The sequence below is a fragment of the Malus sylvestris genome, chromosome 12 (assembly GCF_916048215.2).
Source record: "Malus sylvestris chromosome 12, drMalSylv7.2, whole genome shotgun sequence".
Classification (NCBI taxonomy): Eukaryota; Viridiplantae; Streptophyta; class Magnoliopsida; order Rosales; family Rosaceae; genus Malus; species Malus sylvestris.
Window position 1 is genome coordinate 16646297 of NC_062271.1, and position 288358 is coordinate 16934654.

Here is a 288358-nt window from a genome sequence, read left to right on the forward strand (position 1 = left end):
AAAACGTGTTTTTCAACCGTTTACTTATGCATTCCTGGCGCCAGCCCTTTTATCTCAGTTGGATGCACTTATTAAAGTGGAAATCGTAAAAGTAAAGATATTTATCACCTCAAGCAAGACCTTTCACAACCAGTTACACATTGACATGGAAAGGACAAGGATTGTCTGCCTTTCATTTTCGGTGTCCTTCTTGTGCCTTTTTGTTTATGTGGTCACGATTAAGCCACGTTAACATTTTATATTACTATTTATTTTTGTCTTATTATATCTATAAAAAACAATATAAAATGTTTACGTGGTTTAACCGTGATCATACAAAACAGGAGAGCACGAGAAGGGTACCGGAAGTGGAGGGCAGACAATCCTTGTTTGTAAGATAACCAATAAAAAGCTAGTCACGTCACAATTTTTAACCCATACCGTGCACCATTTTATATGGCAAATAATATGCATATGGCACCTCAACTAATTATTTAGTTTTTGCAACATTATTTTTTAGAAGTATTATTGACACTCTAAAAATATTATTTTACACACACAAATGTATTTTTCTTTCCTAATAGCAATTCCCCTACTCTTTTTCATTTAAGAAAAGCAATAACAATGAATTCATTGATAGGATTGTGGTCCCACTCCACCACACATGCCTTGAAAAACACTTTCATCCCAAAGATTGAAAACACATTGTGCTCATAAATTTACAAAAGAATAAGAAATGAAAGCTCAATTTATGGACACTTTTGAATTCTGTGAGCATCTTTATTGAAAATGTCAAAAGATGATTGTTAAATGTTAATTTGATTGTTGATGTAGTAATGTCAATTTTTTTTTTTTCAACCTATATGCTTTTTTTTTGTTATAAATGATATTTACCTATTTAAAAAAATCAATAAAATACTTTTTTAAGATTTATAATTAGTGCATAAACATGATCCACATAATAAAATAATTAAAGAATTAATTGACATCATTTTTTTCATATGTTAAATTTGACAGCAAAAGACTCGTATGTCAATTCACGTAGAATTTAATTGTGTTATTCTACTTAGAATTTAACATATTCTTTACAGATAGTGTAGCAAACAAACAATTGTTTTGCCTAAATATGATCTCACTAACTGCGTCATATTCCGTTAGAACGCAAAGACTACTTTAGGTGTAAAATTTCAAGGGAACACCCGACTTTTGGGAAAATGACATGAAAAACCAAATTCCAATACGGTATGATTTGACTATATCTTAAGTTCCAAATCTTGTCTTTTAGGAGCTTTGGATAAGGGAAGATATTTGAGTGGGGGTGATGATTTTGGACTTGGATTCTTTGCCCTCCCATTTCGGTGTCCTCTTCGTGCCCTCCTGTTTTGTGTGGTCACGGTTAATCAATGCTAATATTTTATATTGTTTTTTATAAAAATAATAAGACAAAAAAAAATAATAATATAAAATATTGACGTGGCTTAACCGTGACCACACAAACAAGAGGGCACGGGGAGGGCACCGAATTGGGAGGGCAGAGAATCCAAGTCCGATGATTTTTCTAACAGGATAAATACAATAATACGAATCAACTTCGAAAGCAAATTTCGATTGGATACAAATATTAGTTTAGTTTTAAATACAAATGATTTAAATTTAATATATCAAACGTGTTTAACTCATCTAGTATCACACGATAAAAAAAAAGTAGATACATTTCATTAATTAGCAAGAACAATTACAAGGGATGACACGTGGATATATTTTCTTCAATAACCAGTATATTGATTTGGAGTTAATTTGCACAGAGAAACATAATAAGTAAACCGTTATTTGGCTACCACAAGCACCATAATTAAGAATGTGTCACAAAGACGATAGTAAACAATTATCATCAACAAGCGAGACCATATTAAGGCCATCAATGAGAGACAATGCCACATATGATACCACGTGTATATGTATAGACTTAAAAGGGGTTTTTTTTTCAGTTTTTGTTATGATTTTGGATCAAGTGAACTTTTGAAATCATAGAGGGAGAGTGTGTCAACAAGTTTTGGAATAATCTTGTATTATTGAATTTCAAATTAGGGTTGATTAGTAGTAGGCACAAAGTCGAAGTAACACGAATTAAAACATATTTTCGGGTCAAATCATCCATGCATTCGAATGGACAATCAAAGATGCGTGGATGTTTTGTGACCAAATTCCAAATCCAGATTTGAATGGCATTGGTTTAAGTATTTGACAATTCAATCAGATTGGACCACATAATGAATGATTGGTTTCTTCTGGCTTCAAGGGTATTTGAATTATTGGGGAGTAGTCAGTATATTTGTCTCTAAGTTCGACTTTACCTGCCTAATTAGTAGGAGTTTTTATGCCTAATTAGTAGGAATTATTTATGCCTCATCTTTTCACAAGGCCCAACTGCAGGACCAGTTTCAAGTTTTGCTTGCCCAAGTAGTAAGGGTTTAAGCGAGTGTGGGCTTGGTTGGGAAAGTTTGCCCCATGTACTGAGTTCATGCAGTCTCTAATGGACTGGTTAGTCTTTTTCGTCTGAATGAGGATTCTTACTTTTTAATCTTTTTACCCTTCACTTCCCTCCTATTTAAACAGTTACGATTAAGTCATTATGAGTTCTTGATGTGTATAAGACTCACTTGCATCAACGGCCAAAGTCACCCACACATCTTTGGGTGATCTGAGTTTCACTTGTATTTTCTGCTAGTCTCTATTAAATTTGCATCAGATTGTACATAACTTATCTCAGCCTAACGTAACTAGGGTTTTGCAGAAATCAGTCTTCTTTACACAGTTTATTACTTGCTTACTTGTTAGAACTATCATACTTCTTGTCATAGACTCAAGTTTACGTTATCCATGAAACAGTCTAACAAATGGACGGTCAAGATCAAGTATTACATTAGATATGTCACAAGAATGAAACTCAGATACAAGATTTTTTTATTTTTTTATTTTTCTCTTTCCCCAGATAGAGAAAGATTAGACGAAATTAGCTTTTCGACAATAGGCACGTGTGAGGCACCTACTCTCCCCAAATGGGAGTTAGATGGTCATGCTTTTGTTTGTAAATTAATTGGTCGCTCATTGGCCTGCATTGAGATGTTTTCTTAATGCTGTATTTTTTGTTTTTTGTAATCTTTTTAAAGTAGAGATTTCCAAAGTTTAATTTAGATTAAGCTAGTGACCATTTTAAAGTCCATTTAGATATGAGATCGACACAGGAAAATGCCAAATGGAACTCCATCGATTAGGAAAAGGAGAGCTCAACTCCTGCATATATCTGTTATATTATTTTATTTTGCGAGCATAATTACCACCATTTTTTTTTTGTTCACTTGTGATGTATCCAATAAGGCCGTCTCATTGTTAATTAGAACATTTCTTGATTGCTTAATTGGCACATAGACAGCAAATCAAATGTCAAACGGTCCGTACACGATCAAGTAGTTATGGGTTGTTATCTTGTATGGCTGTCTGAACGTTTATAGTGTTATTATAGTTTATACTTGTGGAAAAACATACAATATCACTTATTATTCAATGCAACGTGAAATGAATGAGTGAGATTGAAAGAAACAAATCATATACATTTTGCACTTTTATCTATTCTGTAATATATCAGTACACTTGAAAGTCACCTGATAGTATAGTCACACGTGCCTTATTTTACATGTGACATTAATTCATTATCCTGACAACAAGAGATAATAGGTCCAACACAAGAATCAGAGTTAGTAAAGCCAAAGATTTCAGTCCATGAAGTACAAAACAGAAGATAATTAACTACGTACCATTGTCGCTAACCATCCGTTTTAAGGGGACGATTACTGTGGCAGTTACTGGCTATCTACCATGGAATCCTGACCATATTTCTGTCTTCTCATTGCTCAAAGTTCTTTGATTTGTCTGACTCATCATATATTCTTATGTATTGTCAATTTATAACCTTAACATATTTCAAATCTTCAACTATATATGATTACCATATTTTTCCTATAATTGCATGGCCCCTTGCTCCAGTCAAGCCAACAAAAGCCGGCCTCCTTGTAACATACACAGTTGTCTTTGCTCAGATTCATACGTAGCTAGCTCTTTCCTTCCTCTCACTTCTGTTACTGTCTAGCTTTAACTTCAACAAACTTTAGTTCTGAGGGGGAAAGACGTTAGTTAGCCATGGAGGATGATGCTAAGAAATTGGAAGAAGGTCTTCATAAGAAGGATGATGATTTGATTGACAAAAAAGTAACAACGAGTAGTGATCGTAATGGCGGTGGAGATGTCATTGCCCATGATCATGAGGATGAGGAGATGAAGAAAGTGGATGCGGTGGCTCCTCTGGAAGAGAAGGAAATCAAGGGGGAGGAGCAACCAGTTCTAGTGGTTAAGCAAAAGAGCAAGAGAGTTGCTACTTTGGATGCATTTAGAGGCCTTACCATAGTGGTACGTACATTTAAGTTAGAGTCTACTTTATGCTTTGTCATTGGATTTCACATACTCAACCGTTATGCTTCACAATCTAACAACATCATTCGTTATGTATTGAATATCACTTAACCAACTATTAAGGTTATTACTGTGTAATTAACAACATATCATAGTCTGGACGCTCTGGTAAGAGAACATTTTGCTCACATCTGTATGTGCACATGCAGGTGATGATATTGGTAGATGATGCTGGAGGAGCATATGCACGTATTGATCACTCACCATGGAATGGATGCACATTGGCTGATTTCGTGATGCCCTTCTTCCTCTTCATTGTAGGCGTCGCTATAGCCCTTGCCTTCAAGGTATACCATACACATACACACTGCTCCTTTCAAGTTTTTTTTTTAAGTCACATTGGGGGTTTTAAACTTCAAACGTACGTAATCTACTATCCATCACCCTACACAACCTCACCGCTAGGCTAACCCCAGAGGCTTCTTTCAAGTTCTTTTATCGCTCTTGCATATTATGTAAAGCACACTACTAAATACATAAGGTAAATAGTAATCTTATTACCTTTGGACTTTTGGTTAATTAAGTCTAGCTAGATGGCAGAAGTGAACAAATGCTTAATATACTCCTTATGCAAATTGGATCATTGCCATAACTACCAAATATGTGAAAATTTCGATTTTGCAGAAAATTCCGAAGATAAATGATGCAGTCAAGAAGATTATCCTAAGGACATTGAAGCTCATGTTTTGGGGAATTATTTTGCAAGGTGAAAGTCCTCTGTCGAGAAAAAAGCCTTCATTTTCAAGAAACTTGGTTTAAATAATAACACATCGAATTTGTTGTTGTTCCAAATTTTAATTCTCTCACTCTCATATGTTGTGCAGGAGGATACTCCCATGCCCCTGATGATCTTGTTTATGGAGTTGACATGAAACAAATCCGATGGTTCGGCATCCTCCAGGTATTTCCCTCAATCCAAATTTATGTTTAAGCTATTTTTTTTCTAATGAAACTCACTTAAGGACTAATTAATCTGACGTTTCCGAATCTAATCTCCTCGTGTTGTGTATGTGTTGGTAAAATGGCGAGCAGAGAATAGCATTGGTTTACTTTGTTGTTGCTCTAATTGAGACAGTCACCACCAAGCTCAGACCAACTTTACTTGCCCCTGGACACACCTCGATTTTCACTGCATATAAATGGCAGTGGTGAGTTATATAACAGATTATATCCTTAATTCAAATTTAATATCTTTGTTCTATGTGAATATATATTTTTTTACCATTCTGCAGGATTGGAGGGTTCGTCGCATTCCTTGTCTACATGATCACAACATTTTCATTATACGTTCCAGATTGGAGTTTTGTGGTAGACGAAAAGGACGGACCGAAAAAATTCTTGGTATGTATATTTGTTTCGGACTAACTATATCGGAAGCTTTCAGCATACATTACAATTTCTGGCAATGCTTAACATTTACCCTCTTTTTTTTTCAGGTGAAGTGTGGGATGAGAGGACATCTGGGACCTGCCTGCAATGCCGTTGGATATGTGGATCGACAGGTCTGGGGAATAAACCATCTCTACACACAACCCGTCTGGAGACGCTTGAAGGTTAGCTCTTAGCTCTACTTGATGCAGTTTTATACTGAGTGCACTACATTGTGTTTGTGTATGCGTATTTATAATAGAGGCGTGACTTACAGCAAGGGTTTGTTACTTGTAGCTCAAGTCATTACGAGCATTTACGCATGAACCTGAGGTCCTGTGTTATGAGTTTGTTGTTAATATAATATGATTTTTAATTTGTATGTGACAATTTTGTAGGCCTGCACTCTTAGCTCTCCGAGTGATGGTCCTCTTCGAAAGGGTGCTCCAGATTGGTGCAAGGGGCCATTTGAACCTGAAGGCTTGTTGAGGTATGTCAGTTGACCAACACTAACACCAGGGAAAGTGCATACTTGTAAGGAACAAATATGAAACTTAACCACTTTTGGTTGCTCTTCTTTTGCAGTTCGATTTCAGCTATCCTTAGTGGCGTCATTGGCATCCATTATGGCCACATTTTGATCCATTTCAAGGTTACCCGTCTCTCTAAACTCGCAGATTACTGCAGTACTTCTCAGTTAAATTTGAAATTTCAATAAGAATGATGAAGTTGGGTTCTCATGCAGGGTCACGCGGAGAGGCTCAAACAATGGGTCTCAGTGGCTGTTGTCTTGATCATCATAGCTGTCATTTTACATTTCACAGATGGTAAGCTTCCTTCCCTTTTTGGTGCCTTCTTGGCTACGCGTACGTCTCAAGCAATCTATGTTTTTAAGTTTTCTTAACTAATGTGTCCCCTTGCTTGCAGCTATTCCGATCAACAAGCAACTCTACAGCTTCAGCTATGTTTGTTTCACCGGCGGTGCAGCTGGACTAGTTTTTTCAGCATTTTACTTATTGGTAAACCAGTTAAATCTGTTCAAGCCCGTTCACATTTTCATTTCAAGTGCAATTTAGAAACTAATGCAGGGATAATTAATGACTATGGGCTATATGATGCACAAACAGATCGATGTTTGGGGCTATCGGACGCCATTTTTGTTCCTAGAGTGGATAGGAATGAATGCAATGCTGGTGTTTGTGATGGCAGCTCAGGGCATCTTTGCAGCATTCGTAAACGGATGGTATTATGAATCCGAAGACAACAACCTAGTAAGTAGTGCACCAACCCTCCTTGTAAAAAATCACACAAAATTGCTTTTCTTCGTAACAATTTCCCGGAACTGTTTACAGGTGAATTGGATCCAAAACCATGTTTTCATCGATGTGTGGCACTCAGAGAGGCTGGGAACCCTCTTATATGTGATATTTGGTGAGATCTTGTTCTGGGGAGTAGTTGCAGGCATCTTGCACAAATTGAAGATATATTGGAAGCTCTAGAACCAGAAGTTGTCGTCACATTCGAGAACTGATTTCCGTCCACCTCGTTTCTCTTTCCCCACACTTTTCTTCTACTTTTGTTTGTTGATCCTCCATGGAGATAGAGGTGTGCGGAAATCACTATTTCCTTTACCCTTCATGGGTTCTTTTGGGCATGGATTTTGTGTTTTTTATTATCTAGTGCGGAAATCACTATTTCCTTTACCTTCATGGGTTCTTTTGGGCATGGATTTTGTGTTTTTTATTATCTAGTGAATAGATTCTTCATGTTTTCTATTATTTTGTGCGCTTATTATACAAAATGTAGTAGTATGTGTACAAAATCCCCCCCAAAAAGTATGTGAATTATCAATTAGTGTTGCAAATCTTTATAGAAAATTGAAGTGTCCAGCAGTGCTCAACTTGGAGTGAATGCAATAGGTGAACCTATCTGCAGCAATGAAAGTTTTCCGACTTTGTGACCTGAAACACCTTTTTAAAAAATAAAAAAATAAATTTAAAAAAAAAAAGCATGAGAAAAAGACTTGTGAATTGAAAGAAACCACCGATCACCATAGGATGACTCAGTGATTGGAAATAAATTTAAGGCTCGTATTCCACACGGCACATCTTAGGTTCGATTCTTGATGTTGGTGAATCGCACGATCGTGGCTAAGAGGAGGCTGATATATGCCTCTATGAGTCTTCGCGGTCCCTGAAAAGATGGACTACCATGGCGAAACCACCAGCTGGTCCGTTTTAGAATTGAAATAAACCACCACAATAATGGCCACAACAAGACAACATGCATAAATTTGTAAGGACCAGTAGTGCTAGGAACCCTGTCCTGCCAGACAAAATGTTCCAAGATTGATGCAGATATTTAAGAGTAAAAAGGATTGGAAATTGGAATCAGCATAGAAAGAGACATGGAGAGAAATACATCAACGGTGTTGCAGCCTCGTAGCCAGTTGGGGTATCTTCTTGTGTCTATCTTTTATCACGTGAGGAAAAATCAACCATTACTATACGAGAAAACTTAACTTGTAACTGATTATACAGAAACAAAAAATATACAACCGGAAATAACTGAGAGTTTCTTGTGTTTTGGATCTCCTCAAGCTTCCCATTGTTATCACTCCCCCTAAAAGGAATAGTGCAACAATGACCATTTGAGGTAAAAAGTAAAGGGTAATTAACATGTTAAAGGCAATCACAAAGTTCATGACAAAAGACCCCATGTGTTGTTAACCTGATATAAAAAGTTTCCCAAAAAAAAAAAAAAAAAAAAAAAAGACACCTGATATAAAATATCAAGAAAGAACTATGATTATCCGTACAGCTGATATTTGTGGGCAAAGAAAATTACAAATTTGAAAGTCACTCTCAATCAGTACAGGTGATTTGGCATTTTTTAGTTCCCTTGATGGAGTTGAAGAACATGTACAAAATATGTTCCTGTAACATAACGCAATATGCGACAATAGAACAGAAATACCTTAGTATCCTATGTATCTGAATTTTTAACTGTTCAATCTTGGTTATTGTATCTTTTAACCGTAAAATTTTAGTCATTGTATCTTTAAGTAAAAATCGAACCGTTATAAATCTAAAACTCTAAGATGAAGGAGCATTCTCTTTCCTCTCATCCCCTCCTTTCTTTCCATGCGTTCATTCCATTGCCAAAGTGATCCAAGGCTCAAGATTAGGCCACATCAACCCAACAACATTGTCAATTGCTTTGCAGGAATTTCAGTAATGCATTTTATATTTTTGCAAGACAATATTCTAAATTACTCTGATCGACCAAAAAAAAAAATGGATTCAACTTTGCTTATGAAAACGCTTACGCTGATACTGCTCTAGCTAATTGGCCTAACCATTCATCACGAGAGAGAGAGAGAGAGAGAGAGAGTTGGCAATGGCAAATAGTTATTCTTTAATTTCTAATTATAAGTAAACTCGAGCCTACAGAGGGTATTATACGAAAAACATACAAAGATAGGCTGCCTGGAAGTGTTGATCCAACTGACCAAACCACATCCATCCATCACGAGAACCTCACTTCTTCAACTATAATACAACATGAAAGAGATGGCACCCTATCTGTTATATCCCCTTTTTACAACAATATGCAGGTGCCATGATGAGAGCTCTACTCTCTCCTCCGTCTTCCGAGCTCTGACTACTCATTTCTTCGAGTTCTTACTGTACAGAGTTTGTACGCAGAAGCTGTAATATACGACATGCAAACCCGCTTGGGCTTTTAACTGCATATATCCCATCTATCGTATTTAGAGATGTGGTGACCGGGCAAATAGTGCTGTGCAGACACGCACAAGCATCCAAGAAATATAGCATTCGCATTTGTTTTCAATCCCAACCCATCAGCATCTTCCAAACCTGTTCCTCGATCGTGTTCCTTGGAACTGACAAGCCAACTCCTTCGTCAATTAAGACTCTATAAACTTCCCATTCCCTATCTCCAATCAGATGCCGTCCAATCTTAGCCTGGAAAAGAAATAAGAAATATCATCTCAGATGCCGTCTAACTCTTGGCCGGAAACAATGACCTAAAGATAAAACTATGGAGCCTGTCTAGTTAGCACCATTAGCATATGCATGAAGAAAACGATATCATAATTTGTAAAACTATGATTTTTCTGTCCCATCAGTTGTTACGGGAGCTGGGATGATATTTTTGTAAAAAATCGATAAAGTGAAGATAAGGAAGTACCGAAAAGACACCAATGTCCAGCATCTTGAAAGCAAGGGTGATATCATAAAAAACAAGAGGCCGGCCCTTGCCAGATAGTTCCACAGGGTTTGCAACAAGGAGCTCTGTGTCCGGACCTCGGTTAACAATAGCTACTCTGAGAGGACGAATCAGTTCCAGCTGCAAACGGGATGTCAATGCAGTCTGCTTGCTGGAGTCAACTATCTTCTTTCCATCAGCTTGCATGACAAACAAGTCAATCTCACAGTGCCTTTTTTGTTTTATAGAGAAGCGCCCATAGGAGATCTGGTTTATTGCAGCGTTTAAATATCATTATCACAGAATTATATAGTGCCATCCTCTCTTGATGCAAGTGTTGCGTTAGTTATGTACCTGAATATTGTAATCCTTCAGCGTTCTCATTATATCATATAGAAGACCTTTGTGGTCTATGCAAATGATTTGGACCAGCGTGTGACCAGGACTGAGCGTGTTATCCATAGTCACAGAAACACTTTTGGAAGTGAGTGATCCACTTCGGAGTTCTTTGGGCATTTCCAAATCAAACATGTCTTCTGTAATTGCAGTTGGAAGAAATGAAGACGCCTGCGTACATGCAGTAATCTCAGGGCCAGCCGTTTCAATTTCACAACTTATCATGGCGTCCCCCATGACTTCTTTTAAGTAGTCATATACCTCCTCCCTTCTCTTATTTGTATGCATAAGTTCCCTGATAAGGTCACAGTTCCAGAAATTAAATCACTTATAAACACGAATAAGTTGAATGAGATGATTGCACTATTTAAAGATTCCTAACAGATCAACATAAGATGGTTCGGATTCAATATGAATGCTCAAAGTTCAAACCAATGGAATGTTTGGGTCATTCAACTTCTTCCATTCCGTGTGCAGGGCCTATTAAACTTGTAATATTCCCTATAATTCCATACAACATCATGCTTCACAGAACAAATTAAGAAATAAGAACCTGGTGTCTGTGACGAAAAACAGGTCCATCACTTTCTCATCTGGAGTTGTGGATACCTTAACTTTCTTTATCGTCAGCTCAAGTTCACAGAGGACACCCGTCACATCTGCGCAAGAAATTAAAAGCATGTAAGCCACCGATTAGTAACAAATATAGTCCTGTGCCTCTTGGCATGGTTTTGGCAAACCTTTACCCACAAACTTCATCTTGGCTCCTAAAAGTGGCTACTTTGAGATTGTTAGTTCGCATGTTGTCCCTATGAATTCTCAGCAATAAAATGAAGAACAAAATTCTTCATTCAACCCCAATTTCTAAACAGTTTAAGAAACTTGCAAATACAGAAACAAGAATCGAATGCCCAACGGAAAATTACCATGTAAAAGTCCTCGTCGATTGTAGCAACAGAACTTGAGAAGGAACACGTCAGGAGGCTTTGGGGGCTGCAATTCGGAGCGGTAGAACGAAATCCCAGAAGCCGAAGAACAAGAAGGGCAGGTCCCCACTAGCCTCTTCTTCAACAAACCCCACCTTGTCTCTGGACTCCCTATCACCCAAAACACTAAGTAGCACCATTTCCCATCCGTCGATACATCTTCATAGCACAAAACAGAAAGGGGAATTAGAAAAACACTTCCAAATTCAAGCACCCTTTTTTTTTTGTTTTCACAGAATTTGATCAACACACCCATAACCAGTTTCCCAAATTCATAGAAAATCTCAGTAACCCCTGTCTGGTTTAGCAAAATAGAACATACCCATCAAACTGTTTTGAGAAAATACAAATACAAAGATGAAAGAGAACCTAATCAATCCCCTGTTTGGTTGCTGAGAAAACAGAAGAAAGAAAATTCCACACCCAAAAGAAAAAATATTGAACCTTTACAATTTTTTTCTTCAGAAAGTGAGAAACTCAACCAAAGTAATCAAATTTCGGATTCCTTTCTTTCCCTGCATATTCTGAGCAACCAAACAGCATGCAAGAAGAAGAAAAAACACAAATCCATTTGAGCAAATTTACCTCCCCGGACAATGCTAAGACCAAAGAAGAGAATGATGCGACACAAGTCACAACCCAAGCCAGTCTTGTCCGGACAATTGATTGTAATTACACTTGGGTCCCCTTCTTTCTCCGCCTGCTTGATGAGCACCACATCCTCATGCAGAATCCCCATCTCTTCTTCTTCCTCCTTTCAGTTCTTGGATTTGAAAGTTTGAATAAGAAAAACAGCTGTTTGGTTTTTGGAGTGATGTTCTTTGCTTCTGCGAGACTTGCTGAGAAGACAGATAAAAAGATAAAAAGCAGATGATGAACAGAGAGAGAGAGTTGAGTGGTGGGGGTTCCTTCTCCTTCCTCTTATTTCTCACCTTCTGCTTCACTTGTTCTTCTTGTTGTCGTTGCTTTCTTGTCACTGTATCTTAATCTTCAAAGCTCATGTTTTTATAGGTCTTGTGCATATCCGGGCACGAGATTATACCGCTTTAGTGGGTTTGAATCTCCAACCATAGGTCTACTACGCTATTATTCACTCCGTAAAATCAAATGGCTACTTTTATCTACGTTTTTTCCAGCTCGATTTTTATTTTATTTTATTTTATTTTTTATAACTTGAAGGTCGTTATTTTATTTTTTTTTTAAACTCACAGTTCGCTTCACTTTGTCTCTAGAACTCGAGTTTAATCATATTTTGCTTTTTGAAATTTGAAAGTCGTCTCTATAAAGTTTAAAATTCTCTCCACATTGCCTTAGATTTGTTAATTTCTTAGGTGAGTTTGATTTGGGTGTGCCAAGCCAATCAATTTTATTTTCATCAATTCAATTTCTTTTAAACTAAATATTCTTTAATTGTTGAATGCTAACACATAATAGAGATTTAAATATATTGCACATGTGGCATTGGGTGTTGAGCCCCACATATGTTTTAGGATGCAACCCTATAAGTTTCAAGGATAAGAGAGAGTCCACAAGTTAAAGTGTAACAAATTTGAGTTGCAGAAAATAAAGTAATGACTTTTGAGTTATAAGGATAAAGTGAAATCAAAATGAAACTCCAATGAGCGTAGTTAAAAATAAATCAAATTAAAATGACATCATGTACTTTTTTAAATAAAAAGTTTTCCTTATGTTTTTAGACAATAAGTATAAATGACATACATAATGACTTTTTTAGAATGTCAATAACGACACTTGTTCTTATATTAAATTTGTAGTGCTCATATTATGTTGCACGTGGCATTTTATTTCTTCTTCATTTTTTTCCGTTGTGTTCTTTGTCCAAAGACTAAAATAGGAACACGAGAAAAGAGATGAACAAGGATTACAATGATAAATGGCGGTAAATATCACCACTACTTTAGAATGATAAGTAAAAATGCACCATATGTCATATTTTTCTAAATTAATTTTTTCAATTATACATGTACTTCAAATGTTCTAAACGATAAAACCTGTACTTAAGAATAATCTAGGAGGAGCAGTGTACGTACGTTTTTTCCAAAGCAAATGATATTATTTATACAGAGGTTGGGTTTAGCCATATAATGGACTATAGTAATAATGTTGTTCAAATTTATTTTTGGCGATAATTGAATATAAGGCCTCTCACTTACAAATAAAGAGTAATATCAGTTGACTGTAGTACTAAGTGACACGTTTCGATTATGTTGTACAACTTAATTCATCACTTAATTGTTAGATATTTATTTTGGCAGTATTAGAAGATGTGGATGGCGTTGTGCCACATAATTTACCAACCAATTTTGATTTAAGGATTTAGTAGTAATCTCTAAAACAATACTTTAAAAATAAAATTAGAGTGGTAACTTAGTACAACAATCTAATAACATTTATCTTCATATATAAGTGAGAGATCTTATATTTGAATTTCAGAATAACAAGTTCATAACTAATTTATTCTCCACCCCGATATATTGACAGGAAAACTAATGAAAATGGCTTGAAAACTTTAAGTTTTAATGATAAGGACAAAATAAATGGTAAAGTGAATAGTATCAGGTTTGACTTTTTAGTGTAAAAATGTGGTTTTTCGTTAAAGTGAACAGTATCGTGGGCTTTTCGTTAAAGCTCCCTATATTGACACTTAAATAATGTCATCATTTTGGGATATGGATCCCCTCCTGACCTTTAAAAATTGAGCCTGCTGAGCAGGCGATTGTGGCCGTTGAAATTTAATCTAACGGCTATAATTATTATAACTTTTAGAGAACCACCTATTTGTAGTCGCTTGATCAAATTTCAACGGTCACGATCGTCTACTCAGCAGACTCAGTTTTTAAAGGTCAAAAGGGGATCTGGATCCATCATTTTGTAATCCCAATTACAATATAATATACCCTTTCTAAAATTAATAAAGGTTGTTTTTGTTTAACATTAATTAAGCATTAGTGTGTTGGATTATAAAATACTTTTGGTACCAATTATCCATCATTTTTTTCCAATCGAGTTCCTTCCACCCCCAAAGGAGGAGGAACTCCTATTTATTTCTTTCCAAGTTGGAGTTTTTTTTTTTTTTTTCCTCCTGAAGGTCAAGTTGGAGTTCTTAAAACTTAATTAAAAATAATATAATTAAAATTGGAAATATGCATAATTTGGTGCTAATGCTTTTTATCTGAAACGTAAGCAACCAACAGCTCTATGACGTGGCATTGACCCGGTTCGATATCATCATTGGACCTTGTTAAATTAAAATGGTCGGAAATTAGCAATTTTAGCTGCCACCTTAAAACTCCCCATTATCTCATTTACCGAGAGAGTGGAGGAAAATATCCTTTCGTTTCGAGGGAAATTGGCGTGAAATTACACGTGCGCACTCGTGACTTGTCTCGGCTAGCGTGCAGGATTACACGCGCACATACGGAGCGTCAGCCGCCATCACGTGCCTGATATTTTTTGTGTTGATGGTCCACTCACGTGCTTACATCTTGGCGGAGGCTTCAAGAAAACTTTCTTTGTCGAATTCCTGCTCACGTTCCCCCGCTTTGATTTTAATTACTTCCACCTAATCACCTTCTTTGAGTAGTTAGACTTAATTAGTGTTTTCATTCAACAAACGTAATTTGATTTACTGTTTGTTTAATTAATACAGCTGATCACTTCAAAAATAAAAGTAACAGAATGAAAAAAATATAACCCGATTTGGATTATTGCTGTGAATGAAAATTTAATCGTACTCACAAGTGTGCAAATAAGTAGTAGCGAATGTAGGACTATCGTCTTTACATCCAACAATAGTGTGCACCACTCCAACAATTTTTTCCAATGTTCTCAATAAGGCATTCGTTGAGCATTTAACCGATTTCTAGGATTGTATACTTAGCATACATCCTCGCTGTTTGGTACTTTTTTAATTGTGTATTTAATTATGCTAATATTGTTATAGGTCAAACAAAGAGTAAAATTATATACGTATAAGGTTGAAAGCTCAAATTTATCAGACATTTAGGAGAAGGAAGGGTTAACGAGTCTTGTTATTTTAAGAAAAAACTGACTAAATTTAAACTTTAATAAAAAAAATTTATCGTTTCACAAAAATTAAACATTTTTGTGATCTTGGATGAAGATCAAGTGATAGAGCTGCACTACAGATAAGTCGATGTTGTTTAACTTTTGTTGAATTCGTGTGTTTCCAAAATAATAATAATAATAATAATTGAAAGTTTTCACAAAAAGAATAATTGAAAAAGAGACACTTGATGTAATTTTTGACAAATTACTTAAAATTACTTAAAACGTAATTGTGAAAGTCCTCCTCAAAACGCTTCATAGTCATTCACATAACTTTATTCTTATGATCAAAATTGTTCATATTGTAAACCACTATATACATGTTATGTGTGTCAAAAAGCCACTTATTGTTCAATCACATAAAACTAGATGATCGAAATTAGAAGAAGAATTATGAAGGGCTATCTTGCAATTGTTGATCGACTAAATGATCTTAAACTTTCTTTTTTTTTCAAAAATAATCTTTATAAAAACAAACACAATTCTAATCACAAACACAATTATAATTGATCACGAAATGTTTTTTCTTCACATTTTTGTGGAGGCAAGCGGTCCATTTCCTGTCGTTGAAATGCAAAAATCAGTTGTGACCGCTTGAAGGAAAAGAGTGACGTAGGTGCACGGCGTCATCAATCTTGGTTGATAATAATGATTTGAGTAGTTAATATAAACAGACGGCCAAGATGAGCTTGAATCTATGCGTATTGAAAATACCAAAAGAGCATTGGCAAGAAGTGCGCATATACAACACGATGGTAGGTAATGGAATCTTATTGCTATTTTTTTAATACATTTTGGAATTAGTTTATAAAGTTTTCCAACCAAAGTTTATAATTAGTTCTTTAATTAAAAAAATTGTTACTTAACTGTTCTTGAATTTAACGAAATGAGCATCATTAGTCCTTGTCGTTAACGTTTAGTAAAATTTAGTTAGTCACACATGCATGTCCGGCCTCATATTCAATAATATATGTTCATAGACCAAATCTAAGCTACAGTAAAAATCATGGGACTGTTTTTAAACTAGAATAAAGGTTTGTAGACTACCGGGGTGTATTTAATTGAGATTTTAAGAGATTTTAATTCTTTTAATAAATCTAGGGATATTCAATCAGGATTTTAAGTGATTCTCTGAAATTCAAGGTGTATTCAATTAAAATTTAAAAAATGTTCATTAAAATCCTTAGAAATCCGGATATATTCAATTAGGATTTTAAAGAAGTTTATAACATTTCAGGTGTATTCAATTAAAAATTGATTTTAAAGAATTTGAGGAAGTTGAGGAATTAAAAGAAATTTGAGAGATTTCGTAGTGTATTTTAAGCATCCACAAATCTCACATCTCCCTATGAGATTTCGAGGGAATTGAATTAAAATTTTATATAGAATCTCTACAAATCAATTAAAGTCTGTAAAAATCCATGAATTTATAAATCCATTAAAGCCTCTCAAATTCTCAATTGAACTGTACTAGAGTGAAAGTTCATGAGTCAATAATGGGTTTCATGGGGACCAATTGTGCACTATTTAACGAAATGAGCATCATTAGTCCAAGTGTGTCGCATAGAAGAGCAACAAAACCAACGGTGTCCATAATCCCACGTTATATATACACCTCAAATTGGACTATCTATCTTGTATCGTGGTCAATGCAACCATAATATATATATTAACTAGCTAGGGTTCGGGTTCCTGAGATGGAAAGAGAGAGATAAAGTATTTAACGTCGTTAATAACGTGAAAGAGACGAGTGCTTCTGCTCTTAGCGTTGGTTTTTAGGGTTTTAACAAATTAAGTCGTTGTAGTTGTTGATAGCTAATAGCTAATTGGCACGTGTCTTGTTTGCGGGAGGGGAAGATAGTGACAAGGCAACTAAAAGGGTTTAACTTTAAGGGTGTTGCTTTCTAAGCAGTGGTAAGCAACCCACTTTTGACATGTTCGTCTACTCAGGGTGTGATGATTCATTGCGTGCGTCACGATTCTCCTACTTTGGCCAAGCATATAGTATCTCACAATCCAGATACTGCCCCCCTCGATGTTAACTTGGATCATGATCAAGTGATCATAGGATTTGCATTCAGGATTATAGAAATTCTCACATCCTATCCATTTATCGTACATTATGTGGTCATGAAATATTTTGAAGTTTCTTATTTAAAATTAAACACAAACAGTACCTAACGATTTCTGGCCGCACAATATACAATAAACGGATAAGATAAAAGGTCATCTCAAACCGAAAGGTCCAAAGGGTCAGAGGGTTGAAAATAGCCCGAAAACCGTTTCTAACCGAGGGTGGGCCAAAGGGCCAACCGGTTGGCCCAATCCAATCAGCCAGCTAGCCATAGGCTGGGCCAAAAATTCTAGCATTCCTGTCAGTTATATCCGACAGGAATTCTAGGCCAAATTTCAAGCTAATGGTTATTTTTGAAATTTTTATCTTTTTACAGTTTTTTTTTATATTTTTTTTCTATAACTTCTATTTTACAAAATTTGTTTCATATTTTTTTTCCTATAACTTCTATTTTACAAAATTTGTTTTATATTTTTTCTAAATTATATTTTTTTTCCTATAACTTCTATTTTACAAAATTTGTTTCATATTTTTTTTAAATTCTATTTTTTTTTCCTAATAACTTCTATTTTACAAAATTTGTTTCATATATTTTTTAAATTCTATTTTTTTCCTATAACTTCCTAAGCCATTATACAACATTAAATTAAATTAAGTAACATGAAACAACATTAAACAATATGAAACAACATTAAATAACACTAGCATATAGGCACACACAAACTGTTTTTTTTATTTTTTATTTTTTGAAATAGAAGGAGAGAGGGAGAGAGTGGTAGAGAATGAGGGAGTGGGATGTTTTTTTTTTTTTTAATTAGAGATATGTTAGGATTACATATGTAGGTGAGGTTTTGAAAGGGAAAAAAAAAGCAAAATTTGGTTGTGTGAAATTACATTTCTGGCCCATATTTCTTATTCATGTTTTGTTTTAATTAGAGGGTTAAATTGGTAATTTCATAGGGTTTTAGTTGACAATGAGTGTTTTATTAATTAGTAAAGATTAACCAACATAAAAATTATACAACATAAAACTTAAACGCTTACTCCATGCTATTGGATTTGAATTTAAGTTGTAGTTTTTAAATAATAAATTATGTTTGGCCTTATGACTTTTTGGCCCTCGGTTGGAGATGATTTTTTGTGATAGGGTTAAAACAAGCCTTATGGCCCTTTGGCCCTCAGTTGGAGATGGAGACAAATATGGCTATGTATTGTTCATTAAAATATTAATTTCTTGGAGGGCCAGAGGGCTAAATCGAGCCCTCTGGCCAGCCTTCTATTGGAGATAGCCTAATGATCCCTAGGATCCTCACAAAGAGGATTTGGAGGGGATTCTCATCCCTATTTGTAATGGGCTTTGTCAATCACTAGTTTCCATCGCCTACCGGCCACTAAACATGGTTCCAACTACATGTCAAAACCAAATTATTCGAGTCTTCGTGCAATGAGAATTTGTATTTCATATAATCCGTCAATTCGTCGGTAAAACAGTGCTAAATATAATTTTTACTATGGAACTAATATATATGTGTTTGAGTTACAAATTTGGGATGGTGAGATGGTCATTAGAGCAGCTCCAGCGTGAGCTTCTGCTCGAGGGACAGGTTGTGGAACAGGACCGAATAGGCCGGGGGATGAGGTCCAGTGTATGTGAGCCCGAGGGACAGGCCATGCTCGAGCGACAGGCTCGGCAGCGATTGCCAGCCCGAGAGCCCGAAGGCATCCTGACGCAAGGCTAACGTCAGGGCGACGTCAGCCATCTTCTCCTTTGCATTTTTGGGCCTTGCAGCTACTCGACCTCCGTCGTCCTTGGAAGTTTCGTCGTCTTTAAAGGCCAAGTCAACATCGTGGGCTTTCCCGAAGTTGGCGTTGTGCTTTCCCGAAGTCGGCGTCGTGCTTTCCCGAAGCCGGCGTCGTGACTTCCTCGAAGATGGTTGTCGGAGAAGATGCATAAGATGCATAATTGAAGAAGAAGTTTTCCCATAAACAAACAAAGAAGAAAGAAGGAAGTAAAGAAGAAGATGAATAATTGAAGAAGAAGCAGAACCAAATCTGCAGAGAAGAAGAAGGAAATCTGTAGAGAAAAGGAATAAGGGGGAATATATAATATTAATATAATTAATAATATAATATTAATTTATACAAAGTAAATAATATAATATTAATTATAAATAAAATAATAATAATATTTTATTAACAATTGTCAGGGCTATTCAGTGCAGGGATGGAGATGCAAAAGACAATTGCCACGGTAATTACTGTTCATTAAGGGCAATTATTGTTCACTTGATGGATTAAATAGTGAATAGCCTGGGGAGAGGACTCCTACACTAGAGTTGCTCTTATGCAGGTTAAGTTTTTTCGTCCTTTATTAGATATTATAATAGTTTAAAATCTTGCTTTGTGTTAGAAGCACCTAACACAGTGATGCATGGTGCTTATTGTTTTGGTATGGGCACCCTTCACTTTCGGTACTTTAAGGAGGGAGCTGCTCAAACTTGAAATTGAGGAACATGAAGATCTCCAAGTTACATGTCTATTGGCATACTGGACTATTAGGATAAATATATATATATATATATTATGGGGTGACTAGTAAGATAATGGTTGAACAAATGTCCACTGGCCGGTTGCGTTGTCGGGCGGCTTACGTGGGTCCTGACCTAACAAGTAGCCCACATATGATGACTTCTACAAGTGTGTGTGTATTTGCGATGGCTAGCTTTAACCTTTCTAGCTTAGGCCACATAATTATATATATGTGTGCAGACTTTATACATTAAAGATGTACATGATTTAAAAGATGAATTAAAATTAGAGAAGTGTTATTGACACTTCAAACATTTTATTTTACATTTCTCACAAGTGTATTTTTCTTTATAAATATAGAAAATTTGAAATGTAAAATGAGAATTTTGAAGTGCCAATAATAATTCCGTAAAATTAAAGTTGTTTAGTCCACTAGCAGAGCCACACTGGGGTCATTGAGCTCACATGACCCCAATAACCCAATGTTTTCCCTCTTGTTTTTTTGTCTTAACCCCTACCAGTTCGGGAAAGAAATGGTTTGTAGGTTAGCTTTTTGTTTCTCAACAGTCTCCTCTCTACTGCTGCTGCTTCAATTTTCGTCTTTCTTTCCTCTATCTTCTTGTTTTTGTGGTGCATCTTCTTCTTAATTCAGATTTCCTCTGTCCCTTACAATGTGCTTAACTCAAATTCTTATTAATTGACCAAAGAAACTCGTGTTCTTATTTCCACTTCTGTTCTTGACTGCATATTTCCTGGATGTATTGACTTCTTGATTCGTGGCTTATTGCCATGTGTGGTGCTTGATGTTTTCTTTTACTTTTTGTTAGCGCTTTACATATAAACAAAAAATACGATATTACTACGTGAAAAAACTATGAACAAAAATATGCTTAATTTTACACTTACTTATCATGACCCCATTGTTATATAATCATGACTCTGCCATTTGTTTAGTCATTAAATTATATAAAAATAGATGAACGAAATACGAACCGTTTATATATTTGTTACAAATAATAAATTAACTAAACAATCTTAGTTTTAATTTTTTTTTTTTACAGAGATGATATTTACAGTGTGATTCATAATATGAACGGTTCTTATCATAAACACAAAGTTCTGTGATTCGAACATGAAGAATTTTGAGTAGAAATTTTTACTCATTCTTAGGTAATTAAACATTGTTCATGAAAAAATATACACGGATCATTAGATAAAGGTGAAATGAAAATGAAGATAATGAAACTGCAGATAAATAATTACGTATTAATTAGTCTTTTTTGCATGAAGATTCTTTGAAACATAATCTAAAGCTCACCGGTTATGATGTTAAATCACACCCCGGAAATAATATGTCCTTAATTAACCTAAAATGCCTGCATTCTATTGAGAGATCTATCAAATTACCTTATTCAAGGAACATTTTAAGGAGCTCACTTCGTAATTTTTCAAACTATTTGAACCGTTTATAATATAATTTATCATTCATCGATCATTCTTGCAAAATACTAGAAAAATCTAAAACACTAAAACGCGCATCTAATTGTAAAAAAGAAAATAGACTAATGCAGCGCTATAAAATAACTACTATTTATGCAGTATCATCAAGAAATAGTTTCTATCAAAATAACCCCAGAAAACTAAAAAATATGAAAAATTGTCCACCACAAATGTAACAAAACAAAAAATTACTTATTTTATTTTATCAAAATGCTAAGTTAGTGTGACCACAACATTTGATATTAGTGGTGGGGAAAATAGTGGAAACCAAGTTGTAGAGAGGTTTGTCAAATTGTGAATGGGACTAGGAAAAATGTCTAAGAGGAAGTAGGAGAACCTTAACAAGATGCATGGAGATAGGCGCGGGGAAGAAGAAGAAGAAGAAGAAGAAGAGAATCAACGATTGAGGCGGCTGATTATATATGGCTCAAAAACAAACTAAGTGGGCATGGCTTAGTGTATAATGACACATCGAAAACACTACCCCGCCTCCTTTGACAAGGAGAGCTAGTCCAAGGCTCCATATCCTCTTCGGTTTAAAAGCCATGATTTCCATCCTTATTACCTTATTGGGGTTGTTGGGTATAAATACTTTAGGGGTTGTTAGGTATCAATACTTTAGGGGCTGCTAGATAATTATTTCGATTTCAGTATTTAATTTTCATTTTTTTTTAAATTGAAAATTGAAATATTGTTAAGTAGTTAACTTTTAATACTATTGTCTAGTGATATTCCTGGTCTTAGGTTAGATTTTCGCCAAAGGCGAATTTGAACCATATTATTGCTAGCCCATTGTGAGGAACCCCCTCCCCTTTAATGTAGATAATATCGAAAATAAATAAATAAACTTTTAGTTTTCAAAGAAAAATAAAAGTTGAAAACTACTTCCCTGAGTTTTCAAATTTGGCCTTCAACTTTCACTTTTTGGTTTTTAGTTTTTATTTTTTTGAAAGTTGAAAACTAAAAATAGTTACCAAATTGTTGTGACATATATTCTAGTACATATTGTAATTATGTAAATCATAAGTAGAGATAGATTAGGAATCTTTTGGAATCTACAAGATCTTTCCTAATAGACTTTGTATTACTTGGAGAGCAAGTTTCTTTCATTCTTATTACTATAAATAAAGGCACAAGAACTGAAGAATTAACACACAATTCCTCAAGTGTATTCTCCACTCTCTTTTCTCTCTTTGCACCCCTTAGTTAAATATAGGCCACAACATGTTATCAGCACACTCTTCATGTTGTGCTAAAGAGAATTTATTTGTTTTCAATCAGGGGAGTATTATGTTTCAATTATTTTTTTTAATTGATTTAATTTTGATTTTATTGAATTCATATACTTTTATTGATTCAATTTAATTTTTTTTTCTTGTGTTGAACGTGATACAAGTTTTGAAGATGGAAAGTCGAAATTGAAAAAATAATTTTCTGCATCAAACCAATTCATCAATATTATCACGCAATTAGCTTCCAAAACAATGGTTTTTATCTCGATATTTTTGCAGCCCTGATAGTATGAACATTCACCATAATGCATGACCCAACTTTACGTTTTTCAAATTTTAGATTCTACATAAATTGTGTATGCATTATGTTTATAATATTGTTGAATTATGTGAATTGATATTGTGATATTACTATAAATTATATCTTACATATGCATGCAATTGAAATTAAATTAATATTTTGTAATTGAATTAAAAAATAATAATTAGGGTTTTGTGGGGAACCCTGAGGGCGACGGTTGAAAGGCAAGTCGCTGGGTTCCTCGGATCGAGCCAAGAAACACCAAGCCACGAAACCAGAAGCTCCAAGCTTTGCAACCTAGAAACACCCCAACACCATTAATGGCGTCCTTGTCCACGTTGACCACAGGCATGGCCTGCAGCCACCAGCCTGAGCCTTTACTCATTGTCACATATGACCATAAGTTGTCCTCGACGGAAATTGGATCAGATTCACTTGAATCTCATCGGAATTTCTCAAAAATCCGATTCAAATTTTTCTAGGGTTTGGTTCTTGACACGTCAAGATTAAACCATCTTCGTTCACCACCGTGGTGTCAACGATCACCTTAACTTGCCCCAAGTCCTAACAATCCAAACACGGTCGCCAAAAGTGGCAGCATCGAGTATCTTCTACGATGCGCACACCCAGCACAACTAGGATTTGTGTTCAATCTGACCCATGGCTTTTTGGGCCTAAACCTTTCTTGGCCTATCAGCAAAAAAGGAAACTTTTTGGGCCTGCAAACTAAGCCCAGTTGCTGATTCCCCTTGACCTACTTGCAACACCAACCTAGTTGGCTTGGGTATCCCCGTGTCCCCATCGCAGCTGGTATGTGCCCTTCACAGGACATCTTAGAGCTTGCCCAAAACATTGGGCATGCTCCTACAGCCCCAGAAAAGCCTATAGCCTTTTCTGATGGCCTGGCCCACTTTATACCAAGTCTTATTCTTCGGCCTGGGCCGCACGGTATCTACTTAGCCCACCCTTGGGCTTTGGTCCCTTCTTTTGGGCCCCAAATTTAATTGCCTATTTTTTTTAGGCCTTATGGGTTTTAAATTTTTTTCGTCCAACTTTTAATCTTGGCCCCAAGTCAAAATAATTTAATTAAATTATAATTCTAGACTTGAAGATCTATTTGCATATTTTCTTGTTGCGTATTTTTGTATATATTGTGTTTGTTTGTAGGTATTATGAACCTGAAGTTCATACTTTTGAACTCGAATTTCAAAAAGCTTAACGTGCAACACTCATATTGAGACCATAAGTTCTCCATGCTTAAATCTGTTTAAACCAAACCATGTCTTAGAACCTGAATGTTCTAACTTTGTTGTTTATGGAAATTTTATTTCCCAAAACACCAATCACATTCTTATTTTCACCATTCAGCGTGTTGTTGAACCTTAATACGTTCAATTTCACTGATTTGGAAGTTTTGAACATGAAACTACTTTATGTAGATATAAGACGTGACACCCTGCTTGACTATGACTAGTTGCAAAATCATTGTAGCCAGTTATGGTGTGGAAAAACTGAATAAGCCTCTGCCATAAGCCTCTGCCATAATCTTTATTCGAAGACTTATGCCTGAAGCATATCAAATGGAAGTACCTCACTGCCTAGGATTTCATGGCTCTTTGACTCTGCTATGGACCATTTCAAATCATGCAAAGATGAATTCTTGCACATAGCAAAACATGATTGAAACCTTTACGTCCATGAATAGGTACAAATATGAAGTTTATATCCGATCGAATTTCGACTAGAAGAAAATCTTTCTTGTCCTTCCATATCTCTAAATTGCTCCTTAAATAGCAGTATAGAGAGCGGTATAGACCTAGTTTCGGCTGGGAGGTACCAAACGGTATAGACATAGTTTCGGCTAGAGTCTACCTGAATAGTGGTGTCCTATTTCAGCAGGGATGCACTGAAAGGCATGTTATGCTTCGGCAGAGGTGCACCAAACAGTAATGCTCTTCTTCGATAGAGGCTTACCGAATAGCCCCTCTAGCTTCAGCTGGAGCCTATCGAACCTAAGTCTGGGTTTCTCTTTCTCACACAATCCCATTTTCGAGTTTGTTTCACAACATATGGTAGAATCAAGTCTGCCAAGAGGTGGTATCACGCCTGAAGCATGATCATCGGCACCTAAAACTTCAAGAATAAGGGATAGTATTCCCGAAGCTCAACCCTGCATGACCTAATTCAGTTTTGATGAAATAGATCATTGGTTATGCACTTGTATGTGCCTCTACCAATGTTGTTGAGGAGTACCATTCCCATAGTCAATCTATGAGACTAATTTTGCTCCATCTAACACATTTAGCAAGTGAAATTTTGACATGGCCAAACCCCCTAGTCCATTTTTGTTTACTTGGTGAACAATTTATTTTGTTCTTGGATTTAAGATTGGTGTTCGGATGTCACCATTATTCTCAAATAAGAGTTAATTAACGAAAATTACCAAATGTGACTAATAAAATTAACTCATGCTTAGGTATGTTTTGTGGGGAAGTTAGCAGTCTGGTTCTATGCAAACTTCATACCTAATCATCCCCTGACAACCTTTCAAGCTTATCCAACCTGATTGTGGGGCATGGCACTGACCTATATTGTCCAATGGTACTAAATTTACCATAATGGGAAGCCTTATACTCACTTCGTTCCGGAATAACGCATTTTTGAGCTTTAAGGATATTCGAGAGCACTATTACCATATTGAAACCAATGTAGAAAACGAAGTAAAATTCCTTGGCATATTACCATATTGCATTTCCTACGAATATAGCCAGAAGCATATTCTAGAGAAGATTGAACGCTTAACGAGTGGATTACACTCATTCAGGCCCTCTATGTGGCTGGCCAAAAACCTGTTATTTCAAAGGAATTTTCGCTATAAATGTACGTTTGGGATATCTAGGATGATCTGTGATATGCCGTTTTGGGCATCCTCTTACTAAAAGTAATGACATCATACCTGTATGCATACTATACCTTAGTACCCTCCATCTTTTCTACAAAGGATTCAAAAGGGACATTTGTGGACTGATTCAACCACCCTACGGACCATTTATATACTTTATGGTATTGGTTGATGCTTCTACACGTTGGTCACACGTGTGGCTATTGTCCATGAGCTGCATTCTCTACACTAGTGACTCAGATTAACAAGCTCAAGGCTTACCACCCTGATTATCTTATCAAATCTATTTGATCGGATAAGTTGGAGAATTTACATCGCTAAAACTTTTGATGGATATTGCATGTCGGTTGGGTTTTTGAAGTTGAACATCAAGTACCCCATGTTCATACCCAGAACGACCAAGTAGAAGCATTCATTAAACGCCTTCAAATGATTGCGCGATCGATTGGTCATACATACCAAGTTCCTAATCTCTGCTTGGGGCCATGCAATATTGCAAGCAACTATATTGGTCCGCTTGAGGCCCATCACGACCCAACCTTATAAAGCGCATGTCATTTGGTTACCAGATACAAAAATCGACATATCACATATGCGTATCTTTGGTTATGTAGTCCATGTGCCATTTGCGCCGCCTTTACGTACAAAAGAAAAAATGGGTCATCAGGGAAGGATAAAAATCTATGTCGGTTATGATTCTCCTTCTAATATTCGTTACTTAGAACCTTTGACAGGCGATCTCTTTACCGTTCATTTTTGCGGATTGTCACTTATATGAGACAGTTTTCCCGTCGTTAAGGGAAGATAAGAACATTAACGTTCCTAAAGAACGACACGAATTATCATCGATGCCACCACTATGTCTCATCTCGATCCCAATCTAGATTGTCAGAGTATAACCAGACATTTCCTCTGATCTAGTAAAAAGCGACGAAATCACATATACCAGCTGCAAATGTGCCTGCAAAGATGTGTACCAAATGTACGACGGACCTTCGTCCCGAAAGCAGGAACACCATTATTGTGGCCGACCCTTTGGCGGCTAGCCAATCAATCTATCCAACGCCAGAAGCATGGAAGATCACTCAGTTCGAGGATTCACTTCCTAAAAAATGGAAGAATATGGCACGAACAAATCCGTCCCTCGATCGTTATCTCAAACCTTTTTATCTCATGAGATTAAATCTGGATTACTCTCGAGACCTGAAGTTCTTGGTCCAGTATACTAGTTTGGATGAGATATGAAACCAGAATAAGATTATCATAGATGATATTTCATTTATATGGTAACTAATAACATAAATGAAAAACGACGATAAGGAATCGCGTTCTGTTGATTATGTCAAAGTAGAACTGATTGCTTAACTAGAAGAATCAATCTATGACAAATGAGATGAATGAAATAGTGTGATATGACGCCTTGTGGTGCAAGGTTTCTCTCATACGCTATGTGATTGATTGCAGCATTACAAACATGGTTATAGTATATCTGGGATCCTGATACGAAACCTACATGGAGTTTCCAAATGACTCACATGTACTGATTAAGTAGTTCTAGACCATAAGAACACCCTTTTGGTTCTCAAGAGGCCTTCACTTTGAGAATGCAGAGCTATCCGAGCTTGCTAGATCACAAGAATACCCGTCTAAGTGGATATTTTATCAGTTAGGGATCTATGCCCCTATAAGTACAAAATCCGAACTTACTAGTGTTGAGAAAACTAACTCGCACCTAAAGTCGAACTTTAAGATGAATGATCTTAGAGTAACTCGACATTACTTCAACCTGAAGTTTCCAGCTAGTTCTGATGGTATTCTGGTCCACCAGTTGAACTGGACCCCCAGAAGGTGTTATATCCAAGTATACTTCGATCTGTCTGTATGCTAGATGCAAATAAGACCTTTATGAAGGGTATGAAGCATAAGGTTTCATATTGGAACGCCTACACGCCACCACCAAATTTAGTGTTAAAGATTGTTGATGCACAAAACCGGAGGGGTCTTAGAACAACGTAAATCTGACCGTGAATCTGCAATAAAGTAAAGAACATAAGATGTATCGTGGTTCACCCCAATGTTTGGGCTACGTCCACACTGATATTGTATTTCTCTGAGAGGATTGTGAGGGAGAGAACCTCTGTAATGTGAGAGTGAGAGCTTTACTCTGAATATGAGAGGGGATGTGAGGCTTCTCCCCATGGCCTAAGAGTTGGCCTCCTTTAATGAGAAGAGTGAGGGGTCCTTTTATAGAATAAGGGTTCATCACTTAATACATATTTGCCCCTTCATTTATAAGATAATTACATTTGAGTCCCCCGAGTATTTATACGAGATCTAAATACGGAGACCCTAAGTATGGTACAAACAAAGACGTTTTTTTCGTTACAACGAATTTGGGCTTATCTATCCCCTATGCATCTCAGAATAGATCACACCCCTTTGATCTTCAGAATGGTGCCTACCTTGTGGGATTCACTGAATCAAACCATTTGTCTAACCACACAAGGTACGTTCCTGAATGGTTAAGTATTTACCATTAAGGAATACCGCAACATCTTGGAGGTCCGTGATATAGACCTTCAGTTGTGAAAACCTTTGAATCATTCCAAGACTTACTATATCTCATCACATGAAAGATATGGTCAAGAACTCTTGCTGAGCATATTCAAACTCCCTGCGATTTTCATCCATCGTTGAGTCCCAACAACGATCCATGAAGACAACACCGTATATATTGACCAAATCATGATACATCCTAACAAGTCAACGCCAAGCATATTGTGTCTACATCAGCATGAGCATCAGAAGATTGAAGTCACGTAGTCCAATCCCAGATAACCTTGTCGACATCTACACGAAGTCGCTGCCAAAGTTTACTTTCCAAAAGCTTATTCGAGGAATTGGTATGCGTAACTTTCTCACTTGTGATGCTTATAGTTTCATTTGGAAGTTTTGTCAAACTTAGAGGGAGTATCCAGAAGTATACTCACTTGACCTTAATGTACTCTTTTTCCTACGATTATGAGCATTTTTCCCACTGGGTTTTTGCTACCTGACTAGGTTTTGACGAGGCACCCATCCTAGGTTGGTCATACCTTTGTGTACGTCCTACTTGCGTCCCGAAAACATGTGGTTTTAACTTGATGCAACTTCTCACTTTTCTCCTTTGACTATGGGCTTTTGTCCCACCTTGGGTTTTGCCATAATAAGGTTTTGTGAGTTTTACCACCCATGCATTCTTTCGTTTGTTTTGAGACTCGCATTCATTACTTGTACCGACTAGACGAGACGACTTCATTAACTGCTTCTACATTTGCCTAAAGAGCTGATGCGCCATCTACTTGAGTATTTGCACACTCAATGGGTGTCACACCCGATCCCGACATTCGTCCAGGATCGACACGTGACGTCACCAAATACCCATATCTCTAACTTACCCCACCTCCGGGATATGGCAAAGCACAACTCGAGAATCGAATCGTATAGTAATTTTTCGTACATACCATAAACAGGGATTAAGCCATTCGTAATTCGTCATTCACTACACTCGAACATTTATCACATAAATCACTACGTCTTAACATAATACCACAATTTAGGCATGCAATATCTCAAGGAACATTCAACGAAGCATAATAATATTCTCTAGTCATCTTGGTCAACGAGTCTAATTATAATGACAACAATCACATCAATCAATATTACATACCATACACCGAAATGCAAGGCTAGAGCGACACATTTTGGTCAAAGCCTACATCTCTGAAGCTGAAATCAAATCCAAGGATCCAGCAAGTCAAATGATGCGATTTTGGACTACTCAACGAAATCCATCAACATCGGGTTCCGAACCACTCAACAGAACCAAGGCACCAAAAGGGATTCCATACTACTCAACGGAATCCAAACCAAGATATGATTCCAGACTACTCAACGGAATCGCGGAGTACAATGCATATTGAACCACTCAATGAAATCCAAGCTGGATACGATTTCGAACCACTCAACGGAACCTCAGTGAAAACCCAGTTCCGGATCACTCAACGGAACCGAGCGAAAGGCCAAGGAATACAACAACGCTCGAAGAACAAGACATGAAGCAAGTATTCAAAATAAAAGAGCTCAACGAAACAAGAAATGGAACAAATCACAAGGTACACAATTAGAACGGCTCAACGAAACGAGAAATGAAATAATGATACGATATGTGAAACAAGTCTCGAAGCAACAAACCCCATGACAATGGGTTCATGGTCCACTCCTAGCCCTCACATTTTATCACATCATGCCAAACATACAAATCAACCATACTCCATAATAAGTTCAATACACAAGTTTAAATCACAAAAAAATAAACAAGCATATCATAATGTGATGCCATTAGTACGTAAATCGAAGGGCACGTTAATCGAGGAAGGCACATCATCATACTGAGCCCAATAAGCTCCATAGAATCTCAACAACACTATAAGATCAGCAACACGCTAAAAGAACTCGGGCTAGTTGACTAAAAAGCCAACTGTCGATCAAGGTCGAAAGTAGGGTCCACAACCCTAGAAATCTAAACCGGAAGATCCACCTATCAAATTTCTTATCAGTAACTTCTGAAAGTCCACATTATGCATCTAGAATAACGTACTAAAATCTCATTGCGATCTGACTATCAGATCTTCGCCAATCGCTAAAGTTACGTGGCGGCTGACGTTTAGTTTTACAAACTTAGAAATCCAATTTGGGAAGATCTATATGTTGGATTCCTGATCCGTAAGTTCCTATTATCCTCAAATATTACGTATTATTACGTATTAAAGTTTGGTAACAATCTAACAGTCGGATCATCAATTTATATAATGATCAAGTGGCAGTCCATAATGATAATAAGTTCAAACGATCAAATCACATCAAGCGGATATCAAATTTGAAATCAGGGCATCTAGTTTAACTTAAAAAGGCATTATCGGTCCACTGGCCAGGCGCCGGAAACCCAATTTTCTGACTAACTCCAAAAATTACCAAATTTCACAGAAATATAGATCTCGATAAGGGGAGCAAGTTTCATAACTATGACTAAGGTCAATTTGGCTGGGAAAAGCTCTAATTTCCCTCGAACCCGCCGGAACCCTAGAAATGGGCGGCTTCGATCTGTCACCTCCAGTGCTCTGCTGCCCCTACAGTTGTTTGGGCCTTATTCCAGGCATCAAAGGGAGTCAATTATGGGTGGTGGTTAAAGATGGCAGTTGCAGAAACCGCGGATCACCGCCAAGAACTCGTCGTACCCACCATGCTGGTTTCACCAAATCAAGACCAAATTCTCCAATTTTTAGGGTGGAATTGGTACAAGGAAGGTCATCGAGTGTTTCCCATGGGATGAATGGCTTTAACTCACTGGAAATCCAACGTGAAACGCGTCGGAAACCCTGGAAGTGGTGGGTCGGGTTGTGGGTCAAGAAGGAGGTCTGGTCCATGTTCCCTCATCTCTCTTCCCTCATTTCCCTTATTTCCTTTCTCCCCCATAAGGCACTCCCTCTCCCCCTTTTCTTTGATTAGCCCATATGTTGCCCCCATCTCTCTTTTCTTTTTCATCTCAGTCGTCCATCTCTCTCATTTCTCTTCTTTTCCTTTCATCCCAGCCACACACGTGGCACATCTCATTGCTCCAGAAAATTTGGAGCCTTCTAGATTGAAGAAAAATTACCAAAATGTCCTTAAATTTAAACATTAATAACTCCTTTGTTATATCTCCGTTTCACAAACAGTTTGCGCCTACGCGTTCGTGAAATCGGTCTCTATTCAAAAATATAAATTGTGACCTCGAAAGGCCTACAAATTTTAAATAACTAATTTCTAAACTTCAAACTTCGTAACTAGTTTAATTAAAATCTAAATTCAAATAAATTAATATAAATTTGCGAAAAAAATTATATAAATCTCAATAATACAAATAAGTAGATTATAACAGTGAAATCCAGGAACGGAATTTCACAAGGGGAGTGTTGTGACATATGTTCTATTACATATTGTGATTGCGTAAATCCTAAGTAGAGATATATTAGGAATCCTTTGGGATATAGAAGATATTTCCTAATAGACTTTGTATTACTTGGAGAACAAGTTTCTCTCCTCCTTATTACTATAAATAAAGGTACAAGGACTGGGGATTTAACACACAATTTCTCAAGTCTATTCTCCACTCTCTTTTCTCTCTTTGCCGCACCCCTTAGTTAAATATAGGCCACAACACAAACAAATTTTACTTTTTAATTTTTCAAAACTAAAAAATAAAAACAGAAAACAAAATAATTATAACACGGCCCCATAGAATTTGAATGAAGCTTGTAATTCAAGTAGATAAGACGACGCACTAGAGGTCTTGTTGATTATGTACATTTTTATTGTCTTTGAGTTTGGTAATATGTTTAAGTTGGTCCCTTTAAGCGGTTAAAAGGGAACCTGAACTTTGAACTACTCGATAAGCATGCAAGTTTAACTAAATGTTTTTAATACATTGTATTAATTATCTACATTAAGGTTGGGAGAGTAGACTAAACTTCATAATGTGCTAATCATATTTAGTTCGTATTCGTCTTTGTTGAGAATCCAACGTACGTAAGACCTCTCACTTATAAGTGAATAAAAATTTCACTAAACCATAATACTAAGTGACAAGTTTAACTAAATTAATGAGGGTAAAAAATTTAACCTCAACTCTATTGGTGAATTAGTTTTTTAATTCAAATTGCCCAAATATCGCATACCTTCATGATATCATCAAGACTCTCATCATGATTTCGCAATCTAAATAATCTAGATAAATCTTATTAAAAAAAAACTTAGAATGTGCGAATTATATACATTTACGCTTTTCCTCTATTTGTTCATGTGCCTAACTAAGATTCCTTAACATTTTCCTAATTAACAAAGGACGCCAAATGAGAGATTCAAATTTTTGCCTTAATCACATAAAATTATACAAAAACCCTAATCCAAAATAACTGCGTTTTATTATACTTGTCCATATCATGCACAGATCGAACTTGCTTCATCAACTTTCATTTCACAATACCTGCAGAACAAAATATTCAACCTTTCATATCACCATCACCTACTTACAACAGGGGTTTTCTGATTTTCGTTTCTTCTAGTCAATGCTCTTCCACTGTAATTATATAACCCTAATTCTTTGCCCTTCTCACAAGTAACCCCGTCTTGGATTGACCTAATCAATGAATAAAAATCTCCCTCCCTCACAAGCTTTCACCATCAACCTTTAGTCTACATTGATCTTGGTTTCCCTTGGCATGCAAGTAAGTGAAAATATAATCACACCAAACCCTAAGCAAAACCCTGAAGCTGGGGCTTAAAGTCAACGGTCCAGTGATGCCATTGGCCATGTTTGACTGTCACCATTAAAATTTTAACCTACCTTTACAGCAAAGTCATCTTTCCCCATTCCTAACACACTGCCCACCTACCTCCCAATTTAAAAATAATATATTTTCCCAATTTCTCCCGAGAAAATTAAAAGAAAATCCGATTTGTCAAGTTTTTTTTTAATTATTATTTTTACAAGAATTTTTTGGCAAGTACTACATGAACTTATAAGCATGTGCGATAATACCACTGAACTCTCTTAATTGTTGGAATGTACACCTACTTTAATTTTCATCTATTTTACCGTTAAAACATATCACATATAAGAAAGGAAAACTAATGAAAATGACAAATTAAAGAGTAAAGTGAATAGTACCTGGATTGACTTTTTAGTGTAAAAATGTGGTTTTTCGTTAAAGTGAACAGCACCGGGAGCTTTTCGTTAAAGTTCCCTATTTTTATTCAATTAACTTTATGAGATTGGTTAGAGTCAAATGGGCTCCAAAATAATATTCCCTAGTCAATATGGCTCCAAAATTGGAGGTTTGTACACCCCAGTTCTGCAATTCTCTTCATAAGAGTTTGAAAAATTAAAATTTAAATAAATTAAGATGAATCACACACCCACTTGTTCGACCTACAAAAATATTGAAAATCCACTGTGAATGAATGGCTAGATTTATTTCTAATCTTCACTTCAAGTCTCCAACAACCCTTGCCAAAATCAAACACATAATCAACTTCTCTCTTTCACTTCATGACTTGACTTCAACACGCTAAAAAAAATGCCTTTTGACTTATTATAAGTTGATTCCGACTAGAAATAGGAAGTGAATTGACAAAAATATCCCTCCATAGAAGGGGCATCGTTTAATGGGAAATTAGATAGAAAGTAACGTAAGTGTTAAATTCTAACAATGAAGAGACTCTAGTTAGTAAAAAATCAAATATTGAAAGTACAAGTAGTATTAGCATACATGCTTACAAGTTTAGATGGTACACGTACAAAATTCCCTTTTTTTACAATATTGGAGCATGACCCATGAACTCTAAGGTCATCTCTAACCGAAGGGGTCATCTCCAATCAAAGGGTTCAGATGACCAGAGAGTTGAAAATAGCTCGAAAACCGTCTCCAACCGAGGGCTAGGCCAAAGGGTTGTGGAATCTGAGAGGGCCCCACGGAATCGGAAAGGCCTGGAGGGCTAGCTACATGCAGCCAGCTCGGGGTTGGCCAGAAAAAATGGAAATCTTGTCGGTTATAACCGATAGGAATACGTTCATATTACTTATTAACCGACAATAATACATTTATACTAAGTAATATGAACATATTCTTGTCGGATATAACGGACAGGAATGCTTTGAATTTTTATTTTTACAGTTTTATTATTATTTTTTATTTACAAAATTTTTCCTATAACTTCTATTTTTCATATTTTTTTTAATTCTATTTTTTTCTTATAACTTTTATTTTACAAAATTTGTTTCATATTTTTGTTTTAAATTCTATTTTTTTCCTATAACTTCTATTTCGCAAAATTTGTTTCATTTTATTTTAAATTCTATTTGTTTCCAATAACTTCTATTTCACAAAATTTGTTTCATTTTTTTTAATTATATTTTTTTCCTATAACTTCCTAAGCCATTATACAACATTAAATTAAATTAAGTAACATGAAACAACATTAAACAATATGAAACAACATTAAATAGCATTAACCAACATAAAAATTATACAACATAAAAAAAAACATTTAACAACATTTGGGTTGTAGTTTTTAAATAATAAATTATGTTTGGCCTTATGGCCCTTTAGCCCTTAGTTGGAGACGATTTTTTGTGACAAGGCTAAAACAAGCTCTCTGGCTATTTGGCCCTCGGTTGGAGACGAAGGCAAATATGACCATGTATTGTTTATTAAAATATTAATATCTTGAAGGGCCAGAGGGCTAAAATAAACCTTCTAACCAGGCCCTCGGTTGGAGATGGCCTAACAGTGTTCCATGTTCGCCGGACCAACAATTGTAAATGTAAAATGTCGTTTTCAATCGGACGTTGGTCCTGGTCCTTGCTGATCTGCCCCGCACTGGCTCTGCTCGGAGGATCCCAACTAGATTTTTTCTTGTAGATTCGGAGGGGAAAAAAACACAGCCACTTATTTTTTATCAAAAAGGTGGTCTACAGTTTTTCCTTTTAGTTAAAAATAGTTTGTCATTTTCCTTTGTTTAATCACAAAACTCAAAGGTGTCCTTCCGGGGACTTTCATGTTTATGTCGCTATCTCCTCTGCTGTGTTCATTTAAATATTTTTAATCCAAACGATAATATTTAAGTAGATTTACGGGACCGCATCTGCACATAATAAAAATTTTGATAAAATTGTAACAAAAAGACAATATTAATTTGAAATGCTTTTAAGGAACTATATTGATCGATTTTCAATTTCAATGACCATCTTGATGGCATGAGTAAGTTTTAGGAATCATTTGTAGTAAAAACTCTTATAAGTCGTTACAGTAAAATATCCCAACAACGTGGTCTCAAATTGTTGTTTTATTAGCCCATAATAGAAACATAAAGCCCATAAATAAGAGCCCAACGCCTAAAAGCCCAAGTAAATTAATTGTTTTGCAAGGGTGGAGCAAAATGTCGGAAAACAAACAATACAGAACCGGTCTGACAAGAACCGGCTGTTTGGTTCGGGTTTTTTAAAAAAATTATAGTGTTCTGTACCGAACCAACCATATTGGTTTAATTCGGGATATTTAGAAAAAAAACCAGAATTTTGACCTCATATAGAATTGTAACCAACATTTTAAGTGTATGATAATTATAACCAAAATATGATATAAAAATACAAATATACCCTTACTAGCAAATAAACTTCCTGATTTGCTCTTACCGTGAAAAACTACCAGTGCTGCAGCATGCATCGTCAAGCTTTCCTTTCCACAATTCTTGCATCACCAGTGCTGCATAATTCATGTACTATTTGACCAATAATATCGAACACTAATGCATGAATAATCAGAAAATACACTTCTCCATCTCTCCACTGAAATTTGGATCTGCTTTCCCAAATTTTATTATTATTGAGCTATTAATCTATTAATTTTACCCTTTTGTTCTTAATAAAATTGTAATCTTTCTGCAATTTCTAACCGAATAATAATAAAATGTTCGTTTCCCAAGATCTCCATCAAAACATGTGGATGAGGAAGCCTTCATACACAAACCCAAGACCCTGCTACCACTTCTTAGCTTACAAGCATGGTTGCAACGCCCAAAAATCCCTCAAAGTCCACCCCGGACAAAAGAACAAGCTTTCGGGTTCACAAAACAAAGATACCCAGATGTAGTTTCTACAATGGGTTTGAAGGTATACTTTAGATTTGCTTGATTTGCTCTTGGGTTTGGTGTTCGAATCACGCAGTTCTGTATACCTTTACCTCAGTAATGTGCTTAGGAAAATTTAATTTTAAGGGTGTATTAGTAATTTTATATCAATTTTTGGTTATAATTATTATCAACTTAAAACGATGGCTATAATTCTATATAGAATCCAAATTTTGGTTACTTTTCCAAATTTCCCGTTTAATTCAAGAGGAAAATTCGAAGGAAAATCCAGGTCAAAAGATTAAAAACCAATTCAGACTGGTTTATGCTACCTCTTGAAAAATCAACTTGAACGACAAGAAGCAAGGTTGTCCAAAACGTTCGGGATTTTAGCCCCTACGATAATTTCATACATCTTAGAGGCAAGGGTTCAAAACTTCCAACTTTAACGAATTGGTCGAAACAAACGACATATTTTACACATCTGTCACACCAGCTGATCGAGGATGTTGTTTTCTTGAGAAGAAAAGAAAGGCCTTATGCTTGTACATATGTAAGGTTCATGCACATAACAGCAAAAGAGTCCGAGGATCAGTCTTTCTTCAAGCCTTCCGCTCCCACCGGTTCTGGAGCAGAGTCTGGTTGCCCAGGTTCAGCTTTTTCACTCACCTGAAATAAACAGAAATGCAAATTTAGCAACCACTCGAAGCAACCTTGTGAAAACAACCAGAGCAACCAAAGAGGCACACATAAACTAGGTAAGTTAGAGGTTAAAATAGCAAGATTCAGCAACAGCCACCACTCTATCACGACCAGTAATAAGTGGCGTTTCAGTAATATCACACTTCAAAGCGTTTTGTTTAATGTGAGCCGAGCACAAGAATAACCAGCAAATAGTAGCGCATTCACAAGCTAGTAATGCAAGAATCGAACTGAAACTTGTTAGGTGATGAACTCTCATAAGCACACTTTCATGATTGGAAATGTATCTTTAGGCTATGTTTGGGTGAGGGACTTTGTAAGTACCAAGGGACTGAGGTCAAGTTAGTACAGAATGAATAACAATATAACATATTAGATTGAAGGAATTAGAAATGAACCGTATGAGCATTACAAAGAAATGTGAGTGGGATTCGCAAATCTCTACTTGGAAGGAATCATTTACAACTCACTCTTACATGCCTCCGCAATGCTCATATGGTGCAGTTTTGATCCCTCTTATCCAACATTTTGTGATCCATCCTTCACTAACATGCCATCAATCCCTTCGGACTTGGTAAATACCGCATCCAAACATAGCCTAAGGCTGTGTTTTAAAGACAATAATTTCCTTGAATCTTGCATTGAATACAATTATCTTCTAACAAACAGCTGGAAGCAAGTAATTCAGTCTTTAAAAGTAAAGGCCAATGATTTTTTACAAAATCAAGAAGCCACTGATTGGTATCCAGCAACTATCCATCCCACTTTTTCTCCTTGGTTGAGGGAATTTCTTTTCATGATGGATAAACAGAACCCATTATCCATTCCTCCCTTTCAACTGTATAAAGATCTCACCCGTACTTCAAACCCCCAAGAATGGAGAACAAACAATTATCTACCACAAGGAAGACACAACAGAGCCCATATCTTAGTCTGAAGAGTCACACACCAAAGTTTTCCTGCACAACTCATATAAAGCATCACTGTTTATTCTTTACTCTAACTAGGAGCAACAACCACCAGTGTCACTAGATGATAGAATTCCTTGTCAAAGGAAAAAACAAGGCCTAATTGGATAAATGGTCCCCGTGGTCATAAGGTATTCGGATGATAGCCCCTGTGGTAAAAAAATTCGGATGATAGCCCCCGTGGTCATAAGTCTGATGCAACTAACACCCTAAACGATCTCAATGACCAAAAAGTTCAGCTAACTACGCCCTCGCCAGTTTTCACTACTTTTCCAGGTGCTAAATGGATCCATAAAGATTCAGTTATTTATCAGCTTGCAGGCACCATAACAAAGGGAGATACGTCCTCATGTTTGTTTGAGACGACAGTGCTGAGTGATCGACTTACCAAAAGGAGAAAAACAGTAAAACACATTGATGCATAGCACCAAACCCAGTTCAATCAACCTCCGATCCTCAACTATTATACTAACCGCAACCAACCCGCCATTTACGCTTGATATGGCATTTTGACTTGGATTTTCCAAGTCTCAAACCGAGAAGTTTTCCTCACTCGGGAAATTAAGGGAACACTACCTCAACCTATATGCTCCACTCACAAAGCTTCAACATACAAGCTTCAACAAAAGAAAATTCAAAGAACTTAGCGAAGAAGGCTTTGGTGTATTTAACACAATACGTTGAAATGAAGGAAAGCTTATTTATTGATATCCCCGATAAGTTACAAATATGTACATATACTTGAGTCAAAATAAACAAACAAGAGGGAGCCTTCACAAAGGTTGCTTAGAAGAAGTCTCAGCAGTCGGTAGAGCCCCAGAAAGAGAAGGCACCGGAGGGGGATCATTCGGAGCCTCAGTACTGGACAAAACCCTAGAAGGAGGAGGCATCAGAGATTGATCATTTGGAGCTTCATTACGCGGTACAGCCCTAGAAGACGAAGGCAATAAATGCCTTTGGAACAAACCCACAAATCTCTGATGATCAAGTAAAACCTGACCATCAGATTCCTTCATCTGGTCAAGCTTCCTCTTCATGTTTGTAGCATAGTCATGTGCGAGCCGGTGCAACTGTTTATTCTCATGCTTGAGCCCTCTAATCTCCTGTTTGAGACTCATCACTTCAGCCGCCAATGATTCAACTTGGCGGGTTCGAGCAAATAGGCGTTGTGCCATATTAGACACAGAACCTGCACACTGAACACTGAGAGCCAGAGAATCCTTAACAGACAACTCATCAGACCGTTTGGAAAGTAGTCTGTTATCTTTGGGAGTGAGAAGGTTCCTGGCCACTACCGCAGCGGTCATATCATTCTTCATCACGGAATCCCCAACGGTAAGAGGACCAGTAGGGGAGACGAAGGATGGGCGCCATATGTTGTCTGGAGAAGGCGGGGCTGCCTCTTCAACAAGGTTCAAGTCAAAACGACGGTCGGAGGGGCCAGACATTTTCAAAGGTGTTGAAGAGAGAAGAGGTCGGACAAATCAAGATCTTAGAAGTGCAAGAATGGAGCTTCTACTAGTGGATATTCAAGTGTGCTTTGGAACTTAATGTCAGCCCCTATAAAAATCTGCACTCGACGAAGCTTCAGAAATCGAAGAGGCGCCTGCTCAGAAATCGAAGAGGCGTTTGCTTTCTCAAAAGCTGGGCTGCTCAGAGACCACGAGGGTCGATCTCAGAAATCGAAGAGGTGTTTGCTTTCTCAAAAGCTGGGCTGCTCAAAGACCACAAAGGCCGATCTCAGAAATCGAAGAGGCTTGCTTTCTCAAAAGCTGGGCTGCTCAGAGACCACGAGGGCCGATTTCAGAAATCGAAGAGGCACCTACTTTTCCAGCCTTGTCAGCACCTGTCACACGCACACTCAGCTTTGCGGAAATTATGGGCATTCTGTCAAAGATTTCTGGCGAAGTAGAAAGCACATGAATCGTACTGTTCAATCACCCACTTCCCACACGCAACAGTAGCTCATGGGTACCACAGATAACTTTGCCAAAGTTCTCTGACAAAGTTGAGACACGTGAAGCTTGCAGCTCCCACTACATCGCTCTGACCAAGAAGGGTAAAAGAATTGCAAAGAAACAACACTAACAAGTTTAGACACATAAATTTTGAAGGTCTAGCTACCATATTATTACCCACAAGGGTAAAGGAACAGTACCACTGCTGGATAATTGGAAAGTCCCGGTGTGTCAACCTCTGTGCTTCGTGGCAAGGTAGACTAGCAAACATGCCCAACCTTTACTCACATTCGAGAAAACACTCCTAACAAGATTGCTTGCTCCAAAATCGAAGAGGCACCGCCCTCCGAATTTCGAGAGCCAGACTCCCAACATGATTACTTTCTCAAAAATCGAAGAGAGGGTAAAGGAACAGTACCACTGCTGGATAATTGGAAAGTCCCTGTGTGTCAACCTTTGTGCTTCGTGGCAAGGTAGACTAGCAAACATGCCCAACCTTTACTCACATTCGAGAAAACACTCCCAACAAGATTGCTTGCTCCAAAATCGAAGAGGCACCGCCCTCCGAATCTCGAGAGCCAGACTCCCAACATGATTACTTGCTCAAAATCGAAGAGAGGGTAAAGGAACAGTACCACTGCTGGATAATTGGAAAGTCCCTGTGTGTCAACCTCCGTGCTTCGTGGCAAGGTAGACTAGCAAACATGCCCAACCTTTACTCACATTCGAGAAAACACTCCCAACAAGATTGCTTGCTCCAAAATCGAAGAGGCACGGCCCTCCGAATCTCGAGAGCCAGACTCCCAACATGATTACTTTCTCAAAAATCGAAGAGGCATCGTTCTCCGAATCTCGAGAGCCAGACCCCCAGCAGGATTGTTTTCTCAAAAATCGAAGAGGCATCGTTCTCCAAATCTCGAGAGCCAGACCCCCGACAGGTCTGTAATCTTCACACGCAACATCAGCTTTCCAGATACCACAAACCACTTTTTCAAAGTGCTCTGACAGAGTTAAAACATGTGAAGCTGGCAGCTCCCACTACCGTGCTATAACCAAGCAGGGTAAAGGAATAACATTATTACTTGATGTTAGGGAGACTCCTATATATGTCGACTTCCATCCCTAACAGACAGGCAGACCTGCAAAAATGCTCAACCCTTTCTCTTATCTGAGAGGGCACTCCCAACAAAGCCTTTCGAAATATTCAGCTTTCTTTCCCCCCGATAATACCTCTGTAAACAAGCTATACTAGAGCAAGATTATCTCATATCATCAGGGTTAAAAGCAAGAGTATCTCATATCATGCTTTTTCCCTGTCTTTTCCTTTGGCCTTGTTCTTACTTGTAAGACAAGGAGAAAGAGAGCAATCAGTCAGCACTTGGAATCAAGCTTCCAGCCAGGAACTGACTGCCTGGAACTCCTTACCTGATTACTTACCTGGCATTGCTCTCGAGTACTCATCTTCAACATCTTATGCTTCCAGGGAAGATACTTCATCTGCCTGAGGAACAGATAGGGCAAGTGAGAAGGATACAAGGAAGCATGTGGAGACAAGCGTAACAGCACACGTGCCGATACATCCACTACTCTATCAAAAGCAAAAGTATCCCATATCAGCAGGGTCGAACGTACTCTAGATTTGATGGACTTGTTTTGACCCTCAAATTCTTCAGTCGGCCTTATACTCTGGAGGAAACCAGAAAACCCTTCAGCCCAGTTCAAGAATAAGCCTGTGGAAAGTTACATCTTCAAAAGCAAAAGTATCCCATATCATCTCTCCTCATTTTTCTTCTCTTTATCCTTCATGCTGCCTGCAAGATAGGGAGAATGTGAACAATCAGCCGGAGCTCTGATTGCTTACCTTGTATGTCACCTCTTTCAGCAGATCCCCCAGCTCGGCGACTTGGGGGACTCCTACTACATGGTTTGTATCTCGCTTGACCAAGCATGAAACTACAAGTAAGCTTCAAGTGAAATTGATACATTACCTTGTGCATCTCCACCAGTTACAGATACCACCCCTGGATGGAGGAAGAGTACTACCTATGAGACAGATAAGGCAAGTCAAGACGATACCACACTCCGGTACTTAGAAGTTTCGTGGCTACGAGATCATTCTCCCACAATATTTCCTAATGTCATTTGTACTAAATCATTCACTTGTACCCACTAAAGAAGAGCTTGAACCTATGTACTTGTGTAAACCCTTCACAATTAATAAGAACTCCTCTATTCCGTGGACGTAGCCAATCTGGGTGAACCACGTACATCTTGTGTTTGCTTTCCTATCTCTATCCATTTATATACTTATCCACACTAATGACCGGAGCAATCTAGCGAAGATCACAAAAAGTGACCGTTTTCGCTACCTAGGATCTATCTTGCAAGAGAACGGAGAATTAGATGGAGATCTCAACCATAGAATACAAGCTGGATGGATGAAGTGTAAGAGTGCATCCGGCGTGTTGTGTGACCGTCGTAGGCCACTGAAGCTCAAGAGAAAATTTTATAGGACGGCAATAAGGCCAGCGATGTTGTATGGCACAGAATGTTGGGCGGTGAAGCATCAACGTACACAAAATGGGTGTAGCGGAGATGAGGATGCTTCGTGGGATGTATGGGCACACGAGAAAGGATAAGATTGGGAATTAGGATATCCGAGGTAAAGTAGGAGTAGCCAAAATTGAAGGAAATATAAGAGAAAATCGGTTCCGGTGGTTTGGACATGTGCAAAGAAGGCCTACTGACGCTCCGGTTCGAAAATGTGACTACGGGACAGAGGTTCGGGGCCGAAGGAGTAGAGGAAGACCTAGGAAAACTTTGGAAGAGACCCTAAGAAAAGACTTGAGTACTTGGATCTAACGGAGGACATGACACAAATGAGCGCAATGGCGTTCTAGGATTCATATAGCCGACCCCACTTAGTGGGAAAAGGCTTTGTTGTTGTTGTTGTTGTTGTTGTTTGTTCAAGTATAGGATTAAAAAGACCGCTAGATGCGGATATCGTGAAATGCAAAAAACACGGCTAAACCATTCTAATAGAATACTAAACATCAATATGCATGCTACTAGTGTTACAAGCTCTTATAAGGTTCTACAAATTCTGCATCCCATTTATTACCAGACCAATCCTTTCAAGAAAACCCAACAAACATCAAAACCGGTAAGATCATAACTGTGGGGCGATCCATACAGATAAAACATATGTAGATTTGTACTAAAAGAATTAAAGAGAATTCAAAATTCAAAATTCAAAATTCAGACTCACTTTGGTGTCCTTTTTAGCTACAGGCTTAATAGGGCACGCCGGAGGAGCCCTTTCTGGCTTCCTATACTCCCATCCGAAAAGCTGGTAAATTTTTCCCTAAAAATGCACAGAAAATTCAACTTCTGATAAAAGAAACCATAATTTGGACAATTAGAGAGTAAACTGGAATCAAATTCAATTGGAATTGATGCAAAATTTTCCCGGAAACCAAACAGGGGAGTGAGGGATTTACCATGATCAAATCGAAGAGGAGGGGCAGAAGATTGACGATTGGGACGAGGAAAAGCGGTAAGAGACACGCCACGCAAACCTAATGAAAAGAGGGAGAAACATAATTAAGCAGTGAAAATTGATGGAAAAATTGGATGAGAAATTGGGAGATCATTACCATCTTCGAACGCGATTTGGATTGATGAGATGGAGTTCTTCTTCTCTTCCGGTTTGGTGGTTGTTTACACAAGCAAATGGAACTTTGAGAATTATATTTAAGAAATATAAAATAAAGAAAACTAAGGATAAATAATAAAAAATATGTAAATGGCCCATGCAGGTCTCGAACCTGCGACCTTCGCGTTATTAGCACGACGCTCTAACCAGCTGAGCTAATAGGCCTGTTGTTTAATGAAACCAAATAGTTATTTTTCTGTCAATGCCATCGCCGTATTAAAGAAGCACAATTGAACTGGTATTGAGCATATTCGACCAAGAAAGAGAAACTGTTACCGACCACGACTCTTAATCAATCTCATTATAAATTATAATAGTTTGAGAGGAATTGGATCCCATCCGGATCCACTATAGGATCCCCATATCTTAGTCATTCATCGTGTATCGTACGGTAAAAAATCATTTGACTTTTTTTATTTAAAATTAAGCACATATAGTATCTGATGAAAACTAGCATATAGTACTGTATTTCTTTTTTAAGATATGAAGAGTTTACTTTTCCTTTTTTACGTGTTCCACACTAACATTAAGAGTTATCTGCCACTTAGTACTGTATTCATTTTTACGTATAGTAAGAGGTTTTAGGTTCGATTCTTGCCAAATACGAATTTAAACCACATTATTGGTAACATATTGTGAAGCTAAGCTCACCCTTCCCCCTCATTTCTTAATGTATATAATATCGTTTGTTCAAAAAACATTAACAGTTATCTTAGGAACTAATAACCATACAAATTAGATTTGTTCTTGGGATTCATACTCCGCGCCATCTGTGAGAGTTTGAAGCTCAAATTTAGTAACGAATCCATTGCATCCCCATGATAAGGCATTCCTCTTCTACCCACATAGTCCTGGGTTCAAACAACTTTCTCTCCCTATAGTTTAGATGAATTTAGTGTAATTTATCTACCGTTTGCCTTATCAAATCCAATCAACGAAATCCATTGATTGCCCCTCACTGACTTAACCATGGCAAACAAACATTCCATGTTAAGCACACATGGTCCTTACTCATTGTTGCTTCAATCAATGGCAACTGTTGGAAGAAGTTTGTTCCCAAAATTACATATTTGTTCCCAAGTTACATATTTGTTCCCAAATTACATACTTCCATCAACATTTTCTGTTGAAAGAAACCAATTATTACACCAATATAGTTGTTTACATGTGTATTTTGTGACAGCCTGCAGCAATGGGGCAATGGGGCAATGGGACAATGGGAAATTCAATACGCTTCGTCCTCGACGAGTACGTCCTTTTAATCACGCATTACGCACTCCCGCTCTCACCTTTACAGGGAATGCTGTTGCAGTGGCAAACAGGTCTACCGGAACTTTGCCAGCCATTGAAGCCACGCTCCAAAATCAAAATGTCTTTGATTCCAGTCTCTTCCTTCACCTCTGCAAGGTAATTGGCAAACTTTCGTGCACAGGATGGACCCCGAACCTACAAAACCATCGCAAAACTTGCAGCATTATATAATCTTTAAAGAAAGACTTCAACCATGAGAGGGTGACTAAAACAAAGAAAGGTAACCACTTGTATAATAAATTTTGCGGGTGAAGTTAACTCAGGATCTTAATTCATTTCCTTAACCAAAGAAACATAATTACAAAATACAAAAGTAGACGGAGTTCAAAACTTCAACCAGCTAAAGGGGGGCAGCAGATATTATGATTTATGACGGCAGTTCAGTATTCGAGGATTCGGGACTATAGAAAGGAATTGCATTAGCTTGTTTAAACTTCACGGAACAGTTCTGACTCAATAATTTGCGATAAATACAATCAGAAAACTCTAAAATTTAGAAGTCAGAAAAAAATGGATCTTTCTGCTATAGCAATAAGCTGACTCCTTATCCAAAAAGATACTGATTTGCAGATACAAAACATATCAAACAACGATTCCTACTTTCAACTTTTCAAGAGCATACAATTTCTAGGCAGGATCAAGCTGCTCAGCTAGATACATACAGGACTAGCGTGCTCGTTCGAAGCAAAAAGAGAATTGTTTCTGGGTTATACCAAAATTCATAATTATAACATCCAACAAATCCATTTGAAGATGCTTTCAGTTTCAGAGGCACCAAAAACCAGTTTGCTTTCAGTTTCAAAACAAGCCAAGAAAACCATGCTAATAAGTATATTAGAGCATGCTTTAATTAAGCCATTAACACTAAACGACATGTTCACTTACGGGAAATAAGAATTCGAATCATTTTGATTCTTAAGTTCCATATTTACTAAAATTTGGGTACGAAATCATTTCACTTCATAACTTCCCCTTTGAAATCCGTAATCAAATACCTAAAATCGACGAATAAGATCAACTAGGTTGCTTACTTCCCCTCATAACATGCCATTGACTAACGAAAACTCCATTTTATATCTCAAATCAATCTGTTTCTAAGCAACCCAAGTTTGCAAATTTCAGCACAAATTTGGAAAAATAATAAAAAATTGTAAATTGGGTAAATGCAAATTAATCTCGGAAACAAAATGGAAAGATAAGATCCATGATTGGGAAGGGTTTGAGAACCTGGCTAAGAGCGCAGTGGAAAACGAGGGTGTCTTTGCCTTTGACATCTTGAGCAAGATTGGAGATCTTGTCGTAGAAATTCCCACTCGGGTAGTGCAAAGATCCTGCTATGTGCCCGTCGCAGCTCCGCTCGTCGTCCCTTTTTACCAAATCAAATTTTTAACCAAAAAATATCAAAATCTCAGAAGTAAGAGAGAGAAGGTGATATTACCTGACGTCGATGATGGCGATGTTTGGGCGGGGTTTGAGGGAGAGAAGCTGAGAGCCTGTAATGTAGGAGATGCTCTTAGCCATGTCGATTTTATTGGTTGCTGCAGGAATCACAGCCAAAAATGGAAGATGAACAAGTTGAAGAATTGATATTTTTTTTTTCTTTGCAAAGGCCCCTAGCCTATTCACTATTGAATCCACCGTGAATAATAATTGGCCCAGGAGTAATTGTGTTTTGCATCTTCATTCAAAAAACTGAATAATTCTAGCAATAGGTTATAAAATATTAGTATTTTTTATTTTATAAAATAATACAAAATAATTTTATTTATAATTTCAGATAAAGCACCGAGAGCATCATAATAATTCCCCTACCATTTCTTCACTTCGTGAACTTGGAACTTGTATATTTGGACTCCTGGCAACTTTAGGAACATAACTGGGTCCTTACATGCAGTGGCGGATCCAGGATTCTCACATTGGGTGGTCCTAACCACGCAATGTACAACGTCCAAAAAAAAAAAATAAACGATAAACCCTTCTTCTAATTTGTAAATACTTGCCTTCTTCCTCATGGGAAAGCTGCAACTCCTCTACCTCCTCCATGGATGCACTGCACTAGAATTTTGATTGTACCACGGTCCATCCATAACTATGTCATTTAACAAAATAAATTTCCTAGGTGTAGCCCATATAGTCCTAGGCGTGAATCTATCCTCCCTATTGTAATATTTGGAGGGTCGCCAAAGGATCTTCATAAGCGTTTTTCTAGCATCCGGGTGGTCTTAGGACCACCTTGGTCCCGATATGGATCCACCCCTGCTTGCATGCACCATCGGTGCACTGGGAAGTGCAGTGATCCTAAACCGGGAGCTTCAAGCTCTAGCTTGTAGTTTCAGGTGAGTTTCCTTGTTCCTTTGAATATTTGGGATTTTCTTGTTGGTGTTGTGATTCCGAGTGAAGACTTAATGGAGTTTTAAGTCGAGATCGGAATCGGAATGAATCTCTGCCAAAATTTCTGGTGTTCTCCCTCAAGGGGTCTGGTGACCCATGTTTTAAATCGTGGCTGACGTCACCCTGACGTCAGCCTTGCATTATCTCCACCTCAGGCTCTCAGGCCAACGATTCGTGTCGGGCTTGTCGCTCGGCCCCCTTCCGGCACTGAAGCCCACATAGGTTGGACTTGATCGCCCCATCGATTTGGGCCTATTCTGTCCACGGTCCATCGGGCTAAAGGCCCTGCTGGACTTGCTCTTATGGGCTATAAAAATCCTCCTTCACGCTCTCCTTTATTTATTTATTTTTAACAAATGATATTATCTATACTAAAATAAGGGATAGTCTTAGCCTTACAATAAACTAACAATAATGTGATTTAAATTCGCTATTGGCGAGAATTGAACCTAAGACCTCTCACTTACAAGTGAAGAGGAATAATACTAGACCATAATATTAAGTGGCTTATTCACTTTTCTTTTGACATTTGCTTTTGCATGTAAGTAAATTTAGATTTAGGGTTAATCTCAATTTATTATCATGAAATTTCTTGGTTTTCAATATTTTGTACATTAAGTTTTTTTTTTCATCCTAGTATGGTACATAAAGTCATAATTTTTGAACATTTTCATACATCCATTGAGGTTGCTGTTAAATCAGCTATTAATTGATGTCGTGACATCCACGTGGATAATGACAAGGTGCCACTGTAGACATCGAAATTTCGGTAAATAAATGTTGACCGATAAATCAAAGTTTCAACGCTCATGTATTACATAAATTTTACACGTAGTGTATGTCTAAACAAAAAATCGAAATAAGTTGGAAAAGTCATCAAACAGGACACATGTCAACACCTGGCAGAAACGACTTATTTCATCTGGAATATTATATTCAAAATTAGGCCTTGGAAAATTCTATAAATAGAAGCCAATTTCATTCATTTGAGGAACCAAAATCATTAGGCAAAATTCTTGAAGCTCTGAAGCTCTGAAACTTCGAAGCTCTCAAGCATCCAGGTTCCCGAAGAATCAAGAAAGCCTTATTCGTTCTTCGTTCATCGTTCTTCCAAGATCAAGCCCCGACGGTCCTTGGATCAACAATCATCCACCTTCAATATCAAGCCCCAACGGCCCTTGAAGAAAGCCTTATTCGTTCTTCGTTCATCATTCATCCAAGGTCAAGCCCAAACGGCCATTTGGATCAACAATCATCCACCAATTCAAGATCAAGCCCCGACGGCCCTTGAAGAAAGTGTTCTTCGTTCTTCGTTCATCGTTCTTCCAAGATCAAACCCCGACGGCCTTTGGATCAACAATTCACCAATTCAAGATCAAGCCCCAAAGGCCCTTGAAGAACTTCCGCCAATTCAAGATCAAGCCCCGACGGCCCTTGAAGAAAGCGTTCTTCGTTATTCGTCCATCGTTCTTCCAAGATCAAGCCCCGACGGCCCTTGGATCAACAAGCCACTGTTCTTCAAGATCAAGCCCAAAAGCCCTTGAAGATCCGTTCATCGCTGTTCTTCAAGATCAAGCCCAAAAGCCCTTGAAGATCCGCTCATCACCGTTATTCAAGATCAAGTCTCAACGGCCCTTGAAGAAACACTCATCCTCAAGATCAAGCCCCAACAGCTCCTTGAAGATTCGCTCAAATCCACCTTCAAAGATCAAGCCCACGGCTCTTGAAGAAACTTCCAACAGTTCATCCAAAATCAAGCCTCGACGGCCCTTGGATCAACGAAACATCCACAAATCAACACCTTACGGAGATCGAATCAGAGGATCAAAATAGAGAAAGATTGTAACCCAAAATCATCAAATACAAATATTTGTTTGTGCATGTTGTTCTTGTCTCTTTCGTTTCAGGAAATTTTCGTGTTCACAGCCACATGTCAATATGGGCCATGTTCTCCCACCTGCTATTGAATTCCGCATCATATCTCTAACGATACGTCGATGGTGCGTGCTCTTCACCTTCTGCTGCCATGGTAATGTAGATCCCATACAACACCAATTTGAGTCATCTCTTTATCCACCACCTTCGTAGCATTGATCTGCACCAAGGACCAAAATATCGATAATATCGGTGAAATATCACCGATATTATCGTTTTTGTGAGACACCAATATTTTCACACGTATCCACTGAAAAATCCTCCAAATATCACGATATTATCGATAATAACGATAATATCGCAATATTACCGATAATATCATGATATTTGAGGCTGGTGCGAATCGGAGAAGAAAACCGGAGCTTCTACAGCTCTTGCCGACTATAAAAGAGCACTCTAGACTCTGATCTAGGTATCAAAATGAAATACAAGACGAGAGGAATGTTTTTATAACTTCTGTTTTCCGTGAAACGGTCGGAGGTGTTCGGAAAGTTCCTCAACACTCACGACCTTGCTGGAGAGTTCCTGGGTTCCACTGTCCTAGCTGCACCGAGAGAAAGGGAGAGAAAGACGAGGTTTAGATGGTGATGATAATGTCGTTGACGGAGTACTACGAAGGGTGTGCGGTGACTGGGTGTGTGTGTGTGTTCGACGGGAAGATGAGAGAACATATAGGCTCGGGGAAAAAGAGGAAAATGAAGAGAGTGTGAGGGAGGGAAAGAGAAGAGAGAGAGAGACGAGTTAGGCTTGGAGTCTTGGACCACCCGGGGAACAACAAACAAAGGTGGGCCCCGTGACACACCTATTAAGACTAAAAAACAATTTTAAAAGCAAAAAATCTGCTATCTTTATCTTCAAACATTATATGGACTTGACTTTGCTCAGAAAAATTTGAACCTCATAGGAACTTTATGTGGTACTAAGTCACTCATGTATCTTACCATGGAATGTATAAAGTGTAAAATATTGTACTAATTCATTATATATAAATGATTATGGTATGTTTAAACTTCTTTAATTAATTACTACATATTTTCTACACTCACAATGTTTGCCAGCTCGCTATATAATCAACTTAAATCAGTTAAATCCATCATGCAATGCATTTCCTTCCAATTTTTTGTGATAAACTAGTAGATAATTGACTAAATAAACATCCTGCAAAGTTTCAATAAAAATTTTCAAGTTTTTCTTACAATTTCCGTGGTTTTTATTCAATTTTTATCGATATCGATAATATCCCAATATTTCCATCGATATTTCCGTGTTTTTGGACTACCGATATTTCTGATATCATCGATATTTTATACCTTGATCTGCACCATTTCTCCTCATTGTGGATCTCCCTTTTCCATTTCATGTTCGTGGTTGGAGATGTTGCCTTAAGTTTTTAATCCCCCTTTTTTTATTTATTTAAATCTTTCTTTTTTTTTTAAATTTGACATTGAGCTTTTCATGCTTTTTAATTAAATAGGGTTTCTAATAATTTAAGATAAAATATTGTGTTTTTTCTCGCAAATGGTTCATGAAATTGACTATCATCATTAAAATGGTCCCTCAAATTGAAAATCAATCAATGTAGTCCCTGAAAATAGGTGTTGCAAATAAATGTGGTCCTTTTGTTATAATTCTGTTAAAAATTATGTTAAGTGTTGACGTGACACATAAATTGGCTCCATAAGTCATTTTTTTCCTACAAATGGTCATCGAAATTGACCAACGACATCAAAATGATCCCTGAAATTAACTTGCGACATCAAAATGGTCCATGAAATTGAAAATTGATCAATGTAGTCTACAAGTAAGTGTTCAAATCCATGTAACCCTTCCATCACAATTTTGTCAAAAATTCTATTATGTGTAAATGGATCACACAAGTCTAATTAAATTGAAAAAAAAAATACAAAAAGGCTTAATAATTTAATAGTTAATAAAAAAATTGTCAACCCAAAAACCGAGTCTTGCAATCACCTCCGATTCCAATCCACATTTATCTACCTCATTCGCTCTCTATTCTTTAAAAAAAAAAATACCAATACACGCACATTCACTTAATTGAACTTGGATTGAGATTACCCTTGGTGATGGCTTGGCCCATTGGCAACAACTTCTAGGACATCACTGTTAACATTTAGGCGATCAACATCCTCACAACCTTAATCTTGGAGAGCTTGTTCTGTGCTTCCCTGGTGGTCTGGTGATGCAAATAACACGCAAGGTCTGCCTTGAGATAATAAGGTTATAAACTTATAACCAAGGTGAGTGTATTGTTGGTTGAAAAATATTTCCACACCCTCTCTTAGGCCTTGGTTAAGCCTTGTGCCTTTGAGAATTTATGGAAGAGACCTCTCTTCGGAGTAGGCCTACTATAAGAAAAAAAAAATTTCATTGTGCAAAAAGGTGTTTAGACAACTTTTTTTTTAATTAATTATTAAACCCATATTAGCATATAATAATTTTTTTTTACAGAATAGTGGTGGAATGATCATATTGATACGCGACATCTATTTTCAAGAACTACATTGATTGCTTTTAATTTCAGGGACCATGTTGATGGTGTGAGTCAATTTCAAGGACCATCTTAATGATATGGTTCAATTTCAGGGACCATTTGAAAAATATTTCCACACCCTCTTTTAGGCCTTGGTTAAACATTGTGCCTTTGAGAATTTATGGAAGGAATCTCTCTTCGGAGTAGGCCTACTATAAGAAAAAAAATTCATTGTGCAAAAAGGTGTTTAGATAACTTTTTTTAATTAATTATTAAACCCACATTAGCATATAACAAATTTTTTTTACAGAATAGTGGTGGACTGATCATATTGATACGCGGCATTTATTTTCAAGAACTACATTTATTGATTTTTAATTTCAGGGACCATCTTGATGGTGATGGTCAATTTCAAGGATCATTTATGATAAAAACCCAAAAATATTTAGTAGTAAACTAATAGATTTGGCCAAATTTGCTAAATGTTTAAAATACAAGGATTAAATTGGTCAAATTGAAATAACAAAAACCAAATTGACCAAACACGTAAAACACCATTTTGACATTTGAGTCAATCTCAAAATTTAACTCATTTAATGATGATAATTAAGATTGTGAGCATTAACAAAGTAGTGAGCAAAAATGCATCCATAATATTTTGAACTTTAATTAAGAACTTCACTCCATATATAAGGTTCAATTGTTCTTCCGATTAAGTTGGAAGAGTAAATTGTAGCAGTGGTCCATCAACTTTAATCAAATTAGAGTAATAGTTCCTTAACTAAAAATCCATTAACATTGATCCCTCAACTTATCAAAATGTGTAATTATAGTCATTTTCATCAATTTCATTAAAATTTTGTCAAAATAAGTTATGTTAAAATGACCATTTATTCAATTAGGATCCCTCAACTCATCAAAATGTGTAATTATGATCATTTTTGTCAACTATATCAATTTTTTTGTCAAAACGAGTTATGTTGGAATGACCATTGCTACAATTTGGTTAAAGTTAATAGACCATTTCTTCAATTAAATTAAAATTAAGAGACCAATAGTAATGAATTTTTAGTTGATAAATTATAGCTGCACGTTTTGATCACGAGTGACCAATAACGTTAGACATGTCCCTTTTCCCTTTTCGCCCATTCAATTTCAGCCTGAAACCCTCTACGGCTTAGGCCTTCCCACTTCTCACTCTCACTAGGCGCACAGCATGCTCAAGCTCACCCATGGCAGACATTTACCCTTCCTACATCGAAATTAGCGACGACGACGACCAAATCCACCAGGAGCAACACCCAGAGCTGCCGATCAACGATCATCCAGAACACGAAGACCCCGACGACGACTTAGTAGTAGACCCGGATTATGAACAGTACCTTGCGGGACTACTAGCCTCTAGCTTCTCTCAAAATGCTGCCGGAATTGATGGCGGAACTGATTCCGGCGACGAGGATGGGTTCGGTGTTCCTCCAAGTGCTGCTGAAATTGCTGACGAAACAGATTTTGGCGACGAGACTGAGGAAGCTGATTTTTTGAATGTTGTCGCAATTGCCGGCGAAACGGAACAGTCAGGTGGGGCCGAGGAAGGCGGAGAGAAGCGGAGAAGAATAGGAGGGCCCGAAACGTCGTCGGCGGCGGCGGGTGGAATTGGCAGCAAAAAGGGCTTGATTTGCTCTATTTGCTTAGATTCTAGGACCGTTGAGGCTGATCACCGCATCTGGTTTGAACCCAAAACTTCAATTTCTTAATCTGCATTTGTTCATGTAATCTGAATTTTTGAAATTAATTAATCTATTAAATTTGGATGGAGGATTTCAGTTCTCTTCCTTGTGGGCACCTATTTGGGATGTCTTGCATAAACAGATGGCTACAGCATAAAGATACCGGGAAGGTAGCAATTTTATCTGACGATTCCATGGTAGTTTTCGAGCTGTTTGAAAATGTTTCTGTTTGACATTGATGAATGTGCATTTCCCTTTCCCTTCAGTGTCCTATATGCAACCGAAAATGCGAGTTGAAGGATGTTTTGAAACTTTTCGTATCATATCCATGGGATGATTCTGTTGATGATGATGAATTAGAAAAGCAAAAGGTATTGTTAGGTATAACGAGGATGATCTATTTTCGGTTTGAACTGATGTGGAGTTAACTTATTTTGAATGATGGATTTTTCTTGCTTGTAGACGATTCGGGAACTCAATGATAAATGTGCTTCTCTTGAGAATGAGGTAAGGATATTCTCTGACTTGAGTGAAATGTATGTCTTGTAGGTTGTTTTGTTTCCGTCACAATTAGTGCAGTAGAGGTTACTTAAGTGGTTCTTCTTGTTGATTTGGTAAATCATAGAGAAGACGCAGGTGTACGTATATGTTATGTAGCATATACGTGCACGAACTTACACAGACAATGGTATATGGTAAGGAGTTGTCTTCCATTATTCAGTAGTTAGCTTGTTTAGTAAGTATATATGATTTTGGGCATTTCATCGTATGTGCAGCTTGCTGCGTTGCGCAAGAACGAAGCTAAACTGCAGCTTGAAGATGAACAACGTACGAAGGTATTTTTAATACTTCATTGTATATAACTACATTTTTAAATCTTTGGTTTAAAGGGTATTCGATTTTCTATTATTTCTGTTTCTTGTCAGTTTTCATATATCCCTCCAGCGTAATGTTTTTTTTTTTCTTTACCACAAATATCAGAATTCACGTTTCAATGCCTCCATAGTATTAGGTTACATCCTTTCCCATTTTTATCATGGGAAGTATTTATTGCCTTTTTGGAAATCATCACAGTTATTTAGCTTTGAGGTTAGTCTTTCCAATTAATTAGTGATGCTAACATGGAACGGGTTTTGGTGCTTCTCATCCACCGATGGACTCTGCTTCTAATTCCGCTATTTGGGCTCAACTTGGTGACCTGCTGAAGGGTATGGAAGAAAAATTCACTGATCAACTTGCTCGTAGTTTGGACACAGATAGAAATTCTTGACTTGGCTTTGTTCATGGATATTCAACTAGGGCTTTGTCTTTGTACGTGACGATTGGATCTGGTATATAACTTGATAGATATCGAATGCTATGTTTATGATGTGCTATTCCTTGGTCATGTTAACTAGGCTCATGCTTATGTGGGTTTGCCCTTACAGCTGTTTGCAATACTATTTCTGTTTAGCCTCATCCTTTGGATGCTTAGTGTGGATTGTAAGTGAGAGATCTTAGGTTCGATTCTCACTAAAGGCGAATTTGAACCACATTATTATGGCTGGTCCATTGTGAGTAGGGATGGGCAATGGTTATGCGGGCGGGTAACCGCGGTTAATTTACACATAACCGTTTATGCTTATATCCGCATAACCGTTTACCCGTTGGGTAATTGCCTAAACGGTTATGCCCATACCCATAACCGTTTATAAACGGTTAACCATACCCATAACCGCATACCCATTTAACCGTAACCGTTTAATACCCATTTACCCATTTATCCTTTTTAACCCGTTTATCTTTTTTTTTTTTACTATTACCCTTTTTCACCCGTTTACATGTTTTTTAACAACTTGAAAATAAAAAAAAATTGTTATAATTTTTTTTTTGACTGTTACCAATGAAGGTAAATATAATATTTGCTAAGTATTATTGGGTTACAAAAATTGTTTAGAAGACAATTCAGTCAAAGCATTTCTGTCAATTTTACGGTTACCCGCAATGAATTTAAATTAATTTGGCCAATTCCTTGATGATGAGAATCATCATTCCTGTAGTAGTGTTATTAAGAAAATGACCGATGAATTCCTTGCTAATTTATTAGGTGCTAAGTATTATTGGATCGAGAACATGTTTTGCGTTAGTTTTACATATATAAAATAAATGGGTAAACGGTTACCCGTTTATAACCATGGTTAATACCCATAACCGCCCATTTAAATTTCGCGGGTAAACGGTTATACCCATAACCGTTTATTTATCTAAACGGTTACCCATAACCGTAACCGTTTAATTTAAATGAGCGGGTAACCGCGGTTACCCATAACCAATGGGTATTTGCCCATCCCTAATTGTGAGACTTGACCCACTCTCCCTCTCCTTAGTGTAGATAATATTGTTTGTTTATAAATAAAAATAAAGTATGGGTTGTAATTATATTATCTGTGTGATTGTATCAACGGAGCTCACACTGGTTATGTGTGCATATCGAAGGGAAGCTTATGGAAGAAGGGAAGACATTGCAATGTGCACATACATTGCCATTTTAACACATTTTTGTATTCATCCCCAACGACCTTGGTTAGTTTTAATCGAGTCGTTTATAGTTTTTGTTCTCTTTTTGTTGGTCGAGTAGGTTTACCTTCAACTTTTTTATACAATCGATACGGGGAGAGGGGGACTGAATACAAAATTTCATATGCAAAATTAAAGCTCTTTAACAACTTCTTGAGTTACATGCCATTTGCGAATGGATTGATCTTTTTCTTTTGTCAATTGCGAAAAGATAGATTAAGCAAACAAACTGAAGCAAAATGATTATCGTAACTTCCTATCAAAAGTGTTAGGAGCATTCATCCCTACGCCTAAAATTCCAAGTTGGATTTCCTATCTTCCAATATCCCATATATTAAAGATTAAAATCATCTTCCAACCCAAACGAGCATGGTATAAATATCTGATCATTTTCTAGACCGATAAGACCATATGCAAAATCTTTCCGGGAAGAGTAAAAAGATTTTCTCACGAGAATGCAACATTTCTAAATCATAGTAAAACTTTCAATCCAAAACGTAAATTAGGGGACTGTTTACGGTACATGTATCAAGGCGTGTTGGTTAACAATTGGACGGTGACGAAGCTTAGGTGATGTGGAAAAATACGAATAACTTTCTATAAATAATGAAAAATCATTAAACTTATCTCATTCGTGCACACATGCAGCGCATGAAAGAACATGGATAATCACACAACCTACCCCCATTCTTAAACACAAATACATAGGTGGGTAGAAAGAAAAAAAGGAATTATATGACGAAAGTGATTATTGTGTGGATGCTTAAACACAAAAGAAATTTATAGAGTTGTTGGGTGAATTTTGATTTAAATATTTTATTTTAATTGATTTAGCCGTTTGATTTAATTTGGCTGTAATATTTTTTTTTTACTGTTCGATTTGTTCATATTCGACACTATTCTTGGCTCATCTTCTAGGTTAAATTTGGCTCAACAATAAATTTTACCCAAAACTATTTTTTTTAGCCCAATGATTGGAGAAGTTTTGGGGGTTTAAACTCAAATTTGTAGTTTTAACCCAACTATTGGAGTCGGCCTAAGAGTGCACAATTTTAGAGTTAGGGTGAAATCCTTTAGGAATTAAGCCCAAAGTCAAATTTTCTATTAGTTTATCCATTAATGGGATTAGGGATCCCGAGTTTCTATATTTAAGCTTTATGCATTTACCCTACATCTGAGCGATAATGAAAATTTTGTTTATAGGGGTTAATAGAAAGGTAACGAAAATTTTGTTTTTGGACTCAAATCCTAACAAACTTCACCACAAGTGTTTAAATCTGAATTTTCCACAACCACGAGTACCATTTAATCTATTAGACCATCTACAAAGGAGATTCCAAATTCTAAGTGGAATGCTACATAATAAAATTTGAAAGCAGATAGAAGATCCAACCAATATGTCAATCATATATGGATTGTGTGATGCCAATTTTGACATATGAAAAAAATCTGATGTCAAATTAATTTTTAAATGTTTTGTTGTGTGGATCCTAATAATGCACCAATCATGAAATCGTAAAAAATTACTTTGTATTTAGAGTAATGTTAGGGATATTAAATTTGAAAACTAAAATTGCAAACTAAATGATGTGTCACCAATAGAAATAAGCACGTCTATCATCATCTTCCATGTCCTTTAATTTCTAAAATTTAGTCTCCAAATTAAGTGTCCGTAGCATTACCCTTGTATTTATTTGTTTTGAATAGTGAACATTACAAATATTAATTGAACAAAAAAATCATATGAGTAAAAGTAAAAGAAAATTCGACATTACCACGTAAGGTTTCAAATTCATAGTCGACGTCTGTTTTTGGCATCCCCACTGAAAATGCTGGCGTTTAAAAATTTGTAAGAAAGAAAACGAACGAAAGAAATGTGAGCGTTTTGATTTCCCACCAAAACAAATCTTGTCTTCCCTCCTTTCCCTTTCTCTCTCCTTCTCTCACCTCAAAAACCCTAGCCAGGCAATTTTCCCCCAATTCTCACTCACTCAATCACTCTCACGGGCACACCACACTATATGCAATAGCACACTCATGGCAAACCCTATCCTATCCTTCATTGATCTTGTTGACGGAGGACTCAGCGAGGAATCCGATGAAGACGAATCCGAAGAAGAAGACGAGGAAGAAGAAGGCACAGTGGACGTTGATTCTGCTGTTTACCTTGCAGATCAAACCGGTGCAGCCGGAAGTGCTCCTGAAACGGCGGCGGCGAGGAATGGGGATGAGGAAGTTGGAAATAAGCGTAGAAGGAGAGGAGGAAGCGAAGCGGTGTCGGGGGATGGAGTTGGCAGTGCAGAGTGCTCCCAAGGCAGCAGCAGCCAATGGAATCGGAACGAAATGGACGGGCTATTTTGCTCTATCTGCTTGGAGCCTTGGACCAATGACGGTGATCATCATATCAGGTCGAATTCATACCTCAGTTCTTTGCAATCTCGTCAATTTTTGTTGCTTGTTTGATGTGGTGAGGATTCGAATGTTTGTCTTCGGTCTAATTTTTCTTTGGTAAACATCTTCAGTCTAAAATTTTAGAGTATTTTTTATTGTTGAATTTTGGTGTTTTGGTTTGAGGATTGCAGTTGTCTTCCTTGTGGACACCTGTTCGGCATGTCTTGCATAAAACGATGGCTACAGCAGCGTAGCAATTCGAGGAAGGTAATTACAATTCTCTAATTTTCAAGTTATTTTCAAGTTCTTTCTTTTTGTTTTGATATTCATGTTTGTACCTTCATTTTCTTTTTTTTTTCAGTGTCCTCAATGCAACAAAAAATGCATGTTGAAGGATGTTAGGAAGCTTTTTGTATCCCAAATTGTTTCTGTTGATGAAGAGTCACAAAAGGTGAGATCAAATTTCTTCGGGCTAATCTCTTTTCAATAGAAACTTATTTGGTTAATTGTGAATGACAGACTCTTCTTTTTTATTTTCTAGAGAATTCGGTTACTTGAGGCTAAATGTGATTCTCTTGAGAAGAAGGTAAAGATATTTTAAACATATCCGTCTTCATTTTTGTGGTTTAAAGTGTGAATATAGACAGAGGTATGCATATTGTCTTATATCCTTATGGTCTCTAGGATTGGATTGAAATCAATGACTCACAATATTCAACATATGTTGAAGGAAGAAATGAAAAAAGTTGTGTCCAACCTGAAGCTACCCTATATGTGAACTAAGTGACATATGCAACATTTCATTATTCATTTGTTAGCATCTTTAGAAAGTCTACAGTTTTTCCTTTTATAAATAGGAATCTGCTTGGTGTAAGAGAGAAGTTCAATGGAGAAAGCGAGAGCTTGAACTGCAAGATAAAGTTCAACATCTTACAGAGGTATATTTGACCTCTTGATTCTTTATGATTGGAGTACTTCCATTGAAAATATATATGCTCTATGTTTGGAGTGCCTTTTCTATTACTTTTGGTTTTTAAACTTTTGACTTGTTAGAGGGCAACTTATTTGGAGCATCTATTAGGAGACACACAGAACAGAACATCTGGAGTAGTCAATGCTAATGGGGTTCGTGAAGGAAGAATTGTGGCTGGTGAAAAAATCTTAGATGAAAGATCCTATGGTCAATTTATTCATGTTTATATATTATTTTGGTTTTCTGGATGAAAGATATTATAGGGCTAGTTTGGGAGTGCTTTCAAAATGACTGAAAGCGCCTTAAGAGAAAATGTTTTTGGGTTCCAAAAGCACTTGAAGTGCTTCTTGTTATGTGCTTCATCTAGTAAGTGCTTTTCCAGGATTGACTTGTATTTTTATCAAGGATTGGTTCCAAAAACATTTTCACCAAAAATGCTTTCTGTTATTTTGAAAGCACTTCCAAACGAGCCCATAGATTCCAATAGTAGTTAATTTTACAATCATGGCACAAAAAACTATCTTTGCATCCTGGATTGTGTCTAATTTTCTTTCATTACGTGTTGTAGGGCGAAACTTTGGATCAAAGTTTTGTGGACAAGCATATTCTTGCAATTTCATATTAGAGGTGTGGCAATTTTCCTTCTTATGCTATGTTCTTTCATACTCTTCCTTTTTTTTTCATCATCCAAATGAAGATACTACACAAATATACACTGTTCTGTGTGAACTAGACCCGCACATATCGTCTGTATCAGCAAAAAGACATATGGTTTTCTAGTTCTGCCCAGATTTTCTGTGAAATTGACTCACTCTGTTCAGTAGATTGGTGAAGAGGAACCAGTAAAATAATCATTCTTGACAACAAAGACAGCAACGTTAGTCAAAGTGTTAAGACAAATGAGTATGGGAAACAATTTCAGTTTTATATAGCTGAGGTAGAGGAAATACAGAGCAAAGGTGTTATGCTAGATGGCAAAAGAAATTACCTTGGAAGTGGATAAGATGAAGCAACTTGGCTTGGAAAGCTAATGATAAGTAGATGATATTTCTTAAGATACAGTTTAAGCAGTTGTTATTCGGCAATGTCAGGAGTTTTTTTTTTTTTTCACTTTCAGGTCATAAAATTCTCTATTTCGACAGAAGAAAATAGTTAACCTTGTAATAGTGAACTTTGCAGAAGGAGTTGCAGGTAGATGGTGCTCGTTTATTTGATGTTGATGAATCTAACCAAATTATTTTGATTTCGCGAAGGCTGGATGGGATAGGGGGAAGACATGTGCTTACCAAGGTAAAGTTTCTAGGATTCAAGAAAATTTGTGCTTTTGCTGCGTTGTCTATATACAACATAGGAACTGCTCTCACAAAGTTTTCTTAAATATGGCTTTGTAGATGAGTTTGATACCTCCGTATGACAGAGATGATATTCTCCTTCCTAGAGATACAAGAGCCATTAGGGATCTACGCATTTCTTCTTCTAACAGTGACCTTGCACTCTTTGCTTGCTTGGGGAAGAAATTGTCAGTTCTCAGGTTGGATTGCGATCAACTTACCCCACAGTTAATTTTTACTTTATTCATATATTTCTTCTGGTTAACTTAGTTGTTCTATTTGCTACAGTATGGAAAGCAACAATGTCATCCTTACCTATGATCTACCGGTAAAATTTTTGACCATTATTTTTCTTGTGTATTAACTGTATGTAAAGGGTTTGAGTACTTTGGCTTCAACTTAAATTTCTATGTTCCTGTATGACACAGCGTTAAAGGATTTTTACATGATTATATCTGTTAAAATAAAATGGAATTCCCTATTTTGCCTTTTGATTCAAGGCAATCTTTAGTGTGTATATTCAAGGAAATAAAAGTAAGTTCCAAGAGATACAATATTGATATTCAGAAACTATATTTGTTAAAAGGTAATTAGGAAAATATGTGATGTAAGTTAACACAACTTTCATTGAATGTGAAAGTTAGAAGTGGGTTGATTCAGTCTAGTTAGGTGGAGCTTTTGCCTTTTGGATTTAGTGGAAAGCCAGTTATAGTTTTGATTTGGATCTGATTCCAGAAAATGAGCACTTAATATACTTCAGCCTATTATTTGTATAGCTTCTATCATTTTAGCAGCCAATCATGTTTCTTGGATTGGCTTTTCTTTGAGAATGTGAAAGTATGCCACTTAACCTATAATTTCTTTGTAATGGAATGCTGTTCTGTTGTAACATAATAAGAGTTATTACTTGATCATTAGAATCCCTAGACATGACTGCCCCATTCTGATTCAAATGGTTTGTTTGAGCTAAAGCTCAAACTACACATTCGCTTGGTGGTTGACCTGTTTCAGGCCAAGCTGGCATAGATTGGGCATCTTCAGCCTAGTGATTCATGGTCTCTAGTGCATATAGAGCAGTGGCGATGGTACTACCGTGTTATTTAGAATCTCTTTTGCTTACTTCGTAAATATGTCACATTATGATATGCCCAACATTAACTTTCGTCTGCATAGCAGGTGTTTATTTGTATCTTGATATCATTATTCTTCATTCTATTGTTTCATTTGTTATTTTCAGTGCTTGGCATAATATACTAAACAGTCTGTTTGACTCTTCTATTGTTTTATCTTCATGTTAACATTTGTGCTTGCAGGCTGCTGCTTGGACATGTTCATGGGATCTCAACAATCCATATTATGCTTATGCTGGTTTACAGGTCTGTCCGTACCTTGAGTTTTTGGTTACAACCGTAATTTGAATTTTAAGTATCTTGAAAGGGTTGTTTTGTATACCCCCTGCTTTAATTTTTACTTATATTTTTGCAGAATGGCTCTCTTTGGGTGTTTGACATGCGCCAAACCGCAGGGCCTGTTGAATCTCGGAGAGGGCTTTCAAACAACCCAATTCATACAGTACATTCCCTTTCACATAATTCAGCTCTTCCTTCTGGTGCTAGATCGGTGCTCTCTGCTTCTTCGATTGGCTTATGTCTGTGGAACTTTGGTTGTGCCGAAGAAGGGTGAGTTCATATCTGTGTTGTTATCTTTCCTATTTGTCTATGAAATCTTATGAATGCCCGTCTGGCTTCATTTATATATTTTTTTTAAACAAAAATTTGCACCCTGAAATTGAGTGATGCCATTTCAAACGTTAATATAGTCTGTTTGCATGTTTGTAATTAAAAGGCAAGAATATAGTAGAATGTTTTTCCTTGGTTGTCCATCTTCTCCGAGGTCGAAAAATGATACTTCTCAATTTGTTCATGTGAAATTTTGCAAAGCAACATGAAATTTTCTTTCTATAATGTAAAAGTAGGTGCGGCTGTAAAGTCATAGATTAATAATTAAACTAATTTTATTGAATTAATTACTGCATGAATCTGTTCTGACTAAAATCAAACTCAATGAAGGCCGACATTAGTCCCTCAAACCGAGAATCAAGGAGTTTGCATATCATTGGCGTATTGTCCTAGCAATGATGACATTGTTGCTTCCTACCGTCCCAAAGTTGAAACGTCTGATGAGACGCTCTTGTCTCAACCACAGCTTACTCCTTCCCGTGGTGGCTTTGGACAAGGAACAGTGGGTTCCCATGTTCTCTTGAAGAGAGCAGACATCAACTGTTTTGATCGTTTGGGTTCTGCATGCACCAATGTATGTGATATCGGGCTTCCAAGATCTGCGATCATCGACGTTGGAAATCATAGCACATTGTTTGCCTCTCAGGATAAGTTGAGTTCTGAATTAGTCTTACAAGAGCTACCGTCTTTTACGACCTTACAGCGCCTTAAATTACAGAAAGATCCTCTTCGTGATCTGAAGTACAGTCCGGCGATAAAACAAGGTCTACTTAGTTGTTTAAGTGGTGACAAACTGCAACTCTTCAGTACCAAGCTTTCAGGAAAGAGATGATCATTTCAGGTGTGTAGTTGCTCAATTTGTGCCTAATGGTTAGGTTTTTAACTGTTTTATAAATATTACTTTTTATGTTTTTTAGGTTAGGAACAGTTCTATAAATAAGAAAATTAAAATTTCCGATTGTTTGTTCAAAAAAAAAAAAAAAAAAATCCTTGGAAAATACCCTTCACTTTTGGTGTTCTACAAAATTACACTTAAAATTTAGGCTATCGTTAGGTGTGGGATTTTTCGAGTCCCAAGAGAGATGCCAACTTAGTAAGAGATGGATCAAAAACTAATAGATAGGAGGGACTAGAAATGCTATATGATAGTTGAATATCAGAGTGCGCAACGAACGAGACTAACAAAATAATAGAAATATTATTAAACAAACGAGAGTGTCGAAACGATTACAAAATCCTAAGAGACTACATTGTTACTGACTTATTGATATTTACTAACTAATATAAGCACTACTATATATAGTGAAAACTAAAGTAAAATCCCAATCCTTAAAGGATATAGAAAACCCTAATAAACCCTAAATCTTAACCCTTAAAGGATACAGAAAATTCTAATATTCTTGTCCTACAAGAAAACCATAAACAAAAATAAACTAATAGCTAATTTTCCAACCTCTTGTTAAACTCATGGTGGAACACAGACATGAGTTTGCCAAAGTAGATGTGGATGCAAGACTCCAAATTCTAGTGCTAATGCCAATACCAATGCCGATGCAGATGCCAATGGTAATGCCGATGCCGATGCTGTTGCAAGATTCTAACTTACGAACAAACTTGAACAAAAAACAAAAAATCTAACTTTCGTAACGTCACTCGAATGATCACTGGTCCAAGTATTCGAGCGATTGTCAGATAAACCAAACAAATCATATTTCTTTCTTCTTCCTTCCTTTTTTTCATGACTTCTACAAAACATAGGCTGGTTTGCAGAACATGGATCTGTGGACAGGAGCACTTGCGGATTCTGTGCCTAATGAGATAGCAACGGCGGTGGGTCTGGAGGGATGCAGAAATCTTGATGCGGTGGAGCTTTTTCAAATTTGGTGCAGAAATCTTGGTGCGGTGGAGCTTTTTCAAATTTGGGTGTGAGACAAATTCACCAAATTCTTTTTTTTTTTTTGAAAAAAAAAAACAGAACTTCTTTGTTTCTTGCAAATAATCAATACCAACTAACAATCTAAAACAAACGACGAGCAAGACAGGCAAATTGATGCCAAATCAAAGCAGATTGATCCCAAAGGATCAAACCTGCTCTGATACCAAGTTGAATATCAGAGTGCGCAACGAATGAGACTAACAAAATAATAGAAATATTATTAAACAAACGAGACTAACAAAATAATAGAAATATTATTAAACAAACAAGAATGCTGAAACGGTTACAAAACCCTAAGAGACTACATTGTGATTGACTTATTGATATTTACTAACTAATACAAGCACTACTATATATAGTGAAAACTAAAGCAAAATCCTAATCCTTAAAGGATATAGAAAACCCTAATAAACCCTAAATCCTAACCCTTAAAGGATATAGAAAATTCTAATATCCTTATCCTACAAGAAAACCATAAACAAAAATAAACTAATAACTAATTTTCCAACAATATGAGCATACAAATGCTTGTACAAGATATTTGTAAATGAATCATGAGTTTTCACCTGCCTTTGTAACGTTCATATGGTGCGTTTTTAATTCCTCCTATACACAATTTTATAACTTGACCTAAATCCCTTAAGACTTAAAACTTAATCGCCTACATGTAAATTAGGGGTGGGCGTGAATAGCGCTGGGTCCATGTTTAATGGATTCGGACTTGACTTGTTTTTTTGTAAAGGAGTCTCAGTCGGTCCGAGTTTGTGTATTTTTATTAGTGGAATCGGCTTATTTGGATCCAATTAATATGGTCCGGTTCCTACGGGTCGAATAGATTCGTTTTCAGTCATGTGTTGTATGGGTTTCTATTTTCAATCATACATATAGGAAGCCTTTAAGGGAATGGATTCCCATTTTTTTTTTTAAATTTATAAAAATGAGGATTTGTTGTGGGGTTTACACTACATTGAACTTTAACAATCCGAACCGTCTATTTTTCAAGTTGCACCTCATAGATCATTCTTGCAAAATATTAGCCAAATTAGAAAGATTTGATATTTAATTGGGTTCAAAAAAATTAACGAATACTTTGTTATATAAGAAACAATGAAATTTTTTCTTTATAATTAAATAGGCAAATGGTTTCGAATTGAATTGAATTTTTTGCAAGGATGATCTATGAATCAAGTGTAACATCCATATTGCCCAGGAGAGTGGATCCTGTAAGCTTTAAATGTATATTCCCATCTTTAACTAGCATGAGGCTTTTTTGGAGCTCACTAGCTTCGGGTTCCAATGGAACTCTGAAGTTAAGCAAGTTCGCGCAAGAGCAATCCCAGGATGATGGGTGACCTACTAGGAAGTTCTCGTGTGAATTCCCAGAAACAAAACCGTGATGATGTGGTTTGGGCCCAAAGCGGACAATATTGTGCTACGGTAGAGTCTAGCCCGAGATGTGGTGGGGGCTCAGGCCGGGATGTGACATCAAGATTTATAAAATAGATGGTTCGAATTATTAAAATTCGATGTGGAGTGGGCCTCATACCTAATTCCTATTTTTTGAAAAAAAATAGGCATCCTTTTGCATAAAAAACATGCATATATATATATATATATATATCATCTATTTGCCATGGCAAAGACATCCCATTCATAAATTAACTATGATACTTGAGACCCCATCTCCAAAAAGATAAATAAGATAACAGAAATTAGCAATCTAATGGATCAATGAACATATACCACGAGCTAGTGGTCCAATGGTAAATGACGGATTGTGAGGTTTCTTTCAAATTAAAAATTGGAGGTCTTGGGTTTGAAACCCGCTACTGGTGTGGAAGTCAGACTTGTGGCCAGGGGGAGGCTGCAATTGCCTCTGTGAGTCTTTCCAGCCCCTGAAAGGAGTGAATAACCATGATTTGTCATCAATTGTCCATCTTTTTTTTAAAAAAATAAATAAAAAATGGATCAATGAATACAATATTTGATAGCAAATTAGGAATCTAAATATTAATTGATAGTGATACTTACACAACTAATATTTTGTAAGAAAAAAGAAAACTTATTTTGATGCTAGCACTAGAAAGATACAGATCATCGCACAGTGAAAGCATTGTTATGGAAATGGAAATTTAGTTTTAGGCTTCGCTAATCTGAACAATTTTCTTTTGGGGTGTGATATTCACACACTCTATTTGACTTCTCACATACCTTTTTTATTTTTGGCCGTCGGATCGGATGAATTGAAGAAGATCAACGGATATAAATTATCAAGGGGTGTGTGAGAAGTAAAATGAGGTGTGTAGATAACACACCCCTTTTCTTTTATGCTAGCAAAGTACGAAAGATTTAGAACATACATGGTATATGCTTTGTGCTTAGTGCTTAGTGCTTACCCTTAAACGGTCCTGGCTAGGTTATCTGCACATAAGAAATATGAACTCGATTTTAGACTCGTTTCCACACAAGTAAATTCTAATTCGGACCATTTTGAAAATTAAAAATAAAAATCATATGGTTTTACATCGGCCAAGTAATACGATTCGAATCCACCGGTTCAAAGATTCATACACCACCCCTTGTAAATAATTTACTTGAAAAAATTGTTCAAAAAATAAAATATGGTCACCCTAATGCTATAAATAATAAAATATGGTCAATCCTAATGTTATTTATAATAGAAGGTAATTTAACCAAAGGTCAATAAAAACTTAACTATTAAGCCATATATCAATGACATTTTTATTTTGGACTTAATCAATGATCTATTTGTATTAATTAGGCATAAGTCTGATGAATGTCACATAATTAACTATTTAATTAATAAAAATATAAAAAACCCAAACCAAATTCCTATCCGCCATCCACCACCAAACACCCCAAATTCCTATTTCCACCGCCTATCTTCCTTTAGGATCAAAACTCAGTTCTTGTTTTCACACCAAATTTGTCCTAGTTTCTTGTTTCCTTTGGGATCCACCATCATGGGTTGCGTCCGCACAAAATTAGTGAAGAAATTTTCCCGTTGCGTGATTGACCGCTGCTACTGGTGCATGGCCCTTGACTTCACACCAACAACAAGATCCTCGAGAAAGTCACCATCATCCCTTCCAAGCACCTCGACAACATTTCTCTAAAGTGGATCCAAAAGGGCACCGATGAGATCTCCGTCGATAAAGGAGACCCTTGTGTGCTATGTCCCCTGAACATGAAATAGACACTGCAACTTGTTGGTGAAGATTGAGACGCCGACATTGTAAAAGCACAGAACATGAAATAGACATTGCAACGAAGTGTCTGAATTCACAAAACAAGAAACAGACACTGCGTTGCAGTGTCTGAATCCACAAACCTATTTGAATCTCAATGTAGAATCACACAATAGGGAACAGACAGTGCAACGAAGTGTTTGAATCCACAAACCTATTTGAATTCGAATGCACAATCATAGAATATGAAATAGACACGGCAACAAAGTATCTGAATCCACAAAATCGGAAACAGACACTGTTGTAGTATTTGAATCCACAAACCTATCTGAATCTGAATGTACAATCACAGAACGAAAAACAGACATTGCATTGCAGTGTCCGAAAAATAGAGGTTGAAGGTGGTGGGAGGCGGGGAGGTTGAATTCTAAAGGTTGGGGGAGGTGCGATTTACAAAGAAGGAGATGAAAATGTTTGGTGTTTTAAATGATGATGACATCATTTGTAATTTTAATTTGATCGAGGTGTTTTAATGTATCTTCAAGTTTGATTGACCGATTTATAATTGCAATAAAAGTTTAAATATGATATTCCTTAGGCTAAAAATAAAAGTTTAAATATAGGAGTCCAAAAGTGGAGGAATTATTTTTTTGGTAAATAAAACGTGGAGAAGTTGGGAAAATAAAAAAGTCAATCCGACCTGCCGGATTCGAACCAGCGACCTAAGGATATCTGATGGTTTACCAACTACAGTCCTCCGCTCTACCAACTGAGCTAAGGTCGGTTTGTGGTAGCAAACGATTTTAAAATATTTAATATGCCACATATTAAAATTGCATTGCGTAATTTAATTTCAGTGATAGCATTGAAGGAAGTCATGGAGAAAAAGAAACCTTCTACCAATGACCATAATTTAATTCCATTACTCCAAATATCATAATTGTTACTTTAAAAGAAGAAATTAGGTTCTCATTTTTTTTATTTTTTATATTTCATGTATTGTAACCTTTTTTTCTTTTAACTTTTGATCAATGCCTTTTGATTTTTATATACGCTATTATTTCAATAATAAAATATTTAAATTTTATAATTAAAAAAAGTATTTAACCATTTCTAATTATATATTTAGTTTAGAAACGTTACATTTAGTATATTTTTGTTGTAACTAGTGTGTTTATTTAGGAATATGATTATGTAACTTAAGATAGAATCCCAAAAGAATTGAAAATCAAATCCTCATGGGCTTTGTATTACTTGTAAGGCAAGAAAACTCATCATGATTAGTATAAATAAAGGTACAAGATCATAGGGGTGAACATGCAATACTCATACACTTGAGCCCTTCTGTTTCTCTTTGCCGTCCCCATGTTCACACCTAAAATGGTCTAGCAGAAGTATCTGTTAAGCGACTTAAAAAATCTCAAGGTCCTTGGATGTGCACACCAAGCTATATGTTTCTCCATGGGGCTATGCAATCTTAAAAGCAATTATGTTAGTCCGCGTGCAGCTCATTTCCACCCAACATTATTTTGCGTTACAGTTGGTTTACGGGTACAAGCCAAATGTCTCGCACTTACGTGTCCTTAAGTGTGTTGTTTATGTGCAAATTGCACCGCCTCAATGTACCAACATGGGCTCACAAACAAAGATGTGAATCTACGTCGGTTATGATTCTCCTTCGATTATTTGCTACTTAAAGCCCTTAATAGGCGATCTTTTTACTGTTGAATTTGTGGATGGTCACTTCAATGAAACATTCTTCTCGCCATTAATGGGAGATAAGAACACCAACATTACTAATGAACGACATAAACTAGCGTGGACGTTACCCATTTCATCTCATCTCGACCCCCGAATCATCTAGTCTGAAACTGAAGTGTAGAGAATTCTAGATCTTCACAATATTGTCCAAAGCACGCCAAACGCTCACTGATCTAGCAAAATAACAAGATCGTATATATCTGCTACAGACGTGCTCACATGCCGTCATTAAATTGACTCTAAAGACGTTTTTCTACTACCCTCAAGGTACTCGAATTTGGGCTTATCCCTACGCATCCCGAGAAGATCCAACCCCCTAATCCTCAAAATGATGCTTGTCTTACTTATTATGTTGATGCTGGTTACTTATCAAACTTGTATGAGGCAGGTTCCCAAATGGTCATGTCTTTACCATTATGGATACTGTAATATTGTGGAGGTCCAAGATATAGATCTTAGTTGCGAAATCTTTTGAGTCGTTCCAAAGCTCACCATGCCTCACCATGCCGCATGTGAGAAATAGGGTTGAGAGCTCTTGTTGAGCATATTCAAAGTACATGTCGTTTTTCATCTGTCATTAAGTTCCCATGATGATCATGAAGACAATGCCACATGTATTGACTAGACCATGACATGATACATCAACAAAGTCAACACCAAGCATATTGCGCCCTCATCATATCAGCAAAGCATAAGGATATTGAAGTCAAGCAAACTGATCCCGAGATAACCTTGGCGACCTATTCACAAAGTCAAAATCGAAATCTACCTTCTAGAAACTTGTCCGAGGAATTGGCATGCGTAACCATTTCACTTGAAATGCTTGTAGTTCTCATTTGGATGTTTTGTCAAATTTAAGGGGGGTATCTAATAGTATACTCACTTGACCTTAATGTACTCTTCTTCCCTACGATTATGAGCATTTTTCCCACCAGATTTTTTCTACCTGAGGAGGTTTTAACGAGGCACCCATCATGGGCTAGTCATACCCTTGTGTGCGTTCTACTAGCATCCTGAAGGCGTTTAGTTTTGGCTTAATTCAACTTCTCAGTTTTCTCCTTAGACTATGAGTTTTATCCTCCTTGGGTATTACCATAGCGAGGTTTTGTGAGTCCTACTACTTATGCATTACTCGGTTTATTTTTTAGACTCGCATTCGCTCATTGTGCCGATTAGACATAGCGACTTCAACAATTATTTTTACATCATCACATGAAGACTTGATGCACTATTTACTTGAGTATTTACACACACAAAGGAGAGTGTTGCTAATTTCATTAGCAATGTAATTGTATAAATCCTAGTAGATTATGTGTAGGATTTTACAATATATTTTAGATAGTTTCCTTGTATCACTTGTATTACTTGGAGAGCAAGAACTCTCTGTTATTAGTATAAACTAGTATATGCCCTCACACCAAGTGTGATTTTTTTTACTTTGGTTGTTAAAATTGAAGGAGAGAGGAAGACAATAAGAGAGAACGTGGGAGTCAGGAGAGAGGGAGAGAGGTTGTTTTTATTTTTATTTTTATTTTTATATATTAGAGATGATAAACTTACATGCAGGTGAGATTAAAAAAAAACAGTAAAATTTTGTTTTGTGAAATTATGTTACTGTCCTTAACCTTTTTGTTGTGATAGAAAACAGAGATGTCTTTTCACCATTTTTTGATTGACAAAGAGAGTTTCATTAATGTAGTATTAGATAAAGGTACAAGGCATGACGAATATGTACACAAAATTCCTCAACGCCATTCTTTCCCTTCTCTTCTCTCTAGCTGATTTCCCTCACTATATTCATACTAGAACAATAATTAAATTAATACTTTGATTTTTTAAAGAATATAACTTTAAACCATGTTCTTTTCATACTTCAAGTGGTACAATTTTATTAGTGGGAATTGGTTTAATTAGGTACATTATTTCTCTTAACAATTGATAAAAGAATGAATTGAAAATTTCAACTTCTAATAATTCAAACAATATAGTTCACAATAATTTCAACCACATATATATATCAAAAATAATTTCTTTGAATTAGGTTTCAATAACTTGTTTAATCAAAATCTCATCACAAATGCATTATGGTGTGTTGGGTGGACATCACCACTGCTCAAACCAAACATTTCATCCTCAGCTTCTCATAAAATGCCAAAAGAAAAAAGGGTTTGTGGGGAAGAAGATATAGACCTTTGTTTAAAACCATATCTATTTGTTTGTGAACTTTCCATCCTTTTCATACCATTTAAACTTGAAAAGCTGCCCACCAACAACCCCCCATCTACTTCACTAAGGCATCTTGTAGGCCTATGCCTTGTGAATTATTGTTTCTCAATGATCTTAATCCCTTTCAAATGTCTTACTGATGGCTTGAGAGAAACATGTTTTCTGGGTCCACCAAAGAAAAAGAATAAAACATATTCTCCCAAGCATATTGTGAGCTACCCCTTGTATTTAGACTCAATTTTATTTGTTGGCACAATGCGATATGCAAAGGAAATGAAGTAATAACTTAGAAGGTAAGAATATGAAATCCACCAAGAAATATGAGAGACTCCTCAAGTATTATTGGATAATAATATGAACAACAATCTTAAAAGCAAACCAAAAGTTTTTATACACCTCAACTCTAGTTTTGCTAGACCCCAATTAGGAATAGTTAATCAAGATTTATCTGAGTCGTTGATTTAATTTTGTGCATCTTTCACCTTTTATGATTAGATTAGAAGACCTAAATACTCTTCCATTTAATGTGGTGTCCCCCTTTGTGCCTTGGGTGCTACTAAATCTTCAAAATCTCGACAATAATCGCAAATCCGTGGGAAATCTTTATTCTACGCTGTTTGCACTATAATTGCAATAATGTCTTCTAGAAAAATCGGAATTGCGAATAGTAAAATTTCTTCAAAAACTAGACATCCAAAGCTTTCTAAACATATGAGGCTCAACATCTGGTTTGCTCCGAGAAAGCATAGTTTAATCTTCCAGCTTGATTGATATGTACAGCAAACCTCTGCTTCCAGGGTGGAAAATGTCTTTCAATCTCTATAATGCTCTTTTAGTTTTTAACTTCAATTTTCTTGCCTGAGAACACAAATCTAAAAAACCTAATGAAAAGCAAAGGAAAAAAAAAACGATACGACACAAAAATTGTCTAAAAAGCAATGAAGATATTCTTCTTCACTTGTAAATGAAGGTCTTAGGTTCGAACCTCACTAAGGGCGAATTTGAACAACTATTGCTAGCTCACTGTGAGACTAACACCACCCCTTATCCCTTAGTATAAATAATATCGTTTATTCATTCAAAAACCAAAAAGCAATAAAGATAGGTACGAAAACCAACCTATCATTTTGTGACCTGTAAATGTTACGTTTTGATGCTTTTAAGATTATTGTCAAACTGCTCTTTGATTATGTTCTACATCATTTGTGTTTTGTGGTACAAAGTCTCGTGATACCATGTATTTCTCAACAGCCATTGCATTTTTTTCTTCATATACCTATGGCATGTGGGTGTCACAACTGTGTAAGAGTGAACATGATCTGTTTATGAGGCAATATGTGAAGATAAATGGTCCACTAGTATAATATGCAATGCCCACTAGAATTTATGTGGAGGGATGTATCAATATTTCTAAGCCCTTAATTTTATGTGAAGTAAGATGCAGAAGTCATGTCATTTTTTGTTAGCATATCATGTCAATTTCATGGAAATCAATATATTTTTGAGAACATCTTCTGTGCCAACAGAGATATAAACAATTATATCTTCGCTGGTAGAGAAATTCTTAATATTAACACATAAATTACTTGATAAGTGTTATAGATAAAAATGATTATATCTCCGCTTGTACAGAAATTCATCAATATTTAGAGCTGTACTTGAATCGCGTGAGCTAGGGCGATTGCTTATAGCATTTCTCATATATTTTTGTGATGGCCATTCTTATTTGGTTGTTTTTTATTATCCCATAATATCATATTCTTTAGTTTATCACTCCATAAGACAAATATCTTATCTCTGGCACACATCTAGTGCAAGACAGTTTCACATGTTTTGGTGGTAGTGGTAAGGGGATAAATATAGAGCCCCTCTGAAAATATCACAGCAGCCAGCTTAGTGCTTGCCGTAATGCTCTTTCAGTATTTCACATCTCACTGTGACTCCCATGTTTTTGGTTTCCGATTCTTTGCCTCAAGTGGCCTTCATATGAGTTCAGTTTATTTGATCCACACAGTTTAAAATTTGTTTTGGGAACTGTTTTCACACTGAATGTACCTGTTTGACGTTCTCTTATAGGAGTTGCATGGAATAGATTCACGGTCATATGACGTTTTGATCGAATAATATAATACTATGTATAAATTTTTCTCCACGCAACTAACGTAGGACAAAATTGGATTTATTTTAGGTGTAGAAAAATTATAAGGAGGAGGTGGCATTTAATAAAAAAAATAATTGGAGAAATGGAAATTCGAGGGTGAGTTGATTATTTGCCACAGCCATATCCTAAGTGAATGCTTTGGACATTTCATGTTGTTCGGATTAATATAGCTTTCTGTTTGGCGTGTAAGTTTTAGGCCCATTACATATGGATTCGAAGAAAACAACGAGATCTACAAGACTCATTGCTCAAAAATGAGACCAGTCGAAATTTGGTGAATTATATCGTTTAATTTGGGTTTTAATATTTTAAGATATTTTAAATATTTTGTTATTTGTTTAATTCCTTTTCTATTTGGATTCCTAGGGTTTCTAGGGTTAGGTAACATTATAAATAGGTTATGTTGGCCTTAGGTTTGTAATCTTTCATATTATTAATAAAAATTTGAGGACTTTTCTCAATTGTCTAGTGATTCAGAATTATATTCTAGAGTGATAGTTCGTTATTGCTTTTATCCATAATTTTCGTTGTGTCAACAATAACAATGATATATTGGACGGAAACGACGCGGTGCTCTTCAACCCTACCTTATGTCAATAACATTACAATATTAGACCGAAACCACGCGATGCCCTTCAACCCTACTATATATACTGCTCCTCTTTATGTGAATTAGCTCCGAGTTGAGAACATGACCAATCATAAAAGTGCCCCGAATTCTATGGCAATCATTAGGACACATAAAAAAATACAAAAAAAAAATAAAAATCTGCTCTCTTTTGCATTATTAGGAATAAAATAAAATAAAAAGCAAGTACATTGCACACACTTGCTCAAAACCCATGTCCTCCATTTTCATTTTTATTTTATTTGTTGTAATTGCCACCACTAGAAGAAAAAAATGGAAACATAAAACGTAGACCAAATGTTCCATAATAAAAAAGGGCACACAAACTTTCTTTTTGAAGCCTTGAATGATCAGATTTCCTTGCCACATGATTTTGGCAAGTAATGACCCATCTCAAGGCAGTTTCACACACAATTTTCTTTCTTTTTAAATAAAAAAACCATAAAATTAAAAAAGAGGATGCACTTAAGTGAAGTGAAAAATATGAGGGAACTCCCAATCTGTGAAGCATATATGACAATCATCAGTTTTAGCCCCAACACTCAGGTGTTTTGGAATGGTCCCTCTTGGGGTCCCTGCAATAGTCATATACCAAATGGTTGGTTTGAACCCATCTCATGGTCCTGTACTGCTGTCGGGTCAGCCCGCCGGACCGAAAGGGAGAGGCGGACACTGGGCGGCACCATGCCGGGGAATAGGCGGAGCAACCGCTGGCTTTGAAATTGGTATACTTGGCAACAAATGGTTGATATCTGTAATCTGCCTTGTATTTTCCATCTTCAGTTGCCCAAGATGAGGCATCCCAAATTGAACCATAAACCCACATTGGCCTTAAGGGAAATGTTGCAACACTTTTCCTAGCATACCTCCTTATGGGCACATCATCAACCAAAAATCTGTACCAAAAATTAATTTGGTATTAACTTAAACATAAGATAATTAAACCCAGCAACAAGGTAACATCACAGTTCTTGTTTGGAATAATATGACTGTTAATTACTATTCCGAATATATTTTATTATTAGCTTAATTAGTGGCCAGTAAGAGGAACCAATGGCTTTGTACTATTAGATTTAGTTTTTTTTTTTTTTGAACTTTAACGAAAAGCTTCTGGTACTATTCACTTTAATTAAAAATCATATTTTTACACTAAAAAGTCAATCCTGGTATTATTTATTTTACCCTTTATTTTGTCTTTAACGTTAAAACTCAAAGTTTTCAAGCTCCTTTCATTAGTTTTTTTTTTTTCCTTCACTTTTTTTTGTCAAAGTTTTTATAAAGACTAAAATTGGAGGAAACTTTTTCTTTCGCCAATGACATCCCTTTCACGGTACTTAACATATTTGAATACGGGGCCTTCAAACTAACATAATTGAGGATAACGAATAACTTATTTATCACATGACAAGAGAACAACATACACAAAAATGATATACAACAGTTACATAAAAGTTTTACTCTTAAGATTGTATATATACCAACAATGATAAAAATTTGAACTTGAGAACAAGAAAAAGTCCACGCTAACTGATCAACTAGGTTAACTGATCGGGTCTTACTTCTTACGTTGCTTACAAGTTTGTACATGCATATTGGTCTCTTTTTATAATTTATATTTACTGCTGTCAAATCACTTGGATTTTCCTTAATTTTAGAGATAAAGTAAGAAATGATTTGGCATAGTCATATTATTGTTTCAACTTTAAAATTATCATTAAAGCTTTTCAGTGTAATATGATGAATACGAACCCTGCCCTTAATTACAGAAGGCTTCTTTCCTGAATTTTCTGGTAAAAGTTTATTCAGATTAACAATTCTAAGTCATTCTTTGATTTCAAGTTTGTTCCGATTAACAATTCTTACTCTTTGATTTCAAGTTAGAAAACTTACATTATCTCCTTGGGACTCCATAATATAGCATAGTGATGGAAATTCTTAGTGGGATCAAACCACAAGTGAAACTTCATCTCCCTGCCAATAATTCTTCCATCCCCACTTCCTCTGATGTAAACATTGGTCTGCAAAGTATAAGGCTTCCCAAATGTTGTCCCAAGAAACTCAATGTCCACTTCATCATGGTATCCTGGATGAGCTTCACTGTTTGAAAGCTGCAATAATACTATTTGATCAATTCACCAGGCATTTACTTAATCTAGAACACCCAATTTTGCTTAGAACTTGTAAAACCATTCTAACATATATTCGAAACTACGTTAATAAATAGGAGAAGGATTCAAATGGGGTGCAATTGGTTTTTTTGATAAAATGATATTCTAAACTACTCTAATATATAAAAGGAGGATTCGAAATGCGTGCAAAGGGTAGGATACACAAATGACATAACAAAGCTTCAATTCCTTAAATGGCAGAAAATATGCCCATCTGCATGCATGTTTGAGTACTTTAAATTTTCTCACATAGAAAGCTGTTATGACTCCTGCTGTGTAACCAGTTTGAAGCTTAATGGAGGCACCAAAGTAACCGGATCTAAATGGACGAACTGATTTGAACCCACTTCCTGTTCAGTAAAATGGACAAGAATTTAGACAAAATTATAAACAAATTCAATAGGTGCCCTGCTAATTCAGGAAGCAGTAAAATATGAAGTAAAAGTGGGTGTGAGACCTGTGGTGCTATCAAGCCAGACTGTTAATGCATTTTGGTCTAAGCTTTGATGCTGAGGACCCCAGAGAGTTTTGAATCCTTTATAAAAGCTCATAGACCTGAACTTAGAGCTTGGCCAGTAGCCAGGTGATGGTGGCCAGTCAGCATTGGTTGCAGGGACTAAAAGAATCAGGAGGAACAGGAAGATAGCCATGGATGGGGGGAGAGGAGGAGAAATGTATACAGAAAATAGAATAATTGGCCTCTGTACAAATGCAGTAGAGAGAGAGAGAGAGAGAGAGAGAGAGTGGGAGGGAGGGAGGTAGCTGAGGAAAACCAGGTGTAGATAGATGATGAGAGAGCATGGTAGTACAGCTTGATATAAATAGGAAGATTATTTTACATGAATTAACCATCCATATAAAGCTAAAACTTGGGAATGGTGGTCCACATTAGATGGCTATAGTAAGATTTTGGAATGTTAATAAAATAGGGTCAAAAGAGGTTATGTAACTTTGTTTGATATTAAATAGCGGCATGCTGTTAAAAATTTGGTTAAGTTGGACACTAAATGACACAAACCAAAATTATTGGAAATTAGACTATATATTGATTAAAGTTAAACATTGACGATATATTGATTAAATATTTGACGGCATACCATCAAATATTGACGACATAGGAGTCAAATACTGACAAATACTAAAAAATCATCATTTGAAGAATTATAATTTGTGAATTGGTCATTTTAGAAAATTATCCAAAACTAATTATAGTTAGACATCTTGAATTTCTAAGAATGCTACTCCAACAATCTCTAGCTAGTTTTAATTAACATCGCCTATTTGATTAATTGAATGAGATTAAATCATTTATGAAATAGAGAGAAAGAGAGGGCACATATTTGAGCAAAGTTGATTTCTCTCTCATGGCCAGCTACTATTCACAAAACAAATTAGACTCATGGATGACTCGTCTGCTAGAGGAGTGTTTTGAGGATCTAAATGAAAAATGATTTAAACTTATTTAATTAGTAGTGTGATGGAGAAAATACTTAATCACAAAAAGATAAAAGTAACAAGAAGTGAGAAATATTTGAAAGTACTCGGTATAATTTTCTTCTCCCACATCACAACTACTATCTTTCACACCATGAATGAGGAAACATGTTTACCTTTGGTTGCATGGTTGGAAAGCTGGGGCAAGAGGATGTGATGCAGAATGGGTAGATGGTTGTCTCTTAAATGTGCCCTTTTTCCCTCTGTCTCTGTTGGTGTATCTGTTGTTTTGTGATTCCACAAGAACTTAGGGCTTATGCGTGAAACTCTTTTATCCTCACAAAAAATATGAAAGCTACATCCAATTTATGTCTTTGCCCTTAAAGCAAACCCTGCTGGATTACCCCTTATTGTGTGTGTTTTTACCTTCTCTTCTGTTTTCTCTTGCCAGGAGTGTCAGCTTCATATGCAGTGGATAAATGTGAAACGTTTGATAGTTCAGCAGTAATACTTAAAATCTTTCATATAATCTGAATATGCCCCTTTATTTTGTGAGAGAAATATGGCAACCTATTGTGATGTTGACATACTTAGAGTCCTCTGATAATTTAATTTTCAATTTTTGAAAATACTCAAAGCTCGTTTGATAACTACTTTGAGTTATAATTTTTCAAGAAAATGAAAATTGAAAATCAAAAAATGAAAACTACTATATTGAGTTTTAAAATTTGGCCTTGAGTTTTCACTTTTTGTTTTTTAGTTTTCATTTAAAAAAAATAAAAATAAAAACATGAGGTAGTTACCAAACAATTTTTTAGTATAAAAAAAAATGAAAATGAAATGGTTATCAAATGACCCCTTAATTAACTAGCGTTTTTTTTTTTTTCAGTGAAACTATGTGAGAGTTGTACGGTTTGAACTGTTGTGTTGTATTCTTCTCTCAAGGAGAAAATATATATATGCAAGTACAAGGATGTTTGGTACATTGAATTTCTATGATGAGAACATTGAATCCTTATTCTAGGTACATTGATTCAAGGCAACATACATTAAACTCTTATGGTATATTGACTCACGCCAACATACACTGAATCCCTATGTTACATTTGTTAGAATATGAGTATGAAACTAAATATTTTAGCCAGTTGTAGTGTTTCAATTGCCATAGAAAAGTATTGCTAGAAGGTTTAAAACTATCGTAATTCCTGTAAGATTGTCATTCAGATATGATTTGGATTCATAGTTGGTACCTATTGTGATTCTAATAGGAGAATGATTAGGATTGATCTATTATAAATAGTGGTTACTGCTCTCACAAAATACATAGGAGAATGATTAGGATTGATCTATTATAAATAGTGGTTACTGCTCTCACAAAATACATGCTCAACATTGAATTAAGACCTGTTGTTAGTTTGAGTACTTTTGGTTTTACAAGAGAGGAGAATGTGCATTGTTTAGAAGTCTGGTTTGGCTTATTCTTCTACTACTTTTACGAGTTAGTTTGTTATTGCGTTTATCGAATTGTGATTTTAATACTCGTATAAATTTGTGGTTCATGAGCTTAATCTTTTAACTTATGTTTTTTTATAAGTTTAGTCTTACAACATTGACTCACGCCAACACTCATTCTCAAGCTAGTGCGTAGATGTCGCCTAAGCCTAACTTGTCAAGCGACTCATGAAACACTTATGTGGACATTGCATGTCTTAAAACATTTGTTAGCTATTTTCTGTCCTCACGAATGTAATGTTTACTAACTCAATATCCTGCTTCTCCTTGATAAAATGTCGACCCACTGCAACATGTTTAGTTTGATCATGTTGTACCAGATTATTGGCTATCTCTTGTGTTGCTTTATTATCACAATTTAAAAACTTAGGCTCATTGGGCTTGAAATCTATCTCCATGAGTAAAATTCAAAGCTGCAAGAGTTCACAAATACTATGTGCCATCTCTTTATACTTGGCTTTCGCAGAGGATTGAGCCACAACATTTTGCTTTTTACTTCTCCAGGTCATAAGATTTCGGCTACAAATGTGAAGTACCCTAATGTAGACTGCCGATCAGTAATATTTCCAGCCCAACCTGTATTAATATATCCATTTACCTCCATATGTCCATATTACTTGAAAATTAAACCTTTCGCAGGAGCTCATATTAGATAACTCAAAATACGCATCACTACTGTCATGTGGTCTTCACTTGAAGCGTGCATAAATTCACTCACTACACTTACAGAGTAAGCAATATCAGGCCTTGTAAGTGATAAGTATATTAGTGTTCCCACTAACCTCTAATATCGATCCTTATTAGTTGGGACTTGATCTTGGTAAATTGAAAGGTGATGATTTTGCACAATGGGTGTATACGCCGATTTGCATACCAACATACCAATTTTGCACAAAAGATCCAGTACATACTTACGTTGTGGTAAGTATATACGTTCTTGAGAGTGAGCAACCTCAATTCCCAGGAAATATTTAAGTCCCACTACATCTTTCATCTAAAACTGGGAAGACATATATCCGTGTAGTTGTTTAATCTCATTCATGTCATTACCTGTAACAATCATACCATCTACTTATATATTACACAATGTCACTTTACCATCCTTCCATTTGATGAACAAAGTATGGTCCAAATTTCCCTGTCAATACCTATATCTCTTCATAGATTGAATAAATCTTCCAAACCATGTTCTAGGTGACTACTAGCCATATAAAGCTTTTTAAAGTCTGCATACATTTTTAGGAATAAAGCATGCCATACCCATGTAGGTGATCCATATATGCCTCATTCTCCAAATCTCCATTTAAGGAAGCATTTTTTACATCATACTGTCTCAGGGCCAATCAAGGTAAAAGCTAGAGCTAACAATACTCGATTGATAGCAAACGTTTTCTGATAGTCGACACCAAATATTTGTGCATATCCCTTGGCCACTGATCTTGCCTTGTATCGATCAATCATCCTGTCCTCCTTGTGCTTAATTGTAAACATCTATTTACATCATACCAGTCTCTATCCTTTTGGAAACGAAACAACCTTCAATGTATCATTCTTTTGTAAAGCCTCAATCCCAGTTTGCATTTCCTTTGTTCACTTTGGAACCTTTAGAGCTTCTTCCATCCTTGTTGGTATTTTAATTTCCTCCATCTGTTTCACTAATGCACAATATGCTGGTAAAAATCAATGAGTAGATACATACTTTGCAATTGAATATCGTACATTTCCTTTTAAAGAGTACCTGTTAGAAGGATTTTCACAATTCTGTCGTAGAGGCAACTGATAAGCATGCTCAACAACATCAGTATTAGATCATGTACTAGGTTTCAAAATACTTATGTCGGGGTATGCATGGAATCGTTATTGTGTACAAATTTGTAGGAAAAATTGCCTCACAATTTGGTTTGATGCCCGACAACATGCGATTATTTTTTATTAGTAGGTTATTGTTGATAAGTAGCTTAATGATGTTCAATAGCTACATGCTGATCAGACAACTTATGTTTGGTGGCTGCTTGTTGGTTAAACAACCGTTGTTCGATGGCTTTCTACTGATTAGACAGCTGCTGTTGGGTGGTTGCCTGCTGATCTGCAATCGGCTGCTGTTGGGTAATTGTTTCTTTGAACCCCGTCATCGTATACAAATCAATCATTCATAAATTGTCTCCCCTAAAAGACATAAATGAGTTCATCAAAAGAAGAAAAAAATCTCGTATTTTGAGACTGTGACATCTAGAGTGGCATAGAGTCCACGGGATGAAGGATGATAGTACTGGAGCCTTTTTTGTGGTGGAGCAAAGCCCCAACAAAAAAAAATACATTTTGTTGCAAAGGTCAAGCTTGGAACGCTGATTCTTGTGAAGGTGAACATACGACACACAACAAATAATAAATGGGGTAAGGTTGAAAGAAGATGGCAAAGACACATGATTTGCTAATACCGCCAGAGAAGTGCGAAAATCAAGCACTTTGGAGGGTATTTGATTAATAACTTCAATGAGAAGTGCCCTTGCCATCTCAAGAACATGTTGATTTTTTCGTTCAACCACCCCATTATGTTGAGGTGCTTAAGGACAAGTGGTTTTGTGCAGGATGCCTTGCTTTTGGAAAAATTTAGACAATTCAGGATTAACATACTACCCCTATTATCAGAGTGAAACAATTTAATAAGAAGCGAAAACTAAGTCCGAACCATCTGATGAATCCTTAACAATTATAGAAACATTGCTTTTGTGTTTCATTGTATAGAGCCAAGTCATCCTAGTATAATCTTCCACAAATAACACAAACCATTGAATTCCTTATTACAAAGTTGAAACTAGGGAGGGACTCCACACATTAGAATGCACTAATTCGAATAGAATAGTATGTTTAGTGGAACTCAATGGATAAAAGGTTCGATGATCTTTGCTAAAGTACATACATGACACCCTAGTTCAGAATCTGAAATACCAGTAAAAACATGACGTAACCAACTTTCGTAAATAGCTAAATAAGGTACGCCCAAGTCGTTGATGCCATAACAAAATCTTCTTAATCTTGTACCATTCCCATTACGTACTTGATTCACTCTGCCAGGAGCCACATCATCAGCATAATACAACGGCCTTCTCTTAGTATCACGCCTAATTATAGCTCAAGTCCAGATATGCTGAAGTAAGCAAAAAAAAAAAAAAAAAAAAAAAAAACATTTTTACGATACAATCCAGCTGTTCAGTAGCTTGACCGCTTGATAAAAGATGATTTGATAATGCAAGGATAAGAAAGGTATTGTGCATAAAGATGGGGTAAGTGCATTTGAACCTGCCCCTGTTACTGAGATAACACCTCTATTGGCAATGATGACACTCTCTTTTGGATAAGGAATCATAAATTGAAAGAGAGACTTGTCATAGGTCATGTGGTCAGTAGACCTGAAATCAATAATCTAATTGGAGTCACGATCTTTAGACACAATTAAGAGTTTTCTCGAATTTTCTAAATCATCTCGATCATTAGAGATATATACCTGATCAACAAGAGATAATATTATCTTCTCTAACGTGGTTGCGGCATATTGATGCGGTAGGCTTAGGTTTAAGATTCTCAATAGACCTGGCAGTTTCTGACACGACACGAAAATAACGGGTTTCGGGTCAACAATATTATAACTTATCGGATCATTATCGAGTGACCCGTTAAGAACCCGTTAATAACGGGTATACACACGGGTAACCGTTTCGACCTGTTAAGAAAAAAATTATTTTGATAATTTTAAAGTTTAATTACTAAAAGATTTATTATAAAATACAATAGCCATATTAATATATACAATATATTCTATATTAAATATATAGTTTTGTATTATTATTCTATATAAGTTTAAAAAAAAAGTTTGTCATTATTTATTTTTATTATGAGAGTTCCTTATTATCATTACTAGGATAATTTTTACTTAACATGTTGTTGTCCAAAATTAAAATAAACTAATATAGTATTTGTATAGGCAAGAATTAAGAAGACATACATACAAGTATGAAAAATGTGAAAGAATATATAAACACTAGTGATTCATCATTGTTCCTCCATGAGTAGATAATGGTTACACTTAAATTATCGTTTAGATTTTTAAAATCCTCCAAACCTTCATGAATAATGTTTTTTATTTGAGGAAAAAATTAATAAAATTAATAATAATTATTGTAGAAGTGTAAAAAATGTAAAAAAAATATACAATCACTTATAGTGACAAACTTTACAACTTTCATGAAGGGGTCAACTTCGAAATCCAACACTATAATTCATAAACCTTAAATTTATATTCAACCGTCGATTGCCATTTATGTTTTATTCTTCTTACTGAATTTCATTTTTAAAATTTTCTTTTTTAAAAATATGATCATCTAGTGGATGTAAGAAGATGAACGGTTCAGATCTTTGATATCATGTTTCGATATTTACGGTTAACTGAAATATGAGTCGATGTCATATAGTTTGTAAAAACTTTATAAACATCAAGCAATATTTTCACAAACCGTAAAACTTTGAATATAATATCAACGATCCAAACCGTTCATCTTCCTGCATCCTCTAATCAAGCTTTCAAAAACGAAAATCTGAAAAAACAAAATTTGATGAGAACAATGAAGTGTAAATGTAAACAACAATCAACGGTTAAATTTTGATCTATGATTTATATGATTATAGTGGCGAATTTCAAAGTTAAGCTCTTCATGAAAGTTGTAAAACTTGTCATTATGAGCGTTTCTATATATTTTTTTACACTTCTACATTAATTAAAAAACTATTAAAGACTTTAGGTAAGTGAAAATATACTTAAAAGAAAAATGCGTTTTTATGTTTTGGATGTGACAATATGGTATGTATATACTTATTTAGTATTATGTTTTTCATTTGATTATTTATTGGTTTAAAATATATTTTCCATAACAGGTAATGGGTCGGGTCATATTATCTGTTAATATTATCAGGTCGATTTCGGGTTGAGTCATTTTACCCGTTTATTTTAACGAGTGTTACACGACACGACCCGTTAAGATATAGGGTATGACACGAAAACGACACGAACACGGAAAACACGATACAAATGCCATGTCTAATTCTCCGTGCCGATTGTCAAGAACAAGTTGCATGGCAAAGGTTATGATTTTTATGCTGCTTAAAAACACAAAGCGGCACCGAGTAAATTTTGGTTTTGGGTATGATTGATTGTCCAAAACACAAGACAATCAACAAGTTTAGGGGGTTGGCGGCCAAGAAAGCTACACGGCAAGAATAGGTTTTTTGGGTTTAGAGTTCTTTTTTAGGAAGAGACAAACTGAAACCTGCTCTGATACAAAGATAAAAGTGTAAAACTATATGAGAGTTTTACGATTTGAATTATTGTGTTGTATTCTTCTCTCAAGGAGGAAATATATATACAAATACAAAGATATTTGGTACATTGAATTCCTATTATATATTGACTCATGCCAACATACATTGAATCTCTATGGTATATTGACTCACACCAACAAGTTTTAGAAACTGCGCTAAAATTTCATTTTGGCCAACTTCATAATGTGAACAAATATGATGGGAATTGTTCCATTACTACACACTAAATTCTTAAAAATTGTAAGAGTGACATAATGGCATTTTTATCAAATAACTAAAAAATAAATAGTTCGAATCAGTGAACAAATTACAAGTTAAATTCAACGGGTGATTAGTAATAACATGCATATATGCCTGGCCTTTACCTCACTGGTTCAGAGTTTTTATATTATTATTTTTTGTTATTTAGTAATTAAGTCTAAATGAATTGGAAATAGAAAATGGTAAGATGCCAAAATTTCAGTAGTTTTTTTAAATAATGACATAACCCAGAAAATAAATGATACTATAGAAGCATCCTGCTCATTATTGGCCTGCATGGGGTTTTAATTTTTTTTTAAAATTCAAATTCTTTTTTTTTTTTTTTTTGACAAGATCTTTTTCTTTTCTTTTAGTCTGAATGCACTGGGATGGACTTGGAGCCTGTGAAGTTCATCAGTGTAGTGGGGGGCATGGGGGGTATGCAAGATGGGACCCGTGCGCGATTAGATTATAAAGCATATATCGATTGATTTGGACTCGTGAAAAGAAATATTGTACGGTTATTCATATTTTATTCAAATGTTGATTAACAACTGAAAGAGCTAACTATATTTTACGGATTTGGATTCTCTGTGAGACAACTGGTCGGAATCCTTCTGATTAATGTTCGTGGACAATAATAATTGTAGCAGTTGGATACAAATTCAACGGTCCAAGAACATTGGTCAGAGGATCCCAACCAATTGCCTCGGAGAAGATCCAAATCCATATTTTACCGTCTTAATTGATAAAAAAGTGCGAGCAACTGTAAACCATGGTTAATTAACGAATTACCGTAGTTATCCTTATTTCATCACCCTTAGCTGCTTGTCCAAAATTGTCCGTATATTATTGCATCCAAACAAAGGTTATATACCCATTTATTCCAAAAAATAACCCTTGTGAACGGGTACTACGTATTTTAGTCATGCCTAAAATTAACTAGAACTGAAGGGACGTTAAAATTTGTTAATTGATCATTTAATGACTAATACTTAACTGAATTAGAAGGCTGCATGCATATTGCAATACCATTCTGGTATGCTAGCTAGCTAATCCCATTCTGGTATGCATATTGTCACATTCCATACTAACAAATCCAAACGAATAACAAACCTAAATCCTGGAGTAATTTACATGGGATGAGTCACTAGCACTATGATATCCTGGTTTTTTTTTTTTTGGTTATTTGATGTCCTGGTTCAATAATGCAATGTTTTATAGAGAAAAACTTATATATGTAATTATTTCTTTAGACTGGAACACCATGATGACTATGATCTCGTTTTATGTAAATCTTTTTCCTAAACCTAACAGAAAGACGTGATCCTGTCAATTATAAAAGTCTATGTGAAAACATTCTCATTATAAAATTTTGTTACAAGCTAATCTATACCCTGGCCCTCACCTTCTTATACACCTTAATGAAATGGGATTATAAATTTCTTAACACCAATGCACATTTTCTTTTGTTTTGAGAAAACAGCATGGATCAATTCAGTCAATAATGCCCTTGGATTTAGGGTCGGGAAAGGATGAAATTAGTAGAAATTCAAACAGAAACTGCAGCAGCAATATTAAAACATAATGCTAGACAAGAATGTTGGAATCCTTTATTGCTGGATGGTGGCCAATAAGCTTTAGATCCACTTACCATTAAAGACGTCGATCTTCTTTCACCATACATGTATATATATACACACTACATACTTTGAAAATTTAGATGCTGACCAACCCAACAATATATCTTCCTTGTCTTACATAATACAAAGACCTTTTAGAAGCATCCCACAAAATCAAACACTGCTTGATTCTGTGGACCAACTCACAAAAATGCAAATGCTAAAGATCTGAAATGTCTAATTTTTTATCGACTGTTAGTTCTGATCTCCCAGAAAAATAGTACAGAGTGCTGGAAGCCAGCCACATAATTTGAAACTTCAAAGACGAATATGTGGGCTGATGGGCACAATTCAATAACAACATTAATTTTGATTAAGCACCAATGTTTTGTTTTTCGTGTTTATTTTTTGTTTTTTTTATAGAAAACTTCATTTTAATCCTTGGCAAATATGACTTTAGATTAAAACCATGAGTAAGATCAAAATCTAATTCTAGTCCCTTAATACATTAATAACCTCATTTACTAATTATATTTTGATTTTTTAATTATTTCTCTTTTTCTTCGTATAATTTTTAATGTATTAATTTTATTTCATTATAATTATAAATTTCATTTCATTTATCGTAATATATTTTGTTGTAAAATTTAGATAAACTAATTTTTGTTATACAATATATTTCGATGTACTTTGTCTTCTTCATTTAGGCACATTAAATTCATTATAATACATTTCGGTGCATAGATTTAGGTACACACATTTTGGTACATACATTTTGATACAAACATTTAGGTACATTAATTCAATATAATACATTTCGGTACTAACATTTCAGTGCATACATTTCAGTATACACATTTAGGTACATTAATTTAATATAATACATTTTGGTGCATATATTTCCGTACATACATTTCGGTACACAAATTTCGGTACTAACATTTAAGTACATTAATTGAGTCTTTCAAGTTTGAAGAATGTTAAATAAAATTAATAAATTAAAAAACTCTTTTTTGGTAAAAAATAAATTAAAATTTATATATTAATAAATTTAAATATTTAATGGGAGACATTAAATAAAATGCACATGAATTATTTTGAATTAAGGACACATTATTTTAAATTTCAATCTTCTTGAATGATTAAAGTTAAAAAATTCTTTTATTTATTTTTTTTTCAGTCAACAAATCTCAAAACTCATAAATTTCCAAAAAATCAACCTAATAATTTCACACACACAAATATTGGTTCTGTGCCCTATTGGATTCAAAATTCAATGGCCTCCCTGTCCCTTTATATGACCAAAAATAGGGCAAGTCCCCTAATCGGACTGTTGCACTATTTTGTCGGCGAAAGATGAAAAGCGGTGGGGTGGGGCTCACTTGACCGACAAGTAAAGAAAGCCATCTTGAAACTGGAATGTACATGTTTACGTACCTTTGTAATTAGGGTAAATCGGACATGCTTCCTTCTATAAGAAATTTAGGTCACGGGTCATGTCAATATCCATTAAAATAATTACTAGTTTAGAAGTCGAACCAAAGTAGATCGTGATTTACCAATTATCATGCAAAAATCTTGGCTTTTCTTGCTATTTGCTATTTTATATAGGGAATTTTGCATAAGTACCATATGAACTTAAAAGCATGTGCTGTGGATGCAAATTTTCTCCTCCTCGATCTTGAATGATTTGCACCTACAAAACAACTAGCACATTAGGTTAAGGCCAAAAGCCTCATGCGCCCACGATGAATGGGGGGGGGCTTTGACCGAAGAACCTCCGATGCCAAAGTTAGAATTTTAGAGAGAAATAATGTTTAGAGTATTTGGGATTTTTTGTAAAAGAATTGGAATGAGTGTTTGGTGAAAATGAGAGCCTATTTATAGGGCTAGGGTTCTTGATTTAATATGATTTTGGGAGTTATGTGATTAATTGACTAATTAATTTGGCAAAATAGGATTATTACCAAATGAATTAGCTAACTAATGGGATGAATAAGCAAAGTATGGCCAATTCCTTTTCTAGCAATAGATGGCCGGCCATTTAGTGCATATTTGGGATATTTGATGGTAATTGGGATTTTATGAAATAATTAGCTAATAATTCCCTATTTATCTTAGCTAATTATTATCATAAAAGGGAAATATATGGTAGAAAAGGTAGGAAATAAAAGGAGATGGCCGGTTCCTTTGGGGGAGTGGGTAACCGGCCAAAAGAGGTATTTTTTGGGTGTGATTGGTGATTTAATTGGTTGATTAATGAATTTAGGAATTAATTCATTAATTAGCCAATTAATCTCTATTTATATGGAACAATTTATAGGTTATGAAGTAATTACCTAAAATGAGGATGGATGAGATAATTTGAAATTGGTTACCTTTTTTTGGAGCATTTTTAACTTGGTTGAGGATGATTGTCTACTGCTCGCGCGTAGAAACTTGGTACGCCTCAAGGGTATTTTTGTCATTTTTACCTAAACATCCACGTGTCGCCTTGTGATTATTTTTGGCTCCACATGTGCGTAAATACCATCTGAACTTTCAATTGTAGTTTTTTACCACCTGAATTCTCTTAGTTGTTGAAATCTACCACATATCATTACTTTCCATCTATTTTGTCGTTAAAGCATGTTATTTGTGGGGGTATTTTTGTTAATTAACTTCATATGACTGGTTAGAATAAAATAGCTCGTAAATAAAACTGTCCAAGTCAATATGACGCCAAAATTGGATGCATAAGTCAAACCCCCAATTTTGTAAAAAATTACTAGATTTTTGCATAAATTCATTGAGTATGCTATAGTTATGATTGCATAGTCCTAAAACATTTTACTTGCAGGATGGCAAGCCAATTGATGAACAACGTCGGGCTTTCAACTGTGCAAATTAGGGGACAACCTGTGAACCAAAATTCTGGTTGCTGCTCTTCTTAGAGGGGGTAAAATAATTGGTGCGGTGGAGAAATGATGACTATCCTGAGTTGTTCGTGGCATATAAAACTAGTTTTTTTTTTCTTTTCATAATGATGGATTCATAATTTTGGTAATTCCATAAAGTTTAAAAACAACATAAATCACCCATAGTAAACTTATGCTTCATCAACTATAACAAATAAGTTCTAGGAAATTAGGCATATACTAAATACCAAAACTTGTGCTTCATCAAACATAGTTGTTTTCCTTTATCTCCATGAAACCCTTCATATCTTGCTACAACAAAGACCCTCCCTCCGGGTGCTGGTTTATCAGTTTCTTACATATAAAGTGATTTGAGGAAATTTAGAAGGTTAATTGACGAAAATGCCCCCACAAGTGATATGTTTTAACAACAAAATGGATGGAAAGTAACGGTAGGTGGTAGATTCCAACAATTGATAAAGTTCAAGTGGTAAAAATACAAAATTGAAAGTTTAGGTGGTATTTACGCACATACTTTCAAGTTGAGGTGGTGTTTGTGCAAAATTATCTATATATATATGCCTTTAACATTTTTGTATATTAGCTTGAAGAAAAAGTACTCAATATCCACAATATAATAGTATTATCGACGAATCCCGTACCTAATTACATGCATGCTTTGATTGTATGTTATTAAACCCGATCACACGATTATTAGAAAGGACGAAATCAAGGTAATGATAAGTTCGATTTCTTTTTTTTTTAACAATGGTTTGTACGAAGTATAAGTTGTTACTAAGTCTAAAAAGGCTCTTTTTTTTAAATTTTTTTAATTTTTTAATTTAAAAAATGTGGCCATGCCACTACTCGGCTTGAATGAACTTGAGCAGAAGACGAATGAGAAATACTATACAGTAAACATTCAACCAATCTAAGTTCTGGGTTTAAAATGGTCAATATATTTTGGTGCTCCAATATACTGGAACTTAAAGATCAAGAAATTAATCATTTCAATTAATTTTGTAGACTCGAACAAACTGAAACTTGAAACTGAAAAAAAGCTTCCAAGATGTTGGATGCGGGTTTGTTAGGCTCAGACGTCTGGTGGCATGGCCCACGATTTTTGACTCGAGCAACAAAAGTAAGTGATAAACTAATGAAAATGGTTTGAAAACTTTGAGTTTTAAAGATAATGACAAAATAAAGGGTAAAGTGAATAGTACCAAGATTGACTTTTTAGTGTTAAAATGTGGTTTTTCGTTAAAATGAACAGTACCAGAAGCTTTTCGTTAAAGTTCCCTAAATATAATGAATGTTAGAGGTACAAACACTATTTGAAACGTGAGATCAACTTACTTATATGAATACTAACATCTTAACGACTATATGATAACATTTTCGTTTTATTTTCTAAAAGAATCCAAGTAGTGTTCTAAATATTTGTGCATCAAAAGCCTAACTAGAGAATAATATTGCAAAATAATCGAGAATAATATTGCAAAATAATCGAGAAGAACTATAAAATAACATGCAAAAGTGTACATAAATAATCAAAGACCTCTTATTTATTTATTTTTTTATTTTTTTATTTTTTAGTACATCGATAGTTTTAAGAGAATGGAGAGTTCAGTAAAGTCACATAATGAGTAGTCTAATTTGGTATCGAATTTGTCATCCACGAGATGTGAATCTATAACTTCTCATTTTCAAATGAAAAGAAATACCACTAGATCGTAATACTGAATGACAACGAGAGCTCATTAAACAAGAATAATTCATAATTGTGTAGAAGTGGTGAAATGAAAGTATGAAACGTTAAGCATTAAAATAATAATTAATATAGGATCCGATGGCAATGTTGAAAATATAAAAACGCTCAATTACTCATCTCAACGATCTCTTTAATTTTTTTTTGGGTTTATATTTTACACTAAAGGAAGAAAGAATTTAGTTAAGCACACAATGGACAATTTAGTTTAATATTGAATTTATCATTTACGATATTCGGACATAAAACTTTTCAAGTATAAATGAAAAAAAATATTACTAAACTATAATAATCAGTTGCAATGATCTTCTTAATTAGATGCTCAAATTCTCAATACAGCATCGTATGATTGGACAATTGTGCATTGGACATGCATGCTTTTGTTCTGCCGACACTTCGATAGGCTTTTGAAGGAGACACCATACAAGCCTACGTCGTGAGAGCTAGCTCCAAAATAAGGCATAGACAAAGATATATAATATAATAAATGTCATAAAAGTGGATGACCCACTTAAAGAAATATGAACCGCCCATAAATTCGGATTCTCGTCGGATGTTCTTTGTACTGACAGTCTCGTGTAGGATGTGTTATTTTACGGTATTTGGCCTTATCAAAGAACTATATAGTTTCCTATATAAAGTCCTATTAGGTCGTAGAGAAAGCATAATGAAGAATACCAATGAGTCATATACCAAGAATAAAGAGGAAAGAAAATAGTAAAAGTTAGTATTCATATTATTTCAGATAATGAAATAGATTATTATTATTGTCCAATAACGTAGACACACTTGTCGAATTTTATAAATATTGTGTTTTATTTATTTTATATTTTACTGCACACCTATGATCGATTTCACAACAATATAAATTTGTTATTCAAACTCAATATTTCTCTTTTTAAATCCAACTTTAATCTTTTATGATTTTTAATCAATAAATCAACTATCATTTCAATAGAAAACAATTTATAATTTTTTTAGTTTGAAAACCCAGTTTTACCCTACATATAAAGTGGGTTTAGAAAGAAAAAGCCATAAAAACAGGCCATTAGTGAAAAGTGACATGCCCTGCCCGATTACCCCATCCACACCCCTCCAAAGAAAACACCTCCTCCCTCCAATCCCGATTGCGGAAACCATTTGTCATTCCTATTGAATGATTTAATTTCACTGAGTTTGAAACTCAAATTTGTTTAATTAAAAAAATAGTTGATTTTTTTCTGAAAACGAATAGTGAAGAAATAGGATTCTCATTGATCTAGTTTTTAGTGGTTAAAATAAAACAAATTGGCTTAATTGGATCGATGATGTTTCTTAATTGATTTATCATTATGATGTTCTAGTATTGCTTCTATATAATGATCCCAATGAGATTTGGGCCTTTGGTCGTGGGTTGTAGGGGTGATGCATGTGGCGTAGATGTGGAAGGTAACTTTGGTTGAGTGTCCTTTTCTTTTCCATTTCTTTTATTTTTTCATTTTTAAACACATTTTTAATTTGGAATAAAACAAAGATTTTAAAGAACAAAAAATTAAAATAAAAAATTGGGTTTAGATAGAGAAAATTTGAGTCCCAATAATTTTTTTCTATATAATATTCAAATTGTTGCAGTAATATTCTAAATAGGAATATGAGTGTGTAAATCCTAGTGTATCTAGAGATATCTTGAAATATTCCTTTTAGTAGATATTATCCTATTAGAGTTGTAATCCTATTAGGGTAGGATTTAACATATCCTACTACTATAAATAAAGACACAATGAGGTGAAATACAACATACCTCATAATTAAATCTCTCTCTTCTTTCTCTTATTGCCGTCGGCCTCCCCCTCTTTATTCCCTTAATAGTTCAGTCCATTAGGACTACAACACGTTATCAAGTACAAAATCCAAAGGCTTTTATTTGTTTTCTGCTAATTAGGTACACTTAAAATAAAGTAAGATATTTGAAACGTCCACGAAACATGAAAACATTCCCCATGATGCATGAACCCCCTATATTTATATTTTCCTTCCGATATATATTGTATATGATTCATATATTTGTCAATACACACACACACACACACACACACGTTTCATGCATTACACATTTATTATTTGCTATGTGGAATTTATAAGTCGAAGCATATAAATAAATTAGAAGCAATTTAGGGTTTTTCAAATCTAGAGATGTAAAAAAAAACTTGGAAATATGTGGCATGGCTGCAGCTTGCCGCCGTTGGCACCATTGCTTAGAATCGCACTGGCCTGCAATCTAACTGCGTTAAGCACACAGCCAGAACAACGTCGTTGCGACGTCTGGACCATGACAGCAGCTCTTTGGGCTTTGCAGCGCCTATACGGACACCAGGCCATCGGCCTGCAGGCTCTTCAACCTAAAACTAGTAACTTCTAAGTTGCTGAGTTTTGTCCCGAGTCCCTAGCCCACACCTGCAACAAGCCTGTTGCTTGTTGGGCCTAACCCATGCCCAGGCCTGCCTCCAGCAAGCCCGCGTTGCTTTCTGGGCTTCGCCACCCTGTGGCTCAACTCGCCAGCAGCCTTTTATGCTGCTGGGCTCTACCTACCACGACCCAAAATCCAAAAGCCAACTTCCCTGCACCAACTTGCAAGCCAATCATAGGTTGGGCTTGCTTCCGTGCCTGTTTTTGGCCTAAACCAACAACTTTTGCTACTGTGCTCACCTAGACTACACGGCCTAAAGGCCTGCAGCCTTCCCACAACCCAATAGCCTGCAGCCATGCTCCAGGGCATGTCTTCACATCGCAGCTAGCCCACTTTTGGCTGGGCAGCGTTAATTTTTCAACCCAATGCCAATGTTTGGCATCCCCGCATTATCAATCATGCCCAAATATTTTCTTGGGGTAGTTTGGTTTACGCTAATTAATTCTAATTTAATTATCACTTGGTTTATCGCCAATTGAAGCTAATATGATTTGTCTGTCATTATTTTGCTTTCACGATCGATCTCGTTTGGTCCCAATCTATTGAATTAATTAAAAGTGACCAGCACTCCATTAATTTGATAATTAATCCAAAATTATTGACCTGAATACCACTTTTGGACATTAACGATTCAATAATTTACTTTTATACTTTGAATCGTTGACATCCTTTCATTGTCTCGAAACTCTCACACTTGAGTTCCCAAAACAACTCAAATTCACTACACTTCAGTCGGCATATTACATTCTGTGTTCTTACATGAACCTCTCCTTTATGAACTAATCGTTCATAAAACTATATTGAACCTGTAGTTTCATATTTAGTGCCTTTGAAACCTGAAGTTTTCATTCAAAACTTACCACATGAAACTCGTAGCTTTCATGTTTAAATGAAACCTATACATGTCTATAGAACCTGAATGTTCTACGATGTATGTCTATGGCTTTCCATATAACTAACCACATTTTTGTATCCTCTATTTTAGGGACATGTCGAACTTGAACAAGCTCGATTTCACCACTTTGGAAGTATATGGAAGAAACTACATGAAGTGGGTTCAAGACGTGAAGCTCCATCTCACTGCAAAGGGTATTAGAGCCATCATCGAGGAACTTATTGATGATGAACTCGTCGACGAAGCTGAGAAAGCTACTGCTATGATCTTCATTCGAAGGCACATCCATGATGCACTGCAGAACGAGTACCTCGTTGAGGAGGATCCACGCACCCTCTGGCCGATCGTTTCGATCACTAGAAAGACATTTACTTGCTAGAAGCAAGTCACGACTGGCAGCATTTACGCTTCTAAGACGCAGCGCTGCATTTGCGAAACTCCTAGCATAAATTATTAAGCTTAGGGCTCACCACTCTGATTATCCGATCAAGTCAATTCGACTGGATAATGCTAGAGAGTTTACGTCACAGACTTTTGACGATTAATGCATGTCTGTTGTGATTGATGTTGAACATCTTGTACCCCATGTTCATAACCAAAACAGCCTGGTAGAAGCTTTCATAAAATGCCTTCAATTGATAGCTCAGACTTTGGTTATGTGAACCAAATTGCCGGTATCTATCTGGGGCTATGCAATATTGCATGCAAATATGTTAGTTTGCCTGAAGCCCACCACTACCTAACCTCATTCACCGTTACAGTTGGTTATTGGATATGAGCCCGACGTCTAGCATTTACGTGTGCTTAGGTGCACAGTCTATGTGCCAATAACGCTGCCACTACGTACCAAAATGGGTCATCAAAGAAGAATGAGAATCTATGTCGGTTATGATTTGCCATCAATTATTCGCTACTTATATCCCTTGATAGGAAATCTCTTTACCACATGTTGCCAAATGCTTTTACTGATCTAGTAAAGGTAACGAGATCGCATATACCCAATACAAACGCACCTGCAAGGATCAACGTACATAAAGTTCGCTGTAATACCATTTTGGAAGGTCGAACCGTCCCCAAGGGCAGGGCAACGACACCTCCCATGCGGCATGGTACATTGAAGGCTAGCTAATAATTAGCTTTTACCCTGAAGCGTGGCAAACCCCTTGGTTCTAATGATTCACAACCTCGGAAGAGGAAAATGACACAAACTAGTGACCCTAGTTTGAATTCGACCATCGTTTACTCATATATTCCAACGCATGAGGTTATTCTAGATTACGATAATGTCTTAGATGAGACAAACCGGTCTTTCGTGAATTGTAAAAATTCAGTCTACTATGCAGTACTGAATGAGGTTTGGAATCAAAATGAGATGACCATCGACAATGCATTTGTGTACACAGTAGCTACTGACATCATGCTTGGCGATGACATTGGACCACGTTCCATTGATGAATGTCAACATATAACAGATTGGTCAAACTGGAAACAAGCAATCCAAGTCGAAACCGATTCGCTTGTGAAACGTAAGGTGTTTAGGCCCGTAGCTCATACTCCACCACATATGAAGCCCGTAGGCTACACATGGGTTTTAGTGTGGAAGCGTAATGAGAAGAATGAAATAGTGCGATACAAAGCACGTCTCGTAGTGTAAGGTTTCTTTCAACGCTCTGGGATTGATTACGAGGATAGGTATTCCTCTGTAATGGACGTCATAACGTTCCACTACCTTATCACTTTGGTAGTTTCAGAAAAACTGAATATGCAGCTTATGGACGTGGTAACCGCGTATGTCTATGGGGATTTAGATACGAAAATCTACATGAAGGTTCCAAAAGGACTTCCATTGACTAGTTCAAATAGTTCTAGACCACAGAACACTTTCTTGATTAGATTAAGGAGATCACTCTATGGATTGAAACAATCCAGACAGATGTGGTATAACCGTTTGAGTGAATATTTGACAAGTCAGGGTTATGTGAACAATGAACTATGCCCATGCGTGTTCATCAAGAAGTCATATTCTGGATTTGCGATCGTTGTAGTTTATGTCGACGACATGAACCTCATCGAAACTTCCGCATAGCTTGAGGAAATTGCAGTTCACTTGAAATTGGAATTTGAGATGAATGATCTTGGAAAAACTCGATATTGTCTTGGTCTGGTGATTAAACATTGTTCGGATGGAATCCTAGTACATCAATCGAACTACAACCAAAATGTGTTGTGATGTTTTAGTGAGGATAAAGCGAAGCATTCGAGTACTCCTATGGTTATTCAGACTCTAGGTACTAAATAAGATCCTTTATTTCCCAAAGAGGATGAGGAAGAGATTATGGAGCCTGAAGTTCCATACCTAAGTGTAATTGGTGCTTTATTGTACTTGACTCAATGCACTAGACTCGACATCTGCTTCGTTGTTAATCTTTTGGCTAGATATAACAATGCACCTACACACAGACACTGAAATGGTGTTAAAGACATTTTTTGCTACCTCAAGGGTATGACAGATTTGGGCTTGTTCTACACCCATGAATCCTCGAGATTCGAGTTAATTCTTGTCTTGTTGGTTACGCAGATGTTGGTTATCTGTCTGACCCACATAGGACACGTTCTCAAATGGGCTATGTCTTTACTGTTAGAGACACTTGTAGATATCGACATCGAAATTTCGGTGAAATTCACCTATCACACAAATTTTACACTTAGCATATGACTCAATGAAAAATCGAAAATTATCAGAAAAGTCATCAAATAGGACACGTGTCAACACCTGGCAGAAATGATTTATTTCATCTGATTATTTAAATCCAAAAATTAAGTTTTGGAATTCTATAAATAGGAAGCCAAGGCATTCATTTTCATTTACCAATTCACATCACACCAAAACCTTGAAGCTTTGAAACTCTAAAGCTCCCAAGCAAATCCTGGAGGATCAAGAAAGCTCTCTTCGTTCTTCATCAAATCCTCTTTCAAGATCAAGCCCCAACAGCCCTTGAAAAACTTCCACCAAATCCTCCTTCAAGATCAAGCCCCAATGACCCTTGAAGAACTTCCACCAATTCAAGATTAACCCCTTACGGCCCCTTGAAGAAAGCGTTCATCGTTCATTATAAGATCGAGCCTCGAAGGCCTTGGGATCAACATCACAATCCATAAATCTACACATTACGAAGATCAAATCAGAGGCTAAATTTGTAGAATAAATTGTAACCCCCAAATCATTAATACAAATATTATTTTGTACGCGTGCTCTTGTCTCATTCATTGTAAGAATATTCGTGTTTACAAATTTGGCACGCTTGGTGGGACTATCTCTACCTTTCATATCTGTCTTCAAATCCGTAAAAAGTACAAATGTCATCAAAGAAGGTTCAAGCTGTTCCTGCAACCAATACAAAGAATAAGAACATCATCACCGTAAGTGGTGACACTTCGGGCATCACAACCTGAAGCAAGGCAATAGCTCTCTCTGTCGCGACTTCCACCCCTGCATTAACTTTGCCGAGGGAATAAGAGCACTCGAGGCATGAGCCTGTGATCACCCTGGCCTCGCTAAGGGCGTCAATGGAAGAATGTCCGAAGAAGTACTCTGAGTCCCTACTCTCGACGACGATTGAAGTAACAGCTTATCCATGCAATTCATGACCATAGGAGCGACTTCAATTGAGGAACAACTGGCTCAAATGAATGAAGCGATCGCAAAACTCACATGGACTGTGGATGAGAAAGACCTGGAAATCGTCACACTTACCAACCAACTAAAAGCACAGTGCGATGTGAAAGTTGACCTAAAGGTTGATCCAGTAAAGAAAGAAGTCGACGAAGAAGAGGAGCCTCCGGCAGAGAAAATCGAAGAGAAGCTGGAGCCAGACCAAGGAACGGCGTTAATGGGATCTCTCTCTATCCAGCAGTTGCAGAAGATGATCGCAAGCACAATCAAGATGCAGTATGAAGGAAGCTCACATGACTCCGTGTTGTACTCAAAGCCTTACTCTAAGAAGATTGACTCTTTGAAGATGCCGATGGGTTATCAGCCGCTAAAATTCATGCAGTTAGATGGAAAAGGAAGCCCAAAGCAACATGTCGCCCATTTCATTGAAACCTGCAACAATGCTGGGATCTAGGGAGACTACCTTGTCAAGCAGTTCGTGCGCTCGCTGAAAGGTAACGTATTTGATTGGTACACTGACCTCGAGCCCGAATCTATCAACAGTTGGGATCAGCTAGAAAAATAATTCCTCAGCCGCTTCTACAGCACGTGCCGCACCATAAGCATGTTGGAGCTAACCAATATGAAACAGTGGAAGGATGAACCTGTCGTTGACTACATCAATAGATGGCTTTCATTAAGTCTGGATTGAAAAATCGGCTTTCTGAAACCTTCGCTATTGAGATGTGCGTTCAAGGCATGCACTGAGGGTTACATTACATCCTTCAAGGCATAAAACCAAGAACATTCGAAGAGCTGGCAACTTGTTCCCACGACATGAAGTTGAGTATCGCCAATCACGGGAAGAATGAACCGATCATCGACTTCAAGAAGGATAAGATGGTCGCTCGAATGTAGACAAGATTGGGAAGAGGCCCGCCAAGGAATCTTTTATCGTCAACACTACCCCTATAAAAACCTCCTCCACGCCCATCAAGATCTCATAAAAAACAAAGCAAAGGAGATAAAGAAAGATGAGCCTCTTCGTACCCAAGACAGGTACAAAAACACCTTGAGGGAGCTGGAGCAAAAGACGTACCCTTTTCCTGACTCAGATATGGCTGTAATGTTAGACGACTTGCTGGAAAAGAAGGTGATCGAGTTACCCAAATGCAAGCATCCCAAAGAGATGAATCGCGTAAACGATCATAAGTACTGCAAGTACCATCGTATCATGAGCCATCTTGTTAGAAAATGCTTCATCCTCAAAGAGCTCATCATGAAGCTGGCACAACAAGAGCGTATCTAACTCGACCTAGAAGACACGGCTGCACAACAAGGGCGTAAAGAACACTGGAGCTATTTATCGACGCGCAATGTAGAAAATCTTCAATGACATGCTACACAAAAATGTAGAATGTTACGTAGACGATGCGGTGGTCAAGATAAAGAAAAGATCAAATCACTTGAAGGATTTGTGGATATTGTTCGAAAGGCTACGAACATATAACCTCAAAATGAACCCGTTAAAGTGTGCATTTGGCGTTACCTTGGGAAAGTTCCTCGGCTTCATTGTCAAGCACCGTGGCATTGAAGTAGACCAATTGAAGATGAAGGCCATCCAAAGTATGCCTAAGCCAAGAATCCTGTACGAGCTAAAAAGTCTACAAGGACGGCTAGCCTTCATTATATGCTTTATCTCTAACCTTGCAGGGCATTGTTAACTGTTCAGTTGACTCATGAAAAAGGATGTTCCGTTCGTATTGGACGAAGCATGCCACAATGCTTTTGAAAACATAAAAAAGTATTTATCAAGTCCACCTATCCTAAGGGCGCCTGTGCCTGGGAAGCCACTTATATTATACATCGCCGCTTAGGAAAGTTCAGTTGGAGCACTATTGGTGGAAGAAAATGATTCTTAGAAAGAAGGGGCACTTTATTACCTCAGTAGAACTCTCACTGGCATTGAGTTGAACTACTCCCCAATAGAAAAGATGTGTCTTGCATTGGTGTTTGCCATCCAGAAGCTCAGGTATTACATGCATGCTTACACCATCCACCTGGTTGCTAAAGCTGACCTAGTCAAATATGTCATGTCCAAACCAGTCTTGACAGGGCAACTCACTAAATGGGCGTTGCTTCTTAATCAGTATGAGATCATCTACGTTTCAGCTAAAACCGTCAAAGGACAAGCGTTAGCAGACTTCTTTGTCGATCACCCAATCCCAGCTGATTGGAAAATCTTAGATGACTTGCCTGATGAAGAGGTGTTCTACATTGACATATCTCCGACATTGACGATGTTTTTCGACGGATCTGCACAAGCAGACGGAGAAGGGGCAGAAGTAGTATTCATGTTGCCATAAAGGCAAATACTACCTTATTCCTCCCAACTAAGCGAATTATGCTCCAACAATGTCGCTGAGTACCAAACATTGATCATCGGGTTCCAAATGGCGATCAACATGGAAATCACAACCCTTGACGTATATAGCGACTCCAAGCTCATAATCAATCAACTTTTAACTGAACATGAGGTGAGGAAAGATGATCTCATCCCATACTTCCGGCTAGCAACTCAACTATTACAAAAGTTTAAGGCCGTGACATTAGAACATGTGCTAAGAAAAGAAAATCAAATGACAGATGCTTTCGCCAACCTAGCCTCGAGTATGACATTAGAAGAAGATGAAGCTGCATATATGCCTGTTTGCCAAAGATGGGTGATCCCGCTCGTCACTAAAATGCTATTGGATGATACAAATGTCATCTCAGTACTTCCAATCGATGCTGAAGAGTGGAGACAGCCGCTGATCGACTACTTGGAGCATGAAAAACTTCCAGATGATCCTAGACATCGCTACGAAATACGTTGACGAGCACCTCGCTTTCTCTACTACAAATGAACACTCTACCGACGGTTTTTTGAAGGAGTACTTCTGAGATGCCTAGGTGAGGTAGAAGCCAATCAAGCCATGGAAGAATCACATTCAGGCGTATGCGAAGAACATTAGTCTGGACCAAAGCTACATTTCCAGCTTAAAATAATGGGTTACTACTGGCCAAGCATAGTGAAGGATTGTTTGGAACACGCCAAAGGATGCCAAGCTTGCCAATTTTATGCCAACTTCATACATTAACTGCTTGAACCATTACACTCTACAGTTGCTTCATGGCCTTTCAATTCATGGGGGTTGGACGTTGTAGGTCCGATTGCACCAAAGTCATCTGTATGAGAAGCTTACATTCTAGCTGCAACATATTACTTCTCTAAGTTGGTTGATGCGATACCCCTAAGGGAAGTCAAGAAGGAAACTGTCGTCCGTTTCATCAAGGAGCATATCATCCACCGATATGGTGTGCCTTGCTACATCATCACTGATAATGGAAAACAGTTCTCCAATCGACTTGTGGACGAGCTATGCGAGAAATACAAATTCAAACAGCACAAGTCTTCCATGTATCATGCTCCGGCCAATGGTCTTGCATAAGCATTCAACAAAACATTATACAACTTCCTGAAGAAGGTGATCGGCCAAACAAAGAGAGACTGGCACGAAAAAATAAGCGAAGCACTTTGGGCATATAGGACGACACATTTGGCTCATACCCAAGCTATACCTTATTCTCTCGTGTACAACGTGGAAGCTGTTCTACCACTCGAAAGTCAAATCCCCTCACTAAAAATGGCTATACAAGAAGGCTTGACTGATGAAAATAATGTAAAGTTGCGTCTTTAAGAGCTGGAAGAGCTGGATGAAAGAAAGCTCAAAGCTAAGCAGCACTTGGAGTGTTATCATGCACGACTCTCCAAGGCTTTCAACAGGAAAGTTCACCCTTGTTCTTTTCAAATGGGAGATCTCGTCTTCGTATTGCGTATGCCTATCATCAAAACTCACAAAACAAAAAGCAAGTTCACATCAAAATGGGATGGATCTTACGTAATACAAGAAGTTTACACCAATGGCGCCTACTTAATCATGGCAGAAGACGGCTTAAAGATTGGCCCCATTAATGGCATATTCTTGAAGTGCTACTACCCTTAAAACAAACGCACCATGCTCCTGGCCCGCAAGAGCATAAACTGCATACGACAAAAAAAAGTGTTTGAACTATGTTATAACTTGATCTCTTCTTTGAAAGGGTATGTAGGCAACTTGAACATTCAATTTCGAGTTCAGTCACATCAAAATAATAATAATAAAAAAAAAGGTCTTATTAAAAGTGACAAATGAAAGTTAATATATATGAGTACATATCCTTCTTCTCGGCCCAAACAACTAGGATGACCTCTTGGACCCTCTAGACCTCAAGGCCCATGACAAAATATCCACCAAATCAAATGGAATGCAACACAGCCTATGCCTCCCTCCATTTCACAGGCCTAGAAGCCGATAGATCGATTGATACCGCTGGTTGCGCAAAGGCCTATTCTGCTTCCATCGTCTTCTTCTTCCTCCGTTTGTTCATCTATCTTTTAAAAAGGCCAGGTCTTAACTTGAAGAACAAGTATTCATCATCACCCATCAGAGACTCACTGCCACTGTCTCTGAAGCTCTTTACAACTCCACCCGAGGAGCAATCGCCCACGACTTCCCCGAGCCGGTTACTACCAGCCAAATACAACACATCGCGATGTTGATCAAGGATGACGACGCTTTGGTTTTGATTCGTTATAGGGACCTCACACGCTTCATGGAGATATAATGACCGAGCAGTGCACGAAGATGAGGTTCATGGCTTTGGCACCAAACCTGTATGAGCCATTGTGGACACCGCAGAATCGCTTCATGGAGAACTCCTCAAGCGCAGAAATTACGTTGTCGTCATTGGCTCCTCATGCTTGTCAGTACGTGCCGAGAAATGACCTCTTCATGCCCTCCGTTGCTCTTTGTCCGTCCTATCCTCGCCACTACCTGTAGAAGCTGGAGGTCTACAACGAGGTGCTGACAACGAGATTTGGAGGGTCAGTGGCGATGCTTGTATTCATGAGGTCCTCTTCCTGCTGCTCTCCTATCTCTGCCCTTCCCCGACCGTTCATGCTCTTCCTCCAACTCCACTACACGCCTAACTTCGTGTCTCCAAGACGCTGCAACTAGCGCCGACACTGTCCGCCTCTTATGCTCCGTCTCGGATCGCATCCCTTTAAGCTCTTCCTCCGATGCTTTAAAGCTTTGCTCCATTTTATGCTCAGTCGCCGCTAGCTCTGCATCATCCGCCCACATCAAGAAGAATAACATCCTCTCCACCAAACCTTACTTATTGCACATGGTGCGCACACCCGGAACAAGTTAGGCTGCGCTTTCACCATCGACTTCCTTTTCTACGACACTCCTAACGACAACGTCTGTTTCAAGTACCCGCTCTTTGGCAAAGAACTTTAGTAATCTCCGTCAAACGACTAGCCGGTTGTGAAGCTCGACGCCTTACACTTTGCCTTAAGCTCTAACTACTTATGCACCTCCGCCATGGCTGCTCCGTCTTCTTGCCTCTGCTTGCCCTAAAGTTTGTCAACTCACACCAAAAGGCCTCCTCCATCTTCTTGCCTCTGCTGCTGCTTTTGAATCGACGAAGAACTTCAGCGACCGCTGTCAAACGACTAGCCGATCGTGAAGCTCGACGCTTTACACCGCCTCAGTACCTCCAGCTTCTCCTCTCCCGATGCAGGTGGTTGCCTTTCATCCCACGTAGCACAAACACATATATATATATAATCATTTAAAAAAAAACTATTGGTGCAATGGTTATGCAAATAATGGTCTCCAGAAAAGCAAATGAAAATGGTTCGCATGCAGAGAATGCAGTACAACGAGGAAGCCACCGAGGAACAATCGTGCCATCTTCAAGCCACTCACAATTGTATGCTACTATTGGAAAGTCAAAAAGTAAAAAAAAGGGGGAGGGGATGGTGGCGACAAAATAATTGAAACGTAGAAAAAAAAATGGGGAGGATGGTGCATCAGGCACCATCTAAAAAAAAAAAAGAAAAAAAAAGGAAGTAATACATCTTAGTGAGATATATGTTTTATTTGTATTTAGCACAATACACTGAATGAAATAAAGCATGTCTATTGATATCTCTGAGAAATTACAAATATATAAAAAATATAAAAAAAACAGAAAGAAAGAAAAAAAAAAGAGGGAGTCTTCACAAAGGTTACTCATGTGAAACCTCAGCACCCAGCGGAACCCTAGAAGAAAGAGGCACTGAAGATTGATCATGTGGCGCCTCAGTACTTGGTCGAACTCCAGATGGCAAAGGCAAAAAGTGTCTCTTGAATGTAGCCACAAACTTCTGATAGTCAATTTGAATCTGACCTTTGGAGTCCTGCAGCTGATCAAGCTTCATCTTCTTGCTCATCGAATAATTATTTGCAAGCATGTGCAAATCTTTATTCTCCCGCTTGAGCTGTCTGATCTCTTATTTAAGATTTTCCACCTCGGCCGTCGATGATTCAACTTGGCGAGCTCGAGCAAGTAGGCGTTGGCTCATATTAGACACAAAGCCCGCACACTGAACATTGAGAGCCAGGGAGTCTTGGACAGCCAACTTATCAGACCATCTTGAAAGTAACCTATTATCTTTAGAAGTGAGGAGGTTCCTAGCTACTACTGTAGTCATTGTTGCATCCCTCATCATGGAATCTTCAACTGTAAGAGGGCTATTCGAAGATAAGAAGGATGGGCGCCATATATTACCCTGACGTGGCACGCCTATATCGCTCCCGAGACTCAAATCTAAGTAAATGTTAGACGGGTAAGCCATTTTCAAAAATGGTAAAAGAAAAGGGTTGGACGGAGTGAAATCTCAGAAATACACCAGAGACAATTTTCACGAGCGGGAAATCTTCAAAGTGTGCATGTTGGATGTGATCGATACCTCTATAAAAGGAGAGGCAACACACCTACCAATTTAAAAAAGCGAAGAGACACCACTTTCCAAATTTCAAAAGCCGAATTTTCCTGCGTAAAGTTCGTCAGCACTTTTTATACGTAATCTCAACTTGTTGGATATCACGTGCAACTTTGTCAAGGATCTCTAACAGAGTTGAAAACGCATGAAATTCACTATCCCAACTACCATACTTTTACCGACAAGCATGGGTAACAAGGCCACATCCGCACCGCTACCCACAATTGGGAAATTCCTATATATGTCGACCTTCATCCTCCATGGCGAGGCACACATCCAAAATGCCTGACTCTTCTTCTTTGCCAAGAATACATCTGCAACCAAACCTCTTAACATACTCAGTTTTCTTCCTCCCTGAAAATACCTTTTCAACCAAGCCACACCAAAGCAAAAGTATCTCATATCATCAGGGTCAAAAGCAAGAGTATCTCATAACATGCTTTCTCCCTATCATTTTCTTTGTTCTTGTTCTTCTTTGCAGGACAAGGAGAAAGAGAGCAATCAGCCAACATTTGGAATCAGCATTTCGATTTGGAACCGACTGCCTGGAACCCCTTCCCTGATTGCTTATCTAGCACTACTCTCAAACACTCATCTTCAACTGTCGATGTACTTCTGAAGAAGATACCAGATGCTTGAAGAACAGATAAGGTAGGTGAAAAATGATACATCGAAGCATATGGAGACGATCGCAACAAATACATGTGCTGATTCATCCGCTACTTCTTCAAAAGAAAAAGTATCTCATATCATTAGGATCGAACGCAAAGGTATCTCATATCATGCTTTTCCTCTGTATTTTCCTTTGCCCTTGCTCTTACCTGCAAGACAAGGAGAAAGAAAGCAATCAGTTAGAACCTGAAATTAAATTTTTGATCTGGAATTGATTGCCTGGAACCTTTGCCTGGTTGCTTACCTAGCATTGCTCTCGAGTGCTCGTCTTCAACTGTTGATAGGTCTCGAATTACCTCAGCGAATACTTCAGGACAGTTGATATGATGTTGGCTCTTTACACTGAAGTTGCCAAGCATGGATGAGTCGCTGAAAGGTAATGCTTTGAAGGACCATTTAAGGGCAAAAGGTTGCGCACTACTTCTGCTATGCAAAAGAAACAAGCAAAGAAGAATGCAGCAAGATAAGCTGGAACAAATCACTATAGCACGACGCCTTTCCCTACAGAACTGCATAATCCAAATAGAGAAGTCTAACTCAAATCCAAGCCCGGTATCGTTGCTCTAATCGAATAGCTTGAGAAACTTCAATAACCTTTCACTGGTACCGTCGCCAAATAGCAAAGCCTCGTCGTGTAACATCGTCAAATCAGCTATGCTTCTTCAAAAGCAAAAGTATCTCATATCATGCTTTCTCCCTGTCATTTTCGTTGTCCTTGTTCTTACCTACAGGACAATGAGAAGGAAAGCAATCAGTCAACACTTAGAATCCAGCTTCCAGTCAGGAACCGACTACTTGGAACCCCATCCCTGATTGCTTACTTATCATCGCTCTCGAGTACTTATTTTCAACTGCTGATGTGTTTCCAGAGAATATACCATGTCTGCTTGGAGAACAAATAAGATGAGCGATGACGAAACATCAAGCTTGGGGATAATCAACAAACACAACAATTGCACGTGCTGGTTCATACATAACAAAGCCGAATCTCACTTGCCAGGTGTAGCCGCTCGTGGTCCTATTTAAATTCAAGATTAAGCCTCGACGACCCTTGAAGAAATCACAAGTTTGATTCAAAATCAAGTGTCCACCACTCTTGAAGGTCATATCGTTAACCTAACTGCTCGGGGTTCATATGAAAATGCTGCGAACTTCCTTGATCTTTCAGAGCAAACCTTTTGTAGCCTCTGACCTTATCCCCTGACCATTTTCAATATGAATTGGAAAGATTGAACAAAGAAACAGACCATCACCTCCACCTCGTGTCTGCCTGCCATGTGTCCAAATCATGAAACCGCTCGGGGTCCCATTTAAATTCAAGATCAAGCCTTGACGGTCCTTGAAGAAATCACAAGTCCAATTCAAGATCAAGTGACCACCACCCTTGAATGAAATTCAGCTCTAGATAAAAGGAGTAAATTCAGACATTTGGTGCAAGTCTAGCAGAAGAAACCCTTCAACCCAATTCAAGAATAAGCCTGTGGAAAGTCAACAATTGGAGGAAACCAGAAAATTCTCCTACCCAGTTCAAGATTAAAGTTGTGGAAAGTCAACAAGCGCAACAAAATACATGCCAATTCATCCACTACCAAAGCCAAAGATCTACCACGTAAAGCTCCTTGTGGTCTAATTTCATTCAAGATCAAGCCTCGACGGTCCTTGAAGAAACTTCAAACAAAATTCAAGAACAAGCCTCAACGACACTTGAAGAAAACTCTAGCCCAATTCAAGATCAAGCCTTGATGGCCCTTGAAGAAATTTTCAGCCCAATTCAAGATCGAGCCCCAACGGCCCTTGGATCGACATATGCATTAAGGGACTTCAAAACGCATCTCCTACACATGACAAACACATGTATACGACACACCTTGAAGTAGGGGCATTTGTAGACATCAAAATTTTGGTGAAATAAATGTTGATCAATAATTAAAATTCTAACGTTCACCTGTCACATAAATTTTACATGCAGTATATGACTTAACGAAAAATCGAAAATCATCGGAAAAGTCATCAAATAGGACACGTGTCAACACCTGACAGAAATGATTTATTTCATCTGACTATTTAAATCCTAAAATCAAGTTTTGGAATTCTATAAATAGGAAGCCAAAGCATTCATTTTCATTTACCAATTCACATCACACCAAAACCTTAAAGCTTTGAAACTCTAAAGCTCATAAGCAAATCCCGGAGGATCAAGAAAGCTCTCTTCATTCTTCGTTAAATCCTCCTTCAAGATCAAGCCCCAACAGTCCTTGAGGAACTTCTACCAAATCCTCCTTCAAGATCAAGCCCTAACGACCCTTGAAGAACTTCCACCAATTCAAGATCAAGCCCCGACGGCCCCTTGAAGAAAGCGTTCATCATTCATCACCTATTCATCCTAAGATCAAGCCTCGAAGGCCTTGAGATCAACATCACAATCCACAAATCTACACATTACGAAGATCGAATCAGAGGCTAAATTTGTAGAAGAGATTGTAACCCCTAAATCATTAATACAAATATCATTTTGTACATGTGTTCTTGTCTTATTCATCGCAGGAATATTTGTGTTTACAACACCGCTATATCTTGGAGGTCTACCAAACAAACGTTAGTTACGACTTCTTCTAACCATGTTGAGATTCTCGCCTTGCATGAAGCCTCACGTGAATGTTTTTGGTTGAGAGCAGTCATGGAACATATTCGAAGCACTAGTGGTCTTAGTTCTGTCGTTGACCTTCATACGACGATCTTTGAAGATGTTTGTACCATACTTAGGGCCTCCGTATTTAGATCTCGTATAAATACTCGGAGGACTCAAATGTAATTATGTAATAAATAGAGGGGCAAATATGTAATAAGTGAGGAGCCCTTATTCTATAAAAGGACCCCTCACTCTCCTCATTAAGGGAGGCCAATTCTTAAGCTTCCTCATCCCCTTAAACCTCTCAGATTGAGAAGAGCACTCTCACCCTCAGAAGCTCTCTTTCTCCCTCTTCAACATCTCAAAGAAATACAATATCAGTGTAGACGTAACCCAAACATTGGGGTGAACCACGATACATCTTGTGTTATTTACTTTCTTGCAGATTCACGGTCGAATTTACGTTGTTTTAAGACCCCTCCGGTTTTGTGCATCAAGATAAGACAATGCTGCATGTATCGAGCAGTTAAAGAAATGATACATCAAGAGAGATAATACCAAGCACATAGCGCCGAAGTTCTTTTACTCTCACCAGCAACAACAACATCAGAACATTGAAGTCAAGCAAATATGTTCCCAAGACAACCTGGTCGATCCATTCACCAAGTCATTGCCCAAGTCTACTTTTCAGAAGCTCGTCTAAGGAATTGGTGTGCGTAAATTATCTGCGTTAAATTGCTTGTAGTCACTGGCGAAGCTACGTGAGGGCGAGGAGTGGCGGTCGCCCCTCCCCTCGCTGGAAAACATGCCTAGGAGCGCTGGATGAGATTAACAGAGGTCCGGAAGAAAGTCGAAGAAGGGATTACAGTGGGGACAACGAAGGAGGGGGTGGGAGTGGGATTGACGGGGAAGAAGATGCGGTTGCGATGGACGGATGAGAGGTTGATGAAGGAGGTGTGGGGATGAGATTGACGAAACGCGGTTGGGGGTGTCGGGTCTGGGAGAAAAGCAAGGAAAAAGATGGGTGTTTGGATGTGGGTTGAAGATAAAGTTGGGTGTTTGGTTAACAAGATAACAAGTATTTGGGAAGAGTTTTAAATGACAGGTGTTTTAAAGTTGGGTGTTTGGTTAACAAGATAACAAGTATTTGGGAAGAGTTTTAAATGACATGTGTTTTAAAGTTGGGTGTTTGGTTAACAAGATAACAAGTATTTGTGGTTTTATTTTTAGGAGTTTTAACAAAAAACTCCTAATACTGTTCACTTTTAATGAAAAACCACATTTATACATTTCCTTTGTACTATTCACTATACCTTTAAAAATGGCTTTTCATTAAAAATAAAGTTTTTTGGACTTTTCTTTAGTTTTCCTTTTATTTTTGTCTTGTATTTTTTTTTTCTCTTTTAAGACTCCCACTATATTTATCTTAAACTCTCACATTATTTATAAATATTGTATTACTTTTAAAAACAATATAAATATTGTTTAATGCTTATTTTACAATAATTTAAATCTATCTAGGCTCCCGCATAGATCTCGTCTAGGCACCTAGCTGCTAAGTCTCAGTCCGCTGTTTGATTAGTACCTAACATTTTTTAGGATCTAATCCTAGCCAATTTAAGTTTCTTACATTGGCTTAGATATTATTGCTTACAACTGCTTGGGTGGATAAACTATTTTCTGCTATGAATATTGAGTCAAAACTTTGCACTATCTAATGTGAAAGTAACCGCTTCGATTGAACCTTACACTCTTTTGAATTTCGCCCCTCCCCTCTGAAAATCTTGGCTTCTCCACTGCTTGTAGTTCTCTTATTTGGAAGTTCTGTATCCAAAAGCATGCTCACTTGATCTTAATGCACTATTTTTCCTATGATTAAGAGCATTTTTCCCACTGGGTTTTTGCTACCTAACAAGGTTTTGATGAGGCACCCATCATGGGATGGTCATATTCTGTTGAGTTCACTACTTTCGTCTAGTATGACGTTTGTTTTTTGACATTATGCATACTTCTCACCTTTCTCCTTAGTCTATGGGTTTTTACCAACCTTAGGTTTTACCATAGCGAGGTTTTGTGAGTTTTACTACCAATGCATACTTTCTTTAAATTTGAGACTCGCATTCACCCGTTGTGTCGACGACTTCATCAACTGTTCTACCTCAATTGCGGAAGACCTGATGCGAAGTTTTGTTTGAGTATTTACACACTCAAGGGGGAATGTTGTAGTCATATTTAGAATAGGAATGTGATTGTGTAAATCCTAGTGTATCTAGAGATATCTTGGAATATTCTCTTTAGTAGATATTATTATATTAGAGTTGTAATCCTAATAAGGTAAGGATTTAACCAATCCTACTACTATAAATAAAAGCACAATGGGGTGAAATACAACACACCTCACAATTAAATCTCTCTTATCTCTCTTATTGTTGGCGGCCTCCCCCTCTCTATTCCCTTAGACTAGTTGAATTAATTAGGCCTACATCACAAATTAGGTACCTACGTATATAAAGAAAAAATTGTATTCAAACTCAATTACTGCTAAATAATATTGCATTTTCTTTCATTTTAATCATAATTTGTCTTATTGTAGATGTGAGAATAAGGAATTTTTTTTTTGAACAAACGAAATTATTTACACTAAGTTTCATAATGAACTAGCAAATAATGAGGTTTAAATTCGCATTTGGTGAGATTCGAACATAAGACTTCTTACTTACAAGTGAAGAGGAATACCACTAAACCGATTAAAAAATAAAGAATACCACTAAACCACAAATTTTTTTTTTATTAAATACTAAATCGTAGTACTAAATGACATAAAAACTAATGTTTAAAATATCAGTCTTGGTGAAACTGTCGATAGGCAAATTTATGGAAATATCAATGTATATATCATATATCGATATCGATATCGATTGCCTTCGATGAAATGATGGAAATTTGCTCAAAAACATGGAAATTTAAAATTATTTTTTAGGGAATGTCATATGAAACCACAACACACGTATGAATCAAGAATTAATGATTAGATATTGTGTAAATAATAAGTATGTGATATGTGAGAAGTAAAACTTCCTTATAATGACAAGCAATAAAATAAAGCATTTCATTAGAAAGAATAAATTATATATAACTTAATTGAAAATTTTGTCATGAAAGCAGTACAAGTTTTATTGAAGTAAACTAATACCATAAAGAAAGAAATTAAAAAAATAAAGAATGCATAGGCTCATGGATATTTCCTGCAAACTTTTTGCAAATGTCTGCATACATTGGATATTTCCTAAAAATATCAAGAAAATTGACTGATTTCTGGAAATATCGTGGATATGAGGTGAATTGTAGACTTCACCCCCTCCTTCTATATCGTTCCTTGAATTTTTGGATATTTTCATGGAAATATCGAGTATATCCAGAATATTTCATACACTGATAAAAACAATGTGTTTTTATTATATATTAAGGGTTTTAGAAGTAAAGATATATAATAACGGTCGCATGAAAACAACGTGTTCCTGTTATATGCGTCCGTATAATGTTAATGGTGTTCAATTTTGGGATAGAAACATTTCATTTTTTCACTGCAGCTAGGAATGTGTTCACTATTTAATTTCTGCGTTTGTTCTTTTCCTCTTTATTTGGTATGAAAAAAAGTCCATGCATCTCCAGAGCTTCGAAGAGATATATATTACACGACAATGCAATAAAAAATAAAACTCCAAAATATATTACAAATGAGAAGTTGAAATTGTTTACTATTAGAGATAGACATGAGCAAAAAGTAAAATGCTACTAAAATAAAGAAAATTAGCAGTGAACCCACACTGTGTGTTTGAGAAATTAACATAGGGGAAAGTTAAAAAGATAAAGAAGTGGTGGGAAGAATTTAGAGAAATTTTATTTAAACCCAACTTTATTATCTCTACACCCAACTAACAAATTTTTTTCACTAAATTTTCAGATTTGTCCTTAAATAAATAAGAATAAGAAAATAAGTGTTGAAATATTTTATCTCTATTGTGGCCTATTTTTTTTGACAAGGGGAAGGTGGCCGGTGACAAGGAGAGAAAAGAGAAAGATGTGTTTGTAGAATGTGCGTGTTATTCCCCCTACGTAGTGCCTTTATTTATAGTAATAAGAGGGAGAAGAAATCCTTCATCCCCAAGGAATACAAGTCCATATAGGAAAGAATAACTAGAATCAAATCTAATCTAGGATTTACACAATCACACTTAAACTAGGGAAGTTTACAACATTCCCCCTTGAGTGCGTAAATACTCAAGGTAGATTCAGCATCATGTAGAAGTTGAGGAAGTCGACTCGTCGACACTGATTCTGGGAACAACGCTATTCTCAATAAGGTAGGAACTTGCATAAAGAAGTAAGTCTCACTTAAAAAGGCTAAGGCTATGGTAAAAACCTGAGTAGGGACAAAACCCATAGTCTAAGGAAAAATGCGTGAGTAATGCAAAGTCAAATGAAACGTCTACGGGACGTCATCAAGGATATGATCAACCCAAGGTGGGTGCCTCGTTAAAACCTAGTTAGGTAGCAAAAACCCAGTGGGAAAATGCTCCTAATCGTAGAGAAAAATAGTACATTAAGATCAAGCATGTATACTTGAAGATACTCCCCCTAAGTTTGACACAATTCTAAAGAAAACTAGCAATGTTACAACTCGGAAAGTTTACACATATCAATTCCTTGATAAGGAACTTAAATAAGGAACTTCAGGCTCCAAAATCTCTTCATCATCCTCCTTCGAACCGAAGGGATCTCATTTTGCATTTAGCGATCGAACGACTATAGGAGTACTCGAAGGCTTCGCTTTATCCTCATTAAAGAGGCGCAACACCTTATGGGTGTAGTTCATTTGATGTGTTAAAATTTCATCCGAACAGTGCTCTATCTTGAGACCGAGATAGTATCAAGTCTTTCCTAGATCTTTCATCTCAAATTCTGACTTTAGGTGCGCGGCAGTTTTCGCGAGCTCTTCAGGAGTTCCGATAAGGTTCGTCTTATCGACATATACTGCAACTATCACAAACCGGAATGTGACTTCTTAATGAACACACAAAGGCATAGGTCGTTGTTCACATATTCCTAACTAGTCAAATACTCACTCAAACGGTTATACCACATTATTCCGGATTGCTTCAAACAGTAGAATGAACACCTCAGCCGAATTGAAAGCGTGTTTTGGGGTTTGGAAATATTTAATCTAGTCAATGTAAGTCATTCGGGAACTTTCGTGTAAATTTCCGTATCAAGATCTCCATAGAGATACGTAGTTACTATATCCATCAGCTGCATACTCAGTTTTTCAGAAACTACCAAACTAATAAGGTAACGAAAAGTAATCACATCTATAACGGGTGAATAAGTTTTGTAATAGTCAATCCCGGGGCGTTGTGAGGAGCCTTGCGCAACAAGACGAGCTTTGTAATGCACAATTTCGTTCTTCTCATTACGCTTCCGAATGAAAACCCACTTGTAGCCAACAAGCTTCACATGTGGAGGAGTAGGAGCTACATGTCCAAACACTTTACGTTTCGCAAGCGAATCGAGTTTGACATGGATTGTTTGTTTCCAGTTTGACCAATCGGTCCTACGTCGACATTCATCAATGGAACAGGGTTTAATGTCATCACTTAATCTGATCTCAGTAGTTACTGCATATGCTAATACATTGTCAACGATCATCTCATTTCTACACCACACATCATCTAAGCTAGCATAATAGACCGAAATCTCATGATTCTTGGGAAGTGGATTCATTTCTTGAAGGACGTTTCTGTAATCTAAAATTTCCTTATGAGTTTGATAGAATGAGTAAGCTACAGTCGAATTCATTGGTAGGCTATTCAGGTGCCTGTGCCATGGGTTTCCTCCTCCAGGGGTATGAATCATTTGAACCAAGAGGTCTGTCAAACTTTTGTGTAGGGGCAGATTATTGGCTAGCCGTTAATGTACGTGGATCATCAAAGTTAGCATCCTGGGCCTCCAGGAGGGAAATCCATTGTACATTTGGTACATCCATCTTTGCAGGCACATTCTCAACTGGAATATGTGATCTTATCACTCAGCTAGATTGGTGAAACATCTGGCATGCTTTGAGTTATACTCTGAAGATCTAATATGTGCTGCACTTCAGTTTTGAGCAATGTAGGGATCTAAATGAGACAAAGTGGAAGTCATCCACGATAATTCACGTCGTTCTTCAGGAACGTTGATGTTCTTATCTCCCCTAACGACGAAAAGAGTGTCTCATAGAGCTGACAATTCACGAAACGAGCAGTAAATAGATCGCCTGTCAAAGGTTCTAAGTAACGAATAATCAAACGAGAATCATATTTGAAATAGATTCCCATCCTTCATTAATGCCCAATTTTTGTACGTAAGGGCGGCAAAATCAACACATAGACTGCACAACTAAAAACATACATATGGGATATGTCAGGTTTGTATCCGGTAACCAACTGAAAGGCATTATATGGTTGGGTTGCAACAGGCCTCAGATAGACCAACATGGCTGCATGCAATATTGCATGGCCCCAAGCAACTCCCGAAAGCTTGGTACGTATGACCAATGATCAAACAATCATTTGTAAGTGCTTAATGAATGTCTCTGCCAGGCTGTTCTGGGTGTGAACATAAGGTATTGGATGTTCAACTTCAACCCCAACTGTCATACAATAGTCATCAAAAGTTTTAGATGTGAATTCTCCAACATTAGCTAATCAAAAAGATTTAATTGGATAATCAGGGTGGTGAGCCCTGAGCTTGTTAATCTGAGCCACCAGTGTGGAGAAGACAACGTTCCTTGTGGACAACAAGCACACGTGTGATCAACGTGTGGAGGCGTCAACCAAAACCATAAAATATCTAAATGGTCCGCATGAAGGGTGAATCGGTCCACAAATGTCCCCCTGAATCCTTTGTAGAAAAATAGGAGGATTCGAACAAATCTTGTCATATGAAGGCTTAGTAATAAGCTTTCCCATTGAACATGTTTGACATACGATTCCTTGAATCGAACATAAACTTCGGGTTAGTGGATGCATGTGTGATGATTTAAGGATACGACACAAAGCTATTCATCCGGGGTGTCCCAAACGATCATGCCAAAGTGTAATTTTGTGTGCGGCCCTAGAGGTAGGGCCGACCACATAATGGCTATCTATGAGGCGTATGGTCGTAGTATACAGATCACTCGTGATATGCTTTATCTTTTATAGAATATGCTTCTGGCCATATTCATAGGAAGTTATGCACATAAATTCAACTCCATTTTCTACATAGATTTCAGCGTGGAAATTATTATCTCTAATGTCCTTAAAGCTCAACAATGTTCTTCCGGAATGCGAAGAATAAAGTGTCTCATCAGTGGTCAAAATTGTACTGTTGGACAACATTATACGTGCCTTACCATATCCTTCGATCAAGTTGGATGGGCGTGAGAGGGTTGTCAGAGGTGTATTCTTAGGTATGAAATTAGTGAAATAGATGCGTTCATTCAAAACGATGTGCGTGGTTGCACTCAAAACGGGAGCATGACAGAAACGGCAGGAGCTCAAAAGGGCTCAACTAGTTCTTGGGCCGTGTAATCACTAAAGCCCAAAAGGTTGGTGATATAGGTTAAGGCTCTAGGCACAAGCAGGCCCAAAACACAAGGGTATTATGCAAATGGACCAAAGGAAATTTAAGGCCCATTAAGGCTCGGGTTAGATCTTTAGGCCACCCTAGTGGCGCTGGGTGTAAGGATCCGCCAGAGTTGGTCGACGACACCGCTTCAAGCGGTGTTCCATGGTTAGTGCAAGCCGTTGGTTCATTGGAGAACCAAAATTGGACGACGAAGGTGAAAAACTCAACGTTGTAGGGGGTGAGAGCCGAATGGATTCGATTGAATCTGATTTAAAACTCACGAAATTCTTTTGGAATTTTGAAATGATGACTTTTGTCTAAATCACATAACTGTCGGTCGTGTATCGTAAAAAAAAATTGATAGGGAGGACCCGAGCTTTAGGCCGAGGGTGGAGGTGCGGACGATGGTGCCTCAAATGCACCGTTTCAGTTTTGGGCTTGCTGCCTTGAGGGCCGTGGCTGGGTTGGGCTCGTCAAACTGACGCAAGCTGCTGGCCTGGTGCTTGAGGCTTGCACGGTTTAGGTCATAGGTTTGAAGAACCCATATTGCATTTGCAAATTATTTTTTTCTTTTTTTTTTCAATTAATTCAAGGTATATATGATATATAATTTAATGCATTAGCAATTATTTGATGCAATTCATGGCAATATCAAATTCACATAATTAAATAATTATGGATATAATGCATGCATAATTTATGTAGAATCTAATATTTGAAAAACGTAAGGTTTGTTCATGCATTATGATGAATGATCATGCTATCAGGGTTGCAAAAATATCGAGATAAAAACCATTGTTTTGGAAGAACCTGATTGCGTGATGATATGGATGAATTGGTTTGATGCAGAAAAAACTTCCACGTCAGATTCCTAAACGCAGCAGTAAGAGCATGTTGATAATGTGTTGTGGCCTATTTTATTTGACAATGGGAAGGGGCTGACGGCAAGGAGGGAAAAGAGAGAGATGTGTTTATAGAATATGTATAGGAATGTGTGTTTTCCCCCCTACGTAGTGCCTTTATTTATAATAATAAGAGGGAGAAGAAAATTCCTTCATCCCCAAGGAATACAAGTCCATATAGGAAAAAATAACTAGAATCAAATCTAATCTAAGATATACACAATCACACTTAAACTAGGAAAGTTTACAACAATCTCTACACCAATAACCCTAAACTCACATCACTCTACACCTCCATTTTTTTTCTGGTGAACCCCGTCCAAGCACCACGACCATTGATGCTCTTGTTGTCTCTTTCCTTGGATCTAAGTAATTGGAGAATAGGGGGAGCCGGGTGGAGGGGATCTTTTTCCTTGGTTTTCCCACTTTTTATGAGAAGAATAGTATTCATTTCCATTTCGTACATCAATATAGGAAGAAAAAAGTGCTTATGCATACGGGGGACCGCTAAACCCTAAGGTTCTTATGTTCTTAGTCCAAAGTTCTTACAATGATTGAAGGAAAGAATGACCTTTGCAGCTTAAGTTTGCTTTAAGCCTCACATTGGGACTCCTTGACCATTTGTTCTACACTCTTAATTTGTCGATTTAAGTGTTGTTGAAGTTTAGGTTGGGTTCGTCAAAATTAATGGAGGCGTGCTCTGGTGGTGGTGGGATTCATTGGCAATAGAGATCCAAATTAGACTTGAATTTTATTTATTTTTATTTGTTTAAGGACAAATTGGGAAGTTTAATGGAGTGAAAATATTAGTTGGGTGTAGAGATAACAACTTTGGGTCCAAATAAAATTTTCTGAAATTTATCTTTGTCTACTTTTGTTATGGATTTGCTTTAATAACATGTGGCTAAGAAAATATTGTGAAATTACTTTAACATTATAATTTTTGTTTGTAATATTTTTTTTATTTAATTAATAAATACTAGTTATATGCGCACACGTTATACTTGTGTAATTTGTATTTGTCTATTATTTGTTAAAAAATATTTATATCACTTCTTTAAAAAAAACTTGAACAAAAAATAAAAAAAATAAAAAATTGGGGGTGGAACTTTGAGGGGGGGGGGGGTGGAGGAGGTTAAGGGGGTGGTTTTAAAGTGGGAGACGTGGGTTTAAAGAAAAAACATTCTCCCTTTTTTTTTTAGGAAAACTAATGAAAATGACATCAAAACTTTGAGTTTTAACCAAAAATCACCTAATAACTTTATTTAATGGTTAAGACAAATCCAACAACAAACCAGCCCAACCAGATTGGCCCAAACAATAAGCTTCCAATTTTACTCCTGATAGAAATCCTTTGGCCGTTTAATCTTGTATCCCTTTCTCGATCCCTCCGCTGCACAGAAAAAAATTTCTATTTTGTTTTCTCCATTCAACCTCTCTCGATCTCTATTTTAGATTTCAATTCGATTCGAATTCAACAAATTTTCCGAATAAAAATGTCAGTTTGTACTCCCTTGTGCGTCCAAGATTTTCCAAGCGGTGCAATACTCTTTCTAGCAGGACGTAGCTTTTTAGTTGATTTCCCAAGCAGTGCAATACCCTTTTAAATTTACAATACTCTTTCCAAGCGGTGCAATAGAAACCGCATTTCTCCACCTCACTATCAACTTTGATATTAAAAATTAGAAATGGGCATAATACAAGTCTGCCATCAGGCTTGTGTGGGAATAGATTTGCATTTCCAAGTCAACAACTTGGAAGTAATTCCATAAAAAGAATATGTTTGGGCCCAAAAATATTGTTTTGGGCTGAGTTAGATCTTTTTCGGCCCAGTGTTGGATAGGCCGAGTTTAGATTCATCCTCGGCCCAGAAGTCGTGAACAGGTGTCATTAGGAGATATTCAGCCCATGGGCCGCGCGGTCAAAGTTGGCCATATCCTATTGGAAATTGAAATGTGGACGAATCATGTTATGAGAAGGAGTTTTGACGGGATCAGGATGCTGAGATTAAATACGGTATGATAACGAGTTATGTTTGAAGTCCTAGTAGGAATAGGATTGGTCGAGATAAAGTTGGATCATGATAAGGGTTATAATCCGGGAGTGATTGGGATTCAATACAGGTTGGCTGCTATAAATAGGGAGGGAAGACATCGAAACAAGCCCCTCTAATTCAACACACAAATTGCCCTGCGTATTCTCTCGCTCTACGCGAAACCTCTCAACAACCTTGAGATTTTTGTTTTTCCCCTTTTCGCCGACGCATCTTCAGTTTGGATAAACAACACTGTGAAGGCAACCGGCGAACATCTTCAGTTTAGATAAACAACACTGTTGCTGTAGAATCAGCTGACCGTGGAGCATCTTCAGTTTGGATAAACAGCACTGCGATAGGGCCCACTAGTTATCTATCCAAGTCTCAGTCGAGGAGGATTTTCGAATCCTTATCCGTAGAGGTCATCTCGTTAGCCTTCTCGGCGAAACGAGGTGTTACAAGTCACTATACTCGGCACATTGAATGCCGAGTCGTTTATGATTGGTTATTCGTAAGTAGGTTTTAGAGTTCAGCATTCTGACGGCCGAACCACTTTCACAATCAAGACATACATTTGTTTTGAGGATTTGTGTCCTTATACTCTGGTGTCGATTCGGCGTGCTTATACTCTTACGAATATAATCACTGTGACCGAATCCGGCGTCGACGATTTGTGAACTTCGCAGAACTAGTAGCTTTGTCTTCAAGCTCTATAACCCGCAGTCGCATGATCGAGAAGTCAGTCGTGCACCCAACACAACATCAACAAACTTTACTCCTTAGCAGAGCTCGGCCGACGAGTTAGCACGCTCCGCATACAATCGAATGACGTAGTTAGCTTACTAATTACTCGGCCTGCGCGCCACATAGGTTTAGTAGTTTTTAGGGTAAACATTTTGGCACGCCCAATAGGACCTAGTGCTAAGACTATGAAGTTCATGACCATCGAGACACGATCAGTAAAAAAGAAAACAACTATGGGAAAATCAACAACCGATTTGCCGGTTCAAAATCCTGGACAAGTAGTATCACATGCGCGAAATCCTGTCGTTGTCGTGACCCATGAGGCTATAAGTGCAACGCACCAAGAAAATGAAGTGTGCCTCGGTGGCTAGCCTCGAAATACAGAAGTACTCAACCGAAATGCAGACGTTTTCATTGAACGAATGGTGGAGGATTGCGATGAAGACAGTGGTGAAGGCTCTGATCCTCCTACTAGGTCGTTTATTCGAAGATGACTTGATGAGCAATCCCGGCAAGTGGAAGAGACAGTGGGCCATAAAATGAACCGTTTGCTTGAAGCGATATAAAGCACTGGAGAGACCCAAACCCGATTGCTCGAACTAATAGCTAGCAAAGTATTCGAAGAGAAACCTGTTAATCAGGCTCGGCAGCTTCCACTTAAAAGTAATTCCCTATAGGCCGAAGTGGTGTCGACTCGGCCCAAGATAATTGACTTAGAGAAAAGGGAATGATCGAGTAGTAGGTCAGATGGATCCGACCAGAGAGTGGAAGCAACACCCGTCGATATGACCGAGGTCCAACGGATGATCGATTCGACTATGAAAAAGGGGCCGAAGTTCCCTAAATTCATCCATCTGTATCCAACTTATGTGGAAAGGTTCGAATATCCTAAAGGTTTCAAAAGTCCAGATTTTAGCCTTGTCGCTGGAGAATCATCCTTATCCTCGTTAGAACATGTGGCTCGTTTCATCGCGTAATGCAGAGATGTTAACAGTGATTTTCACAAGCTGTGGCTGTTCAATTTTTCATTTACAGGCTCAGCATTTGCCTGGTGTATCAACCTCCCACCTAATTCGATCCAAAGGTGGGATGAGTTGGTCGAGAAATTTCATGACTAGTTTTATCGACCAGGGATGGAAATGTCAGTTTCCTCATTGGCGAGGATGGCTTCACATCTGATGAGTCACCTATGGATTATCTTACCAGATTTAAATCGGTTAGGAATTGGTGCCGAGTACCTCTTCCCGAAGTCGAATTTGTTAGGCTTGCTCTGAACGAACTCAACATATAATACAAAAAGAAATTCTTGGGTGCAAACTTTCGGGATATGTATGAATTAGCCTAGCATTTCAGCAATATGATTATTTGCTCAGAGAAGAAAAGCTCTCGAATCCCCATCCCGATGGGCGATTTACAAAAATCCCACGGTTAACTACACATCGACTGAAGGTGAGGATTTTCAATACGTCAACATCGACGTAGCCGAGATAGTAATAGATAAACCATACGTTTGCAAGGCATTGATCCAAATTCATTCCAAGGATGCCAAACCCCGCTCGGCCACTGAAGAAGCAGCGAAAACATCGAAAGTTTATACCTTTTATATCACAAAGGCCGAAGTAATTTTTGATCAATTGCTATTAGCAAAGATCATCAAACTTCGGCCTGGGCATAACATTCCCAAGGCCAACGAGCTTAAAGGAAAGACATATTGCAAATATCATAACTCGACCAAGCATGCCACAAATAATTGTGTCATCTTTCGTGATGATATCCAAAGCTGGATTGAAAAAGGCAAGCTAAAGTTTCCTGAAAAATGCATGACGATTGATACGGATCCATTCCCTTCGGCAACAGTTGGCATGGTAGAAGCCCGTTTGCCCAAGAGCAAAGGGAAAGAAAAGGTCGGGTTTACCCCAGTATAACACATCCTAAAGAAAGGTGCCCAGCCTCGACTCAAGATCGACCTATTTTCCAATATGCCACCTACCAAGCTCTCAGGACCTACCATAGTTGAATCCATGTCAGACTTCAGCGAATAAGAAAATGGCTAGCCGATAGTTTTGTGCAGCAATTGTAAGGCACGCGTTGCATTAACCGAGCCCGAGGAGAAACTGCCTCAGACGCAAACACCGACGTCACGGCAACAATCGGTAACCATGGAGGCACCTTCAAAGAAACCGGGTAAAGGCCAGCGCCAGAAAGTATTCGATAGGCTTGGCCCTAAGAAACAGACAGATGGCCCTACCTCGCTTAGACGGTGCCTTGATTTTGACACACTGTTTTATAATGAGGATTATTATTCACGTAATTCATGTAGCTCAAGCTTATTAGCAGATCCAAAAACCTTCAGGCCGCCTAATCCACGTGACCAACGATGGTACAACTACAATTCTCCCACCGGCATGTATATCGCGCTTTCCAAATCTTAGAAACGTTGATGTTAACGTATAGATTGCTTGGCTCGACGGCAAGCGACCCAGCCTATTTCGGCCACTAAATGGTAGCCGAAAGAGACGGCAGGAAGCGAAGATGACCGGCTAACTCTAACAATCATGGCTGAGTTACAGGGGCAGAAGGAAATCAATCGCGACTTCGAAACTACCATTGAAGAGTCCGAGAAGCGTATCAAACTCCTTCTTCGGCCCGGGGAGATGAAAGCTCGCTTCGAGCAATTTAAGAAAGAGGCCGAAAACTAACTGCCCCCGTTACCTTTGAAAGAACCACTAATCAGAATTCGGCAGAATCCACACCCCAAATTCCTCAGTGAATCTTTGGAATACATGAAAGAGTTTCACAAGAAATATTCTGCTAACGATTTCTATGGTTTGCCTAAAGCATGCCAAGAAGCTCTTGACCTGGCATTAACTTGCCCCAATGCTGAGTAGATCATCCAAAAAACCACTGATCCAGCGATGAAAGCTAGATTCCAGCACATTCGAGAGGCTAAGGTTCTCGGCTTCGAGGTCGACCCATACACGGACATTGACACAGCCGAACTCTTTTTTTTCTCTCGAAGACCTTCAACACCTTCAATATCACTTCGAAGTCTTTTCAACCGTATATTTATTCAGTTTAACGGCCGATGAGAAAGATCGAGTGGCACGTCTGGACGCTTACCTGGATACAAGGAATGCCCGGATCGCCTATAAGGAACAAGCTCATAAAATGTGGTAGGAGCAGAATCAGACACCCAATGCATGCAAGCCTGACGATGACAGTCAAAATGACACAGAGTAGGATTATATGGCACAAGCACAAGAGCATGTTGAGACATACAAAAATCAGGCTGAGAATGCTCTAACACACGATGCTATAGTCCTCACAAACCCGGAAGAAACGACCAGGATCCAATGGGCCCTTAAGTCCTCGAAAATATTGAAATTAGCATGGTCCATGTTCTACCTGCTGAATTCCAGCTGACTACACACTAACCAAGTTCCTTGGATGCCGATGTGGCCGCCGAGGAAGCAACACAAGTTGATTTCATCACTACCATTGAAGATGAGTCTGCAAACGGCGACGATAAACTTAAAACAGCCTTGGACATTTTGTTTCCCTGTTCGTCATCAGCTAATCTTCAGCATTTAAAATTGTTGTATGTCACAACCCATATTGAAGGCTACCCAATCTCTAAAATTTTCGTCGATTGCGGAGCAACGATCAATATCATGCATGTATCTATCATGAAAGCATTACGACGATCCCACGACAAACTCATTCTTTCAGGAATAACCATGAGCAGCTTCGTCGGTGACAAGTCTCAAACCAAATGAGTACTCCCTCTAGAGGTCAACATTGCAGGTCGCAATCACATGATCACATTTTTTATCGTCGACTCCAAGATAGAATATAATGCTTTGCTCGGTAGGGATTGGATTCATCAAACGAATTGCATTCCTTCTTCTTTATACCAAGTTCTCATTTTTTGGGATGGTAATTCGGTCGTGGTCTACGTAGTCGATACTCAGCCATTTGAAACCAACATGATTCAGGCCCGCTATTATGATGTTCACATCGGCTATATTACCCTACAAGGTTTTAATGAAGATGGACGGTCAACTCGGATCTCAGTCCAGAAAGCCATCGAGGTAGGCGCCGAGACTGTGCACCAGGATTCGGCGAGACTCGGTTTGGCCAATTTGCTCCCCACCATTGATGAGTGACATCAAAAGTGAGAGGTGTCTAGCCGCGGTTTCATCCACGATGGAGCGCCTGTTGGCCCATTGGTATGCTATTTCCAAGCACCCATATTCGGGCATCAACTTGATCAAATTTTTGGCCAAAGAAGATAACGGCCCGGTACTATCGTTAGATAATGTTCAGGCCACATCGGCCGAACTCGAAGACAGTCGACCCCAAGTTAGGGATCCTTTAGAGGAAATAAATGTTGGAACGGCCGACGACCCTCGATCATTATTTATTAGTTCATTATTACCCCATACCATGAAAGTTGAACTCCATCAATTACTTCACGAGTTTAAAGATTGTTTTACTTGGAGTTATCATGAGATGCCGGGTCTCGATCGGACCCAAGGAAGAAAATATCGGTGATATCGGAAATATCGGTAGTCCGAAAACACGGAAATATCGATGGAAATATCGGTAAAATATCGATATCAATAAAAATTACATGGAAACCACGGAAATTGTAAGAAAAACTTGGAAATTTGTATTGAAACTTTGTAGGATGTTTATTTAGTCAATTATCTATTAGTTTATCACAAAAAATTGGAAGGAAATGCATTGCATGATGGATTTAACATTATCAAGTTGATTATATAGCGATCTGACAAACATTATGAGTGTAGAAAATATGTAGTAATTAATGAAAGAAGTCTAAACACACCATAATCATTTATATATAATGAATTAGTACAATATTTTACACTTTAGTACCACATAGAGTTCCTATGAGGTTCAAATTTGTCACTATCTTCATCATCTCTATGTGTAGAATGAGTGTATTGTGAAGAGTAGTTATCAAATGATAAATCCCCAAAATAGTTTTTCATGTAATTGTTAATATGCCACCCATATGGATCCGAGATTGGTTGAGGTTGTCCATAAGAAAAATCATTTGAAGATTGAGGCTGGGATTGATTCCATGAGTCGCTCGATTCCATCCCAACAGGAATGGGATATGAAGGGTAGGGAAATGGTTGGTTATGAGTATAACCATAGTTACTACTTCCCAATCCAAAAGAGTCTGAAGTTCTAGATAACGAGTCATCTTCTTGACTTGACAAAATCCCTTTGCCTCTTTCTCTGCGAGTATAGTCCTTCCCTATGGCACCAATTCCTGGTCCTGCCCGCCTACTGCCATGGTCATCATCTTGTGTTGCATGCGTGAAGTTTGCCTCACCAGTGAAGGGGCTCATATATCCGGGAGGTGGTGGTCCATAATAGTTTCCATATCCACCACCACTACCTCCAGCTCCACTACCTCCAGCTCCACTATTTCCTTCATCATTCCCACCTCCGGTGGTAGGTGAGTCTCCTGATCTTGTACTAGAGCTATCATTAGTATCAGCACGATGTTGTGGTTGTGTAGGATTGGAAAAAGGTGGAATTCCAGTGTTGCTTGGCATTGGGTGCCAAAGTTCTTCGAAAGAGTCAGCGCTGCTAGATCCCACCTCCTCCTCTAATACTCTTTCTACATTTATCCCTTCATTACGTGCTTCTTCAGCAACTCTGGGAGCTGGGTTGCCTTCATCATCATCTAAATGAAGAGGTCTAATCCATTGAAAAAGTTGGTTACCCTCCGTATCATCATCTTCACCAACAATCTCAAACACATCTAGTGGGTCACCACGGTCGACATGATCGATTTCTGCTTCCTTATCTCGAATTTGAAGCTTCATGTTGTAGTAGCAATAAACTAATTTTTCCAAGCTACTATGAGCCAACTTATTTCTTTGCTTTGTATGGATGAGTGCAAATGTGCTCCAATTTCTTTCACAAGCTGATGAGGAAGCTGTTTGTGATAATACTTTTATTGCTAACTTTCTCACAGTTGGTGCATCGGTCCCATACATGATCCACCATTCAGCTACAATGAAAAATAATGTTGATAAGCCTAATAACTCCAACAAATTCTATTATAAACTTATAGTGAAATATGTTTATACTCACTAGGAGACATATTTGTTCGAGCAGCAACTGATGTTGGTTCTCCAAATGTTCTTCGTGCATCTTTAAACCATGTTAGCTGAATACAATAAATTGTGTTAGTTTAATCCAACAAAGTAATTATTATAATTTAAGTAATTGTGTACCTCATTTCCAAATTGGCCAACTGCTGGTGATGCAGGGTCTAATTTAGAGTATACATTATGTACAGCACGTATAAGGGTACCATCATCTCCAACACCGGGTCTGTATTGGTATCGGGGATTCAAATAATATGCTATTCAAAGAAACACATACTCTAATAAGATAAATAATACTTATGCAACTAAAGAAATGAATTGCAAATTATGACATAATTTATACCTGCTGCATGCAAATCGTGGTATAATGTTTTATACCATCGGTCTTCAATTATTTTTACGACCCACCTTGCACCATGTTTTCTTTCCAATTCATCCTTCACTACACGCATCAACTCATATACAGCCCCCATAGTAGGATACACTTCTGTGTCAACGATCCGTAAAACTTTGTAAAGAGGTTCAAACACTTGACACACATGTTCTGTTTGACTCCAAAAAGCATGATCAAGCACTATACTTTCCACCAAACGACCTGTATTTGAGCGGCTAAAATTGTGGTTGGCCCAATCATCACTGGTGAATAGTTGCTTCAACCCTGCTTTCTTCTTGAGTAGGCTGTTTAATGCAATATAGTTGGTGGCGAATCGAGTGATAGCTGGACGAATAATTTCTCCTCTGCAAAATTCACGCATCTTTGCCAACAACCAACCGTGATTGTAAATATAATTAGTGATCGTTCTAGCTCTTTTGACCACAGTAGCAACATTCTCTCTCTTCCCCTCCCTTCCCCCTTCTCCAGTTCTTCCACACACACACAGAGACATCATCTCTCGAATCTCGATCCTCCTCGTCCGTGTCTCCGTGTCTCCCTGTCTCCCTCTGCTCCTCCCATCTTACCCGCCCTAAACCCAGCCGTCGACACCACTCCATAACCGTCCGTGTCTCCGTGTCTCCCTGTCTCCCTCTGTCTCCGTAGTCCAAGCCGTCGACACCACTGAGGAGCACGAACTTGTCCCAGCCGTCTTGGATTCGTGAGGAAGACGATGTTCCAGGCTCCTACTTCTCTTCTTCCCTTCTATTACTTTAAATTTTTGTACAGATTTCAATTTTTCTGCATGTTGCACCTTTGTTGTACTGAAATTGATTTTAGGGATTTAGGAATTAGGGTTTCTATTTTTGTACAGATTGCGATTTATCTGCATGTTGCTTGATTTTTGTACTGAAATAGATTTTAGGGATTTAGGAATTAGGGATTCAGTTCAGTTGCTTTGAATCCGAATTTGGGGATTTAGGGAATCGGTTCATTTGCTTTGAATTTTGTACTGAAATCGTTCTTCTCGGCTTGTAAACATGTTGATTTTTGTACTGAAATCGTTCTTCTCGGAATCCTGTATTGTAGATTCAGTTCATTTGCTTTGATTTAGCATTTGGGGATTTAGGGTTTCGGATTATTTGCTCCGGCCGTGTTCTCCGATGAGTCCATACCAAATATCGCGATAGTTTCGAAAATATCGCGATATTATCGATATTATCGATAATATCGCGATATTCTGCCGAAAACAAGTTGGATAGTTACTAAAATATCGGGGTCCCAAAAAAACGATAATATCGGCGATATTTCGCCGATATTATCGATATTTTCTACTGTGATCGGACCCTTGTTAAACATGAATTACACATCAAAGCTGGCTGCAAGCCTTTCCGCCAGCCCCCTCGCCAGTTCTCAACTGAAGTACAGAAGTTACAGTAAAATAACTCACACTATTTATGAAACAAAACCAAAATAATCCACACTATTTCTGGAACTCCAACAAAATAACCCATATTATTTCTGGAACTGCTACAAAATAACCCACATTATTTCTGAAACTCAACCAAAATAATCCACATTATTTCTGAAACTACAGCAAAATAACTCACACTATTACTGTAACTGAACCAAAATAATTCACAGTATTTCTGTAAGTGAACAAAATAAACACTATCTCTAGAAATACAACAAAATAAGAACGAGGTTGAATGACAAACACCCAAAACAAACCCAAACAAAAATCCCTTTTCTTTCCCAAAACTAAAAACAAAAAGAAAATTAATTACTAAATAACTATTACTATGCCAAATGTAGAGAGAAACAGAGATTAAATAGGGGAAATTCTATTTTTGAAAAATTGTTGCAAAAATATACATAATTTTAGAATTTAATATATTAAAAAGTTTGGGAGGAGTTGCAGAGAATTAGAAGCTTCCGTTTCTTGTCACTTTGGCTGCATGAAAGCTTGCACATTGCCTTGATCATCTTTTAGTGGTCTAAATAATCAAAAAATGCTTGAGTGTCCTCGTGGTAACAATACGATCCCACGCGACCCTCCCTTACTTCATTGGGTAAGACTGAGATGAAATGAGGGTTCGTGCTCTGCCTTAATGGCGGTGATGATTCATTTGGAAAAATCGTAATATTTGTGAATTGACTAATGGGCTTGGGTTAAGTTCTGTTAGGGGTAATTATGAAAAAAAGTATTTTACTGCAGGTTAGGCTTTAATCTGGCCCATGTTTTTAATGTTTGTAGGGTTGGTATATGAAAAGTTGTGTTTCATGATCAAATCTTAAGCCTTTTTTATTAGGGAATTATTATTAACACTCCAAAAATCTCATTCTACACCCCAAACATTTTATATTTGGAAAGAAAAATACACTTGTGAGGAGTTTAGAATGAGATTTTTGAAGTGCTAATAACACTTCCCTTTGATTAAATAAAAGTTTATGATGGTTTTTTATTAAAAAAAAGTTGGCCCAACTCTTTTTCATCAATGCTCTTTTTTAAAGAAAAAAAAAGGATATGTTACATTTACATGGCTGTGATGTTTGTGTAAAAAAAAAAAAATTGAGTAGTATGTAATTACTAAATTGCCATGTCTATTCATTTTGTTTAGCTTTGATGAGAATGTTAAAATAGTAATTTCATAGAGTTTTTAGGGAGTTTTTACGAAACACTTGCGATAATGTTCACTTTAATTAAAAATGACATTTTTACTCTAAAAAGTCATTCATGGTACTATTCACTTACAACACTTTTTTGTCATTTTGATTAAAACTGAAAGTTTTCAAACCCTTTTTGTTAGTTTTTTTTTTTAAGGGATAATGGGTAGTTTAGATTAATATTATAAAAAATTCATATTTATTCCATGCCCCTTACAACGAACTTTCCCAACAATTTAACAAGAAATGATATAGAATAGTAATTTCGTAGAGTTTTAGATTTTTTTTTTTTTTGTCAAAAGATATACTTTATTTTTAATCTAATCGAAATATTTACATCCATAGCAAGAAAATTAAATAAAAACTCAGGTCCTATCTCGTCCCAAACAAATGGACCACCATGTTTGGCAGTAAACGAGGCAACTGCGGCATAAACCCAATTTTGACATCTCCAATATGCTTCACCAAAGAATCAATATCAAACATAAGACATTCCAAATCAACATCCACTTCAATCTCCTTGTTAATCATTCACAATAGCACCTAGGCATCTGATTCAATCTCCACCTTTGTAAATCCCTTGTTTTTGCAAAACACAAGTACTACACGAATAGCCTCCACTTCCGCCAAGATTGCCGAATTAAAAGGCCTCTTCACCGCCCCTCCTGCTCTCCGCAAACACCTTGCAAAATCTCAAATCACCCACCCATAACTCTTCAGCCCTATCTTAGAATTCCATGATCCATCACAATTTACTTTCAATGTACCAAACATTGGTTTCCTCAACCCTTCAGTTGCTCCACCATCCTCCCGTGCCCCAATCTTCTTTGACTTAACCAAAGAATCCCTCACCTCCTTCTCAATAACACAATGCTCACCCACATGTCTTATCTATACCTCAATTGCCTCAATTGGATTCCATGTTTTCCCTTGAAACACCACATCATTTTTGCACTTCCAATTTCTCCACAGCCCAAAGGCCACGTCTTGGAGAATTTCTTACTGCATTGCCATCCCTTTTATACGTGATAACACAGCCTCCCAACATCCCCTAAAGTCTTGTCCCACTAGAGACAATGAATCAATTTGTAATGGGCAGCAAAACCAGAACACTTTATTGAATTCGCATCGGAAAAAAAGATGTTCCTTTGTTTCCTCCACAGGGCCACACATCGCACACCTATAATCCACATTCATACATCTCCGAAGCAAATTCCTTCTTACTGCCAGCGAACCGTTGCAACATCTCCACATAATTTTTTTTTAATTTTTAAGAACATGAAGCCCTCACATTGCTTTCCACAGTCGGTCCCTTTCAGCCTTCCCACTTACCATGCTCATACGCCTTCTCCTAAACTCCCCATTCGCTTGCAACTTCATCGTAACCTTATACCCTGTTCGAACCGTATACCCTCCATGTTTCGTATGATGCCAAATAATCTTATCCTTACAACCCATCAAACTCAATGGTATTCCCCAAATGAACTTTGACTCTTCCTCATCAAAATGCTCATGTACCATCTCCATAATCCACCCACTCAAATCAAAATCAATCAAATCGCTCACCCATTCTGGCCTTAAAGCATTTCGAGTCTAAAGTTTGAAAGTGTTGGGTATAGGAATCCAAGGATCCCCAGTGACTCTGATATTCTTTCCATCCCCCACCTTCTAGCACAACCCCTTTTCAAGAATTTTTTTTTTCCTTTGAAAAATACCTTTCCAACCCCATGACGATATACACCCAATCTTTGCATCCAAAAAAGTTGTGTTCGGAAGGAGCCATCATCAAACGCCACCCAATGTTAGTCAAGAACGCAAGGTTGAAGCATTGTAAGTCCCTAAACCCCAATCCCCCCCCCCCCCCCCGTCTTTCTCTTCTTCAAATTTCCCCATGCAATCTAAGGCATTCCGGAATTTATTTTATTTCCCCTCCACTAAAATCTCGCTATTTCTCGCTCCATCTCTTTGCACAACTCACCAGAAGCTTAAAACAAGACATCGCATAGTTTGGCATATGATTTCTGACCACCTTTCTCAAATGATTTCCCTTTCCATCTCTTTGCACATACTCACCGTCTTTCTCAAATGATTTCTGACCGCACGATGCACGATGAATGGCTAAGATGTGAGAATCTCTAAGATCCCCACAATTTAAACCTGAATGAAATTCAAAAAAAGATTACACGACTTTTTGGGGGGGGTCAAATGAGCCATTACATCACACGACATTTTTTTTGTCAAATGAGCAATGCATTGAAAACACTGAAGATGAAGAGAAAAGTACAAAGAAGCTCAGAAGGGAAGCCAAAGCTTTCGTGAGGGAAGGAGACCGCTACGCACCATCCACATTTAATTTAAAAGAAAACTAATAAAAATGGTTTGAAAACTTAGAGTTTTAACGATAATGACAAAATAAAGAGTATAGTAAATAGTACCAGGATTGACTTTTTAATGTCAAAATGTGGTTTTTCGTTAAAGTGAATAGTACCGGGAGCTTTTTGTTGAGGTTCCCTTAATTTAATCCAAGTGGGGCATGGAGAAGACTAAACATTGAAATTTCATAGTGATAATTAAACAGGCAAATGATTTAGGATTTAATTGAATTTTTTTTTAAATGATTTACGAACCGAGACTTTCAAAATAGATTGTTCAAATACTTGTGTGGGGCTTGGCTTGCCACTGGATTTCGCTAAGTGGCACTACAATCCACTCAAAACTCACCACGTGGCAAGTCTAAAAGATAATCTTTTATCATTCTTTTATATTTAAAATTTTTATAATTATTTTTAACTAATTAATATATTATATATACATATATATATATATATATATTAATGTTATGTTTCCTTTTTTATTTCTTTCTCCCTATTTTTTTCTTCCCAAATCCACCCCCCCCCCCCACTTTGTTTTGCCGTAGGTCATGGGTTTCAGTACTCCCTCCCCTTTCTTTCTTTCCCAATTTCGTTTCTTTTTTTTCTTAAAAAAAAAAAGAAAAAGGTTATGTACCCACTTCAATTTTATCATGGAAAGCAACCAAGAATATGTAAGTTTCTTTTCTTTCTTTATACAATAGTTGCTTTGATCATTTGACATGAATAACCCACATATATAGTTGTATTAGGGTTATTTTCTTTTCTTTTAATTGGGGATTTTTGGGTTCGGGTTCGGGTGTTTGATTTTTTTATATTTATAATATGAATTAGGGTATCTGCTATGTTTGCTACCTTCTTTATTATGAGTCTTTAATTAATATGTTAGTCTAATCTTTGATTTATTTTTTTTTTCAATTGATAGGTTGCTGCTGGGGCAATGGAGTTTGAAGAAGATCTGAAAATCGGAATGGTGGTGCATTCAGACGCTGAAGCTTTTCAGGTATGCAATGCTTATGTTTTGAGGAAGGGATTCAATCTTCGTAAAGGGCATATTCAAAGAGATAAATCAAATAATGTTACGCAACGAGTTTTTTTGTGTTCCAAGGAAGGGTGTAAAGACTTATGCAATGACAACATTGTTGATAAACTAACTACACAAATAGGTTGCAAGGCGTTAATCAAATTTTCAGTAAATCTAGGTGTATGGAAGATTTCACATGTTAATTCAATTCATAATAATGAGCTTGCCAAGCCTGAAGAAAGACAATTTCTAAGATCAGGTACAAAAATACAAGATGCTCATGCTGGGGTCATTAATTCTATGGTGGATGCAGGTATAAAGCCCTCACAGTCATATTGTTACTTAGCAGAAGAAGTTGGAGGGGCTGAAGATGTTGGATTCACAAAGAAAGATTGTCAAAAAATTTTGTATAGGAAGACGTCTGAAACGATGGAAGGAGGAGATGCACAAAGTTTGTTTAATCATTTCAAGGCAAGGCAAGCAAAAGATTCCAAATTTTTCTATTCGATACAAGTGGACCAACTGAATCGGATGACAAATTTTTTTTTTGAGAGATGACAGATCAAGGTTAGACTATAATTGCTTTGGAGATGCTTTATGTTTTGATACTACATTTCGAACTAACAAGTACAATTTGATTTGCGCTGTATTTGTTGGAGTTAATCATCATTGGAAGAATGTGCTACTTGGTTGTGCTTTTTTGTTAGACGAAAGCACCGAATCATTTGTTTGGTTATTTAAGACATTCTTAGAGTCAATGGGTAATAAACAACCAAAGACTATTTTCACTGATGAAGATCAAGCAATGACAAATGCTATTGAGCAAGTATTTATGGGGACGCATCATTGGTTGTGTACTTGGCACATCGCACATAATGCTACAAAAAATATTTCTAGCCTTTATGCCAATCCTGAGTTCAAAACACACTTCAACAAGGTGTTTGATGGTTGTCAAAGTGTACCAGAATTTGAAGCTGCATGGTACTCCATGACTAGTAAGTTCAACCTTCAAACTCATCCATGGCTTAATAAGCTATATAACCTTCGTAATAAGTGGTGTCCTGCTTTTAGCTTAGATACTTTCTTTGCAAAGATGAAATCCACTCAGAGTTGAGAGTACAATGTTTTCCATCAAATGTGTACAAAGACAACAAGTATTATTGAGTTTGTGCTTCACTAAGAGAAAAAGCTAGAAGACATGCGTTTGACAGAGTTGCAGAAGATTTTCCCTGCAAACAAGGTATGCCTCGTCTCAAAGTAATTAGTGGAATTTTATGTCATGCAACTGAGGCGTACACCAATAAAATATTCAAGTTCTTTGAAATTGAGTACATGAGTTGTTTGACATTAAGGTTAAGAGAAGTTAGTAATGAAGAAGGAGTTACTATCTATGAAGCAACCGAAGAAGGTCATAAAAAAGTAAACACAATTGAGTTTATCTCTCATACTTCCATGGTTTCCTGCTCATGTAAAATGTATGAAGCTACGGGCATATTGTGCTGCCATGCTTTGAGGGTGTTCGATTCGAAATATCTTACAAGGTACCAACCCAATATATATTAAAGAGATGGACCAAAACGGTCAAAGAAATGATGCTTTTGAGTAGTGATTTAGATGATTCATCACCACAAGGAAATCTGAAGTCTGCTCAATCATTACGTCTTAGTCAATTGATGCATAAAATAGTCTTTTCAGCTTAGCGCCAATGAGTGATTGGGGTGCTCACGTTGTAAGTGAAAAATTATCAGAGGCAATGAAGTTGGTTGAAAAAGACATAAAAGCAAATAAAGCCTCGGATAAGGTTAAAAAGGAAAATAGCCTATCTACTTCCGGTGTTCAAGATGATGATCAAGATATATTGGATCCTCCAATCGTGAGAGCTAAAGGGGTAACCAACAAGAGATTGAAGAGTGCTTTGGAAAAATTGAAGAAAGTGGCAAAAGTTAGATATACCTTGCAAATGTCACCACCTAATAGTATAGTTTCTAGTAATACTCATTCAATATGGTACTTTATACTTTTTATTGTGAATATACTATATTATTATGTAATGAATATATGTACATTTGCAGAGCAACATAATCAAGAGACTATGAATGCTCCATCAAATATGACAACCTTGTATCCATCATTTCATGACTTTTATAATCAGGTTTGTATTGAAACTTATATTTGGGGTTATAAGTCACAATCTGTGTTAGCATTCTAACATTTTGTTTATTGATTTAGGTTAATGGCAGTAGACATCTTGGATAACACAACTTTAGCTCTTCAACTTCAAGAGTTCTTAGAAAAATGCGCAGATGCTGGAAACATAGAGCTCATGGATTGAAGATGGATGAATTGAAGAGACGATGTGGTATTTTTTTTTTCTTTTTTTTTATATAGTTTGGCTGCTTGACAATTAGTCAAAATAACTTTTAGATTCACCTTGGATATCAAGTTTTTTAACAGCTTATGTTTTGATCAAAGTTTTATTTCAAATAGTATTATCTATAGTTCTTAATTATATTTGGTAGAGATGTACTTTCTTGAAAATAGAAAGTTACTACGATCAAAACAAAGTGAAAGATAACAAATATGAAAAAATTGACTCGATAATTTGGAGTGTGCACTTTTGTATTCATGTCACATGATCAAAGCAATTATTGTATAAAGAAAGAAAAGAAACTTACAGATTCTTGGTTGATTTCCATGATAAAATTGGAGTGAGTGCAGAACAATTTTTTTTTTTAAAGAAAGAAAGAAAGAAACGAAACTAGGAAAGAAAGAAAGGGGAGGGAGTACTAAAACCCAAGACCTACAGCAAAACAAAGTTTTGTTTGGGGAAAGGGGGAAATAGGGGAAAAGAAATAAAAAAGAAACATAACATTAATATATATAATATATTAATTAGCAGTGTTCTAAAAAACGGCCTAGGCGTGGTTGTGTCGATCCGATTAGGTCCGAATTGTTAAGAAAAATCAGGAGCTATTAGGCGCCTGCCTAGGCGCTTTTAGGCGGTCTAGGCGGCTGTCTAGGCAACGGTTTAGGCGGAGTGAAATGGTTTCCTAGGAAGAAATCCAACCAAATACCCAGAATCGCAAAAGCTTTCTCGCCACTTTGACTCCCTCTCTCTATGCACCATGACTTTCTTAGCTGTCGCTACTTCCTCTATCTGAAATCCATCGAAAAAGAGGAACTTACACCGAAATAGAAGAAGAGGAAACAAAAAAAAAAGGAGAATTTACAGAGGGAAAATGGAAAGAAGAAGAAGAAGAAGAGGAAATGGAAAGAAGACGAAGATGAAGACGATGAGGAAAAGGAAGAATAAAAAAGAATAAAGTTCCAGTTTTCAAAATGGTTGGGAGTCTCAAGGCGTCAAAATGGTGTTGGGAGTCTCTGACTCTATTGGCTGATGTGAATTGTGAGGGATACATGGGGACTAGAGGTGGAAGGTGTTAAGGAATCTCCTACATCAAAGGAGATCAGTTCGTTAACAACACAATCTGCTCCATCAACCGCACAATCGGCTCCTCCGTATGAAAGTCAACTATGATATATGCTATGCTGTCTTTCCTATTCTATTTGATTAGGATTGATTCAGTCATTCAAGTATGATTGTATTTACCATATTAGGATTGTATTCAAAGTGTATATAATCACAGACCTGTACCTATAAACAAATCAATGAAATATACAAATTCTACATGGTATCAAGTGTTGGAAATATACCCTGAAAGTCAATCTTTGGAAGAAACCTTTCAGCACAATTGAATCGATGTATGGATGACTCTTATACATTAAATGGCAAAGATACTAATTAGGACTATCTCAATAAACGATATATGTCCTAAATAGTGTATCCATGGACAATGGATCGATTGAAGAAGTAATCTAATGAAGTTAGACTACAGAGACCTTCTTCACATAACCAAATGTCCAAAAAGGTTCCTGGTCATTGGATTGTCGAAGGGATATTGACAATACGTAGACCGGTACATACTGTGTCCGCTTCAATTGGAAGGATGGAAAGTCTCATCCCATTCGTGTTGTGACACTAAGACAAGTATGTAGGTGCTCATTGATCAAGATCACTCTTGATTCAATTAGTAGTTTTGAACAACTAATTGGGCATTCTTTAAAAGGTTTTAAAATGTCAATTGTGTTAGTAATTAAACCAAGAAAGAAGTGTCTAAATCTATAAAATGTTTAAAGACTTTAGTCACTCAATAACAAGACATTAACTTAGTGAAGATTGAAACAAATAAGCTTGAAATGTTTTAAAGCTACTACACAATGTCTTATTCCAATATATACCACTTTTATACATTTTAAATGTATGAAATGATTTCTCATTAAAGTCATGAGAAATAGTGGGAGGTGTGAAAATGGATATAAACTTGAATGTGATTGGTTTATAGTTGTCTAAAGAATAATAGTACTTGACTATTATTAAGAGTTTGTAATTTTAATTGTTAAAAGACTCAAGCTCTTCAAACGTTAAAATTATATGTTGTGTGACATTCTAAAGAATAGTCTTTGAATGTTGGTTTCGTCAACCTAGCATAAAATGGTTATATGTTGGGAGTTGTCCATAATTCTCTTTTATGAGAACATGCTAAATAACCAAGCATATGGACAAGTTGATGAAACAAAAGGGAATAGCTTCAAAATGAGTCACAACATATGGTTTAACAAACAAGACAATCCAAATTCAACATCTCATGTAACAATATTGCTCAATGTAGTTTTGATAAAGAATTATATCAACCACCTAGAAGGAATGGTTGAGTTTCTATATCCTTAGTAGGAGCCATGCTTCCACTAAAGACTTGGATAATTCTTATATGACTACATTAAAGGTCTTAGTATGACTAAAACTTCAAGTATGGTGTATGACACCATATAATTTAAATGAATAGACTTAATGAAGCAAGTCACACAATTTTGGAATTACTTGAGAAGGAATTCTTTTGTGTATGATTCATTTAAAGTTAATGGGAGCAATATGCATTCAAATCAAGAAAAATATAATTGTTATTTTTGAATGACTGCTAAGTTACAACAAGGCCAGTGGGAGTGATGTTATAATTTGAGCAACAAGATGTGAATAAAGTCTATTTGATAGACTTGATAAAACATAAATGTTACTCGAGAAATGACAAAACATGACATGGTCAATTTTGAAGTATAGACTTGAAATTGGACTTATTGATATAGCAAGGCTATCTCAATAATGTTGTATGGGAATTAAATCTCAAATGTTGTAGATTTAAGAAAGCATTTTCCTATGTGATAGGAAATCACTTTCATAACCCTTATAATGAATATGTCATAAAATCACAAAAGGGACCCATGTATTGACTTGTGAAGTAGATATCCAAAGATGAAGAAACCATTGAGTTTGTCACTTTAAGATATTACTATATCCCAGGATCAGAACCAAAGCAACTGAAAGAGTATTATTGCCTTTAAGAAAGAAACATCAGAGTGGGACTCTGGAAGCGTGCATTCACTAAGGTTGTTAACCAAAGTGAAAAATAAGCCATTTTAACAAATGGAACTTCATAATGGATGAAGTACTAATCATATGAATGAATTGTTAGTATTGTACTACAATGGTCTCAAGGTTGGAGCAAAGTTTGTATAAAGTATACAAACGAAATATATGTCGATATATAGTTTTAGAAACTGCTTCAAATGTGTTTTGAATGGAAGGGGTTCTTTTAGAACCAATGATTGAATCCAAACCATAACGTCGTTAGTAGGGTACTACGATGTAATGGGGCGATAGCTCAAGCCATGGAATCAAGGTCTCATCAAAGTATTCGAACACAATAAAGAGACATCATCAAATGTTTTGGAAACATTTGATAAGTGAATCCCTTTTTGAATAATAAAAGGGATTAATACATAACCAAGTTAACCTACGAGCATAAGCTCTCTCAACAAGATGTATAAGATACACTGGTGATTGACTTTAGTGCAAGTGGGAGATTGTTGGAAATATGCCCTGAAAGTCAATCTTTGGAAGAAACCTTTCAGGACAATTGAATTGATGTATGGATGACTCTTATACATCAAATGGCAAAGATACTAATTAGGACTATCTCAATAAACGATATATGTCCTAAATAGTGTATCCATGGACAATGGATCGATTGAAGAAGTAATCTAATGAAGTTAGACTACAGAGACCTTCTTCACATAACCAAATGTCCAAAAAGGTTCCTGGTCATTGGATTGTCGGAGGGATATTGACAATACGTAGACCGGTACATACTGTGTCCGCTTCAATTGGAAGGATGGAAAGTCTCATCCCATTCGTGTTGTGACACTAAGACAAGTATGTAGGTGCTCATTAAGGGAATGAGTTCACTGAACACAATCGAACGAGAGTACTTGCATGGAGGTCTACTCACATGTCAAGCAAAGTAACTCTAATGGTTGGAATAATGTAAGTAGTCCTTTGACCTGAGGCATCGTCGTTGTCTTGTGGTTAAGTACTTGATCTTTGATTATGTCAAAAGTCACTCTATCAGAATGTCAACGGTATAGTTGGGGTTAAGCCACTTAGTCATGAAGGCAAGTGTATGCGCAACAAGGAATCTCTAATCCTCGATAAGAGAGGAAGAATACTCTAAGATATGATTCGGGAATCTTCGGCCGAAGTATCGAGCGTAATAAAGGAAAGCGTTCCTATACGACTCAATTGAATCATATAAGAAGGAATAATCACATTAGGGGTTTGACATAATATATCCATACCCTAATGATGTGATTGAGAGTATTGTTTTAGAGAAGGATCGAATTACATTGTAATTCCAACTGAATAGGTTCTCCGAATAAACTTCTACATTAGCTTGGGTAGCTATGACATATGGTTAGATGTCACTCATAGCTTGTGAGTTCTTCTAGACGATTAAATGTAGTCGTCAAAGAAGAAAGGTGAATTAAAATGAAGTTTTAATTCACTAAGTGATTGAATTAAATATAATCAATTGGATTGATGCCAATCACCTCACTGCCTTGCTAATTAGAACCTAAAAGGTTGTTCACCAATACACTATTGTAGTGAGTAATTAATGGATGATGGAAACAATTAATTGGATTAATTAAGTGTTGCGATTAATTTAGAAAGTCTAAAGAAATCATAAAAGCGATAAAGATCGTTTTGGGCTTAAAGAAACGTTCGGGTTTAATTGGGCCCATTGGGCCTAAACCCATTGGGCTTTTATTCAAGCATTGGATGACTTGAAATAATAAAAGCCCAAAGGCCAAACAAACAACAAAGAGGCCGGCCATATACAAGTGGAGAGGAGAGATATTTAGTCAAGTAGTTGACTAGGTTTCTTTTGTCTATTTAAAGAACTTTATAGAGATATTGTTCATTAGGGTTTTTTTGTGAGTTTTGAACAACAAAGAGGCAAAAGAAAATAGCTCTCTTGAACCACAAAGGCTGGCCACCTTAGGGGTGTTTTTACTAACATATCTTACACCCTTTTGGTTATTTCTTCATCCTTCTCACTACTCTAGTGGGTGAGGATCTTTAGAGGTTTCCTACTTTGGAAACTTGAAGAGAACCTAGGAGCACTCATTCTATCAAAGTGGAGGAGGCAATGAGGGAAGCTAGGCTCAAGGAGTTCAAGGAACAAAGGGCTTGGAGGTGGTCCATCCTTGGTCTCAAGTCTAGATCAAGAGGTATAAGACTAAACCTTCACTTTGTTCTTTTCTCTAAATTTTTATTTGATGCATTATATATAAACCTATGAACCTTGAAGGGGATTTGCATGACTATAGCTTTGTTAATTTGTTATAAATGCTTCCGCTGCTTTCGTATATTAAATTTGATTTGTATATGCATGATAGTCATTTAGAAATCCCATCCATGAATCTCATAGATTTCCCTTCATCAAGAGCCCAAAAACTCTAGTGAGCATTTTTTTTGTTTTTATCCCTCTCTTCCCTGTCTTCATCCATGGCCACTGACGCCTCTACAACCAACCCTTTACCAGAGCTCAACTTCATTACTCCCACCTTGATCACAATCAACGCTACAGCCCAACTACCTGTGAAACTCACACCCACCATTACCCATCCTGGCGTGCTCAGTTTAACGCCCTCCTTTACGGCTACGACCTCATGGGTTATGTGGATGGTTCTAATATCTACCCATCAACCACTCAATCCATGCTTCGTACCTTTTAGATTCGGCAAGATCAACTCCTCCTTCATGCGATTCTTGCTTCCGTCTCATCGCAGGTCATCTCCCTTATTGCCTCTGCCAAGACATCTAAGGAGGCTTGGGACAAGCTTCTCCATCTCTTTGCTAGCAAAGCCCGTGCCTGTGTTCTTGGTCTCAAAGAACTCCTTACTCTCCTGCGCCGTGAGAACAAGCCTGTCTCTGAGTATCTACAAGAAGTCCACGTTATTGCAAATGAGCTCGCCATCATTGATGTCCCCCTCTCTGATGACGATCGCATTCTCTACATTCTTAATGGTGTTGGCTCTGACTTCAAGGAAATTGTTGCGGTAGTTCGTTCCCGTGACACCTCAATCTCTTTTGAAAACCTCCATGACAAACTGGTTGAACATGAAGCTGCTCTTAAGCGCGATGATACTGTTGTTGCTACCCTAGTGATCACTGCTAGTGTCACTCAGACATCTCGTTCCCACACCTCAAACCGTGGTTACCGCTTTCACAACTCCAACTCCAACCGTGGGTCCTTTGCCTCTCGCAATCCTTCTTGTGGTTCCTTCGGGCACCCCCACACATCTTCCATTGACACCAATTCTTGTAGTTCCTACAGGCCCACCAAATAATCTTTCACCGACAATGGTCGCCGCTCTACCAACATGAACAACACAGGTTATCGTGGTTTCTGTCAATGGTGTGGCACTCAAGGTCATAGTGCCAAACGTTGCCCTCAACTCCAATCTGGACCTCACAGTCCGCTAGTGGCCAATCCTACCACCCATGGCCGGTCCACCTATTCTCCAACATGGTTGCTTGATTCCGGTGCTTCTCACCATGTTACCTCCAATGTCAACACTCTTTCTGGTGCCTCTATATATGATGGTCCTAATGAAATAATTATTGGTAATGGTTCAAGTTTGGGTATCACTCATGTCAGTTCAACCACTTTACCCTCCTCATCCTCCCAATCTTTCAGCTTATCAAACTTTCTATGTGTTCCTTCTATGAAAAAAGACATTATTTCTATCTCTAAATTTAATAAACAAAATAATACCTCTATTGAACTTTGTCCTGATTTCTTTCATGTTAAGGATCTAAGCACGGGGGCGGTTCTTCTTCGAGGCCCGAATAAGGATGATGTGTACGAGTGGTCTCCCAAATCTTTTTGTCAACCGCAAGCTATGATGGGTGTGGTGGTTTCTCCCAACCTCTGGCATCGTCGTCTTGGTCACCCCAGCCACCAAACTCTCCAACAAGTCCTTCATTTGTCTTCCATTAATGTGTCTTCCAAGTTGTTCGAGTCTGTTTGTCATTCATTTCTATGTAATAAAAGCCATCGGCTCCCGTTTGGTACTTCGTCTCTCACCAGTCATGGTCCATTAAACCTCCTTTATAGTGATGTTTGGGGCCCTGCTCCGTACTCTTCTATTGATGGTTTTTCCTACTATGTTATCTTTGTTGACCATTTTACAAAATACATATGGCTCTACCCTCTCAAAAAGAAATCTGATGTGTTTTCCACTTTTGTCACCTTCAAAGCACTTGTCGAAAATTACTTCAAAAGAAAAATCACTAGATTATACACTGATGGTGGGGGCGAATTCATCAAACTCCAACATTTTCTCTCATCCAATGGCATCACCCATCTTCTTACACCACCTCACACTCCTCAACACAATGGAGTCGCCGAACGATGACATCGTCATATTGTTGAAACTGGTCTCACCCTTCTTCATCAAGCTTCTTTACCTCTCACCTATTGGTCTTATGCCTTTAAAACAGCTGCCTATCTTATCAACCGCATGACTACTCCGCTTCTTCACAATCTATCCCCATTCACTCAACTCTTTGATGAACAACCCAATTACTCCCGTCTTTGTACATTTGGGTGCTTGTGTTTTCCTTGGTTACGTCCTTACAATTCCATAAATTACTCCCTCGTTCTCGCCCATGTCTCTTCCTTGGTTAATAATCTAATCAAAGTGCTTTTCAGTGTCTTGATATTTCCTCCAACAAACTTTTTATCTCTCGGCATGTTCAATTCGATGAGTCCATTTTTCCTCTTGCCAACCTCCCTTCCTCAATTCCCCATGTCACTGTTGATAACTCTCACACTTGGGTCTCCTCTCTTCCTCCAGTTACTCATGTTCCTGTACACTTACCCACCAGGCCTGTTGAGTCGGTTGTTTCTTCTTCGCTGCCACCACATGTCACATCATCATCATCATCAGAATCTGCCCCCGTCTCAGAACCATCACCATTCTCTACCCCGGCCCCTATTGCTGCTGCTACCACTCATCTCTTACCGTCACCCAACCACCACGCATTGGCCCCTACCTCTACCGCACCTCTATTCACCTCACCACATTCTCTACCCAAACTGACCAAGTCTAGCCACCTCCCCACCTCAGCCCCATTTGTACATACACTAGAAACCCTTATAAGACTGTTGTCACCCTTCCATCCTCTGACCCACACCCCCCCAACCCCCCCGTACCTTATGTATTCCCCGATCATTCCATGATCACCCGTGCCAAAACAGGTATCCACAAACCCAATCCTCGGTATGCTATGACTGCTACTAAACATCTCATTCTCACTTCAGTTGAACCGACATGTGTTTCCCAGGCCATCAAGGATCCCCTTTGGCGGCAAGCAATGTCCAATGAGTTCAATGCGTTAATTTGCAATGGTACATGGGAGCTCGTTCCTTCCCTCCCCTCTCAAAATCTTATTGGTTGTAAGTGGGTGTTTCATATCAAACGGCATCCTGATGGCACTATTGACAGGTACAAGGCACGCTAGTTGCCAATGGTTTTCACCAACGCCCTGGTGTTGATTTTTCAGATACTTTCAGTCTGGTGGTCAAATCTACTACCATACGCATTGTTTTGCATCTTGCCGTGACTCATGGGTGGCCAATACATCAATTGGACGTTAACAATGCTTTCCTTCATGGCACAATCCGTGAAAATGTCTATATGGTCCAACCATCTGGTTTTGTTGACTCTAATCATCCATCTCATGTGTGTAAATTGAGGAAAGCCCTCTATGGCCTTAAATAGGCTCCCCGGGCATGGTACAAGGAATTACACTCATTTCTGCTCTTCCATGGCTTTGTCAATGCCATCTCTGATGCCTCACTCTTTCTCTTCAAAAATGGGACTGTTGTAATTTATTTTTTGGTTTATGTTGATGATCTTCTTATTACAGGCAACGATTCCTCACTTGTAGCAAAGTTCATCCAACTATTGGCAACTCGGTTCTCTGTCAAGGACCTGGGCTCATTACATTACTTTCTTGGTGTTAAGGTCATTCCCACAGCCACTGGCCTATTCCTCTCTCAGCACAAGTACATTCATGATCTTCTCGTCAATGCCAAGATGGATGGTGCAAAGGCTGTCAGTACGCCTCTCTCCACCACTAACTCACTCATGCTCCATGATGGCTCCTCCCTAACAGATGCCACTCCCTACCGTCGTCTTGTTGGTGGTCTTCAATACCTAAGCCTTACACGCCCTGACATCTCCTTCGCAGTCAATAAGCTCTCTCAATTCATGCATTCTCCTTCCGAGACTCACTGGCAGACACTCAAGGGGGCGTTTGTTTCACCTCCTTAGGAGGGACTGGACTGGACTGGACTATAGTCCCATGTTTGATAGGTGTTGGGACTAAGTTAAGTGGGACTAAAGGGGACTCGTGTGGACTACGGGGCTCGCTAGGTAGTCTTAGCGAGACCCCCCAAATACCACCGGATTGCTAAGATCGTTGCTCTGCTCGACTCCTCAGCGCTTTGCTCGACTGCTCACCCTGCTTGACAACCTCACCGGACCATCCCAGGACAACCGCCGCGTCCTCGTAAATCGCCGCTCTCGTTTCCTTCTTCCTCACTGCCTCGTACATTAAAAAATCCAAAACATCCAACCCCAGATTCGAGTCCACAACCTTCGACAACCCACAAACAGAGACAAATTTAACAAAGAAGATAGAATCCAAACAAAAAAACAGCAGCAGAGAAGACAGAATCCAACCCCAGATTCGGAGTCCACAACCTCCAAATTCTGCAAAATGAAGAATCGAGCTTCGTTTTTCTTGTTTGTCCACCGGGTCTTCCTCTTCGATTTGTCCATCGGGTCTTCCACTTCGATTTGTCCTCCACCGAGTCTTCCTCTTCGTTTTTCTCCTCCTCTGGTGGACAAGCCCGACGATCCCATGAACAAAAACCAGAAAAACGAAGCTCGATTCTTCATTTTGCAGAATTTTTTTGGCAATTAATCAAAAAAAAGAGGAAAGGGACGGAGAGTGTGGGACGGAGAGAACGAGGAAGAAAATGATGGAGGCTTCCAGAGAGAGGGAGAGTATTATTAGAAGAAAAAAAGATAGAATTAATTAATATAATATTATTAGATATGAATTAAAAAGTATAAAATATTGTAGTTTGTTATTATCCTTCTTTTTAGTCCGACACTGCACCAAACGCTTCACTAAATCAGTCCAGCTTAGTCTAGTCTAAGCCAGTCCAGCTTAGTCCCTGAAGCTAATCCAGTCCGAGATAGTCTGGTGCAACAAACGCACCCCAAGTGTCTTCTTCGCTACTTGAAAGGTACCATTTCCTTTGGCCTTCATCTTTGTCGTCGCCCCTCTCATCGTCTCTATGCCTTTTCAGATGCTGACTGGGTTGGTGATCGTGATGATCGCAAGTCTACGACTGGCTATGTTGTCTATCTCGGTGGAAATCTCATCTCTTGGAGCTCCCGTAAGCAGCGGTTTGTCTCTCGCTCCTCCACCGAAGCCGAATATCGGGCCATTGTTGCCACCACTGCTGAACTCACATGGATTCAGTCCTTACTGCGTGAACTTGGCATTCCTCTCCCCACAACACCAGTTGTTTCTTGTGATAACATTGGAGCCATGTTCTATTGTGCTAATCTTGTCCTACATTCCCGTATGAAACATATCAATATTGATTTTCAGTTTGTACGGGATCGTGTCACTCGTGGTCTTCTTCAAGTGTCTTATGTCTCCACTACTGATCAGCTTGCTGACGCTCTCACCAAATCCTTGCCACGTCCTCGTTTCCATCTCCTTCGTTCCAAGATCGGTGTCTCCGATGGTGCCACCGTCTTGCGTGTTAAGGAATCTCCTACATCAAAGGAGATCAGTTCGTCAACAACACAATCTGCTCCATCAACCGCACAATCAGCTCCTCCGTATGAAAGTCAACTATGATATATGCTATGATGTCTTTCCTATTCTATTTGATTAGGATTGATTCAGTCATTCAAGTATGGTTGTATTTACCATATTAGGATTGTATTCAAAGTGTATATAATCACAGACCTGTACCTATAAACAAATCAATGAAATATACCAATTCTACAAAGGGGAGGGGTCACACCACACATGTGGTGCTTTATGAAATGAGGAAGGATGCATGCACTTTTTCATAATTTGTTCTTTATTACAAATCACCTAACCAACAACTACGTGGGATTTATACTTTTATTTTTTTTTAAATTAGATACAATCATTCAAAATATCTTAAGTTATATGGTATATATGCTTAATGTATTTTTTAATTTTGAACTTGTTGAATACTCTTTTTACATTTTATCATTCTTTTATTTCTTATCTATATATTTCACAAGTATATATATTTTTTTTATAAGTGTCAATATGCATTTATTTACAAGATATACAAAAAATTTACCTAAATCCGCCTAAACCGCCTAGGCGCCCGTCTAGACCCTGCCTAGGCGCCTAGGCGCTAGGCGCCAGCCCGCCGCCGACTAACGCCTAACATTTTTTAGAACCTTGTTAATTAGTTAAAAAAATAATTTTAAAAATTTTAAATATAAAAAATGATAAAAGATTATACTTATGACTTACCACGTAACGAATTTTGAATGAATTTTGAGTGAATTGTAGTGTCAGTTAGCGATAACCAATAACAAACCAAACCTCGCACAAATTTTTCTCGTACAAGGCATGTGGATAATTTCAAAATCTTTTAAAATCCGCGATACCAAAGTCTCAGCACCAAGAAATCATCAAAGAAATTCATGTTTATATGCTTAATTGAGTTTTGTCTCACTAAAGCCCAACTCTTGAATCTTCGAAGATCTCTCGTCTTCTTCGTGATTACTCACACCTCAGCGAAATACCATTCCCTGAATCTCCTCGCACTACTCTGACTCGCCACCCCCACCTCACTACAGAGTCCAAGAAACCCAGGTACGTATGGCCTTCCTAATTCCTCCCTCCTAATCGTTTTCTATTTTTAATGTTTGGGTTTTTCATCTTATGTTATTTGGAAACTTTGGTTGATTCAAAGTACTTATTTTTTTTTTCTGTAAATGTGCATTAGAAACATGGGTTTTATTGCTTGAAGTTGGTTTGTTGGAATTTCTTGTTTGTATCTTATCAGGGTAGGTGGCAACTGTGAATAAATAAGCAAACTGATGATTGCAACATTGAGTTTGAATGACTGAGAGGTTTAGGTTCTGGTGAGGTTATTGGATTTTCTTGGAGTGATGCAATTTATTTTAGAATCTTAGGTTGAAATAAATAATTGGGGATTCTTGGAATGAATTCAAAGTTGTGAAACTTGCAATTAGATTTTGAGGTGAGTTGATATTGAATTAGATAATGTAATCGTTGTGGATTCAAAGATGGAAGAAGAGAGAAAAATTAAGTTGGCAACTTTCTTGGTCCATCAGTTTCTGCCATGACCAGCAAAGGATTGAATTTGGGAAAAGGATTAAACTTCTTTGTTCATCTCATAATGAAGCATGGTTTATCGAGTTTTGCGTGTAGACAGTAATGTTATGCTTCTAAGGCTGATCACTTCTCTATAAAGGAGTAATATTCCCTGATAAATAAACAGAGGCAAGGAAACTACAGTTGGGGTTAAGGGGCCATATGGACGGGGGAGAGTCCAAGACATGCCCCTGATGTTTCTAAAAAGAATCACACAGAAAAAGAGGAGGGGCATTGCTGGAGAACCCATGTGGTTGATGTAATATTCATGAGTTCTGTTGTGTGTGTGTGAAGTTTGTGTATCTGTGATTTAAATGCAGCATGTAGAATTGTAAAAGCTATGAAATTCTGCGGTGGCAGTATATAATGGGATTGAAAATGTGCTTGAACATTATATGATTTCATGAGTTGCTTCTTTTCATTTTTGTTTCCCTGCTTTATTTCTCCTTATCCACCGGTACGTAAGATTTTATCACTTGTCAAGTTGATGATGTTTCTCGCATGGAGACTAGTTCTCCATTTACTTTCTTTTTTTTGGAGCAGTGGTTTAATAGGCGATGATTGTCCCGTCTAGGGAGAATGGAAACTAATGGTAGCAATTCTAATTCCAATGAAAATCAGCCTTCCGATGCTTCAAATATTGATAGGAGAGAGAAGCTTACTGAGAAAGAAGTCTTTATTAATCATGGTATGTCTCTCTGCCCAGAATCAACCTCAGCCAGAAAATATAAGGAGCTAGTTTTATTTGTTAGAAACCCCAAATTTTCCTTCCTGAGTAAACTATGAATCTACTATTGATACAAGTTGGTAGAAGTGTGGTCAAGCCTTAAAACAGAACTCTTTTATTCCGAAGACTTTCTCTGAATTCCAGTGTGAATAACAGTGGTTGTTTCAAATGGTATTAGTTATGTGGTGCATGGAGCATGGTATATATAACTTTTTAGAAGTATGATAGGTAAACAGAAGCATTTATATAAATGTGTTAAAGAATTATCTTCAGAAAAGATTTCGGACATTGACTGCTGCTTGAAAGTTATCTAGCCTACTCAGGGAACTGTATGCCTCATTTTTTTTCTCCTCATTTTCTCCCCTTGGTGATTAGAATCTTGTGAAATAGTATCTTATTATTTCTGTAATGTGTATGACCTTATGATGCAGCAGAGGTAGCTTGGCAAGAGAGAAGAAGAGAATGGGTCGGTGATCAGTCTCAGAAATCACAAAGAGCGCCAAGAGAACCAATTATGAGGTACAGTTGTCTACATTTACTGTCACATTGGTGTTTTTTTGTTGGGATACAAGTGATAGTGGCAAGGGAGGAATTGATCCTACGAGTGTAGGGATAAATGCTGTTAACTACTTGAGCTACTGTCCCCCTGCTGGTCACATTGGTGTTTCAATACTAGTAGACCAGCCTAACAAAATGTATTCCTGGTCTATCTGGTTCCTATTTAAGTCAGGAGTAGGCTAATAGCCAATAATTTAGGTGGGAAACTGAAGCATTCCTCAACATTTGTGCCTCTTTTCTATTATCTATTTTTGTATAGACATAAACTTTACTCTTTTTTTCCTTCATTTCTTTGAGCTGTTTCTCCAATTGGATTTAAAATTGTCGAGTTCTTGACGTATTCTCGTAATGGATGGATATTGAGGAACATAATTGGCATCTCTATTTAAATGTATGATCTTGTGAAGAAGAAAAAATTATGTAAAGAATGCAGAATACGTTTCCACTTGCATGCTAAGATTTTGAAGCAAAAGTAATTCACAAGGTCAGCAAAATAATCAAAGGCTCCTAAAGTTGCAGTTCCCGGGTGCTATCATATTACTGGCTATGTGTGATTCTTCCATATATACCTGTGTAGTGGATGTGCAACCTTTAAGTTGTAATGTGGAACTTCTTTTTCAGCTGGACCACAACGTATGAGGATCTTCTTTTATCTACCGAACCTTTTCAGGAGCCAATACCTTTAGCTGTAAGTTTCTCTAATTCATTTCTTTTTCTTTCCTAATTTGGATGGTATCGATGTGAACAATTTAAGTTGTTGCGTTATGCAGGAAATGGTGGATTTTTTAGTTAATATCTGGCAAGAAGAAGGCCTCTATGACTAGTTGATTGGATATCCTCTGTCCATTATGCACAGTAAGAATTTTGGACCATTTTCTTTGTGCTTATTGATGGTGACGCGAAGCTATAACTGAAATTTATTATTCAAGGTAGAGTCGGTTTTCTTCATCCTTATTGCTTAAACCGGAGTCATTTGCAGTGGAGAAGTGAATCACGTATCCATTCATCTTAGGTTCTTAGCACATTTGACTGCTAAGCATTTGTGTAATGAACTAATCAGGTTCTATGGTTCGCTTTCAATACAGAGTCATTTGACTTTTGCCTTTTGACAACTCTTTCTTATTGCAATGATGTACAGTCTAATTTTCAACTTCATGGTTCTTATCCGGATGATTGTGGAGCTGGTACTGCATTGTGTCGTCAATTCCTTGTCCCTTCCATTAACAGAAGGTTTTCGGATTTTTGGTAATGATTCCAAATGTTATCGTCAACAGGCACAACTTATTCTTATGAACAAGTTTGCAAGGAATGGTACATACACTATATCAATATCACATCATAAATTTTGGGTGTAACCGGTGATTTATCACTTACTCTCTGTCTCTCACATCACATGTTACGAGAGGTAGGGGAGGGTGATAAGTCATTGATTATATCGTAGAATCTCTCAGGCTTGTTACTGTTTGGGCTGTACATAAAAATATCACAGGCTTGCACATAGCTGAAGAACTTCTCAGCAAAATCGTCATATTCCCCGTCGTTGGGACGATCGTGAAGCCTCCAGCGCTCAAACCACGGATAGCGGTGTCAGCTGGAGCGGTCCATACATATCTTCTCCGGGCTTGGGCTTGATGAGGAAAGGTGAAGTTGGTCTCAATGGTGCGAGCGGTAATCTCGGCCGTAGCCAGTCGGGAAGCTAGTGGAAGTGAAGGCAAACCGTTCTCAAGCAAGTTATGATTAAATCGCTGGCGCGATTAATAAGTGATTTTTCAAAATTTAAAAAAAAAACAAAAATTGTCGGAAGCTGGTGGCAATCGATCAGGTCGCGCGACTTTTGATAACGTCTCCTTCTATAAATTTAAGCACGTCTCCCACTCACGGTATGCTTAAACTTGGTGAGCACTGTTTGAGCCATAAATAAAAATATAGAATTTTATCGAAAAGGATTTGGGCTAACTTTTATTTAATGAAAAATCACCTTAAATTATTATTTAATAAAAAAGTTTAAATTTTAATCATAAGAACACAAAATTTATATCTCAGGCCTTACAAAAATTAAAATACACGGGCTCAACAAAAAGCCCAAATCGAATAACAATTAATATTCCAAAATTGCCCCTAACGGTGCTTAACCCAAGCCCGTTAGCCAAAGTTGCAGTTACTAAAATTCATCATCCCTCCAACACAATTAATGTTCACCAACCCCTTCACACCATACCAAAAAATCGAAACCTTCATTGCTCAACACGTCAAGATCTCAAAGCATTTTCAAGTTCAATTCAAGTTTTCAAACAATAATCTACACATCAAATCTGGAATCTCTCAACTCAAAAACTCCATATGAAGACGAAAAACTGAAAAAAAAAAAATCAAAACGTATATTTGCATAGTCAAAATCGGACAAACACAGGTACGAACCTATAAATTCTGATATTCTTGATGATTTCTGACATTAATTTACTACATATGTACATTTGCATGTTTGAGATTCTAAAAAATAGATTAAGTTTCCAGTTCAAAGTATTATGATTTGCATCCAGACAAAAACGCACAAAAAATTGGGAAATAAAAGCAATAGAGGTATGTACCACGAAATTTCTGATATTCTTGATGATTTTACAGTAATATGTAAGTTTGCATGCTTCGAATTCATTGAATGAGCAAGGTTTCTACAAAATGGTACATTTTTATTTCACTTTGATAACTACTCGTTTTCTTATAACCTTTAAATAGTATTTTCTTGCCCTCATATGTTGGTTACTTTGCTTAAATAACTTAAATATAATCAACATTCTATTCCAGTGGTGTTTTAGTTTAATAAACAATGTTTACGAAATTGTTTACAATTTACTTCATTTGTAAATAGAATTGAAATGTACGGAAATATTATAATATGGGATGCATTTACGAACTAGTATAAACATATATTACGCTATTACACGAACTAGTGTGATTCTCTGTTAATAATTTGTACATTCAACAAACAGTACAGTTTGATAAATAGTGTAGTTTTTTTGTTTCTGCTTGATAAACAGTATGGATCCAGAATCAATGTGGTGTTTTAGTTCATTTTCTTAAATAGCATGCCCTATTCTGATGTAAATCCATCAATACTTCAGTATTTTAAGTTAAGTTTCTTAAGTACTTTGAGTTATTTTGATTGATAAATAGTGTGGCCATGTTGTTGTGGATCCAAAATCAGTGTGGTTTTTTAGTTGTGATCTATTCAGATATAGTTCAGTTTTCTAATAAAAAAATTGTGGTTTTCTAGTTTAGTTTGATAAATAGTTCAGTTTGCTTTGGTTAAAAAAAATGTGGTTTTCTAGTTCACTTTGATAAATAGTTCAGTTTGCTTTGGTAAAAAAGTGTGATTTTCTAGTTCAATTTGATAAATAGTTCAGTTTGCTTTGATAAAAAAAAAGTGTGGTTTTCTAGTTCACTTTGATAAATAGTGTGGTCTATACAGATATAGATCATTAAATAATTTACCTTTTTTAGTTCAATATCACAAAGTACTCTGGTGTAGTTTTGTTCTAATTTAAGAAATAATATAGTTTTATTTTTGTTCTGTTTGATGAACACTGTAACCTATTTTGATGTGCATTTAGAATTTGGGTAAGACACCATTTTGGAGTTTGATCAAGTTCTACATGGATGATGAAATTGTTGCAACGTAAAGAAAAAAGAGGTCTGATATGGATCTGATCAAGATTATATAATGTTATAACTCCAAGCAACAAAAGTTCAAATTTGAAGATTATGAGCCAAGAGGAATAACAAGTGAAGACGTTGCTCAAATCTTTGGATTGAACAACCAAGGAGTTGAACTACCAAACACAGACAAATCCACACAGAACATAAAGGACAACTTTGTCAATACATATTTCGATGACCAAAAAATAGTGAAAAAAACAGGACACTCTTGAAGCATACCAAAAATCAATCCAAGACGAAACTCCTGAAGGGGCAAAAGCTCTTGCTTCAATCATATGTGCACATCTCCTACAATCCCTCTTATTTGCAACCTCTGAAACATACATCACATGGAGCTTCATAACAATTTGTGGGGCATTGAACCAAATCAGCAAATACAACTGGGGCAAAAGGAGTGAGGGACTACTTGTTCAAGACGATTAACAAATCAAAGAAAAAAAAAAGGAAAAATGGAGAAGAATCAACAACAACAAGCGGATGCACTTCCCTTATTTTGGTAAGAAATAAGAACTATATTTTAAAAACATGAATTTTGTCTTATAAATTACACAAGAAAGTAATTTAAAGTTCTTATTTCATGTAGTATTGGATTTGTCTTCACACCAATCTGGTGGAGATAATAAGTGGACGAGAAAACATAGTTCCTGCCATTGAAAGATGAGACAAAACCAAAATCCACAAAGCAATTAGAGATATTTCAGTTGAACAAATTGTGGTAAGGACCAATAATAAAAGTATTTCAATCTACATTTCAATAAACAATATATTTTTGCACTTTACAGTTTCATAACATAGTGATCTTTACAGTTTAAAGTTTCAGAAGTAGTGGCTTCATAATCATACAGAAATAGTTCAAATTTGAAGTTCAATAATAATTCAACTTTGCATTTGTGCCAACAATGAAAACTGCATAATCTCTAGTACAACAAATCCAGCAATAGTGTCATTTATATAAAATAGAAATAGTGTCAAATCCAGCAATAGTTTCTAAATTTCTTGAAGAGTTCATGTTTGCAGTCTAAAAGAAAAGTGCATTTCAATAAATAGTGATCTATGGATAATGTAATAATACAAAATCCATAAAATAATATCATACTACAAATATTGATCGTTTACAATTTCAAAAATAGCGTCATAATAATGATCTAGGAATAGTTTAGATTTCATGTTATATATATAGTTTCTCTTAGCATTTCTATAAACAGTAACATATATTATGCTATTACACGAACTAGTGTGATTCTCTATTAATAATTTGTACATTCAGTAAATAGTTTGTGTTTTTTTAAAGTTTAATAAACAGTGTTTACGAAACAATGATATTAGTATGTAATTTAACAGCTATTTAATGTGTGACTATGGGCAGATTGGTGGTAGTATTCCTTGTGTTGAACCAAGTAAGCAAATTACCATAGCTATACCTTCTTAAGAACCAACAAAGGAGCATTCCAACATAAACCAAGAAGAAGATAATGTCATTCATTCTCTTGCACAAAGAAATGAGTCTTCTAAGAAAAAAGAAAAGAAGACAACATGAAGGAAAAGAAAGACAACTGAAGCTAAAGCTTAAGAAGATTACAGTATCACCATCAATGAAGCTCAGTTACAGTTTGATCAACTGTATAGAGAAGAATTGATGAAACTTGATGCAATTTATCGAAAGGACATCATCGGGATTGATAACACATTAGGTGTGGAAGGTTTTGAAGAGTTTAAAAGATGTGTGAGCATGGATAAAAAAAGGTATCTAGCTAGTCCTCAGTCACATAATGATATATGCACTCGACAATCTACACACAGATTCAATTGTAACGAATCAAGCAACTGGAGCACTCAACATAAACATTGAAAAGCTTCTGCAAGAATGACATGAGGACAAGCAAAAGATTAGTTCAATGAAAATTGAAATGAGACAGTTGCAATTAAAGAACACATCAGCTTTTATGAAAGTAAATAATCTTCTGGATGAAATTGGAAGTTTGAAGAAGAAACTACTGTAAAAGCAACCAATAGTACCAGATCTAAATGCTTCAAATCAAGGAAGATCAAAATTTCAAGGAGCCAAATGAAAATGATCTAGAAAATGAGGAACCACCTAAAGAAGATCCAGATAATGATGATCGAGTTGAAGAGCATACACATGATAATAAGGATACTGTTACCGAGGCTCCAATTCAAGAAAATGCAATTGAAAATGATGTGGCTATGGAGAATCCAGAACAAGGGCATGCAATTGATCATGATCCACATGGAAATGAGGAGGATCATGAGCATGAAGAAAAAGACAGCCACTGCAAAAGGGACATTTGGAGTTCACCAAGATGTTCAAATGCAAACTTCAACTAGCAAGGATCCTGAAGTAGAAGGAAAAGAAACTGCCAAGAAGAAGAAGATAACACTAGTAAAAAAATATATGAAAAATGGATGATCGTAAACCAAATGTCAATCCAGACTATGATTATATCCTAATCTAGAAAAAACAAAAGAAGGCAAAATACATTTATGTTGTGAGTGGCAGTGAAAGCCCTTCAATTGTTCCATCACAAAGTCAACCGTTAGAACCAATAATTAAGAAAGAAAAAGAGTAGCCAAAGGTTCAATCACCCTTGAATCCAATTGCTAAAGAAACAGCAAAGAAACCTGTAAAGAAGATTGCAAAGAACCCTCCAAAGAAGCCAAAGCAAACAAAGGAAAAGCTTGACAAATGGTATCATCTATTTGCATCAACAAGGGCGTACAAGTTACTTGAAGATGAGACAAAAGGAAAATTCAAGGAATATTATAGATAAGAGAAAATGTAAGTTTACATTATTAATTATAACTTAATACATGTATACACACACACATATATATATATAATATTTTTTTCTTTTCTTACACGGGGACTACTTCTGGATGTAACCAAGGCAAGGGTCCATGGCAATTGAGCTTGTTGTCCTAAAAACAGATATGACATCATTGTTTGTGGATTGGGCAATCGATGCCAACATAATTGATGCTTCGTTCTACATAATGACAGAAAACGAATAAAAACAGGGCAACAACAAAATCTTTATCTTTTTTCCTTCATCTTTGTAAGTGACAAACATTTTTGTTTCCAAAAATTTGTATTTGTGTGATTTTATAAATATTTTGTAAATTTAATTAATTTTCTTAAATAGTGTTTAGTGTTTTGGTTTAGTTTAAGAATTAGTGTTATTTATTAATTAAGATTAATAAATAAATGTGTATTGTTGGTTCAGAATGACATGGAGATAGAAAAAAGCAAGAGTGATTAGGAGCATAGTGACCAAACATTGAAGACAATCTTACAAGATAATGTGGATAAAGTTGGAAAGGTCTTCATACTGATCAATCATTACTTCCACTTTAGCTTGGTAGTTTGGGACATTAAAGATGGAAAAATGACACACTACAATTCCAAACTACCAAGGATACATGGGAATACAGACCAATACTTTGATCATGCTATGCAAGTGGTAAGAACAAAATCACAACTTACAAACTATATTTTTATGCTGACAAGAAAAATCAAACTTCATAATACAATTTTTTATTTATTTTATATTATTTTTATTTGTTTTGACAGAGAGACAAAATAGAAGCAATATACAAAGATTTCAAAGGTGACAACAACCTCACAATAGAAATTCAAAGATTCTTAACTTGTGCACTACAAAAGGAGAACTCGTAAGTATAAGCAACAAATTGATCTTTATAATTTTCAATTAAATTTATACATTCAAACACATAAGAATGATCGTGAAAATCATATATACAAACACAAGACTCATACTTGAAAAATAGTTTGTAGTTTGCAAAATAGTATAACTTTACAGTTTGAAAAAATAATGTCATAAGAAGTTTCAGAAATTGTTAATTTTTCATTCTTTACACTTTACGAAACAATATTACAAATCAACAAATAGTTCATTTTTTCAGTAATTATATGTCATCTAACTACAAATATATGAAAATGAGACACAGAAAATAGAAAACAAAATCATTTCAGGAAAATATAGTATAAGTTTAGGCTTTACAAAATAGTGTCATAATATAGTTTCAGTTTGCAAAACAGTGTTACAAACAATGTCATAACCAGTTTGCAAAATAATGTCATAAGAAGTTTCAGAAATAGTTAATTTTTCACTTTTTACACTTTACGAAACATTATTACAAATAAACAAATAGTTCATTTTTTCAGTAATTATACATCATCTAACTATAAATATACGGATATGAGACAGAAACAGAAAACAAAATCATTCTAGGAAAATATAGTATAAGTTTAGACTATGTAAAATAATGTCATAATATAGTTTCAGAAATAGTTCCAATTTGCAAAACATTGTTATAAACAATGTCATAACCAGTTTGCAGTTTGCAAAATAGTATAACTTTACAGTTTGCAAAATAATGTCATAAGAAGTTTTAGAAATAGTTAATTTTTCACTCTTTACGCTTTACGAAACAGTATTACAAATCAACAAATAATTCATTTTTTCAATAATTTTATGTCATCTAACTACAAATATATGAAAATGAGACACAAAAAATAGAAAACAAAATCATTCTACGAAAATATAGTATAAATTTAGACTTTGCAAAATAGTGTCAGAATATAGTTTCAGAAATAGTTCCAGTTTGCAAAACAGTGTTACAAACAAGAAATAGTTCCATTTTTTTCCTGTACTTATATGTGATCTAATTAAATTATATGCAAAATAAAACACAAAAAGAACAAAAAACAAAATCATTATAGGAAAAATATGGTATAAATTTACAGTATGCAAAATAGTGTCATGATCAGTTTCAGAAATAGTTTCATTTCTCACTTTTATATGTCATTGAATGTTATAACATGATCTCATTATTTGTCATACTTACTTGTTTTTGCAAAAAAAATAAAATGCAGATTGGATTGTGGCATATTTGTCATTCAATTTGCAAACCAATTTGCAAATTAGATTGATGCAGTTATAGAAATAGTTTGTTTTTTAAACAACTACTCTATACCACACACTTCATTTCATTTTAATACTCATAATCATTTTTAAGGTTAAGCTTTATTTTGCTATGGTTTACAAATGTTATTGTCAAACATGTTTGACAACAACAACAACAACAACAACAAAGCCTTTTCCCACTAAGTGGGGTCGGCTATATGAATCCTAGAACGCCATTGCGCTCGGTTTTGTGTCATGTCCTCCGTTAGATCCAAGTACTCTAAGTCTTTTCTTAGAGTCTCTTCCAAAGTTGTCCTAGGTCTTCCTCTACCCCTTCGGCCCTGAACCTATGTCCCGTAGTCACATCTTCGAACCGGAGCGTCAGTCGGCCTTCTTTGCACATGTTCAAAATCACCGGAGCCGATTTTCTCTCATATTTCCTACAATTTCGGCTACTCCTACTTTACCTCGGATATCCTCATTCCCAATCTTATCCTTTCTCGTGTGCCCACACATCACACGAAGCATCCTCATCTCCGCTACACCCATTTTGTGTACGTGTTGATGCTTCACCACCCAACATTCTGTGCCATACAACATCGCTAGCCTTATTGCCGTCCTATAAAATTTTCCCTTGAGCTTCGGTGGCCTACGATGGTCACACAACACGCCGGATGCACTCTTTCCATCCAGCTCGTATTCTATGGTTGAGATCTCCATCTAATTCTCCGTTCTCTTGCAAGATAGATCCTAGGTAGCGAAAACGATTGCTTTTTGTGATCTTCGCTAGATTGCTCCGGTCATTAGTGTGGATAAGTATATAAATGGATAGAGATAGGAAAGCAAACACAAGATGTACGTGGTTCACCCAGATTGGCTACGTCCACGGAATAGAAGAGTTCTCATTAATTGTGAAGGGTTTACACAAGTACATAGGTTCAAGCTCTCATTTAGTGAGTACAAGTGAATGATTTAGTACAAATGACATTATGAAATATTATGGGAGAATGATCTCGTAGTCACGAAACTTCTAAGTATCGGAGTGTGGTGTCGTCTTGACTTGCCTTATCTGTCTCATAGGTAGATGTGGCATCTTCTCTGGAAGTACTCTTCCTCCATCCAGGGGTGGTATCTTTAACTGGTGGAGATGCACAAGGTAATGTATCAATTTCACTTGAAGCTTACTTGTAGTTTCAGGCTTGGTCAAGCGCGATACAAACCATGTAGTAGGAGTCCCCCAAGTCGCCGAGCTAGGGGGTCTGCTGAAAGAGGTGACAGACAAGGTAAGCAATCAGAGCTCCGACTGATTGTTCACCTTCTCCCCATCTTGCAGCAGCATGAAGGATAAAGAGAAGAAAAATGAGAAGAGATGATATGAGATACTTTTGCTTTTGAAGAAGTAACTTTCCACAGGCTTATTCTTGAACTGAGCTGGAGGGTTTTCTGGTTTCCTCCAGAGTATAAGGCCGACTGAAGAATTTGAGGGTCAAAACAAGTCCATCAAATCTAGAGTACGTTCCACCCTGCTGATATGGGATACTTTTGCTTTTGACAGAGTAATGAATGTATCGGCACGTGTGCTGTTACGCTTGTCTCCACATGCTTCCTTGTATCCTTCGCACTTGCCCTATCTGTTCCTCAAGCAGATGCGGAATCTTCCCTGGAAACATAAGATGTTGAAGATGAGTACTCGAGAGCAATGCCAGGTAAGTAATCAGGTAAGGGGTTCCAGGCAGTCAGTTCCTGGCTGGAAGCTTGATTCCAAGTGCTGACTGATTGCTCTCTTTCTCCTTGTCTTGCAGGTAAAAACAAGGCCAAAAGAAAAGACAGGGAAAAAGCATGATATGGGATACTCTTGCTTTTAACCCTGATGATATGAGATATTCTTGCTCTAGTATAGCTTGTTTGCAGAGGTATTATCGGGGGGAAAGAAAGCTGAATATTTCGAAAGGCTTCGTTGGGAGTGCCCTCTCAGATATGATGAAGGGTTGAGCATTTTTGCAGGTCTGCCTGTCCGTTGGGGATGGAGGTCGACATATATAGGAGTCTCCCTAACAACAAGTAGTAATGCTATTCCTTTACCCTGCTTGGTCATAGCACAGTAGTGGGAGCTGCTAGTTTCACATGTTTTAACTCTGTCAGAGCACTTTGAAAAAGTGGTCTGTGGTATCTGGCTCTCGAGATTCGGAGAACGATGCCTCTTCGATTTTTGAGAAAGCAATCATGCTGGGGGTATGACTCTCGAGATTCGGAGAGCAGTGTCTCTTCGATTTTTGAGGAAGTAATCATGTTGGGAGTCTGGCTCTCGAGATTCGGAGGGCGGTGCCTCTTCGATTTTGGAGCAAGCAATCTTGTTGGGAGTGTTGTCTCGAATGTGAGTAAAGGTTGGGCATGTTTGCTAGTCTACCTTGCCACGAAGCACAAAGGTTGACACACAGGGACTTTCCAATTATCCAGCAATGGTACTGTTCCTTTACCCTCTCTTCGATTTTGAGAAAGTAGTCATGTTGGGAGTCTGGCTCTCGAGATTCGGAGGACGGTGCCTTTTCGATTTTGGAGCAAGCAATCTTATTGGGAGTGTTTTCTCGAATGTGAGTAAAGGTTGGGCATGTTTGCTAGTCTACCTTGCCACGAAGCACAGAGGTTGACACACAGGGACTTTCCAATTATCCAGCAGTGGTACTGTTCCTTTACAGTTGTGGGTAATAATATGGTAGCTAGACCTTCAAAATTTATGTGTCTAAACTTTTGTTAGTGCTGTTTCTTTGCTATTCTTTTACCTTTCTTGGTCAGAGCGATGTAGTGGGAGCTGCAAGCTTCACGTGCTCAACTTTGGCAGAGAACTTTGGCAAAGTTATTTGTGGTACCCATGAGCTATTGTTGCGTGTGGGAAGTGGGTGATTGAACAGTAAGATTCATGTGCTTTCTACTTCACCAGAAGTCTTCGACAGAATGCCCATAATTTCTGCAAAGCTGAGTGTGCGTGTGACAGGTGCTGACAAGGCTAGAAAAGTAGGTGCCTCTTCGATTTCTGAGATCGGCCCTCGTGGTCTCTGAGCAGCCCAGCTTTTGAGAAAGCGAGCGCCTCTTCGATTGATTCGGAGAACGATGCCTCATCGATTTTTGAGAAAGCAATCATGCTGGGGGTCTGGCTCTCGAGATTCGGGGAGCAGTGTCTCTTCGATTTTTGAGAAAGTAATCATGTTGGGAGTTTGGCTCTCGAGATTCGGAGGGCGGTGCCTCTTCGATTTTGGAGTAAGCAATCTTGTTGGGAGTGTTTTCTCGAATGTGAGTAAAGGTTGGGCATGTTTGCTAGTCTACCTTGCCACGAAGCACAGAGGTTGACACACAGGGACTTTCCAATTATCCAGCAATGGTACTGTTCCTTTACCCTCTCTTCGATTTTTAAGAAAGTAGTCATGTTGGGAGTCTGGCTCTCGAGATTCGGAGGACGGTGCCTCTTCGATTTTGGAGCAAGCAATCTTATTGGGAGTGTTTTCTCGAATGTGAGTAAAGGTTGGGCATGTTTGCTAGTCTACCTTGCCACGAAGCACAGAGGTTGACACACGGGGACTTTCCAATTATCCAGCAGTGGTACTGTTCCTTTACCCTTGTGGGTAATAATATGGTAGCTAGACCTTCAAAATTTATGGGTCTAAACTTTGTTAGTGCTGTTTCTTTGCTATTCTTTTACCCTTCTTGGTCAGAGCGATGTAGTGGGAGCTGCAAGCTTCACGTGCTCAACTTTGGCAGAGAATTTTGGCAAAGTTATCTGTGGTACCCATGAGCTATTGTTGCGTGTGGGAAGTGGGTGATTGAACAGTAAGATTCATGTGTTTTCTACTTCCCCAGAAGTTTTTGACAGAATGCCCATAATTTCCGCAAAACTGAGTGTGCGTGTGACAGGTGCTGACAAGGCTGGAAAAGGCTGGAAAAGTAGGTGCCTCTTCGATTTCTGAGATCGGCCCTCGTGGTCTCTGGGGAGCCCAGCTTTTGAGAAAGCGAGCGCCTCTTCGATTTTTGAGATCGGCCTTCGTGGTCTTTGAGCAGCCCAACTTTTGAGAAAGCAAACACCTCTTCGATTTCTGAGATCAACCCTCGTGATCTCTAAGCAGCCCAGCTTTTGAGAAAGCAAACGCCTCTTCGATTTCTGAGCAGGCGCCTCTTCGATTTCTGAAGCTTCGTCGAGTGCAGATTTTTATAGGGGCTGGCATTAAGTTCCAAAGCACACTTGAATCTCCACCAGTAGAAGCTTCATTCTTGCACTTCTAAGATCTTGATTTGTCCGACCTCTTCTCTCTTCAACACCTTTGAAAATGTCTGGCCCCTCCGACCGTCGTTTTGACTTGAACCTTGTTGAAGAGGCAGCCCCGCCTTCTCCAGACAACATATGGCGCCCATCTTTCTGAGTGGAGCATGTAGGTTGGGGTAGTGTTCCCTTAATTTCCCGAGTGAGGAAAACTTCTCAGTTGGAGACTTGGAAAATCCAAGTCACTGAGTGGGATCGGCTATATGAATCTTAGAACGCCATTGTGCTCGATCCTGTGTCATGTCCTTCGTTAGATCTAAGTACTCTAGGTCTTTTCTTAGAGTCTCTTCCAAAGTTTTCCTAGGTCTTCCTCTACCCCTTCGGCCCTGAACCTCTGTCCCATAGTCGCATCTTCTAATCGGAACGTCAGTAGGCCTTCTTTGCACATGTCCAAACCACCGTAACCGATTTTCTCTCATCTTTCCTTCAATTTCGGCTACTCCTACTTTACCCCGGATATCCTCATTCCTAATCTTATCCTTTCTCGTGTGCCCACACATCCAACGAAGCATCCTCATCTCCGCTACACCCATTTTGTGTACGTGTTGATGTTTCACCGCCCAACATTCTGTGCCATACAGCATCGCCGGCCTTATTGCCGTCCTATAAAATTTTCCCTTGAGCTTCAGTGGCATACGGCGGTCACACAACACGCCGGATGCACTCTTCCACTTCATCCATCCAGCTTGTATTCTATGGTTGAGATCTCCATCTAATTCTCCGTTCTTTTGCAAGATAGATCCTAGGTAACGAAAACGGTCGCTCTTTGGTATTTCTTGATCTCCGATCCTCACCCCTAACTCGTTTTGGCCTCCATTTGCACTGAACTTGCACTCCATATATTCTGTCTTTGATCGGCTGAGGCGAAGACCTTTAGATTCCAACACTTCTCTCCAAAGGTTAAGCTTTGCATTTACCCCTTCCTGAGTTTCATCTATCAACACTATATCGTCTGCGAAAAGCATACACCAAGGAATATCATCTTGAATATGTCGTGTTAACTCATCCATTACCAACGCAAAAAGGTAAGGACTTAAGGATGAGCCTTGATGTAATCCTACAGTTATGGGAAAGCTTTCGGTTTGTCCTTCATGAGTTCTTACGGCAGTCTTTGCTCCTTCATACATATCCTTTATAGCTTGGATATATGCTACTCGTACTCCTTTCTTCTCTAAAATCCTCCAAAGAATGTCTCTTGGGACCCTATCATACGCTTTTTCCAAATCTATAAAGACCATGTGTAAATCCTTTTTCCCATCTCTATATCTTTCCATCAATCTTCGTAAGAGATAGATTGCCTCCATGGTTGAGCGCCCTGGCATGAACCCGAATTGGTTGTCCGAAACCCGTGTCTCTTGCCTCAATCTATGCTCAATGACTCTCTCCCAGAGCTTCATTGTATGACTCATTAGCTTAATACCCCTATAGTTCATGCAATTTTGTACGTCGCCCTTATTCTTGTAGATAGGCACCAAAGTGCTCATTCGCCACTCATTTGGCATCTTCTTCGTTTTCAAAATCCTATTGAAAAGGTCAGTGAGCCATGTTATACCTGTCTCTCCCAAAAGTTTCCACACTTCGATTGGTATATCGTCTGGGCCTATTGCTTTTTTATGCTTCATCTTCTTCAAAGCTACAACCACTTCTTCCTTCCGGATTCGACGATAAAAAGAGTAGTTTCTACACTCTTCTGAGTTACTCAACTCCCCTAAAGAAGCACTCATTTCATGTCCTTCATTGAAAAGATTATGAAAATAACCTCTCCATCTGTCTTTAACCGCGTTCTCTGTAGCAAGAACCTTTCCATCCTCATCCTTGATGCACCTCACTTGGTTTAGGTCCCTTGTCTTCTTTTCCCTTGCTCTAGATAGTTTATAGATATCCAACTCTCCTTCTTTGGTATCTAGTCGTTTATACATATCGTCGTAAGCCGCTAACTTAGCTTCTCTGACAGCTTTCTTCGCCTCTTGCTTCGCTTTTCTATACCTTTCACCATTTTCATCAGTCCTCTCCTTGTATAAGGCTTTACAACATTCCTTCTTAGCCTTCACCTTTGTTTGTACCTCCTCATTCCACCACCAAGATTCCTTTTGGTGTGGGGCAAAGCCCTTGGACTCTCCTAATACCTCTTTTGCTACTTTTCGGATACAACTAGCCATGGAATCCCACATTTGGCTAGCTTCCCCCTCTCTATCCCACACACATTGGGTGATTACCTTCTCTTTGAAAATGGCTTGTTTTTCTTCTTTTAGATTCCACCATCTAGTCCTTGGGCACTTCCAAGTCTTGTTCTTTTGTCTTACTCTTTTGATATGTACATCCATCACCAACAAGCGATGTTGATTAGCCACGCTCTCTCCTGGTATAACTTTGCAATCCTTACAAGTTATACGATCCCCTTTCCTCATTAGAAGAAAATCTATTTGTGTTTTTGACGACCCACTCTTGTAGGTGATCACATGTTCTTCTCTCTTCTTAAAGAAGGTGTTGGCTAAGAAGAGATCATATGCCATTGCAAAATCCAAGATAGCTTCCCCATCCTCGTTTCTCTCCCCAAAACCATGGCCACCATGAAAACCTCCATAGTTGCCTGTCTCCCTGCCCACGTGTCCATTTAAATCTCCTCCTATAAATAACTTCTCCGTCTGAGCAATTCCTTGCACCAAGTCTCCAAGATCTTCCCAAAATTTCTCCTTCGAACTCGTATCCAACCCTACTTGAGGTGCGTACGCACTAATCACATTGATAAGTTCTTGTCCTATTACAATCTTGATTGCCATGATTCTATCTCCTACCCTCTTGACATCTACAACATCTTGTACCAAGGTCTTGTCCACGATGATGCCAACACCGTTTCTCGTTCTATTTGTGCCCGAATACCAAAGTGACACAACTCTAAATTTTAATCTATTTTGATTTGTGTGAATGTGTGTTGTAAAAAAAACAAAAAGTCCAAATTTATATAGCAAATTAACATTAATAAATGTTGAAACATCAAAAGTCATACACATGGCTATTTCAAAAAATGAAGATCACTATTTATGCATTCATATACAAACTTTTGCTGGAACTGTAAACACTGTTTCATAACTTTAACAATCGTTTATTAAAATGCAAAATCTGTTTCATTAAAGTCATAAAAATAAAAAATACAAATAATTTTACGTAAGCATCAACTAATTTTAAATCCAACCAAATTGTTGGCCAACCAAAGTTTCATAAAAAGATCGAGCGATGGTTTTTTTTCATTTTCTCTTACCTAAAATTAAATATTAACTAGATCAAGAATGAAAACCAACATACTTGCCTCCTACAAAAGGCCTTGCATTTACTTTAAAACTTTAAATGCAACACACATATACTTACATACAACCTACAAAACAGATATTGAAACTACAAAGCCATAAACTTATATATGTATTCACTGTTTATCAAACTCAACATACTGTTTCGTAAAATTGGAAATACTAAAACATCAAATTCATATTTATTACTCGAACATAATTCCATATCAACAATTACATGCTCCCAAACACCAATTGAAACAAAATAAACAATATCCAAAATGAAAATCTGTTACATATCACCAAAAACTCCCATCTCTCAAAACAAAAAAACAAAAAAGCAAAAAATCAGCTTTCTAGTATAACAACTCTACATGAAACCTTTGTTATGTCGCGAACATCCACACCTGCTACAAGTGACAGTCTTCTTACTCCCACTGATTTCCCCAGCAGATTTGATCCTAGTTTTCTTTGGTCTTCCAGATGGAATCTTTGTAATTGGAGGCATGACAAATTGATATGTTTTCCGATAAAATCTTGATTTCCAGTAATCATCAACGTAATAAAAAACATCACGATTATCATGTTGCATGTAACATCCCACATCGCCCAGGAAAGCGGATCTTGTAAGCTTTATATGTATATTCTCATATCTTCTTAGCGCGAGGCCTTTTGGGAGCTCACTGGCTTCGGGTTCCATCGGAAGTCCGAAGTTAAGCGAGTTTGCCCGAAAGCAATCCCATGATGGCGTGAGGGCATGGTCGAGGCCCAAAGCAATCCCACTGGGAAGTTCTTGTGTGAGTTCCCAGAAACAAAATCGTGAGGGCGTGGTCTCGAGGCCCAAATCAGACAACATCATGCTACGGTGGAGTCGAGCCCGGGATGTGGTGGGGGCCCGGGCCGGGATGTGACATTGCAACACTTGTAAAGCATGAGAACATTGAAAATAATTATGTTGTCATTACACACAAGAACATGTCCTATCATCCAGACAACCAACAAACCAATTCCATTTCGTTATCTTCAAAAACATCCACATCAGAACGACTAATCCTCTAATGCATGCCTTCCTTCAACATCAACTTCATCTCAGTTTCTTTCTTTGGACACAAAATCGTATGAATATTCTGACCAAATATTCTCTTCTCAACCATACTACCTATCAACCGAACTCTAATGTCTTCAAGAAGATCTATAAGTGGCATGGAACGACTATTTGACACCATGGCGTTAAAATTTTTTGAAAATGCATTGCTTATCGATCCCCATCTCTTACCAGGAAAATAGGCAATAACATAGTTCTCTTTTGGAAAATCACACAAAAAATTCTTCACATGACCATGCCTATTATCCTTGAATTTCACTATGCAATCATCAAAATTAGATGGAGTACATGCATACGCACAATTTGCCAACAGATTCATCATTTTCTTCTTTAATCCTTCACCAGTAGCCTTTGGAAATAAAACACTCACATTTTGTTTCAAATGAACAATACAAAATGAATGTGGACACTTGGGAAAGAATTCTCGAAAACTCTTCAAAATACCATCATTTCTATCCGACATAAATGTGATCACCCTCCTTTGAGGCCTCAAAATACTAGATAATATTGTCAATAACCAACTCCAATTTGCTATCGTTTCTGAATCAATAATAGCATAAGCAACCTAAAAAATCTCTGCACAACATAAGTGAAAATGCACTGTCAAATGTCAACTACATTTGAAACTATAATTGAACTATTTATTAAACTCTGTTTGAACTACTTCTGCAACTTTTTCCCTTTATTTAAAAATAAAATCAAGTATCACTTATTTATGAGATTGATTGAATTATTCTTAAATTGTCCTTCAACTATTTCTGGACGTGTTTCCTTTGCACAGTAAGAAAACAGAAACAAATAAGAAACTGCTAACTGAAAATTTAAAAAACCAGAATCAATTTGCTAATCTGAAAACAAATCAATAACAATATATAATTCAAATAAAAAGCTAAGCATATTACATGCAAAAAAAAAAAAAAACAACAACAACGACAAAATCGAATTCAAAACTGCAAAAATAGTGTCGATTACCTCCAAACGAAAATCTAATCAAATATGAAATACGATCACTCCAGTGAAAATATTCAACCACAACGAACAACACCAATGATAACGATTTGATAGAATCTCAAAATATGCAACCACTACGAAACTGTTCTGAAACAAATATTTGTTTCGGAAAAATCCCCCTAACAGGGAAGAAGAACAATGCGCGATCATGATTTCAAAATGCGCTCTCAACATTCGTCGGTAAGCATTACTCAAACCACTCAACCAAATTCGGAAACAATTGAAGAACTCTCTGCAACTGTTCTACAAAAATTAAAATTCAATTAGTTTATAAGGTTTGGCTAACTCCAAACAAACTAATTTAACAGAATAATTAAGTTAGGTTAACCAAATCCGTTAGGGGTAAAATTGACAAATAACCATGTTATTTTGTTTGGGCTATTTTATATGGCCTGATATAAAAGTGGGCTTTGTACTAACCATTAAATAAACTTACAATGTGGTTTTTGATTAAAATTTAAAGTTTTCAAGCCCTTTTGGGTTAGTTTTCCTATAAAAATAAGGTATGTTAAGGGGCCAAACTATTTTTATATAAGCAAAAGTCGCAAGACTTCGGCCCACCAACTTCAATAATCAATTGGGATCTTACCCTAAGGTTCGAACGACCACCTCACTCTAACCCGTTTAAAGGCTCGGACAGGGTTTCTTCCAAGGCTCGTCTGCCACCTTAAGTAACGATCTACGTGTCATCTGACACGCTCAAGTCACCACTGCGATTTTGCAAACCCTCAAAAGACATAGTTGATGCCCACTTACCGGGAATTATAGTTACTATCAACGTCAAATGACCAATCTATCAGGGCTCCAGCTTGGTGATACGATTGAGGTTGCTCGTTCTCCATTGCCTATAAATAGAGCCAGAAGCTTTCTAGCTCAAGACCTTTGCCAAATTCAATTTGTATGATTATTAAAATCTTGAATGATTTTTCAATCAACCCAACTGTTTTTCAGCATAAACTTAATTGCTCTTTAGCAAACCTCTTAACTCTTCAGCTACAATCTTAAAGCCTTCATTTGCAACAAACACAACCTAAGATACCTGAGATTAAAACTTTTACAGCTTTGTCACCATGTGGTTGATTCGGTTAATGTGCCATTTTCCAACCACCCTGATTCCTTCTCAAAGGCATATGTTTTGTACTAAGTCCAATTCGATACCAGTAATCTAGATGGACTCTTTTAGCATTATCTTCTCCTTCATGGCCAGAATCTTGCTAGAGTTTTTACTGTTTTCTTTACATTTCCAGTTAATTTACATTTCAAGTCATGTAGTTTGGCCAATCAGTCCAAAATTTACTTTTAAACACGTTTATAATATTGACTTCATCATGAAATTATTACATTCTGTTTTTAGCTTTAGTTTCTATTTCGCTTTCATTTACTTTTTAGGCATGCATTCACGAAGTTACACTGAATGTTAAGTCATGGTTCTCTTGAGGCACATAAAAGAACTTAACCAAACCAGCATCACGCTTGATCCACAATCATTTAGTTAAGAAGTTAGATTTACGCTCTACTCTCACACATATTTGAACATGAACACTGTCAGTTGGCAGCCTCCAACAATGGCACACTTATTCTCTCTTTTTCTCGAGTCATCCCGTGGCACAGAGACCGAAAGCAACTCTCATAAAAAATACGTGTTGAATCCAGTTTAGACTTTGTCTGATTTTTTACACCAACAATTACTATTCTTGATTTTTAATATATGTGCGTTTGCGAATGATTTTCGCTTTCCGTTTGCCCTCCTTACCTTCCCTACTTGTTTATGTTCCTTAATTCACCGTTAATTTATTCAATCACATAATTTTTTTAATGACATGATTTCTTGTACTTAAAAGGTGCTTAACGCCAATGATGATATAAAAATACAAAAATTTATGTACAATCATGCCATAAGATGAGTATTGACTGATTGTATAATCGTAATCAGCAACCTTGTTTTGGGTTAGAAATGTCCACATACCCTAGTCAAAGCTCATGTGGAAACTTTTGGTTATTGGACTTTCATGACTCTAGTCCTCTAAAGCGAATACAAACTTACGTCAAATTCGTTCACTGTTATCATAATGTTAAATGTATTAACATGTGTTTTAAGGCACCACGTAGCCAGTGGCTAAGCAAGGATTTCTCGGGGGGAGGGGCAAACTTAAAAGAGTGCAAGGTTAAAGAAAAATGGCAACAACTAAATCTTTTTATATAGTAATGTCTTCCATAATTAATCAATACAAACAAATTACAATTGTTGCCGGCAAGGTTTCATGTCATGAAAATGTCGCATAATAGGCTCATTATCAATAAAAGCAAATACATCTCTCTCAATGTAAACAATCATGCTATCACTCAACTATTGATCTCCCATTTTGTTACGCAATGGTGTTTTCACAATCTTCATAGCAGAAAAAGCTCTCCATCGAAGTGGTTGCAACCGATAACACCAAAGCCAATGTAAGAAGCTTATACACTAACATATAGCTTTCACACCTCCCGGTCTTCATTAACTCTTTTGCAAGATCACTAATTCCTCTCAATGATGAAAACTCACTATGCATCTTCATATCATGAATGTCGGCGAATTGCTTCACGATAATTAGGTGGATAATCAAGCATTCGACGTCTATGTCCAGGGTTTACAGGAAGATTAGCCAGTATTTCATCTAACTCAGTGACCTCACTTTGTTGGGAACTACCCGGAATACTCGAAGAAGGAATATTTGGAATATTCGAATGATGACTACTCGGAATATTCGAAGAAGGACTACCCGAAATATTTGAAGGAGGATTTAAGCACTGTTTCTTATAGTATTGTTCCATTGTTTAACTGTATATGGAAAAGAGAAAAAAAAGTCTTAGACTCTTAATTCTAGAGTAAGTTACTATACTATAGTCAATATGAGTACTAACAAATTAAACCAACAATTAATCAATACCAATATTCATATAAATTATTTAACACACAAAAATTCAATTAATAAATTAATATCAATAATCAAGAATTCAATTTTTACTCTAGACAATAATTTCATTCATCAATAATCATTCATAGGATTCATATTTATATGCAAAAATAAAAAATCAATAACTATATTAGTGTATTACTCTATGATTCTATATTAATTAACTAAAATTTTGTATTAATTAATCAATTAGGGTTAGGTATAATATAAATTAGAAAGTTAAAAATTTACCTAAAATTGAGAGAGAAGTGGAAAACCAACCCAATAGCCAACATGTTGGCTGCTATGCTGGAGGCTGGCTCGGCTTGATGGAGAAATAATGGACAACGGAACGGAACGGAGGGAGGAGAGTGCCTGAAACGTGAAAGGCTAAAAGCTGTTGGGATTTTTTTTGGGGGGGGGGGGGGGGGGCACGGGTCTTGTGATTGGTTAAAAGGGGATTAGGTTTGAAAAAGTGAAGGTCTGCTTTGAAAAATGGAAGGCACGGGGAGTCGGGGATAGTGGTCCCCTTTAAACTTTACTATCTTTTTAAGCAATTAATGATGGCGATGGTGTCGTTTGTTTATTTAAGGAGTTTTTTTTTTCAATACATTCATTTAAGGGATTTAAAAAAAAAAATTACACAAGTTGCTGCGCACAGCAACAGAAACCCAGAAAGGCAGGAAACCATTTGCAGACTACAGTGCAGGTGCGCTATTCATTCCGACAAGACCAGAAGGGCGGAACCACGTTCTAGGGCTTAATTTCCGGCGAGGGGAGGGGCGGCCACCCCTCCCAGTCCCTCTGTAGCTTTGCCACTGTGACGTAGTTGTGAAATCATTCCCTGCAAGTCCTTTCCCTAGCCCCTACATTAAAAATAAAGGATGTTGTTAAAGTGTTCTCATGACTTTATCGGCTGCTGACAATGAAGGGTTACTGAATTTCAGCATCTTTTGATACGGGACAGATGAACATTGCATACGGCAATCAAATCCCCACCTTTTGGTTAATCACTTCTAGAAATTACCCGCATACAAACTACTAACTGCCTTGAGCATTTATGCGGATCTAATTGTTCAGAAAATGTTCGTATTATAATTTTTTTTATAACTTTTTTTAATACACATGATTTCTACGTTGTGTGTTAGGAAAGTATGCTAAGTTTCATAATGGGTTAGTCATAATAGTTTAGTTCGATTCACATTGGGAGATGATTGAACCTAAAATCTCTTACAAGTAAAGAGAACTACCACTAGACCGTAATACTAAGTGACAGATTTTCCGTAACTTTAATACCATACCATTCATGATGCTTGATGCCATCTAGTTTGGTGTAAATATTACTAATTTGGGTTATCATACCCTACCCATGTCTGGATATAACAAATTTTCCATGGAGCAGTCGAATCATATTGATAAACTTGTTTGTCGCCCACCGTAGTTGTTTAGGTGCTCTGCGAGTGCTGGAGTCACGTTTGAGCCATGTGTGGCTGCGCCTTGTGATTCTCTTCTCCTGTTTGCTCGTCTGTTTGTACGTTTGATTCCCGGTCTTTGTTTTTTTTGGCTTTTGCTCAGGTATTGGATTTCCAGTTTAACAAAAAAAGAGAAAAAAAAATGTTGTTGCCTTAGCTAGTTATTTCGATGTTTTTTTGCTTTTTTCTAATAACAGCATTGATTTACACTAGTTTATCTAAAATACTATAAGGAAGATGGGAGGAGACTCGAAATTTGGTGAGCATATTATTCTAGTCAACTTGACTTAATCCAAGTTTATAAGTTTGTTCTTGCTTGCACGAAAAATTTAATTGTTACATTGAGGTAAATCATAACCTCATTTCCATTTTTGTAATAATCCAAATCTCCTACATTTTTCTGTGTATTCTAAAGCTACAAAATTAAAACAAAGCTAGTCCCAACACTTTGTTTGTGAAGCAGTATTTTTTTTGGAAATATATGGGACAAAAAGAAGTTGGAGAGAAATGTGAAACAAAGGGAGTGAGAGAGAAAACATGGTAGTGTAGATAGTTTTATATTTTTTTTTAATAGACGATATTATTTACATCAAGGGGGTGGGAAAATGGGTTAAACCTTATAATGGGCAAGCCATAATAATGTGGTTTAAATTCGTCTTTGATGAGAATTGAATTTAAAATCTCTCACTTAAAGTTAACGATATACTATGACGACGTGTGGCCAAGGGAAGGAACAAAAGTGAAATTTGGTTTGTGCAAAATTACATTTAACTTACAATACTTTTTTGTGATATAAGATCAAATTGTCTTTTCACTTTCTTTTGGTTGACAAGAGGGTTTTGTTAATAAGTAGTTTATATTTAACTTAATTTTGACAAAACCAAGTAAAAGGGGAGCAACTTACATAGAACGGGTTCATCATCACCTAACGTCCACATAGCAATGCATTATTGCCCAATGGAAGTCATGTGTCAGTGAATATATTCTATGTAATTCATTCTCAAATAAAAGATAACAAAATTTTTACTCTTACCATAATTTTCATAACACATTTGTATCATCTCTCTAATATAAATCATACCCTTAGTAAATAAGTAATATAAATGTGATAAGTGGAGCATTACTTAAAAAATAAAATAAAATTACATGCAACCAACTTTTTCCAAAATCGTCACAACCTATATGTGAATCAAGGGATATTTTTTTTCTTATAAAATAAAATATATGAGTTTGCTTTTCCTAAAAGAAAAAAAAAATTTCAAAGCTCATGGTATTCTTATTTTTAAAGTAAAATTAAATGCCGCGTAGTACTAGAACCTAATGATCCAATCCGGTTGATCAAATTCGGTTTTCATCTGGAAGTGCGCGTAGCGTTGGTATCACATTTGCAAATTGCAAGTAGATGAACCCAAAACCAAAGCCCGTTTCGAAGATAAACAACTTGTGGCATCCATCCAACACGAAATACTCCCAAAACCCAATTTTGTTTTGACTCAAAACTCCTTCGGATATTCAATCAAATTGCTCCCATTCGACCTTCAACTCCATAGCCACCTCCCTCCGCCAAGATTTCCATTGCTTTGAAGACTGGTATTTGCGGGTGAGATTTCTTGATTGCTAAGCAAAAACTGCAAATTTCGTTCGATATATGCAAACCCTTTTGGTAAATTTGGTTAAAGAGGTCGACTTTCTGGGACTTGAGAGCACTCATTTGGTTGGTTTTTCAGAAAATAGTCAAATTTTGTTGAATCTGTGAAACCCCATTTGCTTATTTGATTGAATATTTGATGAATTTGTGCTGGGTTTTTCTGTTTTGTTTGCAGAGGGGAGATGGAGATTGACAAGGCAATCAGAGAGTGTGATGATCGAAGGCTTAAGACCAAGTACAACAACGCTATCTATGTTATTCAGAGAGCTCTTGCGCTCTACTCGTAAGTTCTTTGTTTGTTTTCTTCTGAGTTTTGTAGATTTGAAGAAATATGTAGGACTTTCGAAGTGAACCAAGCAGTTATATAAGTTGGTCCAGTATTTATGAAACTTATAAGAACCATTTTTTGTTGTCATTTTTACTACATTTTCCCAGAAATTAAATGGGTTGAGCTAAAAACTCTGTATCGATTACATTGTAACGATATTTCTGCTCCTTTTAGTGTTCTCCCCGCGCACCTTTCATTTTGAACTCAATGCAGTTGCCAGACTATTGTTTCTAAATTTTTAACATGTTGAGCTTTGTATTGTGTAATGCTATTTCTGTTAGGAGAAAACAAACAAGTTGGTTAGTTGATTCCTGATACAGTTTTGATTTATAAAAGGTAGAGGCAACTACTTGGATATTGATGTGCGGAAGTATCTAGTAAAATACTATTCGAATCTATGTGAATTCCTAGTAAACGTTACTCTGCTTTTCCTTGTCGGTTGTTGCCTGGTTTGTCACTATCCGTTTAAGATCCTTTGTGAGTATACACCATGTGTTGCTGGCGATTTGGGCACTATGAATCAGACTAGGCTTGCATATTTCTTTGTGAAAGTTTGAATGTCTGGCAACCTTATCTGGAAAATATCTCATATTAAATGGATTACAATTTTTCAACCATTGTTAGGAGATTAATGACATGAAAATCACTAATTAATGTATACATTTGAATCAAACAGCACTGGAAAATAATAAAATAAATCAATGCGCTTGAGGTGCTCCTGCTCTCCATATACCTTGGAGCGAAATTCACACTTGAACTCCACTTTTGAAACATTTGAGATTTGAACTCTCACTCCCTAAATTGTTTTAATCAACAGTATTGAAGAGGTTGCCTTCAGCTTTAATGGGGGAAAGGATTCAACTGTAAGTTAACAAGTGATTTTACTGGTTATCTATTTAACTCAGCTGCCTTCTGTGTCATTGATGGTATTAATAACTTGGTTCTGTAGGTTTTGTTGCACCTACTCAGGGCTGGCTACTTTTTGCATAAAGGGGAGCAAAGCTGTTCTAACGGGGGTGTAAAATATTTTCCAATGCGAACGATATATTTCGAGTGCCCATCTGCTTTCCCTGAAATCAACTCGTTTACTTATGATACAGCCACTACGTAAGAGATGCTCCCCCTTTTACTCTTTTTTTTAATTGTCTTAAAATGTCATTGTATGATCAGAAGTTTCTAGTTTTCGCATAGATTTAAATGCTGGAGGATGTAGCCTTCTAGTAACATATTCTTTTTTAAGCAGCTATGGTTTGCAACTGGATATCATTCGCTCTGATTTCAAGTCTGGTTTGGAGGATTTACTAAAATCCAAACCAATCAAAGCTATTTTCCTTGGTGTCCGAATCGGTGATCCTACTGCGGTAATTGATTTTCTGTTTCGGCAAAGATACAATCATATTGTACACATATCTCTGGTTGTCAGATTATTCTGCAGACATTTGTAGCAAAGATGCCTTAACTTTTCTGACTTGCAGGTTGGTCAAGAACAATTTTCTCCCAGTTCAGTTGGATGGCCACCTTTCATGAGGGTGAATCCTATATTGGATTGGTCATACAGGTATGTTCGTACCTTTTCCTCTCTCATCTATTTTCTTTCTTTTCGGCATATGGAAAGGGCTGTTAGAGAACAAAGTTGTCTTTATAGTGCTTTTCTCGTTGAAAGATAGAAAAATGAGTTTTCTATGTACAAAATTTCCACTTATTGAACAAACAAATCCCTGGATAAGCCAAAAGAAAATAATTCTGGTACTAGGTATCAGGTAGCTAAGAGTTTAATGCAACATGAGAATGTCATATGATCTGAATTTTATGCTTTTATATGACCTTAAAAAGTGTGACTTAGAAGTGTATTTGATCTAAATTCTAAAGTGAAGTAAATTCTAAGCTACAGAATTTAGTTACCGTTGCATTAAACCAACAGGAGGCTTCCTCTTTATCCAAATTCAAAACTCTAGTACATTCGTGGGGTTTGACTTCCATGCGCTTCATTGCAGAGATGTGTGGGCCTTACTCTTAACTTGCAAAGTGCAGTACTGCAGTCTTTATGATCAAGGGTATGTGGCTTGAATTGTTGCTTTGATGCTTGACTTTTTTCAATGCTCGCCATAATTTTTGAGCTGGTTCCTGATGCATATGTCGTAACATTTCAATTGATTGCACTGTTTTGTTATACTAGTTTAGTTATATTCGACTAATTAACTTATGTTATTTCATTCTCACAGTTATACTTCAATTGGAAGCATATATGACACAGTTCCAAATGCATTATTGAGCATTAACAATTCATCTGACAACAAAGAAGTATTTAGACCTGCGTATTTACTTTCTGATGGAAGATTAGAGAGAGCCGGAAGGGTTAAAAAACTTTCTTCTTCGGTTCGTGGGCATCAGTCTGCTGTTATGAATGGCCTTGATGGTGTGGGCTTACATAACAGTAGCCTACTCATGTCGTCAGCCATTGCTGTGGGGGATGAGATTCTGTAAGTCCTTCGTCAGTATTACATTCTTTTATTGCAATCAATGACCATAACAATATGGTTGCACCTCAGATCCTGTATCCCATTGGTTGCGCCGTGATATCAATGATCAGTGATTACTTTTTTAAATTTCAGGCGTTTTGTTGGACTTTCAGTAGAAACCATTTTGTTCAACTATTCTCTTTTGTTTTCTATAGCCTTTCATTATCTCACAGTTAGGCTGAAGCATCTCTAAATTTCTCATAGTTGTGGTTAGACCCAACGAAATTGGATTTAGTACTTCGAGTTAACTTTATTAGTCATCATGTCCATGTTCATGATCATTGTTTTTCTTACATTTTTAATTATAACTTATGCAAAGGAACACATAAACAGTCACTAGTGCCAGAAGACTGACATAGTATTTACTTCAAAACATTAAGGAAAGAAAAGATTCATGGTTTAAATGTCATAGTAACATGTGTAACCATTTTTTCCTCAACCCAATGTTATTACTGAAGTTTATTCGTTTCTTTTTATCTGTTTGATAGCTCAGGTTTGGCACTGTTGAGGATCAAATAGGGCCTTCATTGTGTAGAAAGCTCCATTCTATTGGCTGGTTGGTATCACAAACTGCTGTTGTTCGGAATGATGTGAGTTCCTATTGCAAAGTTTTTTTCTTTTTTTTTTAAGAAAAAAAAAACATAGTTGGCCTAGTTTCAGTTACCTATATATCAAATTATGTAACTGCAGTGATGGATGTGCAGTTACATGTGGAACCTGAAACATTTACTCGCACCACCTTACATTTTCATTTTCCATGACATTCTCTTGGTAACAGATAGATGCTGTCGCCGAAGAAGTCGAGCGACGACAATCAACTGATGATATGGTAAATCATTACGACCTGTTTGATGGTTCTTAGGGGTTTTATTAGTTATGAAATGGATGAGAGATTTTTCCTTTTTTTGTTCTAATCTCTAGTCAATGTTATTCGAAACTACCATGTAGGTATTTATGTATGGAGGGGTTGGTCCACTGCACTCAGATGTCACTTTGGCAGGTGTTGCAAAGGCTTTTGCTGTTCGTCTGGTATGTTTGTTTTGACTGAACTTTCTAAAGCACAAAATAGTGACATGTTATTGAATCTGTTAGTATTTCATTCTTGGAAAATGGAAATCTGTATTAATCCTTCAACCATCGACTTGTCAAATGGAATCCATGAGAATATCATTGAGATGTCCGAATTTATGCAATTATTTTAGTTTTTCTCGAAGCCCCTAACAATATTGAGGTTGGTCAATCTTCATTGTTTAGGCTCCTGATGAAGAATTTGAAGAATATCTAAGGCATCTTATAGGTGATCAATGCACTGGTGACCGGAATGAGGTACTTAGATGTTACAAGTTTCTTATTATTTAATGCAATGTATGATAGCACGATCTCGTTGTGCTTTGTTTCATTTCTGTTGGTTGTTACTTTCTGTGTAATATGTTCCCGTAAATAGTTATTTTACTTATCTTACAGTGACAGAGTCCTACAGCATGACTTTGATTTTATTCTTGTTTTTGCTTTCTCAGATGGCTCTGTTGCCTGAAGGTATCACTGAACTATTGCATCATGAAAAGCTGATTGTCCCTTTGGTATGTATTTGAAAGGTCGCATATGGAGTTTTTCTTTTTGTATATCTGGTCAGCTAGAATTCGTGACATCATATTGAAGCTTCCACTGGAAAAAATCTGAAGTTTCCTCTTGACTGATTTGTGTGTGTATATATATATATCTGACCAGTAAAGTACGGATTATATATAGAATGATCAAATGATTGACTCTTGCAGATCAAGTGTAAAAATGTAATAATCCTTACTGCAACAAATATCTTGGAGCTGGATGAGCAGTGGAACTGTCTAATTGAACTAATGAGATCCGATGGTGCACTAGCAACGATGCAACCATTTGTATCTAAGCACTTGACAACAAACCTTACAGATGTAAGTAATTCCGTATTCCATTATATTTTCAATATATTAAGTCTTGAAAATTTGGGTGTGCGTACGCAAGACACACTCAATGTTCTTTTCCAGACAATCTCTTTTTATTTGCTGGACTGTTAAATGGAAGCGTATGTTTAAACAATAAGCAGCGGTGGGCGGTGGTCCACACTGACAGTCTGATAGCAGTAGCATGCAAGACTTACCACCCCACCTCAACACACAAACGTATTGCAATCCCTGCTAATTCATTAATGTAGCTTCCATTTCAACTTCTGACATCTTATTTTCTGGTATTGAAATAAATTATAGGCATAGGTATGTTGAAGTTAAAAAATAAAGTTAGAGGTGAATGATTATTCATTTTGGGGCGACTAGAAGGTCAAGCTATTAGGTGTTGGTATCCTACCACTTTGTGGGGTTGGAAAGGGATAACGTTCCTTCATGACTAATTCGTCTTCAATCTTCAACATGGTCGAAATTTCTTCATCTTCCTTCAACATACCTTGAATCTAGTGAGTTATCAAATCCAATCAAATCCTAGGCACTAGACGAGCTTATAGTACTTATGCCAAGAGCGATAAGTGGTCTGTGTGTTTGTGTATATAGTCCACTTCAGAAGGATACCTATTGATTTCTCTAAATGTTAGTCATTGAAGTACTGAGTTATAATTGAGAAGATCACATTTTCTTAGAAATTCTGGAATATATAATGTCAAACATAGAGTGCAGTATTAGCATGCGAATAATTGGGAATAAATTGATATATTACTGTTTGCGTGGTAGTCATCTCTTTTTTTTTGGGTGAAAATTGCAGGTAGAAATTGCTCAACCTCTGTCAAAACTTTGCCTTGAATTTCCGGACCTTTACATTGGTAAGTGCCTTTTGAAAACTTTAGATCTCTGGGACAACATGATATCATATATTAATTCTGATTGTGATCTTCCATGGGAAATATTAAGGTTGTCGCCGCAAATCAAGGACGGAGCCTCTTATAATCTACTTCAAGGGCAAGGTACTAGAATATTTCTTGAGGTTTTAGGTACGCAGTTACATTATATAAGTTGTTCGAATGAATATCATTGAGAATTTTGGTTGCAGGACCAGGACCGAATTCAATCAGCCATAGAGGCATTGTGCAAGAAGTTCCATCCGGGGGCTTTTGTTGAAATCAACTCAAGTTGATTGCAGCGGTTGTTCAAGTGGTCTTCTTTTGCTTCAAAATGCTGAGTTATTCTGCACTTGAACCGGCCTCTCGTATACCAAAATGATGATGGAACAAAAGGAATCCTCTGTATATTTCGATGGAACAAGGAGATCATTGCAATGGAATTTGGAAGGGGAGCGAGACGAGAAGGAAAACAGAAGAACATTATAGATGCTGGTAACCGGGCAAAGCCCGCTCCTCCCTGTAAATGGAGGAAATGTTAACAGTCATCTTCTCACTGTTTACTGAACCATTACAATTCTATTTGAGGTGATCGACCGGACGGTTCTTTTCGATCACTTGTTAGCTTATCTCGATGAATGACATAAATCCAATGTAAAACTACCGAATAAAGGTTGAGTAATACTTGACATGAATCCAAGAATCGTGTCACCATGTTAGTGTCATCCTATTACATCTGTTAATCCACAAAGAATTCTCGATGTGAAAACCCAGGCTGATCTTTGAGTAGAAAACGAGTGGATCCACAAGGTCCCAAATGAATTGGCTTATTCGAAAAAAGCTATGTCCTTTGAAAGATCTATCTTGTGTCTGGTAGTGCATGGTTTCACTCTGTAAGAACTCCAAATCATTCTCTCCTTACAATGTGAGCACAGTTCATTTTAGAACACACCTCAAATGTGGAGGGTGTAAAATGTAATTACACTCTAATTATATGGGTGTCTTGAGTGAAAACAATTAGCCAAATCACTGTTCCTCGTCGAAATCATCCCATTTTAACACGACATGGTGTACAATGTTGAATTGTAAAATCCAATTGTGGCCTTCGTGGGTGAGAGAGAGAGAGAGAGCACAATTGAAAGCTGAGAGAAATGGCGGGAGGAGTCGGCGGAGGAGGCGACGGAGCCACCAGTAGCAAGAAGGGATTAGAAGGCACGGGCTTGGATTTACCAGAGAATCGCCATGGCAACCTAAAGAGTGCTTCCAGCGACCAAAACCTTAAAGACATCCTTGTTCAAATCAAGTCCTGCAAATCCCCTGTATGCACCCAAAATCCCACCGTTCAATTTATATATATGTGTATATATGTATATGGCAATTTTCCATCGCAACCCATTAAATGTTGTCTTTTTTCATCTTCTTGCAGGCAGTCATCAATTATGGTGCATCTTGGTACGTCTCCGACTCCCACTATTTTCAAAACTATTAGCAATTGAATTTTGCACACAAGGTGTTTGATGAATTGCCTCAGTGACTCAATTGCTTCGATTTTGGTATTGTTTTCAGGTGCCGTGTGTGTAGCCAGATCCTTCCTGCATTCTGCCAGCTGAGTAACAGTTTCCCAAAGCTCTCTTTCGTCTATGCAGACATTGATGAATGCCCCGAAACAACACAGCACATTCGCTACACGCCCACCTTCCATTTCTACCGGGATGGCGAAAGGGTTGATGAGATGTTTGGTGCTGGAGAAGAGCGGTTGCACGATCGCTTGTGGTTACATTCGTGAAACGAGACATGTTAGGGATAATTGCTTCAAACTTTTTGCTATGGGTGTAGTCATCCAAGCTATTACATTAGTTGTACAATGAGCTTATGATTTATGATATCTTTGATGTTCCAGAAGCCCAAAAGATTGGATTTTCTGTCTTTCGACAAGGAAATTGGAACTACTGCAGTCTACGATCATACAATTATTCGATTTCAATTGTTCGTAATAAGCTTCTAACCAAGTCCAATGCCCGAATCCTCAACAATCAAGAAGCTGGGTAATGGGAAAAATTTGGAAACATGAAAAATGATAAACAACGCAACAAAATACTAGTGGCGCCTAACTTTGCTACTACCTTAACTTAAAAGCACACATCGCCTATTCTCAACGCTGGTTTGAGGCTCGAAATGTAGACCTCGACATCAGACGTATGAGTCGAAAGTTTCTTTATTCTCTACCAAGCTGAACAGCGGCTACGAGCTAGTGTGTCACGCTTTTGGCTTGAGGATCTTGACGGTCTCCCATGTGAAATCTGGATCATCGCGGCCAAAATGACCATAAGCAGCGGTCTTTTGGTACCTGAGGTTGCCCCCTCTTTTCAAATCAAGGTCGATGGCAATCATTCCCGGCCTAAAGTCAAAGTTCTCCTTGATGAGAACCAATATGTCCTTGTCTGGGATTTTTCCAGTTTTGTAGGTATCCACGAAAACCGATAGGGGTTCTGGAACGCCAATAGCATAAGAAACCTGAACAATACAGCGGCGAGCAAGCCCGGATGCTACAACACTTTTTGCTGCCTGCCTTACAATGTACGCGCCACTCCGGTCAACCTTGGTTGGATCTTTTCCAGAGAAAGCACCACCACCATGAGCACCCCAACCACCATAGGTGTCTATGATTATCTTCCGGCCAGTGAGACCGGCGTCTCCATGGGGTCCTCCAATGACGAATCGACCTGAAGGGTTCAAGTGGTAGATAATTTTGTCATCAATGAATTGGGCGGGGACGACAGGTTTGATCACATGTTCCTTCAAATCAGCAGCAATCTGCTCGTTTGTGACATTCTCATCATGTTGGGTTGAGATGAGGATGGTGTGCACCCGAATCGGGACCATGGCCCCATTCTCATTCTTGTACTCAACAGTCACTTGGGTCTTACCATCGGGCCTCAACCATGGAACTGTTTTATTCTTTCTGACCTCCGTAAGCTTGGCGCCAATCTTTGTAGCAAGGACATGGGTGAGTGGCATGAACTCAGGTGTTTCATCTGTGGCGTAACCAAACATGTGGCCTTGATCGCCGGCTCCAATTTCCTCGGGCTTCTTGGTAAGGTGTCCATGAACTCCCTCTGCAATTTCAGGGCTTTGCTTCTCAATGTTGACGAGGACTTTGCAGTTGTCAGCGTCAAGGCCTACATCAGCGGATGTAAACCCTATTCCTCTGCAAGTATCTCGGACTATTTTCTCGTAATCTACTTTCGCTTTGGTTGTGATCTCACCTAAGACCATGACCATGTTGGTTTTCGTACATGTCTCGCATGCAACTTTGCTCTCGGGGTCTTGTTCCAAGCAAGCATCGAGAACGGCATCTGAGACTTGGTCGCAGAGCTTGTCGGGGTGTCCCTCATTGACGGATTCGGAGGTGAAGAGGAAGGTTTCCATCTCTAGACTGCGAAAAAAAACAAAATAATATGAATCACTTCTCCATTTCGACAAGAAAACTGAAATCTCAAGGAAAAATGAAAATAAAGAAGCATATGAAATATGAAAGCATGCATAAAATGTCTGTCACTGGAAACCAAAAACCGAAAACCGAATCCCGAATCATGTCACATGGTATGCCAAATCTAAACAATTCCCATCTTACCTACCGATGAAATCAGAATTTCGATTACGAAAGTCTAGACAACGATGAACAAGAATTAGCCACAGATATCAGCAAACCAAAACATAATGTTATCACAAACCTCGATCTAATTAAACACCACAATTCTCGAAGAGATTCAACGATGAAATTTTACAAAACCATAAACACCAAATCCTCAAAATATTAAACCGAGAAATCTGAACGGTACAAAAAATCCATCAAATGTAATGAACGAAATGGATCTAACGAAACAAATGACTTGCAAATCAAAAACCAAATACCGATCGGGCAGACATTATTCGAAGCAATTGCGAAATAGTAGATCGAGATCGAGTGCAGAAAATGAACGAACCTGTGAATGTGAGAGCGAGAGAGGAGGAGGAAGGATGAGAGAGACTTGAAAAAATGAAAGAGAGGGATGCGGAGATTGGAGAGTGGTATTCATATAGATAGGAACTTACGTCTGACTCGTTCTCTCTCTTTCTGCCATTTGGCTTTTGGCTGTGTGTCATTCTCCTAGGTGCGCTACGTTTGGATTTGCCAGCTTGGTCGTACTGGGTCCTACCTAGTTACCATGTGGACTTTCACTGGACAATCAGAACTTGCCAACTCAGCATGTATATAGTTGCGGGACATGTTTAGTTAACCTAATGCAGTATACAGGTTTCCAAACGGATCGTATTGCATGTATGACACATTGAATCCGAAACCCTAATTCGACCTTGGTCTTTTCTTGTAAATAAATTATACCATCATGACATGGTTTGTTTGGTTTGAGACATTTTCACTATGATATTCCTATTTTATGCATGTAAATCTTCCATGTTTGAGCCACCATAGCTAGGTTTTGTGAAAAATGGATTAATGTCATTCTTATATGAGATTGCATGACCATGGAGGGGCTCTTGTCCGATTTGCAAGTTGGTGAGGCAATAACTTACTAAGGCAATGATGAGTAGTTGGTCCATGATTATCAGATGTAAATCATAATCAAGTTAGCTAATTCATTGACGGACGTAATCACACCTAAAGATGATGATAATTGCTACACATTCGAAAAATAATAAACACGCTCTCCATTTCTCTTTATACACACCCACGTTTAATCATGCTCGTTATTTCCATTTCATTTAACCAATCTAGTTGCCAAAAATAAAGACTGGTTATGATCGCTAAAAAGAGTGTTTGAAAATTAGCTTCGTGTATGGAATGACTATTGCCTACTGCAAATCCATCGGATTAATGAATCAAATTTGCCAAACAGACGTTTTCCCCATCATATCACAACTTGCTTACTTGTCTACCAATACCATTGAAACTATTCTATAAATATTTTAATGAAAGACAAACAATTGTGTCATAATTAGCGTTTAATTTTTGGCTTTTAGCCAAAAAAGTAGCAGATCGCTCGCACATGCCTCAGTTTGGTTGCACCCGTCGCTAACTTGTTGCTTAGGCTCATCAGTTGTATACAACATGTTTGGTTATGTGAAGAAAGAGAGAGACGTGGCATGAGTTGCATGATAAATGATCAACTATCTCTATTGAGATCAAATTCCATTTCAGGCTTATATACAAATGCAAACTCGTACATATTAAATTTGACACTAGTTCAACACCTCCGTGACGTTGAATCAGTAGTTTGGGGCACTGCAATGTCCCCGTTTCATGTAAGTCCTCCTTGTTTGGCATCACCTCATGGGTTGTGTGAAACATGTTTAGGTCTTTGCTAGCCCAGTTCTCTTGTCCGGGCGAAGCCTCAATCGATGATGAGTCACAAAATTAGCATTATGTCACAACATGTGATCACTCACCGAGGAGGGACTTGCTTCTGATTAGCTAGTTAGTGAGACAACATCTTATGATCAGTAGTTAGCCTGCGTCCAATCCCTGAGATGTGAATCATAATGAGGTTATCCAATTGATGCCAGACCTAATCATATCTAAAGCTTATGATATAATATATGGAATGACTATTACCTACTGTCAGTTTCATGTCATCAGATTAGTGCACTGAAATTTCTTTTGTTTTAGTTTAACGATATATTTTACATTAAGGGGAGGGAGGAGTTTGGCTAAGCCACCAGCAACCTAATTTGGTATCGAATTCATATCCACGAGATTCGAACCTAAAACCTTTCACTTACAAGTGAAGAAGAATACCACCAGACTGTAGTACTAAGTGGTGATTAGTGCACTGAATTTGCAACAAAATTTCACCATGAAGTCAATTATATCATAACTTGGTTGCTTGCATACCACTGAAAACATTCTATAAATTTAAATAGAAGACAAACAATTGTGCTATAATTAGTGGTTAATCTTTGGCTTATAACCAATGATAAGCAGGTAAGTCTCCCATGCCTCAATTGGCTTTTAACCAATTGAGTTTGCTGATTGCCTGATACTGATAAACCAAGTGTGTAAAAGGATATAAGAAGCTAAAATGAATGATAGAAAGTACAAGGAAACTAGCTAAGGCATGGAAAAGATAATATTAGTAGCTTAGGCCAAGTTGAAGTCCAAGGGCAGCATGGACAACAAACAATGTCATGATCCCAGTGCCCAACACCCCATGAACTGTTCTTAATTCAGGTTTACCCTGTAAAAATTAAAAAAGAAAGAACACAAAAACTGAGTTGCATGATAAATAATACAACAAGCGGAAAAAGAAATAGAGCGTAGACGAAGTTATCAAGAAGAACACTCAACACCGTTTGACTTGTTTAAGGAGTCGTTTCTCTCAATCCGATAAAATATTGAAAAGTGACTCATTAAAATCATGGCAGAAAATAGTTGAACACACACGTCAAACTGTGATTTGTCTGCAAGGAGGAATGACTCCTTACGTGTTGTGATCTGTATCTGTGTTGTTTCAGAATAAATATTACCTCAAACAAAGCAGGTAAAATTGTTTGTATGGTCAAGAGGCTAAGACCAATGATCCCCGTAACAGCATGAGGGCTGCAAGCATAGATACAGATTAATTTCAGCCTTAGAATACACGAACCGATCGCTTTCGTTGTATTTGTAGTCTTCCAAATAACTGATATGAAAATTTACAGAAAATGAAATTTAGTGAAGCATATTTTTTTTTTACCTTTCAAAAATGGATTTGTCCGAAGTGAGAAGAGACGTTACTCCTCCAGTTGCTCCAAGAGCAAAGAAGAAAAACATCCCTGCAAGAAGCTTGGGATGCAAGTCTTTGGCATGGGCCCTCTCCTCCTGAAATGACCAGAACATATCACGATCGATGTACTACTTAAAATGTTAGGCGTGATTGGTTTATCGAAACATATGATGCTGTTGGGTTCATACCACATCATCTGAAAAGCGTATCCGATAACCAAGATATGTTCCATAGCCGCCCATAGCGAAAAGCACAACAGCCTACAAAATACATGAAGCCATAGACAATAATGTCAAGCAACTTTAGACGACCATCTTTCAAGGCCAGTGTGACATGATTAAGAGAGGTACATTATTTTACTTAGCAGAGTAAAGTGGCATACCATGTTGCCCGGGTGACCCCAATGTACTAGCCAGCCAGGAAGACCAAACGATTTGACAAGCTCAACGAAAGGCTCGAACAGAGATGCCACAGTAGCAGCTAGTATCCAAATTTTCAGATTAGTATACTATCAGTAAGATTAGTTTTAAACGTGATAGACATCTAGCTTCTGTGATGAAAGGACTGTTTATGCTTTAGAAGCAGATAGCAATGCAAGGATAAATGTAGCAAGTCTTATAACTGCAACGATGAAAGGAACCAACTTAGAAAAAAGTTACAGAAAATCAGAAATAATCCCCAAAATTTAGAAAATGAAGCTTACAAAATTCCTATTTAAAGCTATAAAACCCAGCAGATTAAAAGTAATTGGTGAAATATTATCCTCAGAAAAGTTGTCAAGAGTTCAAAGTAACATAACCACATGCGACAGGTGTTAGATTTTGTCACAAAGTAAGAGGCCTCATGCAATTAGAAGTGGAACCATTTGATAATAAGTATGTAATATATCATGTCAAGTTTCCGAAGTGGGTTTGCATTCTCACATAAATAAAACATCAAGTCAGTCAGGTATATACTGAAAAATGTTAGAGTTAAAATCATAGGTATACCTCCAGGAAGAACAGCCAGGAGCAGCAGAGGCAAAGGACTGAAGGAGTAGAGAAGGGTCTCATTCGCATTGGCATTCCCCACTTGTTGTTTTTGGTCAGCCGCGTCATCATCTTCAACAATGTCTAAACTGAATTTGTCGTTGTTGATCACAAACGGAGATAGGAGAGTTTTTCTACTTCTGCTACTTGCTGACGCGGAAGTTACTGGTGGCATTGGCGCAGGGAAGCATTTGGAGGAAGGTGGTCGAGCATTGGTCGGAAATCGAGAGGCACGAAGCACAAGAGGAGGAGACAGATTCAGAGAGAGGTGAGAAGAGGCAGTAACCATAGCCATTGGTAGACAGAGAGAGAGAGAGTAGAGTGAGAGAGCGAGAGAAAGCAAGGGAGAAGATAACAGAGAAGTAGGGAGGGTAGTGGGAATGGCGAGGAAGGAGACACGACTGTGGGTGAATAGGAATAGAGAGAGATTCTCGACACTGAACAATTTCTCATTGGTATAGCATGTGATGGACAGCCACAGGCAATGAACTTTCCACGCGGTTTCCACGCGAGCACCTTACAATCTACAAGCCCATCTCTTTTGGTGCCTTTTGGCGACTGACTTTGTGAAACGAGGACTTCCATGTAGTTGTGGGATGTCAACGTGTTAGTGTTTCAAATTAATCACGTAATTACATGTAAATTATTTAAATACATGATAATACGTAATTCACTTAATATGATGTTATTGTTTATTGTTTTAAGTATTTTTTTTTCAACCAGAAAAAAAAAAAGTAAGTTGAATCTCAAGATAGCCCCATTTTTCAAGGGATTTTTTTACACGCCCCTGTGTATCTCATAGTACAAGTGTTTTAACATTTAGGTCTTCAATTAAAAATACAAAAATTAATATTTAATGGTTAAAACAATCAACTCCGCCTATGTCTTACATGGCCGGTCCCAAGCCCGGATAAAGGAGGAGGGGGAGGGCGTCAGGTAGTCGACAGCCGGCACTCCATGATCACGTCGAATCCTTATGAAAATGAATCCAGAACAAAAGCGCGCTAAAGCTAGGGCGTCACCCGTAAGTGGCGCGCTGTGTGGCCCGAGCACAGTGATAAGTGAGCAAGGGTCGCTGTATCTCCATCGGCACCCGGATGCAGTGTTAAATGAGCAAGGGGGCCATAGAAACTTCTTTTCGAACGACTCCACTCAAAGTTGTTTGGGAGCATATGCTCCTATCAACTTTACCCGGGACACACAAAAGAAGTACTTTGATCCTATTAGACGGGGGAGGGTGAAGAAGCTAGGACAGAAGGGTAGAGTTCAAGAGAGCAAAATGCGTTTAGGAACGTGGAATATAGGAACCTTAACGGGAAAATCTATGGAAGTAGTGGAAGTTATGGTGAGGAGAAGGATAAATATTATGTGCCTACAAGAAACTAAGTGGGTTGGTAGTAAGGCAAAGGATCTAGTAAACTCAGGGTTTAAACTTTGGTATTCGGGCACAAATAGAACGAGAAACGGTGTTGGCATCATCGTGGACAAGACCTTGGTACAAGATGTTGTAGATGTCAAGAGGGTAGGAGATAGAATCATGGCAATCAAGATTGTAATAGGACAAGAACTTATCAATGTGATTAGTGCGTACGCACCTCAAGTAGGGTTGGATACGAGTTCGAAGGAGAAATTTTGGGAAGATCTTGGAGACTTGGTGCAAGGAATTGCTCAGACGGAGAAGTTATTTATAGGAGGAGATTTAAATGGACACGTGGGCAGGGAGACAGGCAACTATGGAGGTTTTCATGGTGGCCATGGTTTTGGGGAGAGAAACGAGGATGGGGAAATCTTGGATTTTGCAATGGCATATGATCTCTTCTTAGCCAACACCTTCTTTAAGAAGAGAGAAGAACATGTGATCACCTACAAGAGTGGGTCGTCAAAAACACAAATAGATTTTCTCCTAATGAGGAAAGGGGATCGTATAACTTGTAAGGATTGCAAAGTTATACCAGGAGAGAGCGTGGCTAATCAACATCGCTTGTTGGTGATGGATGTACATATCAAAAGAGTAAGACAAAAGAACAAGACTTGGAAGTGCCCAAGGACTAGATGGTGGAATCTAAAAGAAGAAAAACAAGCCATTTTCAAAGAGAAGGTAATCACCCAATGTGTGTGGGATAGAGAGGGGGAAGCTAGCCAAATGTGGGATTCCATGGCTAGTTGTATCCGAAAAGTAGCAAAAGAGGTATTAGGAGAGTCCAAGGGTTTTGCCCCACACCAAAAGGAATCTTGGTGGTGGAATGAGGAGGTACAAACAAAGGTGAAGGCTAAGAAGGAATGTTGTAAAGCCTTATACAAGGAGAGGACCGATGAAAATGGTGAAAGGTATAGAAAAGCGAAGCAAGAGGCAAAGAAAGCTGTCAGAGAAGCTAAGTTAGCGGCTTACGACGATATGTATAAACGACTAGATACCAAAGAAGGAGAGTTGGATATCTATAAACTATCTAGAGCAAGGGAAAAGAAGACAAGGGACCTAAACCAAGTGAGGTGCATCAAGGATGAGGATGGAAAGGTTCTTGCTACAGAGAACGCGGTTAAAGACAGATGGAGAGGTTATTTTCATAATCTGTTCAATGAAGGACATGAAATGAGTGCTTCTTTAGGGGAGTTGAGTAACTCAGAAGAGTGTAGAAACTACTCTTTTTATCGTCGAATCCGGAAGGAAGAAGTGGTTGTAGCTTTGAAGAAGATGAAGCATAAAAAAGCAATAGGCCCAGACGATATACCAATCGAAGTGTGGAAACTTTTGGGAGAGACAGGTATAACATGGCTCACTGACCTTTTCAATAGGATTTTGAAAACGAAGAAGATGCCAAATGAGTGGCGAACGAGCACTTTGGTGCCTATCTACAAGAATAAGGGCGACGTACAAAATTGCATGAACTATAGGGGTATTAAGCTAATGAGTCATACAATGAAGCTCTGGGAGAGAGTCATTGAGCATAGATTGAGGCAAGAGACACGGGTTTCGGACAACCAATTCGGGTTCATGCCAGGGCGCTCAACCATGGAGGCAATCTATCTCTTACGAAGATTGATGGAAAGATATAGAGATGGGAAAAGGGATTTACACATGGTCTTTATAGATTTGGAAAAAGCGTATGATAGGGTCCCAAGAGACATTCTTTGGAGGATTTTAGAGAAGAAAGGAGTACGAGTAGCATATATCCAAGCTATAAAGGATATGTATGAAGGAGCAAAGACTGCCGTAAGAACTCATGAAGGACAAACCGAAAGCTTTCCCATATCTGTAGGATTACATCAAGGCTCATCCTTAAGTCCTTACCTTTTTGCGTTGGTAATGGATGAGTTAACAGGACATATTCAAGATGATATTCCTTGGTGTATGCTTTTCGCAGACGATATAGTGTTGATAGATGAAACTCAGAAAAGGGTAAATGCAAAGCTTAACCTTTGGAGAGAAGTGTTGGAATCTAAAGGTCTTCGCCTAAGCCGATCAAAGACAGAATATATAGAGTGCAAGTTCAGTGCAAATGGAGGCCAAAACGAGTTAGGGGTGAGGATCGGAGATCAAGAAATACCAAAGAGCGACCGTTTTCGTTACCTAGGATCTATCTTGCAAAAGAACGGAGAATTAGATGGAGATCTCAACCATAGAATACAAGCTGGATGGATGAAGTGGAAGAGTGCATCCGGCGTGTTGTGTGACCGCCGTATGCCACTGAAGCTCAAGGGAAAATTTTATAGGACGGCAATAAGGCCGGCGATGCTGTATGGCACAGAATGTTGGGCGGTGAAACATCAACACGTACACAAAATGGGTGTAGCGGAGATGAGGATGCTTCGTTGGATGTGTGGGCACACGAGAAAGGATAAGATTAGGAATGAGGATATCCGGGGTAAAGTAGGAGTAGCCGAAATTGAAGGAAAGATGAGAGAAAATCGGTTACGGTGGTTTGGACATGTGCAAAGAAGGCCTACTGACGCTCCGATTAGAAGATGCGACTATGGGACAGAGGTTCAGGGCCGAAGGGGTAGAGGAAGACCTAGGAAAACTTTGGAAGAGACTCTAAGAAAAGACTTAGAGTACTTGGATCTAACGAAGGACATGACACAGGATCGAGCACAATGGCGTTCTAAGATTCATATAGCCGATCCCACTCAGTGACTCGGATTTTCCAAGTCTCCAACCGAGAAGTTTTCCTCACTCGGGAAATTAAGGGAACACTACCCCAACCTACATGCTCCACTCTGAAAGCTTCAACATACAAGCTTCAACAAAAGAAAATTCAAAGAACTTAGCGAAGAAGGCTTTGGTGTATTTAACACAATACGTTGAAATGAAGGAAAGCTTTTTTATTGATATCCTCGATAAGCTACAAATATGTACATATACATGAGTCAAAATAAACACACAAGAGGGAGCCTTCACAAAGGTTGCTTAGGAGAAGTCTCAGCAGTCGGTAGAGCCCCAGAAAGAGAAGGCACCGGAGGGGGATCATTTGGAGCCTCAGTACTGGACATAACCCTAGAAGGAGGAGGCATCAGAGGTTGATCATTTGGAGCTTCATTACGCGGTACAGCCCCAGAAGACGAAGGCAATAAATGCATTTGGAACAAACCCACAAATCTCTGATGATCAAGTAAAACCTGACCATCAATTTCCTTCATCTGGTCAAGTTTCCTCTTCATGTTTGTAGCATAGTCATGTGCGAGCCGGTGCAACTGTTTATTCTCATGCTTGAGCCCTCTAATCTCCTGTTTGAGACTTATAACTTCAGCCGCCAATGATTCAACTTGGCGGGTTCGAGCAAATAGGCGTTGGGCCATATTAGACACAGAACCTGCACATTGAACACTGAGAGCCAGCGAATCCTTAACAGCTAACTCATCAGACCGTTTGGAAAGTAGTCTGTTATCTTTGGGAGTGAGAAGGTTCCTGGCCACCACCGCAACGGTCATATCATTCTTCATCACGGAATCCCCAACGGTAAGAGGACCAGTAGGGGAGACGAAGGATGGGCGCCATATGTTGTCTGGAGAAGGCGGGGCTGCCTCTTCAACAAGGTTCAAGTCAAAACGACGGTCGGAGGGGCCAGACATTTTCAAAGGTGTTGAAGAGAGAAGAGGTCGGACAAATCAAGATCTTAGAAGTGCAAGAATGAAGCTTGGTGGAGATTCAAGTGTGCTTTGGAACTTAATGCCAGCCCCTATAAAAATCTACACTCGACGGAGCTTCAGAAATCGAAGAGGCGTCTGCTCAGAAATCGAAGAGGCGTTTGCTTTCTCAAAAGCTGGGCTGCTTAGAGATCACGAGGGTTGATCTCAGAAATCGAAGAGGCGTTTGCTTTCTCAAAAGTTGGGCTGCTCAAAGACCACGAAGGCCGATCTCAGAAATCGAAGATGCGCTCGCTTTCTCAAAAGCTGGGCTCCCCAGAGACCACGAGGGCCGCTCTCAGAAATCGAAGAGGCACCTACTTTTCCAGCCTTGTCAGCACCTATCACACGCACACTCAGCTTTGCGGAAATTATGGGCATTCTGTCAAAGACTTCTGGGGAAGTAGAAAACACATGAATCTTACTGTTCAATCACCCACTTACCACACGCAACAATAGCTCATGGGTACCACAGATAACTTTGCCAAAGTTCTCTGCCAAAGTTGAGCACGTGAAGCTTGCAGCTCCCACTACATCGCTCTGACCAAGAAGGGTAAAAGAATAGCAAAGAAACAGCACTAACAAAGTTTAGACCCATAAATTTTGAAGGTCTAGCTACCATATTATTACCCACAAGGGTAAAGGAACAGTACCACTGCTGGATAATTGGAAAGTCCCTGTGTGTCAACCTCTGTGCTTCGTGGCAAGGTAGACTAGCAAACATGCCCAACCTTTACTCACATTCGAGAAAACACTCCCAATAAGATTGCTTGCTCCAAAAATCGAAGAGGCACCGTCCTCCGAATCTCGAGAGCCAGACTCCCAACATGACTACTTTCTTAAAAATCGAAGAGAGGGTAAAGGAACAGTACCATTGCTGGATAATTTGAAAGTCCCTGTGTGTCAACCTCTGTGCTTCGTGGCAAGGTAGACTAGCAAACATGCCCAACCTTTACTCACATTCGAGAAAACACTTCCAACAAGATTGCTTGCTCCAAAATCGAAGAGGCACGCCAGACCCCCAACATGATTACTTTCTCAAAATCGATGAGGCATCGTTCTCCGAATCAATCGAAGAGGCGCTCGCTTTCTCAAAAGCTGGGCTACTCAGAGACCACGAGGGCCGATCTTAGAAATCGAAGAGGCACCTACTTTTCTAGCCTTGTCAGCACCTGTCACACGCACACTCAGCTTTGCAGAAATTATGGGCATTCTGTCGAAGACTTCTGGTGAAGTAGAAAGCACATGAATCTTACTGTTCAATCACCCACTTCCCACACGCAACAATAGCTCATGGGTACCACAGATAACTTTGCCAAAGTTCTCTGCCAAAGTTGAGCACGTGAAGCTTGCAGCTCCCACTACATCGCTCTGACCAAGAAAGGTAAAAGAATAGCAAAGAAACAGCACTAACAAAAGTTTAGACACATAAATTTTGAAGGTCTAGCTACCATATTATTACCCACAAGGGTAAAGGAACAGTACCACTGCTGGATAATTGGAAAGTCCCTGTGTGTCAACCTCTGTGCTTCGTGGCAAGGTAGACTAGCAAACATGCCCAACCTTTACTCACATTCGAGAAAACACTCCCAACAAGATTGCTTGCTCCAAAATCGAAGAGGCACCGTCCTCCGAATCTCGAGAGCCAGACTCCCAACATGACTACTTTCTCAAAATCGAAGAGAGGGTAAAGGAACAGTACCATTGCTGGATAATTGGAAAGTCCTGTGTGTCAACCTTTGTGCTTCGTGGCAAGGTAGACTAGCAAACATGCCCAACCTTTACTCACATTCGAGACAACACTCCCAACAAGATTGCTTGCTCCAAAATCGAAGAGGCACCGCCCTCCGAATCTCAAGAGCCAGACTCCCAACATGATTACTTTCTCAAAAATCGAAAAGACACTGCTCTCCGAATCTCGAGAGTCAGACCCCCAGCATGATTGCTTTCTCAAAAATCGAAGAGGCATTGTTCTCCGAATCTCGAGAGCCAGATACCACAGACCACCTTTTCAAAGTGCTCTGACAGAGTTAAAACATGTGAAACTGGCAGCTCCCACTACCGTGCTATGACCAAGCAGGGTAAAGGAATAGCATTACTACTTGTTGTTAGGGAGACTCCTATATATGTCGACCTCCATCCCCAACGGACAGGCAGACCTGCAAAAATGCTCAACCCTTCATCATATCTAAGAGGGCACTCCCAACGAAGCCTTTCGAAATATTCAGCTTTCTTTCCCCCCGATAATACCTCTGCAAACAAGCTATACTAGAGCAAGAATATCTCATATCATCAGGGTTAAAAACAAGAGTATCCCATATCATGCTTTTTCCCTGTCTTTTCTTTTGGCCTTGTTTTTACCTGCAAGACAAGGAGAAAGAGAGCAATCAGTCAGCACTTGGAATCAAGCTTCCAGCCAGGAACTGATTGCCTGGAACCCCTTACCTGATTACTTACCTGGCATTGCTCTCGAGTACTCATCTTCAACATCTTATGTTTCCAGGGAAGATTCCGCATCTGCTTGAGGAACAGATAGGGCAAGTGCGAAGGATACAAGGAAGCATGTGGAGACAAGCGTAACAGCACACGTGCCGATACATCCATTACTCTGTCAAAAGCAAAAGTATCCCATATCAGCAGGGTGGAACGTACTCTAGATTTGATGGACTTGTTTTGACCCTCAAATTCTTCAGTCGGCCTTAATACTCTGGAGGAAACCAGAAAACCCTCCAGCCCAGTTCAAGAATAAGCCTGTGGAAAGTTACTTCTTCAAAAGCAAAAGTATCTCATATCATCTCTTCTCATTTTTCTTCTCTTTATCCTTCATGCTGCTGCAAGATGGGGAGAAGGTGAACAATCAGTCGGAGCTCTGATTGCTTACCTTGTCTGTCACCTCTTTCAGCAGACCCCCTAACTCAGCGACTTGGGGGACTCCTACTACATGGTTTGTATCGCGCTTGACCAAGCCTGAAACTACAAGTAAGCTTCAAGTAAAATTGATACATTACCTTGTGCATATCCACCAGTTAAAGATACCACCCCTGGATGGAGGAAGAGTACTTCCAGAGAAGATGCCACATCTACCTATGAGACAGATAAGGCAAGTCAAGACGACACCACACTCCGATACTTAGAAGTTTCGTGATTACGAGATCATTCTCCCACAATATTTCCTAATGTCATTTGTACTAAATCATTCACTTGTACTCACTAAAGGAGAGCTTGAACCTATGTACTTGTGTAAACCCTTCACAATTAATGAGAACTCTTCTATTCCGTGGACGTAGCCAATCTGGGTGAACCACGTACATCTTGTGTTTGCTTTCCTATCTCTATCCATTTATATACTTATCCACACTAATGACCGGAGCAATCTAGCGAAGATCACAAAAAGCGACCGTTTTCGCTACCTAGGATCTATCTTGCAAGAGAACGGAGAATTAGATGGAGATCTCAACCATAGAATACGAGCTGGATGGAAAGAGTGCATCCGGCGTGTTGTGTGACCGTCGTAGGCCACTGAAGCTCAAAGGAAAATTTTATAGGACGACAATATGGCCAGCGATGTTGTATGGCACAGAATGTTGGGTGGTGAAGCATCAACACGTACACAAAATTGGTGTAGCGGAGATGAGGATGCTTCGTGGGAGGTGTGGGCACACGAGAAAGGATAAGATTGGGAATGAGGATATCCGAGGTAAAGTAGGAGTAGCCGAAATTGTAGGAAAGATGAGAGAAAATCGGCTCCGGTGATTTGGACATGTGCAAAGAAGGCCGACTGACGCTCCGGGTCGAAGATGTGACTACGGGACAGAGGTCCAGGGCCGAAGGGGTAGAGGAAGACCTAGGAAAACTTTGGAAGAGACTCTAAGAAAAGACTTACAGTACTTGGATCTAACGGAGGACATGACACAAAACCGAGCGCAATGGCGTTCTAGGATTCATATAGCCAACCCCACTTAGTGGGAAAAGGCTTTGTTGTTGTTGTTGTTGTTGTTGTAATGGTTAAAACAATCCAGAGTATAAAATTGTAGATTTTTTGCATTTCCCGGTGCAAAATCTTGAAACTCTGCATCTAACTAGTGCAGCATTATTTCGTTATTAATATCTTGATACTCCAAAACTAATATATTTTTCTAACAAGTGCATTGCTACCGTAAATGCTGACTATATTCTTAAGAACAGAGAATCCCTTCCTTGAAGAGAATTATTATTAAGACAAACCTACCAGGAAAACAGAAATCATTACGAACTTAAAAGCCATGGCGACTGGCGGATATATATACATTGCGAGGCATAAGACCATTTCGCTCCTCGACTCTGCCCGCCTCGTATCTCCTTCTGCGTGCGTGGTCTTCAATTCACTTTCTTGTTCAGATGGCATAGGCTTAGACTGCTTCAACTTCAATTGTAGTAGATAATCTGGCTCCTTGTCTGCACACACATTCGACATATAGAAGTTAAATTAAGTGTATGATCAACAAGAATGGAAATAAATTTGTACCCGCTACGTTAAACAAGCGAGGATCTTAGAAAACTATCCATTGCAAGAATCATCATCATAATGGGAAAGTTGAAACCGTATGGTTTCATGCATTTGATTTTGAATGTGGAAATTGGTCTTCTTGTGAGATGTATGTATGGTTATTTACCGCGGTGAAAGGCAGATGGTGGACTTCCCTGCCAGAGCCAATTCATCTGTTGACATGGAGAATGTTGTTAGATATGGTACCCCTGGTTACTGACTCTCTTTGAGGATCAATCATCCATTGGCCATCAACAATGAATTTTATCTGCAGTTAACAACATTTCACATCAGATACAATTATTCAAGGTTCACACTCCTCGCCAAAGACAAAAAATGTCATATCGTTTAGCTGCTAGATGTGCACACCTCATACGTCCCTGGATAAAGCCACAGCATTGTTGACCATAGTCTAGGTTCCCTGCAAGAACGTGTAGTCCTAGCGATCAGTAAGCTCATTATTCCACTAATATTTCTGAGCATCAAGCATATAAAACACTTGAACTATTTTCAATGGAGAAATAGCACGGCAATAAAAGGGAAGATTAACAATAACCTACAATAATATGTCAACTGATTATGACAAATCTTCAGGAAAGATGAAATGCAAATTAGGCACAACGGAAGCAGCAAGATAAAATGAAAGTTTGAGGCCAAATTATACAGAGAAAAGGAGTGTTAAGACCTCTCTATGATACTAGATGATGGCTGTGAATCCATTTCAATCTGATGATACCAACCATTGAAGCTACCAGTCACCTCCACAATCTCGCCATCTCCCTGGTACTGAATCTCAACCTGATGAAATCAGGAATTCCGTTCATGCAAATGGTGTATCAGTGTATGTATGAGATTTTTGTAATTTGTATACATGTTATGTATGAGAATTTGCTTATGCATGAATGATGAAAAGTCAGCGATGATTACTAGGACTTTCGTTGCTTAGAAAACATCCTACTCACTGCCAAGACGCTCTAATAGCATAATTAAATATATACAAAAATATGTCCAGCAAAATGGTAGATGTGATACCTCCACTAATCCTGAAAGGCTTTCTTCATCAGCAAGTAACTCTGCATCTTTTTCAGAGACAAGCTTTTGTGCTTTGCTCATTGCCATTTCAGACTTGGTTTGCAAGTTTGACAAAAAAAGCTGAAGGAAGAAGTAAAATCCACTATAATCAGATCAGTAATCATATTGCCCATAAAAGTATGAAACTCCCATGGAAAAAAATTGCATGCAAACACAAGCAAAATCAGATGGATCACAAGCAAAAAAATCGGATGGATCATACATATTTCTATATTTTGATACCGTGAACAAGGTCATGAGCGCCCAAAATAGCTAACATACCTCTTCCTTCTCAATCTGTTCTTTCAACCGTGACAATTCCATCTCCTTCTGATGCTAAGAAAAAGAATATAATCAAAATTATAATCAACAATTCAAGTATATAGAACGCTACATGGCGTAAGCAGAACGTTAAGAGAATAGTACCAGCATGAACTTGAGATGATTAAGTTCAAGTCGATCCTCACTTTCACTTGTCTGTAAAACAAAAACACAACGGTCAATGTGATATTGTTGTCAAAGTTGATGTTAGAAGTAACATAGTTAAGAGTTAAGTAATGACCTTATCATCCAAATCCTTGTCATATAGAGAACTCAGCCCTTCAGTTGATGAACTATCCTCCCTGCTTTATAAACACAAAAAAGTTCTTTATAAAATTAAGAATACAATAAAACACTGTTCAGTCATGCATCACATTTGACCTCCAGATCCTTAAGAGCATAATCTAAAAATTCGGATTCTTATAATGTCATTCTTTGGGGTTTTACAACAAAATTAGGTTGAATAGTAACCACATGCAGAATGGAAGAAACAATAATAATTAGAGATGAAAACAAGGAACTTTGGACAGATGCACAAGTTACCAACCTAAGAGAGGGATCAACTGCCGTAGTTGATGTTGATGTCCTTTGATTCAATGCCATAATTGCATCACTTCTGTCAGGCACATTTTTAGGAATTCTTATTTGAACCTCCTCAGTGTTTCCAAATCTATATTCTTCCTTGATTTCTTCATCATTATTCTCAGTTAATATGCCATAGACATTATCTGTATCAAGAAGCTCCGAGTAAATATCAAATATGAAAGAAACAAAGAATTAAGGTGAAAGAAGGATGAAAGGGAAGCATGTAACAAATAGCATGAAGGTTAAGTATATTTAGTAATGAACAGTGTGAATATAAGCATACAACTGAATGATTTAGTGCTAAAAAAAATCAACAGTGACAACAAACAAGAAAAGAAACATCATTGATAGTGCACATGAACTAAAAAAAAAATTAATTAGCAGAACAAAATTAAATGTGAAAAAAAAAAATTGAAAGCAAGGCATCTTAAGGCAAGTTACCTTCAACTGCATCCAAGTCTCCATTCTGCATAAAGTTTTCCACTTTTTCCTTCAAGGATAAATTGGGTGGAGATTCTAAAGGCAGATAACTATGATGATCAGAGTTGTGACTTGGATCAAGATCTGAACTAGAATGGTCTTCCAAAACGGAAACTGTGGTTGAAGAGCAATCTTCATTAGCCATATTGTCAACCTTCCCATCCTGACATATATCTAAGACCTTTTCATCCAATGACAAACCATCAACAGATTCTACAGGCATGCGAGGACGTCCATCGGAGTTCAGATCCAAACCAACATTTGAACTGGAAGAATTGGTTTCTTTGATATGATCAGTGGTTGACAAGGATAGGTCATCAAGTTCGCCGAAGGATGAAGGGGTGAAAATTTCTGAAGGCATATTAGTACCAATGTCAGAGTTGAAGTGTGGACAAATTTTAGAACTCCTGGATTGGTTTTCCGTAACAGAAAATTCGGTTGACACAGAACCATTTCCATTCACATCCACCTGCTCACTATGACCGTCTAAATTATACAAATCAGCTGAAGACTCCACGGTAATATCACTGTCATTGAGGCTCAGATCGGGAGGAGAAATCAAACTACCAGAATTACATTCCAAGTCTGAAACTTCAGTTGACGAAGAAAAATCCTCAATCACATCATTCACCTCTTGATCCTGACCTTTTAAATTGTTAAAGAGGCTATCAGTAACAGTTGTATATACTATAAAATAAGGTTGCAAACATAAAAAATATTTATTGACCTGTTACTATCTCCTTACGATCATTGATTGCATCCTGAATTCCAGCAAATCCGGTATCGGCATTACCATTGGTATCTGTATTGCTCGAGTCCACAAGAAGCTCTCTTATAAGTTTATATCCTCTTCGTCTGACGATGTTTGCAAGATCATTCCTATTCGTCATTTTTGATAAAACAAAAATGTCAGACTTGCTCCAATTTATGAAGTCTCCAAGTCAAAACTATAATATATATACAAACACACACACGCATACATATATACATATATATATATATATGTAATATAACATAACATTAAGACTATACTACCGTTGCCACTAATGTCAAAATTTGTTGAAGAAAACAAAAATGACAACAAGCAAGCAGCAATTGATAATCCAAACGTTCTCGAAACTTCAGAGAAATCAAAGAGGCAATTGTAATTCCAACTAAATCTTTCAGTTTCACTGATAAACCCTAACTAATCAAATTCTGGCGAGGGGAAAAAGAACCAAAATTTATCAGAAAAGTGATGGAACAAGTTCGAACCTTCCGTGCTGCGAGAGCTCCTTCAAGGATGGAACGTGACATTCCGAAAGTCCGACCGCAGTGAGGAACTGCCGGAGATCATTGCAGAGCTCCGCATTGCTCTTTACCTTCCTACTCAAAATTCCAAAACACGAAAGTGAGAAGAAGAAGAAAGAAGTGTAGAAGTGAAAGCGAAGAGTGGAGACGGGGAATGCGAACCTAGTTTTCTTCCTGACGGAAGAAGCGCGAAGGGTGCAGCGCGGCGGCGGTGGACAGCGTTGTAGGGTGGTGAATCCGAGAGTGGATTGCTGGTGCGGGTGGGAGAAGAAGAGCTTGTGAGAGAAGAGGGAGAGGAAGGCGGGGAGGTGAGAGACGGGGGCCGCCATGGCTCTCTCTCAGTCATCACTCATTAGGGTGGTTTGGGAAGTGAAAGCGCTTTCTAGAGAGTGATTTTGGGTTAAAGAAAACAGTTAGGAAGTGCTTACTGCAACGCAGCTTTTTTAAGAATTAATTTACATTTTTATTAAATATTAGTTTTGAATATATCAGAGATTTCAGCGATGAAGTTGTCAACGAGCGGGATTTTTGCAGCAACCATTAAATTTCGGGATAACTTTTTAAAATTTTTATAAATTTAACAAAAAATCGATATAAAAATTCTATAATACCCTTGAGTTACGAATATTATCCTAAATGGAGAAATTACCGAAAGAATGGCTTTATTGCCTGGAAATTTGATTCTTATGGGAAATAGGAGGAAGTTGTTGGACTTAGAAATTACTGAATCCCTTGTTCCCCGGCTCTAATTAGACTAGGAGACCCCTACATGTTTTTCTTTTTTTTCTTTGTATGGAGAAACGTCATCACTGGCACACCCCGCCTCAGTAGGCTTGTCGGCTGCATAAACCGTTGTTGAAATTTTGTCGCCATTGGAATGCCCAGTCCACTGGAATCCAAGGCTTGCACGTGACGATGTCATTAGGCCATCTCCAACCGAAGGGTCCAGATGACTTTTTTTGTATGGAGAAACGTCATCACTGGCACACCCCGCCTCAGTAGGCTTGTCAGTTGTGTCAACCGCTGTTGAAATTTTGCCGCCATTGGAATGCTCAGTCCACTAGAATCCAAGGCTTGCACGTGATGATGTCATTAGGCCATTTCCAACCGAAGGGTCCAGAAGGCCAAAAATAGTCTGAAAACCGTCTCCAACCGAGGGCTAGGCCAAAGGACTTGTGGGCCCCACGAAATCTGAAAGGGCCAAAGGGCCAACCGGTTGGCCCAATCCAACTAGCTAGCCTTGGGCTGGGCCAAAAATTCTAGCATTCCTGTCACATCCCAGACCGGCTCCGTTGTAGCACAGTATTGTCTACTTTGGGCCCCGGCCACACCCTAATAGTTTTGTTTCTGGGAACTCCCACGAGAACTTCCCAATGGGTCACTCATCCTAGAAATGCTCTCACCCAAACTCGCTTAACTTCGGAGTTCCAATGGAATCCGAAGCCAGTGAGTCCTTAAAAAGCCTCGTGCTGTATGGAGTTGGGCATGTACATATAAGGCACATCATCCCATCTTTGTTGGTCGATGTGGGATGTTACAATCCCCCCTTAGGGGCCCGATGTCCTCGTCGGCACACTCGCACCACACGGTAGAATGACTTTAATACAATTCTGTCACATCCTAGACTGGCTCCGCCGTAGCATGATATTGTCCGCTTTGGGCCCCAGCCACGCCCTCACAGTTTTGTTTCTGGGAACTCACACGAGAACTTCTCAGTGGATCAACCATCCTGAGAATGCTCTTACCTGAACTCACTTAACTTCAGAGTTGGAGGTGGGCATGTACATATAAGACACATCACCCCATCTCCGTTGCTCGATGTGGGATGTTACAATTCTTGTTGGATATAATCAACAGGAATTCTAGGCCAAATTTCAAATGCAATGGTTAGCTAACGTCAGCTAGCCGTTATTTTTGAATATTTTATTTTTACAGTTTTTTTTTTTAATTTTTTACACAATTTTTTTCCTATAACTTATGTTTTACAAAATTTGTTTTATATTTATTTCTAAATTATAATTTTTTCCTATAACTTCTATTTTACAAAATTTGTTTCATATTTTTTTTTAAATTCTATTTTTTCCCATAACTTCTATTTTACAAAATTTGTTTCATACAATTTTTAAATTCTATTTTTTCCTATATCTTCCTAAACCATTATACAACATTAAATTAAATTAAGTAACCTGAAACAACATTAAACAATATAAAACACATTAAATAACATTAACCAACATAAAAATTATACAACATAAAACTTAAACACCTACTTCATGCTATTTTTGGCCCAAAGATGTGCAACAAGATCCCTGCTGTAGGTACTTATTTGTGGCATGGGAAGCTCTCTCAACATCTTTCCGGTATGCCTCTTGGTGTAAGGTAAACAACTTTTCCGTGTCATTCCTAGGGTTTGGAATTGCTTGGACAAGTGTCGCCCACATTGGGTGGATGTCATCTGCCAAGTAATACCCCATATTGTACTGACGGCCGTTGATGTAGTAGTCAAGCTTATGTGCTTTACCTTTCGTTAGGCAATTGCAGATAGGTGAACGCCCAAGAACTGTAATGTCATTTTGAGATCTAAGGACTCTAAAGAAAGCATGCCAGATCCATATGTCATATGAGGCAACCGCCTCTAACACAACAATTAGCTTTCTCGACCTTCCGCAGAAGCCTCATTGCCATCCGGTGGGACAATTCTTCCATTCCCAATGCATGCAGTCTAATGACCTTATTATGCCCGGAAACCCACGGTCTTCAACTTTGCAAATGAGCTGATTCAGATCTTCTTGATTTGGCTCACAGAGGTACTAGTCTTTGTAACCCTGAACAATTTTATCACAAAATTGTTCAAGAGTATCAAGGCATGTAGACTTAGACATACCATGGGTTTCATCCATCGAAAGTATGGATTGACCTGCTAGACATCACGAAGTAAATGCTCGAAGACATGAACCCTCAACCAGAAGCAACGTCTAAAATCCTTTTCTATGTACACTGAGTTGGGGTTGAAGTAGCTGTTCATCAGATTGGCATGCATCATCGCTTTGTTTCGTGGTTTGTAAGAGCGACCAGCAACAGAGCCACCCCATTGAGGTTGTTCCTCAGTTGGCTGACACATCATGGTTGCTGCCCTGTTTTGTTTGTTGCTGTTTACTTGAACTTCTTCATCAAACTCCTTATTTTCTCGTCTCATTTGTGCCCATTTTTCTTCCAATTTGGAATTGGATAAGGACCCCTAATTGGAATTCATTGCAAACTTGAATTGAAAGAGATTAAATTGAAATAGATTGAATTCAAAGTTGTGTGAATTATAGCCCAATATCCACCTTATTTATAGCAAAAAAAAAATTCAAATCAAACGGCTAGCTAACGTCACTTAGCCGTTGGATTTGAATTTAAGTTGTAATTTTTAAATAATAAATTATGTTTGGCTCTTTGGCCTTTGGTTGGAGACGGTTTTTTGTGATTGGGTTAAAACGAGCCATATGAGCTTTTGGCCCTCGATTGGAGATGGAGGTAAATACGGCCCTATTATGTTCATTAAAATATTAATTTCTTGGAGGACCAGAGGGATAAAACAAACCCTTTGGCCAGCGTTCGGTTGGAGATAGCCTTACGTAGTCGACAATGATTCTCTTTTTCTAAAGATTTGGGAGAAGGGATGGAAAGGGTAATTAGTGTTTTAACTCAAGGATATTTTAGAAATTCTATATGATTTTTTTTTTGTTGAATTTGTAAGAATGACAAAAGGTAAGCCAAAATTCATTTCTTGGTACAAAATATGGCTAGTTATCAAAATTTCAGTTCAACTTAGCATTATTTTTTTTAAAAAAAAAAAAAATTGAAGGGATTTTAGTTTACAAACAAAAAAATAAGGTTAAATTTCGGCCCGTGCTAGTCTAACCAAAGGTCGCAAGGTCCAAATAACCCAATTAACTTTAGAAGCCAAAAAATAATATGCTTAGTGGCATGACAAAACCAATTTAAACTTGACACGTGTTCATGTTCAATTATTCACATAATTATAAAAATAAAAGTTGGTAAAAAAAACAAAAACAATAACTAAAAACATAAAAAAATAAATTATATTTAATGTTTAACAAATGACCAGTTTTGATTGGGTAATAGTGATTCAATGACAACATACCTTATTATAGGTACCCAAATAGATGTGGATTGTATACTTTGTGCATAGCATGAGGGCAATTGCTAGAGCATATGTGTGTGTGCGAAAGCGTATAGTCATTTGCTAGAGCGTATGTGTGCGCACGAAAGCGTATAGTCACTTGCTAGAGCGTATGTGTGCGCGTAAAAGCACATACAGATTCATATGTTTTTAGTACATATAGAGTATGTTTAGTGGGCCGACTGGGATGAGTTATGACCAATTAAAATGGATTTTGAGTCGAGTCAATTATTTGTTATATCAAAATAGAAGGTGGACGGGATGGGTTATGCATCCACAATAGAGTAGGTTATCTAACCTATCTTTACACACGGGTTACAATCCCATCGCGAGGCAACGCAAGGTTAGCAATGTAGCATGCAATCTTCCTCTCCTCCTATGTCATCATCATCATCTCTCTCTTTAGACATTGTCTCTCTCTTTCTTTCTTATCTCAAACGGCATTCTGGGGGTCATCACGACCAGCGTTGAGCGCAGTTCGTGACCAACGAGTTTTTGATAAATTTATATAAGATGGTACATAGACTAAGTACGAGTTCAATTTGCAGTAACGCGTACAAATTGAATTCGGGTTTGATGTGGTTGCATGGTTTTATAGCGTGAATATGTGGGTTTTTGGTTGTGACAGCATCATGGGTCATGGTTGTGACGCTGTCGTGGGTTGCGATTCGTGACAAAGTCAAGTGAGTCGTTAGGAGAGAGACCTTTTTAGTATACCTTGTTCTAAGCCAGGAGAATCTTAAAGGATATCTAGAAGTAGATATTAGGAGTTGCGATTACTTGTGGCACACGCCAATTCCTAAATTGTAGGAATTTCAAGAAAAAAAAAAGGGATCAGATTGATTCCATATCCAGATTAGATCGTGTGCCTTGCGAAATAAGCATGGTTATTCAAGCAGAGTCACTACGAATTCGCCTATTGCCTCGGAACAGGGTGATGGGTGACATTGCTGCTCCATCTGATCCAGGTTCGTTAAGAGTTGTTGAGTCAATGAAGGGACTTTTGAGGTAACAATATTTTGATCAACCTTACTCTAGCGCTAAAAAATCATGGTCCCACAAGAGATATTGCACCCTTTTAAGAGTTGTGATTACTTGTAGTGCATGCCAGTTCCTAGATTGTAGGAACTTTAACACATATGAAGGATATGATTAATTCCATATCCAGATCAGATAGCATGTCTTGCAGTACAAGTATGATCATACCAATGAAGTCGCTAATGAAGGAAATATTTGTGGAAACTAGTTCATTTGAGCAATATATATGCATGCAATTAATAATTAAAAGGCGAAATAATGCTTGTATGCAATCAAAAACAAAACTTTACCCATGAAATTCAAGGCCTAGTAATTGTGGTGAACCAAGACTCAACTCAAGAACAGAGTGAGTTGAAAAATATTATACCTTGGTTGATTTCTCTTTGTATAAACAAATGCTAATCACCCAAGAGAGAGTGCCTCATTCCTTACTTCTTAGCTCCATGGATTTCTTGGAGGAGGATGGATGAATAAATTCTTCAAGTTCCCAAGAAAGGGAACCTTTAAGTTTCCACACCAAGGAGGGAGTTGAAGAAAAGATAAGTGACATTAGAGGAGAATTCATACTAGTAAATCCCTCCAAGGAGGCTAGCCTCCAAGAGAGAAAATGAGAGCTTTTGTTCTCTCCAATTTCCTCAAGGAAGAACCCTAAAGAATTTTGGCTACAAAGTCCTTTATATAGTCACTTCACTTAAGTGACAAAAGAACCAAAAACCTTTCATCCATTATATGGTCGGTCTTCTAAAGGCTTTGGGCTGTTTGGGCCCTTTTAAGTCTTTAGTCATTAAGTTGTCATACAACTTAAGTTAATGGGCTTAAGTTCTAAAGCCCAATGGGCCTTGAGGTCCAATAATTACTCAAAAGCTAAAACGAACTTATTCGCTTGATTAATTAACATATTAATTAATCCTAGCCATAAATAATTAAACCATTTAATTATCCTTACTTATCTCTGTTGTTTCTTCAATCTCTGCCTTACACAGTGTACGATCCATTAGGTTCCTTTTAGCGATGCAATGGCCGATTAAAACTCTTCAAATCGATTGTGAATTGAAACATACTTTGAATTCTCCCTTTAGTGATTGTATACCTTTAGGGCTTCCACAAACCATGAGTGACACCTAGTAGTATGTCATGGCTACCTAAGCTAATTAGAAGAGGTGGAGAACCTATTCAGTTTAGGATTACTATTAGGGGTGGGTTCAAAAAACCGAAAACCGAAAAAAACCGAAGACCAAACCGAACCGAGGCCGAAAAAAACCGAACCGAAAAAACACCGAACCGAAACTGTCAAACCGAACCGAACCGAATCTGACCGGTTCGGTTTCGGTTTTTGAGGTTCGGAAACCGAACCAAACCGAACCGAACCGATATATATATATTTAATTATTTTTGTAAATATTATAAATAGTTTAGTCATACAATCATAACAAAACATACCTTGTTGCTAAGTTGGTTTCGGTGAACCTTTTCAAGCCCCAAGGCACGGGTTCGAACCTCCAGGATGTAGATGTTTTTTAATTTTTTTGGAGAACTTATACTTAACAAAACCCTTTAACCCTAGCAGCCATACCCATACCTTTTATTTTTTTTCATTCCCTTCCTCTCTCTCTCGTTCCCTGCCTCCTCTCTCCTCCAGTGTAACCCTAACCCAGCGCAGCCGAGCCTCCTCTCTCCCTCGCTGGGTCTTCAACTTCAATCGCTCTGTCTCTCTCAATCTCTCAGGCGACCCACGACGCCGCGACCCTTTTCCCTTATCCCTCTCCTCTGTACTCTGGACCCTCTCTCCTTCCTTCCCAACTCCGCCGCTCTTCCGCTTCGTCTTCTTCCTTCACAGCGATTTTGTATTTTGTATTTTTTGGGTCTATCTTACTGAGCAATTTTTTGGGTCTATCTTACTGAGCAATCTGATTTAACTTTCTATTTGATTTTGTATGTTTCCTTTTCATTTTCCATATTTATGTTTGACTGTAGGTGATTGAAGCTCCTTTACCAAAAGCACCGCTTGATACTGGAATTGTTTGTCACTGGCTTGCTATAGAAGGTGTACAACCTGCAATTCCAGAGAATGCTCCTCTAGAAGGTTTTTCTCAAAGTTTATAGATGTGGCGGCGGCTGGGAGCTGCACTTTGCTTTGGAACTTAGGGTTCTTTTTGTTATGGTTGTTTCAAACATAGATATTTACTAGAGCACTAATTAATCCCTTGCATTTCGACTTTAGGAAAGCATTGCTATGGAGTTTGTGAACAGGCTTGAGGACTGGACCAAACTCATCAAGATTTCGGATCCTATGGAAGAAGGTTGCAGGCTTGGCCCTGTTGTTAGTAAGGGGCAGGTAAATCAACTGTCAACAATTTCTGCATTTTATGTGAAGTTTATAAATCAAACTTCCAATATAGGATATGTTACATTTACTTGGTTGTGAGGTTTTTGTAAAAATAGAAAATTTGAGTGGTATGTAATTATTAAGTTGCAGTGTTTTTTATTTTGTTTAGCTTTGATGAGAGGATTAAAATAGTAATTTCAAAGAATTTTGGTTGACAAATAATGTGAAATGGATGCTAACTAGAGATGAGGATTTCAACTGTAGAGCAGCACATTGGGCTGACCTGCATGCCCTTCTGTACAATGCATTACCACCAAACCTGTTTCTTTGGGGTCACCATTTCCTATCTTTCTCCATTTCCAGTGACAAGTCTTCAGTTATAGTGAAGGCTTCATCCCATCAGACTAATGAAATCATCGAAATTGTCGGTGATTTGCTCGTTGCAGCGGATGGATGTCTCTCTTCGATCCGCCAAAGTTTTGTCCCTGACCATAAACTGAGGTTTGTTATGTCAAGTGTCAACTTTTTCATGAAAATTTTCATATTTGGAGCTTGTAGTGTGTTGTGATTCATGATATTGTGTGTGTTTTGTTAGGTATTCGGGTTACTGCGCATGGAGAGGGGTGCTTGATTTTACAGGAAATGAGAGTTCAGAAACCTTAACCGGCATCCGAAGGGAATACCCTGAGCTTGGGAAATGCTTGTACTTTGGCTTAGGTTCTGGGACGCACACCGTGCTATACGAGCTTCTGAACCGAAGGCTGAATTGGATTTGGTATGTCCACCAACCGGAGCCTGATCTGAAGCATAACTCGATGACCATGAAAGCGACCAGCAACATGATCCAGAGTATGCACAAAGAAGCAGAGAAAATGTGGCTTCCAGAGTTTGTGAGAGTGATCAAGGAAACAAAAGAGCCTTTCTCGTGGCTTGAATGATTATGCACTTCTATTTGCATTCTTGATGGGTCTATCTTATGTTGTGGTTGTTTTGCATTTTTTGGAGGTAAAAAAAAAAAAAAAAAAAAAACCGAAAAAAAACCGAAACCGAACCGAAAAAAATTTGGGCCGAACCGAACCGAACCGAAATTTCGGTTTGGTTTCGGTTTTGGCAAAAAACCGAACCGATCAGAACCGAACCCAGCCCTAATTACTATGCCATACGGTTTTTTTCTAAAACAATACTCTTAACCACATTGAATGTGATTCTCTTACTTATATGATTACCTTGAATGTGATTTTGAACGAATTCCTAAATCTCATTCATACTCTGGCCAGAGATTCTTAATCATATTATAAAGTATTCTCCCTCAAACGGTTTGAAGGTTAGATGTAACGCCCCCCCTGGAAATATTTATTTCGAAAAATAATATTAGTGATAGGCCCAAATTAAACTCTTGTTTATCTAACTACCATTAATTACGATTCTTTAATTAAATCCTTAGTCCCACACATGACCTATAACCATAATTCCCTTACCAAAACGTACAATTATATTTTCAATTTATCACCATTTCCTTTTCTTAGTTCAATTTCCCAACTAAAGATAAATTCTCGATTATTTAAGGCTGCATCTAACCTCTGTTAGACTGCCTACGTATCCTTGAGTGGGATCAAGCCTTTCGTAGTTTTTCACTCACCCTTTTATCCACTTCCGAAAATACTCTAATAACGGTAATATTCAATATTAGATTACAAAATCGAATCACACCAAATGGGTACCAATTACAAATTTAAAATATCAAAATTTGCATGAAAAGACGGGGTTGGCTCATTGGCCCCGGGTCGCCGCGGGTGGTGGTCGGCCGCCCCGATTAGCCGGAAAATTTAACTATTTCAAAAAATTACCAATTTTTACAGGCAAATAGATCTTAGTGAAGGGAGCAATTTTCATACTTATGGCCAAGTCCAATTTGGCCAGGAAACACATGAATGTTTCCATAAACCGCTAGAACCCTATATTTTAGATGCTCTTCAATTCGACCAAACCGCAACACCACCGCCCCTAAAACTGTTTGGGCTTTGTTCCTAGCTTCTAGAGAAGTGGTTTGATGGTGGTCGTGGTCGACATTATTTTCACGATTGTCAGATTTTACCGTGGCACCCTCGGAACCCACGATTGTTTGGGTGGAAATGGAAGAGGGAGGACTATGGAGTTGTTTGGTATAGGTGGAAGGTTGTAAATCGCCGGAAAAACGGACGAGAAATCCGTCGAAAATTGTTACAACTACGAGTTGGGTCGAGGAAGATCAGATCAAGGGGAAAATGGTCCGGGTTGTGTGTTTTCTCCCCTCCCTCCTTTCCCTTATTCTTTCTCCATTGGTTACCCTCATTTCTCTCTCATTCCCGCATACGGCCCCCCTCTCTCATTTCTCCTCTTTCTCTTCCTTTTCCTTTTTCCCTCAATCTTCTCAGCCACTTTCATGGCTCATTTTCCTTCTTTTTTTTTCACTACAAGGCTCCCACAATTATGGAGTCTTCCAAATTCATAACGAAATGACCATTTTACCCCCTACCTTAGTTCGTTTCTATTTCATTTGTTATAACTCTGTTTGGTGAACGGTTTTTGCCCACACGCTTTTGGAATCGAGCTTTATCCAAAAATGTTAAGAAATATGATAAAATATATGAGAATAAAATACGTCATCGTATAATTACGTTTAGCCAACTAGGGGCATTTTTGTCTTTTTCACTTAACGATAAATTATAATAATTTCCGGAAACAAAACTTTAAAACTCTTAGTAGGGTATGAAAGACTCACTATTACCAAGCCCACCTCACAATGATATGATGTTGGCTAGCATCAATAATAATGAGAGAGTACACTTACTCATTTACATCTCATGTATGTACCCATCTTATTTGGCCCTTAGAAAATGATGTCTCACAATGATATAATGTTGGCTCCATTGCACTTAGTTAAGTCATTCCCACCATGCAAGTTCGGGTAGGGGTTCAAGAACAACCTCACAATGATATGATGTTGATCATTCTTGTTGCCTACCTTCACAACATCATATATGCGTATAAAACTCCTTCTGAGTGTAAGCACATACTTTGTACTCCCCAATGATAGGGTGAAGTCAATGTATGAGTCATAAACGATTGGAGCCTGCCACGGTGGAAGGCCACAAAAGAGTGTTCAAAGCACTCTCACACTTGTCAACTTAATAACAGTTTGGTTGAGGGTTTTTAGGTCTCATCACATATAAGCATGCATTTTAATCATATTAAAACAATTTGGTCATATTACAACCCTTGGTCCATGTGATTAATTTAGTAGTATATGATACTCCCACTATGCTTGTAAAATGGTTTTTAAAGCAAGAGTATATGGTACTACTAACATAAGCTTTGCATTCATCGATGGACTATATAGTTGCCTTAGGGCCTTAGGATGACTATGAATCTTTGATTCAATCCAACACGAGCCTAGTGTTGGATCTTGGTCTAGGGATGGTGATTGATTTTAGTTATGCATTTAATCACATTAATGCGTGTTATTTTATTGGGTGTTGGACCCTACTACTCCAATTTCATACATATCAAATAAAACAAGAAAGGAGTACTTCAAAGTAAAGAAGAGCTTATGCTCTTTTACAACATTTGATCAAAACAAATTACTTTAAAGTAAAGAAGAACTTATGTTCTTTTACAACATTTGATCGTATCAAATTACAACCAAAATCTAACCTACACATTCCCAAGGTTCAAACAAATTTGAGAGACAGCCTTTCACATAGCTCAATTATCGTAGACTTAGGTTCATAATCACCATTTCTTTAATTAATTAACACTTTAACTAATTAAATTTGAATGCAACATTGTCATTTGGTTTTTGTATCCATAGAATTGATTTAGATGGAGCTAAATGAAATGAAAATCCAATTCTCATTTAAAAATACAAAACTATTTTATTCTCAACTAATTTGGGCCAAAATGCAACAACTACAATTTTTGGGTTATATTGCAAAGCACAAACTTTTGAGGTCACTTTGTAAAAACACAAAAGTCCACTACTTCATGTAATTACAACTAGAACCCAAAAATTTCAACAAATGCAAAAACTTCATTAAAGGAGCAAAACAATTTATCCTTTAGTGATTTAGGGCCTTTACGTAAAAACGTAAACTTTTAGGTCAAAGTACAAATACACAAAGTATCAAAACTTTATGTAATTGCATAAAACCCCCAAAAGTACCCCCATTATAGGGGTGGCCGGTCATGGTGAGTAGTGATGATGTTGTGAGTTGATTTGTGTGTTTGAAAGGTGATTGGTATGGTGTGAATAGTAAAAGAAGTATGTGTGTTGTTTGAAAAAATCATACCATCCATCACTAACAAAAACAAATAAACAACCAAACACCTTTTTTGAATCAAAACAACAAACTTTTTTTTCTTGGTAAGAACAACAAGAACAAAGCAAGAACATTGAAGAACATCCAAGAAAACCCATAAGAGCTCCATGAATGTTTTCACTCAATAAAACTCAAATTTTCACTACTCAATAGAGGGTTAACATCCTAGGGTACTTAGGGGTTCCAAAAGTCACTTTAAAACACTTTTAATAAGACAAACATGAACCCAAAAATCCAACCTTTGGATTTGGCCTATTTCCCCATAAACATGGCACCAAATTTTAGCTCCAAAATTCATGCTCATATGAACTACATCTACAATATTTGAGATGGCAATTTTCAAGAAAAATTTACATTCAAAGAATCAAGAATAAAGCTTGTAACAATTACAACATTCAAATAAAAAACTCTGAACTACAAAACCCAAAAGGATTCACCAATTACTAGACCTAGGCTCTGATACCACTTGAAGGACATATTTGTGAAAACTAGTTCAGTTAAGCAACACCTATGCATGCAATTAACAATTAAAAAGCGGAATCATGCTTGTATGCACTCAAAAACAAAACTTTATCGATGAAATTCAAGGCCTAGTAATTGTGGTGAACCAAGACTCAACTCAAGAACAAAGTGAGTTGAGATATATTATACCTTTGTTGATTCCTCTTTGCATAAGCAAAGGTTAATCACCTAAGAGAGAGGGCCTTCATTCCTTACTTATTAGCTCCATGGATTTCTTGGAGGATGATGGATGAATGGATTCTCCAAGTTCCCAAGGAAGGGAACCTCTAAGTTTCCACACCAAGGAGAGACTTGAAAAAGAGATGAGTGACCTTGGAGGAGAATTCATACTAGTAAATCCCTCCAAGGGGGCCGGCCTCCTAGAGAGAAAATGAGAGCTTTTGTTCTCTCCAATTTCCTCAAGAGAGAACCCTAATGACTTTTAGCTATAAAGTCATTTATATGGTCACTTCACTTAAGTGACAAAAGAACCAAAAACCTTTCATCCATAATATGGCCATCCTTCTAAAGGCTTTGGGATGTTTGGGCCCTTTTGAGTCTTTAGTCATTAAGTTGTCATGCAACTTAAGTTAATGAGTTTGACGGTTCTAAGCCCAATAGACCTTGAGGTCCAATAATTACTCAAAAGCTAAAACGAACTTATTCGTTTGATTAATTAACATATTAAGTAATCATAGCCATAAATAATTAAACCATTTAATTATCCTTACTCATCTTCATTGTTTCTTCAATCTCTACCCTACATGGCATACGATCCATTAGGTCCCTTTTAGCGAGGCAGTGGGCGATTAGAACTCTTTAAATCGATTGTGAATTGAAACATACTTTGAATTCTCCCTTTAGTGATTATACACCTTTAGGGCTTCCACAAACCATGAGTGACACCTAGTAGTATGTCATGGCTACCCAAGTTAATCAGAAGAGGTGGAGAACCTATTCAGTTTAGGGTTATAATGCAATACAACCTTTCTCTAATACAATACATTTGACCACATTGTTTGGTTTGATAGTTTATTCATGTCTACTATCCAATGTGATTCTCTTACTTATATGATCACCTTGAATGTGATTTGGAGCGAATTTATATATCCAATTCATTTTCTGGCCAGAGATTTTTAATTATATCATAGAGTATTCTCCCTCAAATGGTTTGAAGGTTAGAGATCCCTTGTTGTGCATTCACTTGCCTCCATGGATAAGTGGCTTAACCCCAACTATGTTGTGGACACCCTTTGACAGAGTGACTTTGATATAGTTGAAGATCAAAGACCTAACCACAAAACAACTATGATGTCTCAGGTTAAAGGGCTACTTTGCATTATCCCAACCATAAGTTCTCATGTGACATGAGTATGAGAACTCCTCGTAGATCATGTTCAGTGGACTCATTCTCTATTGAGCACCAACATGCTTGTCTTTGTGTCAGTTACACCAATGACTCGAGACTAATCACTCTCTCTAAGAGAAGATATAGCACGTACTGATCTTAACGAACTGTCAATGCCCAATGGCAATCCTATGATCAGGAACATTTAGGATATTTATCCGAAAAAGAATGGTCTCATGAATCTAACTTCTTTAAATCACATTCTCCTAATTACATATTCATTGGACTTATCGTTTAAGCATATAACGTTTATATAAGATAACTTTAAACAATAATCTTTGCCCTTTATATTAAACTAGATTAGTTTAACATAGGCCTGGAAAACGGGTTGTGTCTGACGTATTCGTGTAACACTTGTTATCTTAACGGGTCGTGTCATGTCACGCCCGTTATCTTAACGGGTCCTTAACAAGTTGGGTAAAGTGACCTGACCCATTATGACCCGTTAAGAAAAATATATTTTTTTTCCTAAATTTGCACATACCACACATTACCATATAAATATTACTTCAAAATATTAAAACACATTTGTCGTTTAAGTACTACATCTACACTCGAAAATAAGAGCCTAATAAAAAAACATCCATACACTACTAGTCTATTACAAAATATTAAATGTGCAAGGATATGCAAAATGAAAGAGTTTTTGTTTTCAAGGTTGTGAAGCCTTTCTCAAAAGTTTAAACCTTGCCAATGGAACTCAAAGCTTGCATGTTATTCATTTTACTAAATCCTCAATTTTCATCAATCATCATGAGGAAATTGTATTGGAACTTTGGCTTGATCTATTGCCTTCAAGAGTTATGTTGATGATGTTTTCAATAAAGTTTTCCACGTCAGAGCTCTCTTGCACATAAACTAAGTATAGAAAAACCAAACATTAAAAACCATTCAAATTATAAGAAGTTTACCAAAATAATTATGAAAAGAAATAAAACAATAGTACTATACCATATAAAAATAGCCAATCTTGTGTGCACAACAAAGCTTGACCTATTTATGGCAACAATGAACTACGATATTGATCTAGTACTCTACCCCCAATACTAGAGAGATCAGAGTGAATGAGAGAGAAGAGAAGGATAGCCTCCAACCTAATCCACAATGGACGGCTGAGATTAAATCTTAGCCGATCCAATGGTCATCAAGTTTTTAAATTTAATTTAATATATATATATATATAATTATTATAGTTTTTAGGGGTATAAAATTGTTAAATTAGTATATATAAGTATTATAGTATTTTTTTAGGGTTATAAAATTATTAAATTAATATTTTGCTTATCATGTATCGTGTTATCAACGTATATACCCGAACCAACCCGTTATCTTAACATGTGCTTATCGGGTTACCCGATAACAACCCGATTTGTTACGTGTCGACTCAAACACCTGTTAATTTCATGTCGTGTCGTGTTGTGTTGGGTTATTGGGTCGTGTCAGGAATTGTCAGGCCTAATTTAACATGTGAAATGTTCGTAAAGTATCATCATATGATTGGCTTTAGGGCACATTTCCAACAACTAAGACTTTACCTATTGCCAAAATAGGGTGGTTGACACACCTCGACCGGAGTTGAGACGTGTTGGCCGTCACGTGAGCGTGACGTAGCCTTGTACGCAAAGCAGAAGCGATAAAGAGTAAGGAAATATGAATAATTTAAAACTAAGCAACTAGCAATCCTAGTTGAGAAAGGATGCTAGTGAGAGTCTAAGTGTATAAATACACTTTCAGAGCAATGAGAAAGTCTAGTTGCAGTCAAGTAGGACAATTACTAAGATATAACACCCAAAGGTGAATCCTACTTCTTCGGATTCTGTCAGAACACCGTGGGATTCCTTGTGGCCACCAAACTCTGTTATCTAAGACTTGGAAGGGCGAAAAACAAAGTTGAGTGGGTCAATAAAAACATTTTTACACGAAAACCTTATTTTTTTTCTTTTGAATATACTAACCCCTTACCATAAAACAAGTATATAGATACTTTCCCAGAAAATAGAATACATAAATATGTATATATCTCAAATCATGCTCAAAATCAAGATTCATATTTGTATGCATGCCATGCCTATATATAATAGAATAAGCAATTCAGGTAAGAATAATTTCATAGAAATATAACATGTTAGCCGGAACCCCTGTGGTAGTCTGTACGGCTGAATTCATAGCTCAAAAGTCAATCTAACTGGAGTCACTACAATGACCTATATGGCAATATACTGCACAAGAGTCGGAACCAAATGCAAAGGTTTGTATGACGATAATGGGGGTAATATAATTATGCTATATACTACTCTCACATAATAGTCGGGCGATAAATCGCTAGTCACCTATGAGTCGAAACCATAAATAAGGTATGTACGACAAGATTGTGCACCTAAATTGGATCCAATTTAAGCATATGGTGCGGGAGGTAACATAATAAACAGGCATGTGTCATATCTCTGGCTAAATCACAATCACCCTAAGTGCAGTGTTATGAGCTCAACAATATTCAATCACGTATCACATCATCGACAATTCACATAACCAAACATAACTTACCTGAGCTTACTTAAGCCTCCACAACACCATGCAACAATATGCATAATTATGATAATGCATATACTAAAATAAAATATAGGCATATCATGGCATTTCAATCACATTTCCTTAAATGCGTTTTCTGGGAAAAACGTCAAGTGTGTGTGTATATATATATACTGAAAATAACTGCCCACTCACTGATATGAAGTCGGGTCGTAACCCCCATGCCTAGCCTGACTACGCCTGTCCTCCAAATAGGTCTCGCCTATAGGAGAAGCAACTATATAAACGTCACTTTAATGCACATATACAAAACTATGTAATAACTCTTCATACATAGCTCAAATTGGGTATATGAATATACCACAATGACCTACATAATCTCAGGATCGTCCCCAAATTTTTAGAATAAATTTTCGAGGCCTCATGCGCCGGCGAGTGCACGGCCATACGCGCCCCCATGCGTGGCCAACCCTCACGGAATCCTAACTGCCTTTAGGAATAAATATTCTGTTAAAAGATAACGAAATCCTTCTAAACTAACTAACGACGTGAGAATATTCCGTCAGACTTGACGAAATATTCCTTCATCTCATACCTCCAGCTCCGGCAACTGTTGCCGGCGCCGAAAATTGGGTAATTTTTCAAACTCTTTAATCTCGCTCATTTCTTCACCATTTTTCATGCAATTTCCACCAAAATGAAGTTTAGGAGGTAAAGAATTGCGTTATACCTCTTTCACGCCTCGAGTCACGTGAAATCAAGTCGGATAAGTCCTCAAACTCCAGCGACCTCTGCAAAACTCCGTTTTTGAGTTTCCCATGACCCAAATCCTACCAACGATGCACTCCGAGCATCGTGAGGACCTTATTGAGCATCATGAGTACCCAAGTTGAAGGTCCATTTTCCGGGGTTTTCTGACGTCCAAAATTGTTCCAATTTATGCCAAAACAAACCAGAGGACTAAGAGATTACCTTTTGAGTCTCAGAACAGCTTGAAACCTCCACGAACTGGCTTGGTGTACTGTACACCCACGGCTCCCTTTCAAACTAGGGTTTCTCGAAGGTTTCCTTACTGAAAATGGGTACCACTCAACTCGTAAGGATCCTAGGAACACACTGGAGACCTCAGAACCTTCGATCTGTGTTGTTTTGGGTTTGTTTGTGTGTGTCCGTACGAGTTCGAAGAGAGAGAAAATGTGAGTCTGAGAGAGATAGCACGGGAATGAGAGAGAGAAAGAGAACAGTTAGTTCTAATTGAGTCCAATAATAGAGGAATAGAACCAATAGGTCCACAACCTTAAGTCAAAATCACAATACTCCATAATAATTCTCAACGTCCAAGGGTATTCATGTAATTTCACATCGTCGATAATTAAATAATATACTTCTCTGAGACGGGTTGTGATAGTGGTGGTGGCACAACTGCTCTGTTTGATCTAGCTTCACTTGGAGCTATTGAGTCCATGACCAGACTATTAAGGTAACTGTATTCTGATCTACCTTCCTCTGGCCTTGAAAAATCATGGTATCACACTTATATGTTAGATGGTCTCCAAGCTCCAACTATTGCTGTTGACATATTAGAAATGCATCGTCTATGACTTCTTTTCCTAGTTGTTTGCATAATGGTGACTATCGCTCAACTTGCTTTGTTTTGGGAAGACAAAATCAAGACCTTTATTGAGATTAGGATGGGTTAAGAGTTGAGTGAGCATTCTTGTATACTGATTTAGTGTCATGTTGAAGTCTGCAACTTGCAAAGAAAGAGCTTCTAGATGGGTAGATCCCCCAGTGATATGCTCTGGCATGTCTACAAGCAGACATGTGATGCACTGCGAGCATAGCCTCTAAAGGTTGCACTAATGAGCCTAGGCCCATGAGAGCTAAGGATTATTATCAATAGGCTCGGGCCGCGAAATTGATTGAATTGGGACCATCGGTGGAGGTTGTTGTCAATCAATAGGAAGTGACTAAAAGAATGACAACTATTTGACGGTGAGTGGTCGAATCTAGTGGGATTGCACCGGCAGCAGCGATAGTTGTTATTGTAGTTGCTACTGCAATGTGGTGCTTGCTATTATTGTCCCTTGGCTCAAAGGTGCAATAGGGGGCATGAACAATGAAAAATCTGAATTCATGTTTTGGGGCCTTAGAGGCTCCATGACAATCCTAGATTGCAAGGATACGCCATTATTGTTCTTGCTCGCTGTTCTTCATGTATCCACCATAGTTCTTCAATCTGAACAAGCATGATGGACGATGAACGAAGAACGAAGAACACCGAATAAAGATTATGGAATTTACTTGTGTATGCAAATTTCGATGAGCATAACTCAAATTTTTTTTTTTCACAATGAATGCATTATTTTGTGGATACAAATTTCGTACATAGTTGATTTTGCAAACTTTCACCTATGAGAGACCAAACACCGTTAGTGTAATTAACGAATATCCTAAAAAGGGGGGAATGTGTCCACGAAAAGGCCTTTGTTGCCTAAGTCAGAAAATGTAAAGTGAAAATTAGAACTTGAGAAAGTTCTAAGTAGTAAGTAGCGATTATCATTTTCTCTTAATGACTTGGCTATTTATATGGAAAAAACCCTAGTAGGCAGTTGGGAGGGAGAACAAAGCATACTAGGAAATCCTTGATAATGCAAGCCAATCTTCGTAGTATTGCTAGCTAGCAGTTCTGAAAGTCCATGTTGGTAAAAGCGCATTTGCACCAAACACCCAAGGGAAGACTCTGAAGAGTCGATGTCGTGCCACCATTGGACTGGTATGACTTGGTGGCAAAACTTCTATCAAAATGATTTTGCTCAATCAAAGCAATGGTCCCTCAACTTAGTCCCTAAACTATGGAAAACAAAATAAAAAAAAAATTGTAGCAATGATCCCTCAACTTTAACATAATTAGATAAATGGTCTCTCAACTTCAACTCAATTGTAAGAATGGCCTTCCACTATGACCCATTTTGACGGAACAACTGACGGAGTTAACAAAAAAGATCATAGTTGCACGTTTTGATAAGTTAAAAGACTAATAATCACAAATTTTTAGTTAAGAGCAACACTCTAATTAAATTAATGTTAAGAAACTATTACTACAATTTTATCTTTACGCTCCACAATACCTACCTAAAATAATTCATGGACCATTGCCTTCACTAGAAGACTCCACACCGGCAAATGTGCAAATCGTAAGCATATCAATGTCGGTGATGACAAATTTATTTTTATAATATGCTATAATTAACAAAGATTAATCAGTCGGCATTTGTACCGGGATGGCAAATTCATGATAATATTCAGGTGGTTCATGAAATATTGCATTTTCTAAAGCAAGGGATGGATGGTCAGATGGCGATTAAATTGGATATGGCGAAAGCGTATGTTCGGGTAGAATGGGGATTTTTTATCGACGTTATGGGGAAGTTGGGGTTTCATCCCAAATTTTGTGATTGGATTTGAGAATGCATTTCTACGGTGTCATATAGTGTCATGGTGAACGGGGTCATATCAGGGTATTTTCGACCAGAAAAAAGACATTGGCAAGGAGACCCAATGTCGCCATTTTTGTTTCTCCTATGTGCGGAAGCCCTTTCGGCATATATTCGGAAGCATGAAGAGGAGGGACTGATTAGTGGGGTGCGAGTGGTAGCGTATGCAATGCCTATCAGTCACTTATTTTTTGCGGATGATTCGGTGATCTTCTGTTAATCGAATGAGACGGAGGCAAAACAAGTAGTTAAGATATTGGAGGATTATGGGAAGGTCTCCGAACAAATTATTAATTTGGAGAAAAGCACTATCTTTTTTGGGAAGGGTTGTTTGAAGAAGCAAAAAAAAAAAAAAAAAAAAATCGTTACGAGGATGAACATCCAAGCCAAAGATAGGTTCGACAAATATTTGGGGATTCATGGAGATTTTGGGCATTCGAAGAAGGCATTGTTTGAATTGGTTCGCTGTGGCATTGAAAGTCGGATTGATGGGTGGGCTGAGCAATATTTTCTCCTGCTGGGAAGGAAGTGTTGATTAAATCGGTTGCAATGGCGATGCCAAACCATGCTATGGCGTGTTTCAAGTTGCCGATGAGCACTTGCAAGGAAATGGAGCAGGTTATAACTCAATTCTAGTGGAAAGGGTAGTTGAAGACTAGGGGTGTCAATGGGTGGCGTGGGATAAAATGACAATGAGTAAGAGGGTTGGGTTTTCATGATCTCATTGGTTTTAATTTGGCTGTGCTCACCAAAATCAATTGAAGGATTTTATATAAGCCGGATTTGATGTTTGGGATGGTGATTCGAGATAAATATTTTCCCAACTCTTCATTCCTTGAGGCAAACAAACAAGCTAAATCATCTTGGGGATGGAAAGGAATCCTATTAGGGTGACAAGTTTTGAACCGAGGGCTTCGTTGACGGGTGGGTGATGATGAATCAATTCGGGTGGCGAGTGATCCGTGGATTTCGAAGCCTCATTCCTTTAAACCAATGATGTGGCAGGGGGCCCCTAATGTGAAGGTGTGTGACTTAATTTCTCTAGACAGGCAAGGGTGGAAAATGGAGGTGGTTGGGGCATAGGTGGAACTGGAAGACATGGAATTGATTCAAACTATTCCGATTAGTAGGCGGGGTTGTAGGGATAAACAAATTTGGCATTATACAAAGAATGAGTCGTATTCAGTGTGTTCGAGATATTATGTGGCGATGGAGATGATAAAAAATGGTGAATTTGGGCGTAAAGGGGGGGGGAATGTTGAGTTCGGTTGGAGGATTGGGGGGAATGTGGAAGAAAACATGGTCCTGATGCGTTCCGAATAAAATCCAGTTCTTTATTTGGAAGGCATGTTAGAAAGCGTTAGTTGTGAGACATAATATGGAACAGAGACAGATTCGGGTGGTGAACAAGTGTGAACTTTGTAGGGCACTAGATGAGACTGGGGCCCACCTATTCTTTGGGTGTGAGTTTAGTCGTGCTTTCTGGTTTGGGACGTCAATGCAATTAGATTTGGCGACCATTAGGTTGGTGGATTTTTTGGAGGGTTGGCAGAGATTAGTGAAGCGACTAGGGAAGGAAGAAGATGATGATTCTTTATTGTAGCAGGTGGTGTTTGATGTGAAAAATAAGTTAACACACAAAATTAAACCCTCTTTTTATCAATTGTAGTAAAGTATGTAAGTAGGGATCATTCTAGGCCGGGGATTAGGAGGGATTGCTAAATCACTTGGAAACTGACTTGAAAACGTAAAAACAAAGTTTAAAACACTAACTAGACTCAAAGAATGCAAAACTATACTTTAAAACACTAAAACAAACCAAAAGACTCAAAACAGCCCCTAAACACTCAAAACTACCTTAAACACACAATATGGGCAGTTTTGGGACTCTAACACAAACTTGGACGAATTTTGGTTTTCTAATGAACTAAAACACTTAAAAACATAATCTAAGACAAGTTCTAATTAATATGACTCAAAGAAATAAGATGGGGTTGATTTTGGACGAAAATAATTAAATTAAGACAAGAACAAAGTAAACAAATTCTTAGACAAATTTAAGTGAATCAAAACAGATTGTAAAATGAATTTGAATGAAACTTATGGATGGAAGGCTAGCTAGGAGGTTCTTCTCCACACATGTCACACTTGCATACAAAACGATTTCCAGTTGCTTTTCGATAAGCTATGAATACTCAACGCCCCAAATTAACCGTGAATTGCACTAATTAACCCTCAGTTTTTCCACAAGTTATTGGATTGGATGATTGCATACGACAACCCAAAACATTCCCTACAAGTTCCCTACATGAATTGCATAATAGAGATACAAGCAAGAATCATTAAGTTCTATGAAAAACATAAGCATTGACGAGGCACTCGTTACTATGATTTGCATGAAACTTATGCCAAGAATTTACTTAACGTGATTGTGACTAGCAACCTTCACTACTTGTGAATATAAGTTCATAACGATTAGGTGAAACTCCCTTATATTCTAGCGTTAAATTCATGCATGAAAATTAAGCGTGCACTCTCAACCAACATACACAAATCATTTTTTATACGATCGGATAAGTAAATTGAATTCACAACTTATGAATCACAACTGGATGTAATCAAATCATATTGCAAGTATGAACATGGTTTCGAATCACCCCCTAACTAAGAGGGGTTTAGTTCCTCATACTCACAAAGCAAAGATACATAAAATTAGACATTAAAATCAAGAGTAAATTGTAGCTATGGTCCCTGAACTTTACTCAAATTGGAGCAATGGTCCTTCAACTAAAAATCCATTACCATTGGTCCTTCAACTCATTAAAACGTGTAGCTATGGTCCCTCAACTAAAAATCCATTACCTTTGGTCCCTCAATTTTAATTCAACTGGAGAAATGGTCCCTTAACTTTATCCAAATTGTAGCTATGGTCCTTCAAACATAACTCGTTTTGACAAACAAAATTTACGTAGTTGACAAAAATGACCATAATTACACACTTTGATGAGTTGAGGGACCCTAATTAAATAAATGGTTATTCCAACATAACATATTTTGACAAAATTTTGAAGAAATTAATGAAAAGGACTATAGCTACACATTTTGATAAGTTGAGGGACCAATGGTAATGGATTTTTAGTTGAGGGACCATTGCTCCAATTTGAGTAAAGTTCAGGGACCATTGCTACAATTTACTCTAAAATCAAAGGAAAGAAAACACCTAAAATGCTCCAACTTGGGTAGCAAGTGCATCCAAGAATTCTCCTTTGCTTGCTTGCGGCAGATTGCTTTGTGGACGGATTTTTGGGTAGTTTTATGATGTAGAATGGATGGGGAATGGTATGGAAAGGTTTAGGGTAAGTGTGGAGGAGTGTTTGAGGGTTGGAGGGTGGTGGAGAGCTAGGCAAAGAGGGTGGAAGAAGGTGGAGTGGCTGTTATGTTTTCTAGGCACTAGAATGGTGTTTTTTGGGTTTTTTGCTACCTAGGGTGAGTATGGACGAATTTTCTGTGATGAATGATGAATATGAGAGTGTGAACCCTTTGCCAAGGGGTGTAAACTTGTATATATAGGCCCCAAAAACCTTAGAGAATCAGGTTAGGCTAGGGAGAATGCACGGCAAAGAGTGTATGTGGTGTGCAATGGTCCAAGGGTGAAAATGAAGTGATGATGCAAAGTGTGAAGGGTAAAATGGAGTGGTCTTGTAGCTAGGGGGCATGAATGATTGTGTACATTGCATAGAGATGGAAAGGGAGGTGAAAATGTGTCAATAAATGGGTCAAAGGTGCATCAACATGTGGTACACAAGGCATGGGATTCCAAATGTGAATGATGGAGCATCAATTGGTGCATGTTATGGTTGTGAAAGTTGTATAAAATTTTGTGGGTGAAGGGAACAAGAGGTATCAAGCAATTAAGTGTAATAATTAAATGAATTGAAACATGAAATCAGAAATTATGTAGGGGACAAGAGTGATCAAGCATGGCATGGGAATCCAAAGGGAATTCTATGTTGTTTTGCATGGCAATGAAGGGAAGTTGGGGTGACAAATTTTTGGGCTGAGTTCTTCATCTTTTGGACCATAATTCTTCACATTCTTGGCCTCTTTAGTTCTCAAATTCGTCCATCCACTTTGGCCCAAACATGTGACATGCATTCCAAGCTCCATTTTGCTCCAAAATGCTCCAAAATGCATCTTCTTGCCTACTTTGTCCATAAAATCTGAAAACACACGAAAATGACTTTAAACATTAAAATAACTAAGGAAACACGACATAAATGCACAAGAACAAGCCAACTAAGTAGCATAAATATGCTCCTATCAGTGTTTGGCTTTTGGTGGATTTGAAAGTGTAGGAATGAAGCTGTATTTAATGGGACCCGAATTCTAACACATACTGCGGTGGAGTTGTGAAGAAAGCAAGTGGAAGAGTATAGGGAGGCTACAGTGGTGGTAAGGAGTTAGGGGTGGGTGGTTAGGGTGAGGAGGGGAGTTAGGGGGAGGGGCGTCATTGGGCGAAACCTCTATTTGGCATATTGAAATTGAATTGCGATGCTGCCTGGTAGAAAGATTCAAAGATAGGTGGGTTGGGATCGGTGTTACGTGACTTTGCGGGGATTCCTAAGCTTGTGGGAGGGGTGATGGGGAGGGAGGTTTGCGGCTACAATCATGACGGAGGCGAAGTCAATTAGGTAGGGAATGGAGATGGTCCTAGGTAGTGCGGTGATGGACCCATGAGTTGGATTGGTGGTGGAATCGGACTCAAAAGGATTTATTCAGATGCTCAACAAGGAGGTCACGGCTGATGTGACTCTTGATGTCTATCTCTAAGATATTTTGAGGATGGCAAGCTTGTTTCAGTTGGTGAGGTTCTGCTTTACCCTTCAGCAATGCAATCGTGCAGCTCACTCAATGACGGTGCACGTCGTTAAGCATGGCGGGAGATTTGGTTGGAATGAGTTAGGTCCAAAATTTCTTTTTAATATTTTAGTGGAAGATGTAAATGTAACCATTCGTATTTAATTCAGTAAAGTCAACAAAAAAAAACAAAAAAAAAACAAAGATGTGAAAGCCTGGTTTGTCAACATATCACTGTGCTTTCTTTTGTTTTATCCATAAAAAGTTGGTCACATAAAACTAGCAATAATAATGCAACGCAATGCAATGCGTCCAAATTCAAATTACTTTAAAGCACATATCACATGGTTCTAATTTCCAAGTGTCATAGTCAAATACACAGTTTGCATATATAACCTGCATGCATGACCATGGCAAACATATATAATGCCTAAACTTCAGATATCTTTGCCAAAAAGTTGAAAGATTTATACATATAATTAAGCACCAAAATATTGGACTAATCAAAAGGCAATGGATTCTTCTTTCTTTCATCTTTTTTATAATATTTTGACTTTCGAGACAATAATGGTGTTTATGGATTTGTAGTTGTAACTAGGAATTAATAACGATTATGATGAATGGTTAACCTCAGTTATTTATCCGTAGCCATTTAAGTTCTTATTTGCATAATTGTTTACCCGTTGGACAATTGTATAAATGGTTTTGTAGTTGTATAGTACAACTTGTACCCCATGTAATTTCAACCTTAAGCTCAAGAGTCTCACGTGTAGGATGAATAATCCGGTTATATCCTCATAGCGTGAGATTAAGAACACTAGAGCAATGATGAGTTGAGATCGATGTGCCGATTATTGCTATACTGTTTGTTACACTAAGACTAAAGTCTTAATGCAATTTTTAATTTTGCAAGATGAACTCTATGCACCGCAAACCCATCACTATGATAATTTACAGTGCAATTAATAGTGTGACAACTAATATGTACTTATTTCTCTTATCTATGTACGAGAGATTTTTCTTTGCAAGTAGACTATAATACAACGTTTATATTATGAATAGTTGGATCATTGCAGATTAACTCATCTTCATATCTTCCTTTTGTTCTACAGGTTCTTCTTGGCTAGATGATGTGGGTTTTATGGTAGCACAACTTTGATTTGTGGTGGTGGCCAGGCTTCAACGTTAGGTTTCATATCGTTGGTCTGAGAAATGTAGGCTCATGCAAGTGTTATGCTAGATTTTACTGTTGTGGATTTTAATTGTTTGCGGGAATTTTGTCCATTTTAGTTTAGTCTTTTGGAGTTATTATTTTTGCAATTATGTTGAGATTCGTGTATTGTGTAGGACTTTGATATACTATGACTTGTTTGAGAAAATTGTAACAATGATCCCTTAACTTTAACCCAATTGGAGCAATAGTCCATCAACTAAAAATTCATAACCATTAATCATTTTACTCATCACAATGTGGAACTATAGTCATTTTCGTCAACTCCATCAGAATTCCGTTAAAATGACTCATGTTAGAAGGACCATTGCTACAATTGGATTAAAATTGAATGATCATTGCTCCAATTGAGTTAACTTGGAGGGACCATTTCCAATTGAATTAAAATTGAAGGACCATTGCTATAATTTTTTTCATTTGGCATTTAATATTTGCCCCTTGATTCAACGTCATGTATGTGATAGGAGACTCGTTTTGATGGAAATTATAACAGAGATGACGAAAATGTTCATAGATAAACGTTTTGATGAGTTAAGGAACCAATGATCATGAATTTTTAGTTGAGAGATTATTGCTTAAATTGAATTAAAATTGAGGAACTATTTCTACAATTTCCTCTAGTTGTTTTAATGAATATAGTTGTTAAAAAATAGAAAAGTTGATTTTAGCCCTATTTTGAAGGCATAATTTTAGTGAAAACCCAAAATTTGTACATCTTCAAATTAAACTCTTTGACTAAGGGCTCGTTTGGATATGCTTTTAAAATAATTGAAAACGCTTTTGGTGAAAATGTTTTTGGAACCAATCCTTAGTAAAAATATAAGTAAATCCTGGAAAAGCACTTAAAGTGCTTCCTAGAAGAAGCACATAACTGGTGCTTCACTTAAAGTGCTTTTGGAACCCAAAAATATTTTCTCTAAAAGTGTTTTCAGCTATTTTAAAAGCACATCCAAACGAGTCATAATACGTAGGTAAACTTTCCTTTTTTAAAGGTGATGAATCAGATTAGGGTTTAGACAAAACTGGGGTGAAACTCTCTTACCTATTTTACTCCCTAGTAGGCACATAATTTGCTCATTTATCATATGCAATTGATTCCACTAATATTATTAGCTTGTTACATTTTTTTTTCCAAATAATTTTTTGATATTATTTTCCTTAGTTATTGTCAAATTGAATGCCTTTGATTCAAAGATGTTAACGTGATAATTTTCTAAGTATTAAATTAAGGCTTATTAGCTACGCCATTTGAAATTTCATTTTAATCTCACTTTACCTTTTATAATTTAAAAAATCATCACTTTAAATCTTGAAACTTAAAATTTGTTCCCCTTTGACTTATGAACTCTCTCATCTTCTTGACACTTATAGATCGCCTCCTAAAACATATATGTGACTCAACACTCAATAAGACTATGTCACATGTGCAATAAATTTGAATATAAATCTCTATTATGCGTCAACATTCAACAATCATACAATCATAAGTTTAAAAGAGATTGAAGAGATGGAAAAATAAAATAAAAAAGAAATTGATTAGCCTAGCTCACCCAAAACAAACCCACTTAAGAAACTAACATATCTAAGGCAATGTGGAGTGATTTTGAGTATTAAAGAGACGATTTTCAAGTTTCAAGGGGCAAACTGAGTCAAAATTGAGTTCCAAGATGAAAAGTGAAGTGAATTTTGAGTTTCAGAAAGTAAAGTGCCGACTTTTAAGTTACAGGGAGCAAAGTACGTGAAACTAAAATCAAATTCCAGGGGACATAGCTAAATTTAAGCTTTAAATTAAAGTAATTGACAATTTTATGAAATAATTATTGGTGTTCATGTTCGGTTGTTCCTCAAACCAAGCCACCTCATGTTGCTCTCCAAGTCACTTGCAAGCCTATTTGCTGCCTAATTTGCTTGTCGTTTAACATGACTGAGTTCGGATTGAAAGAAAATTTGAGGGAATAAACGAATAACGTTAATTATTGGCCCCAAATTAGAGCTATCATCACTTTGTTGTTGCAAAACAGCTATTGCAATGATAGAATCTCCTTCAAATTCTGCTTTAATAGCTCACAACTCCTGTACAAACATGTCAGCCCTTGTTGCAACAATCAACTCTGCTTGCAATAGCGAAATCACGTCCACATGCCTACCTGAGAGAGCTGCCACAAAATCCCCCTGTTTTCCCTTACAATCACCCCAAATCCACCAGTATTATTGTCATCGTCTGGTTGCTTGAGTGGATTATATTTATTAGTGCAGACAGGTAGGTTTTTTTCACTTTTTTTTTTAACAAACAAAATTATCTACATTAAAAGGATGAAAGAATGGGTTAAGCCTCATAATGGGTCAGCAATAATGTGGTTCAAATTTACCTTTGGCAAATATCAAACTTAAGACCTCTCACTTATGAGTGAAGAAGAATACCACTAAACCGTAGTACTAAATAGTTTTTCACAATTAACACTATTGACTAGGTCTAAATCAAAAGACCCATAAAAGAATCGATTTTAACACATCGCCTAGTTAACCAATGTGGCATGAAACTACTATAGTTCCACTTACATTTGTTGAGTGTGAATTACTTCCTATATTGCAAATTGGTTTTATGGTGAAACCTCAACTTTCTTCATAGTATCAAAGCATGTTGCCCTGCATGTGAAATTCAAGGGTCAAACATACTTCCATCACCCAATTTGATTTGATGTATTAGGCTTAAAAATTCGTCACATGTGAAGGTGTGTGTGTGTTGAGAGTAAATTCTTCATTAAAAAAAAAAATCATGCATGTGTTTATAAAGAATTGGACTATTCTTGTATTACTAATTAATTTTACAAAAAAAAAAAAAAAAACATCTTTCTTCTAACATTTGACTTCATATTGATGCCTAATTCCCAAGCCTCTTGAACAGTTACCATTATTACTAGTACAAAAACATGTTTGCGCGACAAAGAAAATTTCGTCGCGCAAAGTATTTTTGCGCGACGCTAAACACCCTACGTCGGGCAAAGTGGCTTTGCGCGACGGAACTTTGAACAACGTAGGCTACATTGCTCAAAGCTGTTTTGCGCGACGCAAACTTAGTCGCGCAAAGTTATGTCGCGCAAAGCCACTTTGAGCGACGTAGGCTACGTCGCGTAAGATTTTGGCACCAAACCGAAATGCTTTACCGCTTTTTTTCCCAACTTTGCGTGACGCAAGTGCACCTACGTCGCGCAAAACAACTTTGCGCGACGTAGTTGTACCTGCGTCGCGCAAAGCTATTTTCTAGCTCTCTCAACAAGGGCCTTTTTCTTCACATTTAACCTCTCTCTTTCAGAATCTCTAGCTCTCTCAACCTTCACCTTCAGGTATTGTATTTATTTGATTAATTAATTAACTATTTATTGATTACATTTATGTTCGGATTTTTTTATTTTTGTGTATTTATGTTTTTCTTTAATTATTTTCTAGAATTTGCACTTCTGAGTTTTGCATTCAAGCAACTTAATGTTGTGTCTTTGTTAATGCTTATTTTTAACAAGTTGAGTTTTGGTTTTGAACAATTGAATGAATAGAATGAATGACTAGGAGTATGAAGGATTTTGATTGGTTTAGGGAAACAAAAGCTAAGAAACTGCAAACTGCTTAGTTAACTTGATCTAATTTAGGGATAGATTGTTGCTCAGATAAAATCAATGCAAATTCAAAACTTGAAACAAATTAAGAAGTAATTAAACAACATGCACAAACCTAAATGATCCCACATAACCCATAATTCACCCAAAAAAATGCTGATCAACCCTAAATTGTAATCGAAATTGTCAAAACGAAACGAAGAAATTTTTTATCTCGATCATAAATATACGGGGGGAAACAAGATTGAAATAGATATGATACCTTATGTTTATGCCCTCGCTTGCCCACCTCTGGCATTCCAGCTCCACCATTTGCTGCAACAATTTCAGATGAATTTTTATTAATTTTTTTGTCAATTTTGTTGAAAACCCACTCGGACATTGCGCATTGGAACAACCCCATGTCAGAAATTGGGTCTAAAATCGCACACATTGAGATCCTTGGAGCTCTGCTAATGGACTAAAAGGAAAATGACCCATTGAAAGGATGAGATTCTTTATACCTTGATTGTAAGGTCGGTTGAATCATCAAGGACTTGGATCACGAGACGGTTGGATGACCATGAAAGTTCCCATGCAGCTCCGATGGAGACCTTGTAGACCTGACCCCATACACAAAAAGCACCATACTTGAAGGCTTATTGTTTGATTTTCTCACAAACCCAAAAAATAAAAATGGTAAAAACAATCATATATATATATATATGTAGGAGACGACGTCGTATGGCACAACCAACAACAACATGTACAGGGGAGAGGGAGAGGGAGAGGGAGGAGCAAAAAGGTCAAAAAAAAAAAAAACAAAACAAAACAAAACTTTGCGCGACGCAGGTATACCTACGTCGTGCAAAGCTTTTTTTTTTTCTTTTTCTTTTGGGGTTCTTGCATTGCCTTTTTCTTTGTGGTATCCACTTGTGTAAATATTTTAAATTGACGATTGAATCAGTTCCTTATATTCATATAGAATCCAGGAGTGTAGTTGTAAAAAATCATCAAAATCGGAGTCAAAATAACCGTTAAATAATGATTTTTTCGTTTATAACCGTTGAAAAATTTTGTCCTGTTACTTGATCTTTGAAGGTTTTTTTTTTTTGCGATTTTTGGCGTATGCGATCTCGACGCATATACAAACAAGTTTGACGGTTGGATCGTTGAAACTAGTTTCGTACAATGCGTATCTCATTAAAACGTTAGATTCCCTAACACTTGGATTTTATTTATACTTTCATCAAGTATAACATAAGATTTTGTGATATCCACTTGTGTAAAATATTTTAAATTGACGATCGAATCAATTCGTTGTATTCATGTAGGATCAAAGGGTGTAACTGTAAAAAATCATCAAAATTGGAGTTTAAACTACCGTTAAATCGTGATTTTTCGTTTATAACCGTCGAAAAGTTTTGTCCCGTTACATGATCTCTGAAGGTTTATTTTTTGCGATTTTTTACGTATGCCATCTCAATGCATATACAAACAACTTTGACGGTTGGATCGTTAAAACTAGTTTCGTAGAATGTGTATCTCATTAAAACATTAGATTCCCTAACACTTGGATTTTATTTATACTTTCATCAAGTATAACATAAGATTTTGTGATATCCACTTGTGTAAAATATTTTAAATTGACGATCGAATCAATTCGTTGTATTCATGTAGGATCAAGGGGTGTAACTGTAAAAAATCATCAAAATCGGAGTTTAAACTACTGTTAAATCGTGATTTTTCGTTTATAACCGTCGAAAAGTTTTGTCCCGTTACATGATCTCTGAAGGTTTGTTTTTTGCGATTTTTTGCGTATGCGATCTCGATGCATATACAAACAAGTTTGACAGTTGGATCGTTGAAATTAGTTTCGTACAATGCGTATCGCATCAAGTTAAATGGTATATATATTTATTAAGTAAATTTAAATTTATTTATTTTTTACGTATAACTGTTGACCCTAGAAATTACAAAGCCTACGTGGCGCGCAGGCCGAATATATTCTAAGCTAACTACGTCCTTTGGTGATTGCGGGGCGTGCCAACTCGTCGGCCGAGGCTCGGCCGAGGAGTAAATTTGATGATGCTGCGTTGGGTCGCGCTACTGACTTCTGCGTCTTGCGATTGCGGCCGAGAAAGGAACGCGTCTCGGCCTCTTGGGTTCTCGAGCCTGAAGACAAGGCTGCTATTTCTTACAAAGTTCACGAACCGAATTCGGCTTACAATGTGCCGAATGTAATAACTGTAACACCCCACCTCGCCGAGAAGGCTAATGAGATGACCTCGACCAACAAGGATTCGAAAACCCTTCTCGACCGAGACTTGGATAGGCAGTCGACCGTTCTCGCCGCAGTGCTGTTGATGCCAACGGAAGATACTGCGAGACCGACCGACTCTACGGTGACAGAGCTATCTATGCCGACTTAAGATATCACCGGTTGCTTCCACAGTGCTGTTGATGCCAACGGAAGATGTGTCAGCGAAAAAGGAAAAGAAAAAGATCTCAAGTTGTGAGAGTTTGCGCAGGGCAATTTTTGTATTGATTTTTGTGGGGGGTCTTCGTTGCTACTGCCTTTGTATTTATAGGGATGTGCTGCCGAGTATTGCGTGAGAATTTCTTGACGTGGATCAGACTCTTATTTCAAATTCCCATATCTGACGTGACTTGATCTTTAAAGGATTTGATCTTTGGTGACGTGGCTTCACCACTTGCTTTCCTCCATCCATCTTCACGGAACCAACCCAAGAAATAAGCATTAAAAACCTAGCCTACCTTATCATCACATCACCAAAAAGACCTACTTTCCTAGGCTTCCTTTAAATGAATATTAAATTCATTTTATCTCATAATTTCATCCCATCCATGCATCATGCATGCATCTCAACAAACCATCTTGATCGATTCCAAGCTACGTGCTCAACAACATTTATCCACCATTTATCACCCACTTTTAAATGGATAATAACAATAAAATACTCCGATGCTCTAATCTACCTCACGTTTAAATCCCAAGAACCCCAAATTAAATAGAACTGTACTGCTCACTTTGAAGATATAATTTGCACCTCATCTTGTACAAGAAAAAATCAAGATAATTTTTTAAACGATAAATATTATGATAAAAATCATAATATTATCCTTTAACAATAAAAATTATCTCCACTTTTCCATCCGACGGTTGAGAACTACGTTTACTCAACGGCCTTGATTACATGGGCCGATGATGTAAATTTGGGTCCAAACATTGCCCCCCAGTTTCCTTGAACTTCGGCTCGTAAGTCGAATGATCATGGAAATTATTCATCAACGCATATCAAAATCTTTCTCAACTTTGGCTAGATGGCTCTGAAACTCACAACTCCGCCGAATGACTAGGAAAAATATATTGCCGAGAACTATTGAGGAACCACCGCCGAATACAAATTTACTCGGCAGAAGCTAAAATATTTATCATCACCTCTGTTCTGCCAATGTCATGATCTTCTTCTGCCAGTGTCGTGAGCTACCGCAGCTCTCGACTGTTTTAAAAAAAACTGGGGCCGAGGTTGAGCAGAATTTTCCATAGCAGCTCGGCCTACCTATATAGATATATATATTGAGCCGAGGTCGAGAAGCTTGAAACGAATAATATCACCATATTTGAGTCACATCAAATCTTTCTACTTCACCACATCATGTCAGGGAAAGTGGAATAAAAATTTTAAATCCACCTTTCTTTGACTGGTCGACCAACTTATTAGTGGGCAAATATAAGACCGAGAAAATTTTCGTCGCGCTCGACCAACAACCCTCGGTCACCATTCCTTGATTGAATGCCACTGATCAAATCATATATTTATCGTCGAATGATAACAGCCGAAGGTGAGAAAAAATGTGCACCATCTATGAGATAGCAGAAAGGCTGCAACAGAGAGCAGAGAGCAGAGCCGAGAGCACCAGATTAGCAGAAAAGAAGAGAAAATTACCACAGCTTTCACTACCGAGAAGAAAAGGATGCCGCGTATATATATATAAGTAGCCTGAAGTCTGATGTGATCGGCCAGCCGTGTAGTTGGCATATATATATATATATATATCTTTCCTTCTTGATAATAGCACCCCAAAGCAAGCTGTAAAGCTCCATCACATCTTTTCTTCTCTCTCTCTTTTAGTCAAACACTTTTGCCAAAATACCTGCCACCCTTAGGTCTAGGCTTTAGGCTTAAAGCCTGTCTTCAGTTTGGACCTTTCAAAGCCCCATACTTATATATATATTCATGAAAATTCGGCCAAAAAGTAGTTACATATAATATATATATATATATATATATATATATATGTTTTGACCGAGGCCGAGGTTTTGTAAGCAAAGTCCACAAATAAATGTATTCGGCCAAAATAATCAAACAAGTGTTTTCGACCAAATTTTTATTCGGCCTCGGCCTAGACGGCCGAAATGCTTTTTTTTTTTTTTTTTTTTTTTTTTTTTTTTTTTTAAATCAGCCTCTTTATATATGCTCATCCTCGGCGAGAAAAAAAAAATTTAAACCGCCGATTATATCTGTGTTACCCCCTTATTTTCTTATGCATCGGCTTGCATAGCCGTATGTTTAAGAAAATAATTTATTATATATATATATATATTTTTTTTTTAGTAGACAAAGAAAAGTGGCCGAATCATAATCAGGAGGAGGCCAACAATGCTTTATTCCAAACCGAGATTTTTGTATATCAACACAGCCAATCAAATTTTGCATTGAGCCGAATAAAAAATGATCTCCAAATATTTCTGACTTGGTGAAATATTTTTTATTTTCGGCCGCCGAATGTGTTGAACAATTATTATGCCCCCCAGGCATAATTTCGGCTTTTAATTCAAATAACTTGGCCGAATGAGATTCCTCCTTATCGGCTTCATCACTAATAATCATATCGATTGGCGTGGTTTTTCTGGCTAGGCCTATGTCTTGGCCTTGTTCGTCATTGGAGCATTTTTCTGGCGAATCATTTTTTGAGTCAATTTGTGGCTCAGAAACTTTAACTTTTTCTTCTAGGCCTACCACACTTTCAATCTCGACCGAAAAAATAGGTGGCCTAGGTTTTTCTTCTTGGCTGACCATATTTTCAGCCTCGACCGAAAAAATAAGTGGCCTTTGTTCTTCGGCCAAATTAACAATTTTCTTAGGCCGATGTCTGATTACGGCCGGAGCGAAAAATTGCCCCCCGGCCTTTGGGCCTAACCATTTTTCAAATGGAATCGATCTGTAATCAGAAACATAAGGAAAATTTTCTTCATCTAGCCAGGCATTAAATCGAGCCTTGTCTTCATTTACCCATTGCCCTTGCAGGGTAACAGGAGCTTTTATTTTCAACATACAAGCGAATGACTTTTGCATCTCTTTATGGCCACGAAGAACTTTTTCTGCTTCCAAAGATTTTTTACATTCCTCATTATGTTTTTTCAATTCCTCCAGGAGCTCGTACAATCGGCTACGTTGAGCCAAATTGGAATCTTGATATATCATATGAACTTCGTAGTATTAGCACTGGGTCCCACTGGGCGTGCCAAAATGTTGACCCTAGAAATTACAAAGCCTACGTGGCGCGCAGGCCGAATATATTCTAAGCTAACTACGTCCTTTGGTGATTGCGGGGCGTGCCAACTCGTCGGCCGAGGCTCGGCCGAGGAGTAAATTTGATGATGCTGCGTTGGGTCGCGCTACTGACTTCTGCGTCTTGCGATTGCGGCCGAGAAAGGAACGCGTCTCGGCCTCTTGGGTTCTCGAGCCTGAAGACAAGGCTGCTATTTCTTACAAAGTTCACGAACCGAATTCGGCTTACAATGTGCCGAATGTAATAACTGTAACACCCCACCTCGCCGAGAAGGCTAATGAGATGACCTCGACCAACAAGGATTCGAAAACCCTTCTCGACCGAGACTTGGATAGGCAGTCGACCGTTCTCGCCGCAGTGCTGTTGATGCCAACGGAAGATACTGCGAGACCGACCGACTCTACGGTGACAGAGCTATCTATGCCGACTTAAGATATCACCGGTTGCTTCCACAGTGCTGTTGATGCCAACGGAAGATGTGTCAGCGAAAAAGGAAAAGAAAAAGATCTCAAGTTGTGAGAGTTTGCGCAGGGCAATTTTTGTATTGATTTTTGTGGGGGGTCTTCGTTGCTACTGCCTTTGTATTTATAGGGATATGCTGCCGAGTATTGCGTGAGAATTTCTTGACGTGGATCAGACTCTTATTTCAAATTCCCATATCTGACGTGACTTGATCTTTAAAGGATTTGATCTTTGGTGACGTGGCTTCACCACTTGCTTTCCTCCATCCATCTTCACGGAACCAACCCAAGAAATAAGCATTAAAAACCTAGCCTACCTTATCATCACATCACCAAAAAGACCTACTTTCCTAGGCTTCCTTTAAATGAATATTAAATTCATTTTATCTCATAATTTCATCCCATCCATGCATCATGCATGCATCTCAACAAACCATCTTGATCGATTCCAAGCTACGTGCTCAACAACATTTATCCACCATTTATCACCCACTTTTAAATGGATAATAACAATAAAATACTTCGATGCTCTAATCTACCTCACGTTTAAATCCCAAGAACCCCAAATTAAATAGAACTGTACTGCTCACTTTGAAGATATAATTTGCACCTCATCTTGTACAAGAAAAAATCAAGATAATTTTTTAAACGATAAATATTATGATAAAAATCATAATATTATCCTTTAACAATAAAAATTATCTCCACTTTTCCATCCGACGGTTGAGAACTACGTTTACTCAACGGCCTTGATTACATGGGCCGATGATGTAAATTTGGGTCCAAACATTGCCCCCCAGTTTCCTTGAACTTCGGCTCGTAAGTCGAATGATCATGGAAATTATTCATCAACGCATATCAAAATCTTTCTCAACTTTGGCTAGATGGCTCTGAAACTCACAACTCCGCCGAATGACTAGGAAAAATATATTGCCGAGAACTATTGAGGAACCACCGCCGAATACAAATTTACTCGGCAGAAGCTAAAATATTTATCATCACCTCTGTTCTGCCAATGTCATGATCTTCTTCTGCCAGTGTCGTGAGCTACCGCAGCTCTCGACTGTTTTAAAAAAAACTGGGGCCGAGGTTGAGCAGAATTTTCCATAGCAGCTCGGCCTACCTATATAGATATATATATTGAGCCGAGGTCGAGAAGCTTGAAACGAATAATATCACCATATTTGAGTCACATCAAATCTTTCTACTTCACCACATCATGTCAGGGAAAGTGGAATAAAAATTTTAAATCCACCTTTCTTTGACTGGTCGACCAACTTATTAGTGGGCAAATATAAGACCGAGAAAATTTTCGTCGCGCTCGACCAACAACCCTCGGTCACCATTCCTTGATTGAATGCCACTGATCAAATCATATATTTATCGTCGAATGATAACAGCCGAAGGTGAGAAAAAATGTGCACCATCTATGAGATAGCAGAAAGGCTGCAACAGAGAGCAGAGAGCAGAGCCGAGAGCACCAGATTAGCAGAAAAGAAGAGAAAATTACCACAGCTTTCACTACCGAGAAGAAAAGGATGCCGCGTATATATATATAAGTAGCCTGAAGTCTGATGTGATCGGCCAGCCGTGTAGTTGGCATATATATATATATATATATCTTTCCTTCTTGATAATAGCACCCCAAAGCAAGCTGTAAAGCTCCATCACATCTTTTCTTCTCTCTCTCTTTTAGTCAAACACTTTTGCCAAAATACCTGCCACCCTTAGGTCTAGGCTTTAGGCTTAAAGCCTGTCTTCAGTTTGGACCTTTCAAAGCCCCATACTTATATATATATTCATGAAAATTCGGCCAAAAAGTAGTTACATATAATATATATATATATATATATATATATATATATATATGTTTTGACCGAGGCCGAGGTTTTGTAAGCAAAGTCCACAAATAAATGTATTCGGCCAAAATAATCAAACAAGTGTTTTCGACCAAATTTTTATTCGGCCTCGGCCTAGACGGCCGAAATGCTTTTTTTTTTTTTTTTTTTTTTTTTTTTTTTTTTTTAAATCAGCCTCTTTATATATGCTCATCCTCGGCGAGAAAAAAAAAATTTAAACCGCCGATTATATCTGTGTTACCCCCTTATTTTCTTATGCATCGGCTTGCATAGCCGTATGTTTAAGAAAATAATTTATTATATATATATATATTTTTTTTTTTTTAGTAGACAAAGAAAAGTGGCCGAATCATAATCAGGAGGAGGCCAACAATGCTTTATTCCAAACCGAGATTTTTGTATATCAACACAGCCAATCAAATTTTGCATTGAGCCGAATAAAAAATGATCTCCAAATATTTCTGACTTGGTGAAATATTTTTTATTTTCGGCCGCCGAATGTGTTGAACAATTATTATGCCCCCCAGGCATAATTTCGGCTTTTAATTCAAATAACTTGGCCGAATGAGATTCCTCCTTATCGGCTTCATCACTAATAATCATATCGATTGGCGTGGTTTTTCTGGCTAGGCCTATGTCTTGGCCTTGTTCGTCATTGGAGCATTTTTCTGGCGAATCATTTTTTGAGTCAATTTGTGGCTCAGAAACTTTAACTTTTTCTTCTAGGCCTACCACACTTTCAATCTCGACCGAAAAAATAGGTGGCCTAGGTTTTTCTTCTTGGCTGACCATATTTTCAGCCTCGACCGAAAAAATAAGTGGCCTTTGTTCTTCGGCCAAATTAACAATTTTCTTAGGCCGATGTCTGATTACGGCCGGAGCGAAAAATTGCCCCCCGGCCTTTGGGCCTAACCATTTTTCAAATGGAATCGATCTGTAATCAGAAACATAAGGAAAATTTTCTTCATCTAGCCAGGCATTAAATCGAGCCTTGTCTTCATTTACCCATTGCCCTTGCAGGGTAACAGGAGCTTTTATTTTCAACATACAAGCGAATGACTTTTGCATCTCTTTATGGCCACGAAGAACTTTTTCTGCTTCCAAAGATTTTTTACATTCCTCATTATGTTTTTTCAATTCCTCCAGGAGCTCGTACAATCGGCTACGTTGAGCCAAATTGGAATCTTGATATATCATATGAACTTCGTAGTATTAGCACTGGGTCCCACTGGGCGTGCCAAAATGTTGACCCTAGAAATTACAAAGCCTACGTGGCGCGCAGGCCGAATATATTCTAAGCTAACTACGTCCTTTGGTGATTGCGGGGCGTGCCAACTCGTCGGCCGAGGCTCGGCCGAGGAGTAAATTTGATGATGCTGCGTTGGGTCGCGCTACTGACTTCTGCGTCTTGCGATTGCGGTCGAGAAAGGAACGCGTCTCGGCCTCTTGGGTTCTCGAGCCTGAAGACAAGGCTGCTATTTCTTACAAAGTTCACGAACCGAATTCGGCTTACAATGTGCCGAATGTAATAACTGTAACACCCCACCTCGCCGAGAAGGCTAATGAGATGACCTCGACCAACAAGGATTCGAAAACCCTTCTCGACCGAGACTTGGATAGGCAGTCGATCGTTCTCGCCGCAGTGCTGTTGATGCCAACGGAAGATACTGCGAGACCGACCGACTCTACGGTGACAGAGCTATCTATGCCGACTTAAGATATCACCGGTTGCTTCCACAGTGCTGTTGATGCCAACGGAAGATGTGTCAGCGAAAAAGGAAAAGAAAAAGATCTCAAGTTGTGAGAGTTTGCGCAGGGCAATTTTTGTATTGATTTTTGTGGGGGGTCTTCGTTGCTACTGCCTTTGTATTTATAGGGATATGCTGCCGAGTATTGCGTGAGAATTTCTTGACGTGGATCAGACTCTTATTTCAAATTCCCATATCTGACGTGACTTGATCTTTAAAGGATTTGATCTTTGGTGACGTGGCTTCACCACTTGCTTTCCTCCATCCATCTTCACGGAACCAACCCAAGAAATAAGCATTAAAAACCTAGCCTACCTTATCATCACATCACCAAAAAGACCTACTTTCCTAGGCTTCCTTTAAATGAATATTAAATTCATTTTATCTCATAATTTCATCCCATCCATGCATCATGCATGCATCTCAACAAACCATCTTGATCGATTCCAAGCTACGTGCTCAACAACATTTATCCACCATTTATCACCCACTTTTAAATGGATAATAACAATAAAATACTCCGATGCTCTAATCTACCTCACGTTTAAATCCCAAGAACCCCAAATTAAATAGAACTGTACTGCTCACTTTGAAGATATAATTTGCACCTCATCTTGTACAAGAAAAAATCAAGATAATTTTTTAAACGATAAATATTATGATAAAAATCATAATATTATCCTTTAACAATAAAAATTATCTCCACTTTTCCATCCGACGGTTGAGAACTACGTTTACTCAACGGCCTTGATTACATGGGCCGATGATGTAAATTTGGGTCCAAACAATAACACTTAAGAAATTGAATGATATGTATATTTATTAAGTAGCTACCAATTTATTAGTCAAGTTTTTATTAGAAAAATATATTATTGTGAGTTTTATGTAAAAAAAAATTAAATTTAAAATGAGTAAAGCCACATTTTCAGTAATTTTTATAATTATTTTTTTAAATTAAAAATACCTTGCGCGACGTGAATTGTATACCTTCGTCGCGCAAGTTTTGATAATTTTGGCGCATGTGTGAAAAATAAGCGCCAGTTTTGATAATTTTGGACAAAATATTCCGACCCCTTCGCTCCACGCCCTCCTCTTCCCAGACCCCTTCTCTCTTTCTCTCTCTCACTCGGTCTCTCTCTTCCGTAGCCTTCCTCCTCTTCGCTCATCACGCCATCTCTCTCCCGTAGGCTTCCTCCCATTCGCTCATCACGCTCGAACCCCATATCTTGAACCCCAAATCGCCCCAATCTCGAACCCCATTGTCGGTTGTCTCTCTCCCTCTCGTTCTAAACGACGGGCAGCCACCACCCCCTTCGTCGTGCTCGTCTCTCTCCTTGAAAGTAAGTCTAATTACAAATTATGGAAGTGTGAAATTAAGGATTTTGATTGTGAATTGAGATGAATTTTAGAATTGAGGGTTTTAATTTGGGATACTAGGGCATGAGATGGATTTCAGGGTTTAAAACTTTGTGAATGAGAATTAGGGTTTTAATTTTGAAATGGGGATTGAATCAGGGTTTTTATTTGGGATAAATTATTAGGAAATGAGCTGAATTTCAGGGTTTAAGAATTTCTCTCTATGTATGCTAATAGTTGTCATTACGGAGTCGAGTCATAGATGCTTCTCTCACTCTCATTAGTGAGACGGCAAAGCTCAAGGTATGCTTTTTACTTGTTGGGTTGTGTTTAATTTTTTGTTTATGTGATTGTGTGAGTGGGTTTTTGGACTTGGAATGAATTATTCAATCAACATAACTCGATGGAGAATAGTTTACCATCGAAGGACAGGTGTACGATTTGAACGATCTCATCTGGCTTGTTAATTAGGCTCCTATGGTCTTCTTGGAATTATTTTTAATTACAACCAGAGCTTCTCAGTTGTGACATTACTCTGATCATTCTCAAACTAATTTTACTAGCTGCTAGCCAATAGGGTGGGTTTGGTATTCCGTTTTTCTTTGGCTTCGGTTCGATTTTTTTGGGTTTTCGATTTTTCGAACCTATTCCTACTAGCCAATGTGTATCATCTGTAGTATCACATTATCTTTTATTAAATATGGTTAATGTTAATGCGTTTGGGAACAAGAGATCTGACATATTGATGTCTTCAAATTCTTTTTAGGACTTCTTATTCCCTTTTTTATTTTCAGATTCGTGTAGGCAAAGATGCATTCAAGCTCTCAAACAGTCACTTGCCAGTTGTAATAATCTTTTTATAAATGATGATATATATGAGCCCTCGGGTCCTCATGAAATGGGTAATGAGCTTTTATCCCGCACCTGAGCCAAGAGTTCGAACATTTCGCTCTCCCATGTTGGCCTGCTTGATTAGCTGATTGCAAGTGAAATCTTTCCTGTTACTGCAGTGAAGGCCCTCCTCTACCCCGGAATTGGGTTTTTTTAGTTTATGGGATTGTGTAGGTACATTCTTGGACTTTGGATTGGTTTTAGTACATTGGGTTTTATTTGGTTTTGTGCAAGGAGAGCTTGTGCGTGCTTTAGGAGGAGTTGTGGCATCCACATCTCTTCTTGGAGTTCCTCTTGGACATAACTCCTCGTTTCTTCAAGGGCCGGCCTTTGCACCTCCAAGGATTAGAGAGGCTATCTGTGGGAGCACCAACTCAACAATTGAAGAAGGTATCAAATTATCTCAATTAGTAGCAAACTTTTGCTTCTCAAAACATTCAATTTCGAGAAGATTGGCTGCCTTGCTCGTGTTCTAATTAGAATAACTTTTATGTTATAGCTATAAATAGATGTTGAATGTTTTGCTCTTTTTTATCAGTTTCGAGAAGATTGGCTGCCCTGCTCGTGTTCTAATTAGAATAACCCACATATCCCATGTAAAGTTTATTCTAAACCTTTCATGAGGTGGAACAAATCAGTGAAAAAATCTATCATTTTTGCTCACAAAATACACATACTGCCACGGTTTAACTAATTTGATCCTTCTATAGTGATTCTCTTTTAGGGTTTGTTCAGATGAAAGAAAGGATTAGTTTAAATATTCTTGTATTGATATTATTGCTCTAATTACTTATATTACTTTGGTTGCTATTTTATTAGTTTCAAATGCAAGAAATGATTAGTTTCTAATGTTATATTTTTATGGTTCATAAAGTGTATAGACGTCGCAGTTGATCACTCGTCGTCGGAGTGTGTCCAATGCAGCTCCTGCATTATCAGCATCTAGTGCTCCAGGCGTGAGTGCTCCATTGATTGGGGAGCCTACACCCCTTACGGAGGCTACTCCTACGACGTCCCAGGTGCCCGTATCATCAACGTCATCAGTGTCAGTTGAGCCTCTCAGTGCACGGCGGCCTCACCGGCGCCGCCGCGAGCCGGAGCCTTCTGATCACACTTCCTCGTCCTCCAGAATCGAGGATGGGGCCTCCTAACCAGGTAGTTTTTTTTCTAATTCTCACTACGTTGCATTTTTTTTCATTTCAAAACTATTACTTTTATGATTGTGAAAATGTGTTGCGGGTTGTGAATTACTATTTTAAGGTACTTTTATGATTAGGGGAGGTTTTGCCGAATTTTCTGTACAAATTTAAGCTTAGGGTTTTTACCATTTAAGTTTTTTTGGGCAGCTAAAAAAAACACCAGGGGGCCCAATCGAATGTTGAAGGAGCTACATCTTGTACGTATGTCTGCCTCCTTGATCAAGATTGTGTATGATGAGCGACATCGTGGAGCAGTTACCTCACAGCAGCATAACAGCGTCGTTAATTGCTGTGGTTTTATTATTAGGAATTTTTGTCCTATGCGGTGGGAGAGTTGGGCAAAAATTCCCGAGGAGACGAGGACCCTGGTGCGAGACAATTTGGAGGTTAGTATATTAATTTTTAGCAAAGTCAACATCTTTCTCTGCTTAAACTAGTGCAGGGCCATCATCTTGATTAGTAAAGTCAAGATCTTTCTCTCAATTTCTGTTTGGTTGCTAAGAAAATGTAGGGGGGAAAGAGAAATCAGGTGCATTTCATTGTTTTGCACCTGATAGCTGAGTGTTGTTGTGGTGAATAATTTGGTCATGTATTTTGCACACTATTCTTCTGTTCATAATTGTCAATTATTCTGATACATGGTCATTTTGTTTGTCATTTTGTTTTTCATATTTGTAGGTCGTTTTTGAAATGGAGGACATATCCCCTGAGGTCAGTGCCTACTTAAAGGAGACCTTAGCAAGCCGGTACAAAGATTGGAAGAGCGCTCTTCACAAGCATTTTCAGCTATGGGAATCTTCGGAGATTGCTCGCCTACAGGGTTGCCCACTCGAGTATAAGGAGCGGCGAGAGGATTGGGAGTGGCTCTGCACACATTTTACGGATCCAAAATTTTTGGTATGTACATAATACTTTAATAATAATTTATTGTTTTTGTTATTTTATTTAAGCTTTTTTTAATAATTTCTTTCAAATAGTCGCACTAACATATATATTGTATGTTTAACAGAAGAAATTTGCTGTTGGCAACAAAGCTCGGGACTCAAAGACATTTCTCCACCATTCCGGTTCGAAGCCCTTTTCGTATAGGGTTGAGGCACGACGTGAGGTAAAAGTATATTAATTTTGAAATTTTATACAATTTATTTTTTATTATTGATTTATAAAATTTTCTTAATGTTTTTTTTTTCTTTAGGAGGGTTCTAAGTTCCCACAGATTGACCTGTTCAAGCATGTTTACGTTCATCCCAACAATGAGAACAATGACCAGCTTTATGTAAGTATATGTAATTGTTATTTTTCTTATTTTTATGAATCGTTCAAATATTATTTATATTTTGTTATTAAACATTATATGTTTTTTCTTTATTATTACAGGGTGATATGGTGGAAAAGAGCACTGCTATTCTCCAAAAAGCAACATCGCAGCTTCCCCCAAAGACCCCGATCGAGGACGTCATTGTACCCAAGGATGCAGATGTTCAGATCGTGACTAAGGTCCTGGATCAGAAGTTCAGTCGTCGTCATGGTAAGGTTGTTCGGTGTACAGGGAAGGCGGGGGTTCGTGAAACGGGTGCCTCTTCTTCCAGATTGTCCACAGGAGAGGTCAATTCCTTGAAGGAGGAAGTGACAACCCTAAGAGGTCAGGTTGCGGCCAGGGCGACCACATTAGGGCCCAGGACAAGAGGATGAATATGATTGTTCAGGCCTTAGCGATGTCCGGCCTCCAAATCCCGACGATGCCAGCACCTAATGTTGCTCCACCTTCGACTTCCCAGCCATTTCGCCCAGACGATACCGAGTAGCATGATGTATTAAACTTAGAAGACTTGTAGTTTTTTATTTTTTTTGTTTGGACAAACGTACATTTTCATATATTCTATAATTAATTACTTTTTCTTGGTTTATTAATTATTGTTTAGAATTTAATTATAATATTTATTAAAAATTAAAAAATATATATAAATGACAAAAAAAAAAAACTTTGCGCGACACAGTGCCCACCTACGTCGCTCAAAGCAACTTTGCGCGACGCAGAAACTACGTCGCGCAAAGCTACTTTGAGCGACGTAGATTCTGCGTCGCGCAAAGTTGCTTTGAGCGACGTAGGTGGGCACTGCGTGGCGCAAACCCTTCCTTCACTGCCTTCGCGTGACGGTTCTTGCGCGACGAAGGTTCGTTTGGGTTATTTTTGGGCGACGTATTTTTGACTTTGCACAACGACGATCCTACGTCGCGCAAAGTCTTTTTTGTACTAGTGAACGACATTAAAAATAAACGCATATATTCATCATTTGTAAGTGATCGTAGCATATATTATAGGCCCTAAAGGGTAACAGAATCGCCATGGAAGCCAATTAAAGCACGATGTTGAAGCAATTACCCAAAAAAAGAACCTTCCTAAAGTTCATAATGTATCCTCCTTTTCTAGCATTGGAAAAGGTTTCGCTTTTACTTTATTTACCTCGAGCTTCCTATATTTACCATACAATTCTGGGACCAATCTAAGTGAGATACAAGTTTGAATTGTCTATACCTAGCTATGTATGAACATCGATTAAAATATACAAAACGTGATAAGACCAAGAATCACATTACCAAAAGTCGCTTAAATTAATTCAAAATGTAACATGGTTTGTTGACTAAGCTCTTTAACCTAAGGAAGTCTAACCACACTGGGACTTATTGTTGATGAAAAATTAGGAAATTCACTCCTAATTTTTGACAACTGGAGTTCATATAATTTTTATTTATTTATTTTTTGTTGAACATTGTCTACACTAAGGGGAGGAAGTGAGTTTAGCCCCACAATGAGCTAGCAATAATGTGATTCAAATTCACCTTTGATGAAAATTAAACTCAAGACATCTCACTTACAAGGACATTAGTTGTAGTATGCCAATTATGACCAACATTCATTATTTGGTACATGGTTCTCAATCTTAAAATTATTTGGTGACCATGACTCTATTTTCTTTGCACATTTGCATGTAAGATTAAGAAAACAAATGGGTTCATAAGTCAAGTGATATGTCACTTTTTATACTTGATGCATGTAACTTGAAACTAATTATATTTTGACTTGATGTTTTGCCCTTAAAACCGACAGAGTTGATTTTTGTTCCGACAGAGTTGATTTTTGTTTATATCTCACATATTATTGACCAAACCCAATTGATTGAAAATTAAATCAACCTTATGCATGCATGCACCTCACTGGGTCACAGTTCAAAGGATCCCAAATTTTCAAACGTTCTCTTTCCATTCTTCAAGCCCTAGTTTTTTTCTCAAATCAACCAACTTCATTATCGAAGGGTTTAGGTACGTAGTTTATACACTAGTTATTTTGTTCTATCATATCAAATGCTCACACATCACTTGATGTGTGCGAATGACATAACCAATTTATAAGACTCGTTGGAGCTTTTAACCCAGTTGATGGAAAAAAAATACCACACACCAAAATCAATTAATCATAATTATCCTCTAACAAAAGGTCTACAATAATATTAGGTAGTTGCTCGAATCAAATAGTTTCTTGCTCCGTCCTTAAACTGAATCTCGTAAGCCTATGCTCTCATCATTGGCCTGTATTACAAAAGGAACAAAAAAGTTTAGAAGAACATATATGGATACTTTAGTAGTATTGCACCAATGTAAACTAAATGTTAGAGTAGTGATTTTCACATTCTTATTTCTCCTTACGTGCACATTTCTTTAATTTTTGGTCTTTTGATTTTCATTGAATATTAAAGAAAAAGAAGAGAAAAAATTATAAAAGACAATGTAAATGCGATTCTCTTATTTTATATGTTTCATGACATAAGACCTTGTTGAAGCTTTCTTTGTGTTGTTGGAGGAGGAAGAGACCAAGTAAGGTTTAGACCGGGAAGTGGGACGAGAGGGTCTATTATTCTATTAGTTTTATGATGGAAAGTTCTCCGAGAGGCTATTAGGCCTAGTAGGTTCAATTTCTAACAAACACAAAGAGTTGGAAAAAGAGTTGGAAAAAGTTAGGAGATGATTGAAATTAGAGAGGCTGTCCTTTGACTTCTGCTCTCTCTCAATAAATAATATCCCCAGAAAGCAGCAGTCACCATAATCTCTCTTCCAAGTCCTTCTCCTTCCTTGAAACAGAGGCAAAATTAGACAGCTAACTTCCACACACAAGTATTCACCACTAGCCTATTTGCATTTGAGAGAGAGAGAAAGAGAGAGAGAGAGAGAGAGATGGGGAGAGCTCCTTGCTGTGACAAGGCAAATGTGAAGAAAGGACCATGGTCACCTGAAGAAGATGCAAAGCTGAAAGAGTACATAGAAAGATATGGAACTGGAGGGAATTGGATTGCTCTTCCACAGAAAGTTGGTATGTTGTTTTTTTTTTTTATTCATGTAGTCACTTTGATCACATGTATTTGTATGGGTTTTTTTTTTTAAACCATTATCCCTTTATTTTGTTTGTGACAATTACTGAATTGCCTTTTGGTTTGCAACTGCAGGTCTTAAGAGATGTGGGAAGAGTTGCAGATTAAGATGGCTAAACTATCTCAGGCCCAACATTAAACATGGTGAATTTTCTGATGAAGAAGATAAAATAATCTGCAACCTCTTTACTAACATTGGAAGCAGGTACCCTTCTTTTTTCAAATCCCATTTTCCTCTACAATTTCCCCTTTTTTCCCTTCAATTCTTTAACATTTTCCTCACCTGGGTTATCAATGTAACTTTACATCTTACATAGAATATAGTATGGGCTATATGCTGAAAAAATTCATGACGTGTAGGTTCAGGACAATGACCTTACGATAAGGGATGAAAGATTGTTTAAGGCGCGTAGTAATTACGCAGTCTTTCAGACTGAATTTGTGCCATGCATCTAAATTATTGAATTTATGTTTTAATTTCTTGGGTTCTTTAATTTTCTTGCATTATTCAACAATATAATGTTTTAATTTCTTGGGTTCTTTCCTTGCATGCTAAGTTTAGATCTTTTATGATAATTTCATATGCAGTCACATTTCTTTTTACGGTACTAAATTACACCAATGTGCAGGTGGTCAATTATAGCAGCTCAGTTGCCAGGCCGGACTGACAATGACATAAAAAACTACTGGAACACTAAGCTAAAAAAGAAGCTTATGGGCATAAGCATTCTCCCATCCCAGCTTCTAAAATCTCACTCGTCATCATACCGAGGGAACAACACCAGCACTAGCTATTACACACAAACCAGGTCTTTCACCAACACTTTGGAGCCCATTTCTTTTTCACAAAGTCTCATGAGCAGCACTTCTACTAATACTGCTGCTGCTTCTGTACTCCAAGTCCCCCAAGAGAGCTTTGTGGGGAGACACATGCATCAGCAGCATTACCAAGTCAAAGAAAACATCTTGATATTTGGAGGTGAAGCAAGTTGCTGCTCTTCTGATGGGAGTTACAGCAATCATCAGATCAGAGAAAGAGAGTATGAATATGGCGGTGCTTATGGCGGCGGTGGCAGCGGCCGCGGTGGTGCAACTAATGGGGAGGTGAAGTTACACATGGGTTTAAAAAATTATAATTGTTTTACTGGGTTTGGAGGAGAGCAGAAAATTATGGAGAATAATTCCAGTGGAAATGGTGGGATGTGGGAAGATCAAGCACGATTAGACTATGGACTTGAAGAGATTAAGCAGTTACTTAGCAGTACAGGCAGTTGCAACAACTTTTTGTTTGATGAAGACAAGACACAGGAAAAGGTCATGATGTACTACTGATGCTGACTGTGTGAATAAAATCAAAACGATCTGGAGAAGTTAGGAAGGGATGGGATGGAGATTTTCAGATTTCGATAGTTTGTGGAGAGAGAGAGAGAGAGGGTTAGGAGGTTTCTGATGTGTGGGTGAATTTTTAATTTTTTTTATTTTTTTGACAGTACGTGGTAGAAGTTTCCTTTGTGCATTTACTTTTTGGGAAATGATGGGTGTATAAGTACAGTTTAACTGCACTACCATATTAATCAGGCATGCAGATGTCGAAAATTCAGAAGGAAAAACCCATCACCTTTAAAGAACGGACGAAATCTGCAATCTTTTCACCCTAACAATTATTTCTTCGTACTTGTGCATTGTTCTTTTCCATGGTCAAGTTTGGTGAGGCGAAATATTTTCCGGCGACAACGGATTCATGCTCTCGAATATTCCTATTTCATTCATCGTAAAAAATTTCCTACAACGAATTCCTGTGTCCATGTTGTGATGGGTAAGATAAACAAAAATTATGAACATTATCGTCTTAGATCTTGGATATTAACGTCTTAAGAGTTTTTAATTATTTAGTGTTTACAACATTTCCAATTATGCTCTCTATTTTTTTAACTAAAATGACTAAAAAGTTACTCTAGTAGCTCCCTAAAAAGTTTTACTCCAATCATACTCTCTAGATTAGAGAGATAACGATTGTGGACCAATAGGTAGCGTTCTTATTTGAAATATTATTAAAACATTAGTAATTAACGCTAGAAACTTCTTTCTCACTCCTATATTTTGGACCTCCAGGGAGACTCTATCTTAAGAGGTGAATAGGGCGTTGGAGATGGAGTTTTTTCTAATCCTCTTTAAAATTGAGCTAGGGGCTCATCTAGGCAGCCCAATTGAGATGCCCTTAAATTTCATGTTAGAGTTTAAGAAGGATAGTGTTATTCACACATCTATTTTGTACTTTTCTCACAGCTTGGCTAATGTTTGGTCATTAATATTCTTCAATTTCTGATTGTCAGAAATTTAGAGAAGTATGTGAAAAATAAAAATAAGTTTAAAAATTAAAAATGACTTAGAAGTTAATCCCAATCTCAGTCCTAATAATTTATAGAACCAACAATATTATAGAACGAAAGGCCGGCATATTAAGCCGAAACACACATCTCATTGGCGTCATCAGTTACGTCAGTTCCTTGTTTGTGCACTGCCAATGGCACACGTAACGTGATAATTTGGCATGGTTGATAATAGCTAGTGCTAATTATTTAACAATTTCCATCTTGTATTTTTTTTCTTAAATTTTGTTGAAAAAGACATCAAATTATGGTCAGGATTTTGGGCATGGGAGCAAATAGGAGAACTAATTTTCTTTGGAGGTCTTGGAAGTAGAGCTGATAATGCCATGAGGTTAAGGCTTAAACATAATTTAAATTTTAAACTATGATTTTTAAATCAGAGCCTGCTGTTAAGCAAGCAATTATCCTGGAGAGTTGTCTCTCTTTTCAATGGTTTATTACTTAATTAATTAATTTTAGGCAAATAACATGTGAGGTTGGTGTCAATAATTGATTACACTTTTGATTAAGACTTATGAGGTAGTGAGAGGGGAAGATCCATCCTTGAATTAAAACAAAAAACAAAAAATAAAAAACAAAAACACGTAAATGATGAACAAAGGAAAGTGATTCCCAAATTATACTTCTCCTTTTAAATTTTTATGTTTTGTTTTTTACTTTAAAAGACAAAAATAAACAAAAGTGTATAGAATGAGAAAAACGTACAAAATTTTTGTCTCATAGAAAGTCTGGCGTATGTCTAATTGTATATCTCTTTACGTCTATCTTTCTTGTCATAACATATAATGCACAACTAAAAATAGCTAAGATTCTCCAATAGAGCAGGGATTATTAAAGGGAACTTGATGACGCCCTTGGGGAGGCTTGAAGGGTTTTGCTGGTTTGTAATTGTTTTCCATAAGAAAGACAGAAAGCAATGTCAAAGATAAATGCATTCCATAATTTGCATTGACCTCTTCCAACATATGTTTTGTCTGCTTTTTGCTAGAAGATTAGACTAATGTGTTTTGCCAGCTATAGGCATTATATAAATGGGATTAAACAATTATAATTGTCTCTAAAGCAATGCAGAAAGGTTTCTTATCAGGACTGTCTTTTCCAGTGGAGGGAAAAAGGTAAAAGTTGTGGCACCAACTAAAACTGACCCACGAAATTTCTAAGCAACTTTTTGCAAAAAAAATTCTATAAATTAATCTGGAGTTTTGGATGTTTGTATAGGACGAGGATTCTCTCTATGAGGATTTTAGAAAATATTTTATTGTGTATGTTTATCGTATATGTTTATCGTATATCGTGCGATCAGTTTTTATCAAGCATTATTTGTATTCAATTTTAAATAAAAATTCAAAATAATATTTAATTGTAGGATGACAGATGAACAAACACGATAAAGTGATCTCCAGAATTCTGAGGATGCAGATAGGATCCTATTCCGTTTATACAGAGAGGGTTATGTGGCTTATGACCAGTCTCTTGTGCAATAGCCCATAGGCAAAATAGATACTATAAATCAACTAATTGTTCTGAACATTCCTAGTTTAAGTATGATTGTGTAAATCCTAGATTAGATTTGCTTCTAGTTATCCTTTCCTATTACAACTTATATTACTTGGAGAAGAAGGAATATCTTCTCTCCCTTTACTACAATAAATAAAGGTACAATGTAGGAGAGATAACAACACACACATTTCCCTACAATTCTACAAACACACATCTATCTTCCCTCTCTCCTGTGCCGCCGGCCCCTCTCCCTTTGTCAGATAAAAATAGACCATAACACGTTATCAGCACGCTCCTACCGCTGCGCTTAGGAATCTGACGTTGGAGAATTTTTTTCTGCATCAAACCAGTTCATCCATATCATCACGCAATCAGGTTCTTTCAAAACAACGGCTTTTAACTCGATATTTTGCAAGTCCTGATAGCATGAACATTCACCATGATGCATGACCCAACTTTACGTTTAATGTATTTTAGATTCTACATAAATTGTGTATGCCTCATAACCAAAATTGCTACAATTATGTGAATTTGATATTTTCCATGAATTGAATCTTACATATGTACATGCATTGAAACTATTATTTGCATATGCATCAAAGTAAATATGTGATTCATTGAATTATATATGCATTTCATTGAATTAATGAAAAAAAAAAAAGAGAATTTTTTTGTGATTAGGACTAGGGTTCTTTTGAACCCATGACCACCATCCTGCAGATGGGGTCTCCACGCCAAACCGAGAGCCTACAGCTCTCCTCTTCCCAGAAAACCAGTGCCTATGATGGGCCACCTCCATCCTTTCCCGAGCCAAGAACCCATCTTGGAGCTACGGCTCCAGGCCCAACCCCAAGACCCGACGCCCAGAAGGCGTCGCCACCCATGAAATCGTTGAACAACATGGTCTGCAGCCATGCCCAACTACCCCCGACGACCTGCAGTCGCCCCTGACGAGTTCTTGTCTCCGATTCGATTTTTTTCTTTTGAAATAACAATCAAAATTCTAGGGTTTTGATATCACGTCGAGATTTCTCCAATCTCCGTTCCTAGTTGGTTCCCCGTGCTCCGCCATGCCATAAACCCCCGAAGGACAGTCGCCTGAAGCAACGCCGACGTCCACCCTGTCGCGCTCCAACACCTAGCATCGTTGGGGTGTCCTAGTTCTCCTCAACCAGAGCCCTATGGGGCTCCATCATTCGGCCTGCATCAGCGCCCTTTGGGCTTGCTATTGCTCTGCGATGTCACGGCCCAGCCCGTGCGAAAATAAATAAATAAATAAATAATTTGGGGTCTGCCTGCAGTAGCCCAATCACAGCCCATTTTTTTAGGCCTAGGTCTCATGGCACAATTTCTTCAAGCCACCCGTGGCTTAGTGTTTTCTTTTTGACCCCGAATTTTATTCGTCTAAATTATTTTAGACCTAATGGGTTTTTGTCACATCCCGGCCCGGGGCGGATCACTTCCCGGGCCCGCTCCACCACCGTAGCACGATATTGTCCGCTTTGGGCTTACCATTCCCTCACGGTTTTGTTTTTTGGAACTCACGAGCAACTTCCCAGTGGGTCACCCATCCTAGGAGTGCTCTGGCCTGCTTCTCGCTTAACTTCGGAGTTCCTACGGAACCCGAAGCCAGTGAGCTCCCAAAAGGCCTTGTGCTAGGTAGGGATGTGAATATACATTTAAGGATCACTCCCCTGGGCGATGTAGGATGTTACAATTTTATATTTTTCCACCCACACTTTAATTTGGCCTGAAGTCCAAATAAATAATTCCTTTATAATTATACAATACTTTTGCATATACTTGTTGCATATTTGTTTGCATATATATTTGTGTTTGCCTGCAGGAATATATGAACCTGAAGTTCATAATTACTTTGAAACTTGAAGTTTCTTATAAACATGCCTTATTTGAAAACTTGAAGTTTTTCATGCAAAATTAAACCAATACATGTCTATTAGAACCTTATGTTCTACTCCTATGTGAATGGATTGATTTTTCTCCATTACACTAATCACATCTTGTCCATCTATTTTATGATAGGAACATGTCGAATTTGAACAAACTCGACTTCACCGCTTTGGAGGTCTCTGGAAGGAACTACCTCAAGTGGGTCCAAGATGTGAAGCTCTACCTCATTGTAAAGAACTTACGTCTTGTTATTGAAGAAGCAACAGATAAACCTGTTGGCGAAGCTGAAAAAGCCACTGCTATGATCTTCATCCGAAGACATATCCATGGCGCTCTGCAAACTAAGTACCTTGCTGAGGAGGATCCACGTGCATTATAGGTCGTTTTGGATGATCATTTCGATCACCAAAAGGACATATTCTTGCCTGAAGCAAAACATGACTGGCAGCACTTGCGCTTCCAAGACTTTAAGTCTGTGAATGAATATAATTCTGAAGTTTGTCAAATCCGATCACTTCTTAAGTTTTGCAATGAAACTTTGACTGAAGAGGATCTCCTAGAGAAGACCTACACGACCTTCTCTGCTTCTAATATTGTTATGCAGCAACAATATAGAGCTCAGAAGTTCACCAAGTTCTCGGATTTGATTTCTGGTTTACTTCTTGCTGAAAAGCAGAACCAGCTGTTGATGAAGAATCATCAAGCTCGACCTACTGGGGCTACTGCTGTGCCTGAAGCACATTATAGCATAATCAGCACCCAACACGCAAAAAGAGGTGTGGTAGGGGCGGCCAGAAGCCATCCCATAAAGGTCAACAGAGCCAAGGCCCATCCAAGGAAGGAAACAAAGCCCAAAAGTGCCCAAACCTTGCTCCCAAGGCCCCGAACTTCAAAAATAAGGGCAAAGCACCAACAACCATGGATGACGATATGTGTTATCACTGAGGTTCAAAGGACCATTGGTCATGTGTTTGCCGAGCTCCCAAGAAGGTTGTAGATGAATATCATTCTCGTCGTTAGAAGTTTGAATCAAACTTCATGCAAGTGGCCGAACCGGAGACTACAAAAATGGAGGTTTCTGACTCTCAAGAGGATACCACTCCTATAGAAGATTAGACTTTTAGACATAGACTTATTTTTTTAGTTAAAATAAGACCATTGGGCCGAATTCCACCTAGTGGCCGAACCCCCCCTTTTTTTTGGTTGATTTTGAACAATTTTCCTTTATGTTTTGGATTATTCGTTGGCGATTTGTTTTGGATATTAAGTTTTAATCCTTGAATAAATGAAATTATTTTGAATTGATATTTGTTTTTATAAACTTTTATGCATCTGACCGATTCAAATTAATTTTTCATTCTAGGTATGACTAGTGGGAAGTTAGTTGTCTGGCAGATAGTGCAACCACGCACACTGTTTTGCGTGAACGCATCTATTTCACTAACTTCATACCTAAGAATGCACCACTGACAACCTTCTCAGGCCCATCAACCTTATAGAAGGATACGGTAAGACACGCATAATGTTGTCCAATGGTACAATCTTGACCATTGTTGAGACACTCTATTCTCCACGTTCCGGAAGAACGTTACTAATTTTCAAGGACATTAGAGATAACAATTACCACGCTGAAACCCACGTAGAAAATAGAGTTGAATTTATGTGCATAACTTCTTATGAATATAGCCAGAAGCGTATTCTAGAAAAGATAGAGCGTATCCCGAGTGGTCTGTATACTACGACCATACGCCCTATAGAATGCCACTATGTGGCCGACCCTACCACAGGGACCGCGCACGAAATTACACTTTGGCATGATCGTTTGAGACATCCTGGACAAATAGCGATGTGTCGTATCCTCAAATCTTCACACAGGCATCCACTAACTCGAAGCTTAGGTTTGATCCATGAAATCGCATGTCAAACATGTTCTATGGGAAAGCTTATTACTAAGCCTTCTTATGACAAGATTCGTTCGAATCCTTTCATTTTTCTACAACGGATTCAGGGGGACATTTGTGGACCAATTCAACCTCCCTACGGACCATTTAGATATTTTATGGTTTTGGTTAACGTTTCCACACGTTGGTCACACATGTGCTTGTTGTCCACAAGGAACGTTGCATTCTCCAAACTATTGGCTCAGGTTATCAAGCTCAGGGCTCACCACCCTGATTATCCGATCAAATCTATTCGATTGGATAATGCTGGAGAATTCACATCTAAAACCTTTAATAACTATTACATGTCGGTTGGGGTTGAAGTTGAACATCCTGTACCCCATGTTCACACCCAGAACGGCCTGGCAGAGGCTTTTATTAAGTGCTTACAAATGATTGCTCGAATCGTTGGTCATACGTACCAAGCTCCCGATCGCTACTTGGGGCCATGAAATATTACACGCAGCAAAGTTGGTCCGCCTGAGGCTTGTTGCGACACAACCATTTAGTGCCCTTCAGTTGGTCACCGGATGTGAACCCGACATATCGCATCTACGCGTCTTTAGTTGTGCGGTATATATGTCGATCTTGCCGCCCTTACTTACAAAAATAAGGCCTCAGCGAAGGATGGGAATCTATGTCAGATATGATTCTCCTTCGATTATTCGTTACTTAGAACCTTTGATAGGCAACCTGTTTACCGCTCGTTTCGCGGTTGTCACTTTTATGAGACAGTTTTCCCGTCATTAGGAGGAGATAAGAACGTCAACGTTCCTAATGAACGACGTGAGTTATCGTGGACGACTCCCATTTTGTTTCATTTAAATCCCCGCATCGCTCAGTTCAAAGCTGAAGTGCAGCGCATATTAGATCTCCAGAGCATAGCTCAGAGCATGCCAGATGTTTTCACCGATCTAGCGCACATGACAAGATCACATATTCCAATTGCGAATACGCCTGCAAAGATGGATGTACCAAATGTACGACGGACTGCCCTTCTGGAAGCCCGGGAGGCCAATTCTGGTGATCCACGTACATTAGCGGCTAGCCAATCATCTGCCCCTACACAAAAGCATGGCAGACCCCTTGGTTCAAAGGATTCACACCCCTGGAAGAGGAAAACCACAGCACAAGGTCCTGAAGAGCTTACCGTGAATCAGATTATCGCTTACTCATTCTACCCAACTCATGAGGAAATTCTAGATTAAAGAAGCGTCATTGAAGAGACGAATCCTCCTCCCGAGAATCATGAGATTTCGGTCTATTATGCTAGCTTAGATGATGTGTGGCGTAGAAATGAGATGATTGTCGACGATGCATTAGCATTTGCAATTGCCATTGAGATCATGTTGAGCGATGACATTGAACCGCGTTTCGTTGATGAATGTCGACGTAGAGCTGATTGGTCAAACTGGAAACAAGCAATCCAAGTCGAACTCGATTCACTTGCGATACGTAAGGTGTTTGGACCTGTAGTTCCTACTCCTTCCCATGTGAAGCCCGTTGGCTACAAGTGGGCTTTCGTTCGAAAGCGATTGTGCATTACAAAGCTCATCTTGTAGCACAAAGTTTCTCACAACGCCCCGGGATTGACTATGATGAAACTTACTCACTCGTTATGGATGTGATTACTTTTCGCTACCTTATTAGTTTGGTAGTTTCTGAAAAATTGGATATGCAGCTGATGGACGTAGTAACCGCGTATCTCTATGGGGATCTTGATACGAAAATTTATATGAAAGTTCCCGAATGACTTACATTGGCTGGTTCAAGTATTTCCAAACCCTGGAACACACTCTTAATTCGGCTGAGGCGTTCACTCTACGGTTTGAAACAATCCGGAAAAATGTGGTATAACCGTCTGAGTGAGTATTTAACTAGTCAGGGATATGTGAACAACGAACTATGCCCTTGTGTGTTCATTAAGAAGTCACATTCTGGATTTGCGATTGTTGCAGTATATGTCGATGACATGAATCTCATCGAAACTCATGAAGAGCTCGCGAGAACTGCATCACATCTGAAGTCAGAATTTGAGATGAAAGATCTAGGTAAGACTCGGTACTGTCTTGGTCTCGAGATAAAGCATTGTTCGGATGGAATCCTAGTACATCAATTGAACTACACCCAGAAGGTGTTGCGCCGTTTTAATAAGGATAAAGCGAAGTCTTCGAGTACTCCTATGGTCGTTCGTACGCTAGATGCAAAACGAGATCCCTTTCGTCCGAAGAAGGATGATGAAAAGATTTTGGAGCCTGAAGTTCCTTATCTAAGTGCGATATACTGTACTTAGCTCAATGCACTAGACCCGACATCTCCTTCGTTGTTAATCTTTTGGCAAGATACAACAATGCACCAACACGCAGACACTGGACTGGCGTGAAAGACATCTTCCATTACCTTAAGGGTACTACAGATTTGGGCTTGTTCTATCCCTACGAATCCTCGAATGATGCCACACCCTATGCTCATCGGGTTGATTCTCGCCTTGTTGGTTATGCCGACGCTGGATACTTATCTGATTCACATAAGGCGAGTTCTCAAATGGGTTATCTCTTTACCGTTAGAGGCACTGCAATCTCTTGGAGGTCAACTAAATCGACCTTAGTTGCCACTTCGTCTAACCATGCTGAAATTCTCGCCTTACATGAAGCAACTCAGGAATGCTTTTGGTTGAGAGCAGTAGTGGCCCATATTCGAAGCTTCTGCGATCTTCATCCCGCCGTTAATGCCCCGACAATGATTTTCTAGGACAACGCAGCTTGCATCGAACAGCTCAATAAGGGTTACATCAAAGGAGACAACACCAAGCACATTACGCCGAAGTTTTTCTTTACACATCAACAACAAGAGCATCAGAAGATTGAAGTCACGCAAATCCATTCACAAGATAATCTGGCCGACCTCTTCACCAAATCACTGCCGAAGGCGATTTTTCAGAAGCTTGTTCATGGAATTGGTATGCGTAAACTTTCTGAGTTGTAACTTTGCTATTTCTCTTTGGAATTATGTCAAACTCAGGGATAGTATCCTGTAGATACTTGCTTGATCTTAATGTACTCTTTTTCCCTACGATTAGGAGCATTTTTCCCAATGGGTTTTTGCTACCTAACTAGGTTTTAACGAGGCACCCACCTTGGGCTGGTCATGTCCCTGATGACGTCCTGTAGACGTTTCTTTTGACTTTGCATTTCTCATACATTTTCCTTAGACTATGGATTTTGTCCCTACTTGGGCTTTTGCCATAGCCTTAGGGTTTTTTTAGTGAGACTTACTACTTATACAAGTTCCTACCTTATTGAGAATAAGCGTTGTTCCTTGGAATTAGTGCCGACGAGTTGACTTCCTCAACTTCTGCATGATGCTGAATCTACCTTGAGTATTTACACACTCAAGGGGGAATGTTGTGAACATTCCTAGTTTAAGTATGATTGTGTAAATCCTAGATTAGATTTGATTCTAGTTATCCTTTCCTATTACAACTTGTATTACTTGGAGAAGAAGGAATATCTTATCTCCCTTTACTACTATAAATAAAGGCATAATGTAGAAGGGATAACAACACACACATTCCCCTACAATTCTACAAACACACATCTTTCTTCCCTCTCTCCTGTGCTGCCGGCCCCTCTCCCTTTGTCAGATAAAAATAGACCACAACACTAATCTTATTTCCCTTCTTTTTTTCTTTTTTTTTCCTTTTTTTTTTTGGAAACATCTTATTTCCCTTCTAATCAGTTCTTAACTTGAGCTTTGTTTGGCCAATGGCTCACTTTTAAACAGTCATACAGATTTTTGTCATCTGATTAGGGGTCTGTTATTATACAAATTGTTTATATATGCCACTGTTTCTTCTTTTCCATTTCTTTGTTCTTTAAGTCCTAGATACTAAAAGCAATGACGAAATTAAGAATTGAGTAATGCCAAAATGGTCCCTGAGATTTGCATAACTCATCACTTTGGTCCCTGAGATTCCAAATCGATAAAAGTGGTCCCTGAGATTGTCCACCATCCATCATTTTGGTCCTTCCGTTAAAAACTTTGTTAAGTGTCCTGGAGCTCTTGGCTGGAAGTTTGGGCAATTTTCAAAGTTTTGTAACTCAATCGTTTCTTAACCAAATTTGACCCATAATAAATCAAAATGAAGATAGGAAAGTGTAGAATAGATTATACCCATTTCAAAGCCAAATGGTTTCCGGAGATGGCTGGAAAATAGCCTTAAAGTTGACTGGTCCGAGTGAAAACTTGAAAACTCGCCGGAAACTAGGTAAATTTAAACGTTCATAACTTCTTCAATACTCAACCAAATCAAGTGATTCAAAAACAAAAATCATACATCTCAATGAGACGAAGAGAATGGTATCTTTTCTGATGGCTAACTCACCATGGTTTTGCCGGAAAATGGCTCGAAAGTAGCTAACTTGAGACCAAGACAACCACTTTCGAGCTGTTTTCCGGCCAAACCATTCTTTTTGTCTCGTCAAGAAGTATGATTTTCATTTTTGAATCACTTGATTTCGTTGAGTATTGAAGAAGTTATGAAAGTTTAAAATTTACCTAGTTTCCGGCGAGTTTTCAAGTTTTCAGTCAGACCAGTCAACTTTGAGGCTATTTTCTGGCAATATCCAGCAACCATTGGGCTTCAAAATAGATATAATCTTATTCTACACTTTCCTATATTCATTTTGATATATTATGGGTTGAATTTGGTTAAGAAACGATTGAGTTACAAAGCTTTGAAAATTGCCCAAACTTCCGGTTAAGAGCTCGGGGACACTTAACGGAGTTTGTAACGAAATGACTGAAATGATGGATCGTGGACAATCTCAGGGACCACTTTTATCGATTTGGAATCTCAAGGACCTGATGAGTTATGCAAATCTCAGGGACCATTTGGGCAATTTACCCCTAAGAATTTTAATAGAAGTATACGGTTTAACCTAAAGTCTCCACCTATTAGTATAATTACATCGTGTATTAAAGAAACATGGACACCGTAGTTGTTCTTCTATATATAAAGTCAACACAAAGGTGAATAATATTCTTAGTGTCTCCAAGCTTCAACAAAAATATTTAGACAAAAATGCCCCAAGACGAAAAACTTTAAGGGGATCCCAAAATAATGCATCAAATAAGATAAGGGCATTTTCATCATTTTAACAATGTTTTTTTAATAATTATTTTTTTGTGCTGATTTTTTTTTTAATTAGTACCTCACAATAGGTTAGTAATAATGTGATTTAATTTCTCTATTTTTAAACAAATTCAAAACATCTTAAGAGGCGTGTAATACAGATTTAAAAAAAAAATCTTTTGCACACAGATAATAATGTGATTAAATTAGTTGTGAAATGATTTTTTAACAAATTATATTATCTACACTAAGAGCAGTTCCACCGCTGCTCTTTGCCTGGCACCCAGTCCAAAAAATGGATCGGCTTCCTTTCAATTTGCTCCACCCAGCGCTTTAGGCTGGCACCCAGCCTAAGCCAGGCAACATGCCGGCCCAGAATGGACAAAGGGAAGAGACGGCTTATCTGACGCCAGCATGACGTCAAATAGCTTTTTATATTTTTTTTGCGCCAGGCGCGTGGAAAGGATGCGTGACTAGGCGCGCATCGCCGACAACAAAACAAAGGCGGGCCCGCTTGTGTAGGCGCACTAAACCTTTCTGATGGGAGTCCACGTGGCCAATCCCAAGCCGTTGGATTTCCAACGGCTAGTTATCTAGATTGTTGGATTTCCAACGGTAAAAAAAAATTGAATTTGAATTTTGATTTGGACCGTCCGATCACAGATCAACGGTCCACGTTTTTCCCCTAAAAATAAAAAAAATAAAAGAAAATAAAAAGGCACAACGGTCAGAATTATGACCGTTGGCCACGTGTCAACTTATAGGCTATTGGATTTGAATATTTTTCAAATCCAACAGACATCCAGATTAATTAACTAAATTAAAATTTATAAAAAAATTAATTAAAAATTATGAAAATTTGTTGAAAAATACATTAAATTTTTAATTTTTTTTTCTATAAATACATAACCCTCTCATCTTCCACCTTACACCACATTTCAATATTTTCTACACTTTCTACACTTTCTACATTTCAATATTTTCTACACTTTGAGAGAAAAAATGAGTACGTGGAAGCTCATCAAAGATCTTACTTTGTGTGAATGTTAGGTTCACATTACTCAAGACCCGATTACGAGTAATGAGATGGATAAGCGAGAAATGCGGAGGATAATTACGAAAGCGTTTTGCGATGTACATGGAAAAGACGCCAGAAGTATTCAAGGTCTTCAAGGTCGTTGGAAAAAACTCAACGCATCCTTGACTTGTTGGAAAAACGCCATCTCTCATGCTTCTAGCAATCTGCATGGTGGGACAAGTTTAGCAGATCATGTGACAATATTTGTATTTATTTATATGCATTCCACCCGCATCAATATTTTAATTATTTATTTGTGTTACACCCGCAATTTATATTATTGTCTTATCCCACATTTATAGACACTACAAGCACAAGCATTCTACAATGCGAAGAACCATACCAATTTATTCAACAAATAGGAATGTTGGCAAATTGTCAAAGATTGCCCCAAATACAAAATTGTGGCAACTGGTCCAGAAGTTGTCATGTACGGCATGGGTCTACACAGTTCGCCAGAGGCAGACACAGCCGAACAAGAAGACAACACATTTGAAGAGACGGAAGGGGCGCTTGAAGAAGTGCCGGAGACCCAACCGACTCATTAGTCCCTCAGGCCTCAAGGTAAAAAGGCATCAAAGAAAAAAGGTAGTTCTTCCAAAAATGACTACACTAAATATATGGACGAACTAGCTCGCTAAGGTGAACTGAACATGGTGAGGGAAACGGCTAGAGATGAGGAAAAAGCTGCTACTATGGCAACAATATTAGCAGCTACTAAGGGATGTGATGTGGTGTCTGAGAGACAAAGAGAAATAGTTAATCGAGACAACAAGATGATTAGAGAAGCACTTAATCGAGAAAATGAGATGCTTAGAGAAGAAAGGATGGCTCAAGTAGATTGTGACACTATGAACAAGCCTTAGTAGGACTATCTCCGAATTCAAAATATTTTTGGACTTCGGAAAAAAGAGACGTGGTGCAAAAAAGGCGTGCAAGAGAGGCGGAAACAAGTCGAGGGGATTCTAGCTACACAGATCCTAGCATCACATATCCCAACTCCATAGATTTTGTATAATTTCGTATTTATTTGTAGTACTGTATTTAATTTTTTATGTAATTTCGTCTTTATTTTTAGTACTTTATGTAATTTCTTATTTATTATTAGTACTTTATGTAATTTCTTATTTATTTTTAGAACTTTATGCAATTTCAAATTTATTTTTTGTACTTTATTTAAACACATCAAATAAGATTACATAAACTCACCAAATAAACTTAAAAAAAAACACCAATTAAATTTACATAACCTCACCAAATAAACTTAAAAAAAAACACTAAATAAAATTACATAAACTTAAAAAAATACACTTTATTCTTCAACCACAAGCTCATTTTAATTATCTTCACCTTCTTGTAATCCTCACTGGTGCTCAATTAAGTCATTCAAGTGGGTTATGTGCCAATATGGCTCTTGCACTGAAATGTACCGCTCAACGATCAATTCATTGTAACGTCCATCCCATTCCAACGGCTCGTGTTGCACGGGATCTTCGGTCCGATCATGAGCACAATAGATACATGTTCTTGAGTTGTTCATCGGATCCGGCTTGTATTCATCGACGGCATCATAATCATACTCATCTTCCACGATCATGTTGTAAAGAATAATACACGTCATCATGATGGATCAGAGAGCCTCGACATCAAACATTCTAGTAGTAGCCCTGACAATCGCCCAACAAGCTTGCAGGATACCAAAACAACGCTCCACATCCTTCCTACACCCTTCTTGACATATTGTGAAGTGTTTTTCTTTTTCACTCTGTGGATGTGGCACTGTTTTGACAAACATTGACCACCTTAGGTAAATGCCGTCTGTAAGGTAGCATGGTCCCTCGTATTTATGGTTATTAACCCAATATATGCATCTCGGTGATTTTCCTTGTAGTAGTTCGTCGAACACTAGAGATTAGGCAAGGACATTTAGGTTATTCTGAGCTCCTGGAACACCAAAAAAAGCATGCCAAATCCATGTATCAAATGAAGCCACCGCTTCCAAAATGATACTTTTGGCTCCTTTTCTGTCTTCATAAGTTCATAGCCACGCACTTGGACAGTTTTTCCAAGCCCAGTGCATGCAGTTGATGCTTCCAATCATGCCAGGGAAGCCTCACATCTCACCCTTCCTCAGAAGCCTTCGCATGTCCCTTGGTGTAAGTTCCCGAGGTACTCATTGGTGTAGAAGGCTTCAATTGCAAAGAAAAATCGTATCAGGGACTCCAGAAAAGTTGTTTTTCCCATCCTCACGATCTCACCCACTTGATCTGTAGATGCTCCATATGCAAGCATTCGCAAGGCAGCCGTAATTTTTTCCTCAGGAAGAAGACCTAGAACTTGAAAAACATCCTCTTTTTGCACAAAGTATGGATCATGGTTGCAAATAGCACTCATGATTTTGTTGAACAAACTTCGTTGCATTCTAAAATGACGTCTAAAAACATGATCAGGGAATACGTTGTTAGGAATAAAATAATCTTCCAAAAGATCTTTACCTTGTTTTTCCCTTTTTCTATCGAAGTTTGCGGCACGTCTGGGTTTGCCTATTTGACCCACAGCTTCCATGACATGACGGGAATGTGAGGCCCTCTGCCTTCTATGGTCATCATCCTCATCCTCTTCCATTGTGAAAGCCTCATCTCCACCTCCACCTTCCTCGAGATTGACCAATTCTTCATGTTGTGCCAACAATCTTTTCTGCTGCTCCTCAAACTGTTTATACACTATCCTTGAAGAAGACATTGTAAGAACTTAAGATTTGAAAATGATGAAGAATGATTCTAAGCTAAAAAGAATGATTGAGTTTGGTGTGAGTATGGATGTAGAGATGTAGGGTTTATATGGACAAAAAAAAATGAGGTTCTGGACAATACCACGTGGTACTACAATTGGTTGAAAATCTTATCAAAATCTTGGCATTATTATAAACAAGAAGTGACACGTGGCACATCGGGATTGGTTGAAAATCTTATCGGAATCTTGGCTAAATTATTGTAAACAGATAGTGACACGTGGCGCGTTAGGATTGGTTGAAAATCTCAGAAATCTATTCACAAAATAGTACGTTCGGATAATGACACGTGGCGTGACGAGATTGGTTAAAAATCATATCCGAAATTAAAACTATTTTATTTATTATTATTTTATAAAAAAATTTAAAATATTTTAAATGGCCTAGGTGCCAACGCATTTCGTAAGGGTGAAGATCGTTTTGTACTAGTGCATATTTAGACTTTGTGCCAGCGCATTTTTTTAGGGGTGGAGATACATTTGGCCTATTATTGTTCATTAGGGCCTATCACTGTTCACTGAGTGGATTAATGCGCTGGATGCTGGTGCATATTTTTAGGGGTGGAACTGTTCTAAGGAGGATGGGTGGGATTAGCCTCACAATAGGCTAGCAATAATGTGATGCAATCAATTGTTTATTAAATATTCTTTTCTCTATTTTTAAACACGTTCAAAACATCTTAAGAGGCGTGTAATGCTGGTTATAAAAATGGTCTTTCACACGTGGATAATATTGTGATTAAATTAGTTGTCAAATGATTGATTTTTTTTTAACAAATGATATTATATACACTAAGGGTGAGTGGGCTTAACCTCACAGTGGGCTAGCAATAATGTGATTCAATCAATTGTTTATTAAATGTTATTTTCTCTATTCTTAATATAAATTCTATAGAGACCGATTTTATAATATGATTAAATTAGTTATCAAATGATTGTTTTTTTTTTTGAACAAACGATATTATCTACTCTAAGGGGTTTCTTCTAATATGATCTAAGATTATTCATTTACTTCCAATATTTGACTTTCCTTTTGTCAATTCACGCATATAAATACATTTAAAACGTGTAAGTCACGTGTAGCATGTCGTGATTCAAAAAATACCTTCTACAATAGGCTAGCAATAATGTGATTCAATCAGCTGTTCATTAAATATTATTTTCTTTATTTTTAAAAACATTCAAAACATCTTAAGAGGCATGTAATACCGGTTATAAAAAAGGTCTTTCACATTCGGATAATAATGTGATTAAATTAGTTGTCAAATGATTGTTTTTTTTTTTAATAAATGATATTATCTACACTAAGGGGGATGGGTGGGTTTAGCCTTACAATGGGCCAGCAATAATGTGATTCAATCAGTTGTTTATTAAATATTATTTTCTCTATTCTTAATGTAAATTCTATAGAGACCAATTTCATTATATGAATTCAGTTGCTACTTTAACTGATTTATGAGGGGTTTCTTCTAGCATGATCTAAGATTATTCATGTGAAACCCCATCTGGAAGTATGTATCTTTTTCATTTTAACGAAATTGTAAAATGACCTTTTTGCCCCCTTATCCTCTTACCCTATCCGGATTCCCCTTCTCTTTTTAGTTTTTATTGTTATTATTTTATAACTCTCCATTCCTCTCTGCCTACCACATGGCACCCCTATCCCTTTTTTCTCCTTCTTTCTTATCTCCCCCGAGGTCTCTTTCAGCTCACTCACTATCTCTCACATAAACTCTCTCTCCCTCTCCCTGATTTACACACACACCCAAATCGTGGAAAACAATGGTGACGTCAACACCACCACGTCCACCATGTCAAGTCTCTCTCTCTTTTCCTCCTCCTCCATGAAGCCTAGAAACCCAGCAAGTTTTCCTGATGAACCCCGTCGACTTCGAGGCATTTTTTGACCTACTCCGACCACCACTCGTCGCGAAATTGATACAAATCTCTTCTTCTATTCCTAAGCTTCAATTTGATAGCTAGACCGCACCTTAGGGTTGAGAATCCATGTTCAACAGAGCTCGGGAAGCTCTGGCCTTCCATTCTGTCGAAACGACCCAAACCCGGAGCCCAAGTCCTTTAGCCTAAACCCTTTAAACCTTCGGACCCCAAACCCAAAGAGAACCAGGCCCTTGGGTCGTCTAACTCGAGCCTTAGGCCCATTAATCCCAAACCCCAAACCCTTTAGATCCCAGGCTTTTGGGTCATGCAAGCTTGAGGCTTTGGCCCAAGGAGCCCAAGCCCAAGACCCTAGGCCAAGCCCAAAACCCCTAGGCCCAAACCCAGAACAGGGCCCAACCTTTGAGCCGTGTCACGCGAGAGCCTGCACATGGGTGCGCGTAAGGCCGAGCCAATGCCAGCGTGTGAAGCACATGCACCGCCATCCATATCGGCATCGGCTACTTTTCTGACCAACTTTCCAGCAACCCACAGCAGCTCGTGCCGCCAGAGCCACCACCTTGCGGCGGCGCCTGAAGGCGCGTGGGGGTACCTGAGGTCCTCATTATGTTTTTCAACGTCCTGAATGTGTTTATGAAGTCCGTTTTTTGAATTTCAATCGTTATAATATAGTTTTATTAATTTGACCCTTTATGTGCTTAGGTGCGATTATTAGCAGCGATTCCGCCTTTCCTATTTCGCTTGGCTCTTCGACGATAGAGTATCTATGAATGGACCCTTCTAAAATGCATGTTTTAATAGTAGAAATGCATACATGAGAATTATGATTTAATGGTTATGTTTTATGAAACGTTTTATGAGTAAATTAGATTTACACTTTATGATTATCATGTTTTACTGAGAATATTTTGGAATACCATACTTTATCGAAATTATGTTCTTTGTAGTATATATGATGGATGACTATATACTATTTATGAACATGTTTTTACACTCTTTGTAGTATATATAATGGATGACTATATACTATGATGATGTTTTGAGATATGTGTACTTATGTTGGAAAGTTATGTTCAATGTTTTTATGCTTATCTAGTGGTCACTATTCTACCTACGTGCAATGATACTTATATTGGCCTAAGGGTCAGGTGATGTAGTGGCCTACGGGTAAGAAGATATTCATATATTTGGCCCATGGGTTGGGTGATGTAGTGGCTTCGGTCAATTATGACACCACTATTTAGTACATTATATACCATATATGTTTTACAAAGGTTTTATGGCATGCTAGGGTTTTCGGAAAAACCTATTACATATTATTCGATTGAGTTTTCATAAAACTTTGGGGGTTAGTACGTTGTTGAATAACTATTTCAGCATTATATATATATATAGCATTATCACTATCATTTATTTGACGTTTGAATATTATTTTGGTAAGGTTTGTATTTGAATATTACATTGTGCAGTTCGCGCGAAATTTATATGCATGTTTCACATGTTCTTGGCACATGCATTCATTAAATGGCTTGCGTCACCCTTGGGTGTTGGCCATCATGTGGCCATCATGATGTCCTCCGGACATCGGGATCGAGGCTTGTCAGATTGGTATCAAAGCATACTTAGGACTTCATTCTTCTATTTGGTAATCATAAGCTTTCTTGTAGCCATAATCTTTCGTCCTTCTAAATCTTGTTTGCCTCTTATCAGAATCATGGATCCTACTGGTGGGAATGTACCTCGAGGACCTTGTTCTGGTCTAATGGGAAGAATTAATCAGTTGACCTCCACGTTGCGAAATGCTTTTCGAAGCAGTAGCAAGCCTAGTCGTACGTATATGGAGATTACTCGTAGCCACGACATTACAAAACTTAATGTAGTTAAAGTCTGTGAGAAGGCTGATGATTGGTTAGAAAATATGGAAGACACCTTAAAGAGTATGAGAAGCCCAACATATGAATGCTTGAATACCACTGGTTACTTCTTTCAAGGGAACACGAGGTATTGGTGGAAGTCAGTGACGAGCTCTTGCCTACGTAACTCTTTGATGACTTGGGCTACGTTTAGGAGACTATTCAACACACACTTTTTAAGCCCCGGTTATCAGTTGAGGAAGAGACAGGAGTTCCTAAAGTTTCGTCAGGGCAATCTAAGTATTACAGAGTTTGATAGCACTTTTCGACGCCTGTCGAGACACCATTAGGGAACTAGTATGAGATGATCATTCAACTGCAAATTGCTATGAACCAGGACTTTTGCGTAGATGCATACCTCCTACGAAGAAATGATTGAGGTGGCTTTAAGAATTGAATAGACAAGGTGGAACAGACTTAACTAGAACCAGCATCAAAACCAAAATCAACCTTGGAGCTAGAACCAACCTCGGAACTAGAGTCCGCGAGGTCGTGGATTCTGATCCCAGAACATTAGGAAGCATTATACTTCTTCTAATTCCTTTGGCCCTAGATGCTCTCAGTCGTTCAAGGGACATGGTCAGGGTTTGGGATCATCTAGTGAGAGCTCAGGCAGTGAGTCAACGAGGCAATCTTTCAGCCACTATAATCCTTCGATTGTGGCTTGCGCGCGTTGTGGTATGCACCATCTGGGAGATTACGTTGTGAATGTTGCCATGTGTCACAGGTGTGGTGGTACTAGGCAATATGTCCGTGTTTACCCTTCGACGAACCCATCCAAGAGTTATGTTTCTGGTTCAGGTTACGGTGGGGGAAGTAACCCAAATACTTAGAGTTATGGCGATACACAGAGTTATGGCGGCATTGGTAATCAGAGTACCCAGTTTTCTTCTCAACGACAACCGTAGCATTTTGGAGCAGCTTCAGGCAGTTGAGCTCAGGTAAACCAAGCAGGCCGCAACAACCAAGGTCCTAGGACTCGAGACGGTCGTAACAGTGCTTCAGGATGTTAAGTCCATGGGCATATCAATGCCATGACTCATCAGGAGGTGGAGTAGCACCCTAGAGTTATTACTGGTACGTTGCTTATTTGTGGTAATTGGATTCATGTTCTGATTAATTCTAGTGCCACTTATTCTTTTATATCCTCACCTTTTGTATGGATTGTAAACCCGCAACCTACATCGCTCGGATTTGATATGTTTATTCAATTGCCACCTAGAAATCTATTATGTGAAAAATGGAAGTATAAGGATTGCCCAGTTATTGTCGAAAGGGAAATCTTAGAGGCCAATTTGATTCCCTTCAAACTTGTGGAGTTTGATGTCATTCTAGGAATGGATTGGCTATCTAAGCACAATGCTTATGTCGAATGTAGGGAGAAATTTATGACCTTTGATCGACCTGGATAACCAGCGATCATGTTTTAGGGTGAGCGACGAATCCTTCAAAATACTATCGTTTCTACCATCTAGACGACTACGTTATTACACAAGAGTTGTGTTGGATTCTTAGCCCATGTAGTCACATGGGATGAACCATCTCTATGTGCTAGAAATATGCCAGTAGTGAATGAATTCACTAATGTGTTTCTTGAGGATTTTCCAGGGTTACCACCTGCGAAGGAAATCGAATTCACCATTGATTTACTTCTAGGTACCAACCTTATTTCCTTGGCACCATACCGAATGGCACTAGCTGAGTTAAGGGAATTGAAGATTCAACTTCAAAAGCTCATGGATAAAAGCTATATCCAGCCCAACATGCCTCCCTAGGGTGCTCTTGTATTATTTGTCAGAAAGAATGATGGGTCAATGAGAATTTGCATCAACTATAGGCAATGAATTAGGTTACAGTGAAGAACTGTTATCCCCTACCTCGGATTGATGATCTGTTTGACCAACTGAAGGGTGCTCATGTGTTCTTTAAGATCGATCTTCGTTCGAGTTACTGTAATACTGCCTTTTGCACTAGGTATGAACACTATGAGTTTTATATCATGCCTTTTGGGTTAACCAATGCACCCGAAACTTTCATGGATTTGATGAACAAAGTTTTCAGACTGTATCTTGATCGGTTTGTGATTGTGTTCATTGATGATATCTTGATCTACTCCAAAAGTAATGATGAGCACAAAAAACATCATCTTTATACGAAGTTCAATAAGTGTCAGTTTTGGCTAAACCATATCAGTTTCCTCGGGCATGTGGTTTCCGCTGAGGGATTTAGTGTGGACCTTTAGAAGATTTCAGCAGTGTCTACGTGGGAGCAGCCGAGGAATGTTACTGAAGTAAAAAGTTTTTTAAGACTGGCAAGCTATTACCGACATTTTGTACAATACTTCTCATCAATCACCCTAACTCTTAATAAGTTGACCCGGAAGGGGTTAAATTCGAGTGGGATAAGAGTTATGAAAGGAGTTTTCAGAAGCTTAAGCAGTGTCTTACTCATGCCCCAGTCATTGCTCTTCCGGACGATTGCAGTGAGTTTGAAATTTACAATGATGCATCTTTGTCGAGATTAGGTTATGTTCTGATGCAGCATGGGAAAATCATCATCTATGCTTCCAAGCAACTCAATAATCACGAGAAAAACTACCCCACTCATGATTTGGAACTCGGAGTAGTGGTCTTTGCTCCAAAAATCTGGCAACATTACTTGTACGGTGAGAATTGCCGCATCTTCACCGATCATAAGAGTTTGAAGTATGTCTTCACCCAGAAGGAGTTGAATTTGAGGCAGAAAATGTGGATAGAACTCATTAGCAACTACAAAGGCACTCTTAAGTATCATTCTGATCACGCAAGAGCTCGACCAACAGTGTGCAGACCTAAGGGAACAACTACGGAATGGTTCTAAGCGAGACTTGAAAATCCAGAGAAATGGAGCCTTGGTGATGGGAAATAGGTTGTTTATGCCTAAGGATAATGAAGTGGTGAAGAAGAAAATTCTAGATGAAGCTCACATCTCGACATATGCCATGCATCTGAGGAGTACCAAATACATCTCGACATATGCCATGCATCTGAGGAGTACCAAATTGTATCACACTATCTAACCATTCTACTACTGGTATGAGATGAAATGGGATGTGGTAGAGTATGTGAAGAGATGTAGTATTTGCCAGCAAGTGAAGCATGCGGTCGAAGTTTGATGGTGTTTGGGTGATTGTGGATCGACTCACCAAGATTGCTCATTTCTTACCTATTCGACATACCTACACATTGGAGAAATTGGCACAGTTGTTCATTGACAACATTGTTAAACTTCATGGTGTACCAGTCACTATTATTTTGGACAGAGATCCAAGATTCACCTCCAGGTTTTGGATAGCTTTCAATGACACCATGGATACTTAACTGTTGTACAACACTACCTACCATCCACATACCGATTGTTAATCTGAGAGGACGATTCAGATTTTGGAGGACATATTAAGAGTGTCTGTTCTCTAATGGAAAGGTAGTTGGGATAGTTATTTGTCTCTGATCGAGTTTGCCTACAACAACAACTACCACTTTAGTATCGCCATGGCATCATTCAAGGCATTGTATGGGAAGGCATGCCAAACACTGTTGTGTTGGACTGAGGTCGGTGAACGGGTGTTAGTGGGGCCAGAAATTGTTGACACCACTAATACTAACATCTAGTTGATTAAGAAAAATTTAAAGGCGGTGCAAGATCTACAGAAGAGCATTGCGGACCAACATTCTAAGGATCGTGAGTATGAGATTTGTGACTGTGTCTTTCTGAAATTGTTGCCCTGAAAAGGTGTGGTTCGATTTGGTAAACGAGGGAAGTTGAGCCCTTGATATGTTGGTCCCTACCAGATCATAGAGAGAATTGGTGCAATTGCTTATAAATTGGAGCTACCACCAAAGTTGTCACAGATTCATGACGTATTCCATGTTTCCATGCTTCGGAAGTATATGTCGGATCATTCTCATGTTATTCAGACAGAATCATTTGAAGTGAATTAGGATGCGAGTTATGTTAAGGAACCAGTGGCGATATACTTTTCTTAGTAGTAGCAGACCGAGTCGTACAAAGTCATTCCGTTAGTGAAGGTATTGTAGAAGAACCATGTTGTCGAGGAAGTGATGTGGGAAACGGCAGAACTGATGAGAAGTCAGTATTCGTATTTGTTTATTTGAGGTTGTAATTTCGGGGACGAAATTCTTTTAAGGGGGTAAATTGTGAAACCCCATCCCGAAGTATGTATTTTGTCATTTTAACAGAACTCTGAAACGACCATTTGCCCCTTTATCCTCCTACCCTATACGGATTCCCCTTCCTTTTTTTAGATTTTGTTATTATTGTTTTATAAATCTCCCCTCCTCTTTGCCTGCCACTTGAAGCCCCCATCATTTTTCTCTCATTCTTTCTTCTTTCCCCCGAGCTATCTCTCATCTCACTTTCTCTCTCTCGCATAAACTGTCTATCCATCTCCCTGATTTACACACACACCCACACACTCAAATCGAGCAAAACAACAGCAACGACAACACCACCACGTTCATCATGTTGAGTCTCTCTTTCTCCCTCATCCTCCGTGAAACCCAGAAACCCATCAAGCTTTCTCGACGAACCCCGTGGCCTTCGAAGCGTTTTCTATCCATCTCTGGCCACCACTCGTCATGAAATTGGTATGAATCTCTTCCTCTCTTCCTAAGCTTCAATTTGATAGCTAAATCGCACCCTAAGGTTGAGAATCAATGTTGAACGGAGCTCGAGAAGCTCCGGCATTCCCTTTCATCAAAATCGGGTCAAAACAACCCAAACCCAGAGCCCAAGTCCTTTGGCCCAAACCCTTGGGCCGGGCTTTCAAGCCCAAACCCTTTAAAGCCTAACCCTTTAAACCTTCGGATCCCAAACCCAAAGAGAACCAGGCCCTTAGGCCGTCTAACTCGGGCCTTAGGCCCGTCAAACCCAAACACCAAACCCTTTGGACCCCAGGCCTTTGGGCCGTGCAAGATATTTATTTTGGCCTACGAAATTGACACGCCCGACCCCGATATCCTTCGATCATCAGGGTAGACACGTGCTGGCCAATACTCGAAGATGACGAAACCATACTAACATGCATGAGAGCAATGAAGAAATATGAATACTTATACATTAAAATATAATTAAAATGCAAACGACTAATGTGTTCAGAGCATACAACCTACACCAAGAGGACTTGAAGATGCCGATGCAGAAGTGCCCTGACGTCGAGATTGTACGCCTCGATTCTAAATCCTGAAGAGGTGCAAAACAAACATGAGTGGACCAAGTTGATATACATATATATATAATACTCAAACAGTTATCAACGTACTAACCCCCAAAGTTTTATGAAAACTCAATAGCATAATATGTAATAGGTTTTCTGAAAACCCTAGCATGCCATAAAACCTTCATAAAACATATATCGTATATAGTGTGCTAAATAGTGGTATCATAATCGACCCGTAAGCCCCTACATCACCCGACCCGTAAGCCAAATATATAAATCTTCATTTGACCCGTAGACCCCTACATCACCCGACCTGTAGGCCAATATAATATCGTTCGACCCGTAGGCCCCTACATCACCCAACCTATAGGACAAATAAGTATCATCACCCGTAGGCAGAACAGTGACCACTAGATAAGCACAAAACGTTATATATAATCTTTCCAACATACGTACATATATCTCAAAACATCTTCATAGTACATAGTCATCCATCATATATACTACAAAGAGTGTAAAAACATGTTCATAAATAGTATATAGTCATCCATCATATATACTACAAAGAACATAAATTTGATAAAGTATGGTATTCCAAAATATTCTCAATATAGCATGATAATCATAAAGTGTAAATCTAATTTACTAATAAAACATTTCATAAAAGCGTAACCATTAAATCATGTTTTTCATGTATGCATTTCTACTATCAAAACATGCATTTTAAAAGGGGTCCACTCACAGATACTCTGTCATCAAAGAGCCACACAAACTAGCGAAGACAGAAACGCCACAATAAATGCACCTAAGCACATAAAGGGTCCAATTAATAAAACTCTATTAAAACAATTGAATTTAGGAAAACGGACGTCGAAAATGGATTTAGGATGTCGAACTACCCTAAGAAAGGTCCTGGGTAAATTTTAAAAAAGTCAACTAAAAGTTAACATAAGAATATTCCAAGAACATTCTGTACAGATCAGGTCAAAGGGTCCAGGTCAAACAGTCCACTGGGTTGGGCCAAAGGGTTTTAGGTTTGGGCTTGGTAGCCCGGCCCACTGTTTTGGGCTAAGTCCTGTTTTAGGTTGGGTTAAAAAGGTTTTGGGCTGAGTCATGTTCCATGGCCCAAATGCCCAAGTTAAGGTCGAGTTACAAGGCCCATGGGTTTGGGCTAACTTTGAATTGGGTTTAGGTCACATGGGTCAAGGGCTGGGCCTAATGGGTTAAGGATTTGGGCCCAGTTTAGTAAATTGGGCCGGTTAAAAGGTTAATAGTTTTGGGTTGGTTTTGGATTGGACCTGTGGTAAGGCCCAAAGATTTGGGTTGGTTCTTGCTCGCGGGTTGGGCTTAACCTATTGGTTTCGTGGGTCCCATGAATAAGAAGGCCGAAAATTCGGCCAAGAACTTCCCTAGCTCCGACGGAGATCGAAACATAATCATTTCATGCAATTCAAAACACCAAAAAGAAGCTCGAAAAAATAGGGAGTCGAAATATACCTTCCTCGTGGCTAGCAGTGGCCAGAAGATGGTCGAAAAACAGCCTGGCTACTGCTTTCCTGCCGAAAACTAGGTTTTCCTTTCCCAATGTATCACTGTATTAACTCATAAATCCAAAACATAACCTAATCAGAAACAGATCACAAGAACAAAAATAAAAAGAGTCCAAGTAACCCAAGACTTACCTAGGTCGAAGTGGGGTAGAACTCACTGGAGAAATTGATATGGGTGGTCTTAGTCCTTTTACTTGCAGAGGAAGAAGAGGAACGAATGAGATGAAGGAGGTCTGAGGGAGAGTTGACGTGTGTGTGGGTGTTATATGTGTGTGATGGTCCTCGGGGTAGATAGGATACAGCGGGGGGAGAGGGAGAAATATGTGAGGGGAAAGATGAGAATGAAAGCTAAGGGAGAAAGAGAGAGCTCGGGGAAACTGCCACATGGTAAGTGGGGATAAGGGAATCAAGGACACAAAAATAGAAGGTGGGTCCCTTGGCACACCAATTAAGGTTTAAAAGCAAACCCAAAATAAAATATCTAGCCCAAAACCAAGTGAAATTACCAAAGTACCCTTGTTTCAAAAAAATCATAAATAAAATCGGGACGGGTTGTTACAGGTCGGGTGATGTAGTGGCCTACGGGTCGGAAGATATTCATATATTTGGCCTACAGGTCAGGTGATATAGTGGCTTCAGTTGATTATGATACCACTATTTAGTGCACTATATACGATATATGTTTTACAAAGGTTTTATGGCATGCTAGGGTTTTCGGAAAAACTTATTACATATTATACTATTAAGTTTCCCTAAAACTTTGGGGGTTAGTACGTTGTTGAATAACTGTTTCAGTATTATATATATATATATATAAACTTAGTCCACTCAAGTTTGTTTTGCGCCCCCTCAAGACATAGGAACAAGGCATACGATCCGAGCTACGAGGCATTCCCCTACCAGTGACATCGTGTCAACCTCTCTGCTTTGACATCATTGTAATAGCACATTCCACTTGTATTCTGAATTTGATGTATGCTCTAAACATGTCATGCATTATCACTATCATTTATTTGATGTTTGAATATTATTTTGGTAAGGTTTGTACTTGAATATTACATTACGCAGTTCACACGAAATTTATATGCATCTTTCACATGTTCTTGGCATATGCCTTCATTAAATGGCTTGCGTGATCCTCGGGTGTTAGCCAGCATATGGCCATCCCGATGTCCCCCAAACATCAGGATCGGGGCGTGTCAATTCATTATTTACACATATAAATACATTTAAAATGTGTAAGTCGATCGTAGCACGCCGTGATTCAAAAAATGCCTTATGCACACGCGTGAGCACATGCGTGAAGGCTAGTTTGTCTATTAAGTGTGGGTGGCTAACACAATGTTGGAAGCTTTTTTTTTTTTTTCTTATTAACTAGCCTTCATGCACATGCTCTCGCGCGTGCAGAAGACATTTTTTGAATTACAGCGTGCTACGTGCAACTTACACATTTTAAATGTATTTATATGTGTGAATTGACAAAAGGAAAGTCAAATATTTGAAGTAAATGAATAATCTTAGATCATGCTAGAAAAAACCCCTCACAAACCAAGCTAAGCCCACTCCCTCCCCATTAGTGTAGATAATATCACTTGTTCAAAAAAAAAATACAATCATTTGACAACTAATTTAATCACATTATTATGCGCGTGCAAAATACCTTTTTTATAACAAACATTGCACGCCTCTTAAGATGTTTTGAACTTGTTTAAAAATCGAGAAAATAATATTTAATGAACAACTTATTGAATCACATTATTTCTAGCCTATTATGAGGTACTAATTAAAAAAATTGTACAAAAGAATTAATTAATAAAAAAAAACACTATTAAAATGATAAAAATACCCCTACATTATTTTGAGTTGCTTTTGAAATTTTTTGTTTTGGGGGTATTTTTGTCCAAAATGTTTTGGTGAAACTTGTGACTTCAAAAGGGGTTGTTGGCTTTATATATAAAGATGGGAGAGGAAATAGCATGAAACTATTTAGAGAATGAGAGTTTTGAACATGCGACGCATGGGTAGAAACTCAACGCAAAACTCGGAATGCATAGGTAGAAACTCAACACCCTATTCGCTAGGATGTTGGACTACATGCAAAATAGTATATAATTATATTGTGTTTTGATAATAATCAACTAGTACTTAAACACTTGGTAATTTGTAATTTTAACAGTGCTACAAGTGGGAAATGTTGTGTCATAATGTTTCGTTAATTGTAATGTAAAATTGTAATAGTTATGTATGAGTTACACTTGGCATTCGTGTCGTGTTTTCTATGTTCGTGTCATACCTGATATCTTAACGGGTCGTGTCATGTAACACCCGTTAAAATAAACGGGTAAAATGACCCGACCTGAAATCAACCCGATAATATTAACAGGTAATATGACCCGACCCGTTACTCGTTAAGGAAAATATATTTTAAACCAATAAATAATCAAATGAAAAACATAATACTAAATAAGTATATACATACCGTATTGTCACATCCAAAACATAAAAACACATTTTTCTTTTAAATATATTTTCACTTACCTAAAGTCTTTAATAGTTTTTTAATTAATGTATAAGTGTAAAAAATATATAGAAAAAATATATAAACACTTGTAATGACAAGCTTTACAACTTTCATGAAGAGCTTAACTTCGAAATTTGCCACTACAATCATATAAATCATAGATCAAAATTTAACCGTTGATTGTGATTTACATTTACGCTTCATTGTTCTCATCAAATTTTGTTTTTTTTTTTTAGATTTTTTTTTTTTGAAAACTTTATCTATTAGAGGATGCAGGAAGATGAATAGTTTGGATCGTTGATATTATATTCAGAGTTTTACGGTTAGTGAAAATATTGCTTGATGTTTATAAAGTTTCTACAAACTATATGACATCGACTCATATTTCAATTAACCGTAAATGTCGAAACGTGATATCAAAGATTTGAACCATTCATTTTCTTACATCCGCCAAATGATCATGTTTTCAAAAAAGAAAATTTTAAAAATGAAATTCAATAAAAAGAATAAAGCGTAAATGGCAATCAACGGTTAAATATAAATTTAAAGTTTATGAATTATAGTGTTGGATTTTGAAGCTGACCCCTTCATGAAAGTTTCATGAAAGTTGTAAAGTTTGTCACTATGAGTGATTGTATTTGTTTTTTTACATTTTTTACACTTCTACAATAATTATTATTAATTTTATTAATTTTGCCCTCAAATAAAAAACATTATTCATGAAGGTTTGGAGGATTTTAAAAATCTAAACTATAATGTAAGTGTAACCATTATCTACTCATGGAGGAATAATGATGAATCACGAGTGTTTATATATTCTTTCACATTTTTCATACTTGTATGCATGTCTTCTTAGTTATTGCCTATATAAATACTACATTAGTTTATATTAATTTTGGACAACAATATGTTAAGTAAAATTTATGCTAGTAATGATAATAAGGAACTCTCATAATAAAAATAAATAATGACTAAAACTTTTTTTTTAATTTATATAGAATAATAATACAAAACTATATATTTAATATATAATATATTGTATATATTAATATAGCTATTGTATTTTATAATAAATCTTTTAGTAATTAAACTTTAAAATTATCAAAATAAATTTTTTCTTAATGGGTCAAAACGGGTTACCCACGTGTAAACAGGTTCTTAACAGGTCACTCGATAAGTTATCGTATTGACCCGAAATCCGTTATTTTCGTGTCGTTTTCGTGTCGTGTCAAAAAATGCCGGGTCTAGTATGAGTGGACCAATTTCTTTAGATCCACTGAATGGTGTTGAACCGTTAACCTAATGTAGAGCCAGTTTATTAATGTTAGAGCTCTTTATATAATTTTTTTATGCTTTGAGAATAATCAGCTAGCAATTAAACATTTGATAATGTATTTCTTAGTGCTATATGCGGAAAAGTAGTGTCATGGTGTTTTGTTAAATTTGATGTAAAACTGTAATAGTTGTATATAGTCACTATAAGGGACGTGATTTTTCAAAGTTTTATGTAATAAACAGTTTAGTAGAAAAAAATCTATCGACTTGCATTTATGCTGGTGGGGTGGGTGGGAGGGTGTGTGTGGCGTCGCGGACAATGATGGTAGGGAGTGATGATAGTATAGCAATGGTAGTGGATGGTTTGTGGCGATTGAAATGGTGGTGAAGATGGTGGTGGTGGTTGCATAAATGGTAGGGTGTGTGGTGGGGTGTTAATACTTTTAAAGGGTAATTTCCGAAAAATCGGAAACAAGGTCCAAATCTATTTCAAAAATTTCATATCATATTGGAATATTTCTAAATTCAAAATTTTAGGAATCAGAGTAATTCGAAATTTTCAGAACATTATTCGTGGTTTATGTATTTTACAAATTTTTGGATATTTTCCTACTTTTTTCGTGTGTACAATTCATTGTTCTTTTTTATATTTTGACTACAATACCAACATTTATTTAATCAATCACAATTAGGAGGTTAGATTAACTCGTATGAGTATATGTATTTATACAATCATTATATGACTATCGAAATTAAGATTGTATTAGTATTGAATTTTGGTGAAATATTTCAAACTTGTTATGATAAAATTTTCAAAAAAAATTCTATATTTTTCTTCTAGTTTATTTACTGAAATTTTGAAACATTTCGTAAAAATTCAGATCGAAATTTGAAACTTTTTGAATCTCAATGTGTCTTTCATTCGGATAGAAAAATTTCATATTCGGAGACAAATTCTAGCCCAATTTGCACCCCTACTACCTATTATGCATATTAGCTATGACAGTCTTTTGTAATCAAATACATCCACATATGGTTTTTATTAATTTTTTTATTACAACTGATATTTCTACTTTAAACTACTTTGAGACGTGGAAGAGGGTTTGAACCCTACAAATAAGCAGTGAAATGAAGTTAAATATCATAATCTTCAAGGCAATCCACAACAAATGTGATGCAACCTCAGATGCTTGATTTTGCACGCTAATAATGCACCTTATTTTAAAAACCAAAATAGAAGGGGCCAAAATTGCTTGATTAATCTTTTCAATGAAATGTTTAAACTGAATCTCAAATTAAAGTTGAAAATATTAAGGGGTGGTTTAGGAGTGAGGTGCTTAAAAAAAAAGCACTCATGAAAAAAGACTGTGAGGGTTTTAGATGTTTGGTAAACTGAAAAAAAAAAAAAAAAAAAAAAAAAGGCTTATTTTGGAAGCTGCTGTAAGAATAAGCTGAAATCAAAGGAAAAAGCTGAAGCTGCTATTTGCAGCTTTGGAAAACTGGCTTTTTTTCAAAGCACACGGAGTTACAATGCTCCTTTAATGAAAAGACCCACTATCAGACTGTTTTTTTTTCCAAAAGCACTTTTACAAAAAAGTTTACCAAACACTCTACAGATTTATTTCATAGCCGCTTATTCTCACAGCAGTTTTTTTTCAAAGTACAGCAATACCAAACCAGCCCTAACTGGGGTCTGTAATCTTTTGTTCAATTTCATTCTCCTCAAATTATAGCTTTCATTACATTACTTTCGTTCTAAAAAGAAAAACCTTTTAAGATCACAAAAACGGTTTTGAAGTATAAAATCTGCTTTGACCTTCATGACCAAAGTTGCAAAACGTGCCCTTCATCCAGAGCTTGCCCGGTCATCTTAATATTTAACTAGAAGATGAGCACACACTTTGTGTGTGAACAATTTCATTTTTTTTTTTTTTTTATTAAGGAGTGTGATTAGTTTTTAAAAATTTTAAAAGAGTATAAGACAATGATGATGTGATCTCTTAATAAGGGCATATTTTTCTTAATATTACATAATTATCATTTTGCCCTCTTTATGTAAATATTATGTATCAAAAGTGAGGGGGTAAAATAGGAAAAATGGTGATATAATTGTCATTTTGTCAAAAGATACAAAATTACTATTTTACCCTCCTCATGTCAACATTGTGTATTCAAAAGTGAGGGCAAAATTAGAAGAAAAAAAAGGGGGCAAAAAGTTAACAAGCTCTCTTCTCTTAATAGAATAGAATAATAGATATAGGCATTATAAAGGCCTTCATCAGTTCGAACACATCTTACATGACACAAATACACCACAATCGGTGCGCCTTGCACAATGACACAACGCTACATATGAAGTTCTCTCTACATGACATTGCATGATTAGCGTAGAACGTCACGATTGTAGTGCCCCTAGCCATGTAAGTTGCTCACCATCAATTTTTTTATGGAGCAGTTGTTTAATGTAGCCAAATGGAAGAGTCAAAAGCTAGTAATACATGAGATAATGACACTGGAGGAGGCTGATTTGATTTGGAATACAACAATTTGGTATTGTACATATGGGGGGAATACAGCAATATTAAGTACAACATGCACAAATAAGGGTTAGGAAGGGATGCTAATCTTTTTTTTTTTTTTTCACAAGAAATCCCATTGCCAATAAACTTTGTCTACAATTCCTCCACCACACTTTACGGCAAGGTGAAGTGTTTCGGCGGCAGGAGGAACCCCCCAAAGTAACGGCACTGCAACCGTCATTCTTAACTTTTCATGCAAACCGCCTTTCATCGCCTTCTCTGCAGCAACAACCTGAAATTGAAAAAACCAGAAATCTATAAACAAAAACTTTATTTGGGACTCAGAGTCTTCAGAGACCCGGCATCGGGCATTCTACCAAAATTATCAGCTGGCACCTGGCAACATAAGAGAATTTAATCACAATGAAACGTACAACATAAACATCTAAGAGACAAGAAGAGAGAGTGACCAGCCCTGGAGGGGAGAAATACGTCTACTAGGATGACTCTTTCCTATCGTAGGCAGAACTCTTGCTTCCAATCCAGCTACCAGAGCCAACCATAACCTTCTCTTTTGGGTGTGGAACCACTTAACCTGTTCAAAACAACATTTCAACTTTTCTACTCGTACCCAGATTCTAAGCTCGTTTTACTGTCGTGCTCTCATCTCTCTTTGTCGTGTTATTATTGAACTTCCATCGTTCATTTCCTTCTCAAGGAGTGGCCAATTCAGCTCAGGAGTCTAGTTTTGTTTAGTAGTTCAAGAAGTAAATTTTTACGTTATTCTTCCATAGTCTCAAAGCTTCTTTTTATAGATCAACTACAAATGGATTCAATACTTTCTGAGTCTAACCGCAAAATTAACTTCCCCATATGGAGCCACCATCACTGTACAGGTGATGCACACCATCTTGACCACCCCACGCCACAGGTAAGGAGGTTCTTGAGAGTTGAATGTTGCAGTATCGGCCCTCCTGACTTGCAACTCTTTAGCATGCCATCTAACTTACAACTGCTAATGGTTGTTATTCTGTAGTTTGTCCTGATGGGAAGTTTTGACAAGGTTTATCGCTTTCTTTTTGGCCCTACCCTCCACAGAGAATGGCTACTGGGTAAGAGCAAGCTGGCTTGCCACAAAACTTGTATACTTCTGCATCTGGAGACACATCAGCAGAGAACAGCCCCTTTGAGCAACATTGCTATGAGGGACTGTTGCTTAGGTTCTAAAGATATTAACGAGTGCCAAGCCAGCAATTTTAAATATCTTTCACATTAACCAAATTTTCTCCAAAGAAAACAATTTAGAGAATTAAACAAGTCTGTTTCCCTTTGCTCCAGCCAGAATGGAAAGTGATAACCCCTACCGGGCCGGTCACTGGACAATTGTCAATGGCCCATACGATTGTATACAATAAAATTTTTGCAGTGAAATTTACTAGACAAAACAAGCCTAACACACTTTGGACCAACATATGTGCAGTCCATCTCTTTATCAGACATTGAATTTACAGCTATCCATTTCTATCACTGGAAACAAAACATGCACTTGGAAGTGAGAAACTAAGAACTAGAGTAAATAAATAGAGAATTCAACAGAACCACACCAGAAACAAATAAATCCATTTTTTCACGGGTGATATCAGCGCAGATCTTAGATCATAAAACATGAATGAGTTTTTGGAGCCTGAATGTCTCCGTAATGATTCTTATAATTAGACCACTAGGCTACGAAAACGTAGCCAGGGTATTGAAAACAAACATGTAGCTTTCGCTCTTGGCAACTATCAACATAACAAAATGATTCTGAAAGGGAAAAAGAATGAAATGGTAAAATATTTATAACATGTTAACATAACACACCTCTCCGCCATGTTCCAACACAGTGTCTTCCACGACATCGCTAAGCATCTCTATGGAACGGCAAAAGCCAAAGATACAGAGTCTCCTGCCCATGTCAAGGCCCTAGAATGACAAATTCTCACATACATAAGACAAAGTGAAAGCGCACAGCAATCAAATGGCGAATTAAATAATACAAAATAACAGCATAAGGACTGTTTACATTTGTAGCTGCAATATCAAAGAGTGCACCCAGGCACAAACCCTGCTCTGTGTCCATGTAATCACTCTCTTGAAATCTCTGAAATCTTTGAGTAGTCTTTGACCTCCCTTGCTTCTTCTGTCAAGCATACACACTCAACTAGATGATTTAACAAACAAACTCAGTACAAAAAATGGGGTCCAAAATGAGAGAGAAAAAAAGAAGCTAGATCTTTCATACTAATTATAATCCATAAGTAATATTAGACCTCATTCGGTGTTAGGATTGGAATGGATTCGACAACTCCTTAGATTCAATTTATGTTAGAAGGAAGAAGTGGATACGACTTCCAAACTTTGTCAAGTTGAAGGTAGAAGATGCATTAGTCATTAAGGAAACTTATCCTTCCGATCGTAACAAAATATTAGTACTACGAGGGATAAATTCCCTTCAACTTAACAAAATGTGCAAGTTTACATCCATGCTTTCATTCAACATAAGTTATCTAATCAAATCGAATCTTAGAAACCAAACGAGGCCTAATAGATGAAAAGTAACATTTCATTAGGGATAAATTATCTGTTAATACAAAATCATAAGGATAAATATGGAGAAAACATACATTCGAAGAAGTGATACGTCGAGGGACCATGGAGCCTCCAATCTGAATTAGCCCATCACAAGTGAACAATGTGACTCTCTCCTCAGTAACCCATTCAATTTCTGCCAAATATGATCACAAATAGTAAAAAACAATCATAAAAAAAAAAATCAAAAGATCAGACAGTAAAAGTAATCAGGAAATGTTAAATTTAACCCTTATTAGCATGGAAATTATACTGTTTAATTACATATGGATACGATGTGTGGGGGATTGAAGAAGGGTACCCACCGGAGTCATTGGACCAAGGAAAGAAGCCGAAGAGATCGTCGGGTAAGGAATTGGACGAATTGGAGGACAATTTGGCGGGAACCCGGAGAAGGCGGGAGGGGCAAGGGTGGGAATTTGGAGGGAAAGCGGCGGAGAAGGAAGAGAAAGAGGAGTCCTTGACGCGAGCGAAGGAGGAGAGGGAAGAGAAGGGTGAGAAGCGGAGAGCAGCAGAGGTTTCGGCCATTGGAGAGAGGAACTGCAGAGAGAGAGAGGAGAGACGGAGAAGAAAAGAAGGAAACGGAAAGGGAAGGGAAGGGAATTTGACTCCACATGTAAGGATAGCCACGTGGGAATACCGGACGTTTTATTAGTTAATTGTTTTTTTTCTCTTTTACAAGTGTTTTGTATCTCGATTGATATACCTGTGTTTGTCGTTTTCGTGTCATATTCATTTTGATAATAAATTATGTCATGTCAAATTTTTATCTTAATTTTTCAATCCAAAGTTTGTTATTTCATGTCAGGTTAACGACTCGTACAAAGAATTGCCAGACTTCTAATAAGTAAACCTGGAAAACAGGTATTTTTCATGTGTATGTCATTTTCGTGTTAATCATGTTATCTTAATAGATCATATCGTGTCATTTGTGTTATGTCCGAAACTTCTTATTTTCGTATTATTTTATTCAAGTTAACTGAGTCTCGTAAGAAATTGCCACACTAACATGTACTATCTTATCGGTTTTTTGGGTAAAACTAGTTGCTAACCTGTTAACATGCCACATTATAGAGAGCAAACATAATTAAGTAAAGCGGTACATCAACACCAGGACGTTTATGTCAGAGAGAGACTTCCACATGTTGTTGTGTGGTTGACTTAAGATTTAATCGGTGTCATGAAATCCTTCACATTAAAATGGGAATGATCATTATGTTATTAAAACTTTTTTTTCATATCAATAAAAAAATTTCGTACCGTCAAAATTAAGCGAGTGTTATTATTTTATATGCGAGGTATTCTATAAGCTAGTATTATATTCTGCAATAATTTTTTGAGCCTTATATTCTAGAGAGTTTTAACGAAAAGTATACGGTACTGTTCATTTTAATGAAAAAACATATTTTTACATTAAAAAGTCAAATCTGATACTAATCATTTTACTCTTTATTTTGTCCTTATCATTAAAACTCAAAGTTTTCAAGTTATTTTCATTAGTTTTCCTTACATTCTAATACCATTGCCAACATTCTAATACCATTGCCGCATGAGGGGTTGAGAATCCGATATGAAATTTTATTGGACATGTTCAATACCGACGGGTATGATTATGTCTCTTGCACTTCCTTATCGTCAATTACAGTATCATCTTTGTCTCTTCATATATTGCTGCAAATTGACATTCCTAAAGTTTTCTAGATATCATCCCTCATGTTGATTAATTTTGATTGGTAATGGTTGACTTGTTTATTAATCCAAATTGTGACTCCTTCTGCCCCTTGCTTCCATCGAACCTAGCTAAATTTCAGCTTATTTCCACTATCAAACAAAGTTATATTTGTTATAAATAGGTAAAAGTGAGAGAGAGATAACCTTTATTAGAGATAGAAGTGGAACGGGTGCAATATATCATATTGTTTATTTTTGTAATTGTATCACACAAAAGATGTAGGTAAAAGAGGGGAGGGTTGTTGGTATTATTACTTTCACTCTTGATCTACTGTGTTGTAATGAGTTCACAAACATACCTCTATATATAGGGGTTTTGATCCAACACAACCTTACATGCATAAAGAAAAATTTACCCTTCTACGACTTTTTCACCTAAAACTCAACCAAAGCCTATTTTGGTTTGCTTGCTCGTGCAATCACATGTGTGGTGTTCACACTAAATTTCACAACAATATTTCATTATTACTCTTTTATTTTCTTTGTTTTGGTCGTCGATACTTTTTCATGTGTGATAAAAGTATGTGTTAAAGAATGATGTGAGATTGACTATAGACAAGGAACAAAATGCCGATAATATCGGCGAAATATCGCCGATATTATCGGTTTTTCACGGTAACGATATTTTAATAGGTATCCAACGGGTTTTCGTCAAAATATCGCGATAATATCGATAATATCGCGATATTTCCGAAACTATCGCGATATTTTGGCCTGGTTTCGACGGAAAGAGGACGCCGGAGCTTACAAGCTCCAGTCAACCCCAAAACGTGACCAACGCATGTCAAATAAACTACCAAACTGAAGCCCAAGGGAAGAGGAAGAGATCTATGCCATTTTCAAGGCATGCCGTGGTCGGAGCTCGACGGAGTTTCGCCTTGGAACCCACGGTCCACACCGGAAACTGGGTTTTGGTTTTCTCCAAACTTTTGCACCGGTTTCCATGGTGCTACCATCCTTATCTGCACTAGCAGATGGAGAAGAAGAACGAGGGAGATGAGGGAGTGCTGGTGTGTGTGTATGTGAGTTCGGTGAAGAACCGAAGAACTAGAAGGAATGAGAGTTGCAGAGAGAGGGAGAGCATGGGAAAGTGGAGAGAAAGAGAGGACTGAGAGAGATGAGAGATGAGAGCCTCGGGGACAAAAATAAGGGGGTGGGCCTCTTGGCTCACTAATTAAGATCCAAAAAACAATAATTTAAAAAAAATAAAAATAAAAACCTACAAAGTAAAATTATAAACCAAAGGGAGGGGTTTTACATTAAGGCCTTATTCGAAGATGTGACCCTTCTAAACTAGAAATATACCAACTGATGGATTGCTTTATGAAAAATTGGTAGAAGGAGACATAAAAATAAAGCCATCTAACTTGTAAGGCAACTTTCTTGACATAGTATTTTACGTCAATATATAATTTTGAACCTCATAGGAACTCTATGTGGTACTGAGTCACTAATGTATCTTATCATGCAATGTATAAAGTGTAAAATATTGTACTAATTCATTATATATAAATGATTATGGTGTGTTTAAACTTCTTTCATTAATTACTACATATTTTCTACACTCACAATGTTTACCAGCTCACTATATAATCAACTTAAATAAGTTAAATTCATCATGCAATGCATTTCCTTCCAATTTTTTGTGATAAACTAATAGATAATTGACTAAATAAACATCCTGCAAAGTTTCAATAAAAATTTCCAAGTTTTTCTTACAATTTCCGTGGTTTCCATGTAATTTTTATCGATATCGATATTATCCCGATATTTCCATCGATATTTCCGTGTTTTCGGACTACCGATATTTCCGATATTACCGATATTTAATACCTTGACTATAGAATAACGTAGAAAGATCAATCTAAATAAGGAGCGTGAAAAAATTATATTATTTTTCTTTCTATTATTAGAATTTTTATTAATTATTTTTATCAACAGAGAGGCAAAACACCAGTAAACTCAAAGCTGATCGGTTTTGAGCATGACGACGTACCAACCAACTCACAATTACACTATTGGTACACTACAATAGCAGGTAAGCTAGGCTTAGCATGCCCAAACAAAGGGTAGCCTTCTTGAAGGATGCCTGATCCTTAGTGAGATCAAATTTTTCCCACATTGGGTGGCATGTTCCAAGTAAACTCTAGTAGACACCTTACAAATGCAGGAGCACCATATGTCACTATAGATGGTGAACCCTGGCATAGGCCAACTCCCATGCAACCCCTCTTTCCAATAGACAACGTAATGAACCTCAACTCTTTCTCTTCCAAATCCACTACTTGTTGACCCTCATAATTCGATTGGTGTAAATTGGGTCTACAAAACCAAGCTTAATAAGAAGGCAGAGAATGATAAGCACAAGGCTTGATTGGTTGCACAAAGTTGGAAGAAAAATGTTGCTATTAACAAGGAGGTGTTTGCTCCAGTGGCGCCAGAGTGGATACTTTTCGTTTGGTTCCCTTAATAACTGCTCAAATTTATGGTAAATATTTCAATTAAATGTAAAATATGCTTTTTTACATGATGAGTTGTAGGAACAAGTGTATTTTGAACCACCCCCAAGCAGTGGCGGATCCAGGATTTGAACTTTGGGGGTTCCAGTTTAAATACAAGTTTTTTAGATAGGAACAAAGCGTGAAGCATGCAAAAAAATAAATCAGTTTATTCACTTGATGAGCTTGGTGTGCACATGTCAATAGATATTGGCATATATATGCCGAAGTAATCTGAT

The 288358-nt window shown here is 37.7% G+C and overlaps 18 protein-coding genes, 2 long non-coding RNA genes, 2 other non-coding genes and 3 pseudogenes across 37 annotated transcripts; 13 read left to right on the forward strand and 12 right to left on the reverse strand.

The window, feature by feature from the left end:
* The first annotated feature begins 4038 nt into the window (after nt 1-4038).
* LOC126593712 (uncharacterized) lies at nt 4039-7739 on the forward strand. The gene is made up of 13 exons (XM_050259818.1): nt 4039-4443; nt 4656-4793; nt 5131-5212; nt 5331-5407; nt 5539-5654; nt 5739-5847; nt 5943-6059; nt 6273-6364; nt 6460-6526; nt 6620-6701; nt 6802-6893; nt 7002-7145; nt 7227-7739. The coding sequence occupies exons 1-13, from the start codon at nt 4177-4179 to the stop codon at nt 7371-7373; spliced, it is 1530 nt and encodes a 509-aa protein (XP_050115775.1). The 5' UTR covers nt 4039-4176; the 3' UTR covers nt 7374-7739.
* A 1528-nt stretch (nt 7740-9267) lies between these two features.
* On the reverse strand, nt 9268-12524 carry LOC126593713 (ACT domain-containing protein ACR10-like). Its single transcript, XM_050259819.1, has 6 exons — nt 12075-12524; nt 11430-11648; nt 11057-11162; nt 10462-10798; nt 10090-10374; nt 9268-9863 (listed from the first exon to the last, which is right to left on the reverse strand). The coding sequence occupies exons 1-6, from the start codon at nt 12226-12228 to the stop codon at nt 9726-9728; spliced, it is 1239 nt and encodes a 412-aa protein (XP_050115776.1). The 5' UTR covers nt 12229-12524; the 3' UTR covers nt 9268-9725.
* A 24667-nt stretch (nt 12525-37191) lies between these two features.
* Nucleotides 37192-44268, reverse strand: LOC126594233 (uncharacterized). Its single transcript, XM_050260448.1, has 4 exons — nt 44108-44268; nt 43952-44029; nt 43720-43815; nt 37192-37492 (listed from the first exon to the last, which is right to left on the reverse strand). Exons 1-4 carry the CDS (start codon nt 44108-44110, stop codon nt 37415-37417), a joined length of 255 nt encoding a protein of 84 aa, XP_050116405.1. The 5' UTR covers nt 44111-44268; the 3' UTR covers nt 37192-37414.
* On the reverse strand, nt 44258-44331 carry TRNAI-AAU (transfer RNA isoleucine (anticodon AAU)). The gene has a single exon. It is a non-coding gene; the product is annotated as a tRNA-Ile (tRNA).
* Nucleotides 44332-45149: 818 nt separating this feature from the next.
* LOC126594296 (dual specificity phosphatase Cdc25) lies at nt 45150-47120 on the reverse strand. Its single transcript, XM_050260540.1, has 3 exons — nt 46916-47120; nt 46705-46843; nt 45150-45612 (listed from the first exon to the last, which is right to left on the reverse strand). The coding sequence occupies exons 1-3, from the start codon at nt 46996-46998 to the stop codon at nt 45436-45438; spliced, it is 399 nt and encodes a 132-aa protein (XP_050116497.1). The 5' UTR covers nt 46999-47120; the 3' UTR covers nt 45150-45435.
* Nucleotides 47121-53433: 6313 nt separating this feature from the next.
* On the forward strand, nt 53434-55397 carry LOC126591929 (uncharacterized). Of its 3 annotated transcripts, none has more exons than XM_050257641.1 (6): nt 53434-54020; nt 54119-54191; nt 54288-54392; nt 54484-54528; nt 54798-54856; nt 55174-55397. In XM_050257641.1, the coding sequence occupies exons 1-6, from the start codon at nt 53527-53529 to the stop codon at nt 55289-55291; spliced, it is 894 nt and encodes a 297-aa protein (XP_050113598.1). In that variant the 5' UTR covers nt 53434-53526; the 3' UTR covers nt 55292-55397. The 3 variants fall into 3 exon arrangements, with proteins under 3 accessions (XP_050113598.1, XP_050113600.1, XP_050113599.1); XM_050257642.1 differs by having other exon boundaries at nt 53435-54020; nt 54798-54857; nt 55229-55397; XM_050257643.1 differs by lacking the exon at nt 54798-54856 and having other exon boundaries at nt 55229-55397.
* A 2985-nt stretch (nt 55398-58382) lies between these two features.
* Nucleotides 58383-63966, forward strand: LOC126594016 (uncharacterized). 3 transcript variants are annotated; one of them, XM_050260212.1, is made up of 13 exons: nt 58384-58985; nt 59160-59235; nt 59330-59419; nt 59510-59554; nt 59826-59906; nt 60022-60148; nt 60510-60568; nt 61121-61231; nt 61333-61472; nt 61561-61600; nt 62586-62648; nt 62758-62951; nt 63342-63966. In XM_050260212.1, exons 1-13 carry the CDS (start codon nt 58615-58617, stop codon nt 63841-63843), a joined length of 1899 nt encoding a protein of 632 aa, XP_050116169.1. In that variant the 5' UTR covers nt 58384-58614; the 3' UTR covers nt 63844-63966. The 3 variants fall into 3 exon arrangements, with proteins under 3 accessions (XP_050116171.1, XP_050116169.1, XP_050116170.1); XM_050260213.1 differs by having other exon boundaries at nt 58385-58985; nt 60022-60118; XM_050260214.1 differs by lacking the exon at nt 63342-63966 and having other exon boundaries at nt 58383-58985; nt 62758-62955.
* Nucleotides 63967-68850: 4884 nt separating this feature from the next.
* On the reverse strand, nt 68851-68940 carry TRNAY-GUA (transfer RNA tyrosine (anticodon GUA)). Its single transcript is given in 2 exon segments — nt 68851-68886; nt 68904-68940. It is a non-coding gene; the product is annotated as a tRNA-Tyr (tRNA).
* A 6266-nt stretch (nt 68941-75206) lies between these two features.
* On the reverse strand, nt 75207-77902 carry LOC126594420 (probable xyloglucan endotransglucosylase/hydrolase protein 32). Its single transcript, XM_050260726.1, has 4 exons — nt 77558-77902; nt 77350-77450; nt 76823-77040; nt 75207-75828 (listed from the first exon to the last, which is right to left on the reverse strand). The coding sequence occupies exons 1-4, from the start codon at nt 77748-77750 to the stop codon at nt 75462-75464; spliced, it is 879 nt and encodes a 292-aa protein (XP_050116683.1). The 5' UTR covers nt 77751-77902; the 3' UTR covers nt 75207-75461.
* Nucleotides 77903-103906: 26004 nt separating this feature from the next.
* LOC126592190 (uncharacterized) lies at nt 103907-126663 on the reverse strand. The gene is made up of 3 exons (XM_050257920.1): nt 126617-126663; nt 126066-126533; nt 103907-104145 (listed from the first exon to the last, which is right to left on the reverse strand). The coding sequence occupies exons 1-3, from the start codon at nt 126624-126626 to the stop codon at nt 103907-103909; spliced, it is 717 nt and encodes a 238-aa protein (XP_050113877.1). The 5' UTR covers nt 126627-126663.
* A 6003-nt stretch (nt 126664-132666) lies between these two features.
* Nucleotides 132667-135495, forward strand: LOC126592473 (uncharacterized). The gene is made up of 5 exons (XR_007612652.1): nt 132667-132716; nt 132968-133045; nt 133380-133633; nt 135139-135218; nt 135296-135495. It is a non-coding gene; the product is annotated as an uncharacterized LOC126592473 (long non-coding RNA).
* Nucleotides 135496-141026: 5531 nt separating this feature from the next.
* LOC126592191 (uncharacterized) lies at nt 141027-141871 on the forward strand. The gene is made up of 2 exons (XM_050257921.1): nt 141027-141206; nt 141311-141871. Exons 1-2 carry the CDS (start codon nt 141027-141029, stop codon nt 141869-141871), a joined length of 741 nt encoding a protein of 246 aa, XP_050113878.1.
* A 5351-nt stretch (nt 141872-147222) lies between these two features.
* On the forward strand, nt 147223-150732 carry LOC126592471 (uncharacterized). Of its 4 annotated transcripts, XM_050258154.1 has the most exons (6): nt 147223-147479; nt 148517-148692; nt 149163-149250; nt 149911-149977; nt 150060-150144; nt 150428-150732. In XM_050258154.1, exons 2-5 carry the CDS (start codon nt 148584-148586, stop codon nt 150111-150113), a joined length of 318 nt encoding a protein of 105 aa, XP_050114111.1. In that variant the 5' UTR covers nt 147223-147479; nt 148517-148583; the 3' UTR covers nt 150114-150144; nt 150428-150732. The 4 variants fall into 4 exon arrangements, with proteins under 4 accessions (XP_050114111.1, XP_050114112.1, XP_050114109.1 ...); XM_050258155.1 differs by lacking the exon at nt 150428-150732 and having other exon boundaries at nt 149166-149250; nt 150060-150401; XM_050258152.1 differs by lacking the exon at nt 150428-150732 and having other exon boundaries at nt 147225-147479; nt 150060-150401.
* On the forward strand, nt 150420-155349 carry LOC126592192 (uncharacterized; annotated as a pseudogene).
* A 65-nt stretch (nt 155350-155414) lies between these two features.
* LOC126592193 (uncharacterized) lies at nt 155415-157970 on the forward strand (annotated as a pseudogene).
* Nucleotides 157971-173367: 15397 nt separating this feature from the next.
* On the forward strand, nt 173368-180104 carry LOC126592467 (uncharacterized). 2 transcript variants are annotated; one of them, XM_050258146.1, is made up of 17 exons: nt 173368-173780; nt 173890-173997; nt 174860-174905; nt 174992-175149; nt 175286-175403; nt 175518-175600; nt 176037-176096; nt 176265-176522; nt 177055-177151; nt 177340-177390; nt 177510-177590; nt 177816-177887; nt 178079-178141; nt 178337-178489; nt 179307-179364; nt 179453-179505; nt 179592-180104. In XM_050258146.1, the coding sequence occupies exons 2-17, from the start codon at nt 173897-173899 to the stop codon at nt 179673-179675; spliced, it is 1536 nt and encodes a 511-aa protein (XP_050114103.1). In that variant the 5' UTR covers nt 173368-173780; nt 173890-173896; the 3' UTR covers nt 179676-180104. The 2 variants fall into 2 exon arrangements, with proteins under 2 accessions (XP_050114103.1, XP_050114102.1); XM_050258145.1 differs by having other exon boundaries at nt 173368-173666.
* Nucleotides 180105-180245: 141 nt separating this feature from the next.
* LOC126592470 (thioredoxin-like 3-3) lies at nt 180246-181281 on the forward strand. Its single transcript, XM_050258151.1, has 3 exons — nt 180246-180698; nt 180806-180831; nt 180946-181281. The coding sequence occupies exons 1-3, from the start codon at nt 180531-180533 to the stop codon at nt 181163-181165; spliced, it is 414 nt and encodes a 137-aa protein (XP_050114108.1). The 5' UTR covers nt 180246-180530; the 3' UTR covers nt 181166-181281.
* Nucleotides 181233-183540, reverse strand: LOC126592468 (S-adenosylmethionine synthase 4). 3 transcript variants are annotated; one of them, XM_050258147.1, is made up of 2 exons: nt 183366-183540; nt 181233-182810 (listed from the first exon to the last, which is right to left on the reverse strand). In XM_050258147.1, exons 1-2 carry the CDS (start codon nt 183523-183525, stop codon nt 181636-181638), a joined length of 1335 nt encoding a protein of 444 aa, XP_050114104.1. In that variant the 5' UTR covers nt 183526-183540; the 3' UTR covers nt 181233-181635. The 3 variants fall into 3 exon arrangements, with proteins under 3 accessions (XP_050114104.1, XP_050114105.1, XP_050114106.1); XM_050258148.1 differs by having other exon boundaries at nt 181233-182815; nt 183366-183511; XM_050258149.1 differs by lacking the exon at nt 183366-183540 and adding an exon at nt 183295-183336 and having other exon boundaries at nt 181233-182815.
* Nucleotides 183541-185227: 1687 nt separating this feature from the next.
* On the reverse strand, nt 185228-187686 carry LOC126592469 (uncharacterized). The gene is made up of 6 exons (XM_050258150.1): nt 187133-187686; nt 186526-186623; nt 186332-186403; nt 186114-186238; nt 185905-185977; nt 185228-185615 (listed from the first exon to the last, which is right to left on the reverse strand). The coding sequence occupies exons 1-6, from the start codon at nt 187464-187466 to the stop codon at nt 185511-185513; spliced, it is 807 nt and encodes a 268-aa protein (XP_050114107.1). The 5' UTR covers nt 187467-187686; the 3' UTR covers nt 185228-185510.
* An 8667-nt stretch (nt 187687-196353) lies between these two features.
* LOC126592465 (protein PTST homolog 3, chloroplastic-like) lies at nt 196354-200996 on the reverse strand. 4 transcript variants are annotated; one of them, XM_050258143.1, is made up of 13 exons: nt 200727-200996; nt 200529-200639; nt 200002-200153; nt 199236-199919; nt 198757-198937; nt 198451-198514; nt 198315-198365; nt 198171-198218; nt 197850-197969; nt 197503-197615; nt 197187-197238; nt 196945-197085; nt 196354-196726 (listed from the first exon to the last, which is right to left on the reverse strand). In XM_050258143.1, exons 1-12 carry the CDS (start codon nt 200891-200893, stop codon nt 196987-196989), a joined length of 1842 nt encoding a protein of 613 aa, XP_050114100.1. In that variant the 5' UTR covers nt 200894-200996; the 3' UTR covers nt 196354-196726; nt 196945-196986. The 4 variants fall into 4 exon arrangements, with proteins under 4 accessions (XP_050114100.1, XP_050114101.1, XP_050114098.1 ...); XM_050258144.1 differs by having other exon boundaries at nt 198451-198511; nt 200727-200995; XM_050258141.1 differs by having other exon boundaries at nt 198171-198224; nt 200727-200995.
* Nucleotides 200997-205636: 4640 nt separating this feature from the next.
* On the forward strand, nt 205637-209112 carry LOC126592194 (uncharacterized). The gene is made up of 6 exons (XM_050257923.1): nt 205637-205721; nt 207517-207635; nt 207766-207874; nt 208042-208126; nt 208310-208618; nt 208713-209112. The coding sequence occupies exons 1-6, from the start codon at nt 205637-205639 to the stop codon at nt 209053-209055; spliced, it is 1050 nt and encodes a 349-aa protein (XP_050113880.1). The 3' UTR covers nt 209056-209112.
* A 19117-nt stretch (nt 209113-228229) lies between these two features.
* On the reverse strand, nt 228230-230783 carry LOC126592634 (uncharacterized). 2 transcript variants are annotated; one of them, XR_007612737.1, is made up of 4 exons: nt 230613-230783; nt 230372-230424; nt 229058-229144; nt 228230-228679 (listed from the first exon to the last, which is right to left on the reverse strand). It is a non-coding gene; the product is annotated as an uncharacterized LOC126592634 (long non-coding RNA). The 2 variants fall into 2 exon arrangements; XR_007612736.1 differs by lacking the exon at nt 228230-228679 and having other exon boundaries at nt 228838-229144.
* A 10009-nt stretch (nt 230784-240792) lies between these two features.
* LOC126594583 (uncharacterized) lies at nt 240793-245111 on the forward strand (annotated as a pseudogene).
* Nucleotides 245112-247118: 2007 nt separating this feature from the next.
* LOC126592551 (transcription factor RAX2-like) lies at nt 247119-249298 on the forward strand. The gene is made up of 3 exons (XM_050258268.1): nt 247119-247566; nt 247700-247829; nt 248254-249298. The coding sequence occupies exons 1-3, from the start codon at nt 247431-247433 to the stop codon at nt 248954-248956; spliced, it is 969 nt and encodes a 322-aa protein (XP_050114225.1). The 5' UTR covers nt 247119-247430; the 3' UTR covers nt 248957-249298.
* A 31952-nt stretch (nt 249299-281250) lies between these two features.
* On the reverse strand, nt 281251-284521 carry LOC126594307 (uncharacterized). Of its 2 annotated transcripts, none has more exons than XM_050260551.1 (5): nt 284196-284516; nt 283926-284026; nt 283325-283441; nt 283123-283224; nt 281251-281554 (listed from the first exon to the last, which is right to left on the reverse strand). In XM_050260551.1, exons 1-5 carry the CDS (start codon nt 284416-284418, stop codon nt 281384-281386), a joined length of 714 nt encoding a protein of 237 aa, XP_050116508.1. In that variant the 5' UTR covers nt 284419-284516; the 3' UTR covers nt 281251-281383. The 2 variants fall into 2 exon arrangements, with proteins under 2 accessions (XP_050116508.1, XP_050116509.1); XM_050260552.1 differs by lacking the exon at nt 281251-281554 and adding an exon at nt 281571-281857 and having other exon boundaries at nt 284196-284521.
* Between the last annotated feature and the right edge of the window lie 3837 nt (nt 284522-288358).

Coding starts and splice junctions, on each gene's coding strand:
- LOC126592190 (XM_050257920.1), bottom strand. Junction 104,146..126,065: donor ACTTTGGCACCCAATGCCAA/GCAACACTGGAA, acceptor CGGATGATGCAG/AGCTAGCGGCGACTGAGCAT.
- LOC126594420 (XM_050260726.1), bottom strand. CDS start 77,750: ATGGCTATCTTCCTGTTCCTCCTGATTCTTTTAGTCCCTGCAACCAAT. Junction 77,451..77,557: donor CTGGCTTGATAGCACCACAG/GTCTCACACCCA, acceptor TTTACTGAACAG/GAAGTGGGTTCAAATCAGTT. Junction 77,041..77,349: donor GAGTCATAACAGCTTTCTAT/GTGAGAAAATTT, acceptor GTATTATTGCAG/CTTTCAAACAGTGAAGCTCA.
- LOC126594016 (XM_050260212.1), top strand. CDS start 58,615: ATGGCAAACCCTATCCTATCCTTCATTGATCTTGTTGACGGAGGACTC. Junction 58,986..59,159: donor GACGGTGATCATCATATCAG/GTCGAATTCATA, acceptor TGAGGATTGCAG/TTGTCTTCCTTGTGGACACC. Junction 61,473..61,560: donor AAGAAATTGTCAGTTCTCAG/GTTGGATTGCGA, acceptor TATTTGCTACAG/TATGGAAAGCAACAATGTCA.
- LOC126592191 (XM_050257921.1), top strand. CDS start 141,027: ATGGCCACTGACGCCTCTACAACCAACCCTTTACCAGAGCTCAACTTC. Junction 141,207..141,310: donor CCTCATGGGTTATGTGGATG/GTTCTAATATCT, acceptor GTCTCATCGCAG/GTCATCTCCCTTATTGCCTC.
- LOC126592467 (XM_050258146.1), top strand. CDS start 173,897: ATGGAGATTGACAAGGCAATCAGAGAGTGTGATGATCGAAGGCTTAAG. Junction 173,998..174,859: donor AGAGCTCTTGCGCTCTACTC/GTAAGTTCTTTG, acceptor TTTAATCAACAG/TATTGAAGAGGTTGCCTTCA. Junction 177,391..177,509: donor GACAATCAACTGATGATATG/GTAAATCATTAC, acceptor ACTACCATGTAG/GTATTTATGTATGGAGGGGT.
- LOC126592468 (XM_050258147.1), bottom strand. CDS start 183,525: ATGACACACAGCCAAAAGCCAAATGGCAGAAAGAGAGAGAACGAGTCA. Junction 182,811..183,365: donor TCTCGCTCTCACATTCACAG/GTTCGTTCATTT, acceptor TTCGCAGTCTAG/AGATGGAAACCTTCCTCTTC.
- LOC126592469 (XM_050258150.1), bottom strand. CDS start 187,466: ATGGCTATGGTTACTGCCTCTTCTCACCTCTCTCTGAATCTGTCTCCT. Junction 186,624..187,132: donor CCTGGCTGTTCTTCCTGGAG/GTATACCTATGA, acceptor TTTGGATACTAG/CTGCTACTGTGGCATCTCTG. Junction 186,239..186,331: donor TACGCTTTTCAGATGATGTG/GTATGAACCCAA, acceptor TGGTCATTTCAG/GAGGAGAGGGCCCATGCCAA.
- LOC126591929 (XM_050257641.1), top strand. CDS start 53,527: ATGGCAGACATTTACCCTTCCTACATCGAAATTAGCGACGACGACGAC. Junction 54,529..54,797: donor GTGCTTCTCTTGAGAATGAG/GTAAGGATATTC, acceptor TCGTATGTGCAG/CTTGCTGCGTTGCGCAAGAA. Junction 54,857..55,173: donor GAAGATGAACAACGTACGAA/GGTATTTTTAAT, acceptor TTCTCATCCACC/GATGGACTCTGCTTCTAATT.
- LOC126593713 (XM_050259819.1), bottom strand. CDS start 12,228: ATGGGGATTCTGCATGAGGATGTGGTGCTCATCAAGCAGGCGGAGAAA. Junction 10,799..11,056: donor TTTTTCGTCACAGACACCAG/GTTCTTATTTCT, acceptor TGACCTTATCAG/GGAACTTATGCATACAAATA. Junction 9,864..10,089: donor TGGACATTGGTGTCTTTTCG/GTACTTCCTTAT, acceptor TTTCTTTTCCAG/GCTAAGATTGGACGGCATCT.
- LOC126592465 (XM_050258141.1), bottom strand. CDS start 200,893: ATGGCGGCCCCCGTCTCTCACCTCCCCGCCTTCCTCTCCCTCTTCTCT. Junction 198,366..198,450: donor ACAAGGATTTGGATGATAAG/GTCATTACTTAA, acceptor TTTGTTTTACAG/ACAAGTGAAAGTGAGGATCG. Junction 197,086..197,186: donor TTTATCCAGGGACGTATGAG/GTGTGCACATCT, acceptor TGTTAACTGCAG/ATAAAATTCATTGTTGATGG.
- LOC126592194 (XM_050257923.1), top strand. CDS start 205,637: ATGGTTATTCAAGCAGAGTCACTACGAATTCGCCTATTGCCTCGGAAC. Junction 205,722..207,516: donor TGCTGCTCCATCTGATCCAG/GTTCGTTAAGAG, acceptor TCAATCTCTCAG/GCGACCCACGACGCCGCGAC. Junction 207,636..207,765: donor TCTTCCTTCACAGCGATTTT/GTATTTTGTATT, acceptor GTTTGACTGTAG/GTGATTGAAGCTCCTTTACC.
- LOC126592471 (XM_050258154.1), top strand. CDS start 148,584: ATGGAAACTAATGGTAGCAATTCTAATTCCAATGAAAATCAGCCTTCC. Junction 148,693..149,162: donor AGAAGTCTTTATTAATCATG/GTATGTCTCTCT, acceptor CTTATGATGCAG/CAGAGGTAGCTTGGCAAGAG. Junction 149,251..149,910: donor CCAAGAGAACCAATTATGAG/GTACAGTTGTCT, acceptor CTTCTTTTTCAG/CTGGACCACAACGTATGAGG.
- LOC126594296 (XM_050260540.1), bottom strand. CDS start 46,998: ATGGCTAAGAGCATCTCCTACATTACAGGCTCTCAGCTTCTCTCCCTC. Junction 46,844..46,915: donor ATCGCCATCATCGACGTCAG/GTAATATCACCT, acceptor TTTGGTAAAAAG/GGACGACGAGCGGAGCTGCG. Junction 45,613..46,704: donor TCCACTGCGCTCTTAGCCAG/GTTCTCAAACCC, acceptor ATGGTTTTGTAG/GTTCGGGGTCCATCCTGTGC.
- LOC126594233 (XM_050260448.1), bottom strand. Junction 43,816..43,951: donor TCCTCTTCGATTTGATCATG/GTAAATCCCTCA, acceptor GTGCATTTTTAG/GGAAAAATTTACCAGCTTTT. Junction 37,493..43,719: donor TAGCTAAAAAGGACACCAAA/GTGAGTCTGAAT, acceptor TGTTTATTTCAG/GTGAGTGAAAAAGCTGAACC.
- LOC126592551 (XM_050258268.1), top strand. CDS start 247,431: ATGGGGAGAGCTCCTTGCTGTGACAAGGCAAATGTGAAGAAAGGACCA. Junction 247,567..247,699: donor TGCTCTTCCACAGAAAGTTG/GTATGTTGTTTT, acceptor TTGCAACTGCAG/GTCTTAAGAGATGTGGGAAG. Junction 247,830..248,253: donor TTTACTAACATTGGAAGCAG/GTACCCTTCTTT, acceptor ACCAATGTGCAG/GTGGTCAATTATAGCAGCTC.
- LOC126592470 (XM_050258151.1), top strand. CDS start 180,531: ATGGCGGGAGGAGTCGGCGGAGGAGGCGACGGAGCCACCAGTAGCAAG. Junction 180,699..180,805: donor TCAAGTCCTGCAAATCCCCT/GTATGCACCCAA, acceptor ATCTTCTTGCAG/GCAGTCATCAATTATGGTGC. Junction 180,832..180,945: donor ATCAATTATGGTGCATCTTG/GTACGTCTCCGA, acceptor TATTGTTTTCAG/GTGCCGTGTGTGTAGCCAGA.
- LOC126594307 (XM_050260551.1), bottom strand. CDS start 284,418: ATGGCCGAAACCTCTGCTGCTCTCCGCTTCTCACCCTTCTCTTCCCTC. Junction 284,027..284,195: donor TCCTTGGTCCAATGACTCCG/GTGGGTACCCTT, acceptor CATATTTGGCAG/AAATTGAATGGGTTACTGAG. Junction 281,555..283,122: donor TGTTGGAACATGGCGGAGAG/GTGTGTTATGTT, acceptor TTTCAATTTCAG/GTTGTTGCTGCAGAGAAGGC.
- LOC126593712 (XM_050259818.1), top strand. CDS start 4,177: ATGGAGGATGATGCTAAGAAATTGGAAGAAGGTCTTCATAAGAAGGAT. Junction 5,655..5,738: donor ACTGCATATAAATGGCAGTG/GTGAGTTATATA, acceptor ACCATTCTGCAG/GATTGGAGGGTTCGTCGCAT. Junction 6,365..6,459: donor GAACCTGAAGGCTTGTTGAG/GTATGTCAGTTG, acceptor CTTCTTTTGCAG/TTCGATTTCAGCTATCCTTA.